Source organism: Arvicola amphibius, chromosome 4 (assembly GCF_903992535.2).
Source record: "Arvicola amphibius chromosome 4, mArvAmp1.2, whole genome shotgun sequence".
Taxonomy (NCBI): Eukaryota; Metazoa; Chordata; class Mammalia; order Rodentia; family Cricetidae; genus Arvicola; species Arvicola amphibius.
In genome coordinates this window covers 138,590,918-138,815,223 of record NC_052050.1, presented here as the reverse complement: position 1 = coordinate 138,815,223, position 224,306 = coordinate 138,590,918, and the positions used below count along the sequence as shown (strand labels likewise).

At 45.4% G+C, this 224,306-nt stretch overlaps 3 protein-coding genes across 6 annotated transcripts; 1 reads left to right on the top strand and 2 right to left on the bottom strand.

Moving 5' to 3' along the window:
* Window positions 1-8,559: 8,559 nt before the first annotated feature.
* Gtf2e2 (general transcription factor IIE subunit 2) lies at window positions 8,560-51,554 on the top strand. 2 transcript variants are annotated; one of them, XM_038326647.1, is made up of 8 exons: window positions 8,560-8,663; window positions 13,848-14,017; window positions 32,274-32,365; window positions 38,229-38,336; window positions 40,199-40,381; window positions 41,298-41,391; window positions 49,290-49,405; window positions 50,861-51,554. In XM_038326647.1, the coding sequence occupies exons 2-8, from the start codon at window positions 13,852-13,854 to the stop codon at window positions 50,975-50,977; spliced, it is 876 nt and encodes a 291-aa protein (XP_038182575.1). In that variant the 5' UTR covers window positions 8,560-8,663; window positions 13,848-13,851; the 3' UTR covers window positions 50,978-51,554. The 2 variants fall into 2 exon arrangements, with proteins under 2 accessions (XP_038182575.1, XP_038182576.1); XM_038326648.1 differs by lacking the exon at window positions 8,560-8,663 and adding an exon at window positions 8,743-8,797.
* On the bottom strand, window positions 20,071-20,358 carry Smim18 (small integral membrane protein 18). Its single transcript, XM_038326649.1, has one exon. The coding sequence runs from the start codon at window positions 20,356-20,358 to the stop codon at window positions 20,071-20,073; it is 288 nt and encodes a 95-aa protein (XP_038182577.1).
* A 5,623-nt stretch (window positions 51,555-57,177) lies between the features above and the next one.
* Window positions 57,178-206,520, bottom strand: Rbpms (RNA binding protein, mRNA processing factor). 3 transcript variants are annotated; one of them, XR_005284925.2, is made up of 9 exons: window positions 206,198-206,517; window positions 137,472-137,549; window positions 135,509-135,547; window positions 134,110-134,172; window positions 105,526-105,676; window positions 78,533-78,666; window positions 67,275-67,344; window positions 62,545-62,648; window positions 57,178-57,290 (listed from the first exon to the last, which is right to left on the bottom strand). XR_005284925.2 is itself a non-coding variant. In XM_038324579.2 (8 exons), the coding sequence occupies exons 1-7, from the start codon at window positions 206,261-206,263 to the stop codon at window positions 67,282-67,284; spliced, it is 594 nt and encodes a 197-aa protein (XP_038180507.1). In that variant the 5' UTR covers window positions 206,264-206,518; the 3' UTR covers window positions 57,178-57,290; window positions 67,275-67,281. The 3 variants fall into 3 exon arrangements, 2 of the variants coding, with proteins under 2 accessions (XP_038180507.1, XP_038180506.1); XM_038324579.2 differs by lacking the exon at window positions 62,545-62,648 and having other exon boundaries at window positions 206,198-206,518; XM_038324578.1 differs by lacking the exons at window positions 57,178-57,290; window positions 62,545-62,648; window positions 67,275-67,344 and adding an exon at window positions 75,984-76,229 and having other exon boundaries at window positions 206,198-206,520.
* Between the last annotated feature and the right edge of the window lie 17,786 nt (window positions 206,521-224,306).

Sequence of the window (224,306 nt, the reverse complement as noted above, 5' to 3'; positions counted from 1 at the left end):
CCGGCTTGGTTTTTTGAGACAGGGTTTCTCTATAGCTTTGGAGCCTGTCCTGAAACTTACTTTGTAGACTAGGCTGACCTCGAACTCACAACGATCCACCTGCCTCTGCCTCCCAAGTGCTGAAATTAAAGGCATGCGCCACCACCACCAAGCCTACCGCATGCTCTTAATCGCTAAGCCATCTCTCCAGCTCACTATTATTCTCTTTTATTTATTAACAGTGATGGATTTACCAGTTTGTAACTTCCTGTTTAAAGAGCATTTTATTAAACCAGATATGGTGGCATATGCTTTAAAACCCAGATCTGACCTAATTTGCCCAAATCCCTAATTTGACCACAAGGGGCTTCTTTTCCTCACCGAGGCAGAGGTCTGGAGGAAGCACCTCCACTAGTATCCATGCTCCAAGCTCTGTGGGCTTTTCATTTCACTGACCTCTCGAAGGTTGGTTTCATGTGTGGCTTGTCACTTCGGGTTGTATGACAATGGTTTTATCTGTAGCATCACATCTGTGTTCCAAGCAGGTTGAAATATGAGGGAAGAGTGGTATCTCTATCAGGAAACAAAGACCTTACCAGTAACCCCCAACTGGTTTCTGCTTATGTGGAAGCCATGTATCACATGGACACCCTAGCACAAGGAACTTGGCAAAGCAGGCATTGAAGATGAGCACAGGGGCTGGAGAGATAGCTCAGTGATTAAGAGCATTGACTGTTCTTCCAGAGGACCTGAGTTCAATTCCCAGCAACCACATGGTGGTGGCTCACAACCATCTGTAATGAGATCTGGTGCCCTCTTCTGACCTGCAGGCATACATGAAGGCAGAATATTGTACACATAATAAAAAAAAAAAAGATGAGCACAGCATCTAGATGCACACAGTATCAACCTGAGTAAAATTTAAAAAAGCAAGAGAGCAAGGGAATGGTTAGGAAGGTAACCAGTACAGTGTGGGATGTATTCTAAAATATGGACATTATTGTTTAATAAGGCAGAACCAGTATGGAAAGCAACTGCCATTGGAAATACAGGGGCTGGGGTTGGGGAGATGGCTCAGCTGGTGAAGTGCTTGCCTTGACATGATAAGGATCTGAGTTCAGAGTCCAACACCCACCTAAGAGCCGGGCACAGAGGCACAGGTCTATAAACCCAGCACTGGGGACAGGACGGGAGTGGACAAGACAGGCAGTTCCCTGGATCTTAATGGCCACAAGCTAGCCCCATCCACGAGCTTTAGTTTTTTGTTTTTTTGTTTTTGTTTCGTTTTGGTTTGGTTTGTCAAATGAAAGACAAGCATGGCCAAGAGATCTGACTGCGGTTTCTATGGGAACAAACAGGCAAGGCTGGGTAGGCAGGTTTGGGATTGCCTTATCTGGGTGATAGGCGAGCTCCGGGGCACAGGGATGTCCCCTCTTTGTTTGGTGCCTGGCTGATTTTGGAGTCCTTCGAAGCTGTGCAGAGGGTGAGAATTCAGTAGAGATGGTGGTTGGAGACATAGCCCGGCCTGGTTCATTTGCACGTGGAAGGTTCCTCACCTAGGTTTTCTTCACCGTTTACTATAGCTGGAGGTTGACCGGTGCTGGGAGGAGCCAGCCACACCTGGTCTGAGGTCTTTCTCAGATGCCAAAGCATCTGAATATGAAAAACAGCTGGGACTGTAACCCAACGGTACAGTTTGCCTAACATGCTTGAGGCCCTGGATTCAATTCCCAGCGTTATTAAATTTAAAAAGCCACCTAGGTATGATGGCTAATGCCTGGAATCCCAACATTTGGAGTTAGAGGCAGAGGATCCTGAGATTGAGGCCAAACTAACCTGCATAGCATGACCCTATGTCAAAAACCAAACTAGAATATGGAAATATTAAAACCATGGTTATATATGTAGTACGATAGGTCTCATTCTAGAAAGCAATAATCTAAAATCATGACCTCAATTAAAAGTAGGGTTATCCACCCCCCCAAAAAATATTCAGCATCAATTCTGAAATGTCCCTTGAGAACAAGATGTAAGACTCCTTATTTTAGTGTACATTTTAATCACAGGAAACTGAGTCAAATCTACAAGCATCTTTTCTCTCTCTCTCTCATTCCCTTGAGATAAGGTCTTCTATGTAGCCCACACTGGTCCCACACTTTTGGGGGATCTTCTGCCTCTGCTTCTGTGTGTTGGAATAACTGGAATGAGGCCCCACACTCAACTCACAGGTACTGTTATGTTTATGTGTCAAATTGCTTTGAGAAATAAACCAGACCTTAGACTGTGTTAATGAAAAAACTATTCCTCCATCAAGTTATTCTATTTGCTTATTGATTATTTATTTATCTTGAGACAGCATCTCACTATGTAGCTCTGACTGTTCTGGAACTCACAATATAGATCAGGTTGGCTTCGAACTCAAATATCTACCTGCCTCTGCCTCCCAAGTGCTGGGATTAAAGGCGTGCACCACCACGCCAGACTAAGTTATTCATTCATTCATTCATCTATGGAAATTGTTTGACAGTATGCTTAATTTGGGTTTTAACATTTGGTAAACTGATTCTTTTAGTGAACTAGCACCATCTAGTGGCAGACCATGGGAAATGAGAATAAGGGGTTGTGAGATAAGGACTTTAAAGAAGGCTTTTTGATTACTGAAGTCACCTTGATTTCTCAGCATGCAGTTTAACATGCATATATGATTAAAGCAGTGTGTTAGGGTTCTCAGAGTAACAGAGCCAACAGAATTAGTATATATTCTTTCTTTAAAAGGTTTATTTATTTTTATGCGTATGGGTGTTTTGCCTGCATAGATATCCATGTACCTCATGCCTGGTCCATGGAGGCCAGAGGAGGGTGTCATTACCCTGAGACAGGAGTTCTAGATGGTTGTAAACCACCATGTGGGTGCTCGGAATCTAACCTGAGTCCTCTGGAAGAGCAGCCAGTACTCTTTTCTTTTTGTTTTTCTGAGACAGGGTTTCTCTGTGTAGCTTTGGAGATCCGCCTACCTCTGCCTTCCAAGTGCTGGGATTAAAGGTGTGCACCACCACCACCCAGCCAGCCCATGCTCTTAACCGCTGAGCAATCTCTCCAGTTCCCAAAGTACTAGATAGTCTAAAAGGAGAATTATTAAATTGGCTTATGTGACAAGCAGAGCCGGTGGGCTGTGAGGCACTAGGCAATTAGGATGAACACATGAGATTTGCCTTCCAAATATGCTCAGTTGAGTCACACAAACAGTCCTTACAATATCAAGCTATCATAAAGATTGCAGTCGTCCGGTGTGAACCAACATCTCACCAAACGGGAAACAGGAAATGCTACAGGCTTCTGCTGGGGAATCCTCTATAGTGAGGGAGTTTCAGGAGCAAACTTGACCCACATATGCCGTGAGGTCCTTCAGCCACGCGCAGGCTGGGAGGATGGCATTGTTGGAAGTTCCAGAAGGTTCTTGAGAGCATCGTTCACTGGCTAGTGCTCACGGGTGTGCATGTGTGAACTCAGAAACAGTGCAGGACGCTGGAGCCAGAGTTGAACAGTGGCTGGGGATGGGAGTCAGTGCGGAGACTGGAGATGCTGTGTGTGAGATCCCGGGGACCACCTCCAAGTTCCAGTTTTTGTATTGTTCCAGTGAGCATCAGCTTTGTGCTATCTGTGCACAGGGCTTAGTGCTGATTCACTGACATTTCAGAGCCTGCCTGAGGCTTGGCTCAGAGCTGCCCTGTGGCTGACTCCTTATCTTGCATGCATTGCTTTAAACCAATTCACACAGGTATGTCAAGTTCATTATGTTCCTAACAGCTTACACCAGAAACAGAGAAATAGGAAATGTCACCATTAGATACTCCAAACACGTCTGAGACACAGTTCTGGGTATCCATGTCATTAATACCTTAGAACGTCTCTGACAAGCTAGTACATCTGCTGGGATTATTCAGTTTCTTTTTGTTGTGCTGGACAAGGGGGTGGGGCCCGAACTCAGCCATTTGAATTCCTAGTTCAAATGCTGTGTAAATGACCTGGATGTTTGTATTTCTGCCCTGGAAGGAATCTTTATCTCCTTTAACATTGAAAAGTAAATTTAATATTATTCTGTGAATTGCTGAACTATAACACAAATCAATGTCTTACTCTCTCAGAGTACCTGCTGGCTTTGATGCTATTAGCTGGGAAGGAATGAGAACCTGAAAACTAGAAAGGGTACTTGCGGAACCTGTTGACATGGAACCTGTTGACACAGAACATTCCAAACCCTTAATTTCTGCCAAGTCTTTCTTGCCAGTAGAAATAACTATTCCATCCCATCTAATATTAACCCTGCTTTGCTCGGGAAAGCTGAAGGGCCACTTTTGAGGTACTTAATTTGAGGGTGCGATGGTGTTGGCATGCAAGCAGCATGGTTTGTAAAAGAGGGCACATACCCTGTCCTTAGCAGGAGTCAGGAGATCATTCTCTTTCATTTTGGAGTAGCACAGTGTAGTTATATTTTCTTATCAGGACTGTCAGCCCACAAATAACGACACAGAAACTTCTTATTAGTTATGAAATCTTGGCCATTAGCTTAGGCTTCTCACTAGTTCTTATACTTATATTAATCTACTTTCATTAACCCACATTCTGCCACGTGACTCGGTTACCTCTACTCTTTACTGTATGTCCGAACTCTTCGCTGTCTCCCTGGCTTCTCCTGTGTGCCTTTCTCTCCCTGGGAATCCAGCCTATCCTCTCCTGCCTAGCTGTTGGTCATCCAGTTTTTTATTGTATCAATCAAAGCAATACATCTTCACACAGCGTACAGATATCCCACAACACTGCAGCAGCCAAAGTATAGGGCTGGTCCTGAAGGATGTTAAGCCTGGTCTGAGGTTTCTTTAAGGTTTTTTGAGAGCTGGTGAGGCAGAGAGGTCAACTGATGTAAAAAGGGCTTCAGTCTAGCTGCTTTAGTTTGGAGTAGTGACAGATCTCTAGAGTGGCAAGAAGGGAGCTGAGCTGGTGCAGTGGCTATTCTTGGTTGTCACCCTGATGACATTTGGAATTAACTATAATCCAGAACTGGAGGGCACACCTGTGATTCAGATCTTGAGGCAGGAAGACACACCTTTAATCTGGGCCACACCTTCGGCTGGAAGCTTATAGAAGGACAATAGAAGGAAGGGACTGTGCACCTGCTTGTCACCATACCATCTCTTCCTTCTCTGGCATCGAAGCCTACTTCTTCGTGATTCCCACATGTACAGAAGACCATCTGAGACGCCCAGCTTCATGAGACGGAGCCCCTACTAGATTCTTGGACTTCCCATTTACAACTAGCCAGTGTTGGACTGCAGTCTGCAAGCCATCCAATAAATTTTCTCTCACACACAAACACACAGTGAGAGAGAGATTCATTCTAAAAGTTCTGCTTGCTATCAATGAGTATTGTAATGAAGTTATATTTCCTGAGGGTATAGTGAATGGTCACAGCTGTATCAGGGTGAACTAGAAGGTCACACCATAATAATTTTTCATATTATTTCCAAGACTTTGAATACAATTTCAGGCATTATCTTATTTAATCTTAATCATTGTCTACCTTGAATAACTCATTGTGGCAGTACTAGGGCTGCTGTGGTTTATTTTAAAAATGTCACAAGACCCTTCTCAGAACAGATGTACTTGACCCAAAGACCAAGGGACCCAGATACTCCAGATCACCAAAGATAGTCTTGAGACAGTGACCCCCGGATTAGGTGTCTCACCCTAGTGATGATTAAAGATACAGGTACTCATGGGGGCAAGGAAATCAGAAGCAAAGCCTTATCAAAAGATAGTAAGGAAAAGTGAGACACTCCAGAGAGTGGGAGGGGCTCCTCAGAGAGAGAAAAGCCTTTAATCTCCTTGCCAAAGAGCTTTTATAGAGGACCAAGGCAGACACTGGAGAAATGCTGAGGTAGTTGCTATTTTGATCTCTGGGCTATCACAGGCTCACTGATCGGAGGGCCATACACTCTAGCCCTAGCAGAGAGATGATCATGGGTTGTTCATATGCATCCAGCTCAGTCGGGGTGGAGGAAGCCCTCTCTGCCCATCTCTGGCTTCAGCTTTGTTAGTTATTAACCTTGATTGTTTGCGAGCTATTAGTCCCTTGGCTGCATTATATTCCTAGGACCTTGCAGGTGTTGCCTGTGCTGTTGTTTATACTAATCTTCTTGTTCTCACAGCTGAGACCTGGCTGTCCATAACTGTTCGGCCAACTCTTCACTTGTCCACGGTAGTACCAGATCATCTGGTGTTTCTTCCAACATGTAGGCTGAAGCCTCTTAGACGTCATCTTTATTAATAATTTGGTCTGTCACAAAAAGCTTCATGAGAAGCAGGGATATGTAAAAGAGCAATGGCACCTAGCGTGCAATCCCCAGGAGGGGTTTCCTGGAAGCTAGCCAGCCAGCCTGATGATACTGACCTTGTCTCTCAGAACTTCTCTCTGTTTCTTATTGGGTCTGCTCGGCTACCTCTTACCCAGCTGCAAGCTCGTTCTCATCCCTACTGTTTCTGGTCTGTTTTATGCTGAGATCCTTTGTAACCTGAACAGCCATTCTCTGTAACATAGGTGGGCAGCCTGAGGTTGTGCTGGATAGTTTGACGTCAACTTGGCAAAAGCTAAAGACATCTGAGAGGAGGGAACCTCGATTAAGAAAATGCTTCCTTAAGATGGAACTGTAGGCAGGTGGAACGGGGTTTTGTAAGAACTGTAGGCACCTGGAGCTGGGCACGTGGTGCTGGGTTCTATAAGAAAGCCTGCTGATCAAGTCACGAGGGGCACGCTAGTAAGTAGCTCTTCTCTGCTTCAGCTCCTGTCTTCAGGCTCCTGTCCTGGCTTTTCTCAGAGATGGACTGTTACCTGCAAGTGTAAGCTACTTCACCCTTTCCTTCTCAAGTTACGTTGGTCATGGTTTTTCACCACAGCAACGGAAACCGTAATACTGTGTTTGTGTTTGGCACCAGATATATGCGGGGGCGGAGGGGTGCAGGAAAGAAACTGCCAACATGACCACCCCATGATATAGTCAAGGGGAAGGTTTTTATCATAGGTATGAGAGAGAGAACACCCAGAGCCCAGAGAAGAGAGAGAAAGTAGATTGAACATGGCTGCCAGACCGGACATGGCCAGGCCTATCTGTGAGAAAGCAGAAGATAACGGGAGATAGAAAACAGAGAACATAATGAGAAGAGAGGAGCAGGAACCAGGGCAGTGAGAATGACCGGGTTATAAGAAAGGGGATTAGACCGGCAGGGGTGGCACAAGCCTTTAATCCCAGCATTCGGAAGGCAGAGGCAGGAGGATCCCCGTGAGTTTGAGGCCAGCTTGGTCTATAGAATTAGTTCCAGGACAGCCAAGGATACACAGAGAAGTCCTGTCTTGAATCTCTCCCCCCCCCCCCAATAAGAGAAGAGAGAGTAACTGGTGGACAGGGAGGGCCAGATGACTGGTGTGAGGGCTTTGAAATGTATAAAAGTGCTTGTGAGTAGGGACTGAGGGAGCCTGAAGGCTAACGTGGACTTTGTTGTGCTGAAGGCTGCCTGCTAAGCTTAGGTATGTTAACTGGAGAGCCATAGGTCACTTTTGCTGGAGGCAAAGCGGATAAAGTTTGGCTAGACAGGAACCAGCTTCACGAGTTCCTGACGAATGCTGGCTTTTGTCTAGTCCCCAGAAATACTCCTATAGTCCAGGTTGAGTTCATTTCTGGATCTTTGAACTGTCTTTTAGAGTTTGGGGAACTGGAGTTTCCTTTGGACCTGACTAAGACATAGCTGTAATAAAGCTAGCTCCTCGGTCAGTAGTATCCTCTCTTGGTAGAGACAGAACTGAGGCCGAGGGAAAGAAACTTCAGCTACAGAATATGTGAGCACTAGCTTAGGCTGTATGAACAGGAAAGGATAGTGCAGGATGGGCTGAAGATTTTGTTGTTCCCTATCCCCACCCCATCTCTTATTGTCTCTGAATTCAAAAGTTTTGTCTAAGACAATTCACAGGTATGGAAAGAGCCCGTGTTGGAAGCTCAGAAGCCGAGTTCTATGACTTTGCTTTTGCTAGGCTGTTTTGTTTTTCATTTGTTAAAGAATTGGTGGAGTAAGAGTCTCTAAAATTTAGGTGAGTGGCATTTAACATAAAGTCAAAAAGTCTGGCGTGGAGCACACGTCTGTAACGCTTACACTCAGCACTCGGGAGGCTGAGGCAGAAGGATCTCTGCAACTTTGAGGCCAAAATAGTTTATAATTCAAGTTCCAGACCAAACAGGGCAACACAGTAAGTCCTTATCTCAAAAAAACCAAAACCCCCTCCCCCCCAAAAAAAATCACAAAAGAAAATGTTGATAATGAGGCCAGTTGAGACTCCAGAGCCCGTTGGAGGATTTGTTCCTAAACTCTGACTTCCTGCCAAGAAAGGTGTCTTCGCGGTCTTAGAGCAGGGAAGCTTGGAGTAAGTTGCGGGCAGCCTCCGAGCGGCCTCTGGTCGTCATGGAGACTTGGCACGCCCCAGCAGGCCCGTCTTTCATCGGGCCGGGGGCGGGGCACGCAGTGACGCACGCGCGTTTTCGGAGCGGCGACGCGGTGGTTGCCGGGAGCGAGCGTCCAGCCGCCCGACCAGGAAGTGGAGGGCGGAGCCGGCTCGGCGGCCAGTGGCTGGACGCCCCTCGGTAGGTCGGCGCTGGGCGTGCGCACGGCGGCGGGGGCCGCGGACGAGGGGCGGGAAGCGGAGCCGCGGTGGGCGGCCGGGTGTGCGTGCGGCCGAGGCGGAGGCCGGGAGGCGGCGCGGGCTGCGGGCGCTGAGGTAGGAGTCGCGGCGGCGGGCGAAGCGGCGAGTCCCCCGGGAGACTCGGCTGCCGGAGGCGCGGCGCGGCTTCCGAAGGGACGCGCGTGGACGCCACACCGCCGCCGAGCGGTTCGCCTTCCGAGCACCCCGAAAGGGGCTTGCTTCCAGCCAGCTTTGTCTTTTAGGCCGGAGGTCCACAAGGCAAACTTTTGGGTTGGAAAGCGGGAAGATTCCCGGTGGGCGAGCGGGTTGTGCGGTCCCTGGACCCCTAAGTTTACGTTAGCAGGCGAGCGCAGCGTGTGTGGAGTAGAAGTGGGGGGGACCACGGCGTCCCCTCCCGACTGGCGTCTGCCCTGCCTTTTCTAATGCTGCTGAACTTGAGTTGGGTGTTTTCTGCGGAGTCGAGAGGCATTTTCCAGATCGGAACGCTTCGGTCCGTTTCTTGGTGCGCGCTGGTGCCAGGGACACCCGTGAGGCGCGGGGCCAGCAGAGAAGGCAAAGATAGGCTGAAAGATGGCAGGTTCTGGGGTGGAAAGAACTGGGCAGTGGAGCCTGAAGATGTTCAGTTTTACCTTCTCAGTATCTGTGCCCTGTAAAACGTCCCAACTCTCAGTTGGGTATCCTGTTTGGTGGTTTTGATTGCCCAAAATAATGAAAAGTGGACGTGATATTTAGTTTCTCTGCTACACGGATTAGCTCGCAGATGCTGCAAAAGGAGGGAAAGTTAGCTGGAACACGAAAGAGTTAGCTGCTCGTTCTGGGTGCCTTTGTTGGTACCACATAGGTCGCTTTTGTCTTAGAGTCCTTTCCGGGTGGTCCCGAACTCTTGACCTCGGCCAGCTGTGATCTTAGTTGTGCTTCTCCAGCTCAGGTTTTATTTGTTAAAGTTAGGGATAGCACTAATGCCCAGTCTTTAGATCTGTGGGCTTTATGTATTGTTAAGTTTTTTCAAATTGTACAGTTTCGAGCTGTCCTAAAGTCTTTATTAAAAGGCCAGGTTAATCACCTGCCCTTACGACGTAAAATAGAAATGTTCCCTGTTTTAGGAGTTGCAAACTGCCTGTTTCCTGTCTTCTCACTTGGGAAGTTTTTCTTATTCTCGTTTTCACACTTTTCCTCCTCCCAAGACTCCTACCTTCCTCACTTGCATATTTATAGTTGTTATTTCTTAACAAAAACAACCAGAATAACAATTACTCTTTGGGGAAAAAAAGAACTTCCTAACTACTTTCTCACTTGTACAGTTGAGCCCAATGTGTACAACATTGACAGCCTCCCTCCCTGCAAGAAACCGAGTTTAGCTCAGGCCTGTAGATTATTGTTGCCCAGATGTTAGGAATTGAACCTGAGAGAAGCAGCTGATTTACTTAGACCAGGGAATCGTTAACTCTTAGGTTTCTTATAAGTTTTTTTTCCTTCTTTCTTTATTCCTTTCCCTCCCTCCATCCCCTCTCTGTCTCTCATCAAGATTAAATCTGAGGCTTCATGAATGCCCATCACCATGTGCTACTGTTAAGCTGTTTCTTCAGTCTCCATTTTACTGTTTGTTTCTTTTTTTTTCTTTTTCTTTTTTTTTTTTTTTGCTTTTTGAAGCAGGGCTTCTGCTGTGTGTAGCTTTGGTCGTCCTGGGACTCTGTAGATTAGGGGCTGCCCTAAACTCAGAGGTCACCTGCCTCTGCCTCCTCAGTTTGCTGAGATTAAAGGCCTGTGGCACATATGTGCAGCATATGGAACCAGTTAGGATTCTTCAGCTTCCCTGAAGATGTGGAAGCAATAGTTATTCAGTAAAAACTGAACTTGGGGTTATGATGTGTTCCCGGGCTTAGCACTATGTTGTATGATGCCTAGCTCCCAATCCCTAATGAGATCACAAGGGCACCATTGGTACTGCATTGTTTACTGGGTTGCTAGGCATTTATGTTCAGTAGAAAGGATGTATTAAATGCATTTTCAACTTAAAAAATATCTGGTATAACCCCACTGCAAGTCAGGGATCCTCTGTATAAGCTGTCTTTCTCCTCCTTTCTGAACACTAGTTCAGTAGTGCGGAATTCAGTCATGGGGCAAGTATGAGCTTTTCTGAGACCCTCTGCAGGGTGCTAGGAAGAGCTGAGAAAAGAATTTTTGTAAGATTCTTGGTGATTAAACCGGATGGCTTGGTGGCACACGCCTTTAATCCCAGCACTTGGGAGGCAGAGGCAGGTGGATCTCTGAGTTCGAGGCCAGCCTGGTCTCCAGAGGTAGTTCCAGGACAGGCTCCAAAGCCACAGAGAAACCCTGTCTCTAACCGCCCCCCCCCCAAAAGAAAATTCTTGGTGATTCAACTGTAGTTCTTCTGGTTGTGTTGAGGTTGCGTAAAATTGCAGAATTTTATAACTGGGAAGGAGGAAAACCAAATGATCATTTAGGTCTACGTCCTTCCAAATTGGGATTTTTTTCTTCCAAATTTCTTCCAAGGATTCCCAGTGTGTCCCCCCCCCCCCCCGCCATGTCTAACTTGGTCCTAGTTTTCCTAGAATTCTCTATGTAGACTAGCTAGAACTCTGCCTGCTTCTGCCTCCAGAGTGCTGAGATTAAAGGCATGCACCACTATGTCTAGCTGCTGTAGATGTTTTAAATACTTTAACCCAGCTTCCTTAGTTAATAAGAGTACACTGGTTTTTAAAATACAACGTTTTATTTATAGCAGTTCTGATTCCCTCCTACCCTTCCTCCCTAAATTTGCTTCCTAGTTCTGCCCAGATTTGTTTCTAGAGCACTGGTCCATAGCAGAAATAATAATGTGAGCTCCAAGTGTGAGCCATATTTGTAATTAAAATTTGTGTGTTTGTGGTGCTGGGATTTTAACCCAGGGCACCATGCAAGCAAGGCAAGTGTTCTGTCAACTATACTGTATCCCCAGACAGCGACAGTGACAGAGACGCAGCGAGAGATGGAGACAGAGAAACAGACAGACACGGATGTGTGTTTATATAAATATGTTTGTGTGTGTGCGTGCATATATATATATTTAAATATTTAAATTATTTATTGCCATTAAGTTACAAATCTGAGTTTAAGCACTGTGGCGAACACGAATAATTTTCACCACTGGAGATCACGTGTAGGCGTGTGGCTGAGGGACATACTGCAGTCATTAAGGAAAAAGTCAAGAAATTTTAGTACTTAAGTTACACAATTTTGTTCCCTTTGATTTTTATTGTACAAGTCCCAATAGATAATATACATATTACTACAGATGACAGCATATAAAAATATCATTTAAGATGATTAAATTAGTTGCATATTTTGGACTACTCTAAAGACAGCTGCTAGTGCTGATAAGGCAGCAGAGAGTTGGTGTGGGATTTCTTGGCTTTTCTACAAAGTTGGCGTGGTTATTAAACAGAGCATTTTGTGTTTTTCAGCAAAACTATCTGCTTATTTGTGGCTTGGCAGAAGTGGCTGGGACACTGTCCCTTCCAGATCTGATTCTTGCTTTGCTAGAGAGGGTACTCTCTGTTCCTCTTTAGTTGATAAGCTGATCCACTTCATTTGTTACATGACATAAAAACAGAAGCCAGGTTCTAGGTTGTACCTTGTAGGCAAATCTCATGAATCTCAAAGTATAGCAACAGGATGAAAGTCATCCACCAACTGATAATCTCTGGAGACTTCTAAATGTCATTGATGGCCGGAATGGGGAGACCCAGTTGGCAACTGGGTCCTCCAGCTTACTCATGAGATAGTCCGGGAAGGACTTGTGCACCTCTACTCCAGCCGGGGTCATGCCACTTGAGGCACAGCTACTTGCTCTTCAGGCCGGTGACACTCTATATATTTTTAAAAAGTAAAAATTGATGAAATTGGACTGATGAGTACCACTTGAGGTGTAGCTGCTATATTGCTTTAAAAAGTAAAATTCGGACTGAGGGATGGCTCAGCAGGTAAAAATGTGTGCAGTGCAAGTCTCGGGGCTTAAGTTCATTCCCTAGAACCTGCAAAGAGCTGGATGTTGTGTCTGGGTGGCTGTCATCTATAATCCTAATTAACTCCAACATACGACGAGAGGTGGAGGCAGGAGGATTGCTCTGAAGCTCCCAGGCAGTTGTGAAGTATGCAGAGTGGCAGGAACAAGAAAGAAGGTGGAAAGCAAGACCAGATTCCTCAGAGCTGTCTTGTCCTTGGCTTCCACACACATAATGAAGGCTGTGTACTCATTCTTACATTTATGAATATGAGCTGGCATGCACACATAACAATAAATTTTTAAATAATTAGTGAATTATATTAAAATTAAGATCTAAAAATACTACTCACACATGGAATTAATACAGGGCATCTCCTTTGCACTTACAGGGTTCTTTTGTAGTCAGGTTGTAATGTTTGTGTGCATGTAAGCCTATTTTGGAGTCAAGGCCTGGTGTAGCCCATGCTGGCCTTGGGCTATCCAGCTGAGAATGACCTTGAACTTCTGTCCACCTCAAGAGTTACAGGCATCACTACATCCATTGTTAAAGATTTAACTCAGAGCCAGCGATGGTGCATGCCTTTAGTTCCAGTACTCGGGAGGCAGAGGCAGGCGGATCTCTGTGAGTTCCAGGCCAACCTGGTCTACAAGAACTAGTTCCAGGACAGGCTCCAAAAACTACAGAGAAACCCTGTCTCGAAAAATCAAAAACAAAAACAAAAAAACCAAAACAAACAACAAAAAATGATTTAACTCAGGGCCTTATTTGTGTGCTAGGCTAACACTGAACCAACAGCTACATCCCCAGCCCTACAGTCTGATACCTATTTTATACTTAAGTGAGTTCTAACTAGCACATGTCAAATAGAAACAGGCACCTGTAGGTCATAGTTAACCACTGTCCTGGGCAGCATAACTGTGGGGCTTTGGAGAACAGTCGTGTTTTACTGACCTCACTACTGCCTATTGCATCATTTTTTTTAAGTAAGCGGATAAATATAAATGTTAGTAAACTAAATAAAAGATCATTTTGTAGGGACTAACTTGCCAGGGTCTGTAGACTTGGCATGCAGGTTTGAGTCTTCGGAATTTATATTAAAGATGTGTTTGTTTTTATAGCATTATGGATCCAAGCCTGTTGAGAGACCGAGAGCTCTTCAAAAAACGAGCTCTTTCCACCCCTGTGGTAGAAAAACGTTCTGTGCCTTCTGAGTTGCCCTCTGCCTCATCCAAGAAGAAGAAAGCAAAAGTCGAACATGGAGGGACATCAGGCTCCAAACAAAATGCAGGTGAGTAGAACTGTCTTAGGATTGTTTGGTTTCATTTTTCAGGTAACTGGTAATAGCAAGTTAAGTTCATTTGTCCGTCTGTCTGTTTATTTTAATGCTTTTTTAATTGACTCTTGAACTATACATTTTTCTCTGCTCTCCTCCCTTCTTCTTCCCTCCCCTTCCCTTCAACCCTCTCCCATGGTCCCCATGCTCCAAATTTAATCAGATCTTATCTTTTTCTACTTCCCATGTACATTAGATCCAGTATATCTCTCTTAGGGTCCTAGTTGTTGTCTAAGTTCTCTAGCATTGTGAATTGTAGGTTGGTTTTCTTTGCTTTATGTTTGAAAGCCACTTATGAGCGAGTACATATGATATTTCTTTCTGGGTCTGGGTTACCTCATTCAGTGTGATGTTTTCTAGATCCATCCATTTGCCAGCAAATTTCAAGATTTTTTTTTTTTGCTGCTGTGTATAAATGTACCACATTTTCCTTATCCATTCTTCGGTCGAGGGGCATTTAGGTTGTTTCCAGATTCTGGCTATGACAAACAAAGCTGCTATGAACATAATTGAGCACATGTTCTTGTGGTACGATTCAGCATCCTTTGGGTATATACCCAAAAGTGGTATTGCTGAGTCTTAAGGGAGGTTGTTTCCTAATTTCCAGAGAAATCGCCTTACTGATATCTACAGGGGCTGTACCAATTTTCACTCTCTCAAGCAATTCAGGAGTGTTCCCTTTACCCCACACCCTCTCCAGCATAAGCTGTTATTAGTATTTTTGATCTTGGTTATTCTTACAGGTGTAGGATGGAATCTCAGAGTTGTTTTGATTTGCATTTCTCAGGTTCAGTTTATTTTTGAGACAGGGTGTCTGTGGAGCTCTGGCTGTCCTGGAACTTCTATGTAGATAATCCCACAGAGTTGCCTGCCTCTGCCTCCTGAGTGCTGAGATTAAAGACTTGTGCTATTACATAATCCAGCAAGTTTAATATTTTTAATGAGTTTAAGATTCATCATTAAATATAAAGGATGGAATTTTAAGTTCTTGATATGTTTATAATAGTCTCATGTTTTAAAAATTAGGATATTAACTTTTTAAAAATAAAAGTATCAGGGCTGGAAAGGTGGCCCATTGGTTAGGCCCAGTGGACCTGGGTTTGATTCCCAGAACCAACATAGCATCTCACAACTGCCTATAACTCTAGTTTCAGGGGATCTACGAGCCTTTTCTGGCCTCTGTGGGCACTGCATGCAAGTAGTACACAGATACACACAGGCAAAACATCTGTGCACATAAAATTAAAGGAGGAAGAAAGTATACAGTTATGCACAGGGAGAAGGGGTAAAGCAAAAAACAAAAGGAAAAACTTCCTTTATTGAAGTTTGGCTTATATAACTCACAATTTTAATGATATAGTGTAAATATTTTTAGTAAATATGGAACAACTATCACTCCCTGTTTTAGACCATTTCCGTCATCCCTCAAAGGACTAGCAGGTGCTCATTTGCAGTGACTTCTGACCCCAGACCCAGATAACCAATAATATACTTTCTGTCTACATATTTGTCTTTTCTGGACAATTGCTATACATAGACTTATATAGACAGGGATCTTTTATATGTGGCTTCTTTTACTTAATGTTTATGTTTATCCATTTTATTGGGTGAATCAGTACTTTATTGCCAGAGTTTTCTTTGTTGTATGGATGTATCACCACTTGCTTATTTAATGGTTGATGGGGTGTGGGATAGGATTTTGCTATGTAGCCCAGTCTGGCTTGAATTTCACTAGGTGGTGGGTCAGGGTAGTCTCGAATGCAATAATTCTGCCTCTGCCTCCTAAGTGCTTTTATTTCTACTGAATACAGAACTCAGGAATGGGGTTTCTGAGTAATGTGAATTTATGTTTAGCTTTTAAGGAAACTATCAAAGTATTTTAGTCTTAAGATGAATGCTCTAACCCCTGTGTGGTGTTGTTACTTGAATGCAAAAACTGCAATATCTTGGTAGTGGATCTGGCAACCTAGGCAGTTACTTCATAGCTGACATGGGAAGTATATACAGAATGGATACCCATGACCCAGGACAGGCAGAGCAAGACAGAGATTCTTCATCTTACTCAGAATAGTAGTCAGTTTAAAACTTTCATCTTAGCACACAGGAGGCAGAGGCACACCGATATATGTGTTTCAGGCAAGCCAGAAATGCATAAACTGTCTCAGAAATAAAACATAATTTATGAATTAGTTGTGGGATTTTCCATGTAATCTTGTAGGAACATAGGTATCTGAAATCATGGAGAGCAAAATCACTGCCAAGGGACTGCTGTACTCCTTTTATTCAACTTTTGAGTTCTCCCAGGACTTAAAACTTTCTGGTGTGATGGATAAGTAGGTAAAGTGGAGAATTGAGCTCAGATCCCAAGCCAGGGGTGTAGACACCTGTAATCCCCATGCTGGGGAGACAGACAGGAAGATACTGGGACTAACTGGCCAGTCTGGAAAGCTAGTGATCCCTAGGTTCAGTGAGAGACTTGGTCTCAAGGTTGGGTGGTGGTGGTGGTGGTGGATGGTGGGTGTGGGGGAATAGGAGGAGCAAGATGGTAAAATCACTTGCTGTGAAACATGACAAACTTGAGTTCAGTCCCTGAAACCCGTAATGGAAGGAAAGAATAGGAATCCTGAAAGTTGGCTTTTGACCTCCATATGTGGGCCATGGAACATACATTTACACACACGCACGCACGCACACACACGCACGCACGCACAAATACTAATAAGTAAAATTTAAAAATAACTCCTCTTTCTGGCACAGCTTCCATGATGCATTACTGTAATAGCATGACTGCTGGTTTGCATCAAGTCTTCAGCCTAAACTCTTACACAGCAGTAAGCTCAATAAATGTTTGTCAGGTGGCTAAATTACAAGATAAAGTGGTGGGGGAATAGTAGTGTAGTTGTTTAAAGTCTAGAGATGGGGCTGGCAGGATGAGTCAGCAGGTAAGCTTGACTGTCATACAGCTCTGACTACCTGAATTGGCCCTCTGGAGCCCACTTAGAGGTGAGAGAATGGACTCCACAGAACTGTTCTCTGACCTCATCATGTGTGTGTACACAAAAGTAATTACAGCAGCAGAATCTAGACATTAAAGATCTAAATGTGGTTATAATAGTGTTTGGAATGGTTCCTTATTGTATGAGGTCGCTTCTGTTCCCAACTGCTCAGCCCTGAAATAATCACACAGAAACCATATTATTTGCAATACTGTTTAACCAATAGCTTAAGCGTATTTCTGGCTAATTCATATCTTAAATTAACCCATCTCCATTAATCTGTATTGCCATGAGGCTGTGGCTTACTGAGTAAAGTTCTGGCGTCTGTCTCTGGCGGGGCTACATGACTTCTCTCTGACTCGTGCCTTTCTTCCAGCATTCAGTTTAGTTTTCCTTGCCTACCTCTGTTTTGCCCTGAGTAGGCCCAAGACAGTCCTTTATTAACCAGTGGTATTCACAACATACAAAGGGGGATCCCACATCAGTTCCTGGCTGCATAGTATTTTTTATACTTAGGTTATTATTAGTATTATCATTATTTTGAGAAATGATGTTACTATAGTACAAGGCTGTCCTGGAACTTACTGTGTAGCCAAGGCTGGTTTTGATACATGACAGTCTTTCTGCCTCTGTCTCCTGATTGAGAGTGAAGAGGTGAGCCACCATGTCCAGCTTTGTATTTATGTTAGTTAGGAAAATGTGAAAAAGATAATGCTTTGTGGAAGTGATTTTATGCTGTGAATTAGTGTTCTTCGAAATTGATAGATTTTGCTCCCTTCTCTTTACATAGTTATATACAAAAAGTCATCCCATCAGTAGTGGAGATAAAATTTAAAAAAAAGAAGAAGAAACAGCCCCTGCAAACCCTAGTACTCTCCACGATTGTGTAACAGACTTCCTAGAGAGGACACCCTCCCCCCCCCACGTCTACTTACTTAAATAAGGAACTGATTGTCAGAACAAAGAATGTATACTATCAAAGTCCTACTTGGTGAACTAAGGAGTTTTACTAGGGTTATTCACAGGAGCAGAAAGGACTCAAAGACAGTTGCATCACCAAAGCTGGACACCTAGTAGGCACCTCCACTGGCTGAGGATTGTCATTTCCAGACGGCTCAGCCGGTCTCTGTTCCTAGGGGTTTGTCTGAGTATGACTTAGCAGCCTGTATATATGGGTGTGTTTATATATTCTTGGGGAGGGAGAAGCCTTGTGAATCTGGTGAGATTTTACTTTTAACATTTATTTTTATGTGTATGAGTGTTTAGCCTGCATATATGTGTTTATATATTCTTGGGAAGAGAGAGGCTTAGTGAATCTGGTCATTTTCAGGGACTGAAGTTGTGTTGATCTGTTTGCTTCCTATCTTGAGCTTCCCTGCAGGATGGAATGTTTAACTTCCAGGAAACTGCTGCTCAGCCACGGTCCTCTAAACATGCCAGTTATTCTGCATTTGTCTTCAGTCTTTGTGTGTATAAACTTAAAATAGCATCTGTTATGTTAACTAATTAGAACTGGGGTGGCTCAGTTGGTAAAGTGCTTTCTGTATAGTCACGAAGACCTGAGATTGGATTCCCAGCACCCATCTATAAAGCGGGGTACAGCCAGTGCTGCGGAGACAGACAGGAAGGATCCCTAGGGCTTGCTGGCCAATCAGCAAGGTCCAGGTTTAGTGAGATCATTTCCCTCCAAAAAAGGTGGATAGCAGTAGAGGACGCCATCTGCGGTCCTCCTGTGGCCTCTGCACGCGCATGCACACTTCGACCAGCACATAGGCACAAAATAAAATGTTAAAGGTCTGAATGTGTATAGAGGCCAGAAGTCAGCTGCAGGTGTCTTTCGTTGCCTTCCTTCTAGAAACAGGGTGTCTGTGTAGCCCAGCTAGTCAGCCCATGAACTTCAGGAGGGTGTCCTGTCTTTGCTATACGAGTGCTGCAGTGCAGCCTTGAGCTACTGGCTTTCTGTGGGTTCTGGGGACCCGAATTCCTTGCCGTATGGCTAGTGCTTTAGCCCACACTGCCACAGTTCTGTAGGTGTTGAGTGTCTTTAATACTATCATAAGAGCAGGACGGGGGTGGGTGGGTAGTGTAAACCTGAATCCCAGTATTTGGGGAATGGAGGTCACCTTGGGCTGCATTTCAAAATGAAAAAAAAATAAAAAACCTCAAATCCCCAATACACATTATTACTCTGTCAGCTCTAACAGAAGCTTTTCACCTTTCTTTGCACTTTTCTGCATTGAGTATCTTTAGGTCTCGATAGCATGAATAGCAGAAGTAAAAATAATCAGCTGGTGGTGGCGGTGCACATCTTTAATCCCAGCACTTGGGAGGCAGAGGCAGGTGAATCTGAGTTCGAGGACAGCCTGGTGTACATAGAGAAACCCTAACTCAAAAAAACCAAAAGTAAATAAGGTAAATATATGTCCTTAGTCAGTTTTAAAGTACTACATTTCTAATAAGTAGGGGCTTTGTGCCGTGGTAGCACATGCCTGGAATCCTATCATTTTGAAGACTAAGGCTGTCCTTGAACTCAGAGATCCGCCTGCCTCTGCTTCCCAAATGCTGGGATTAAAGATGTGTGCCACCGTTGCTGGCCCAGAAATGTTTTACTCTCAGAGGCATATTTTAAGTAGGATTTTGTTACTGAAGCATTTTTTTAAACCTGTGTGACCAGGCACAAGTTACTTATTTTAGCAGTTAGCTCTGCTTAGTTTTTAGTTTGCCTGGAAATCGGAACACTGCTGCACAATGTTCCCAGTACTGCATGCTGGGAACAGTTCATCTAGTTTCGAGATGCTGTATTAAGTAGACTGGTAAGTTCCTGTTATGAACTGTGTATTTAATGAAGGACACACACACAAAAGTGCACAGTTCACTTGTTTTCTACTAGAAATCTTGTGGACATTCAAAGTCAGAAGCAATTTTGTTGAAGCGATTGGCTTCAGGAAATTTCATTTTCCTCAGACGAGGCAGAAGGCTGTTTTTAAAGCTTTGCTCCTCTTCTGAGAAGGGCTAGACCACCTCACTGTCACGTTTTCTGATGTTGTCCATCATACTCCTTAGTGGGTTTGGCTCACTCTTCAAGTCCTTCACGGTTTTGTTTTTGGCGCAGCAGCAGCAGTCGAGGGCCTCGTAGAGGAGAGCCAGCACGACCAAAGCCACCACGGTGGAGATGAACACGAGCAGGATGGCAAAGCAGGCGGTGTTCCAGTTGTCATGGAAAGGGTAGATGGTTTGGACTTGAAAGCCGAGGTACTGATAAACGGAGGTGGTGGTCTCATTCCAGTGGCTAGAAGCCATCCTCGGCCCCACTTCTTTATGGATGTTTGGAATCTGCACAAAGGGAGAAAGTGAATTATAGAGCCAAGTACAGATTTGTGCACTCAGATCTCAACACTAAAGTCCCTCAGTAAATTTATGGTAGCTGTGGACTTTAGTTATGATCTAACAAAATTAGTGAATTACGGTTAAATTTTTTTTGTTTATGCCAGCTATTATACCCTAGTTTTTATGTATTTCTTATTAGATAATACTTAAAACACACACAACACACACACACACACGCACACACACACACACACACACAGCAAAAATTTACATATGGAATTCACTGCTGATGAAGGGTAAGCAACTGCCAGCTTGGAGCTTGACTGAACAGTGGTCAGTGAGCAGTTATCTGTGGGAAGCTCTTCATCACCCTTCGGGTGCTCTGTCTCCTGTTGTCACTCTGTCAACTTGGGTCTGAATCTAGAAATTGCAGCTGAATACAAAATAACAAAAAGAAAAGCCAGTACTGACAGTTTTCAGTATGAGGATAAAATAAAGTTTTAGACTTAAGTAGCCTGTGTGTTGGGATTATTAACTAGTTCTGTATATAATAGTCTATATATAATTAATTTCTTCAAGTAAGATAAGTGACCCCTGGATAGTAATGTTTAAAGTGGACACATTTAGTGCTGGCGGGATGGCTGAGGAGGTAAAGATGCTTGCTGCTTAAGCCTAGTGACCTGATTGTGATCTCTAGGATCTGCGTGGTGAATAGAACTGGACCTCCATGGCTTATGAAGTGCACCCCATGAAAATGTAATCAATTTTTAAAAAGCAGGTAAATTTAACTCTTTAAGAAGTGTGAGGGGGCTGGAGAGATGGCTCAGAGGTTAAGAGCACTGGCTGCTCTTCCAGAGGTCCTGAGTTCAGTTCCCAGCAGCTACATGGTGGCTCACAACCATCTATAATGAGATCTGGTGCCTCTTCTGGTGTATATATGTTAACAGAACATTGTATGCATAATAAATAAATAAATCTTAAAAAAGAAGTGTGAAGGGCTGGAGAGATGGCTCAGTGGTTAAGAGAATTGCCTGCTCTTCCAAAGGTCCTGAGTTCAATTCCCGGCAACCACATGGTGGCTCACAACCATCTGTAATAAGGTCTGGTGCCCTCTTCTGGCCTACAGACATACACACAGACAGAATATTGTATGCAAAATAAATAAAAAATATTTAAAAAAAAAAAAGAAGTGTGAATTAGGACTGGAGAGATGGCTGAGAGGTTAAGTTGCCTGCTCTTCCAAAGGTCCTGAGTTCAATTCCCAGCAACCACATAGTGGCTCACAACCATCTGTAATGGGGTCTGGTGCCCTCTTTTTTTAAAGATTTATTTATTTATTATGTATACAATATTCTGTCTGTGTGTGTCTGCAGACCAGAAGAGGGCAGCAGACCTCATTACAGATGGTTGTGAGCCACCATGTGGTTGCCGGGAATTGAACTCATGACCTTTGGAAGAGCAGGCAATGCTCTTAACCACTGAGCCATCTCTCCAGCCCCTCTGGTGCCCTCTTCTGGCCCGCAGGCAAACACACAGACAGAATATTGTATACATAATAAATAAATAAATAATAAATAAATAAAATTAAAAAATAAATGTGAATTATTAATTTCTTCAAGTAAGCTAGAGATTTAAATTTCTGTTTTTATACTTCTGGACTCCTTCCTTGACCCCTATTTTTGTTTTGTTTTTAAACTTTTATAGTTCATGGTGGTCTTAAATTTGGTATGTAGTTGAGATTGATTTTTGTATCATTTCTTTGCCTCCTTAGAGTTGGGACTATAATAAAGTGCATTACTATCCTTGCTAATTTTGGTATTTTTTAAATTCTTTTGATCTAATACTTGTTATACTTTACATGAAAATGTGAGGATTGGAAATTTGCTAGTACAGAAATATTGAAATTAATTTTTTTTCTTTTTTGAGATAGGGTCTGATTCTGTAGCCTTGGTTGGTCTGGAAGTCACTCCATAGATCAGGCTGTCCTCAAACTCACAGAGGTCTGCCTATCTGATTCCCAAGTGCTGAGATTAGTGCCACCACACCCAGCCCCCATTATTTTGATTTTTAAAAAATATTTTAAAGAGTCATTAAATACCTATCCAGTTTAAAAAAGGAAAAAGAAAAGGAAATAAACACATGATTCTATTTCTTTAATTTGCTGATATTTTTATGCTTTTCTTTTACTACATTTTTATAAACAGGGCTTCTTGTATATTCACAACAAATACCACGCAGTGCACTGCATGGTTATCTAAATTGTAGATATGTCTTTTATGTGTAAAGAAAACTTCAACATAGCACATGAAGGCTAAATAATAACCTGGGCTTTATGGTACATGCCTGTGATCCTGGCACTTGGGGCACAGATGTAGGAGGAACATGAGTTTGAGGCCTGCCAAGGCTCCATTGGGAGTTCCAGATGGGTTTCAGCTGTACCGTGAAACTTTATCTCAGAAACACAAAGAATGTGTAATAAACCTGTGTGCTCATCATTCCATTTTCATTATCAGTTGCTGCCCTTTGTGCCTTACCTACTTGCTTCTGTCACATGCACAGTCAACTCCTAGACGTGACGTAATCTAGAAATATCTCAGTACTGATTTCTAAAAGATGAAGACCATATTTCTTAATACAAGCATGTTGTTATTTCCCCACCCAAACTGAAGTCATTGGTTAAATTTGTCTTCCTAGTAAACAGAGTGTTATAACTTTTACCAAAGTTATGTTTTCTGAGGTTTTAGTTTTTGTTGTAAATCAAGTTTGTTTTATAAAATCCCACCTCTGTCCGCTTGCTTATTTCCTATATTTTGAAGGTTAGATGTATTATCTGAAGCCAGAAGTAAAGGCTTACATATGTTTTGTTTGGACTTAAAGCTTCTGTGTCATGGTGCTTGACCACTCTTCATTCTTCAGTGAGAGACAGCAGACCTAATGGGTGGTGTGTAATTGAGTTACTTCTGTCAGCTGAGGAACATAGGAAGTTACATTGTTGGGAGGTGAGGTGTATTTCATACTACATTTCATGTGAGCTATGTCACCAGACCTAGGATTTTAAAATTACCTTAACAGGGCTGGAGAGATGGTTCAGTGGTTAAGAGCACTGACTGCTGCTCTTCCAGAGGACCTGGGTTCAGTTCCCAGCACTTAGATGACAGTTCACAACTGCCTGTAATCAGCTCCAAGTGATTTGACACCCTCACACATAGATGCAGACAAAACTCCAATGCACACAAAATAAAAATCAAAATTACCTTATCCTTGGAATGTTCTCTTTAGACTACATTCTTTTTTCTCTTTTTTTCGAGACAGGGTTTCTCTGCAGCATTTTTAGAGCCTGTCCTGGAACTAGCTCTTGTAGACCAGGCTGGCCTCGAACTCAAAGAGATCCGTCTGCCTCTGCCTCCCGAGTGCTGGGATTAAAGGTGTGCACCACCACCGCCCGGCGACTACATTCTTTTTTATTGAAAATAGATTTTGTTTCATATAATATATTCTGGTTATGGTTTCTCTTTCCCATATTCTCCCTAGTTCCTCCCCACCTCTCTTCCCATCTTGATTCACACCCTTCCTGTTTCTCCTTCGAAAACAATTGGGCATCCCTGGAATGATAATAAAATAAGATAAAAACAAATCGGAATAATACAAAAACCAAACTAAAAAGCGCCAAAGGCAAGCACAAGAAGCATAGATGCAGAGACACACCCATGTGCACACACAGGGATCCCATAGAACAAAACTGGGAGCTATAATGTATATGCTAAGGACTTGTAAGGTTCAAAAACAGCTGTGACTTGACATGCCTGCCTTAAACATTGGTTTGTTTCCCCAGTGAGACTCCTTTGGAGAAAACTAATTTTTCATTTGCAAGTGACAATCAGTTGGAGATAGCTTCTGGGTTGGGATAAGAATGTGTGTCCATTTCTCCTTTCAGTTCTAGGACCTCATCTGATGCACACCCTGCAGAGCGCATTCTTATGGGAAAAAACCTGCCTTGAGCTTTATGGTACCATTGCCTTATGAGCCAGTGTTAAGTGATACCTTCTTATGCTGTGTGATGTGGCTGCCCTGATAGACTGATCCAACTTTCGTGTTGTCGATGTTTCTGAGTCTAAACACCGTGAACACAAATGTACAAGTACTCAGAAATGTGGTTAGAGACAAAATTGAGGGGTGTGGGTAGCTGTGGGATATATGTGTCATGGCTAGGTCCTTTTGCCCCGTCTTCTTTAATAAAAGCACATGAAGTATGAGCATACTCCCATGTAACTTTAAAATATTCATCTTTTGATGCATCTTGAAGATTTATGACACTAGTTTAATGTGAATATTCATGCAAGGAGATGCCTGGGATCCCAGCATTCATGGGACTGAGGAAAGAGGTAGAAAATTTAAGGTCAATGAACTACAAAGCCAGGTCCTTTTTCATCCCTACCACTACTTAGAAACATGATCAAGCCAGATGCTTAAATTTTACTTAGGTTTTCTTTTGAACAAAATGCAATTTGAAATAATGTTCAAATTAAAATATTTACCTGGACAAAGGAGCATTTTTCTTTGGTTTCTAGTGTGAGGATTTGGTAAACATGTTGCTTTTATGTTAACATGAATGTTTTCACAGTCTTGGTTTTTCAAGACAGGGTTTCTCTGTAACTCAGCAATGCCGGAATTAAAGGTATGCACCACCACCACCAGACTTCAGATTCTTTTTGAAGAGCAGAGGTAATAGTGATGGATAGAAGACCCAGACTTGAGGAAACTAAAACCGAAGGAGTTGTTTGTGCCAGGAGAGCACTCTGCCACTGCTCTATGTCCCCACCCTGGGCAGTGTACTTTATTTTGAAATTCATATAATGATTGTGCTTGCAGTGACCATGGAATAGCAGTATGTTGACCAAAGGCATGTGTGTGTCTTGCTGGAAGTGTCTAAGCAGTTTAGAAAGGAGTATATATGAGTGGTGGTTTGAATAAGAATGGTCCCCATAGGCTCGTATATTTGAATGTTCAGTCCCTAGGGGGTGGCACTATTTGAAAAGTTTAGGAGGTGTGCCTTATTTGAGGAAATGTGTCACTGGGAGTTTCAAAAACCCATGCGAGGCCCAGGATCAGGATGTAGCTCTCAGCTCCTGCTCCAGTCAGTGCACCAGAGTTGCCGTGAAATGGTGTCTCTCCCCAGCAGCAGAGCAGAGACTAAGATAGTATGTTCCAGGCTTATGTTGTATGCCATGACAGTTTTGCCACTTTCCTCAGTGTTGAAACTGATGAGGAAGTCAGAACACTCGTGCTTTAGTTAGCTTCTGTGCATGTCTGGAGCAAGTATGTGATAGACATCACCTCCCACCTTCAGTTTGATGTGTGTTCTTTCAGAGTATAGAAGAGCTCTAGTAATTTTTGTGTGTTCGATTTCAGGTAAAGACTAAATTTATTGGTAGTGGATTTGGTGTAATTAAGCACCCCCAAAAAGAAGCACACCGTCAAGATTTCCTATTCTAGATGAAATTTTTCCAATTAAAATTAAATTTGTATCAAGGAAATGCTGTAAGCATGTTAGAAAAACTGGGAGAAAATGATTAAAAATAGAAACAGTAAAAGTTTTGTACTTGGTAGATCTTCCCTTTATAATTTTATTACAGGAATGGGAAGCCTTAAAGAAAATCACAATTTTTAGGTTTTATTTTTATGTTCTTGCTATGTTCCCTTTCCCTATTTGCTCTTTACAAAAGGTCCCAGTGGCGTATTTATGGGGATAGTCTTGTGGTTTTGGGACCCTGGATCACCAGATTAGAAATTATGATTTAGCTTTATTTATGGTAAAAACTTGTGAACTGAATTCTAGTCTCTGGTTCCCTTAAGCACATCACTGTGAAATATGATCTGTTGATCGTAACAGCTGTTAGCTGTAGAGCAGCTCATTGACTCGTGCTGAGACTCTGAGGTGGGTGCACTTGAGGGATGGTTTGGTGTAGTAATGGACCTCCACTTATGCTAATTGCAGACCTACTCTACAAAGATGTAGGCAGCTATGAGTGTTAAAACAATTTGAAATTTTAGGGTGTAAGTTAACGATTATTTGACAGTTGTTTTTATATTATTTGGCTCCCATCTTTTGTCTAGTAAGCAAGAAAGGTTTCTAAGTAATTAACCCTGCTGTGCTGAACCTGAGAGATCTAGTATCTTGTTACAGCAGCCTTTTGAGTTTTTCCAAAGACACTGTTTGTGTAACCTGAATGCTGATGAAGAAACAAAGGAATAGAAATTATGAAAAGCAGAAGAAAAAAAACTAAGCCTTAGTAGTAAATATACTTACCAAGGTAAAAGGTGAAAGTTGGATATTTAGGTAGTTAAGTACAGTATCATGGAGAGCTAGCATCTACTAAAGGTTTTCATCTTCAGATATTATTACAGAAATTTGGTCGATTACTCTGAGCCAAGAGAATAATTTTACTACCCAGAATTACTGTTCTTCCTTAACTAGCTCGTCTTAGGACACATTTAATTTTAAGATATAGTTTAACAAAAAGATTGAATTTGTATGTATCTCAAAACCAGCTTAAGAATAACTAAAAATTTAAAGGATATTTAAAAGATTTTTGTGTAATAACATGGCTTGTATTTTATGATAGGATAAATTTTACTGTAGAGAAATATTTTAATTAAGATGTTGGGGAAATCTGATGTTCTATAATTTATCTCTGCTTATAGTATAATACAACATATACATGTTAAAAGTGTTTTTATATAAAAATTATAACTGTTTTTTTTTCTTGGCATTCTCTGCATTAGTACTCAAAGTCAAATATAAAAAATTAGAATTATCTTCTCATTTGTTAAAATATATGCTTTTTATAACTGCTTTTTACCAGGTGATATAATTTGTACATATAATCAGAAAGCTTTAGCCTTAGATTTGCTATTACTCAATATTTTTTTCTTTTGAGAAACATCCTTTGTTAAGACCGACTGGACTTCTGAAATGAATTTGCTTTTAGAAAATAAAATTAGCAGAGACCCAGGTTGACATCAAATGCTTTTGTCTTACTTAAGGTCTGAATAGATCAGATTAGTAGAAAATGTAATGAATTTTCCATTATGAAACAGATGGTAAGGATGCTTATTAAATAAATAGCACAGGGCAGCCGTCATTTTCATGATAAAATCCTACCAAATAATGGGTTAATACATTGCTTTTACATTTTCTGAAGGCATAATGCTTTCTGTTTGATTTTCATGGTAAAATATTTTCCTACTGCTTCATAAGGATATGGACTACTGAATAAAAAGGATCAAATAAGCCTACCTCTTGTCTGGAAGGATGCTGTGGAAGCGATGGTATCGTCTGTTTGTAATGCAGTCTAGTGCACAGCCAAGATGGAGCTGTGCTCCTATTGGTTGGACGCGTAAAGCAGCTGACAGTTTCCTCCGTGCTCATTTGCATTAAGACCTGCCACCCTGAGGAACAGGTCATTCATAAACTGGATAGAGCTGTCTGGGGTATCAGCTGCCAACTCCTTTTTAAAAATTCTTTTGTCTCTATGCTGATTTTTTCACATAGAAACAGATTGGCTTTTTTTTTTTTATAAAATTTCACATCCCTCTCTGTTAGTAGTTCAGTGCCAGAGCAAGAATATGGTCTCCAGAGGCAGTTACCTAGGAAACGGCAGCCCAGGTTAAGCATGTTGGTAAAATGTTAACAGGAAATCTATGTAAAATCTCATAAATAAGCTTAAAATTAACTTTTTTTCTCAGTATATTCTCAAGTCTTGACTTCTGGGATTATGGACACATAGCGCTTGTATTTGGGAGAAATTTTGAGGGAACAGAAATGATGTTTTAGTTCTTTGAGTTATAGTAGAATTAGTTTAGGTAGGCAGGTTTTTTTTCTAAATTTTAAGATACAGACAATTTTTATGTTTTAGTTGGGTCTAGTGCAACTGTCTGTTCATGGTTATTTTTAGTTTTGGTGATAGGAGTTTGGCCTAATCAAAGCAGAATCAAGATTTATTTTTAATTCAAGGAGTGATCCTTTTTTAATTTTTAAAAATTAAAAAAAATTTTTTATGCATACTGGTGTTTTTGACTGTGAGGTTGTAGAATCCCCTAGAATTGGAATTACAGATGGTTGTGAGCTGCCATGTGGATGCTGGGAATTGAACTCGGGTCCTTTGGAAGAACAGCCAGTGCTCTTATCCTGCGAGCCTTTCTTCAGCCCAAGGAAGAGCTTTTAAAAGAGGGAGAGCTGGGCATGGCGGTGCACACTTTTAATCCCAGCACTTTAGAAGCAGAGGCTGGCCCGGTCTGCACAGTGAGCTCTGGACTACGTAATGAGACTCTTGTCTCCAAACAAACAACAACAATAAATCAGCAAAAATCAAACAAACAAAAATAGTGGGAGACTGTAAATCCTTGCTACATAGACTAAAAAAATATTTAGATAAATCATATTAGTTTCTGGCACTATAAAGGAGTACATGGAAATACCCTTATTACATTGCTTTAATCATTCAATAGATATTTGAATGTTGGCTTCAGTTGGCTTTGACTTCTTAGTACTAGGGACATTGTGGTAAGCAGACTATGTGGTTCGTAGTTGTTTGGAGTTTGTTCTTAATATACTGTTTCTCTTTTTCAGTTTTACATATATACACATAGATACATACATGCACAGTATTATAGGATAAACTTAATAATACTGATTAAAATTCTGGGTTTGATGGTACAGCCCTATCATCCCAGCTACTCAGGAGTCTGAGAGGTAGCATCACACGTTTAAGGCCAGTCTAAGTAAGTAACTTAGGGAAAGTTAGTGGGCTACAGTTAAGTTCAGTGGTAGACCATTGCCTAGCATTTGTGAGGTCCTAGGTTCATGTGTGTTTATGGGTGTCTGTGTTCTGACAAAATGGCCCATGTTAGATGGAATAATAATGTGTAGTAATAATAAAGTGTAGTGGGTAGAGCTTCTTATATAGGGCAGTATTACAGGGTTTACAGCTTGATTTAAATCTTTGCCTTGTTAAAACCCTCATTTTTATGTTTAAAAGAGGACAGTTAGAGCTGGGGAGATGGCTTAGTTGTGAGGCACTGATTGTGCAAGCAGGAGACCCTGACTTGAGATTCCCAGCACCCATGTCAGAGAGCCTGGCACAGGAGTTTGCACCTGGAACCCCAGTGCTGGACAGGCTGGTATAGAAAGATTACTGGGTTTGTGGCCACTTGGTGAGTTTCAGGTTCAGGGAGACTGAAAAATACGGTGGAGGGGCAGGAGAGATGGCTCAGCTGTTAAGAATACTAGCTGCTCTTCCAAAGAACCTTGGTTTGATTTCCAGGAGCCACATAGATGCTCACAACTGTCTGTAACCCCAGTTCCAGGGCATCTAACACCCTGTTTTGGCTTCTGTGGGTACCAGGGTATTCATGGGGTACAGACATACATATAGGCAAAACACCCATATGCGTAAGATAAAATTTTTTAAAAAAAGAAACAGTTGAGGAAGACCCCAAACTGGCCTACATGTACACATGTAACCTCTCCCTCCACACACTAAATCAAAGAAGACAGTAGAATCTTAATAAACTTTAATAAAATCTTTTTTATTGATATTTATTGAGCTCTACATTTTTCTCTGCTCCCCTCCCTGCCTCTCCCTTCCCTCCCTTTAACCCTCCCCCAAAGTCCCCATGCTCCCAATTTACTCAGGAAAGCTTGTCTTTTTCTACTTTCTACTTCCCATGTAGATTATATCTCTATAAATCTCTCTTAGTGTCCGCATTGTTGTCTAAGTTCTCTGGAATTGTGGTTTGTAGGCTGGCTTTCTTTGATTTATGTTTAAAAACCACCTATGAGTGAGTACATGTGATAATTGTCTTTCTGTGTCTGGGTTACCTCTAATGTTTTCTGGCTCCATCCAGTTTCCTGCATTTAGTAAAATCTTAAACAGGATTTTTTTTTTTTAATAAAGACTAAATGTGGAGATCATGTAGTGTGATGCTCAGTTCAGTAAATGTTAGTGACTATTATTAAAAAGTGTTTTGAACATCTTTGGGAAAAATAACCATAAGGTTAGTGTTTCATAATTGAAACAAATGTGCTATTATTGTTGAGACAGGGTCTTCTGTAACTCAGGCTCATCCTGAACTTGCTGTGTAGCAGAGCATGACCTTAAAATTAAAAAAAAAGTATTGTATATTTTATGTGTCTGTGTGCTTGGGGGCCCTTGGAGTCCAGAAGAGGGTATTAGATTTCCTGGAGCTAGAGTTACAGGTAATTGTGAACTGCCAGATGTAGGTGTTGAGAATTGAACATGGCCTCTGAAAGAAAACAGTTTTTAATTTCAATGAAATATAAAATAATATAACTAAAATATAAAATAATATACATATTAATATAAACATTAAGTATATAAAATAATTATGACATTTCCTTTCTCCCATTTCCTCCCTCTGACCCCTCCCATGTGCCTCGTCTTTTGTGATTCTCAGCCTACCAAGTCTTAAGATTATAGATTATGCCACCACCCCTGCCCTTTGAAATCATTTATGTAAAGGCTATCAGTATGTCATTTTTGATATTACTTAGTTTTGGAAGCATAGTAGACTTTAATGTGCCAATTGAGTTACTTTTCAAAATTATAAACTATTTCTAAGGGAAAATTCCAAAGAACATTGCATTTTATTGATTGATTTTATTGAGTTATGTATTTTTCTTCGCTCCCCTCCCTTTCTCCTCCCTACCTTTCTACCCTCTCCCATGATCCGCAGGACATTGCGTTTTAATGTCATAGGAAAGAAAACATTCAATAAAGACTTTTCACTATCTAATTTCAAAGGAATATTATGTTGCATCTGAAATTGTTGTTTTGGATCTCTGACAGTTGTTTTATTTGACTTGTGGTTGTGCTAATGCAGTCTTCTGTTTAAATGGGTATTACCAAGCTGATGCCAGAGATGGCTTTTCCTTCGTTTTTATTTAGCCACTCTGTTTGCGTATCAACTGTTTGGGAAGTTGATATCTGACCTGATGTCTTGCTAATAGAATGTGTGCTACGGAGATGCTTTTCTTGTATTTATAGTGAATTTTGTAATCTTTGTCTGTGGCTCAAATGCATTTTTGAGATACATTGACAACATTATCTGGAGGGAGGTGGTAAAATGGTAGATGTTTTGGAACAATAAAGACTTCTGAAAGAGGAAGAGGGAAGAAGGGAGGTAAAGAGGACATTATAGGGGCAATAGATATCCATCCTTTACTCATTTCTTGTGTTTATAATGTTCTTTTGTCTAATTATTGGAGGACTCTAATCAAGTTGAAGGTAGGAATAGAATGAAATAAAGGTACTTGTAAAAGAATTGTGTTTTGAGCTGGATATGGTGGCACAGGCCTTTAATTCCAGCTGAGGAGGCTGAGGCAGGTGGATCTCCGAGTTGGAGGTTAGTGTGGTTTTTTAGTAAGACTATCTCTCAAAACAAGAGGCAACATACTTATATTTTGGGATATAGCTCTGCATTAGAGTGCTTGCCTAACCCACACAGGCCTTGAATTTGATCTCCAGCACTCTCCTTCCCCAAACTATATTTTAATGCTTTTAAATTATATTTAGCCTAAAATATGTCATAATCTTATAATCCCAGCATTTTGGAGGCTGAGGTGGAGGATGGTGATTTTGAGACTAACGTGTACTAGAGTGAGACCCTCTCTCTGAAGAAGGGTGGGTGGGTGGTGGGCTTGACAATTCAATAAAAATACATGGATTTTGTGAGTTTTGCCAAAATATTAGAGTACACTTCATTAGATGAAAGAAGTCAAAAGAAAGTATTTTACCAAAGTTAAAATTCCTAAGTCATAATAGCACATTATATGAAAATGTTATAATTCTTTTGAACTTCATTTCCAGATCATAACAATGGATCATTTAACTTGAAAGCACTATCTGGAAGCTCTGGATATAAGTTTGGTGTTCTTGCTAAGATCGTGAATTACATGAAAGTAAGTACTCACATACCAAAAGTCCACTTTGATTATTTTTGACAAAGGGAGTTAAGAGATCTGTGTTTTCAGAAGTTAGATATTTATATAAATATGTCAAGATTTATCTAATTACTCATTTTAGTATGTGTAGCTTATTATATGTTGATTATACTTCAAAAAAACCCCAAAATATTTAATGTTACCAGCCTTTTGCCCTCTGTTAAACTTTCATTACAGTGGGCACTCAATTATGTTTAATTTACATTATAGTCAAGTATACAACTTAAGCTCACCATTTGACTCAACAAGAGGCCTCCCAAGGAGTAGACACATTTCCTGGGAAAACCAATGATAGGGTAGTTTTTCAAGAGTTCCTTCATTCATATGAAAAATAAAAATTGCACAGTACAAGCGGTTGATGGCGAATTTCTCTGCTTGGAGGTTAAGAGAATCACCGAGGATCTTAGGAAACATTGACTCAAAAGCATTAGAAGCTGGTGTCTAGCTGTTTCTGAATTGTGTAGTTTGTATTTGATTTCGAGTACAAACACCCTAATTTATATTTCTCAGTACCAGAGGATAGTAAATTCTGACTGATTTGTTCGTTCCGTTCACCTTTTGCCCTGTGTGTTAAACAGTTATTAACATCTACTACTGATGGTGTGGATAACAAGACAGAGCGGCCTCTTGGAGCTGTCAGTCAGTCGAAGGAAATTGACAGTGTTTTAAAGTATATTTAGCTCTTTATTTTTCTTAATAATAAACAAGTGTACAAATACAACATTTTTCTTGTGATCACAACGCTTCTGATTTGAGTTGCTTTGCAGTACTAATAAAGGGTTGATTGAGATAGGTTGATTCAGTTTGCTTTGTATGTAACAGTAATTCACCGATCAAGGAAATGAATGGAATCCTCTTTTCTTTTGGTAGTTACTGCATCTGAAGATTCTTGTTAGTTATTGGTAGGATAAAGTAGAATTTGGCACCAACTCTGCTGCTGTTTTTAGATTTTATAGATTTAAGTGCAGAGAAATAAATGTTCATAAAGCTATGTTAATTCTAATGAACATTTTGTGATAAGTACAGTTTCCAAGTTACGTGCCAAAAAAATACTTGTGAGCTTCATCCTTCAGGCAGCCATTGTTTAACACATGGTTTTGTTGAAAACAAAATAATGGAAAATACTTGTCAACGGACTTGGTGTCTGGTCATTAACTAATTACTTTCTCAGCCTTTGGAAGATGAGTTCAAAGGGCAGGAGCTAGAGCTGTGTAGCTCAGTGATAACGTGCATGTATGTGTAAGACGCTGGGTTCTGTCCCTAGCGCTGTAAGATTGGGATATCGGAAGTTTCAAGGCAAGTACTTGTGCGGTCAGAGGACAGTTCTGAGAAGTTGGTTTTTTCCTTCTACATTGTGGGTTCTGGGGATCAAACTCAGGTCATCGGGTTTGACATCAGGTACCCTTACCTACTAAGCCATCTTGTTGCCTTTTTTTTTTCTTTCTTTTTCTTTTTTAAAGACATGACCTTATAATGTAGCTCTGGGTGTCTTGGAACTCAGATATGCCTGCGTCTGGGATAAATGTATATGCCACTTATGGATTTTATGTAGCATAGTTAGAAAAACTTGCTAGTCTTAGAAAATATTTTTGATACCTAAAGGAAATGGCATCCCAGCTGATAATTGCTTTAGCTCTTTAAGTATGCATTTTTAAACTAATAGTTAAGGAATGAACTTGGGAATCCTGAAGAGAATTACTTAGATTTAAACTTTTGGGGAAAAAAATCTTTTTTTTTTTTTATCACACTCTTCCTGAGGACAGTGTGCTCGTGGATAATACTGAATGGAATTGAGGTGTGTTAGGATGGGAAGAGGAGAGATTGTTTAAAGGGAAACTGATCAGTTCTACAAATTATATCAGTTTGGAATGTTCTAGGTGGGGCCAACATATCCTTGTGTCTGTGTGTCAGGTAGGAGAGGGCAATGTTGGGGATCAAACTCGGGGCTTTAGTGTTGTACACAATCACCTACTATTACTGAGCTACATTCTAGGCCGGCCTCAGGTGCACTGTTTGAGGATGACTTTTGACCCTCCTGTCCCAGTGCTGGGATTATTTGTGTAGTGGCATGCTGGTTGAGGCTGTGTGTGTGCTATATCCCAACTTCATTATGAGATTTCTTTAATGATTTTTTTATTATTATTTTATCTTTGTTGTTTGGTGTATGTATTTTGTAGGTGACAACTGTCTTAATGTCAAAAGGTAGGACATTTTTGAAATGAAGCAAGAAACATTGCAAGATGTGAGTGCAAGTCAGTTATATCTTTGTCCTTCTCCCTCTCGGCATCCTTCCCCGAAGGCCTGTTTTGAAAAAGGGGAAGTATGCTTATCTAATAGATGATTTGTAAACTGGTGAGTGTAGTCAGCTGACCTCTCCCTTCCCTTTTGGAAGATTTGATAAAAGGAACTTCAAAAGCAAAATAGGTAAACATAACATCAAAAATACTTGTAATTGCTGAGCGGTGGTGGTACACACCTAATATCCCAGCACTCGGGAGGCAGAGACAGGAGGATCTCTGAGTTCCCAGCCAGCCTGGTCAACAAGAGCTAGTTCCAGGGCTACACAAAGAAACGCTGTCTTCAGAAACCAAAGACAACAACAGAAATACTTGCAATGGACATCTTTAGTTGCTCACCAGAAATCGTGGGAAAGTTCAAGGAGATTTAAAATACTGAGATAGACATAGTGATTTTACAGCAAGAAATGAAAACCGCTAAGTACATGCGTGTGCACACATAAAAATACCATAAAGACAGATATGAGAATCTTGATTATAACCCAAGAGCATGAGGCATAGGGTTAGACTGTCAAGTATATGAGATCTGGATGTGTTTATTATGTCATAACCTGGTATTTAAGATAAAAACAGACAAGAGGGTTACACTATTATTATTGGAGCTGCTTATGAAAATAGAGGAACTTTGTGGCCCATTTTAGAAGAATCAAAAAGGTAGTAAATATAAAACAAATTTTTACTGTTTAAATAAATAAGTCTTAAATGTACCTGGAGCTTTTCTGAAGATTGCCTTGTGAAGGATGCCTACTCCATGAGATTCCGGGTATCCTGAAGGATGCCCTCTCCATGAGATTCTGGGTACCCTAAAGGCCACTGCTGTTCATCAGTTGCTGAATCTCTCCCTCCCAAACTAGTGAGCAGTACAAGGACTGCCCATATGCAGCATTCTCTTTGATTTTTTTTCTGATTAAAAGACATGTCTATGTGTCTGTCTGCCTGCTTGCCAGCCTGCTTGTCTGTATCTGTGTCTGTCCAGGTCTGGGGATTGAGCAGAAAGCACTTCTTGCACTGAGCTGTATCTCCACACTTTCTACCTTTTATTATAAGGTCTCAATTAAGTTGTTCAGACTAGCCTTGAACCTGATTCTTCTGCTTTAGCCTACCAAGTACTTAAGATAGGCTTATACCAGCAACCCTGGCTTAAATTTGTCTTTTTTTTTTAATTCAAGATTTATTTATTATGTGTGCAGTATTCTGTCTGCATGTTTCCTTGCACACCAGAAGAGGGTATCAGATCTCATTATAGATGAGTGCGAGCCATCATGTGTTTGCTGGGAATTGAAACTCAGGACCTCTGGAAGAGCTCTTAACCTCTTATCCTTTTTTTAAAAGTATTTATTTTATTTTATTATACAAACAGTATTCTGTCTGTGTGTATGCCTGCAGGCCAGAAGAGGGCACCAGACCCCTTTACAGATGGTTGTGAGCCACCATGTGGTTGCTGGGAATTAAACTCAGGACCTTTGGAAGAGCAGGCAATGCTCTTAACCTCTGAGCCATCTCCCCAGCCCTCTTAGCCTTTTCTTTAGCCCCTTGAATTTGTCTTTTTTTTTTTAAAAAAAAAGATATTTATTTATTTATTTATTTATTTATTTAGTATGGTGTTCTGCCTGCATATATGCCTGCAGGCCAGAAGAGGACACCAAATCTCATGACAGATGGTTGTGAGCTGTCATGTGGTTGCTGGGAATTGAACTCAGGACCTTCTGAAGAACAGACAGTGCTCCTAACCTCTGAGCCATCGTTCCAGCCTCGAATTTGTCTTTTAAGAAATGTTTTTTAACCAAATTTTATAGATACATGTCTAACTTGGCCCCACTATTGGGAGCTTGTGAAAATGTAGGTATAATTTGCATTTCATTGTGTCTCGTCTCTGTATCTTTAGCCTATAGCAGTCAGTACTAAAGACTTGGATGAATGAATGAAGAGCAGATGCTCAGGAAGTGTTTTCTGTTCGTGATACGTTAGATTTTATGCCCCCACCCCCCATCCTAGTTTTGAAAAGTTGAGAATTCGAGTTTTACAGAGCTGGACTGAGGCCCAAAGAAGTTCTGTTGCCTACTTGAGGTAGAGTCTTGTAGTTATTTTTTGTTTTGAATAATGAATATATCTTTCAATATAAAATGTAGAGTATATAAAGGTTTACACACAGAGGTCATTCTCATTCCTAATCCTACTGTCTTATCCCTAGTGGTACCCTGTCCACCTTTAAATCGTGGACGTGTTCCATGAGAAGCCACCTTTTAACACATCTTCTTTACCTCCAGGTACATGCTGCATGAATGTGGTAGTTAATCTTAGAATCACAGTATCTTCTGAGAGCCTGTTCAGGAGCCACATCCGCCACTGGGTCACCTCCTTTGGCATTCGTGCTTCTGCAGTACCCTTCTGCTTACCTATGTCCCTGTACCTGCTCATTTAATAAGTGTAGGCGTTTTTTTTTTAAGAAGATTTATTTTTATTTATTATGTACACAGTGTTCAGCCTCCATGTATGCCTGCAGGCCAGAAGAGGGCGCCAGATCTCATTACAGATGGTTGTGAGCCACCATGTGGGTTGCTGGGAATTGAACTCAGGACCTCCAGAAGAGCAGTCAGTGCTCTTAACCTCTGAGCCATCTCTCCAGCCCCCGGTGTAGGTGTTTTTTGACATCAAACCCCGGAATAGACAAGTTTTCATCATATTTCTGATGACCATTGGTGATGTCATTGTTTGTGTTCACCCTGACCTTTTGCCACAGTGGAGGACACTAGAGGCAACCATTCTGAAGTGTGAGCATATGTATGACTGTGGTCCAGTGGTGAAAGGGCTGCATAGAGAACTTCTTGCTTAACAGAAAACATCTGTATGTAGCTTGTATTGTGCTGCAGTTTAATTAGTTCTTATTAATGGTCAGGCCATTAAAGTGCATTTTGTCTTCAAGGGTTACTGTAACACTTTATGTTCTGTCAGTGAGAAGCCTGTTTCCATGTTTCTTTACCAGTGGACACAGGACATTTGCACTTTGCTGATCTGATGGGTGAGAAGCATCCTGGTGGAAGTTGAGTGTCTTTTCATATTTAAGGACATTTGAATTTCTTTTTCTCTTAATCTGTTTCCCTACAAGTTTTTTTTCTTGCAATGACTAGAAGAATTTGTTGTTGCTGTTGTCCTCCCCATCTCAACACATTTCATCTTGTGTAGCCTCTATTAGTTTTGAATTCATTATGTAGATCAGGCTGAACTTGAGCTAATCATGTAGCCTAGGATGGTCTTGAGCTTGTGATTCTCCTGCCTCAGCTTTCTACATGCTGGTGTTACAGGTGTGTATCCCCACTCCTGGTTTATGGTTGGTTTGTGATTTTTGTTTTCTGTTTCAGTTTATCATTTGATTTTTACCAATCTGGTTTTGTATGATTTCATGTTCTTGATCCTGGTATAGACAACTACTTAACTACCGCAGATAATATGTGCTTATATTCCTGAAAAGATTTATATTTGACTTTGACTTACTGCACTTAACATTTGAAAACTTCCCTCAATAGACACGGCATCAGCGAGGAGATACACATCCTTTAACTTTAGAAGAGATTTTGGATGAGACACAACACTTAGATATTGGACTAAAGCAGAAACAATGGCTAATGACTGAGGTAAGAACAGACTTTAAAAAATTACAAAAAGGGATATGTGCTACAGCTATCTAGAGTTCTTTTTTTTTTTTTTTGGCATGGTAGGGGGGTGCTGGAGAAGGGACCCAGAGCCAGCATGTGTTGGGACATTCCAGTACTGATAGAGCACTCTACCATTGCGTCATCTCCAACTGTAGACATGTTTTATTGGGTTTTTGTTTTGTCTTGTTTTTTTTTTGATGTTTTTGTTGTTGTTTTATTGAGACAGGGTATCACTGTGTAGCCCTGACTATCTTGGAACTCAACTGTGTAGACCAGACTGGCCTCAAACTCAGAGATCCATCTGTCTGTCTCCCGAGTACTGGGTACACACAAGGGTGTGTGTGACTACTCTGGTTTAAATCTTACTCTGTAGTACAGGCTGGGCTCTCACATTTGGCAGCAGTCTTCTGCTTCAGATATAGGTCACCACAGCCAGTTTATAACTAAGATTTTTAACTTAAAAATGTTTAAACACAGATGTTGCAGATAATTGTAATAAATCTTAGTGATACACAGATAATGATAATTCACATTTAAATATGATGGTTTATGTAATATTTAAATTATATATATTTAGCAACATTAATGTCTTTAATTTTTAAAAATTCTATCATTATTATTAGTGTTGGTTGGGTAGAGTTTGTTATCTACTTCCCATCTTTACCAGGGATTGAACTTGGGTCATGAAGCTTTTGTGGCCAGTGCCTTTAACTTCTGAACCATGTCGCCAGCCCAAAGACTGTTTCTATTCTTCGTACTCTGACCTCTGTACATTAGAGGTAAAGCTCTCCCGTGCCTTGGCACTAAAGAAAGAAGTAAACGTGTGAGACGAGCCCTTACCGAACTGCCTGTGTAGTTTTCTGTTTGCTTTGAGACAGACAGTTCTCTAGTGCACAGGCTGGCCCGAGTTTCCTCTGTAACCTAGGTAGTCCAAGTGTGTAATCTTCCTGTCTCAGCTTCCCAGGTAGCTGGGATTGCAGGCCTACCATCATGTCAGTCTGGAGGCCTTTCCTTCTGTTAGTAGCTGCACAACAAAACTTGAGTTCATTCTCTGTTCTCTTGACGTTCCAGGGAAATTCCCATGTGCTTTAGGTTGGTCTTCTTGAGCTCTTTCCACAGCCGCACTAGCCAGATGATACCAGAACAGGAGTTTCTCCCATTATAAAGCCAGTATATCATAGAGGAGGGATGGGCAAACCAAGTGTCTATTAATAGGTCTTCTTGTTGATTCTTACCAGATTGTCTTCTAAAAGAATAAAGGTTCTTTAAAGCAGTTGTGATAAAGTGGGTTTCTCTCTTTAAAAAAGTATGCAAATAATGTACAGTGTAGTGGGACTTTTCTTTGGGGCGCCAGCTCACAAATAACGACACATGAGCTTGACCTTGGCTTAGGCTTGCCCACTAGCTCTTACAACTTAAATTACCCTGCTGCTATTAATCTACGTTTACCATGTGGCTTTTTACCTTTCTTCTCTCTGTACATCCAACTCCCTTCGTGTCTCATTGGCATTCACAGATTCCTCCTCCTCTCCCTGGAATCCCACCCATCCTTCTGCCTAGCTATTGGCCGTCTAGCTTTCTGTTCACACCAATCACAGCAGTGTCTTCACACATTGTACAACTATCCCACAACAGTTTTTTTTTGTTGTTGTTTTTTAAATAAGAAGTAAGCACTATGCTGATCACCTGTTCTGTGATCCTAGATGTATGCTATTTTAGGTCTGCTAGTTTATGTTCCGAAGATATTTCAATTTGCCCCTGTGTATGGTAATGTTAGAATTTAAGAACATATGCATGAGGTTTCCTTTAGTAAATATAACCTGACCATGGTGTTATTACAGGCTTTAGTCAACAATCCCAAAATTGAAGTAATAGATGGGAAATATGCTTTCAAGCCAAAGTACAACCTGAAAGATAAGAAGGCCCTCCTCAGGCTTCTGGATAACCATGACCAGCGAGGGTTAGGAGGGATCCTATTAGAAGACATAGAGGAAGGGCTTCCTAATTCCCAGAAAGCTGTCAAGGTAATCTTTCTCTTTTTACTTCTGTATTGTTACTACAATTTGAATTAATAATGTTGTCTTTTTTTTTTTTTTTTTTTTTTTTTGAGACATGGTCTCACTATGTAGTCCTGTCCTGGAACTCACAGAAATCTGTCTGCCTCCACATCCTGAACACTGGGACTAAAATGTGCCACCATGCCTTGTTTCTTATGTTTTTATGCATGTGTCTGTGTGTATCTGCCCACGTATGTGTGGGTGCTCAAGGAAAAGAGAGGGTATTGGATACTGTGGAGCTAAAGCTGCTACAAGCAGTGTGAGCTCCCTGATGTTGGTGCAGGGAACTGAACTTGGATCCTTTGGAAGAGCAGCAAGGGCTCTTACCCACTGAGTCATCTTTAGTCCCCTCATTGAAATTTTAAACATTTAAAAAACAAAATTGAGTTATTTTTAAATAATCTTTATCCTGTATATACATGAAGGAGTTTGCAGTAAAGTTATGGTCATGAAGATTGTTACATTTTCCCATTAATTTTGAGTCTTTTGCAAAAACTGCTTGTTGCCATTGTACATTAGGCACAGTCAGTGCTGTATCACACACACCCCTTTGTGTTCTTTGACAGAAGTCTTAAGAAATCTGAAAGTATCCTTAAAGATAGAATTGCTGAAAAAAGAAATTCAGCTGAAACGTGGGGGGCGCGTAGACTCTAGTGAATATGGGGTAAAGAGAAGCCTTGTTCTCTCCCTCGTGTGTGTAGCATATGCATCAGATAGATGATAGATAGATAGATGATAGATAGACAGACAGATAGATGGATGGATGGATGGATGGATAGATAGATAGATGATAGATAGATAGATGGATAGATAGATAGATAGATAGATAGATGATAGATAGTATCATTTTAAATGAGTAATTTGATGCTAATTTTTTTCTAAGGCTTTAGGGGACCAGATACTTTTCGTAAATCGTCCTGATAAGAAGAAAATACTTTTCTTCAATGATAAAAGCTGTCAGTTTTCTGTGGATGAAGGTGAGCCATTTTGTGCAGATACTTCTAAGTATATCAATTTTTGTTGTTGTTTGTTTGGTTGGTTTTCGAGACAAGATTTCTCTGGATGTTCTGGACCTTTATCTGTAGACCAGTCTGGCCTTGAACTCACAGAGGTATGCCTGCCTCTCTCCCAAGTGCTGGAATTAAAGATGTGTGCCACCACCTCTTGGCAGAGGCTGCTTGTTTCCAGCTGCCCAGACCCAAAATAATTACACAGAAACTACATTAATTGCAGTACTGTTTGGCTAGTAGTTTAAGCATAATTCTAGCTAGCTCTACATCTTAAATTAACCCATCTCTATTAATCTGTGTATCACCACGAGGTTAAGGCCTACCAGCAAGGTTCCAGATGACATCTGGTATCTTTCTCCTCTGGAAGCTACATAGCATCTCCCTGATTCCGCCTACTCTCTCTATATATCTGTTTGGATTTCCCATCTGGCTTTATTCTACTAAGCCATTGGCCGAAAGCAGCTTCTTTATTAACCAAATGGTATTCACAGTATACAAAGGGGAATCACACATCAACCACCCGGCTCAGTATATCACAGTTTTAAGTGATTAAGCTTGCAATACTTAGTTGTAATTTAATGTTGTGTTGGTGGTTTTTAGCATCTCTTAGCTCATAGCTAAAAGACTCATATCTATCATGTCACAGCTTATGCTGACTTGAAAGGTTTTAAGTCATTTGTATATGAAAGTACGATGTAGCAGCTTGTGTTTTATATTTAAATTTTTAATTTTTTTATTTTCAATGTTTTTGCTGGCATGTATGGTTTTGTATCACTTATATGTCTGATGCCCACAGAGCCCAGAAAGATGGTATTTTCTGGAAAAACCTGTTTCTAGTTGGTGGCTCAGCCCTAGCATACACATATAATCCAAGCACTTTCTGCTTATTGTAAAGAGGATTAAATAAAGTCAACCATAGGCCAAGAGGCAGAGCAAGCAACCAGTTGACAGGAAGAGAACAAGGGAAAACTATAGAGAATAACAGTCGGGAGGTCGGAGGGAGAATCACAGAAGGGAAGAGAGGAACATTCAGTTTTGAGGAGTCTTTTTTGGGATAGCACAGGAGGAGGAGGTTTCTCAGACGCTGGCTGAGGAACAGGGTCAGCTGGGTGCTTTCTGCCTCTGAGCTAGCAGGCTTTCACCCCAGCATCTGGCTCCCGAGTCTTTATTGGTAAAATTAAACGATTGAGATTTTGTTAAAAACAAGAGGCAGACTGAGAAAAAAGGTTTGTTTCTTTTAAGATCTTTGCTATTGCTTATTTATTTGATATGTTGTAAAATGTTTCCCTAGATTTCTTAATACTGAGACATGCTTACCTCTTCTAGAACTGGATTAACCTTTGATTAGTGTCAGGTATTTGGTCTCAGTCTTTGTCTCTCCCAGAGCTGGAGAAAGGACCCTGAGCAGCTGAACCACTGCTCGAGCATCTGTATGGGCTTGGGAGAAGGACCCTGAGCAGCTGAACCACTCACTGCTCAAGCATCTGTATGGTCTTGGGAGCAGTCTAAGGAAAACATTGAGAATGTGGCGCACGCCTTTAATCCTAGCGCTCGGAGGCAGAGGCAGGTGAATCTCTGTAAGTTTGAGGCCAGTCTGGTTTACAGAGCGAGTTTCAGGACTGGCTTCATAACTATTGAGAAACCCTGTCTCGACAAAAAACAAAAACCAACCAACCAAACAACAACAAAAACAGAAGGTTCAAAGTATCAGGGCTAGCAAGCATGCTTACAGTTTTGTAAGCTAGGAAAGAGACAAGCAAAATTTATGCCTTTGAATTAGTATTTAGGAAGGTAGGCAGGTTTAGAGGTTAAGATCTGGAAACAACTGCTTATTTCTGGATTCTTTATAGTGACATAGCTAAGATTTTTAATATGTATGTGCCTGTGGGCTTGTACCTGTGCACGCGAGTGCAGGTATGTCTGTTCCCCTGGAGCTGGAGAGGTGGTATGAGATACCTGATAATGGGTATTGGGAACCTACTTGGGTCCTCTGCAAGAGCAGTGTGCACTCTTAACCACGGGGCCATCTCTCCAGACCTATTGCTCAGATTTTTACTTCAGTTTGGTCAATTTTCTTTTTGGTGCTTTGTGGGGTGGTGTTGATGGGTGTTTTGCTGGATTCATAAGAAAGTGTAGGTTCTTCCCTGCCCTTTTATCCTTCTTTTATGAAAGTATTAAATTCCCTGAATACTTGAAAGCATTCACTAAGGGTATTGAACTGGCTGGTTTTTACTGTTATCCTATTCTTAGCAGCGTCTTTGGCTTTAAGTTTTCTGCCTAGTGAGTCAGTCCCAATAAACTGTCTTTTCTTTCAAAATCATCCATTCACAGATCGCATCCATAGCAGCAGACAGCTTTGCAGAAGATGGCTTCTAGAACCCTTTTAATTTTTTGTTATTTCACTTCTTAATCACCAGCTTATACTTGGTGTGGTTTTCTTTTTTACCAAACTATTATTTTACTTTTGTTGCTTATTGTGTTTTGTTTTTATTTTATTTATTTAATTTTGGTTTTTAGAGACAGAATTTCTCTGTATAACAGCCCTGGCTGTTTTGAAACTCGCTCTGTAGACCAGGCTGGTCTTGAATTCACAGAGATCTGCCTGCCTCTGTCTCCTGAGTTCTGCAATAAAAGGCGTGTGCTATCACCTCCTGGCAGTGTTTTTATTTTTGTAACATATAATCTATCAGATCATTTGCTACCTATTAAAATTTTGACCTCTTAATCTGAACTGACTAAGCAGTCATTAAGGTTTTAATGGTTTCCTTCAGAGCTTTGTGTAATTATTGTGTTACATGTTTTCATGCAGTTCATCTGCATATGTCCCTGACAGTCACAGTAAAGGACTGGGTTCCCCTCAGTTGCCTTGTGTCACCTCACTGCAGTCCAGATCATATGTGATAACTCTTCCCCCTATTTGCCTGATACACTCTGCCCATCTTTCCCTTTCACTTGTACCCATGTGTTTTAGACATTTTTGTGGTGGCCTATGGTTATCCTTAGCTTTCAAGACTTTTTTCTCTTTTTTTGAGTCAAAAGTCTCAAAATGTTGTTCTGGCTCCCTGGATGTATAGATCAGGCTGGCCTCTTAACTCAGGGTTTCTTGAAGTGCTAGGATAAAAGGCATATGCCACCACACCCAGCCTTCTTCTAACTTTATATTCTGTTTTTGACAGGTTCTGGGGGTTTTGCTTTAGTCTATAAGTGCTTATTTACAGACCCTACCAAATAATTTGCTGTATGTGCTACAGTCATTTTGCTTATTGTAGGGGATTCAGAAGTGAACAATATGGACCACTGTATTTTCGTGTGTGTGTGTGTGTGTGTGTGTGTGTGTTGTATGTGTATGAAGCTTTTTTTTCTTTTTATACATTATTTGCAGTTTGGTGTTGTTGCAGGAGTCAGTTCTTCCCTTCTACCACGTGGGTCCTTTAAATGGAACTCAGGTCATCAGGCTTGTTTTGTTGGTGAGCTGAGCCACCTCAGGTCTTTTTCAGCCCACAAAGCTTACATTCTGCGAGAGAAGACTATACTGTTTTTAAAATACAAGGAAGGCCATAAACAAGCTTTTGTTGCGCTTGTTTAAGGGGGAAGGTGAGGTGTTCAGAGATGACCTCTGTGATAAAAGATGAGGCCAAGCTGAAAACCTGAGCTAGATGGAGCCAGCCTTGCAAGGCACCAGAGGGGCATCCATGTGTCCTATTGTCTAATTAGTCTAATGCTGGTGGTGCTTTTCTAATCAGAGTCAGTGAACTCTTTTTATGATAGCCATTTTGTAATGCTTTTACTGTTTGGAAATTTATGCATAACATTATTTGAGCTTCTTTTTAAAACATATTTTATGTATATGGGTGTTTGGTCTGTATCACATGAATTTGTAGTACCCATGGAGGCCAGAAGGTGGCTTTGGATGGCCTGGAAGTAGAGTATCAGATAATGAGCCATCATGTGGGTTAGTTCTCTGGAAGAGCAGTCGGTGCTCCTAACTACTGAGTCATTTCTCTAGCCCCAGCATAAATGTGTAATTTCTTTCCAAGTCAGTAGAATACCCTAAATGTAAATTGCTATATTTATTTTTTTCTTCGAATATTTATAAGTACTCAGGCATAGTTATGCCAGAAATGTAATATAAATGAAATAACTGTTTATACCTTTAAATTCGGAGTCACCATGAATATAATTATAAATAACCAGTAGATGTTTGATGCATGGGCAGGCATATCTGCTGTAACTTGTGATTTCTTTAAGTGGTTCAGAATTCTTTGTGAGGTTCTAGAAAGTGAAAAGTGCAGCTTTTCTATGGTTTACAAAGGTAAGCCATTCTATACACAATGTACAATGTAGAGAATGAAGTATTAAAGCAACACAAAATATTTGTGGACAGTATTGGATTATAAATGCAGTTTAATACAAACTGGTATTTTTCAGTCACTAACACCTTCTAGGAAAGATACTGGCAGCAGAATTTTCAATGTTGGCAGTATTGACATTGGAGACCGAAATTTTTGTTGTTGCTGTGCAATATAGAACATTTATCAGCATTTCTGGCTGTGTAGTTGTCAGAGACACAGCTTCCCTGTGGTGTGAAGCCATAGCTGCCTTCATACATTACCAAATGTCCTTTGGGAGACAGACTTACTCTGAAGACCGGATTAAAGGTTCAGTTCATGTTTATAAAAGAAAGAAAAGTACATTGAGATGTGTTCATTACCTTTAGGTCCCTTTTTCATGGGTTCAGTAATTTAGGACAGTGCTGTTGGGATAGAGTAAATAGGTCTTTGCCTTCGAGCCTATACACAGAGTGACATGACAATACATAATACCATTTTTCTAAGCTGTGTTGTTCAGTAGATAAAGGTGTATTTGATTTATATGTTCAGTTTACAATGGGTTTCTCAAGATGTAATCCCACTCTAAGTCAGACGTCTGTAGGTGCAGCATGATGCAGTATAGTTTAGCCACACAGTGCTCTGGAGACATTGTAGGGGCAGTCATGGACAGGAGCCTCAAGGATAATAGACTGGTTTTCAGTTAAGGTCAGTGTGAATCACTGATGTAAAATTAATTTGAAAAACAGTTTTTGTTGATGATGTAAATATGTATTTCCATGTAAAACCAATTGAAAATCTGTAGATTTTGGATCTGGGGTATAGAAAGAGTGGTTTGCTAGCATGTATAAGGCTCTGAGTTCAAAGCCTGGCCCTGTCCCCCCCTCACTCACGGCACATTTGACACTGTCTGTGATACGGTTGCATCAGTGGTGATGTCTGCTTTAGCCCGCTAGATGTCAGCCTCCCATATAAAGCAGAAATGCTCTTGAATGAAGTTTCAAGCAAGCTAAAGATCACCCTTAATTTTGGCTCATAAAGCACATGTCCTATAGTTCTGTAGTAATTGTCTTAATCAGAAAAGTAAACAGCATTTGGACCAAAGCATGTATTTTATTTCCTAAAGGCATTCATTTCCTTAAACCAGGCTCTTACTCATTTAGACCTAATATGAATGTCGGTGGTCAAGAGAACAGTCCAAGGAATCAATCTGTAGCTTAGGGAAGCTCCCCTCTTTGTAAGCTGTGACTGTGTGAAGATTGTGTTAAATAAAAGGGAACCTGGCACCCAGGTAGTACGTAGGGATTGCTAGCTGCTAGTAGTCATACTGAAAGTTAGTGTCTACGATACAGGTTGTTTTAGTCATATCTGTCTGTCCACTTGTTATCTTTACTCATTTTTTTAGTTTTGTGTTTGGTTAGTCAGGAAAGTAACTGATCTATTTTAGTAGTCTGTGGATGCAGTCACAACCATCTTCTGCAGCTACAGAGCAATGTGGCATAGTATTCCTGATGAGAATCCCAATGTCTGACTGACTCTCTCCATTGCTGGTATCTTTAGTAGGTTTTTTTATTTTATTAGTTTTTATTTTTATTAAGGTTTTTATTGCTGTGAAGAGACACCATGACCACTGCAACTCTTATAAGAAAAACGTTTAGTTGGGGTGGCTCACTTTTCAGAGGTTCAGTCCATTATTATCATGGCAGAGAGCATGGTGGTGTGCAGGCAGATGGTGGCAGTAGGCATCAGGAAGTTGATTGAGACCAAGCCCTCCCCCACAGTGACACTTCCTCCAACAAGGTCACACAACAAAGCCACACCTCCTAATAGTGCCACTCCCTGTGAGATTATGGGGCCAATTACATTAAAACTAGCACAGATGGTAACTTTTGTTTTTAATTGGAAGCTTAAACTGTTTCTTCTTTATAGAGCTCTGCTGTAATTATTTGTTCCTTTGTAATGATTCTTTCCCCTCACGGTCTTCAATATTGACTCTTCACCTTCAGTCTGAACTATGTTGGATGTTTATTTTTTTGTTTGTTTGTTTGTTTTTTTTTTCTGCTTGTTTGCAGAGGGATGATATATCTGTGTTCTCATGATTTAAATTCATCCTGGTTTGATGTTATTAATTCTGGAAAATCTTGGCCACTGATCTTAAAGTATTTCTTCCATTCTCTTCTTTAGATGTAAATTATACATTAGGACCATCTGAGATTGTCCTACAACTCAGGGGTGCTCGTTTTTTGTGGGTCTTTTCTTTGGTCTCTTTTCTGCACTTTCTTCTGTTTCTATGTCAGCTTTCATCTCCCTTGGTCCCTGTGCTCACTGACAGCCTACTGGAGCCTCTCATCAGCTGTCGTGCACGTGTATGTGTGTTTAATCCATGTTGAATGACTGTTGCATATGGTAAGAGATGCCTGCCTTTTCTACTTGTACATTCATTTTTTTCTGGTTCACTGTTTTATGTATGGGTGTTTTGCCTGCATGTATGTGCACCATATTTGGCCAGGACCATGGAGGCCAGAAGAGGGCATCAGAGTCCCTAGAATTTGAATTATAGATGTTGTGAGCTGCCATGTGGGTACTGGGAATCAAATCATGTTTTTTTTTTCCTGAAAGAATAGCCTTACCTACTGATCCATCATATAGCATGCAGATGGAGTGTGTGACAACCTATGGGAAGGCTAATGGAAAGACTCGGAAGAGGCATGTTGGTGTAGGGGTTGGCATGGCAGCCTCTGCGCTGTGGTGAGCGGGAAGCCTAGTGAACTACCTCGGCATTCAGGAAGGAATCTTTCTCGAATCCCAGAGTATGCACTGAAGACTTGACTGTCTCAGGTTGTGCGTGTGAGGAAGGCTGACACGGCTGTTAACAAGCTTGTATTAAAGCTGTCTTTAGGAGGGGATTTAAAGGTGCAAAGAATTTTGTTTTGTACATGTTCAATACAAGAACAAGACACTGAGGCTGGACACTGCCTTTCTCCTTTGTTTCATAAGGGCTATTTCTCAACCTACCCTAGATTTGTTTTTTTTTTATTGTTTTTTTAATTTTTTTATTTTGTTTTTTTTCCCCCTTTTTGTCACTTACCAATGCCTCATCAGATTTTAAAAAAATAAAAATAAAAAGAAAGGAAAACTTTTTTTAACAAGATGTTATAAAGATGTAGATAAAGGCCCTATCTCCCCAAATGTTTCTTTCATATCAGTACAGAGGTGGAATACATTGAGCTTAGGGCCTTGAGCCAGTATTTGAAGAATTTGCCCCAAAAGGAGGAACTGATTTTAGGACTAAAGAGTGTTAACTGCTTCTCTTACTGTTCTGTGAGATTGAGCTTACTGGTGACTGTCCTGCTGCCTTCAGGTCAGATCCTTTTGTTGCTGTGCCCAGCACTGTAGTAGTCTTGCCTTGTCTGTCTCGCTCTGTCTGTCTGTCTCTCTCTCTCTCTCTCAACTTTGACCACCAAGATGCAGTGGTCTATAAAATGTCTATGGTCAAATAGATAATAACTACAAATAACTGCTGTCTTGTTGGTGTAGAGTTCCAGAAACTGTGGAGGAGTGTCACTGTGGATTCAATGGATGAGGAAAAAATTGAAGAGTATCTGAAACGACAGGGTATTTCTTCCATGCAGGAATCTGGACCAAAGAAAGTGGTATGTCATCTTTAGACAAGCAGTTCAGTCCCTTCTCTGCTCCTCGTCCTGCTCTCTGACAAATGAGGTGCTGGTTCCCTCTGCCAGGTTTTCTCTGGGCCTAATGCATTGACTTGGCCAGATATAGGCAGTGAACCCACCCGTAGGGATGCCCCAGCCTGGGAGAGCTTTCTCATCATCCTGCAGCCGTCCCAGCTGAGTAACTTGAGCTCCAGCCACATTTCTCATCTCTGATCCTCTATACACTTTCTCTGGTTTCTCCTCTCCCCTCCTGCAGGGTTTCTCTGTGTAGCCCTGGCTGTCCTGGAGGGTCACAAGAGAAACCCTGTGTGTTTAGTTGGCCTCCAACTCAGAGATCCACCTGTCTCTGCCTCCCGAGTACCAGGATTAAAGGTGTGCGCCACCACCTCCTGGTCCTGTCCCTGATTTCAAAGGGGAGCTGCTTCTTCATCTGGTTGGTCTCTTAGACTTCGTTGTCCCTCCCCTGCCCTTTCATGTCGATGCCCAGATGGATCTGTCATATCCTGATGATACTGAATTGTCCTTTTTTAGTAACCACGTATAGTCTTTATAGTGCTTAAATTCTACTCATAGTGGATATTAAAATGAAGGCTGGTAAACCCTCCTGTACCTGTTAACTACTTATTTTAGTCTAAGAATAGCCAGGACAGAATTACCAGCACTCTAGACTTAGGGCTCTGCTCGCTCCCCTTCCCATGCATGCTTTGTAGCTTTTCTTCCTTTTTTTTTTTTTTTAAAGTGACTCTCTAAGGGTCACTGAATAAAAAGATTTATTATTGCTGGACAGTGGTGGGACATGTCTATAATCCTATCACTTGGGAGACAGAAGCAGGCAAATCTATGTGAATTTGATGCCAGCTTGGTCTACAGAGTGAGATCCATGATAGCCAGGGCTGCACAGAGAAACCCTGTCTCAGGGTAGTGGGCGTGCACACACGCATGCATGCATGCACGCACGTATGTGCACACACACACAAAACCCTTAATATTTGATTATTGTTATTTTGAGTTTTCTAAACGTGGTATTTCAGGTATATAGAATAGAGAATATTGCAAAGCTTCATGTGCCTATGCTTTTTCTAGTTTTGTCATTTTTCAATATTTTGCCATATTTTCTAAAGCTCATTTTTTAAACCGCTAAGTGGCAAGTCCTTTTTAGACATAGTGGAGACAAAGCACAGAAATTCCTTGCCTCTGATTTAACTGACTTAGCGGCCACCATACTTGTGTTACACTTTAGGTCCCTGCCTGTTCATTGCAGAGGAGGTTCATGCCTTTTGATATCAGGGCATCAGACTCGTTGGAGGCTGTGTGTGTGCTGTGATTGGGGTGTGTGAGGGACAGGTCTTTGCTGCTGGTCTCTGAACTTGTTCAGTGAGTCCTAACCATGTCTCCTGGAGTCACTGTTGTTTACTCTCTTACCTTTTCCTGCAGGCCTCTATTCAGAGAAGGAAAAAGCCTGCTTCACAGAAGAAGCGACGGTTTAAGACACATAATGAACATTTGGCTGGAGTGCTGAAGGATTACTCGGACATTACCCCTGGCAAATAGGGAACATTTTTATCTTCAAACAAGGTTACAGATAGAGTCAAGATCTTTTGTGATGCTTGGGATCTGAAGACTTCTGCCTTCCCATCTGCTCCTCGGGACTGAGAGGAGCAGTTCAGTTTACAGAACAGGAGCAGATTACCAAACCCAGCTACTGTCACCCCGCAGGCTAGTGGGAACGGTTCCTGTTAACTTCTGGGTTGGTTGGTTTTATTTTTCTAGAAAGACACTTAGCATGGCATGCGGGTGTCTTTGCTCTTTATCTTGATTCCATGTTTTCTCTGTTGCTTTAGAACAGGTTGGCAGGTAGTGCTGAATGCAATATTTCTTTATTCCAAGAGAAAATATTTATAATAAAAGTTTGTTTTTAGGAGGATCTTTAAGAAGTTAGGAAATTCAGTTTGTCTTTCTTAATTTGCGAAAATAGCAGGGAACAGCCACAGTCACTGATTGCTAGGGTGGGCATTTGGGATGTCTCAGAGTGGAGTCAGTACTGCTGGCAAGTGTGTGGATTTCCTCTTTGGAAAACAGGGTATGACTCTGGTGAATAAGCTAAGCAATAAAATTACACTAAACATAATTGTTAATGCTTTCTTTAAAAAGGCTAAATAAGTATTTAGTAAGTTGGATTCATGATTTGCTACTATCTTGAACAAGGATGAGGAGACTTTTCTTGCCAGCCTGAACGTGAGCTTCACCATAGCCCAGCTCTCTCAGGTGGCTTTCCTGGCCGTTTCTGGTGGAGGGACCCTCTGTCACCTGTTACTAGTCCAGTTCAGTGAGAGCCATTATTATCATGTGTGAGTTTTTAGGGTTTTCACTCGTAAAGAAGGCATTTTCTTGCCCGCCTTTTGTTATGACTTGCCCTGCTTCTTTGAGTTGATTATCACAGATTTTCTCTCTCCCACTGGAATGGTATTGTTGGAATATAAAAACCAAGTTTAATATTCTCAAACAAGGTGCAACAGTAACCCAAAAGCATTGGGCTTCTGATGAATAAGTATTATATCCATTTCATGTCATCTTACCTCCGAACTCCAAAATATGGTCTAAGAAGATGTCATACTGTGGTTCCCACATAATTAGACTGTAAGAGATTTGCCATCTTGCTTTGTGTTTGAAGGTTTCTGCTGGTAAGAGTATATAATGCTTATGTGTCAAGGTAGTTTTCCCCGTAAATTAGAGCTCACTTATCTCCCAGCAGATGTCTCCGTTTGCAAACCATGTTCTCAAAGCCACGTTACGGCGAGGTCTGCAAGTGCAAGACTGTCTCATAGGCCTCATCTGACTTTAGAAGGAGGCAGACTTCAGGCCTCTGGACAGGTAGGTGCTCAGATACATGTTTACTGCCAGGCCTGCGTCCTACTCACCTCTAGCTAAGCCTGCTCTCGTTTGTGCTTTAGGTACTGATCTGATAATTGATCTTAATTTCTTACCTCTCTTCACAGAAATGAAGAAATTGAAATCTAGACAAATAAAGTATCTTGCTAGTTACTAAACTTATAAGTTCTATAATTTTGTTTCATTCATTTGCATTGTCTTGCAAGTATTGTTCCCTTTGGCATATAGCCTGTGAGTATACAGTATTCTCTCTGCTGCGGTCCTGGGATAACATCTTAGGGGTAGCAGACAGCCCTGTGGGAAACTTGAGAGCCTGGTTGTGTTCCGTGACTATAATAAAAAAGAATGGGCCCTGGCAGCAGTTCTGGGTGACTGAAGACACTCTTCCAGCAGTTCCAAGTGGAAGTCTTGATCTCACCTCTGCCAGTTGCTGCCGGATCTGCTGCCGTTTAGAAGCAGGTGGGAATGGGCACGGTTGGGAGTTAAAAGGCTGAGACAGTCCTCAGTGCATCTGATCTATAATTCATCAGTCTCAAGCTTTTAGGGGCTAGTTAAGAGAAATGGAGTTGCGCTTAGACAGTAAAAAGTGAATCTCTAGCTGCTGCTGTCACAGCCTGTAAATGTGGTCTGGTGATGGGCGGACCCAGGGGATGCAGAAACACTCAGTTCTCAGGGAAAGGCAATATAGGAACTTCAGTTCCAGTCTTCTGGGGAGCCTGCGAGTGTGCAGCCCAGGATTTCTCTTGTGGGCTTTGAAATGAGAAGAGTGGAAGCATGTATGTATTCAATGTAGGCACTCAAGGGACAAGTACATGTGGGTTTATGGACTTTGTTACTCTTGTAATGCAGTTATCTGAGACAGAAGATGAAACTTGGTGTCCCCGTTTCCTTCTAGCTGTTGCTTTACTTAGAAATGATTTGTTTTGGGAAGGGTTGGGGTTTTCCCAGGTTTGGCTAGAGACTAGTGCTGTGCCTAGGGACATTGCTGTCTCTGGAATTGCATGTAGGACGGTAGTTTCCCAGTGGGTCTGTCCTGAGAGGTCAGTAGGTGTTTATGAAAGGAGAGGACCAGTGGGGACTTGGAAACCCTCTAAGACTATGTGGAGTGCTGGCTCTGGCCCGTCTTGTGAATTTGGGGAGAGCATGCTGCGGAAAGACAAATTGGAGTAGGTCCTGACATTGTGGCGCTGCCTCTCTGTTGGTCGTAGAGCTAAAGACTGATTTCCTTCCTAACAGAAGTAAATATATGTGCCTGGACCATGACTGTACCACCTTAGCCATATCTGACCTTGGGAACTGAGTGTAATCGGCATGGTTAACACTCGCATGGGAGAAGAGTCTCTTGAGCAGATTGACAAAGGGCCCCCTGGAAGTATGGGCTGCAGTGTGGCCCAACCCCCACTGGTTTGGTAGCTGGTTGGTACATTCCTATGACCTCATGCTTTCCAGACTGGTGAAAGGCCAGTGACTTTGCACCTTGCCAGAACACTGCATGCACACAGTTCTGGGCTCAATCCCTAGAAACAAAACAAAATAATGATGTCAAAAAGTGATAACTGGCCAGGTGCTGGAGGCACAGAGGCAGGAGGATCTCTGTGAGTTCAAGGCCAGCCTGGTCTAAAAGAGCTAGTTCCAGGACGGGCTCCAAAGCTACAGAGAAACCCTGTCTCGAAAAACCAATAAAAAGGACCAGTATATTAGAGAACATATCACTAGCCACTGACATTCTCTAGCTTTCCAAGATGTTGTAAATGGTTTTGTCATAGAGAATATTAACACCGGTTTAAAAGCTAAAGAGGAAGAGAGCATCGTTTATGCTCTTAAACCAGGAGAGACTGCTACTTTCAGTGGACAGTTGTCAGTAATTAGACAAAGAATTCAGAGTGTTGGCCATGCGTAGCTCAGGTAATGCTTGCAACCCTGCCTCAATGTTTTGGGTGCTGGGATCTGCACCACCACGTCTTACCCCCTGGTGGAATGGGGCAGCACCAGTTGCAGTCTCATGAAGTAAGGGGCAGATACGCAAAAACAGTGAATCTGGAGCACAGAAGATGAACTAGAGGTGTTCTCATTGGAAATTTAGGATTCGCAATACTCATTTTAAGTTGAAATTTAGTTGGAGGGCATTTAATTCTAGATGCTAGTTTTATAGTCTTGTGTTCCTGGGAAGAGTCCATTTTGCTGCTACCATTCTTTCTTTTGAAGCCTGTATAATTAGCGAATGAACAAACCAGTTTACCCTTTTCCTAATCCCAAGTTACTGGTTCCCAAAGACCCTGCATTCATTTCTGCTCAATATAGTGAGAGATGATATTCGAGAGGAAAGTTAATGAAGCGGGTAGACTGCTTGGTCGTTGGGAGTTTCTCTAGGGCTTGCACCGGCTTGGGACACACCTTGCGGGCTTGTCCTTGCGCACACAGCTACTCAGCACATCTCAAGACCTCTTGTGGAAAATACAGAAGTTGCTGTTTAGGGTGGGGCTAGCTTGAGGTACGACACTCCATCAGTGCCTGCTGTGTGGTACTCTCTGGTGCCTTAGCGTTGGAACCTCATGGGGAGGCTGAAGACACAAAGCCACGTGGTTAGTGTGCTCTCTAGAGCAACCTCAGGCATACTGCAAGAGCCGGAGGGTGGCTGTGGAAGCCACACTAGTCTCCAGGAAGGCCAAATGATCATAAAGCAGTTACTATGCCTGGTTTTGATAGATGGTCTCTGGAAAAATAAGCCATGAGCTGAAAATACCAGTGCCAAAGACCGAAGGTCACCAGTGACTGTTATGTGGTAAGAACAGTTAGGAGGTGAGACAGGCTGCGTGCAGCTCAGCTGCTGTAGCATTCTTGTGATCTTAACACTGGGAAGGGGAGACAAGGAGGAGCAGAAGTTTGGGGTCATCCTTGGCTACACAACAAGTTTAAGCCTGGGATCCACAAGACCTAGCGGGACCAATCGTGGGAGTGTATAGAATACTGATATCTTGATTGAATCAACAGCCATATTTTTCTAGATTTTTGAGCTTTTTTGTTTAGAAAATGATTGTTCATGTCTGCCTGAAGATGTTATATCCCATGGATGGACCTCCAGTTGGTGCTGTGAACCACTAGATGTAGGGGCTGGTCTTCTGCAAGAGCAGCAAGCTCTCAAACCTATGAGCCACTTACCCTCAACAGAATCTGACAATCTCCCCCCCCCCAAGCCCCCCACAGACAGGGTCTCAGTGTGTGGCTCTGGCTGGCCTGGAATTCACTGTGCAGACCAGGCTGGCTTGAACCTGAGATCTGAGTGCCTCTTGGGATTTAGGGCACATGTCACTATGCCTGGCAGAATCTTAGGTGGGGTGGACAGTGCCAACTGTGCTGAGCCCCCAGTGGGAGCTGTGCTGTAGTCACCTGACTCCCACTCTGAATCATGCCTAGTTCTGCCACTGCCTGGAAATGGAAATCTCTGCATTGTCGGGCATGATTGGTTGATGTTGTGAATAAGTTTCCAGACGATCATGTAATAGCTGGAATAAACTTTATTATTTTATTAAAAACGACAATAGAAAAGTACCTTCACACAGTTTATAAAAGCATAGTCAGTGAAGCAGCTCTCCTTACAGCAAGTAGTCCTGGAGCCAAGTGGCACGGGGGGCTTGAGCAGTCCCCTCAACACCAGTGTGGCTGTCTGAAGTCACACTGCTGCCCACCCCCCTTCCTCTAGTTTCTAGTGATGAAAAGCCCTTACTCCAGGCCTTAGTGTTTCTTTTTCTCTTTTTAATAACCTGTAAAAACTTGACATTCTTATTTCTAATGAAAAATAATGAACCCCCCCCCCACCAATGATATAACCATTAAAACATGACGTTTTCAACACAACACAAGTAGATCAAGAACAAAGATACAAAGACTGTGATTATGTTAGCTATACCAGCAGCTGGAAATTCTCTGAGGTCAATATAGTATTACACATGGCTCTCGTCTGAGGAGCAGGAGAAGCTGCCCTGTCACCACCTCTGGAAATGTGTCGGAATACAACACAAGGCTAACTTTGGGCTCTGAAGAAGCCTTGAAGCAAGGGTAACCGCATTCATTGCGAATGGCCATGGTCACATGTCCCACCCAGTGCAATGCAGTAGGTAGTCTCGGGTGAGCAAACAGTATTCTGGAGAACATGATGGACGGCTGCCAGACTTTAGAACACCACCAGCTCAGGTAGGTCAATACTTTGCAGAATCGCTTGAGATGGATGCCCAGTGTTGTCAAAGTAGCTGGGTGGGGTGGACTTTATCTTTCCACTGGGAAAATGAGAACAGTTTATGGAAGGTGAGTGATATATTAGGTCCCACGCTCTGAGGGTGCTATCATAAATGATAATATAATAAATACAAGTATAAAATGGCAATACCTTACTTGGCACAATTTGTATTGTTGCAGCCATAGCTGCCATTGGTTTCAGATGGTACGCTGTGCTCAGGAGACATTACCTGTGATGGGAGATGCTCCTGGGGGCTTTGATTGTCTTGCAGAGCTCACTTCTACACCATGTTACTAACGTGCCCTGACTCTGGGGCCAGGCAGATGGAGTCCAAACATTCAACACAATTGTGGAAATTTCGATGCTATTCAGAGACATGCCTCAAACATGCAGCTTATTTTAGAAGAAAAACAAGATAAATGTCATTAAAAAGCATTCAAAAATCAAGTGCAAAAGTGATCTAACCTAGTGTAAGAACTCCTCCCTTCATTCATAAATGCCTGCTAGAAAATACTAGCTGTCTTGGCTTTACTGTTGTCTGTGTTCCACCTGAGTATGTCTCCAAACTGTACAGAAACGTCAGACCATGCATTCACAAATAACACGTATTTCTTAAAATTATACAGTGTAAAAGAGTAAAACACATTTTATTATATATTTTTTCTTTGAGGAAAACAGATGTGTGATAGAGGCTGTGGCAAAGTCTTGAAGGGATCAAAACTGGGCAAGGCGTTTTCAAACCTGAAACAGAAAGAAAACGTGTTGGAAAGCAGCCTTGCCAATCGTGTACATTAATCTCCCTGAGCTTCTATGAGACAGGTAGTGTTGGCAGACTCATGGGTAAAGACTTCAGACTCGGCACTGGAGCCTGAGGCAGGAGGATCAGCTGGGGTTCCAGGCCAGCCTGGGCTACAGAGAACTGTCTGGAGAAAACAAAGCAAAGGACCCGGCCAGATGGTTCAGTGGGGTAAGCACATTAATTGTCAGGTCTCATGATCTGAGTCAATGCTGGGGACTCCTGGTAGAGAACAGGTTCCTGCAAGTGTCCCCTCACCTCTCTCCACATGCACTGAAGTGTGCAAAATAAACGCCCTTCTTCCCTGAACTTTGAAACACATGCTTGTATTGTGCTTTGTGGTAGAATCAGCTCTTTGAGAACCACAGAGCTTGCTTTTTTGTAGCCCAGGATATTCAAACTCCCAGTCCTTCCATCTCACAAATGCTAGGTATGCTCTGCCACTGAGTAACTCCAGCCTGGGTTCTGGACTACCGTCTCCACAGCTCTGCAGTACTGTCCAGGGTGCACTGTACGCCCATTTTTATTGTCATTCACTTTATATTCGCCAACTCCCATATTTTCTCACTGACAGGTTAGACTCCTGTTGTCAAACACAGAGAAAGGTACACATCCAAGCAGACTAGGATTCTGTACAGAGAAAGGCTTATGTGATAACGGCCTACAAGTTTTGAGATCCAGATACAATGGCTGTGCACCTGTGGGGCTTGGAAAGGCGCCAGTGAGAAAGCTGTGCTTTCCAGAGCAGGAACAGACCTGCAGGCACACAGACCTGTCTCGCGGTTGCTGCAATCCTAACAACATGTCGGCAGCTGCTTCCTGTAAAAAGCTGTAGGAACGCTGTAGCCTTTGAGTGACCACTTCCTTCTCTGTCCCCTGGCAGCAGCATTCTGAGTCAGAAATGTCTGGCAGGGATAAACAGCTAAAGCCCCTTTAGGAACCTCTCACTTTCTGCCTCTTCTTACACTTAGTACCACTGGGGACCGCATACCCCGTGATGCTCAAGCCGGGAGAATCTGAATGTGTCCATTGCTAGGCGGGGGCATGGTGGTGCATGCTTTTAATCCCAGAAGCATGGTGTCTACATGCGAGTTCCTGGCTAGTCAGGGCTACATTGCCAGAACCCGTTTCAAACCAGAAACACTTGCAAAAAGTTCCTATCTTGGGGGCTGGAGAAATGGCTCAGTGGTTAAGAGCATTGCCTGCACTTCCAAAGGTCACGAGTTCAATTCCCAGCAACCACATGGTGGCTCACAACCATCTGTAATGAGGTCTGCTGCCCTCTTCTGGTCTGCAGACACACACAGACAGAATAATGTATACATAATAAATAAATAAATATTAAAAAAAAAAAAGTTCCTATCTTTTCTGTTAAACCCTGATTTCTGATGTCTACCTGGGAGTGGGTAGGGCCCAAAGTTCCCACAGGTTAGGGATGCATTGGGTGGGAGGAGTGGGAACCGGGGGCAGAAGAGGACAGATGGAGTTATGTTTTAGGTGACAGCAGAGATTCCTTGTGAGCCGCTGGCCTCATGGCCTGACTCACTTCCTCATATCACTGATGTGCCAAAGGAGCTTCAGCTGAAGCACACTCGTCTCAGGAGGCTCCTGCTTGCCTTGCTCCCCACAGAGCAGATGTCACGGGGGAATAAAAGTGGTTCACAGAAACTTTCCACCATCTACAAGTTGTGCCGCCTCCTGACCTTGAGTACAGTCCATCAAACCCATTCTGTCCTGCAGGGTTCCTCACAAGACACAGCTGGGCTCTGGGGCTAGGTCTGTGCAGCTCGTCCTGGCTCAGGGACGGCCATCTTGGGAAAGCAGCAAGACGAACAACTGTGATGCTGCTTTCAGTGACCCTGAGAAAGGACGACAGGATGGGTAGGCTGCAGAGAGCAGGTTAGCTTTGTGGCTCTGCCTGGCAAGGGAGGTGGGCTCAGCTCTTGAACAGTAGTCTACAATGGCCTTTGTGCACTGTTCCAGTCAAAGCTGTCACCATCACTATCTGTGCCTGCTCTGTGGCCTTGGGCAGCTCTGTCCTGGGACCACCATCTTCCCACCAACCCTGAGTAGCAGAAGACGATTCATCTCATATTTCCCCACTGGCTCCCACTCCCTGGGCCCCTTAGTACAACCTTCAAGACTTGGTCTGGCTGTATTTCCCCCCTTTCCTTTTCTACCCCCCACTCAGTTATAAAACTCTTGTCTTTGAAAACTCATTTTTCCTAGGTCCAATCCAGAAGGGCTTTGTAGGGAGAAGTCCCTACAGAACTAGGCAGGAATTATGTTGGATGTTACTTTCTTCTCCAAGATGATCCTCTACCCCAGAGGCGCTAGCAGGGCACAGCAAAATGTTCCTTCATTTAGACACTTGGGCCCTTGTCTTAACAAGGTTGACCTGCTAGGCAGGATCTGCACTGGAGGTCCAGCCTGGGCTACACACCAGCTCTGAGGCATCCTTCTGTGAGAAGCTAATCCCTCTGGGGCAGGGTGAATAAGCCCCATATTCTGGCTTTGTACCATTCTCCTTTCCCTTCTGCACACAGGGTCTTTGGAAGTTGGGAAAGAAGGGGGGAGGGCAGAACCTATAGTTCCCTGAGCTTTCCAGAACCTACCCTGGAGATGTAATTCTCACATGGGAAAAGAATGTATCCACACTGCCATCTATGTCCCAGACTGAACACAAGGTCAAAATGCAGCTATTTCAGTCCCTGTAAACAAGGAAGAGGTTTAGCTCGGAATGGAGTTCAAACCCTGGAATGTGTTAACAAGGACGTTTAAACAGAATCCAAAGGCATCCGGGAACACAAAGCACCATGAAGGGACAGTGGGCTGGGTGACAAGGGGCAGTCTTTTCACAAGAGCCTTTTGGGAAAGGGGATCCAGAACAACATGTAAGTGGTGTCTCAAAAACCAGAACAAAAACAGCTGGTGTCATGGCTCTGTGTCAGCCTGACAGACACCGACAGTTATCCTGACTTCCCTATGTCCTCTGCTCGTGCATGAACACTACACAGCTTCAAAAGCAGCAGCAGCCTGCCAGAGTTCCCTGTGTTGAGTAAGCTGCAGCTGTACCCAAGGGAAGACACAGACTGGCTGGATACCTGACAGCACATACAATCGTAAGACGTTGACTTCAGCTGGCCTTGATGTGTAAGCTCACTAGGGCACTCTGCCGCCGCACAGGTGGAGGATACCTAGGGTGGAACACCTGCCACCTGGGCTTTGGCGTTTCTGAGCTACACTCGGCCAGGCACCAGGTAAATTTTCTTGCCAAATGAATTAACAACTGTTTTGGTCACTCATCTGCATAAACTTGGCCTAATAACTTAATGATTTCTCTCCAAAGTTAATTTCTCATAGTCCTCTGCTACCCTGACTCCGTCAAACTCATTTTTATACCTGTCAACTTAATCAAATACTAATATAAAGTGAATATTTAAGACATGTAAAGTGTTTAGTCGGTAGTCCTCTGTAGAGACCAGTCTCCCTGGCCATGTTTATAAGGAGGGAACCCCCCTCCTCAGCCCAGGTGTGCCTATGTCTGGCAAGGATGCCTTAGATTGGCAACAAGAACAGCCATCACACTCCCATCCGTCTGTAAGCCATGGTGGTCCCGGGACCTACAGAGCCATGCAGTGTCATGGCCCTCCATGCCTGCTTCACGGCCCCCACCTGACCCACCTTTCTGAGCATTCCAGGGGCATCTGAAACTCTAGTCCTGAGCCCCTTGTTGCTTCCTGCTCCTTTATTATCAGGGTTTTCTGGTACTGGATATATCACCCGCTTCTGACACTGGGCTAGTGGACCTCGGACAACTAATGTTTTGGTTGCTTTGCTGCATTTAAAAACTATCCGGCACTGGGAAGTTCAGTGGGACAGCATGCACAAGGACCTGGCTTTTACCCCCCCCCCCCCAGGGCTAGAACAACAGCAACAAACTGCATGAGTGCTATAAACTGACCTTTAAATCACTCTAGCGAAGGGAAAACCTTCAAAACCAAACCCACAAAGATCAAGACTATCGTGGGCACTGCTGCTGAAGACAATGACGAAGGAACCAGATTACAAGGCCATACAGTTTACAGGACGTCAGCTGCACTGCACGGCATGTCACGTATGGTGCCTATGACAGCTTTGTGCTACTGTAGGAAACTACATTCTGCTGGCGGCTCGCTCGGTCCTACGAGGTGCTGCTCTCAGTGTGAAATCGCTCATGCCCCCCAAATGCTTTAAGGTCCTCCTTGGTTGGCTGCCTCATCTCTGTCCTCAGCAGCAACCTTGCCCTCTTTCTGACTCATTTTTTTATAGGCCTATCATAAGGAATGAAATTTGTCTCCTTATTTGGGCTGAGGCATGAAGTGTCCCTGGCATTCTGTTACCTAAAGCCAAGCTCCGTGAAGTCACTGGAAGCTGTGAGCAGGTCATCCCGGGTAGTGTATGTTGTAATTTCCTTTACAGAGTCTACTGAGGGCCAGGCTTGGTGGCACACCTGTAACCTCAGCACTTGGCAGGCCGAGGAAGATCCCAAGCTCCACATCGGCCTGAGCAACTTCCAAACCAAACTAAACCAACCCTGACGACTGAGATTCTGCCAGCGACTACCAACTGAGAAGAGAGGCCAAAAAAGCCCCATGTCACAAAGAACCCCTGGAGAATCCATACTCAACAATTTCAGCAGAGGCTCAAAACGTCCCCAGTAGAGAATGGCTTCATTATACTTAATGTAATTGGACAGTTAAGAGGGGAACACGCTCACTCTATCTTATTTCCAACAAACTGCTGATTTTTCAAATGAAGGCTTGGGAGCTGAAAGGGAGGGAGAAGCTACATTTTATGAAATTTGTCTTAAGTCATAGTGCTCCTATCGAGAATGGAGCCAGCTTTACTTGAGAAGGCCATGGGTAACTTGCCAACTCTACTGCCAGGCATGATGGTATATGAGCTTCCCAGCACTAGAAAGGCTGAGGCTAGCCTGGGCTACATAGTAAGGTATTATTTCAAAACAAAAAGCACCCACTAAGAAACCAAACTGCTGGTTACTAGTATCTTAGCTGCCCTGAAGTGGCTTGTCACCGGAAGGGTGCGTCAGACAACTAGATGCAGATGCCATAGGCCCCTGCAGACAGAGGCTGCGGTTCCAGGAGATGCTGGTGCCCATCCTGCCCACACTGGTTGCCACCTGACTTTGGCACTCACCAGCAAAGCTCCAGTTTGCAGAACAGCTGGATGACAGTCGCCACCAGTGAAGATCGCATTAATACCCACAAGACAGATTGCAGCCGCCATCACACACCCGAGACCTGGGTGGACAGAGAAAGCTGTTAACTGCGCATGGCAACCTTCTCTGTGGTCCTCATGCTGCCTGCCCGGGGGCAGGAAGACCAGCCTGCTCCCGAGCCCAGCCAACACTGCAGGATGACCTTGCAAGTAGCAGAGAATGCAGGTGGGAACGTGGTCTGGGGACTTGGAACAGTGTGACAGGCTACTGGGCCAGAGGCAAGGGCACTAGAAGTCACTACAGAGACATTTAAAGAGGGGCAGGGATGAGTCTGGTTCCATAGTAAAAGCTGGACTAATTGAGGGGGGAAACTTACCCCCCCCCACCCTCTGTCACACTCCCATAGTGACCAAGTGTGCCCCCCGCCAAGGCTGGCTGGCAACAGCAGCCCTAGGGTGCCCCTAAGTGCGCCCCCCAAGGCTGGCTGGCAAAGGCAGCCCTAGGGTGCCCCCTGAGCACGTTCCAAGCCCATCTACTTTTATTTAGCCATGGGACAAGGTGAAGAATCAGAAGAGTCACATTCTCCAGACATGGTGCAGTGGGTCTGCAGGGAAAGAGCTGGTCTGCCGGGCACCTTCGCCGGCTGAGCCTCCTACACAGGGCGTTAAAAGCTGTCACTCCCCGGCAATTCCTAGCAGACTTCACGCTCTCCACTGTACTCACCCCATCTAACCTATTATGGTCATTTTATTACTCCATTACCCTCCTCAGTAAGCTATAGTTGCTCACTTAATATTTACTGTTACAAGTTCAAGTGTGATCCTGATAAAGTAGAAACAGGAAGGGCAAGTCAGTCACAAGAACTTCCCGGGCTTCTGAGGCTATTGGAATATGGAGCACAACGCTGGTCTCTTCTAAGGAGAGAGCAGGGGTGATTGCTGGAGCCACAGCAGCCGTCTGGGCCTACAGGAGGACCTGGCCTTAAAGACAGAGGCAGACGAGGCAGTTCCTCCCAAAGAAGCTGGAGGCATAAACAGCTAAATATCCTGCCGTTTTAGCTCCCATTGTCTCCTCTAACCCGGCAAGGCTGTAACAGCACATGCCTGCGATTTCTATGCCGTGGTTGAAGGCCAAGCGAACCTCACAAGTTCTTCAGAATATTATCTCATCCCACACCAGTCCCCAAGCTCTTTAGAAGACTTGTTTAGCTATATTTGGATGTCTAACAAGCAAGGCTGTCACTGTGTTACTTGTGAGGAGCGACAGAAAACGTGTTCTCTTGTTCTTGGTGGATCTGGAAAATTGATCATTTTCAAAACATCATGTCTTTCAAACACTATCAGAGTTCTCTGTCCCACGGCTGGATTATCACCAAAACGCTAGTGATGGGGTGATAACGTGTAGACAGACTAAACATCGCTCATGCCGACCACATGCCAAGCCAACAGCGTCAGCACGCTCAGCCCTCCCGGCCACTCTTCCAGGTCTTCCTCACACCACCAGTGAGCATGAACCCACACACCCTGCTCCGCAGGCTGAGCCCAGGACCTCCGAGCGGCCGTCGTGTGCAGACTGGGTCCACAGGGCTCCCACGGGAATGTCGGACACAGCAGGTACAACCCCCATGTACACAGAGTAAAGAGCTGGGTCAGTTTATATTTTGAGTCATTTGTTTTATGCTTGCACTAAGAAACCAAAGTGGATAAACTAGAGATTTCTAAGGCTGCAAGGCACAGGGCTGCACGCCTGTAATCCTAACACAAGTCCAAGAGCAACAGCCCAAGGCTTCTTCTGGAGTTGGCCTGGGACTATGGGGGATTAAAGGAGCACATACAACAGTCTATGCACCAGATGTGCCAGCGCCCTTTTCTGTGGTGTGGAGCTGCCCACCTAGCCAGCACTGCCCTTTCGGACATGCGCTTTGGTCCCCTCTGCTTCTGTTAGCTCATCAGCATCGCTGTTCCCAAATCTGTTTTATATTCCCCCAAAATGCACAGCTTGGATCATAGCTGACTTGGGAAGGACCTGACCTAGGACTCTGGAAGGAGCTGGAGTGGCGGCTGCACACGCCTAATGGCACTGCTACCCAAATTCCTTCTGGACAATCTCCACATGACACACACCCGAGACCACCTCACACCCCAGGCAAGCGCGGACCTGGCCCATGTACATCTCAGAAGAGATGAACTGTGTTCAAGAGATGTCGCCCTGGTTCGGAACTTTGTGTGGTGATGACGCAGTCCCTAACCCTGCTCTGCTACTACCGGGCCTCAGACTGATACCATAACGGGTCTGTGAAAAATATTGATTTCGGGAAAATGTGAGCATGCTCATACAAAGTGTACAAAGTCTTTTAAACCAGAACACATATAAAGGCTAAGAGATGTGCTTCTTCCTAAGCCTATATAAACAACAGAGACTTGGTGCCTCTGTCATTCACCAACTTGCCCACCAACTTATAGCAGTGTCCCCAGAGCACCTACCAGATGGCAGAAGCCACTCTGACTCCACTCCATGCATTCTTGTGGGGGGTAGCCCCGACCCAGGCCAGCAGTGCAATGGGAAACATTGACCCTGACCCCCCATCACCACGAGGGCTCAGCAAGCGCAGTCAACATTCTGCATTAGTGACTGACCTGTCACTACCTGAGCCTTCCTGTGGGACCTCTCCTTTCTCCTCAGGAAGACAAGGCTAGCCCCATCACCCACAATCCTTTCTTCTTCCACGGGCGCTCACACAAACATGTCAAGGTAGAATCTAAGCCACCACAGGCTCGTTCATAACACATGGTACTTCTTCAGTCTCCAGTGACCTAACGAAGTACTGAGCCTCTGCCTCAACCGTGGGAAAAGTTAGTATCCATTTTAGGTGGCTGACTCTCAGAATAGAAAGGCTTTAAGAGTCTGTCAGCGCCGGGCGTTGGTGGTGCATGCCTTTAATCCCAGCACTCGGGAGGCAGAGGCAGGCGGATCTCTGAGTTCGAGACCAGCCTCGTCTACAAGAGCTAGCTCCAGGACAGGCTCTAAAGCTGCAGAGAAACCCTGTCTCGAAAAAAACAAAACAAACAAACAAACAAACAAACAAAAAGTCTATCAGTATCAGCACACGGGCCAAACGCCCTGCATGAGCATTTAACAGGACCCAAGCCAACCCCTCCACCCACTTCCCTTCCAGGTTCACAGAAGGCTGCAGGATCTAACTGGGAAGCTGTAACACTTAGAAAACTCCATTTCAGTCATTTGCCCCAGTTCCCGCCACGTTAGAGCTCAGAGCTACAGTGCCCCTTGCTTAAGGAGAAATTCAGTCAAGACACCAAACTACAGCAGGTGTTTGTGTTTTTGTTGGATTTACAGACACTCTGAAATACAAGAAATAATTAATCAGATGGTTGTCCAAAGCAGAGTTAGGCCTAATCTGGCACAAAGATACTAATTTAGGACATGGTTTTATAAACTCACTTAAGGGTAGGCCCCATGACCAAGAGCTGGCCAGCACTAAAACTCCAAGTGTTTCTGTTGCATATTGCTTTGTTTGGTCGTTTGTCTTACATATTAGTTTCCAGTTTTTATGGGTTTCGTTTGTATGTGTCTTTGTTTCTGGTGCTTTTTCTTTAAAATTCTGGTTTGTTTTCTATTGGGTGGGGAGGTAGGAGGAGTTGGGAAGGGAAAACTGATCTGACTCTATTCTATAAAAATTATTTTTCAATAATTGAAAAAAATGTATTTTTAAAAAGTGGGGGCTGGAGAGATAGCCCAATGGTGAGAGCACTTGTTGCTCTTGTACAGAACTTGGGTTTGCTTCCCAGAACCCACGTGGTGGCTCAACCACCTGTCACCCCGGTTCTGGGGGGTCAGATACCCTCTTCTGGGCTCTTGGGGCACTGTATGCACACAGTACACATACACACATGTAGGCAAAACCCCTCATACATGTAAAGAACAAATCTAAACCATAAAAAGATACTTTTAAGTAAGGCAAGACTTGGCAACAGCAGCACACTGCCTCCTATTTTTTTTAAAAAAAAAATCTGCATTTGAGTGGGCCATGTGTCCACCACAGTGGGAGGGGCTTCTGCCTAATGCTGAGAGCAGGTGAACCATGACAGAGTCGTCAAATTTCCCGATGCCTGGTCTAGAGAGACATGAACACTGCTGACAATACACAGGGCGGGACGGACGGGAGCCTGGTCCCCAAGGGGGACTCAAACAGTGCCAGGCCTGTTCATCATCTTCCCGTCCCAGGTGAACACACTCAGGGGCAATGCCCACGTTTCTCCCAGATGGAGGACCACGGGCAGGCTAGGTGCACCGAATGGTCAAGTGATGGAGGCTGGTCTTCTATCTGTTGATTTCATTGGTTAATTAATAAAGAAAACTGCTTGGCCTAATAGGTTAGAAAATAGGTGGGTGGAGTAGACAGAACAGGAAGAAGGAAGTGAGGTAGATGGCTCAGACAATTGCCCTGCCTCTATAGCCAGATGCGATGGAGCAAGCCACCAGGTCAGACATGCTGAATCTTCCCCGGTAAGACACCACTCATGGTGTTACAAAGATTATTAGATATGGGTTAGTCAAGATGTGAGAAAGAGGCTGAAAATAATGGGCCAGGCAATATTTAAAAGAATACAATTTATGTGTTGTTCAGGGCATAAGCTAGACGGGCGGTGGGAAGCCAGCCCACTGCTCCCCACTACAGTCAAGTACTTACACAGCCTTCAGCAGAACTGTCGGGACTTCCAACCCTGAGAAGTAGCCTCGGAGGGAGGGAGCCAGCGCATCTGAAAAGACAGGAAGAACAGTGAACCGGGGGACCCACCTCACTGTGGGTCCTTAGACCTCCTCACCACTGAGAGGGGTCCATTCACACTGGCCAGGGTGGGAATCCCTGCCCAGGACCTTCTGAGAAACACCACAGCAGCACCCTGAGAGCCTTTCCAGAAACCCTATGAGCATACCAGTCGAACTTATGGGGCAGCACCCACTTTAGTGGGCATCGGGGTCCCGCCAACTACCTGTCCTTGTAAGAGCTAACAGGCATTAAGAGGCCCAGGATGGCCCTGTGGGTTCTTCCCTTCCATACTCCCTTAGAAATACCCGAGCTGGGGAGAGCGGCCTAATGGTTTAAGCAAAACACCAAGGGAGGGGCACTTCATGATTCACTCCTCCCGAGACTGGCCTGGTGGGAACTGAACTTTCTCCAGAGCCTGCTCTCTCAGGAAAAGGGTCAGCTTCCTGATGTGCTGGGATGTCTGGAAGACCAGGCCGTGTTCACAGTGCCCTAGGGGCCGGTGCAAAGAGCTAAACCCAGGTCAACAGCCGTGGTGTCTCTCCCAAGACAAGCTAACACCACCAGGCTGAGGGTGCCTTCTCCACCCGTCAGAACGCTCTGGGTCCTATGTCACACAAAAGGTCAACAACAAGAAAGGCATGAGCTTTGCATTCTTAAACACCCATACAATAACAATGCCAGTTTTGTCTGTAACCTGTGGGCCAGCCTCTAACTCACGAAACAAAGATTAGCCTTGAGGGGCTAGAGAGATGGTTCAGCAGATAAAAGCACTGGCTGTTCTTCCAAAGGTCCTGAGTTCAATTCCCAGCAACCACATGGTGGCTCACAACCATCTGTAATAGAATCTGATGCCCTCTTCTGGCATGAGGTATACACGTAGAGCACTAATACATAAAATGAGTAAAATTTTCAAAAAAAAAATTAGCCTTGAACTCCTGATCTTCCGGCCTCTATTTCCAGAGAGCAGGGCTTACTCTACTTGCTCCTCTTTCATTAAGAGGGAAGCCTCCCACTTAGAACAGAGCGCAACAGGGAAGATGATGCTGGAAACAGAGGAGATGCAAATGACAGCAACAAGGGGCACTTGGGAAGCAGTGAGACAGAACCTTGACACACGGCAGGAGAATTGCTCAGGCTCAAACACCAAGATGTAGCAGGAGCCATTTTGGCTGATGGGGAGGTGCCATGGGGCCAGAGGGAATTACAGACAACCCCAGGACTCCGGGGACTTGGGGAAAACTGCCCTGTCCCAGAGTCCAGCTCAGGATGTAGAAGCAGGCTCCATTGGATCCTGCTAACCTGACTCTAAGGGCTGAGAAGCCAAGGGATCGGGTCCCGGGGAGAAGTTAGTTCTTGCACTTTTGCGCTGGTCCCCAAGCAGTCCTTGGGGTTTCCTGCCCACTGAAGGGCTCCTTGATAGTAGCCACACCCCCTTGCTGTCAGTGTAGGACAGGAGGGCCAACTGGGGAACCCCGTCTACTAGGCCAGCTTAGGGTAGAGACTTCTGCTCTGACTGGGGCATATGCGGCTCCAACAGAACTGAAGGAAACGTTGTGAGCTTCTGGTGCGTCGGCATCTACCTCAAGGTGCACCTTGGGCCATCTTGTGTATGAGGTGTCCTCTGGGGACCATGTCAGATATTATTTCCAGAAAGCAGAGACCAGCAGGCCAGAGGACCAAAAACTTTGGGGGTAAAGCCACATTGCCTGAGAGTCCTCAAAGCCCCCAAGGGTGCTTAAAGACAGGCCAGCATCTTTGCCACCACTCATGGCAGGAAGGGTTGAGGGATCAGAAATTTGTCCTTGAAGACAGACTAAAGACTCATGCCTGAGTGTTTTCTATAGGACCAAGGGAGCTGACAAAATCATGAGAAAATGTGGGAAGGTGGGGGTGGGGTGGGTGGGGGGGTGGAGGGTTGGTTAGGGTGGGGTGGGGTGGGAGTGGGGAGGGGGTTGGTGGTGTCGGAAGGCTAGAGACAGGAGCAGAGGGGTGGAGGGGCTGGAGACCAAAGAAACCAGTACCTACCCTTGGCTCACGGCTCGATCATCTGAGTCCATTTGCTCACTAAGCGGAGAGCAAAGTTGGAGCTGCCTTCCCAAGTCAGCTGGGAAAGGGCGGCCTAGGGACCAGGGCCCTCAGGCAGGGGACGCTGGGAACCTAAACCTAAGATGGTCAGTGTGGAGCGGTAGTGGCAGCTGTGAGGCCTGGGTGTGAGGTGGGGATGTAGGGCCCTGAGGCCGACATGGGATGGTGTTCACTGAGGGGACACTGAGGGGCTGGCGGGAGGGGGGGGGAACAGTGAGCTGCAGGGCTGATGGCATGGGTCTGGGGCTGGTGAGGGTGGCTGTGAAGAAAGAGGCCTCCTCGCCATCTGTCTGCCTCTCTAGCCGCCTCTGGGTCTGGCGTTCCCCATCCCCACCCCCACAGGCACACACGGGAACACACACCCAAGATCACACGGTAGCTGACTGAGAAAAAGCTCATCGCCTGTGGGACTCCACAGTGTGCTTTCCAAAATGTGGTTCCTGCTGCACTCCAGATCCCCGAGGCAGTGCCTGCCAGCAGGGGGCAGTGCCTGCCAGGCCAAACTGAGCAGCTCCCTGTTCTAGTAACCTCAGAGAGGGAGAGTCCGAGGGGCACAACCAGGAGTGTGGGCAGCTAGCCCAGGAGAACAAGCTGTTTCGTGCTAATCACTACACTGGAGGATGGCAAGGAGAAGGTTCACCTTTACCCCCGTTTGGGCTGTTTGCTCTGCTGAAGCTTGTGGTCACTCCTGTCCAAGCCTAGACAAGATGCTTCTGACTCCTCATTACCACTGCTGGGACCAGAGGCTTCCCCAGACTTCCTCAAAGTCAGCTCTTCGGGAACAGTTAAGTCCACAGCATGGAAAAAGAGCTGGCCTCAAGGATCATCCCGGCCATTTCTGCCCCAGTAGAAGCATGTACATGTACACACACACGTACACACACACACACACAATCTCTCTCCCGCCACGAGCTTGCATACCGTTCTAGGGGTTTGATCTAACCTAATATTTAACACTAACCCTGACTTAGTCTGTGCCAGAAAGAGGTAAGTGTTCAGCCTATCACAGACCGAGAAATCTGGAAAATGGAAATTTCCCTAAATCACGTAGTTGTTAAGGGAGCGATGCACTGCCCTGGGGCCACACCGTATGGATTCCATCACCCTTCGTCAGGAATGCGGCTTTAGACACTTCTCACAGAAAGGCAACATTGCTGGGCTCTACCATCCCAAGGGGTGACAGGTTAGACAGGAGTAGCAGACTCCTGGGAAGCAAATCACCTGGAAAGATAAAATACCATGCTAGAAAAGAGTAGTAAATACCCGCAAGATACAGAACCGAAGTCTGACACTTCAGCACTACGCAGAATTCATGTTCCCAGCGATGACGCAAAGGACAGAGAGACCAGCCTCTCTCCAGGATGGAGTCCCCACTCAGTGCCCCATCCCTGGCACCCCACAGGCCGAGTACAACAGGGCAGGGAGAACCATCATTTGCTTTGACTCTCCTCTCTCTAGTGACCGAGTCCCACTACCACTGTCCCCTTCAGATTCACGAGGAAGGCCTCCAGGGCATGGGGACACTATGGTTAGTGGACATCCTTTGGTGGCCTTTTCTCTCTGCTGACTATAGGGGCAAGTCCAGACCTGCAGTCCCTCGGCCCCAGGGCTCACAGTCTTTTAGATGTGTGTGAGGAAGGAGGGCAGCCAGGCAGGGCTGGTTTGTTCCTTCCACCAAATGGCGGGAGCTGGGAACTGAACCTGGGTCATCAGGCCTGGTGGCAAGTGCCTTCCCCTGCTGAAACATCTCACTTGCATTTCAAAATGACCTCTGGGCTGCTGGCACGTGCATGCTCAGATGGGAAGGCCCTGCCCTTGACTTAGATCCCCAGAAGCCTGCCTAGAACAGTCTAGAATGGTTATGCAGCACTGCAAGTTGGACAGCAACACTGTCCTTGGGTGGATTCAAGGGAACAGGGCATTTAAAGTTCTGCTGGGATGCGGGACTCACTCCCTCGGTTTCCCAAGGTCCATTCCCAAGGCTATTAATAACCATGAAGCTGAGAAATGCCAGCATAGGCCCCTGCCAGTGGCGACGAAGCAGATCTAGGTGGCCAAGGTGCAGTCAATGTGGCACCCAAACTTCTAGCTCTTAAACTAATGTACATTTGAAGATGACCATGTCAGTGACATCCTGGGCTAGTCGCTCTCAGGGCTGGTAAGTGGCTCTGTGGCTAAAGATGCTTGCTGCCCAGACTGCTCAGAGTCCCATGCCTGGGACCCGAGAACAGTGTGACTTGGCTACAGGTAGGTCTATCAACTTCTTCATCCCAGCAGCTGGAAAAGGACCAAGGAAGAACATCTAGGCTGTAGCCAAGAGGCAGCTTATACATACAAATCCTAGCACTCGAGATGCTGAGGCAGGAGGATTGCTGCCAGGGTGAGGTCAGCCTCGACGCCACTGCAAACACTATCTCGAAATACCAGAAAGCCCCAGCTGGAGAAGACTGGTTCTTCAAAGGCTCCTAGGCAGGGTAACAAGAGTGTCAGACATTGAGGTCTGAACCTCAAAACCAAGGATCGTGAACACATACATCCTCAAAGAACAGCCAGGCCGGGGACCAAGCACTTGGGGCTAACTCTGTCCTGGGCCTCAGCTCTTCCCGTTTGGAGCATAAGTTCAGCTCTTGTTTCCAGAGAGGCACTGAAAGGTGCTCTGATGTCTCCAAGTTCACTGAGCCGCTGCTCTGGCCGTGGGCACCCGAGCGTGTAATACCCTGCGTCAGATTCGGTCCACAGTGGCTGCTCGCCCTCCCTATGTAATCTTGTCAGCCTGTTAATTTTTAACTATGTTTGCTAGCGAGGGTGAGGGCCATTAGAGGCCCCTGGGAGCTGAGCTCGGTGAAGCGGGCACAACTCATGTACAATGCATGAAGCTTAAAGTTGGGGTGTCCCACTTTCTTATCCTGTCTCTGGGTTCTGGCTATCCCCCCTGGCAGGACAAACTCTGAATAAAACATGATCCATTTGGAGTCAATTTTCCTCTTGCCCCCGTCACAACTGGTTTCCTTCAAAGGGAAAAGTTCACTTCTTTCTCCTTTTCTGGAGCTGGTGTTAGATAATTACAAAGTTTCCTTTTGGCTCTGGGTTTCCAAAACTTCAAATTCACACACAGAATGGATGGTACCTGGAAGCCTGTGTCTAGGGAAGCATCTAGAACCCACAGTAGACTGCCAGTTTGGCCCCACATAGAACCTCTCCACCCACACTATGAGCTCCCGGAGGTCTTGCCTACTCCTGCTGCTGTCTCTGTACCCCAAAACCAAGTTCAGCACAGGTTTCTCTCTTGGGGTGCTACCCTGCTGGTCTGTGTTCTACACATTTCTCCCCGTCACTGGAGCACTCGGGTGCTGCTGGCAACACCAGGCGACAAAGGGAAGGTGTGGCAAGTCTCCTTTGTAAGTCCTGTATGCCACACATTTTTGTGATCTTCCTCTCTAATTAACTTCACTAGACAGGTATTCATTCTTCTATTTATACAGAAGGAAATGGAATGAAATAAACTTGCAGAAAACCTCAGCCTTAACAGAGTGAGTAGCAACTATCATTTTTAAAAAAAAATTCCTTTTCGTAGGGCTGGTGAATGGTTTAGCAAAGAGTGCTTGCCCTGCAAGACTGAAAACCCAAGATCAAACCCTGGGGTTCACACAAAGGCGGAAAGAGAGAACCGATAGATTCCACGAAGTTGCCTCTCACTTCTGAGCGTGCACCACCATACATATATCCAAACACACACACACTTCACAGACACACAAAAAACGTGAGGATCATAAATTTGAGGACACCGAGTGAGGCCCTACTTCAAAAACCAAACAAAATTACTGTTGCCTTTCGGGAGAGTTGTATCTTGAACTAGTGATCTTCCTGCCTCTCCGTCCTAAATGCTGGGGTGTCAGAGGCAAGAGCGACCACGTCCAGTTTATGTGTTGCTGGAGATCGAACTCATGGCCTCCTGCATTGGAGGAGAGTACTCAACAACCAAGCTCGACCCCATCTCTCCTGCGTGGGTTGCTGAGAGTCCTAATGGGGTGTAGGACCTCTGGTCCTCCCCACTACACTGCTCCAGAGGAGGTGAGTGCATCCAGAGAATGTAGAGGCATGGCTCACCCAGACTGGGGCCTCGGCTTCATCAGAGCTCAGGAAAACCCTGCAGATGCAGGTACCCCAGGGTTTATTTACACATGGGGGTGGTGAGGACATGCTTAGGGGACCTAACGTTAAGGCATCAAAGGAACACAGCCCTGCTGTGCCCACTGAAGGAGACCCCCTGAGCTCTTATCCCGGAACCAATGACAAAGAAGTGGATTTCTAGGGTGTGTTTTTTGGGGGGAAGGGATGGGACAGTGAGACAGTGACAGGGTCACAAGAAGAGAGGGTGTCTTAGCTAGGAACAGGATCCCTGGGCTCCGATCACAGCTCTAAAGCCCAGCTTTCCAATGTGCCAGACGTGACCTTGGAGTCAAGAGCCAGACGGTGTGAGGAGCGTGGGAAGGTCCCAGAACTCAGGGGCCTTTCTCTTTACTCTTCAGCGGCTTAACTGACAGAAGTGGGGCAGACAGGGGGAGCCATGGGCTGTGTGGATCAACAAGCACCATGCTGCTCTCTAGATTTTCAGAGTCCTGGTGCCCCCTCTTAGGAGAGGATTTTGACAGGCGGGTGTGTCCTGCCTTGGCTATGGGAGAGAAGTGGTCTAAGAGGTGGCGCTGAGGACCACACTGCTGGGAGGAGCTGTCACCGGGCCGACATCTACTACCTGTCTCTCCTGTCTGTCATCCAGCCCCTGGCTTTGGTGACCAGGGCTCTGCAGACAGCTTCTGTCCTCCCATCATGCCAGAGGGGAGGTTTCAACCACCACTGCCTTGCGGGCAACTTGGGCTGGGTCCTAGGTTTCCTTCCTGCAGAAAGTTCAAGTTCAAATATTCCTTGAAATGGCCCCAGTAGAGTCTAAATTTGGAGTGGGGAGGGGGTGAAACAACTCAATGGTTAAATGCTCGCCTAGAATGTTCCATTTCCTGTCCTACCTCTGTGCAAAAAAACTAAAAAGTAACACAAAAAATCCAAACAGCCAACATTTACTAAGTCACTACAATGTACCAGACATTACTAATGCTTTATAACTAAGAATTTTTTTTTGTTTGTTTGTTTTTCGAGACAGGGGTTCTCTGTAGCTTTGGAGCCTGTCCTGGAACTAGCTCTTGTAGACCAGGCTGGTCTCGAACTCACAGAGATCCGCCTGCCTCTGCCTCCCGAGTGCTGGGATTAAAGGCGTGAGCCACCGCCGCCCGGCTTAACTAAGAATTTTTTAACCCATGTTCTTGAAGCTCGGAGATGCTGGAAATTGAGGTTGCACAGCTGCCAAATAATGCAGAACGATTGAGAATGAGTTCCTTCATCGGCCTCAGACTCCACACGTGTGCGCACCCACATACATACACACCGTGCACATAAAAAATGGAAAAAGAAAAAAGCTATGCCCCGCTGAGTAAATGTCCAGCTATACTGACAATGGGTACAAACTTGCAATGCCCACACTGCCTCTGGGTCCATCTGTCCCTCTGTGATCTCTACTGTGTTTGCCTGTGGCTCTTTTCCCATGAACACGTTCTGAATTTTCCCAGCGTGTCACAGGTCTATCTCAAGGGGCACGCCCCAGGAAGTCTGTTCTAATTTTCAAAGTGCTTGTTCCTGTCTGCGGGTGAAGCTTCATTGTGGCGACTGGCAGCAGCAATGAGCTGGAGAGCACGGTGGCACAGGAGGAAGAGTCCCCTGAAGTAGCAGCACGCGGGGCATTCTCAGCCCTGTTTCCCTGAGAACTCTGGGGCTGCCTCTGGTGGGCACAGGGGCTCCACTTCTGCCCTGTGGTGAGACCAGCAGGTTTCATTTTCTGCCATAGCAAGATGAAGTCAGACCCAAAGGGCAGGGATGTGAACAGGTGGTAGCGGGAGGGTCTGTGTGCTGCCTTTACCTTCTAGAAAGGGAAGATGAAACACACCCCTTCTAGCCAGTGATGCACAGGATGGGCATTTCAAACATCACAGACCTGGAGGGCAAACCAATGGTCACGTAAAAATGCTCATGCTGGGAACGGGACACCGACTCTGCTGTAAGCATCACACGCTATGTTCATCTGTTACTTTATCCAATCTGGAGAAGGTAGGAGTGGAGAGGCTATCTCACCAAAGCCCAGGCTGGCTAGGACTCTGCCTCCCAAGTTCTGGGGATTACAGGAGCTTGTGTCCACTAGCTAGACATGGCAGCCTTGTTGGTGCTGATGCAAGAACTTCTGGTGGCCGATGAACTGTAGGCACGAGGATCTTCGGCATGAAGCTCGGGGTGGTTTTGGAGCTCAAGAAGATGGAAGCGGCATCGATGAGGGCCTGGCGCTGGGTGCAGTCTTCTAGGGTGCTCTTTCGGGGTCTGCTCCCGTGGAATACGCAACCTAGCTTCTAAGGGCCAGTTTCTCACAAATCTCAGCCAGAGATTAACTTTGCTCCACAACCGCAGCGCCATTAAAAAAAAAACTCTGTAGTCTACTTGAGATTATTTTTTTTTTGCTCTGTTTAAAATTTTTATTGAAATCTCTCAAATATCATCAAGAAATAGGCCTTTTTTTTTTTTTTTGCAAAATAAGGGAGGGGAGGGGTTCTGCTAACAAATTCAACATGGGAGCTCCCTCTGCTGGTCTGCAGTAGGTTGATATGTGACAAACACATTCCCAGAGACAAATCTAATTTGCTGGAGAAGTGGACAAAAGACAGGTGTGTTGGGCTTTGCCTCTGGAGAGAAACACTAGAAGAAAAAAAAAAATCCATGTCTCAAAACAAAGCACAACATTGTAAAAAATAAAAAAAGCAAAATTAGAAGACGCTCCAAAACACTCAAGTTTCCAAAACAAAACCTCAGTCACCTAGGAAGGGGCCCCTAACTCTGTTCCCCTCCAGTGAGGATTCTCAGAAGCCTTCTTGGCCTCCGAAACTCTAAGCAGTCACTGAAGCGAGGCCTCACCAAAATTCTATTAAGAGGAAAAGTCTGTGGTGAGCCAGCACCTTGCTGTGTCAGTCAGCAAGGGAAGCAGGTGACAGACCTGCTCTAGATCCCGGGAGCCACTGTGACTTGGGCAGCTCCCCATTTCCTCAGGCCCGTTTCCTCAGCTGTGCGACGGGCTGGACCAGCTGTCTGCAAAGTTTCTACCAGTTCACTCCAACATGGACGAATCTGTTCATTTAAATGAGTCCAAAGAAGTGAGACTCAAGACACGGATTTCACCACCAGCAGATCGGAGTTCCGCCAGATCTAGGGCTGAGGGCCGAGCTAAGAGGAGCCATGTGGGTGAGGCACGCGGCCACGGTCCGTCTACTCTTCCCATCCTTTCTCACAGTGACGTAGGCTTCCTAAATCTCCTTGAGGCCCTTGTTAGAACCTTCACCCTCTGTATCCTACAGATCACTCCAGATTTCATGCCACATCACGACCAAAGCCAGTCTTCCCAGGTCTTTCAGGACATTGTCAAGTCTTGATTCTCCGGGCGGCAGTGAATGGCTTTGCTGCCGACTACCTGAAGCCACACATTCTCAAAAGACTCTGTGCAACCTTGCATGGTTTCATGGCACAAAACACTAATGACCCCGACTGTCTGCTGCTCTGCTCCCGCGCCACATGAGAGGGGCCACACCTGCACACGAGGTGTGGGGCGCACAAGAGGGGTTTGCAGTTGGTTTTTGTTGTCAATAAAGTTATCCACAGCACAAAAACATTAATGACTCCGCTAAAGACAGCCACAACCTAGCTGCTCCTGCCTGCTACCCGAGGATGAAGGCTAACAAACACTGATGTAGAAACGCCGGGCAGAGGGTGGAAAGGCAGAAAGCATGTCTAGTCCTTGACTTTGATTTGTTTCCTGTACCAAGGCGACCATCACGGCCTCTGCACGTCTCTTCACTTCCCAAGCTGCTTTCTCCCTGCAGAGGACAGTTTCTGTTCCCAGGGCACAGGACACCACACGAGGGCTTCCCTCCGAGCTCTGCCTGCCTGGAGCCGGGACACCCCAGAGAACAGTGCAGGCAAAAAGCACCGGTGCCTCACATGAAGAAAGGTCAGCCTGCAGGAATCCTGACCCGGTGGCTTGGGTACACTCGCTGTACCTACAGGTTTCATCCAGTCTCGGACACAAATACCAGGCAAAATGAACACACACTCTACCTGACGAGCCTGACAATTTAAGATTTATCGAATTTATTTAGTGTGCATGTCTGCCTGCACATGCGTGTGGAGGGCAAAGGACCTCTAGCTAGCAGAAGTCACTTCTCTCTTCCACCACGTGAGTCCTGGGGTTTCAACTCAAGCTGCTGGCTGGGCCTTTGCCCAACGAGCCATCTTGCCAGCCCATAGCCTGGTAATTTTTAAGAGGCCAGGTTGAATGGCATATGTAGTAAGACAAACAGAATCTGTATTTAACGTTCCGCGGGCCAATGAAATGAGTGGTTACTTCTGAGGGTGAAGCTCAGCTCTCACCGTCACCCTCAGAGGCAGACCGCGGGGACCCGTGGCCTCCAGGGGAGAGGACGCACTCACATGGCAGTAAGCAACCTTTTGTCTTCCCTGCACCCATGCGGAGGACCAGGCTTCCTCTTGGAAGCCTCTCTCCAGTCCCTCACCTCCCTGTGGACAAGAGAGCAGGAATCTTTTCCTACACGCATACCAAACACACATTAAAACTCATGCGAGTGCATGCTTCCCTTTCACAACGCACACACACACGCAGGCACACGCGCACACACACACCCTTATGCTCCTGTGATGCCCTTTTTGCTGTCTGGGAGCCAAGGGGGGAAGGAAGCCTGCCCCGGTCTTCGCGTGTGAGATGAGGGTGAGATCATTAAGGAGAGAGAGGTGTCCTTTGGGGGAGACATCAGGCAGTGGGGTGGGATCATGGCTGACAGACGGTCCTCTTAAGTCCCGGAGGGGATCATTCACTTACTGAAGGTGGATCTGTTAGCTGGATAGGTGTTAGTCACGTGGTGTGCTCTGGGGGACCAGGTCGGAGAGGACTGGTGGTGGAGTGAGTGAAGGGGTGGCCGATGGGTATAAATTACCTGGGCATGCAGTGAGGCGGGATAGGTGAAAGCAGCAGGAGGAGGCAGAGCAGGCGCTAACTCCGCTGGGTACAGAGGGTACGGGGCCCACACTTCAGGGCTACTGGGGTAAAGTGCAGGCACTGTGAGCTCATCTGCAAGAAAAGAATAGGGAAGAGTTAGTGCGTCCCAAACTGGGCTTCCACATCAGAAAACACAACCACCAGCAACCCCGAGCCCAGATCGACGGCAGGGGTCCAGTTACTCTCGTTCTGGTAATGACCCCTTGGCTTTGGTTCCTCAAACTCTAAGCAAAGGAACCGGAAGTTTGGAACAAAATAAGGCTTGCGAGTGCTCCCTGCCCAGTGAGGCTGTTTCTCCAACTGTAGCCGGGGCCCAACAACAGTGGGAATTTCCTGCTGAAAGAGAGTGTGGTCCCCTGAGGGATGGAAGGAAGAGAGAGCGAGCAGGAGACATCCCATGAGAATCTTCTGGGTGCCTTTCAGAGAACAACGGGTTACTGGCAGGACCCTAACAGGCTATCAGTATTGCCACGGGCAAACAGGCCACGATAAAGCACCTTCCATACTGTTCTCAGAAGTGCAGGGCCAAATACTGGGACCACAGGACACTCAGGGCATTACAAACTCAGACAAGAGAAGAATCTCAGACGTCTCAGTTAAAGTTAGGCTCCCGAGAGATGTAAGAGGAAGGTCTACAGCAGCTGTTTGCTCTGACTGCTTGGTCTAACAGTTCGCTGTAGAGCTCAGAATCAATTTGGGTCAAACCACAGTTGCCAGACGGAAGGTCACTTGCCCAGCTGCCCAGTGCACCGGGAAGCAATCTGTTAAAAGTAGAGGCAGGCTCACCAGCGAGCTTGGTACAGGCAACATTGCTACTCAATGGACTCTAGAAAGCAGCAATCTCAATGTTTGCTTTTCTCACCTGTCAACATCTGAAATCAAGTATACGGAGGATGCTTCCCCAGACAGCTGAGGAGGCAGGAAGGGGTGACTGTAAAAAGCCATTAGTAACTACGGCACTGGATGAAATCTAGGGGGCGCGTGACCTGAGGTCAAGAGTCACCTCCCAGGAGCCTGTCACCCTCCATCCTCCCCAGCCCTAGAAGCACCGGATCTAGCCAGGACCGCCAATAAGGGAAGGGCACGGAGGAGAGCAAAACACTGTGCTGGGTGTCACGGGTACGACTCTGCTCCGCGGAGCAACCATTAAGTACGCACAAGACAGGCACGGGAAAGAGGCAAGGTTCTGCATGTGCAGAGCTTCCCCTACGACAGCAGGATGGTTGGCTAACAGAGGTAGTTCCTGCTGATCTGCAGATATATAGGATCCTAACACCGGCTAAATGCACCACGGCTGACCTCCCTCCTTCCTTTCCTCCTTCCCCACACCATCTTACAGAAGGACAGTTAAAACCTGGGTGACAGAGACAGACTGAGCACTAAACGCTAAGCGTACAACTGATTAGTACTATCAGCCAGGGAAACAATAAACAAAAATTTGCCAAGTCCATGCATCTACTTCAAGGCCTGGGGTGTGGCCCAAGGCTCGGGGAATCCCTCAGAGGGCTGAAAGTCCTGCAGATCCCGCATTTCCGGCCATGAAGGGACCACCTGCTTTCCATTAGAATCGTTCTTGTGGGAGCCTGGCTAGTGGAAACTCGCTGCTGCCAAAAAAACAGGGACCTTAAATTTTAAACAACCGCTCTCAGGAATGGCAAGCTATTATTGTTGTTGTTGTTGTTATTTTAGCTACCAGGCTATTTTAAGGCACTGTATCTTTTATAAAAGTCAAGAGAGTCTCACGCCCTAGCACACTCACACCTAGTTCATGCTTATCCGGCCTGCCATGCCAACCCGGTATCAACTGGTAGAAGCCAGGAGAGGGCCACACTTCACTGCAGTCAGTCTGTGGTCCCCAGTCACACTGTAACAGGATGACTGGGGAGGAAGGAGCCCCATCCACCTGCAGAGAAGCAGGAGTGTCAGCCAGAGGAGGCAGAAAGAACGCAGGCCACGCCCACTAGGGCCCGGGCTCCCTTCTTAGACAACCATGCATATTTCCATCAGCAAACGTGAGGTTTTCAGTGGCTCTAGAAACACTTTAAAGAGGGGGAGAAATCCCACCTCACCCCATTCTTTAAGTGTAAATGATGATGTTAAATAATTCATTTACATTTATTTTATGTGCGCTGGTGTGAAGGTATCAGTAGCCCTGGGACTGGAGTCACGGACGGTTGTGAGCTGCCATGTGGGTGCTGGGAACTGAACCCTGGTCCTCCAGAAGAGCAGCCCAGTGCTACTAACCACCGAGCCATCTCTCTAACCCCTAAGTATAAATGATTTTTTAAGAGGTGAAATGATTCTCTGATCATTTATTTTTTGATGCAACCATAAAGTAGCGCGATGTTGGACAGGGGAACTGTCTTGACGGGGTAGACTTCTCAGGCCGGCTGGTTTATTGTGCCCACGAGACAGAGCACTAAGTGGGAGGAAGAGGGAAGAAGGCATGGTGGACTCAGGCTTCAATCTTCATCTGCCTGATAAAGCCGAGATTTCCAAGTGTGCCCACATTTTTATCCTGGCATTGAGTTCTCACACATCCACGTGGCACTCGGGAACAATCCACCTGCAGGCATCTGCACAAACGCAGCCCACCCAGCAGAGTGCTGAGCTGACCACATGCAGGGTGCTTAGGGTGAACCTCACGGAGCATCTAAGCAGTCCCTCTACCCACTTCCAAGAAGGGATTTATGGTTTCCTGAACGACCGGAGACAGCTGGTGCTTGGGTCACAACCTCCACCTACAAGCCATCTTTCCAGGCCAAAAGTCTCTTAAAACATCCCGGGATGATGTCTTTCTGCTGCTAATATGACAGGACTACAGAGCGAAGCCTGTTGAAGGGGCAGAAAGAGTCCGGAGAGCACTGACCCCTTCCCTAACCATCACTTCTCCATCCAAGCTAAAAAGGTGGAGAAGAGAAAGAGAAGTCCAAGCTTCCGGTCCCCGGAGAACCTTTAAAAGAACTAAGGTCAGAGACCCTTTGATTGGTATTAATTTCGCCCCCGGAAGGTTCTATTTGGAAATGCTGCACAATACAATGCTCGACTGACTGCTTGCCTGAGACAGGCACACCCTGTGTGTTGCTGGGCCTACAGGCCCACCAGCTATTAATGAGAGCTGGAATCTGAGCTCAGGAGGACGACCTCATGCTTGTACAGCAAATGCTCGCCACACAGCCACATCTTTTGCCCCACAATGCACTCCTTTGTCTGTTCACTCTAAAAAGCTCCTCCACTTCTCATTTCCAGTTGCCACCTCCTAGTCACAATAAAACAGAGATGACATAATGCCAGTAGCAGGTGATTGGGTCCATTCTATGTTCAGTGCTACTTGGAGGCACTAGCATCAGCTCCTTTCATTCTGGAGAAACGGAGGCCTCATGCAGTGTCTAGCCTAGTCACTCCCGCACGTCTGAAGCCGGAGCATCAAAAACGCAGACCCCCAGCTACGGTACCCCCCTGCCTTCCCGTCTACGTCACTGCCCTTCACCGACTATGAAGACATCACTCCTGCTTTCTTTCCTACTGCTGCCTGAGCGGGGGTCCCCATCTGGCTGTCAGCGACTTCCACCACCTCCCTAGGTGTCCCTAACACTGCAGCAGTTTAAACCCGAGCGAAAGGAAACTGATCTGTAGGGGACGTTTGCTGAACACATGCCCAAGACTGCCTGGTCTTTACTTGCTGCTCTTAGTGGCTGTCCTTCTGATGGCCACATTCCTGTGAGTTCCAGCTGGTCTGGGTGAAGAAGCCACCCAATGCAAGCAGTTTTAAAGAATCTGCTTCCTTTGTGAGGGGTGAGGGAACCATGGAGCTCAGGCAGGAAGAAAACTGTCTCTTCAGAGACAGGTCACTACTTCCTGCATGGGGACATTTTCCTTCCCCTTCCATCCGGTGGCCTACAGCTGTGCAGCTAGTGCCTCTGGCGAGTCCATTCTCAGGCCTGCCAGCCCACTAGACAACTGCACTCAAGCCTGGAGGTTAAGGAGAGGCCACGGTCTCATGTCACGTGAACAACACGGGGACATCTGTGCAGCTCAACTTGAGAGAAGCTGGGATCATCTGGGAAGAAGGAACTTCAAGAGAGAAAATGCCTCCATCAGACTGGCCTGTGAGGATTAATGATTGATGTGAAGAGGCCCAGCTCACTGTGGGCAAAGTCACCACCAGGCATGTAACCCTGAGTTGGTTATGAAAGCAGGATGAGCAAGCCAGTAGGCAGCACTGCTCCACAGTGAAGGCCTCAGTCTTGCCTCCATGTTCACTGTGGCCACTGAGGTGGTTGAGTAAACCACGTAAAACCCTTCCTTCCAAGTTGCTTTTGCTTGTGGGGTTTTATCTCAGTCACAGAGACGAACACTGGTACATGTCTGCTTCTGTGTAAATAATTCTGAGCAAACAGACACATGAAAACGTTCCCAGCATGCCTCATGCAAATAAAGAAATATCACAACCCTTACAGACAACAATGAAAAACAATATCTATCTTATGAATTAGGAGGACAAGGGGCCTTTCTCATCCCCAGAATGTAAGAGGTCCAAAGGCTAAAAGGGGGGCAATATTAAAACAGCCATTATAAATGGTTAAAGTAAACAAAACTATTATAGATAAGTAACGAAAAGTTGTAATGTTTTCCCATGGACTCACAGAAGTTTAAACTGACAATGCAGTTGGGGTCCAGCAAGACGGCTGGGTCCATAAAAGTGCTTCTTGTGCAAGCCTGATGACCTGAGTTTGAATCCCTAGAACCCCAAGAGTTAAATGCAGTAGCAGGCTTTATAATTCCAAGAGGCATGATGCCAGGAGACATGAAGACCGCACAAGAAGCTTGGGGACCAGCTAGCCTCGAGACCTGGGGAACCAGCAGAAACGAGAGACCTTGCCTCAAAAACAAGGTGGAAGCTGGGACCCAATTCCACATGTACACTCAAACTCATACACACTGTATATACTTGTATGTGTGTGTGCACACACACACACACACACCCACCCACCCACCCACACCACACACACGCTGCAGTGAGAAGCAGAATGGTGGGTCACAGCTATAATCTCAGCACTTGGAAGGTAGCAGCAGGATGATGGACCTGGGTGGCATAAGACCCTGCCTCAAATAACGAGCAAATAACAAGAGCCAAACAAGCCAGTCTAGTCTGTTCAAGGAACTGCATTACCCCACCCTTCCCAGGGTTCTGCCTCCTTCCCACACTCCCGGATGCAGGACATGGAGACATGTATCCCAGAGCAAACTGAGGCCAAATCAAGGGAATGGCGTGTCAAATGAATGTGCAATCGTCAGCGTCAAAAGGTTCCAAGCACACACAAGAACATGTATGCCCACTCCTCCCTGCCCCAGCCTCTGAAGACAGACATGGCGAGGTGATCGTTTAGTGGGACGGTGTCTCAGCTCCTTTACTATCTCCAGAAAAGACCCTGGACCCTGACAGCATCGCTTCTTTTCAGTCGCTGCAAACAAGGAGGTTAATTCTGCTAGGCAGATGAAGAACTTAAAAGTATCTAAATGTTTATTGCCTAGGTTAAATAATCTCTCTATCCCTCTCTCCCTCTCCCCGGTTTTTCGAGACAGGGTTTCTCTGTAGTTCACGGAGATCCATCTGCCTGTGCCACTACACCCGGCTCAAACTGCATCGCTTACTGACTTTCTACAACAACGAGCTATCTACTCTTTTTTTAAAAAATATTTATTTATTTATTATGTGTACAACGTTCTGTCTGTGTGTATGCCTGCAGGCCAGAAGAGGGCACAAGACCCCATTATAGATGGTTGTGAGCCACCATGTGGTTGACTGGGAATAGAACTCAGGACCTTTGGAAGAGCAGGCAGTGCTCTTAACCTCTGAGCCATCTCTCCAGCCCCCTCTACTCTTAATTAAAAGTCAGGAAAACACTAATCAATTTTAAAGAAAGGTCATTAAATGGTATGCTTAATGACTGACTTTCAACCTTAAAATTTTGTTCATGGAGCTGGAAGGTGGTGGCGCATTCCTTTAATTCCAGCACTCAGGAGGCACAGGCAGAGTAAGGCAGTGAGTTCTAGGTCAGCCTGGTCTACAGAGCGAGTTCCAAGACAGGTTCCAAAGATACACACAGAAACCCTGTCTCAAAAAAACAAAAGTTAATGGAACTCATAAGTAGGAACAAACATTTTATACACTGCACACAATCACCTTTATATCCAGTTTTAATTTCCATTTGGGGAAAGTTTAGTGACTTGTACCAGATGACACAGTTCACCTGTCTGTGTGTGTGTGTGTGTGTGTGTGGGGGGGGGGGGGGGGGGTGGTGGCCCCGTGGGGCAGGGGAGGGAGACATCCTAGACAGAAAACTAGAACTCTCCTCCACACTATCAGATCATTCAACAGACCCCCAAAGAATTAAGCTACCCCAGCTACCTCCTACCAGAAGGAGGGAAAGGCTAATCAAGTCCAAGCTACGGCCAGGACAAAAGCTGCCTGACAAAGCTCCAAACACTGGTCCTGACAGCTCCACTCACAGCCAAATTAGTGTGTGTCCCGCCTCTGCTTTGTCCTTCCCTCCAACACTGCCTCCGACAGGCAGCGGGGTCTTTCCGTGTGTGGTGAGTCCATAAGTACATGATTTTCTTTGCCAGTTTGCTTCTGAATCTAAGATGCAAGGAAACTGTGTCATGAGCTTACGAATCTAACACCTGGTAACAGAAAGACAAACGAAAGAGTCTCTCCTACAGGTAGATAATCCGCTGTCAGAGTTCCTGTGAAGACCAGAGATAGGAAAGAGATGGTGGGGCTTGCTCAGGCTCAGAGAGAGACCCTGCCTCAAAGGGAAGGCGAGGGGTGACAGGACACTATGCACCCCCTTCCAGGAGCACACACTCAGGGAAGTAAATAAACCTGAAAACAGAAATCTGCTTTTAAGGGCTGGAGGATGGCTGAGTCAGGAAAGGGCTAACCCTGGAAGCCAGAGAACCGGAGTCTGATCCCCAGCACCCATGTGGCTAAGCTCTCTAGCCCTCACAGGCCAGGCATTCTAGACTAATAATACCCCCTGCCCCCTTAATTTTGTGGAGGGTTTTGACTTGAGAGTTGAACAAGGCAGTCTAGGCCACAAGAACTAGAGAGTCTCTGGGTAAGATGAAAAGAAGTCGACTGAAGTCAGTGTGAATAATGAAGACCACAGAACTGAAGACATGTCGGTGTGGTCCGGGATTATCACACGTTGGTCAACATCTTAGGTACCTATCCCGTAACTGTTGTGAACCAAATGGCAGGTGGACTCTCTGATTTTACTTTTTCAGCCCAAACGGCTTGCTGATTTCCGCTAAAATGAGTGCACCCTGGAGACCACAGCACAGCGTTGAGGGCAATGTACTTCAGAAAACAAAACAGACTGGAGAAAAGACGCCAATTAACTTCCTGGCAGCAGGCTATTAGGAAGACATGGTATGGCATCCAAAAGTGCCCAAAAGAGCTGGGGGCTTCAGACTGGAGCGGTGGTGACTCAAACTGGTGCAGACCTGGACAAGAGCATCGGCAGCATACACGAGGTGATTCTCGAATGTTACCTGTGGTGGTGACAAGGGACCCATTTCAAGCTGTGCAATGGTGTATGAGGCTGCACAGGAAGGTCGCTGTTAAGGCCAGCCACTTGAGTAACAGGACTGAACCAAAGACATGAAAACAGGAGGGGGGTGAGAAAGGGTGATGGAGGCAAGACTAATGAAGTACTTCACACATAAAATCCTTCAGGAGTGGGGGCGGGGCACACCTAGCCAGGCTACAAAATATAAGCGTTTGAGATGCACGCAATAGGTGCCCGGTGACTGGCATGAGAAAGGAGCCGGGAGACAACCCGGAGATGTGATCAAGGTGGTCCAGGCCGTAGGAATTCTATTCTTCCTTCTTTAAAGATTCACTTTTATTTCTGTGTTATGTGTGGCTGCCTGTATTCCCTGAAGCTGTAGTTACGGGCAGTTGTGAGCCACCTGACGTGGGTGCCTGGAAGCAAACTTGGGGCATCTGGAGGATCAATGAACATCTGTGAGCATCATCTGTGCACATCTCTCCATTCCCAAAGTTTATTTATCATAAAAGAAAACAGCTGGACCATCAGACGACGGGGCCCATGCCGACCAAAACTCGGGAGCGCTGCTTTGGGATGCACTCTTTCTTCATTCTTTTGTGTCTCGGTTGTCTTGTTCGGCTCTTTTTACAGGGAGTTGTTGCTATCAATTTCCTTAGAGCCGTGTTCACACTCTTTATATCACACCACTGTTTACCATCTCATGTTTAAAATGCACAGGGCTCTTTAAGAGTAGAAAGCATCCTTAAAAGCTCCATGCCCTCCAGCTGTGCCCAGATATCTTCAGTCTAGTTCATTGAACAGCCACTCAAGTGCCTTTGGGGCACCTGACTCCACTTCCCCTGAGCATCCATCCAGGGCCCGTGCTGCATTCCCAAGGCCGCCTGAGGTACCCACGTACCCACAGTCCTGACTTGGGTGCACTCTTTTCTACAAAAACTTCACAAGTGTAAGAGTTGTAACAAAGGCCTGGGTTTCAGTGGCGCAGACTGTCACACTGTCAACTTCCCAGTGACATGCAGATGCTTACGACTCTGCAAATGCCGACCTCAGCAACCCCTCCCCCATTCTTGAGTGCTAGACTCACTCCTGGGCAATCGACGACAAGCGGGGTTCGTTTGTGAAACAGGGGCACCTAACCTGGTTCAAGGCAATTAAATGTCAAAGGGAAACTGGAGGACTTTAGACCAAGGCTCTGAGCGTCTGTCTCCGGATGACCAATGAGCCAGTGCTGCACAGATGAACTTAATACTCTAAGGGGCTCTCACTTTGTCAGGAAAATGTGTGTGTTTGGTCACAGTGGCTTTCAGGGCAGGAGAGGCACACAGGAACTCTGAGGACTCCTGGGGTGCCTTAGCCATCTCAGGGTAGCAAAGGTTCACTCTACCCTTAGGTAAAGCTTAGAGCCTCCTCTCTGGCCAAGTCTCACCAAAGAAGGAAGGGGAGGGTGCCGGGATGTTAAGTCAGAAGCACACCTGTCTAGTATCAACAAGACCTTGGATTTGCCAGTAAACATAAAACAGAAATACATTTAATTTCATTTAAAAAAATAAGAACGGGGAAAAAGCTGCAAAGTCAGAACGGCACAGGCTTGTAATCCCAGAAGCAGCAGGCCCAGGGGTTGAAATCCCTGTCACCTACTGAAGCAGGACACTAGTCCCACAGGCAGAATGCTGTGTTTGTGCATTCCTAGGGTTGTACTATATATAGTCGCATGGTCTACTTTATGTACTGTTCTATGCAAATCCTTCATACCTATAAACACATCAGGTATCTTATGTGTAGCCATTTACCATGGGTTTAAAATGCCATTTCATAGTAGCTTAGCTGGCCTCTAACGCGTGAATTAAGGAGCCTTCCTCAAGTCTACAACTCTTACAACCTTCTAGAAATGCTCAACTAACCAGCTTCCAGCTCCGAGGCCAGCCTCGGGCTGTCTAGAACGTATTTTCAACCAGCACACCTACAAATGCACTAACACCCAAAGGAACCAGACATAGACGGGAAACATTAAATAATTCCATTTATACAAATGAGCTGACTATTTGACTAGACAGGGCCAGCAAGAGGAAGGTAATGGGGTCGCTAATAGGTGGAATCTGAGTTGACATAAAATTTGAAAATAGGTCATTGTAAAACACTGTGTAAATAATTAATGTTATTGAATGATTACATTAAAATTGTTAAATGCACGGGTGCATAAGCCCACTTCAAGATTTCTGGGACTCCCAAGCCATTAAAGTTGAATTCACAGGTTTGATTTCAGACAGACCCACTTCTTTTATTTATTATTATTATTTTTTATTTATTTGGGTTTTCAAGACAGTGTTTCTCTGTGCAGCCCTGGCTGTCCTTGAACTCACAGAGATCCACTTGTCTTCTGCCTCCCCAGTGCTGGGGTGTTAGTGAAGCCCCCACCTCCGGGAAACACCCAGGCTGCCTTTCCAGTCCCTTCAGTCAGCTGATCGTCAAACCTGTCTTGGCACAAGAAATCAATCTTCTGGGACATTTCGCTCTTTCTGGGGATCCAGTCCCCAGATCTGATCATAAAGAGAATGAATTCACGTGCTTTTGCCAATAGGATTATCTTCCCCTCAGAGAGTGCCTACTACCTAATCTAAACCCTCAGACCTGGATCAGCCACAGGCTCCACAGAAGACCTGGGAGCCAGGGGGAAAGCGAGAAGTCTTGGTTCTAACTAAGGACCTCTGAGTTGAGGTTGGAGACTCCTGGGATGTTTGGTGGATCAGTGGCCCTGAAGATAGCTGACCAGCGAGATGAGGAGAGAAAAGGCCATTTCTAAGCTTTCCACGGGGATGCTTCAGGTTCTTTGGGGGAGAAGAAAGAAGGGCCAGGTGGAAAAATGATTATACGTACTTTCAGATTCCTTTCAAAGAATCACCAAGGTTTTTTTTTCCCCCTTAAAGATCTTTCCTGGCATTTGATGCTGAAAGCTGCTAATTGCTAAATTTAACATCTCACAATTACTAGGATATTTATTCAGTTAGCATTTGCCAGAAGTCAAGTTAAATTGCTATTTTAGGGAAAGAGCATGAGCAAGTTGAGAAATGTTTATTGTATAATAAAATAATCTTTTAAATAACTTTTAATGACAGTTTATCAAACACATCTATACTAAATTTATCCAAAGGAAATCTCCACTGAAATAACACAGTGCTCGGGAAAAATGGTTTGTGCTTAGAAAAGACGAGGGGCAGCACTTGGAGAGCATGCCTATGCGTCCAGAGCTGGCACTCTCTATGGACAGAATTGCTCACCGTCTTTAAAAGGTGCGGGAGAAGGTGGACACGGAAACCAATTTTATTAGCAAAGGCTGACACTGACTTTCTACAGCTATTCATACAGTCAACGTAACTCCTGGCAAAATGCGTCTGACTGGAGGAGACAGAAGCTATATCATGCATGAGACAGAAACGGACTGTATTGTGTATCTGAGCGTCAGGTATGGTAGGCAATACCATGTGACGGGGTAGTGTGTGTGTGTGGGGGGAGACTTAAGAGCTCTTCATCTTATAAAATAATGGTCTGATAATGCACCGCTGCTGGCTACAGTTTAAAAAAAAAAAAGCTTTATAGAATACTGGTTGATAAATACACAATTCTTTAACCTTAAGAAACATTAAAAGGACAAGTACCTAACTAAACACAAGGAACAGGTACTAAACAATACATCTTAACTGACATCATTCATCGGTAGGGAGTTAAATATTTATCAGTACCATTGATAAAATATTCCTGAAAGTATCTAATCAGTATCATTCGCTCCCTGTTTACGCTTATTTTGCATTTAAAGGCATCCAACCCCTGGCACACTGCCCAGGCAGGGTCTCATGTACCCAGGGTTGGCCTCCGATTCCTTATGTAGTTGAACCTGCGATGGATGCCCCTGCCTCTTCCTCCCAGCAGCTGGGGTTTCGGCCTTGCATGCTGGACTTCAGAGACATTCCTTTTACAAGTTAAATTACCACCACCACACTTTTTAGAGAAAGCATCTCATGTACCCCAGGCTGAACTCAAAATGTAGCTGAGGATGACCTTGGGCCTCAGGCCCTCCGACCCCCACCTCCAGAGTTCTGGGGTTACAGATATGCATCGCCATGCCTGGGCTAACATAGTGCTAGGGTTTGAACAAGGGGAGGGTTTTCCACATGCCAGGCAAGATCTCTACCAAGTGGGCTGCAGGCTGCATCCCCAGCTCTTTTTTTTTCCCCCTAAATGATCCCTGCAGGAGGTACTTCACTTTAATCTCACCAGAAGAAATTACTAGGCACATAGAATTATTTTCCATTACACTATTGCTGAGAAAGCCCGAAAAGTGAGAAGGAAAAAGCAAATCATACACAAGCACCTGCACTCCCAGTGTTCAGTGGCCGTTCTGAATTTAAAAATCTCAATTAAATCTTCCTTTCTAAAGCTTTCCTAGGGAAAGCATCAAGGTGTCCTTTTCTGTAGGTAGAGGAACTGCGTTAGTCAGGTCCACAGGCAACAATGAACTCTGTCAGCAGGGCCAGCTCCTGAGCCACACAGACCCTCGCGCTCCTGGGCATGATGCACATTCCTACTTAGCCTCACTTGAGGCAATGCTCCATCTCCTTATCATGAGAAGATGCAACTCTTGCCCTGGCCCTGGGCATTAGAAAGAATGGCTGCTTTACAGGACAGCATGCTGAAAATAAGAGTCCATGACACTCAAAGGGAGGGAGGGAGGCAGGGAGGGAAGGAGGGAGGGAAGGAGAAAGGGAGGGAGGGAGGCAGGCAGGCAGGCAGGCAGGCCAGCATGGTTGCCCATGCCTTTAATCTCAGCACTCAGGAGGCAGAGGCAGGTGCATCTATCTCTGTGAGTCTGAGGCCAGCCTGGGAAATAAAGTGAGTTCCAGGATAGCCAGGAATACACAGCAAGACCCTGCCTCAAACACCAAAAGAACGGAACTAAACGAGCCAATTTTTCCCACACCAGTGGAGATAAGCCTGTATCATCAATTTCACAATGAAAACTCTCCATAAGGGGAATGATTACTGTGGATTGGGGGTGGGCTACCTGAAAACCCGCAAACTAAGGACAGTCACGTTTCAGCTCACGATGAGGGAAATGGGGAAAAGATCAAGCTTTTCAGGAAAGCTGGTAAGGTGACACACATCTGTAATTCCAGCACTAAGAGGATCAGAAAGAAGCAAGTTCAGCGCCCGTCTGGTCTGCACAGGGACTCCAGGCTAGTCATGGACATATACCAAGACGCTGTCTCAAGAATACCAATGAATAAACTCGGAAAGGACCTTAAGGTAAGGTGTTCCACCCCAGCCACCTGAATCCAGTCTCTCCCAGCTCCAGCCATGTGTGTGTGTGTGGGGGGGGGGGTTGCCGTGTGAACCCAGGATGCGGTCCTGTTCAAAGGCAACGGGCACCCTGAACTCCCCAAACCTCTCATTGCTCTTAATTCTGCAGCCAACAGAGGGGCGTGAGAACAAAGAAAAGACCGTGAAGGTGAAGAAAAACGCACAAACCCCAAAGGAGGACCTTTTTCTTAAGAAGGCTAACGCTTTATTTTTAAAAATTAGCGTGAAAATGAAAGATAGGAAGAAACTCTATACTAAAGCCAGTTAAGAGAGAAGACCATATTGGCCCGGCAGAGTAGTAACAATCGCAAGAGAGGCCTCATCCCCAAGTGATTTTAAGTAAATAATGGCCAAAAGTTATTAAGTACGAGTGGTGCATTTCTGTTGTTGGTGACACTATTTTCTTTACGAGAGAGAGAGAGAGAGAGAGAGAGAGAGAGAGAGAGAGAGAGAGAGAGGGGGGGGGGGGGGGGGGGGGAGTGAGGGAGAGAACGAGCACGCGCACAAGAACCAAGCCCATGCCCGCACCCACCAGAAATAAACCACAAACCACAGAGACAGCAATCTTTCCACTGGGGAAAGAGCTCAGTCAAGTGCTGGAGAGCATGAGGTCCTGAGTTTGATCCCATGGTCCCCATGGAGATGCCGGGGGGGGGGGGGGGACGGGACGGGGACTCCCGTGGCTGAATGGCCAGCTAGCTGTCTAACCTACGTGGTGACTCTTAGGCTAATCAGATTTCAGTCATTTCAAATGAGGTAAAGACGACCACCAAAGCTGTTCTGTGGGCTCCACACACGGACCCTCTAGCTCCATACACACCAATCCAAAACCAAAACCAGGTTTCTTCTTTAAAAGCCGCTAAGAGACTCCATGCAGTGCGGGTCCTGAGCGACTGGTGGCTTCCGCTGCCCGGGGAATGTTTTGACCAACCTGTTTTTTCAGTGCACCTGTCTTTTCCTCAAAAGCACAGGGTAGGAGTGGGCTTTTGTTTTCCTTTCCTACCACATCCTAAAAGGCCTCTCACGAGGAGAGGGAAAGGCTCACTCTGCGCCCTTTTGTGTGACACAGAGAGGATCTTGCCTCACACAGTGAGGGACTAGCAATTCCAGACGACTGCATTTGTGGTAGTGGCTAAATTAAACAGCTTTTTTTTTTAAAAAAAAAAAAATCACACTCCTGGTCAAGTACTTATAACCTCCAGCGCCCAAACTCTCCTACAGCCCCAGAACAACAGATGAGGGTCACAGCCTGGCCAAATGTTCATTCCAGCTCTGCAGAGATCACAAAGCGAAGGACCCCACTAACCAACCCATGCCTGGGACTGTGACCTACAGAATCTTGGGATAATAAAAATTTTAAGCAAAACAAAAACCACGCAAAGGGTTTAAAAATAAAAAGAAACTTAAGCCCCGCAAGTCCCTCCTTAGGAGGGGTACTTCGGCAGCATGCTGCCAGGGTGCGTCCTGGTATGGGTAGATCAAAACCTTTTTGCCTGGCGTGCAGCTTTCCTAGATCCAGCAGGTAGCCTGCCTGCTGTGGCCTCTTCCTTTGGCTGAGTGCAGCTCTGCAGTGGTCGCAGCTACAGGCTTCCGGGGACTCCCTCCTCCAGTAAATTTGGATGTGCGCACAGCTTCTCCTCTAGTCTGGCCATCTTTTTTATGCAGGTCTGCCTCCTGAGATCTCCCCCATGCAAAGCTAACAGGCAGAAAAAAGCGTCCCAGATGCCACTGTGCGATCCCGTCCAGGGCCCTCAGCCTCATCAGGTGTCTGTAAGACCACTTCCAGCCCTCGGTTCTGCCCCATGCTGATGGTCTGCACTGTTCCCTCTAGGGTAACAGTAGAATGGGAACTTCTCTCTCCTCCCCCTCAAATGTTGGTGAAACTCAAGTGAGAGAATTGGGAGAGGATTTCACCGTTGCTTCCTGTACAGGGCTGTTAATGTTTGACAAGCTTGATCTCTTTGACCTTGGGGGGGGGGGGGTATTTCATTAAGGACAGAGAGACACTCCGCCACCTCCTGCCACTAATTAAACTATTTCATTGAAGCAGACACCGCTAGAGCCCTTTGTTGGTACAGCAGAGCTCCCAGACCTTGCTGCAGGATGCAGCAGAGGAGACCTCAGTAGACAAAAGCCTTACAGCCAAGGCTTTCCCACTCCTTGCCCTCTCCCAGAGGACATCACGTCTCCGATCTTTCTGGAAAGAGCCTTGGTTACAGGGAATTCCACGAGTAGGCATGAAATCCATAGGCCTAAAGCTGGGAATTAACGTGATGATAGCATCGTATGAGTGGATAATCCCATCTGAACAGCTATCTGTATTATTTTTTTTGGTTGTTAATGGCCACAGTATATTAAAATATATTCTTGCCAGTCGGTGGTGGCATAAGCCTTTAATCCCAGCACTTGCTAGGCAGAGGCAGAGGCAGAGGCAGAGGCAGAGGCAGGGCAGCCTGGTCTCCAAGAGCTAGCTCCAGAGAGACCCTATCACGAAACGAAACAAAACAAAAAACAAACAAACAAATAAATAAAATACGTTCACCTGGAATAACAATTTTCAATATCTAACTTTCAAATATATAGATATTGATAAAATTTAAACAGCTACATTAAGAGACCAATGACTATGAAATTATATATGCACATTTTTAAAATTGCATTTTTTTTTCTTTTTGGGGGGGTTTTTCAAAACAGGGTTTCTCTGTGTACCTTTGAAGCCTGTCCTGGTAACCAGGCTGGCTTTGAACTCACAGAGATCTGCCTGTCTCTGCCTCCAAGTGCTAGGATTAAAAGCATGTGCCACCACCAACTGGTCACACGTAGTGGTTTTAAGGCATTATAATACAACTTTAAGCCAGGCAGTTGTGGCACACGCCTTTAATCCCAGCACTCCAGAGGCAGAGGTAGGCAAGGGCTAGTTCCAGGACAGGCTCCAAAGCTACAGAGAAACCCTGTCTTTAAAAAAAAAAAAAAAAAAAAAAAGGTAAAAATTTTTACTGTCTAATGGGAAGGAGGGGCAAACAGGATGGGCCATTCATCACGTAGAGTATGAGTTATCTATCTTTGAAAGGCAGAAAGCTTGCAGAGGCCCAGGCCCACCCAGTCTAGCTCTAACTGCTGCCAAAGCAAAGTCCATTGCTGACCCCATGCAGATTCCGATGGCCGCACAACCAGGAACAAATGTTAACTTTACATGCTTACCAACAGTCTTTAAAAAAAAAAAAAAATCTTTAAAGATGGTTTTGAGTGGCCCAACACAATCTTGAAATTCCAGTCCTCCGGCCTTCACTGGCCTATGCCACTGTGCTTGGCTCACACGGTGTTGGGCAGAACCTAGCGCTCAGGTCCGCTAGACATCGCTCGCGGTTTGTTACTCTGGCTTGGATCCCTCTTTATATCTCAGGCGGTGCCAAGAGAAAAGATGTGTGCAGGGCAACACAACAATAAAGACAAACAGGAGGGGGAGAAACCTACCAACGACCTCGGGTAACACTGATTGATACCTATTTTTCTTAAAGTACTAAATGAAATTATACAGTAAAAAAAAGTCATTCATGTGAATAGACTTTGGGGGAAGAGGGCAGGGCACCCTGCACATTCTAAAGTAAGTAAAAAAAAAAAAGGCTTTAGCTCCACAGTTTTGCAAATCTCTTGAGTGTTTAGTTTATGAAAAGACAACCAGATCCTCACATCTGCTTCTGGTTAAATCTCTCAACACAGTGTTTTGGTTCTAGTACACGAGAAAAATACAGCCTCGAACACTGTCGACCAAACCAGACAGGCTGACATCACGAGGAAACCTGATTTAAAAAAAAAAAAAAAAAAACCAAAACACTAACAATGGGCTTTGATATACATTTTATATGTATATTAAAATGTACTTTGTGGAGATTTATTCCACCTTTCTGTCCAATACCCCCACCCCCCCTTGAAGGTCACCTCTCTCCCACATCTAAGACCCCTGCTGCTTGGTGTCACAGATGCGTCAAATCCAGATTCCACAGAAGAGAACGAGTTTGATGGTTTGATGTGGCCTTCCTCTCTGTCTTCAGGATGGACAATCAGCGGTTCTGAAGGCTATATCGCACCATGGAATCTAAAATGGCAACGAACTTTCATATTCTGCTACATTGAAATCAACCGTTACTTTAGAAGGACTTCTTCATCCATGGCTTTGTAATAAATCATGCCATTGGAAAAACACTGGGTGAGCTATGTGGATCTTCCAAATGTCGACTCATTTCACTGTGCAATAAAAAAAAATCCACTACTTTCACAGCTACAAGATGGGAACTATAACTCATGATAATAGAAAAGTTTTCTAAACTATATTTTGAAATAATTAAAGTTTTAATTTTTTTGGGGGGGGGGGTTTGAGTCAGAGTTTCTCTGTAGCTTTGGAGCCTGTCCTGGAAATAGCTCTTGTAGACCAGGCTAGCCTCGAAGTCATGGAGATTCGCCTGCCCCTGCCTCCCAAGTGCCGGGATTAAAGGCAATCGCCACCACCGGCCCTAACACTTCAATTTCTAATTATTTCTAATTAAAGCTTTAATTTTATTGGCTTTTTTTGTTTAAAACGACAAGCTGATCTTGCACACTTGCAGCGTTCAATTTATGATCAAAGCATGTATTTTTATTTACATACATACACGCACACACACGTATATATGCATGATATAGTGGTGCACTTACAAGTTTAGACAGATGAACTGTGTGTTTGTCTTTGTGGTGCTGGAGACCCAAGCACGGAGTGGGACCCAACCCTGGTCTCCCTCATCTGCCACATGGTCTGCTGCTGAATCACGAGCTCAGCAGAGAGTGATACTCCAACATTACTAGATAAAATTTTGTTTTTTAATAGTAAAGTGTAAAGAATTTAAGTTCAACTAGCAAATAGTGCCACTATCCTCGTATAAAAAGGCCTGGGCGGTGATGGCGCACCCTTTTAATCCCAGCCAGCACTAGGGAGACAGAGGCAGGTGGACCTGCGAGTTCAAAGCCAGCCTGATCTACAGAGTGAGTTTCAGGACCACAAAGGCTACAGATCCTGTCTTGATAAATGAACAAACAAATGAACGAAGGAGTGGGCTAGTAGTGATGTCTGCCACTGTACAGTTAAGAAGGGAAACTGTTCTCACGAGGATAGTTAGGGCTTAGGGATATAGCCCATGGAATGAAGGGCAGAAAGGGCTGAGGGAGGCAGGGAACAGCCTAGACTTCATGGACCCTGGTCAGACCACCTAGGGTGGGAGGACCACAGTGAGAACTGCTGTCCTGCACAGTCAGCCGCTGCTGCTTATTCGAGGACCACAAGGGTGGAGGGCAAGAAGAACAAGAATTTCCACCATCCGTTGGTGACAAAGACACAAGAATGTCTAACAGCCATTGGCAACAAAGACCCCACAAGCAACTGAGGCTAGAAGACGCTTGGATCTCAAGAGGGGTGGCACAGATTTGGGAGGTCAAGGCCAGAGTCACAGGAGACTTTGTCACAAATGTAATGACTCCTGTACACTTATTGTGTACGTAAACACTTCCATCAGTAAACCAAGTTCAGAACGCACAGGTGAGGAAAATTATCTGGATGACAAATGAATTCCATGATTTTTTAAAAGATGAACTAGAGTTATTGAGATATTTTTTTTTTCAAGGCAAGGTTTCTCTGTGGACTTTGGAGGCTGTCCTGGCACTTGCTCTGTAGATTAGGCTGGCTCAGAGAGATCTGCCTGCCTCTGCCTCCGAGTGCTGAGATTAAAGGCGTGCGCCATTACTGAGATTTTGATGCAGGTTTTTAAAAAAATATTATTTTTTTGTTTGTTTACTTGTTATGTATACAATATTCTGTCTGTGTGTGTGCCTGAAGGCCAGAAGAGGGCACCAGGTCTCATTACAGATGGTTGTGAGCCACCATGTGGTTGCTGGGAATTGAACGCAGGACCTTTGGAAGAGCAGGCAATGCTCTTAACCACTGAGCCATCTCTCCAGCCCCTTGATGCAGGTTTTAAGCACTGCAGTTAGGAGAAAGAAAGCAGTTAAGACATAGCCTAGGACATGGGTGCGGACTTCTGGTCCACGAGAGCTACTGGAAACCTGACTCCTGAGATTGTTTCTAGTTACAGCAGATCCATACTCTGACACTGAAATAGATACTAAATTAGGTGTAGTCTCTTGGGGGCGGAGGCAGAACATCAAGAATTGAGGGCCAGCTGTATAACAACTTAATTTCCATTTGAAATAAACTACATCTAGTTAGACACAGTATCACCGAAACTGAGCGCCTCCTGTTATTTTAATGTTATCATTAAATTACCAAAATCTCAAGCACCAACCACTACAGGGGCGCGTAGGTATGAAGAGAGGAGCAAAGTGGAGGGAGAAGGTCAACGCTGGGTACTAGGGCTGGATCTGAAATGTCCCCCAGAGGCCATTTTACAGGCTCTTTGTACAGGGTGGAAACTTTTAGCATGACCTAATGAGGTCTCCGGGTCACTGGGAGCACGCCCTTTCTTTCTTTGCCTCTCGGTGATAAACTGACTATTTTGTTTGGCCCCATGCTCACACCATGAAGGGCATGTGCCGTAGGCAATGGGCCCAAACCAATCAGACTCAGAGCTAAGCCAAAATAAACCTTTTTCCTTTGTAAGTCAAATCTTCTCAGGTATTTCACTGCGTCGACCGAAAGTGACTAAGGCAGAAGGGCTCAGTGAAAGACGGATTCTCCTTAAAAGGAAGTTTATTGTCGCTGTTCTGAGTTTGTCGGTGTGGGCTGGTCTTACCATCCTTGCCTTCTAGGGCCTTGGTACCTGGTGTCCCTAGAGGAGGTCATTTGGGGTGTTGATCACTGTTGCTCCTGTATCACCAGTTTCAAACTTGTTCCCAGCAAGGACAACTTCTCTCCCTAGACCTGTTGTCTTCCTAGGCCTGCTGACAAAAGGCAGAGGCCACCGGTCCCTCTTTCCATCCTGCACCTGACTGTGTGGGGGTAGGGTGGGCACTGGAAAGAGTCTCCTGTGCCACGGGCTGTTGTCTCTGACCCGCTGAAGACACCCTCCCCCCATTATAGCTTCCCTCCGGGCTTCTTTGTTGTTGTTTGTTTTGGACAGGGGCTTAAAACTTAGCCCAGCCTGGCCTCCAAGTCAGTTTTCCTGCCCCCAACTCTAGAGTGTGGAGGTTACAGGCTTGAGCCACCATGCCAGGCTTACAATAGGATCTCACCCATCAAAATCAGCAGCAATAGGTAAGACAGACAAAGGGATAAACAAAGACAAGCATCTAGTCTTCTCAGGGTGGCCCTGGGGGCTTTCTAGGCTACTCCAATGAGACAGTTAAGGCCCTGGTTTCTTATTACTCTCCTCCTCTACCTGGAGACTATTCATAGACCGCTCTGCTCCTGCGTGGACTTCTCAAGGCAGTGTTCAAAGCTTTGGGGCAGGGGACTGTCCTCCAGTCAGCAGGGAAAATGTCCTTCAGCTGGGACCCACCCCTTTCTCACCCCAAGCCTTTAAAGGTACTGCTCTGAGGATGGAGGAGTGAGGCGGCAAACCCAAACAACGTAGCAGGATCTGTGTTTTATACACACGTGCCGCAGAAGGGTACACAGAGCGCGAATAGGGTGCTTCTGGATGGTGGGAAGATTTCTGATTGTGTGAAGGTTTTTATAGTTGTTGTTATTGTCATCCTTTGTGTGTTGCAGCATGCATGTGGTGGTCAGAGAACAACTGTCAGGAATCAGACATCTCCTCCTACCACGGGGTCTTCACCTTTACCAGGGGATTCATCTGATGAGCCCAAGGATTTGGAATTTTAATATTTTGACCTTTCATTTATATCCTCTTTTAGAAAAGAAAAAATTGGATAAAACGTGAAAACTTTATGAAGTGAAATATTGAATGCATTTTTAAAATGTTCATTCTGTGTGTGTGCAAGCGTGGCCATGTGCACACCAAAGCAACTGTGTAGAGATCAGAGGACAGCATTTGGGGCCCGGGGATGGAATCAGACAGTCAGGGTTAGCAGCACTGGGTCATCTCTTCAACCCTGAAGAAATCTGAGAACCTTCTATATTTAAGTCTAAGGAGAAGGCTGGGAGAAAGAGAGACTTGGGGCGGGGGATGCTGCACAGCGGGCAGAGCACTTGGTGTTCACAGAGCTCTGGCTCCTGTCTGCAACTCTACCCAAGACTACGATGCACCGCCACCTAGGATGGACCTCTAGACGTGTCTGGGAGGCATTTCCAGTCACGCTTGACCAAGGATAGAAGCCCCTGAATGTGAACAGCCCCTTTACAAGGGCTGGGACCTGGGACTGAGCAAAAGTAGGAGGCAGAGCCCCGGCATGCATCTCTCTGCTGGAGGCTGCAGACACAACTGTACTGCTTCCTTTCTTCTTACCACCGTGCCTTCCTGGTTATAATGGATTGCACCTTCAAACTGTGTGATAAGTGTGTCAGGAATCTAGTCCCAGCAATGGGAAGAGCTAAGTGCATACATCAAAGCCGAACATGGCAAAGATGACAGCTATTTTCTGGTCCTACATCATCACCATCATCATCATCATCATCATCATCATCATCATCATCATGTATTTTTTTAATCCTGAGAGCATGTAACTGAGAAGATGGCTCAGTTGGTGAAGTCCTTGCTGCTTAAAACAGCAGGGGTGGCTCTGGGCTCCCAGCACTTCCGGGGATGGGTCGCAGTCAGGAAGGTCCCTGAGGCTCGCTGGCTAGTCACTCAGCTCCAGGTTCAATGAGAGACCCTAGTTTTCAGAAATAAGGCAGGCAGTGACAGAGAAAGTAAGATGCACCAAGGCTGCCCTCTTCCCTCCACATTCACCTGTACAAAGGTGTGCACACATGGACACATGAATATGCCACACTCACATATGTGCACATACTATATGTAGACTGACTGTATTATGAAAAGTTTACATGAACACCCGAGGGAGCTGTTTCTGGAGTCATGGTTCCACCCTTATCCCTCACAAACCTACAAGTCAGAATCTTTTCTTTGCTTCCTGTCCCCTGACGTGTCTCCACCTCCCAAAGGGTCCAGCTCATGGGGAGTGGGAGTAGCGTTCCCAGCACCTCACTGTCAGAGCAAGCAAGGGATAAACAGACGTCTTCAGAGTTTGCAATGCCGTGCGCTGTGTTGCTGCTCTCCGGAAGACAGAAGCACAGAGCTGCTCGTTTTGCGGTCACTTGGAGCTTCAGACGGGGAGGATACCCCCACCCCCGCCTACACTTACATGGACTTCAGTTCCAAACTGTCACAAAGGTCTGCAGACGTAAGCCTGAACAGTACTACGCGGGAAGCTCCAGGGGTCTGGCGGGCAAATAAAGAAGGGTTCTGATTTTCCTAAGGCTATGCCCTGCCAGCCATGGAAGTACTTACAGACATGCGTCGGAGGCTGCAAGGGCAAGGGGGAGTTACAAGGAACAGGCTAAAGGTTTAATTCTGTGCTTTACTGACGATCCCCAAACACAACTGTACATTAGGGCCACTTAAGGTGAGTCTAAAAATTCATGTGTACATGTAACGGCGGACCACCCGAGGTTAACATCTGGCCTCCACACGCACTTACATGTGCACATGCACCTGCTCACACACATCTGTGCACACAATTCAGAGCCAAATCCTAGCTAGGAACCCACAGAATCAAAACCCCGGAAGCTGGTTTACAGCAGAGTTCTGGAGTCACTGAGGACAAGGAGTAGCTCCACTGGCAGTGGATTCAATGCCCAGCACTGCAAGAAAATGGCCACAGTGTGAGCACCAGTTACCTCAGCACTTGGGAGGACCAGAAGGTCAAGGTCATCTTCAGGCATTTACTGGCCCTAACGCCTACAAGGAGATCTGTTTAGTCTGAGCGAAGGCCCTAATAGGTGTTGGTTGCCTCTGCCTTTAGGTACAATATAAGGTTCAATATAGGTACACTGAAGTTAAACTCAGAAGCATTTATTCAATTAAATTCCATGTGCATGATGAGAAACACAACCTGAGCTATACTTCTTACATACCTGCACTTTAGTGTATCCCAAAAAAACTATGTCCTGGGGAGGAGGTTGCTAAAAAAATGGCTCAGCAGTTAAGAGCGCTTTCTGTTCTCCCGGGACCTGAGTTTGGTTCCCAGCACCCTCAACAAGCGGTAAAAATTGTACATTTTTTTCTTTCTTTTTTTGTTTTTTTTGAGACAGGGTTTCTCTATAGCTTTGGAGCCTGTCCTGGAACTAGCTCTTATAGCCCAGGCTGGCCTCGAACTCAGAGAGATCCGCCTGCCTCTGCCTCCCGAGTGCTGGGATTAAAGGCGTGCGGCCACCACCGCCGGCAAAATTGTACATTTTTATAGACCTTTATGGTGTCGCTCCTTCCACATTTGCAGACAGTAAGCAATTATGACCAGATTTAGGAACATAAAAGCAAATAAATCCATTCTGTGAAAACGCTCCGGGCGCATCTCCCTGCTCAGGGTTGAGTGTGCAAACATAGATAGCTCCAGGAGCCCTAGCTGTAGGCGCAGCAGGCACAGGGCACAGCTACTGTGATCAGGCAGGCTGGCCCAGGTCCCAGGTACTCAGGAGGCTGGCTGAATTTCTAGTTCAAAGATATGCGACCCCATAGAACCATGGCATTAGATGGTAAGAGCTATGAGGAATATTAACTTCAAACTGATTTCTTGTTTTGGTTTGTTTGTTTCTGAAGACAGGGCTTCTCTGTGTAATAGCTCTAGCTGTCCTGAAACTCACTTTGTAGACCAGGCTGGCCGTGAGCTCAGACACCTGCCTGCCTCCCGAGTGCTGGGATTAAAGGTGTACTCAAAACCATGATTTTATTAATGAAAAAACAGTTAATCTGAGTGCAGAGGCTCACACCCACAAACAGCAGAGAAGAGAGGCAGATAAGCAGCAGAATGCCTTAATTCAAAGCCAGGTTAATCTACCCTGGAGCTCCAGTTACCCAGGGCTACAGAGGGAGACCCTGCAAGATACACCACCCTCCAAAATTAGTCAGGAAGACATACTACATTCCTGGAATCGTACCATTCTCTCTTTCTCCTAAACATGCAAGAAAGGACAATTGGCTGAAGCCACTCAATTCCGACACCTATCAACTATGGGGAAAGAACAGCGAGCCAAATGCTCTATAAAAATAAAACTGGATGACATCTTGCATTCACCTGCTACCCCACATCCATTTCTGCCTTCCTAATCCTGATGTGGGTGATCTTGTGATACGGCTTTGTTAGCTTACAGCCATCACGTGACGAAAGCATAACTTTCTTCTCATAGTTGAGTGAACAGGAGCACAGAAAGATGCCTTTGTGCAGGTCGCTGAGCTTGACCACAGCTGCCAGAACCAGAACTGTTAGATCAGGGTCTACAGCCGAGGCCACCACCACGCTGTAAAACCCAGTTTCTCGCTCTGTTCCCCAGCACAAACGGAGCGTGCATGGCTAGCACACACGGGAGTCAGGTCCTATCTAGATTAAGATGTAGCATCTCTCCCATGTCCCTCACAGTGGGGCCAAGATTTTCCTGACAGCCGTGACTGCCACCAACTTCTTGGCAGCTCTGTCAAGCAGGAACCACTGCTTCCTTCCTCCCCAGGATACAGCACACCGGGTCCTCATTTCAGTCCAACAGGTATTGACTGAGAAGATTGCAGGTGAATGTTTGCTGTATAATCAAATCAGAGAACACGCTTCCTCTAGAGGTGACGGAGCGCACTCTGCAGGGTAGTCACGTGAGAGCAGCGACAAAAAGCAGCATTCATGTCAGTTCCTCATCGCAAACGACACAAGCCCTCTGGGCTTTCCAACCCTCAGATTCTGAGCCCACTGCCATGTCCACCTGACAGGTCGCTAAACAGATCAACGCTGTAACTGGGTGGGTCCGTGTAACTGGACCCACCAGTCCACATTCACTCGGGCATTGTGAGTCTGTGGGGTGCTTCTCAGAAAACAATCACAGCGGATAGGACATGGGAAAAAAAATCACAGTTCCCAGAGGGAACACTAGCAGATGACAAGGTCAGCAGAGTTGCTACGGAGGGCTGTTTGTCAGGGTCGCTGTCGTAAAAGGGAGCTATATAAAGAAAAAGCATACTAACTTTAATTTTCTCAAGAAAACGCTACTCTCTGATTTTTCAAAAATTGTTCTTTGGTTGATTTGAAAGGACAGAGCTGGGGGGGGGGGGTGGGCAGACCCACTATGTACCTTAGGCTGGTCTCAAACTTGTGGCCATTCTCCTGCCTCATCTCACCACCACCCCACCCCTGGCCCCACGCTGGAATTACAGGTTTGATACCACACCCAGCTCCAAGTTTTTTTTGCCCTGAGCAGCCCCAGCGGTTCTGCTGCAGCCATGGAGACTATCTGACCGCGTCAGGGTTCAGTTCTGTTCGAAGGGAGAGGAAATGAGTAGTACGGCCAGAGAGCCGAGGTCTGTTGGCATGAGCTCCTATAACTCCAGGGACCAGGGATGGCTAGTGTGCACCCCTCTGCAGCTTCCTACCGGCCTTGGTGAGCAGGCTGTCTATCTGGTCCCTGGCCACCTGGTCCATAGGTTTGAGTTCTAAGAAAAGCAGTCAGCATTGAGAGGGAAAGCTGGAGCTTGGTTTGTCACCAGGGTGACATTTCCTGTTTGGATATGTCCAGACACAAAGATGGATGGAAATGTTTTCAGAATTCAGAGCAAAATCCAAAGTTTCAATTTACTCATCAACTTACTTTAATACCTAAATAAGTATGTGTGTCACAAAGCCTGGGTCTAAATGGGTCAGGATAAAATATGCGAGAGATGTCCTTACAGCCATTCCCTTGTCCTGCAACTATTCCAAGAAGGTGCAGTTCTATTTAGATTTCCTTCCTCAACATTCAAGTTACCTAGGACATGAAAAAGCAAACTAATTTTTCTCCCTGTTAAGTCTTTCCTTTCTGGCTCTGTAAAAACCTTCGTTCTTGGCAGAGGCAGGGGGTGAACTGTTATCTACGGTTCCCATGGCCAGCCCCAGCTCTCTTAAGCCCACTGGTTCCAGGAGGATCTGATTGAATTTGATGTGTACACGACACAAGGCGAGCAAGGAGCCCGCGTGCCTTTTAACTACAGTGAGGAGGGCACTGCCCGGGGAAGCAGGCAAGAGGATCACAACTGTGTCTTTGGAAAGACCGAGAACCATGAGACAGAATGTTCCAGATAACTGTGCGTAACCTGGACTTCTCCGAGTGCCCTGCCATATTAACTCACACGCGGTTCTGTAACGAAAGGAAAAACTGAACTTCACCTCATGCCACATTCCTGGCGCTGACTGAGCTTAAGGAAGAAAATGAAGCCAGCCTTTTCGAGTTTTTCACTTGAAGGCAGAAGTCATGGTCTGCACAGCTAAGGGTGTAAGTTCGTTTATGTGGGGTAAAAACCTTGCTCAACAATTAGCCAGTGTCCTTACATAAACAATTCAAGACAGGAAACCTAAATTTCTCTAAAACTTCACCACTCTCTTAATGCTAAGTTCTGAGTGCTCCCATCCACAAATTCCCCGTGAGCCTGTGCATCTGCTCCCCCGCAGTTCTCCAAACAGGACGGCTTGCCCCCGAACATCTGCTTCTTCTACTTTTAATATTTTTCTGAAGCCAAAGAACTAATGTCCTTCAGCAGAGTGAAGCGAACACCGAGAGCCAGCTGCTCTTCCCAAGGATGGGGGCAGGGAAGAAGACACTCGCAGTGGCCAACGGCATGTCAAGGAAACCCAGAAAATGAGAATCTATCTGGAAATGCAGTTCTGTTCAAGCTGAGCCTTTTTTTTTTTTTTTTTTTTTTTAAATGATGGTCAATCACTAACAAGAGCGCCGTCCTCAGAATTTAGGGAGGAAGAACAAGCAATTTCATCACCGAAATGGAAAACAAGCAGCAGCTAGCTTGGCATCCCACAGTCTTATCTCACAAGCAGTACGTAATAATTCTTTGCTGGTGTTGTTTCCAAAATGAAAAGCAGATCAACTTACATGGCTCTCTGGCAATGAACTGAGGTACAGTGTTGGGCAAAGGAGTACTGGGGTTTGGAGTCCCTACGAGTTTGCTCTTGGCCATCTTCGTGTTTGCCTTAGCAAACTCTAGTCGTAGTGTTTGCGGGATTTCAGGATCGAAGCGGATGCCCTTTGGGAAAAAGAACAAATGGAAGATGTAAACCAGGATGGCGGCAAAATAAACACACATGTAAACACACATGTAAACTCCGGCCGATGCAACAGGGTCGGCAGGGGCTCTCGTTCTCAGTATTTACACAGAACACGCAAAACCCACACTACGTGGCCAGAGGCCAGGCAAATGTGGCTCGTGCCACCAGAATCTTCAGTTACGTGGATGTGCAAAACAAACATCCTTGTTCTTCCTGAACACTGTCTAGTCTGCCTTTTAAAATGCAGACCAGCAAATTCATAACGCAGCTTAAAAACTTTGACTGGCGGCTGCTGCTGAGGCTGGAAAACGTGACCAATCCAGAGAGAGAGACGCGCTGGGCCACGCTGGTTTGACACCTGAAATCCCAAGCAGGCCGCACTCTGAATGGCATTATAAACAATGAAATTCTTCAGGGCTTTTACTGTCAGCTACCTATAAATAAAGAAAAAGAACGCTGTCTCCAATTCGGTTTTACAAAGGTAATATAAGTCCCTGTATACTCAGAACACAGAAATTAAATAGCTGCAATATTTTAAATGTAACTATTTTCATTTAATTCCAGTCATTGCATGAATTTGCTAGGCTCAAAGTGGAGAGATCCTGACTTCTTTTATGGTTGGCTTGCAAGGTACAAGGAAACAAAAGATTCCACAGGCCTGAGAGAAAAGTAAGGTTAGTCCCCACCAGTGCCATGAACCTTTAAAAAAGCAAAACAAAAACAAACAACCAGAACATGTTTCAGCCAGAGCCTGGTGGCACTGGCCTTTATTTAATTCCAGCACCTGGAAGGCAGGGACACTTGAAGGCAGAGGCGGGTAATCTTTGAGCTCAAGGCCAGTGAGTTCCAGGACAGCCAAGGCTACACAGAGAAACCCTGTCCTGAAAAAAACAAACAACAACAAAAACCACGTTTCACTGAAACAGATTCCAGGCAGCCTAAACTACGAGATAAATCTCAAGTAGATTTCAGGACTTTTTCCCCCAAGAATGTCTCCATTACCAAGCAAAGCTAGGAGCCTAATGAAAACCAGCCCATGCCAGGAATTCTAGACATTACCATCAAAAAGGCACTCAGGATTGGACTCCACGTTTGTCTCAGTCCTAAAAGTGGGGTGTGCTAAGAACACAAGCTTTTTCATTTATGTGGGCCCGATGGTCTCTATATCCCTTTCTTTAAAAAAGAACCCTCTCTTTTGAGAACCTCATGAGTACTGTATGCACAGCATCCCTCCCGCCACGTCCCACCTTCCTTCACCATAAGAAAAGTTAGGGCTGTTTCCACAAGTCATTAGAATTTCTGGAGACCAGAATGAAGGACTCTGAACTTCACAGGTTCAGTTCCAAAGACACAAGGAAAAATCTGATTGTTAATAGGAACAGGGAGTGGGCAGCTGTGGTCAAACAACAGCGTCTCAACCCAGAGATTGCCCTGAGTGTGAAGAACTTATTCCTAACTTTGTTATTTTCAGGGAAGAAAACCATTAAGGCTTAAAAAATATAGCAAGGGGGTAGGAAGCGTTGCATTTGTATAAATCGAACCAACCAAAGTCAAAAAGAGAAGTTCTGTGAAATAAAATGAAAACACGGACCAGAGGTAACGCTGGGGTCCTTAATCGGCAAACCTCTGTATTGTATTACCAGAACATACACGAGGAGACACAAGTCTGAAGCAGCATTTGCTTCCGTTCCTCCAATGAACAACGAGACACACTTTATCCTCTGTCAAACCTATTAGCACTGGTTCACATCAATAATCTCAGCACTTGGGAGGAAGCTGAGGCTAAAGGATTATGAGCGTGAGTTCAAGGATAGCCTGGGCTACAGAGTGAGACAGACCCTATCTTTAAGGAAAACAAACAAACGTTAGAGTTACCCTCACACCGAATTCCATGTTCCCAGATATGGACTAAAGAAGTGTTTTTGCTGAGAGGCAACTGTGTTCCCCTGGAAAGCCCTGCACATCAGCACCAAAGCATGGCAGACATGCAACAGTCTCAGCACATACTTCAGGAGCTCTTGCAAACACCACTCTCCACCAGCTTTCTTTGGAAGCACCTTTTTTAAGCCTGAGCCTGCAGCAACCTGAGACCTAGTAACAAAAGCATCCCGGGGCTTGTCATTAGCTCCCTGGAGCATTTATTCCTAGACTACGGGGCTGAACATCTGAATCCTATGCTTCGGCTCACTTACTGGAGTCTAGAACCCACCAAGGCCATCACTGTGCTCGCCCCTTGTACGGCCAATCTAAAACATACTGGAGCGAGTCCCCCTTCTCCCTGCCCCCTTCTCATACCCTTTCTCTTGTCTGAGTTAAAATAACATCAACATCATGTTCCAAATCAAAGTTCCAGCATCTTATTAACAAAAACAAAACAAAACAGAAAAGCTCAGAAGTTAAAATGACCTAATTTGTTTGGCAGCTTATTGGGAGGCCAGAGGCTCAGAATACGATTCGCATTCCGCCAGCATCTTAGCAGCAATACCATATTTGGTAATCAATATCCTGCTCCACTAGGTTTCTATCCATAGGGATTAGCCAAGTCCCAAACATTTTAAATGGTACAGGATGATGAGCTGGGGGAGGGAGAACATGCAAGGGAAAGGGAAGGAGAGAGAGAGAGAGAGAGAGAGAGGGGGGGGGGGAACATGCCATGGGAGGAAATACCTTGTGCTTTTAATTAAAACCTAGTAAGATCCCTCTCTGGCAACAGAAACATGGTATTAAATGCTGTCGAGGTGAGAGGACAACCAAATGAAGCAGGGACTCTCTGCTGCTCAAAATCAACCTCTGCCCCTCCAGCTAACAATTTATCAAAACACTCTTAAGGTGAAAAGACCCTTTCTATCCAAAATGCAAATGGCAGGGAGTTTACATGGATCAGAAAAAGACATGTTCTAGATATCAGCACCAACGTGGGGATAAACCACTCAATCCAGCTGCTACAGGGCTGCGCAGGCCACAGTCTCCAGCAATCCAGACTAGGTATGACCTGGAGGCTGAACAGGGCAGCCTGTGTGCAAAGACACAACGCCACAGACAACAGTGGATCCTTGGTAGTCTACTGTGCGTCAGAGAAGCAAGGGCAGTTTCATGAAGGGCTAAGTGTGGTGAAAGAGCAAAGGGCCAAAGGTCACCAGGTGGCAATGAACTACAGATGGCAGAGGGAATGGACATAAGCAAAGGTGAGGTCATACCGGGGCTGGTCAGACCCTGGGGGCTCTGCAGTCCATGTGGGGCTGGGGTCCCCCCCCCCACAGTAGTGCTGTCAAGACCAAGTGGGGGGCTTGCTTTGTTTGCAGTGCTGGGCCACTGTGTCTTTGGATGCTGCATTTCTGACATGGGACTGGAAACTGACGTATCCAACAGACTGTTGGGTAATGTTGTGGCCATCTATGCAGTGATAATGTGATTCATGGCGGCCAGTGGTCTTTCTACTGTGGTGGGAACGATGAACTCCATGAGAATCCACAACAGGATCTCAGAGACCAGACAGGAAGTCATCAGGGCAGTTGGTTGTGAAGGAAGCCCAACTGGTCCTTCTCTAGACAGGGCACTAGAGGACCAATGTCTGTGCACTGTACCCTTGCTTCTCTGACCACAGATGATCATTTAAGGGATAGATGCTTCCCTAAATGACTGAATCATCTTTCTCTCTTGGGGCTGAAACCCTGAGACACAAAAACAAAAATGGCCAGAGCAGTCACCTGGCCTCTCATGGAGAGCAGTCCATTTGGGGCTCTTTGTAGCATGCTAATGCCTGGGAGAGGAGTTAACCTGTGCAGCAGAGACCTTCAAGTCTGTGTCTAACAGTCTGCCCAAGCTGCATGGTGAGCAAGCCTATCAGTTCTCAGCAGGGAGTTTAGGGGTAGTAGAATCATTTACAGAGTGGGAGAGGGAGGGAGGGAAGTTAGGTGGGAGGGAAGGAGGGGAGGGAGGGAGGAAGGAAGGGAAGGAGGGAAGGAGAAAAGAAACCAGTAAAGAACGAGGCAGTAGTGGCACACATAAACTTAAGAGACACCTGTGGGTTGGTTATATTAAGCACAGACTGGGTTATTTGAATTCTTACATACTTAAATTTAAAGCTATAATTAATAAAAACCCAACATAGTTATTTCCAGACAAGAGAAAGATGAGGCTGGCATGATGGCCTTGAATCACATGACCAGTAAGACTGCTGGCTGCAAATTCTGCAAACCTGAGTCGGGTCCCAGACACCCATGGCGGAGAGAGGTTTTCTCCTCTACTTCCATGAGCCGTCCTCCGATCTCCACGAACGCACATACCATGGCAAGAACAAAATAAATAAAACAAATCCTTTTTAAAAAGAGCATGTCTGAAGCTGGCATTTGAAGGGTTCCTCCTTATAGGGTGGGGGTGGCGCACACCTTTAGTCCCAGCACTTGGGAGGCAGACAGAACTTGAGTTGGAGGCCAGCCTGGTCTACAGAGGGAATTCTAGGACAGCCAGGGCTACACAAAGAAATCCTGCCTGGTGTGTGTGTGTGTGTGTGTGTGTGTGTGTGTGTGTGTGTGTGTGTGTGTGTGTGTGTGTGTGTGTGTGTGTGTGTGTGTGTGTGCGCGCGCAGTGAGATGGATAAAGTAGATAAAGGAGTTTGCCATGTGCCATCTCTGGACCGCTGTGAAAGGGGAACAAAATCAACCCCAAAACCTTGTTCTCTGGCTGTCACACGTGTCATGGCCTGCCTACATATCTTTTAAAAGTTACTGAGAAATTACTCCCAATTTAGAGAACAGGTAGATATAGCACAAGAAATTCCTGTTACCACACACAAGTCCCTGAGATGCTGACATATTACCACACGTACTTTATCTTTCTACTCTTTCCTCTTCTGCCTCTTTCGATAGCTTTTACCACTATTTAAGTTTTATGAGTAATGCATTAACTTTACTACAACTTGACTTCCTAAAAATAAGGGCCGTTCTGTTGTTTCCTGACCCGGGACCTATCCGAGAATCATACAGGGCATTTACCTGTCACCTGCTCTGTCTCCTTGACATTTAACACCAACTTTGTTTTATACGCTGTTTCTCATTGAAGTGTGTGTGTGTGTGTGTGTGTGTGTACACACGCAGCTTCTGATTTACATTCAGCGTTATTTCAGTAGGCACACAATGTCATTTTGGACCCCCATAAGTGACAGGAGCTTTGATCACTTGCCACATTTCCTCTAGTGTGGGGTCACTAAAATTTTGGTTTTGAGTTTGGTTAGGGATAACGTATCATTGTAACCCAAACTCAGATAGGCCCTACCTCAGGCTACACGGCACTAGAATTCCAGGCCACTGACAGGCCACCAAACAATAAAATGCCTTACCAGAATGGTCCTCTCAGGCTTTAGAAACACCCACTTCTCATGAAGACCACCACCAGTGGAAGACTTCCTTCCAATTCTCACCGGCACGAATGGTGCTGTGGTAAACTAGTCATTCCCTTTTTGTAGTGTATTTTGTCTCACGAGGCAGCTCTCCCTGGCTGTCCTGGAACTCACTACATAGACTAGGCTGGTCCAAACTCTGGAGATCCCTTTGTTTCCTGAGTGCTGGAACTAAAGGAGCGCATTACTACCAGGCATGGCTCATTCCCTTTCCACACGGTACTTCCTAATCCCAGGAAAACCTTTCAGTTAGACCCTTTATGAGTATGAGCATTCACATCAGTGCTGACGTACAGGTTTGTATTGTGTGATTATAATTCATTGCTTTATGACTGACAGCCTCATTCTACCCAAACCTTGTCTCGGAGGCTTTCCAACCCATGGATCCAACTGTTGGCAGACTTAAGAATCTCTATCATCCTCCCCCCTCCCCCAAAAAGACTAAAAATCTTCAGAATAGCAATGTGTGGCGTGCTAAGTTTTACTGTCAACTTGACATGACTTAAAGAGTCAAGTGTGAAGCCGGGCGGTGGTGGCGCACGCCTTTAGTCCCAGCACTTGGGAGGCAGAGGCAGGCGGATCTCTGTGAGTTCGAGACCAGCCTGGTCTACAAGAGCTAGTTCCAGGACAGGCTCCAAAGCCACAGAGAAACTCTGTCTCGAAAAACCAAAAAATAAAATTATAAAAAAAAAGAGTCAGGTGTGAAGACAGACACTGGAGTGGGGAACTGTTCAAATCAGGCTGACTTGTGGCCACGTCTGTGAAGGATTATCTGGATTCATGACTGACGTAGGAAAGCCCAGGCCACTGTGGATGGCAACGGAGGCTGAGTACGGTGGGGCGCACCTCTAATCCCAGCACTGCAGAGGCAGAGGTAGGTGCTCTCTGAGTTGGAGTCCAGTGTGGTCTACACAGTCAATCCAAGACAACCAGCACAGGTACAGAGAAACCCTGTCTCAAAAAACCCAAACCCAAATCAAAGAGGAGGCTCAGGGTTGAGTTCCAGCACCTGCACGGAGGCTCTCTACTCTAACTCCAGCTCCGGGGATCTTAACACCCTGACACCTCCTGCTGGCCTCTGTGGGTCTGCCCTCACATACACGAAACACTCATACACATAAACTAAGAATAAATAAATCGGCTGCGCACGGTAGTGCGTGCCTTTTGTGTCAGTGTTTCGGAGGCTGAAGCAGGAGGATAGCTCTCATTTTGAGGCCAGCTAAGTTTACACATTGAGCTCCAGATAAGCAGGACCTACACAGTGAATCCCTACCTTTAAAAACAGAGAGAAGAAACATTAAAACAATAAAATAAAAGGGCACGTGGCTGCTGCCGTGAGTTCCTTTCCTGTCACTACCCCCGAACATACAACACAGCTATTTACACTGCATCCGGAGTTCCTCATCTAACCTCCAACCCTGGGAGGAGGCATGACCTCTAAGCCATCTACAAAGGCGCGCTAGTGCTTTTCCCCTTAGGAGTTAGTTTAAGTTAGTTAAGTAGGCCTGTCAATGGAGGAACCACTCTGTATGCTGAGTGGTATTCCTGGCATCTTTTTAATGTGCTCACACCCACAAGAGCAGCCTAACTGCGGGTGCTTTACAGGTTCTCACTGCTAACTAAATCTGGTAGGTTCATCTGCCTTTTTATCTCCTTGGCCAGCAGCCAAAATCCTAAGCAAGCTGCCCAGACACTCTAAGGTCGGTCTCTCTTCTGAAGACCCCTGCCACCTCCACACAGCTGCTGGCAGACCTCCTCGGCTTTCTCGTGCTCTAAGACAGAAACAGGGCTTTCTTCCTCTTCTCCAACTCCCTCTTTCTGGCTGTTGTCAGGAATTACAATCTGCTGGCCCTGTTATTCTAGTAAGATGGTCCTTGAGCATCCTTCTGAGCCCGTTTTAAACCACTTTTTAGCAAGATTAAAAACTCACAAAAGGACATCACTATTCCCTAGTAAGCTCTAACCCCCAGCCCCAAATTCTAATGAATTTACTGATAGGAAGGGTCTTATGTAGCCCAGGCTGGCTTGAACTCCCAGTCCTCTATGTCTCCCCTTCCCAAGTGCCTGGATAGATGGATTACAAGGTGCCACCACACCCCAACCCATCGATTCTACTGTGTGTTCAGCTGAGCAATCCTACGAAACTGCCTCTACTGGTGAGCAACATACCGTCCTCACCCTCCCTGCTCGCTCTAAGTGTCTTGCTTCTTCAGGTTAAAGGTGATGGCTACTTCCTATCGGAATGTTCACTTTCTCACGGTCTGGTGATCACACATCTCTGAGACGCATGTACATCAAACAATAATTACACTAGAGAGCATGCCCCAGGTTCATCTTGCTCAGACTTTGCTGGTTGAGTCTTGTCCTTCTCTACACTCGACTCCAAATGGAAATCCTCTTCAGCTTTAAGGAATATGGGTTCTAGAAGCAGCCCAGCCAGGTGTATGTGCCAAAGGGGGAAAGAAAAGCTCTTGCTTAATGAGCAACAGTGTTTTGCCCAACCAATCCATTCTTACTTTCAAATAGAGTAATTTGTACTAGAAATCACACAGAGAACCATAATGTAGGAAAATGGTTCCTTTTATAGTAGTCTTCTTGGCTCTTCCTTAGCCTTAAGAACCTCTAACTCAAGTCTGGAGAGACGGCTCAGCTAAGAGTAGGTACCGCTTCCAGACAACCTGAGTTTGATGTCAGCATCACCTCCGTAATTCCAGCTCCACGAGACCCAACATGTCTGGCCTCCGTGGGCACCACTCATGTGTACACACAGATACACACACACACACACACACACACACACACACACACTTAAAATTAAAGCAGATCTTTTTAAGAATCACCTGACTTCCATACGGTTAGGGTAACATCAATAGAACAGCCAGCACAGATCCCAGAAAACAATAAGAAACCAGAGGAAAAGGTCCCCCAGCCAAAGCCAGGCTTGCTACTGAGCCAATCAATGGTCTTTCTAGACTAATGTCTACTATCCCTTCTGATGCACAGCTTCATGGTTTCTGGCTGTAAAATCTCATGTTCTGGAGCCCTTCTATTATCATCTGGTTTTCCTAGCCAACACTCAAGGTAGCTTCTTCACGACCTGGTCTACGTGCTAACCCCCCCCCCACCTGTCTTATCACCGACCACATGGAAGACATTACTAACTATGCCTTCTTTCTCTGTACAGAGGCAGTACTCTCCTGGAAGTCTTAAATCAAGCAGTGTGGTGAGCCTGGAGGGAGGGTCAGGAAAGTGACTTCCTGCCCAATCATCAGTAAATACCAAGCACTGAACAATTGAGTTGAACCAACAGTGTTGGTTACTGTAAGCAGTAGCAACAGAAAACAGTACCCGGGGAAGGAAGCACTAACCGAGCTCTCAATAAACAGAGTGGTGAGCTGTGCTGATCCTGGGGAGGTTTTCCTAGGTCTTTAGATTCAAATTCCATGAGATCATCAGTTGGCTGGGATTTACTAAACAGTGACGGGTTTCCCAGCAACCTGCTCCTTCTATAAGAAAGTCACTTCTCTTCCCTACAGTTGACCAGAACCAGATAGTAACAGTCGAGAGAATGACTTCTATTACCCATTCGGAAAGACTTCAAACTCAAGTTTTCCAATCACAACAGTATGTGGGAAAGCCATGGGCAAGATAGTCAGAGGCTGGAAGGGGTTTAATTATACAATATTATGTTCAAAATATTGCTTTTGGCTAGATGAAGTGGTACTTGAGAGGCCAAAGGAGGTCAAGTTCAAGGGCAGTGTGAGCTATGCAGTGAAACCCCGTTGCAAAACAGATTTCTTCTACCACAAGAAATGTATTTGAGGATTTTCTTCTACTTCAAAAATAAATTCTGTACCCATTAGCAATCATTCTTTCTCCTTTTTCTCTTCCAACTCTTCCCCCAACAAACACTCATAATAATGTTTTCAATCTATATGGATTTGATTATCTAGTTTGGATAATTCAAATAAATAAAATGTAGCATTTTCAAACAGGACCCTTTATCAAGAATAAAGTTTTCCAGTTCAATTATTGTGTATCATTCCAGATAGCACAGGCTATCCCACCGATGATTGTTTTTATTGTTGACTAATATTCTATTGTGCAGAGATATGAAATAAGCACATGCTATTAAACAGCCTTTCCCCAGCTAATGGCAGGAGATTATTTCTGTGTGCACACAGACACACATCTTGGTGCCTGTACGGAAGTCAGAGGACAACTCGTAAAAAATACTTCTGTCCTACCTACTACCGTGTGGGTTCTGAGGATCAAACTCAGGCTGCCAGACATGGCCACAGGGACCTTAACTCACTGAGCTATCTCACTGCCCTGAGTCAACTTTTTTACTGTGTTACATATTAGCCCATTACAGATACTTGGGAACAGATTTCTGTATGAACACATACTGTGACCTCTCTTTGAGCAGAACTATATCATGAGGTAATTCTCCGTTAGCTTTTCTAACGCTATCAGACTGTTTCGATTCCGCCCACCAATGCCCAAGCATCCGGATTTTCCTACTCCTCTGGCCAGACACTACCTGTTGCCTGTCTTTATGTTCACAGTCTACAGAGTGTGAACGGACACACAGTTATGGTTCTGATTTGCATCCCTCTTATAGGAAGAGTAAGTCCACTGTTTTCCAAGAGCATTTTGGTCACAGGGAGGAAATATCCTGGGGACAAACTCCCAACAGAATAGAAGGAAATTAAATGAAAGTACTTGTGAAATTAAAAGCAAACGTTAGGAATAAAAGCTGCTTTCTGATGCTGTTGAAAGGCATGCCATTTTCATCCCAGCCCAGCAGGTAAATACACTCGTTTCAGCGGCTCCAAGGTCTTACGGGGGCTGAAACATGAAACAGATTTAGAGTTTTCGTGAGTGCTATCAGCTTTCACTTCTGCCAGCATCATAAAACGGATTAGAACCAGATTCTAGACAGCCTTTAAGCAAAGCTCTCCCTAGGTCTGTGAAAACAGCCTTTTCATTCCAATGACAAGGCAAAGACAAAGCCCTCCAGGTCATCAATAACCACGGAGTGGGCAGCAGCCATTCAGAGACAATAGCCATAGTTAAAGGGATGACCTGACAAAAACAGGAAATAAAATAAAATAAAAAACAGGGTAAAAAAAATTCAACACCAAAAAAATCTATCTTGCATTGCTGTTATTTCTGAGAATTAGAAATCTTCTACCATTTAATAAACACCATTGTGTCCCAGTGATACGTACAATAATTTAAAAGAAATCGTGCAAACCGCTGAAGGCCAGGCAAATATCTATATGAAGCAAGAAATTCACCCAGTTTCAGAGCTGGGAATTTTGGAGACTTCTTAACCTAGAGTGTTCAGCTGTGGACAGGACTGCTTACTGGCCTTTCTTCCCAGCCAATTAGGGATAATTGGATCTGTGAGGGTGTGTGGGGCTGCTGGCCACCTGGGGAGGGAAGGATGATACCGGCCTACCGGAAGAGCATAAACCTCACTGCAGTGCCAGGGGCAGAACTCAGAAGGAAGTATCTGCACAGCATTCACGAGGTCTCGGGTTCAATCCCCTGTAGGAGTTGGAGGGTGCTGTGTTAGGCTCATCTTAAACGCCATGAGCCTCTGCCACCGTGAGAGAGGAAGAGCCACCCGCATTAAGTAATCCGCTCTCATCTCCAGGTGAGTGCTGAGAAGCCACCAGAACTCAATTTTCTGCTTCTCTGGCCTGGGACGGGTTTCTAGTTTTATAAAGACCACATTGTTCTGCTCATCATCAAGGTTGTTGTTCACTCTCCGCTGTGCTGAAACCGGGTGCATGTGGGTTCCGGAGAAGAATGAACAAAGGAAGGCATCCATCAGATGGCTGTGTCTCATACCTTCCTAAATAAGGATGCTGCTGGCAGAAACCTCAGGACTGTTAATACCACAGCGAGGGCTGCTGGGCCATGGCCCGCTCAGACTATGGCGGACCAATCACACCCTGTTCTTTTCCCTAATCCAACCACCCTCGAGAAGTGCTTGCCCTGGCTTCAGCTCAGAATAATCTAATTTAAGGCTCACTGTCCAAGCTTGAGTTAGACCCACATGACAGTGTATGTGCCTCTCCATTAGTAAGACATTGCTATGCTTCAATAAACAGAGCCCCTTCCCAGGGCTGTCTACGGACATGTGGTTGTGTGGCTGATGGAGTCGCAGACACAGGGATATGAATCAGGCACAGTTCCTTGTTAAACGAAGTGCCAGGGTGCTAGGTGCCATCTACCTCCATTTCAGTCCGTGAATGAAACTCAAAACCATGAAACTTGCACTCAGGAGCCAGAGACAGGCAAATCTTAACAGGCTCCAAAGCTAGAGAGAAACCCTGTCTTCAAAAACCAAACCAAACCAAACAAACAAAACAAAAAAAAACAAAAAAAAACAAAAAAAAAAAAAATCAACTATGAAACTTTATATTGCTTTGAAGTAACAGGAAGGAGTATTATTCCATACCTAGGCTAGAATGGACCCAGAGGCTTAGCCACTATTTCCAGACTGTATAATTCTTACCTCTGACAAACTAAGGTTTCTGAGTACTAAAATACAATTAACTTGACCGGTCCAATAGCTCACCCTTCATTAACCAACTGGGTCAGGGAGTCTGAGGACAGGACACTTCCTAGTGACCAGGCAACTTCCTTAAAGGCCATGAAATGAGGCTTTGCTCTCATTTATATGATGAAATGGCATTTTAACACCCCCCCCCCCCAACACACACACACCCCACTAAGCCATCTGCCTCGGGTTATGAACTACAGTGGGGAAACCCTTATTACTGTTCCAGGTGGTCTTGCTTGCTTGCTTAATTTCCTTTCACCGGCTAGCCAGGAGCAAGCAGGTAAGAAAGTGCATGGTCCAGGAACACCATCACCGTCGGCAGTGGCTAAGGACTGTGGCAATTATAAACACCTCAAGTAGAGGCCACAGCTTTGTGGAACTTCCTTGCAAGCAAGCTTTCAGGCTTTGGGGACAGGCTTTGGGGACTAAATGCTACCGTTCACTGCTGCTCTCCGCACTTGGGACATCTTAGCTACAAACAGAGTGAGAACCGTGGCGGGGAGTCTTCCCTGTGGGTGGTCAGATTAGTGCACAGTGTAAGACGGGTACAGATCCCTGGGGGCCCAGTGTTTACTAGCACATGCTATTCCTCCAAATTAGAAGCTTCCTTCCTCTTTGTTGCCGCCCCCTCCCCGGGCTTTTTTGGAGAGGTGTTTGCATGGCTTATGGAGGCAAAAGATGGCATTCCCAGGCAGCTGCTTGTTATCTGTCCGGAAGAGTTTTGTGAGAGAAATCTTTTAGTCCACAGGGCTTTTCTTCCTCTGTGAATGGCTAAACTCTGCTCTGCTTCGAGCCTCATGTCTGCTGATCCATGGTCTGACCTGCTCCTGGGGGCCTGGGCAAGCCGCAGAGACTGGATCCTCTCTGGTGCATGACTGAGGCAGACACCAGGAGCTATCAGACTCTATCCAGCTTGGCTGTCCACACAAGCTAAACTGATTTCCACTAGAACACATTTACTTTCTGTGAGCCAGGAACCCCTGTGCACATCACCGCGCCTGAGGAGAATCTGCTTTGTATAGGATGACTGTAAAGTCATGACAGGGCCTTTGAAGACACGACGAACTCCATCTTTAACGTGTCAACACAACCAGAGTTTATTTTCCAAAAGGTCAAGAGGCCACGGGTGTTTGAACTTTTGCCTCTATGTTCTCTGAGTCTCCTGAAAGGGTGATTGAAAGACCTGTACCCGGACAATGACAGGAAGGGGCTGTCTACAGGCCAAATACACCCAGCCAGCTACTCATTAAAGCAGAATTTTACTGGGTGGCTTTGAAATAGATATTATATGAAAAGGAACACGGGCCAGGGAGCAGATGGTACTCTTTTACCTAGGAATTCTGACAATAACATTTTCACTCCAAAGACCTCTGGAGGTAAACAGGGGGCCTGCTCTGGAAGGGACAGATCCGTCCTGGGTATCACAACACAGAGAGAGGCTGCGGCGGGCCTCTGAGCACTGTTGGGACAATACACACATAGAAGCATCGCCCTTTCCCGTCATGAAGTCGGGGTCACTCCCAATCCTTTCATTCAAACAAATGGGAAACAAGCGAAAGCTCCAACTGGCCCCACGATGCAGCACACAGGATACCCCAAGTTTGAGCACTAGCCCCCCACTAGCTAAGTGTGGTGGTATATAACTACTACCTGAAGTGGCAGAAGGACCAGAAGTTCAAGACCATTCAAAATTACATAGGGGGGTAGAGACAAGGTCTCAAACAGAAAGCTAAACAAAACCCAGAATATATGCCAAGCACAGGGCCCCAGGTTCAAACCCAAGCCACTGCTGATATCATTGTCATCATCACCAGCATGACCAGCACAACCACCACCACCATCATCGTTGTCACCACTAGCATGGGGTGAGATACAGAACAAATATCAGTGATCTACATGTGCTCAGTGGACACGGACACTGGCACCGGAGAAAACGAAACATTCAGAATTTTGACAGCTCAGTTTTTGTTGTTTGTTGTTGGGGGCTGATCATTCGTTCCTGGCCACTCAGACCCGAAACAATCGCACAGAAACTGTATTATTTAAATTGCTGCTTGGCCAATCACTTAAGCGTATGGCTACCTAGCTCTTCTATGTTAAATTAACCCATTTCTATTAATCTGTGTATTGCTATGGCTTACCAGGCAAAGTTCAGACATCTGTCTCCTCCAGTGGCTTCTCCCTGACTCCACTGCTTTCTTCCTCCCAGGATTCAGTTAGTTTTCTTACCTAGCTCTATTTCCGCCCCATCACAGGCCAAAACAGCTTCTTTATTCATTAACCAATAAGCAACACATATACAGAAGGACCTCCCACATCAGCTGGTTTTTGAGGAGGGGGGGGAGGCGGATAGAGGAAATCAGTGAACCATGTCTACCCCGACCAAGGACCTTATTGTACTTAACCAAGGCCTATGTGGGACTCAGTAAAAACTTCTGAGATTAGAAAGTGGGTAAAGAAAGATGAAATAGGAGGGTGTAGAGATGCCTTGGTGGCTGAGAACACCCAGAGGACCTGAGTTTGGGTCCCAGCACCAAAGATGAGTGGCTCACAAACAGTCTGTAACTTGGTCACCTGCATGCATATGGCATAGACAGACAGACAGACACTATTTTTAAAGTGAATTCAAAGCCGGGCGGTGGTGGCGCACGCCTTTAATCCCAGCACTCGGGAGGCAGAGGCAGGCGGATCTCTGAGTTCAAGGCCAGCCTGGTCTACAAGAGCTAGTTCCAGGACAGGCTCTAGAAACTACAGGGAAACCGTGTCTCAGAAAACCAAAAAAAGAGCAGAAACAAGGTCTGCCAGTGTGCGGATGTATCAGTCCTGACATTATATGTTCACCTATGAACACATGCTTAAATCATTGACCTTGTTAGCTGGTCTGTACTGAGTAGGAACAGTCAAGACAATGAACGTCGCTGGTAACAGCATAGCTGAGAAAAAGACAAGAGGGCTTATGTGTGAATTCACTGTGCACTGCACCTTAAAAACTAGCTGAACAGTCACTATCTGGCTCGGTGGGTCCAGGCCACCTGCCAGTACCTGTGCAGATCCGAGTTCCATGCCTACAGCACACATGGTACAAAGAGAGGAGATTCCTGAACATGGCATGACTCTCTCTCTCTCTCATTAAAAAAAGAAAAAGAAAAAAAGAAAAAAAAAACTGTGATTGGGTCTCATTTTATCCCAGGCTGGCCTTGAACTCAGAGACCCACCTGCCTCTGCCTCCCAAGTGCCACCAGGCCCTACGTCTTAAAAAGTTAAAACCTCGGGGCTAGAGGGGTGGCTCAGGGGCCAAGAGCACTGGCTGCTCTTCCAGAGGACCTGGATTTAATTCTCAACACCCACATGGCAGCTCACAACTGTCTGCAATTCCAGTTTCAGGAGACCTGTTACCCATGGCAAAAATATCAACGCGCATAATTAAAAAAGAATTAAAATCCTCAAACAAAACAACACCAAACTGGGTGTGAATGCACACACCTTTAATCCCAGCACTCTAGGGAGACAGAGGCAGGTGGATCTGTGAGTTCGAGGCCAGCATGGTCTACAGAGTGAGTTCCAGGACAACTAGGGCTGTTATAGAAAAGCCCTGTCTTGGAAAAACATAAAAACAAAAACCTAAATTCTTTGCCAAGTGATGGCAAATGGAAGCCACTTCCTTTCCCAAAGGCCGCATGTGCTCAGTCAGATGGCTGTGTTAAGGAAAAAGCCTGGAGTCACGGGGGGGGGGGGGGGGGGGGGGGGGGCGGCTTGGAATACTGACTTCACATCACCAGACTATATAGGTGTTTTAGAGACACAGTCACTTTTGTAAAGATAAGATTACTGGTGCTGGAACTAGTGTCTTAAGGATGCTTCGTCTTCTGATTATAGAAAATGAGGTCTGATTTTACATATTATCTATTACATACAGTGTTATCACACTACATACACTGACAGAAGAAGGCAATGGCCCCAAGGCCGTGTGAAGGAGCTTCACAATGTTGGGGTTTGGGTACTGCTACTAGGGTACAACATGAAGTCTCACAATTATAAACACCAAGTGTGAGCGTCCCGGTGTCTACTGTTTAAAACTTATGAAGAATAAAAGCATCGTAAGGGCGGCAGGTCAAGAAGACACATTTAACATGCTCGTCTCCCAGCCTTACCTAAGTGCTCCTTAGGTTATCTGAGGGCCATTAAACTTTCTACGCTTTAAGGATCATTCCGGAAAGTTTACTTTGAGCTTTTATTAGTGGCTGGTATAGAAGGAGGTTGGGGGACTGGGGAGAGGAGAAAAAAAAACAGCATTGACATAAACAAACTCTATAACTGAGAAAAGACAGTTGCCTGAACTTTCCGGGGCCGTTGTCAAAAGGCTTCCATTTTAAGATCAGACACGGGCTACAGTGGGCCCTCATGTCTGTTTATAGGCCCGCTCCTGCTGTCCAGCTTCCCTGCATGGAATGCTCCCACTCCCACGCTCTGTGCACTCCCCGGTTCCCTAACATAATGGGAGCAACAGAAGGGATCCAGTGGGTATAGCCTCACAATTACCAGATAGCAGAAACGCCTCAGAAGGGAAAGGGTCATTCTACAGTAAAAAATAATATATATGAGACTCTAATTTACTATTAATACTACTTTATTCCTACTAATTTATTACTGCTTATTAGCACTTTACTATTAATTCTACTTGACTGTGTATTGATGACTTTTACTTTACTAAGGATAAAATGGTGTCATCTGTCCCATTTTATTTACTATTCTCAAGGTCATACAGACAGCAATACAAAGCTTATTCATGATGGCCTGCGAAGTAGGGCAGAATTTGCACCTTACAAAGAGGGTCTCATGCACCCGGGCTAGCCCAAGCTCACCCCACAGCTGAAGACAGATGCCAGAGTGCTGGCATCTGTGCCCAGAGCTCTGAGCACAGCAGGCCAAGCACATCCTCGGTCGGAACCCAGAGCCGTGCACTCGAGGCCAGGATTCTACCACTGAGCTGTACGCCCGGCTTTTCCAAGCGCCCCACGCCATCCCCAGACAGGGTTTCTCTGTGTGGAGCTATTTTTAAACCTTTAGCACAAGACATGCATAGACATACACTTGTCCAAATGAGAATTTGGAGCTCGGGCCCAAGGTGACTGAAATAACACACAACAGTAGAGTTCAAACTTTAGGACACTGTAGAGCACTTCCTGTTTTGCACAGGGAGCAAAGCAATGGGCAAAGGGTATCTGACCCGGAAGAGGCCATGTCAAGGCTCTTCCACTGCACAGCAGTGGCAAGATCAGTCGTGCTGACAAGAGGGCTGAGAATGTTCCTCCCTCCATACGATAAACTCCAAGTCAGAACCGTCCCCAGCAGCTGAAAAAGGGGAAGGTTCTAAACAGAAACTCGGACAAGGACACAGTGTCAGAAGCGGAAGAACGCAGCTATGGGATAATTGTCCCCCTCCAATATTGCCGCCTTGAGACATATAAGGACAGCACTGCAGCTCCTTGCCCCCACCTCAGAGATCCAAGGGACTGACTGGTGAGTAATTCTGAGTCGACATTCACAAACATTCTGTCCCCAGTGGAATTTGGAATTCCAAAGAAGCTATTTCTGAAGCTCTGTTGGAAAGGGCACTTTCAGGATAAACAGAGCTCTCTCAAGGTTGTCACCATCATCAGTCTATGTCTCTACCAAACAGAACGCCAGTTCCTATAATAAAGTCCTCACTTTAAGGGGCTGGCGAGAAGAGTCAGCAGTGAGGAGTGTTGTGTTGTCTGCCCTGTTAAGGGAGAGACCTGATGCCCCTTTCTGCCTTCCACATGCGCTGTTGCATGCACACACCTGAACACACACACACAGTCTGACAACAGGAAGCTGTAGGCTGTGACATCTTCAAAGGTGATTATCAAGATAGTCTCTGGGGCCGGTAGTGTGGTCAAGAGTTCATGCTTCCCATGCAAGAGGCCCTGGGTTCACTAACACTCTCCTTCCTTCCTCAGTCTCCCATTTCAGTTCAGACTGGGATACGGATCTCTCTATAGGTATGAATTCTAACTACATTATACACAGCAACAAAAGCATTCTAACATAGCCAATATTAGGAACTTCTTAATCGGCAGTTGACATATTTTAGTCTTGAAGGTACTTGTATAGCGGGTTTTCTGAAGATGCTGAAGAGGGCAGAAATGGTTGGCTCGTGCCTTTGGTCCTAATACTCAGTGGCTGGGGCAGGAAGAGCCTATAGGCAGTGTCTGGACGACACAGGACATGACGAAGTGATGGAAGAAATGCTGTTTTCCTGCCGCCATTACCTCAGCCACACAAGGTCTTCACTGGTTCTACTCCTCGGCACTCTGAGAGGTCGGCCGAGTTCACCCGACTACCTGTGTCCTACTCTAGGCGTGGCCTTGGGAATCATGACAACTGTCTCCTAACACTGGAATTCTAGAGAAGATGCTGCTGCAGGGCTTTGTGGGGGTTCTAGACTTTATTCTTATTTTTCAAAAGCAGTAAGGAAATACTTTTAAACTTTGTTCCTTCGTCAGGAGAGTATCTTTCCTACCTAAACTTATTTTCTATCTCATGATGCTGTTTTGAAACTCTCTTTTGAGGTACCTCCATCTTTTTGATGTCCTGTAGGTAGTAAATACGGAGAAAACATCAGGGCAGAGACTCAAAAGCCGCAAAGAATCACTGGTACTGGTTTATATAAGAATTCTCTACTTGACTGCTGTCCTGAGAAATTCATTTTCAACTTTTAAAACAAGCTTAACAATAACTTCCTAAAACTTAGGAAGAACTGTTTTGGATGCTTTTATGTTGTGTCTCGGTTTCTTGGGGTGCCACCTTAGCTTTTCAAAATGTACTTTTGCTGGAAATTAAGGCGGACTTTGGATTTTAGGCTAATGTTGTAAGAAGAGATTTGGTCCAGATTTCATGTTAAGAATTAGTGTGACGTTTTACTCTTTTTGACTTTTCGGGGGGCCCACCACCCAGCTCCCAAATAAATCACACATGGAGACTTATTCTTAGTTAATGAATGCCCAGCTTTAGTTTGGTTTGTTTATTGTGAGCTTTTCTTAACTTACATTATCCCATCTACCTTTTGCCTCTGGACTTTTTCCTTTTCTTACTTCTATATATCTTCCTTACATGCTTACTCTGTGGCTGGCCCTGCCATCCTCCTTCCCTTGTTCTCTTGTTGCTCTGCCTCTTCCTATTTAACCTCTCTGCCTGCCAGCCATGACTATCCTTGTTCCTGCCTCGCTATTGGCCGTTCAGCTCTTTATTAGCCCATCAGGTGTTTTAGACAGGCTTCGCAGAGTTAAACAAATGCAGCGTAAACAAAAGCAACACATCTTTACGTCATTAAACAAATGTTCCACAGCAGAAACAAAAGTACCACACCTTAAAATATTCCCCAACAAGAAGTCTCACATGTTTGCTAAAGTATTTATTATTTCACTTTTTCTCTCTTGTTGGATGTGTGTGTGTGTGTGGGGGGGGGGGGGTAACGTGCACATGTATGTAGGCGTTCACACACTCATATGCACATGCAGAGAACAGAGGAGTATGTCAGTGGGCCTGCTCTTTCGCCCCTTGATTTCAAGACAGACTCTCCCTGAATCTGGGGCTAGGCTGATGGCCAACAAGTTCCAGTGATGCTTCTGTCTCTGCACCCCATCACACACACAGCACTGGGGTTAAGCAACTGTGATCATGGCCAACTGTGTATGATCACTATGGGGACTTAAACTTTGGCTTACAGAGCAAATTCTCTTGCTCAGTCTCCACTGACCTTTAGTTGGCTTCTTAAATGAGGTCTACCTAGCTGATATGCTGGCCTTTTGCTGTGTAGCTGAAGCTGGCCTTCAACGTTTATCCTCACGCTTAGAATTCAATTTTATAGCGTGTATTTTTCTAGTCTCACATTTACTAAACATTAGAAAATATGTTTCCAAGTTCGAGAAACATTTGCTCTCTTCTTACTTACATACAAGAAACCTTGGCTGAGCTTGTCTGGAAAAGGAGAAATCTTTTATGAAGCCTTGCGGCGAGAGCTCAGCACCCACTCAGCACGTGGAAGAAACAGGGTCCAACCCCAACACTAAAGAGGAAAGACATCAATACAGTCTCAGCTTCTCTTGCTCACCTTCCTATAGAGACATTTAGACAAGCAAAGCCTGCACCTGATTATAAAGAAAATAATGACATCCGATATTCCACCAATTTAACCATGTTCTGTCCAAAACATCGTTCATCTTTAAAGGGGCTAAGACTCACTCTACCCCAGTCCTAAGATTTAAAAATCTTTCTCACTGCAGGTTTACGACTGCACGTAACAACATCCTGGGGGTCGAATTCGCTGAAAAGGTAGAGGAGACAATACAGTGACTTCTGGGGCTGAGCTATATAATGTGGATATACAAATCTGAGAGCTGTTCCCAATAACACACCAGCTTTCTACCTGCCAAGTTCCCCAACATGTACATTTAAAATATTGGGAAATCAGATTCTCGGCGCTTCCTGAAGTACCTAAAACCACTGGAGCGGGGACAATGTCACATGCAGTACCTTTTTATTTAACGTAGTTGAAATATGCAGCAGTAGATCAGGACCACAATGATAATTCAGAGCCGTCACACGCAGCCCCCTGGGACACAATCATTACTCTGTCTACAGAACCTGGAGGGGTCGGTGTACCGGCAACATCACCAGGCAGTGTGATAACCCGTGGTCCTTTCTGCCTGTTTCCCTGGAGAATCCTCTCCTTCTTCCTGTGATCTGCACTTTCCAGTTTCCTACTAGATGCTCAAGAAATCGAAATAACACACATTCTTCTAAGGCAAAGACCAACAATAGCAGTCAAATTTCAAACTTCTGGAAGATATGTAAATTTTCCCCCAGCACAACACTGATTGATTGATTGGTTAATGATTGAGATACCACCATTGGATACATCATAAAACCAAATTCCTGACGTGGTTCTCCCAAGGAATTGCAGAAAGGTGCCACCATGCCCAGTTTCTTTCCAAGGGAAGTTTAATAACCATCCCTAAATGCAGCGTCACTTTAGAAACCTAGGACTCAACTCTCAGCATTGAGCACTTGTTGCCTAGTGCTTTGTTTGGTTTTGTTGTTTTTAATCTGTACTTGGGTTGTGCAGAGGCCCGGAAATGTGAGCCCATTTCCACGCTGACCAAAGGTCAGAGAGTTGGCACTAACCTCTAATTCCTTCAAGGTAGTGCTTCTACCTCCAAGGTCCCACCTAAGTATAGAATGGGAGCTCTGCTCTTTCAAGGTTATTGCCAGCCCTGGTACTCCAGGAATAAAGAGTCTAAGGATGTGACTGAGTTCCCTTTATGGAGATAACTTGGGATTCCACCCAGGGAGTAGTTTGCCTATAGAATGTTTTGGTCTAGTGTGTGAGCTTGGTTTGTATTGTTCTAACAACAGAATGTTTAACTATGGATGTAGCCCAATGCTCATTTCCTTGAATTATGTTAATAATGTATTCTTTTTGTCTTACTCCTACTTTTGGGGGTCAGGCGTATTTTCAGTACTCACTGGAATTCCTTTCCGATACTATCCTATATGTTTCTCCGTTTTATTATTTTCATTTGTGACTTCGTATTCTTTACTATATTTTCTTTCTTTTTTTTTTTTTTGCCTTGACTTCAGTGATGATACTATATTTTCTAAATCCCCACGCCTCTACCCTGGCAAGAGGTATTTTTGTTGAGGCTGGTCCCCAACATGGCTGGAACTCATTTGGGTTTATTTTTTTTAATGGTAAAGCTGGAGGAGGGGCTAAATTGAACTGAATGTGCGTGCTTGGGAGGGAAGGGGGGAGATGGGGCGGGGGGGGAGAGAGAGAGAGAGACAGAGACAGAGAGCGAGCACATGAGCACGCATTTCAGAAGTGAATGTGGACACCAGAGGATGACATTCTGGAGGAAGCTCTCACCCACCAGAAGACCCAACATGAAACTCAGGTCATCAGACCTGCACCTGGTGAGCCATTTCCACGACCCTTGGACAGCTTTTGAAGGCCCCAATAAGGCACAAGGTTGAAAGCAAAGAAGCAGACCTGACAGCTCCACTCCACCGAGTTTCTATACAAGCACAGCCCTAGTCTCCAACACTGTGACGTCAAATGGCTGTTTTAAAACTCTGCAAGTCAAGAGCAAGCAGTGATAAACAGACTCAGCAGATAAACACTGGGTCAGGCTCGTGATCTCATCTGGCAGCCCCGCTTACTTCCCATCCAAAAGTTCCAGCTGGGTTCTCATTAATCAGGGCCTTCCAACTACCTTGAGCAACAGGCTAAAGAGAAACTAAGGGAGAAAATTTCAAAAATGATAAGAAACATACTGACGTGGTGCCTAATGGGGGTAAGGAAGACTGAGATAGGCCATCTGGAGACGTGCATTTGTGAGCTTTGTTTAGTGGAAATAATTGACCCAGCTCACAAGCTGTATAAATATTAAGATCAAAAGTCCCAACTTCCACAGCTGTCAGGGAAGCCTGTGTACAGGAAACAGCACAGCAAATGCCTGACCAAACCCAAAGGCCATCTTCATGCTGCCTGGGATTCCTCCGGTACCTGGGAATCCGGCTATACCAAAACACCTGATGGCTAAAAAGGTATTTCCTGGTGAAGGTAATGTTACAAGTACTAGCGATTTCCCTTAACACTTCAGAACCAAGTGCAACCTCACATTACAGACGAGGAACCGGTCACAGAACAAATACACTAACGTCCCTCAAGCTAAAGGAAATTATGTGAAAGGCTGGAATCACTGCAGATAAATAACTGGTCACTACAAAGTTTGCTTGAATGCCCGAGTCATGAAGACTTCTTGATACCATTTCTGGTGGGTGGGTGGGTGTGTGTGTGTGTGTGTGTGTGTGTGTGTGTGTGTGTGTGTGTGTGTGTGCGCGCGCGCGCCCGCGCACAATATAAGGCACTATCCAGTGCTTTTTAAAACCTATTTTAGCTGAGCGTGGTGGCTCATGTCTTTATTCCCAGCACTTGGAAGGCACAAGCAAGAGAATCTGTGAGTTCAAGGACAGCTAGGACTACATAAGACTATAAAAACCAATCAAGCAACAATAAAAAAGTCAGAACTTTTTTAAATCAAAAATTATTAAAGCTTTTATAAAATGTATTATATCGTTAAAATTTCCCCCAAAAAAAGGGCATAATTAAGTTGCCTATCTCCACATCTCTCTCTCTCCACAGTTCCCCTTACCTTCCTTGCTTACTACAAATCATTTCAGAGTTGGTCCTCCCCTTCGGTTACTTGTTATAAAATATGCTGTTCAGGGGGAGGCATGGCTCTGTCACTCAGATCTGCCACCACAGAAGTGGTACCAGTCCCACAAATCATGGGAAGTCATATGGAATTCAAACATACCTCTCTCTTCAGAGGTGACTGCAGACTCTTCTTCCTCTCACCTCTCCTCTCTCTCCCCACTCCTTCCTTGTGAATAAACTATACCCACCTTCTCTGCATGGAGTCCACCCAGCTCTCACCCACTGCAACCAGCTGTCCCGCCAACCCGCCGAAGGGTGTAAGGCTTCTCGCCCGCTACCTCCTACCCATCAGGGACCCACAGAGGCCTCGGGTGGGGGGACCCAGCTGCCCCTCGGGGGACTGCACAGCGTTTCATCTGCCACCAAGCCTGATGACCTGAGTTTGATTCCTGGGTCTAAACTGTGGAAGGATAAAACCTGCTTCTACAAACTGTCCTCTGACTTCCCAATGAACCCACACAATAAACAAGAAATGTAATAAAAAAATAAACAAGAAATTATGATGGCAAGTACAAACCTCAAGGATTGCAAAAACTAAAAAAAATAGTAACAAGTATTAGGGCACAGAGAAACTGAAAATCCCACGCAAACTCACTGAAAAGGTGAAATCACTATAGAAGACAGTGGCAATTACCCAAAAACCTAAAAAGCACATAACTATAAAATTCCACACACAGATGTATACAAAGATCAGGAAACTGAGAACTGCATGCCTACTGGGCAAGGCAGCAACGGTCTCAGATAGATGCAGACATACAGACAGACAGACGCCAGCCAGCGCTGGTAATGTTCACCACACAACAGTCAAAAGGCAGAAAATAATATGGGTGGTGGTGATGGTGGTGCACACCTTTAATCCCTGCACTCTGGAGGCAAAGGAGGTCAGCCTGGTCTACAGAGTGAGTTCAAGGATAGTCACGGCTACACAAAGAAACATCTTAACAGTGGCGGGGGCGCAAGGGGGAGAACCGACAAGGACGGACACAATCCAGTGCCTCTCAACAGATGAATACATAATTATACCCATAAAATGCAGTACTTACAGAGCTGGCAATACAGGTGAGTTAGTGTGGGCAAGGACCAGTACTTCTAAGTAGTTAAAGAAAGAAAAAAAGTGTGTGTGTATTCTAAAAAAGTCGACAAGAAAAATTCTGCATATATCATACCAAAGAAAGAGGAGCCAGAAACAAAAAGAGAAAAAGAGAAACGTCAATATTTACAATTTGTAACTTCAGGCAGCTAGGAAAGTAGACTAGAGGTGAGCAGGAACTGGGCGCAGGACAGAATGTCTTTTGCTGGGGTAAAGAATGTTTTAGGAAATAGTGAAACTTGCACAACCCAGTGAGTTAGCGAAGTATAGGTGTAAAGGCTGTTCAAATGGCAAGGTTTTGTGCTAACATAATTTCAAAATACTTAACAAAGACATAATCAAAGCCACTGAAATGTATGGGGCATGAACTATTACAACAGAATTATTTTAAAGCAAAAAACAAACTATCAATCAGAGATCACACAGATCAATCACATTCTGAGAACACGCGAAGTACCACACTAGCTGAACTGAGATAAAACATACTGTCAGAGATGACGGGGGTCAATGAGTGCATTCTGGGAGGACACAGACTACCTCACTAGCTTAACTGAACGTAAACAGCAAAGGTAAGGTGGATTCATATATCATAAGCTTGATTCGGTCAGACTTCTCCGATTCTAGAAACCATGTAGGATAAGGGGAGGAGAGACGCCCAATAAATGGCATGTACTAAGGACCTCAGTTCTTCTCAGGCCGCTCATTTCCCACACCTTCACGGAACCTAGACTGAGATCCTGCTCACCCTGGGGTTCTGAAGCCCTAACTGCCATCGTCATTTATTAAACCAAGAACCCGATGAGGCGGCGATGGCAAGAGTGAGGCGAGGCGCTCAGTCACTCAAAAGACCCCGAGTCCCACGCTGCTCGCGGGCTTCACCCTTAGGCCTGTGTGTCTCTGCTAACAATTTCCAAACTGGGATTCTCACTTAACTGGGCTACCCTCGGATTAGCGCTTTACCTTTCAAAAGCACAAACACATTCTACAAGTCATGACCGGCTCTCTCATCCTCTTCCGTGGACCGGGCTAACTATCCAAACGTGATGGGCAAAGCAGGATAGACAGCTTGCTGTTGTGTTCAGAGATGAAAGATGTTCCTACTCGTGTGAATAATGGAACCATAGGCAGTCAAAGGGGAAATCTGGGCTTGAGCGGTTGAGAGCTGAATTTGGGTTCCTACAAAAGCAAAATATACTCCTTTACTCTAGGGGATCATGAACAACCTCAGACCACAGTTCAGTGCTACCAAATGCAACCTGAGGACACCGTCCCAAAACACTGTCCGACTGACTGGCGCTCAGGCTGGATGTGGCAGAAAAGCCAGTGGATCTAACAACCCACCGTCTGTCTGGGAAGGCTGACGCTAATGACTGAATTAGGCAGTTACCAAGATGAAGTAACAAGGAAAGCTGCAAACACGGAAGTGGCATGTGACGGTCGACTATTCTATACAAGGCACTTTCTGGATCAAGGTTTACATTTCTCAACAGTGGAACCAAACCAAATATTACACCACTTAACTATTCTCCAGGGAACTGAGGGAAGGCTTTGAAAAGAGCCTCAGCAAATGACACAAGGAACGTTTTGCAAGAACTGTGAGCCGTACATGTTTTTAACTCATCAGTCACAAAAGAGGATCCTGCAAAGGGCCAAGGGGTAAGCACTCAGGAAGATGAACAGTAGCTTTGTTAAGTACACTGCCACGATGGGTCCATTTTCTCTACAGACAGGGTGACCAAGCTCCATGGCTGTTTGTCCTGGACAGTGGGAAGCAATAGTCTATAACTGGCCCCACGCGTGTGGCAAGAAGCCAGGATGGAACATACTGGACTAAGATGGAGAGTCTGACTTTGAGTCACCTCCTAGCTCCGTCCACTATTCTTACTGAACCTCTCGTCCCCCTGTAGGTCTGTCCCCTTAACTGTACCGCTGCAGATGTTTCTAAGGTGTATGGAAGCTCTAAAAGCTACACATGCGAGTTTAGGACATCAAGAAAGGACAGTAGTAGCGCCTTTAATCCCAGCACTCGAGAGGCAGAGGCAAGGGGATCTCTGTGAGTTCGAGGCCAGCCTGGTCTACAAAGTGCAATGTGTTCCAGGACAGCCAATGCTACAGAGAAACCCTGCCTCAAAAAGCGGAAAAACAAAAATAAAACAAGAACAACAAAAATCCCAGCACCATCAACAACAAAGAACAAGAAAGAAATGAGCAGGACATTTATTTACAAGTCAGCGCTGAGCAGCAGCAAGCCCAGGCTCACTGACCCTCCCCCCCACGCTCCCTCCTGGCCCCACAACACACACACAAACACACAGAGACACAGAATATGATTGCTACTATTTGAGGTTCTTTTTGTTGCTCTTGTTTTGTTTCTCGACACAGGGTTTCTCTGTGTAACCGCCCTTGAACACCAACAAAAAGTGAAACGGTATTTGCAGGGTTCTACTCAGCATGGCAAGGGATGTTCCTTAAAATTAAAGCACATATCAGAACTCCAAAGATGGTGTTTGGTGGGGGATCGTTGGTCCTCCTTGTTTGTTCCATTTCCTGATGTGGCTACACTGAACAAGCCAAGCCTCCTTTCTCTGGGTGGTGGTTTGAATAAGAATGGTCTCCATTGGCTCACATATTTAAAAGCTTAGGGAGCAGCACTATTTGAAAGGATTAGGATGTGTGGGATTGCAGAAGGAGGTACATCACTGGGGGTAGGCTTTGAGACCCAGACTCTCTCTGACAGCTGCCTGTGGTCAGGATGTAGAGCTCTCTCTCAGCTACTTCTCCAGCGTGCCATGTTTACCATTTAAGATAATGGATTAATCCTCTGAAACTGTAAGCAAGCCCACAATTAATTTTTTTTTAAAATAAATAAGAGTTGCCATGGTCATGGCTTTTCATGACTAAGAAATAAATTGGTACCAGGAGTGGGTTATTACTTTGGATTACAAAAAAACCAACAACAACAAAAACAAAACAAAAAACCCAAACAGCTGAATGCTTAATCAGACATCCTACTAGGAGCATAAAAGATAGGGCTGAGAGTGGCCTGAAATGTGGGGGCGCAGCTCAAGAGGTTTCAAAGGCGAAGAATGGCCTAGAAACCATTCTTGTGGTATTTTGGCAAAGAATATGGCAACTTTTTTTTCTTTAACTAAAAAAAATCTACCAGCAGTTAAACTGAAAAACATGGGATTAATGGCATTAGAGGAGACTTCAAGAAGGCCAAGCACTAACTGTGTTATGTGGTTATTAGTAACCAATCTTAATGCAGCCCTAGAATGAAAAGGAGCGAATTGGACAAGAGAAATACAAAATGCGTAGTTTGAGGAGAAAAGGAGCACCAGGAAGTGTAATTGAGGGGGCCTAAGTTCAGTGCTTGAAGAGAGAAAAGGGTTAAAGAAAAGCCTGATGCTAAATGGGATAAACAGAATGCAAGACTCCACCCAGCTAAGCTTCAAATTTGTGGGAAGTAAAGAAAACCTTAAGCCCTGAAGGAAATCATCAACAACGAGAGTGGCCCTCATTATGGACTCAGTAACTGAATGCTCAGTCACCAGGGCAAGGGACTCTTTTAAAGGATTAGAAGGATTAAGAGCCGTGGCCTTTGGAGGAAGTGTGTCACTAGGGCTGGGCTTTGAGGTTTCAAAAGCCCACGCCAGTCCCAGTCTCTCCACCTGCAATTCAGGATATAGGCAGCTCTCATCCCACCATGTACCCCAAAAGGTGATAATGAAACCTCTGAAGCCCAGCCACTAAACGCCTTCCAAGAGTCGCCGGTCATGGTGTCTCTTCACAGTGACAGCACTGGCTGAGCCTCTGTCTCTTCTGTAGCATGTGGGGGACAAGAAGCCCACGAGACTTGTTAGGGCTGCTGCTGTTGCAGCCCAGGCTTTGACGCTGACTGAGACCTCCAGTAACACACGGGACTTCTAATCTACAGGGATTCTACTGTTTGGCATTGCCTAAGGAAATGCATACAATCAGAGCAGTGCACACTTACAATCAGCACAATACACACTTGTAATCAGAGCAGTGCACACTTACGTTCAAAGCGTTCTTTGCAGCCTCTGCTTCTGAGCGACTGTCGAAACTGACAAAACCTACAGGCTGAGGGAGAAAGAGAAAAACATCAAGAAAAAGAAAACAGAAATCACTGGCCATCTGGTGTCTGACTGAGGAGCTAAGATAAAGAAATGACCACAGGCAATGGGTAGAAATAAGAAAGCCAATCCCAAAGAATCAGGACCTAGTGGCTTAACCAAATTTCTCAAGTGAATCAAAGGGATGGTGAGGGCAGTTCTTCAAGGAAACAGCAAAGAATTTAGAGAATCGCTTTTGTAAAAAAGGAAAAAAAAAATCAGAGGTGGTTGGAAGGTGTGAGCAGCAGTGACCAGGGGACAGAGGAGAATCTGGGTTGGAGAGACTCTAGTTTCCTAAATCAAATTCACTGTACCTCAGCTTCTTCGTCTTTTAAAATGCAAAGAGAAACCGAATCACCCTTTGGTTCACTGTAAGTGCAAGGAATATAATGACACAACAGTAAACATCCCTGTGTTCGCACTGCGCAACCGCAACCACCAAATGAACCTTGTCACCAGAGCCAAAGCCATGCCTTTCCAAACAGCTCCAATTTACTCAGGCACGGAAGGACACTGCTCAGAGAAATGGGTCCCTCCCTTTAAATCTTCAGTGTGTTGGCTGCCTGCAGTTTAGTTCATTTCTGATGCAGCAGAAGTTAGGGACTCGGAAGTGTTCAGCTTCAAAGGTAAGAAATGTTTAGCCAGCCTCTGAGACATAAGAATTCCAGAGCCGTCAGTTGTCCCTCTGCATTCTACACCTGCTCTTGGTTCCTCTGTGCTCTGACGGGTCTCATGGACATCAGAGTAGTTTATAGACATCATGTAGTCTATAAACTACAAATATTCCACGAAGAGGACTACTCAATAACTGTGCATAGAGCTGGAGAGATAGGTAAGTGGCTAAGAGCTCTGACTGCTCTTCCTGAAGACCTGGGTTTGATTCCCAGGACCAACATCATGGCTCACAACTGTAGGCAACCCCAGTTACAGGGACTCATCCCTCTTCTGGCCTCCATGGGCATTGAATGGAGACATAGCATAAGAGCAGGTAAAACTGTCTGTCTATCTGTAAAACAAATAATAAACCTCAAAAAATTATGACTAAGAGAATTTAGATGATATGTTTATTGAAGAAACAAATTAGTTTTACTGTAACTGATGGAGGCACTATGACTGTACCTTCTGAATCTCAAAACTTCCAATCTACAGACTGTGGAACTAGACACCATTTTCCTATACTAATTCCCAATCAACTTCACCTTTAATTTTGATAACACATAGGTCAAATCCTCACTGAAACAAAAGAATACTTATTAGGCTTCATTAGCAAAAGGTGATCATTTTTATAAGTTCTAAATTCTTACCTGTTTAGATGTGAGTTTTATAAGAGAACCCTCATAGCCCTGAAAAATAAAGAGCAAGTTTAGAATGAAGAAGGGAGCATTACAATTCCATCTTCCTCAAGTAAAGTGATCAACTATGTTGCCCTTCTCAATGCCTCCAAAGTTAGCTGGAGACACAGATTACAGACAAGGACATAAGACACACGGTAGTGTGAGTAGTTCAGTATAGAGTGCTTGCCCAGCATACATAAAAGCCTTAGATTTAGCCCCCAATATTACAAAACAAAACAAATTACCATATGAACACTACCAGGAAGGGCTGAGCAGGAGACATACAGCACTTAGCTGAGCTCTGCTTGCTTACTGAAACAGCCGCTTTCCATGGCAGAATTGGATGAGAACATGAAACGCCTCCCTGTTTCTATTCCCCTCATCCGTAGAAGCTGCTGGCATTCCTGTCTTCCTCTAGTTCATTTCTCTTGTGCTTATTTCAGGAAATATCAACAGCACTGACAGGTGACAGAAGGGGGAATACACCATTGACATGAACAACCACTACAAATATTAGTGTAGAGACAGATTTGCAGACCAGGGTCAGCTGTGCTGGGCTGAAATTAAGAGAGGGTTGCTGGGGATGTTCTGACTAGGAAGACCTGACTTCAAAGTTCGGGTTTCTGGGCAGGGTGCTGGGACTGGTTCATCCTCACCTCTTCCCAACAGGACACTGAGTTACTTCAGTGCTGCCTCTGCCTACTGTACAAGGGGCACTTTCTCTTAGAAATCCTGGAGATTTAAAACCTTGAAGGCCCCAGATGCAAAATAACAAATGGTATTTCATTCACGTAAAACAGTACCAGCAGGGTCATACCATGCTCAAATCACTACAGGAATCAAATGGTTTCTCTGCTGTCCCCGCTACTGATGCACTATGGGAACGTCTATCTCTCCACGTTCACACATCAGCTCACTCGCATCTTTGGGGTTGTGTCTACCTGTCGCCTGAGCCTTTCTCCTTCCCAGCCCTTGTGTTTTCTGTTGCCACATCCTTCCTTACCAAGCTGAATCTTATCTCTCAGTTGTCCTTCTCCAATCAGGTTGGTCTTGAATCAGAAACCCCCATCTCTTAACCAGCCCCACGAGGCTTCAGTAGCCTTCCTACTGCAAACAAAACTGCCCTTAACTCACAGGTTTTGAATTCATGATGCCTTCCAAGCCACATTATAGCTTCCAAAGGCCAACTTTCAAGGTTTCTTGATGGTATAGTTACTTAGGTTTGAGCCAACTTTCAGGTAAGGTTAAGCTCACTGTTAAAGTTTCGATCCAGCACTATTTGGTCTCTCTAAAGCGAGCTCACTTCCAGAGGAACAAGGGGAAACTCCACCACACAGTTCATTAATTACCAGCTTCCCTTCAGTTCTCACAGTTAGCCTACAACATTTGGTTTTGTTGAACATTTATGGCTTTTGGTGTGACTTATTCACACCCATACATAATTGTCTAAAGTACTATCCCAGCCAATAGAGCCACACCTGCCAACAGGGCTCAAATCATAATGCTGCATTTCAACTATAAATACGTACTAAGTTATTTATACTTTTTGGGGGAGGGTGTGATGCTGGGAAAAATCAAGCCCAGGGCCTTATACACATTAGGCAAGTGCTCTACTAGAGAGCTGGTCTATCCCGACCCACCACGGAACTCTTACACTCTGCGCTTAGGGGCATGCCTCTAACTGAAGGTTACTAAAGCTATCGACATGGACTAGGGAATGCTGGGGCAGGTGCCTCTCCATAGCAGTGAGAAAAGAGTCTTCTGAACTCACTACCAGAGACCAAAGGACAATGTTAGACCATCGTCTCAAAGAGACTGTATATCAGAACTCTGATCTGAACTTTCTTTTATTAACATCTATAAATAAATTACAAGGCACTTCCTCCAACATTCTCCCCGCTGTAAAGGCCACAAGGAAACACTCATAAAGTACCTTGAATGGTCTGAAGAGCAGGTAGAGCTCCCGGGGTTTGATGTCCAGGGGCAGACCGCTGACAAATAGGGTCCGGACCTAGAAAATAAGGTGGCAGATGAGCAAGGCTGTGGAAAACCCACAGGCTACCTCTCACCCTGAACCATCGGCTCCTTGACTCCTCTCACAACATCCTTTCTATGACATGATGAACTGACCGCTGTATAATTTTAATATTAGTTTAAAACCATGTCATAAAGACAGTAGATTTTCTACACTTCTACTCTAACCACAGCAAAAGACATACTTGAAAAGAAAACCGTAAATTTATGGTTTCTCTTGCTTACGTCTCGTGCCCCTTGATGGTGTTAATTACCATTATTTTAATAAGAATGAAAGTGCTGAGATTCTATCAAGCACCTACACAGAAGCCAGCAGGCACTGCTCTCCTTTGCTTCTCACTGGCTGCTGTTTCTTCTGTGTTCCATGAATTCAACCAACATGTATACCTTCAAGGTACCCACTAGGTGCCAATGACCAAAGTCATACAGGACACGTGTGTAAACACACATGGTGGGAGACACCGAGCACAAACTATGTGTCTGATGCCTACAACATGCTTCTGGCAGAAAATCAGAGAAAGGGAGTAGCAGGTGTTCGAAGGTGTGTGGATTAATATCCGGGTCTTCTATTCTGTTCCATTGGTCCTCCTATCTTGGGTCTTATGCCAATACCAAGCTGTTTTCAATACTGTAGCTCTATAGTAGAGTTTGAAGTCAGGGATTGTGATGCCTCCGGAAGTGTTTTTATTGTTCAGGATTGTTTTGGCTATTCTGGGTTTTTTGCTTTTCGATATGAAGTTGAGTACTGTTCTCTCAAGGTCTTTGAAGAATTTTGCTGAAAGTTTGATGGGCATTGCACTGAAACTGTGCTAGATCTATTTCTATGTAAAGAATCAAAAATCAGTATGGTCTTTTTATTGTTCCAACACAGCAAACAGGCCATCTGAATGTTCATACATGTTGTTATTACATGGCAATCTCAGAATTCAGACTGGCTTCTTTAAATTATTTTGAACATCTATGCTATATCTTAAAAATGTAGAAATTGTTGTTTTCACACCACACACACACACCCCCGACACAGTGAAACCACAGTTGAGATAATGTATTACCTTTAACAGTTTCCTCATGCCTCCCACACCACCCACCCTTTCAGAAACAGGGTCTCACCACACAGACCAGGTAGGCCCTGAACTCACTGAGAGCTGAGCAGGACTGCAGGTGTAAGGACTACCATTTCTGCCTTCACACCTCCCTTTCGCCCTGCCTCTTCCTCCAGCCCTGCCCCGCCATCCTAGCCATTGCTATCTTCTATCGGTGCTGATTAGGATGATCAGGATGGATTAATATGGATCCCAAAGACAGAACGGAACCACAGAATAAAAGTGCCGAGTTTGTCTCCATTCATTCACATTAACATAAAGTTAATCTCATCCATACTGTTAAAGTCGACCCGAAGTCCCCCGCTTCTCACTGCAGAGTATTCTGTGGTGTGGATGCACTAATCCATAAACCTGTTGCTACAAATAGTAAGATGGTTTGACTAAAAACAAAATCTCTCCTTCCACTCTTTTAAGGTTCAGAGCACTGCAAATGCTCGGAGTGCTTTGAACAATGCGTGCTTTGCTGTTGTTGGATGGAGGAGTCATTAGGTCAAGTTTGTTGACCAAACTTCTTATGTGGTCCTCATTTCTTCTTTCATCTTTGCCACACAGAGAGCTCCCGAGGAACAGGTAACGTTGCTTACAAGCACACTAGGGGACTCTACTGTCCACTACGCCGCCTGCCTTCTCAAGGGGCAGACACTCTGACCAGGACGACCTGGACAAGAGAGTTAACCCTAGCTTCAGGTTCTTCAAGTACCCACCACACCCCTAACTCCGTGCTGTGTGGGGAGTGGACTGAAGATCTGCGCGGGAACAGTGGGGTTTGCGGACCGTCTGTTTTACAGTTACATCATTGCTCCAGCGCTGCTATACACCAGTGAGATGCTGGTGTGTAGCGGACATGTTTAAGGAGTTCACCCAGGCAATTAACTAACACTTCCACTACTGTCTGAAAGAAAGAGGTTTTATAGACTTGCTAAGCAATTTACCAACAGAACTCACTAAACACCCGGGGATTGTGAACAAAAGACAACTTAATATACTTGAGGTCTACCTAAAACACAATAGTATACTATACCAGCAAAAAAAAAAAAAAAATATGTGCAAAAACAGGGTGTCGAGGTGGCTCAGAGGGTAAAGGCACTTGCCACCAAGCCTAACCACCTGTGTTCTGGAAAGAACCGCTCGCTACTCAGGTGCCCTCTGACTGCCAAATGTATTTACTCACACACACGTAAGTGGATAGAAAAAAATGCACTGTGTGCAAGGAAAAGACATACTTTGCTCTCGGTACTTAGAAAGGGAAACTGTCCTTTACAATACAGATGCCAGTGGCTAGCTTAAGCTACTGGCCAAACAGTATTGCAAATAATATAGTTTCTGTGTGATTATTTCGGGTCTGGGTAGCCAGGAAACAAACAAGCAGCCTCAGCCTACAGGTTACTAAATTCATGAGTACGATGGTTTAAAATCCTTTCTAGTCGCTCCACATTTGGTAAAAAATAATCAGTCTCGTAAAAGAGGAGGAGGGGGGAGAGCAAAGAAAGAAAATCCAGAGAATTAACAAGGGGAAGAAAACATTGTAAATCTCAAGTCACGCTTTTCTGTGGCAACCAGGGAAAGCATCATAGGATTTAAGACAAATTTCATCACCGCAGGTCAGTGCATTGGAACGTCCTCCTGAATGTGCAGTGTCTTTCGTAACGAAGTCTGTGGAAATCAGAGAGATCTCCTCGCCTGCAGGGAGCTTACTGTCATAAACTCGACAGTCACCCATGGCAACAGAAAGCTTAACTAAGTCACGTGATGACCCAGCTGGAACCAAAGAGTGAGATAAAGGTCTAATACTCCAAAAAGTCATGTGTCCCCCCCACACACACACTTACACACAACGCCATGCTCGAATAACAGACACATGAACTTACAGAGGGCAACCCTTAATTTCCAAGCACTGTCTATGGACACGGATGTGCTGGGCACTGTGCCTTCAAAACACACATGTTCATCAGACAGGAAGGGGCATGTCTCAGTCAAGGACAAAGAGAGTTCAAGAGAATGAAGCTGCTGACAGCTATTTCCCAAAGGGATTCCATGGCTGTAACTACTTCTTTTTGCCCTAACGAGGCTGAAAGAATAAATGACAGTATAAACCACTGTGCGCGGGGTGTGTGTGTGTGTGTGTGTGTGTGTGTCAGATGAACATCCGTGGCTTAGCCACCTTCTAGCACTACTGAAGAGGCTACAGCTGGGCTTCAGATAAAAACAACCATGTAGTCTTCAGTAAGATTGTCATCTGAGCAACTAACTTATAAGCTTCAAAAGTCACCGTGCAAACCGGGAGCTTGCCTGGACCATTAGACTGATAACATACTTTGTAACAAGGACCCATGGCAGTGCATCTGTTTAGCTAGCCCTCCATAAACCTTTAACATCCTCTAAGTTTACCTTTTTTTTTTTTTTTTTTTTTTTTTTTAACTTTTGACAAGATCTTACTTATAGCACAGGCAGACCTCAAATTCACAACCCTCCTACCTTAGCCTCCCAAACTGGGACCACAGGCATGACCAACACACTGGGATTCCATGGGTCAGATCTGCGTGTGTACATGCTCAGTGTGTGAACACATGTGGAGGGCAGAGAGTAATCTGTAGGAGTTGGTTCTCTCCTTCCACCATGTAGGTCCCAGGAATTGAACTCAGGACGTAAGGCTTGACGGCATGTGCCTTCCTTCACCTAGGGCCGATTCACTGGCCTACTTCACGTTTTTTTTAGACCTACAGATAGAAAAGAAACTTCTAACTGTGCTGTGTAAACCATCCCTTTGTAGAAACTATCCTTCTGTTAGCAAAATCCAAATAAAGTATTTCTGAGGGGGCTGGAGAGATATCTCAGAGGTTAAGAACACTAACTGCTTTTCCAGAGGTCCTGGGTTCAATTCCCAGCAACCACATGGTGGATCACAACCATCTGTAATGAGATCTGATGTCCTCTTCTAGAATAAAGGTATACATGCAGGATAGATAGATAGATAGATAGATAGATAGATAGATAGATAGATAGATAGATAGATAGATAGATCGGATCGATCTAAGAAAAAAGAGGATCTCTCTTAGGTAGTGTTACTAATCACAGCACCCAGGAAGCAAAAGGAGGGTGATCTCCAAGTTTAAGGCCAGCCTGGTCTACAGATAGTTTCAGGACAAACAGGGTTACACAGAGAAGCCTTATCTTGAAAAACTAAAAAAGAAAAACAAACAAACAGGCATCCAAATGACCAAGGTAAGTTTTCTTGTCAACAGTTCTGAAGATGTCATAGAAAACAAGATGGTCTAATTTCTCAGTAACACACAGAATCAGGAGTTGCACCACCAATGACAAATCCCTACATGTGACAAGTAGGCATATAATCAGTATCTTTTTAAGACTCCCCTCCACTAACATTAAGGATAACAAAATAAGTCAGAGATTGCTAGGTGTGGTGACACACATCTGTGACCACAGAAGAATGGCCAGAAGTTCAATGCCAGCCTGGTCCACAGGAGACCCTGCCTCAAACAAGCAAGCAGGGGCAAAGATTGAAAGAGACATGCCCGCACAAGGAAGAAGTCAGGACATGAAGGAAAATACCCTCTCTAAAAAATACACAGAATTTTAAGAGTGCACTCTCATCAACAAAGACAGACTAATATACAGTTGATAATAAAATCACTCATGTTTCAACTCATGAAAGATAACTCAAATGTACTTAAGGGATATGAACAAATTAAATTATAAATAATAATTACAGTTTTTTTATAGATGTACAGACTCTTGGCAGTGGTGGCGCACGCCTTTAATCCCAGCACTCAAGAAGCAGAGGTAGGTGGATCTCTGAGTTTCTAGGCCAGCCTGATCTACAGAACAAGTTCCAGGACAGACAGAGCTACAGAGAAACCTGTCTTGAAAAGAGTGCAGGGGGTGTGGGGTAGGGATGGGGGATACTCAGAGTCACTAATTTGCACATTTAAAACGGTAACTAGATAGTCATGTCTACTGACGAGAAACAGGCCTCATTTTTATGTCATGCTCTAAGATAGGAAAGACACTGGGGGGAAATATCAAGTCATCCACACATCAACAGCAGAGGAGGTGAGGATATTACAGAACTTTCCTCTATTGTACATGGTTAAGTATGTGCGGTCGGGAGCACTGCCTCCAATTCCCTCAAAAATATAAAGGCAGCATCCCCACAGCCCCCAGTTTTCCTGTTCATCCTTGATCCAGGGGACCAGGTTTTACCTAGCAAAAAGCAACAACATTAAAAACCTGACCACATTTGTGTAACATGGCTCACTTTTCAACTCTGACCACAAGTCTGTGTTTCTTTTTGCTTTGTTTTGCTTTGCTAGGTTGGCTTGGAATTCTGTAGCCAAGGGCAACCTTGAACTCTTGATCCTCCTGTTTCCATCTCCCAAGGGCTGTCATTATAGGCGTGCTCGTGCTGGTTAAGTCAATGTTTCCTAACATCTACAACTAAGACAAAAACATACCACCTAGAAAAGGTCACTGGTGACTCTTAAGTACAGCCTGGGGTGCAGGGCAATCCTGGTCTCTGTCAATAGGGTCTTGCCTTAAGACCGGTCCACTCCTCTATACAGACCAGTGAGAGGCTTGGCCTTAGGACTGAGACAAGTAAGACTCTCTCAGGCCTTCCATCTGAGCACTGGGAAGGCAGAGGCAAGCAGATCTCTGGGAATGAGGCCCCCAGATCTACAAGTGAGGGCTAGGCCAGTGGGGGGCTACAGAGGCCATTCTGCAGGGGAGGGAGGAAAAAGGAACTTCCTATTTATCTAAGCACTATCAATCCTACAGGGCTAGAGTTGTTTCAGCACTGAGGTTAGGACCCAGTTCCACTTATTCACTGGTTAGATTAGTCTCAGTTATCTAATACCAAATGGCCAACCCTGAAAACAGACACACAAGCAACATTATACAGACTGAGTGCACGTGTGCGGTGGTGGACAAACTCCACTTGAGGTTCTTCACTCTGGCACCAACTGGGTCTGCAGGGGTCCCCGGTAACTGTGCACAAGGCTTCAGCATCTTCACACGAAAGAATGTGTAAGAATTGCAAACGCGGGAAACTGTAAACAAGGCTCTACCCATGGTAGTCACCTGACGCTCAGCTGAAAACCCTCCAGTGCCAGCTCAGTTCACCTGCAGAGTATACGTTATCCCAACAAGACAGTGCCAGGTGTCTGTACAATAAACCAAATGAGCCAAGGCAAGCCTTCATACAATAACTAGGAAGGAAGAGCCATGGGTCTTGTTTGGGAAGTCGCTTAAGTTGGATGTGGGAAACCCTGAGTTTGATGCCCAGCATCATGTAAACCAGGTGTGGTGGTACACTTGGGAAAATGGAGGCTTGTGGGTCATGAACTCGAGGTCATCCTTCACTTTGTAAAAGGCCTGACTATGAAACCATGTTCTCTTCCCAGCCCCTCCCCTGGCACACAACAAGCTACCATACAAACCCAAGAACGTCCAGAGGGCTGGAGAGAGCTCAATCCACAAAATGCTTGCGGCACAAACGTGAGGACCTGCTGATCCCAAAGCCGTGTGAAAGAAGGAGCTGAGGCTATCTAGGTATACAGGGAGGAGGGCTTACAATCCCGGCATCGACTGGGCGGATCCTTGAGCCTCACTGGCTAGTAAGCCTAGACAAGTAAGAGCCCCAGGCTAGACACACACACACACAAATATCCTAATAGAAATGGAAGCATAGATAGATGCGTAGGTAGGTAGAAAGATAGATAGATAGATAGATAGATAGATAGATAGATAGATAGATAGATAGATAGATAGATAGATGGCTTTTTGCACTGGTTTTGGAGTTCTGTTGTATAAATTTTAAAAGTCACGAGGCCAATTTGCTTGTCTGCTCCAAGAAACATCACCTCTCCATTGCAAAGTTTCCCCGTCTTAAGTCATACTTACAATTATTTGACACTCCTCTTTTTAAGATGCAATGTATTTTTATTTTACTTTATTTTGAGATAGGATTTCCCTCTCACTGTGTAGCCCCCAGCTATCCTGGAACTCACAGAGAGCTGTCTGCCTCTGCCTCCACCTCCAGAGTACAGCAATTACAGGCAAGCACCACCATGCCTTGAAAAAAAATTACATCCAGCCGGGTGGTACGGTGTATGCCTTTAATCCCAGCACTCGGGAGGCAGAGGCGGGCAGATCTTTGTGAGTTCGAGGACAGCCTGGTCTACAAGAGCTAGTTCCAGGACAGGCTCAAAAGCGACAGAGAAACCCTGTCTCGAAAAACCAAAAAGAAAAAAATTATATCATAATTCCTTCCTTCATAATTCTGAACATTCTTTGTTTTATGACTGCTTTAAGACCCATGGCTAACTGTGTCATCTGATATACAGGAAATTATGACAAGAGAAATGCTGGCAGGAGGAGAGAAGCAGACTCCCACATAGACTACTGGTGGGCGCAATCACTCTAGGAAAGTCTGAGGGTTTCTTCTTAAATGTGCAGTTACCATGCAACCCAGCAGTTAACTGCCTAGCTGTGCTTTGCTTCTTTTGTTGTTCTAAGATATGGCTTCTCTGTTGGCTGTCCTTGAACTCAGGTACTAAAAGAACATACCACCAGTACCACCAGTGCCCAGCATATGGCAGCCAGACACTAAGGCCAGTGTGGCTTTCAGGGTGTTTACCACATGCTCGAGGGGAGGAGGCGAGCTGTCAGAACAAGGTGGCTCCCTATAGAGGCTCTGGGGACAGCGTGATGCCTCTCTCAAAAAGTTAGATCCAAGGCTGGTGAGGCCCTTGGGCGACCGTCACCTCTGGTCACCTCTGGTCACCTCTGCTAAAGAGGTCTTCTTGCAGCCTTGAGACCTCGGCTGCTCTCATCAACTGTCACGTGCTTCCAATTGCTACATTTCAGGGTAGCATTTTTTAGCTACTACAAGAGTGAAATGAATTATGAGACGTAGATAATATAAAGACTAGGAGCAACAATGGGGCTTCCTCTTTCCGTGATAGGCCTGAGGTGACCTGTGACAAAGGTTCAGTACTCTACTGAAAACGCTACAGGATCCGGCAAATCAAGAGGCTCAAAACTGATCGTTCTTTGTAAGAATCATGAAAATGCCCAGAGCATCATGGGTAGGCATATCCAAAAGGCACCAAGTAGGAAAGATGTTACTTGAAAGAAGCCATGGGTGTTGTTCCAGGGTACAATGGTGGCATTGGCAGGTGCGCCCCGGCCAAAGAGCAGGGCTGGACACACAGGGTCGGTGGCCAAAAAGCAGAACTGAATTTTTGTTGTGTATACTTAAAACTGCAGAGAACATGCTGAACTTAAGGGTTAGACACAGATTCTCTGGTCATTGAACATATCCAGGTGAACAAATGACTTAAGATACATTGTTGAACCAGAGCTCATGGCTAGATTAACCCAAGGTGAGCCCCACCCAGGAGCTGACTGATCCTCACTGAAAAGAAGTAAAATGCCTCTATGCCAGAAGAAGCAGCCGCAGAGAAAGAGACAGCAGAGAAGAGAGTGAAGGCAGAAAAACACGGATGGGGATAAACTGTGCAAAACAGATGCAAACAAAAGCTTAAAAATAATACAAGTAACAGAGTTCACAGAAGCCAGGTTAGGATTTTCCATTTTGTGAATGCTGTCTTTACCCTATTTATCCATCCTGCGTATGGGTAAAAAGATGGATAAATGTGTATGGAGGGAGGGAGGGAGGGAGGGAGGGAGGGAGGGAGGGAGGGAGAGGGAGGGAGGGAAGCAGACAGACAGACAGACCCACCCCTGTGGAACTGGCTCTCTCCTTCCACCCGTGGGTTCCAGGGCTGAACTCAGGCTGGCAGGCCTGGTGCACCCACCACTCTTACCTACGCAGCCATCTTACCGGCGCGTTTCAAACCGAGGCAGTTTCTAAAGCTGTTTTTCCCAAGTGGGAAAGAATTTTCAAAACCCTCTGAACCTAGGGGCATGTGAAAGATTCCTTTAGAGTGGACATGACCTGGCCCGTCAGTGACCTCTGGAATCCAGCGTGCCAGCTCAGCTCTGGCTGGAACACGGATGGAGATATGTGCGGGCAGAACAGCCCTCCCTGTGCCAGAGAGAATGTATTCTAATATGACCAAATAAAGACACAACCAGCAACATCCCACATGGGCAGCTCTGTCGTGCCAAAGCTTTTCAATCACTCTTCCAAATGGCCACATCTAAGCTGTGACAATTTACTTGGATCCAGTGGAAGAATTTCTAAATCATCTAAATATAATAAAGGACGTCATCAGAGAGCTGACACAGCACATACAGGCACAGAACAAAATTATGCCCATTAGAAAATCAGATCTTTTGAGTGTGGCCACTACCATAATATCACCCTAACTGATGTTAGGTCAAAGGTACATGGAGCCGGAGAAATAAAAATGGGCCTGAATTCTGTGCCTCTCACTCAGCACTGTCCAGCGTCTGGACAAACAGCCTATATAACCCTCTGGTGATCTTTTACTATAACAACCATCTTTTTTATTTTTGTCTAAATAACTGCAATCTGTGCGCTGTGGGATATATCACTTATTACTACATTTCAATTTTATGAGTGATGCCATCTTCTATGAAAATAGTAGTAATGTTTAACGAAGACCAGCTCAAGGCGGTGGTTCTGGCTCGCGACTGTAATTCTGTTATCCCCGGGGCCAAGGCAGAAGTGACAGCAAGTCTGAGGTCAGCATGGTCGGCTTAGCAAGACTCTGTCACAGACCAAACCTCAAAGAGGACTGGGGATGTGGGTTAGTGGGATCTAGGATAGATAACAGACCGAATGATGGTAAAAGGCCTTTAAAACACGCACTACTATACTGCTTTCCTAACCTCACTGTAAGCACTGATGACAAGCACAACAGGCATCCCGGTTACATGGAACAGAATCCCAAGCTGCCCCGGGCTCCACGGCACCATGTCTCCTTCATTCTGGAAGCCGCTCTGCTTGCTCCAACCCTCTCTTCTCTTCTGCGCCCACAGCGCGGTTTGCGCCACTGAGGGTTCTCTAAGCTTCACCCCCTGCACACACTGCATCTTCCTCACCTACCCTTTCCATTCTGAAACAGAGGTCCTGCTTTACGGATCAAGATTTGTGTGTGTGTGTGTGTGTGTGTGTGTGTGTGTGTGTATTTATGAAAAATACAGTATTTGGAGAAAGGTTTAACCGCTGTTTAAATCATTGCATAAATATAGTCAGGATTGGGAAGAGGCACTCTCTTTAAAAACAAGAAATTTAAAGATATAAAAATCAATCAATCTACCTACCATCCATTCGTCCATCCATCCATCCATCTATTTATCCAGGTGGGATCTTTCTATGCAGCCCTGGCTGTTCTGGAACTATGTAGACTAGATTGGCCTGCCTCCTAAGCCTGAAACGGAACATGCCAGCCACTACATCCAGCTATGTATAAATTTCAACAACCTGAAAATCTCAAACCATATAGTACATAATTTAATCATGGCTTTGTGTATGAGAACAACAGATTCAATGGCAAGTCAGACAGCAATATCCTGTATCTGGTATTCATCTTTCTGAGCAGTGGCAAGATACAAGGGTCACTCTCATCCACAATTACGGCACAACACAACTTGAGTCTTTCCAAGAGGCACCTCACCTCTTGTTGAATTCCTAAGAATGCCGTTAGAATTTGAATTCCAACATTCCAAACTTAAGTAATGTGTTAAAGGCTGAGCCCCATACAGTGATCAGAGTTGGGCTTTGGGAAAGGGTTGAGTGAGGTCTGTGACATTCGTTTGATAACAACTGGGAAGTGCAGAAACAAGGCAATGGGGCCACTGGGGGCATGTCCTTTAAGGGTATGTTGTCCTTGACTTCTTCCTGGTGCCAGGGAGCATCTAAATTCTATCAAGGCTTCCTATCTTAATGTTCTGCTTTACTTTGGGCCTAAAAGCAATACAATGGCTCGAACATAGTCCAAACCCTTTAAAACCACGAGCTGAGATAAATCCTTCATCCCCTAAACTGTTCTTGTGGATACTTTGCCAATGATGAAAAAACTGGCTGATGTGAATAACACACGAGCTATTTAATTATAAGGAAATGGAGAACTGGTTTCACTTCTTAAAATAACTACTTAATAATTTATCTCTGTGGGTAAGACACATCTGAGAATTAATGTAAAGAAAAGGGCTGGGGCCGGGCGGTGGTGGCGCACGCCTTTAATCCCAGCACTCGGGAGGCAGAGGCAGGCAGATCTCTGTGAGTTCGAGGCCAGCCTGGTCTACAAGAGCTAGTTCCAGGACAGGCTCTAAAAAAGCTGCAGAGAAACCCTGTCTCGAAAAAACCAAAAAGAAAGAAAGAAAGAAAGAAAGAAAGAAAGAAAGAAAGAAAGAAAGAAAGAAAGAAAGAAAGAAAGAAAGAAAAGGGCTGGGGCAAGAGATGGCAAATAACTGCTGGACAGAGAGGCACACTGTAACCCCAGCACTTGGCTGGTGCAAGCGGAGGAGCTACAAGAGATCTCCCAGGAGAGAGGAGGAAGGGGAAAGAGAGAGGCTAGTTGGTTATGTATAACCCCTCCCTATATGATCCTATCCAAACACAATATGCACACATCCTCATATATTCCATATTTCAGCATTTCCTATCTTAGATCTTATTTTCGCTACAAGCAAAATGAACATTAACATATGGCATGCTTACAACACTTTTCAAAGAAGTAAGTACGAGATGATGTATTGACACACATTTTTAGTCTTAGAAAAACAATACTGCAGGGACCCACAAAACCTGAGTCAATGTGTGAGGGCGGATGAGGTCCTGAAGTGTGTGGGCAAGGCCATGTGGAAGACTGACGCCTCAGACCCGTGGGAAGCTGGGCCATCTGGGTAAGCACCGACACAGCACACCGCCAAATCTTGGACACCGGTACTGAGTTTTCAAAAGCCACATAAAAACATCCACTTACATACCTACCCCACTTAGAGGAGACTGTGCCCCTTCGGCTTCATACTGCTTAGTCACGGGGCTTGCTGGAGCAGTGGGACTTCAGCCAAGAGTGAATCCCACACAGGGAGAGAATTAGGTCTTTCTTAGGAGAACCAATTTTGCAATTAATTTTTATGAGGTACTTCTGACTTATTTGGGAAACCATTCTATCTGGTCCTAATCTAGTGAAATCATGAACTTTCATATCATTTTCATTTACTCTCTTTACAGAGTATAATGAATAAAAGAAAATATTCTTCTGGAAAAAGCTCCCCTAAATTTCTGAGACGCTAAAGGTCTGTGCGTGGGGGGAGCTGCTTTATTATGTTATTTATTACTAAATGTACTGTAATAAGAGAATAATTCTTCTGAGACACTTCCTAAATTTCTAAGAAACTGGTTGTGTGGTTTGTTTTCTGGGGTTTTTTGTTCTTGTTGTTTGTTTTGTTCCAGAAAGAATTTGAGAAGCAGATGCACTAGCCAACAGGCAGCTGAGTAAGCCATTTATTCAAACTCGAGCAGGACTAGTGTCACACAGAATTTTGTCAACTGAAATTAGACTCTGATTGGGTAGACCTAATGGGGCATAGGCAAGAATCAGCAGGATGTTGGGTCCTGGTGGTGCAGCCTTCAATCAATCCCAGCACTTGGGAGGCAGAGGCAGGTGATCTCTGTGAGTTCAAGGCCAGCCTGGTGTACAGAGTGAATCCCAGGACAGCTAGAACTGTTACACAGAGAAACCCTGTCTCGGAAAAACCAAAAACCAACCCCGCTCCCCCAAAACATTCATTAAGTAGTCTCAAATATTAATGTACATGAGCTATTGAGAATAAAGATCCCCAGGACTGGTGAGATGGCTTAGTGGCTGCTCTTGCAGATGACCTGGGTTCAATCCCCAGCACGCCCATGGCGGTTCAGTCTGTAACTATAGTTCCAGGGGACCCAGCACCGCTCTACGGGCAAAACAAACACCAATGCCCAAACAAATACGTAGGTAATTAAAAACCAAAGAACTGTAATACCAGGCCTCAGGAATGTCGCCAGGAATCACTGTTTAATTAAGGGTATTGATGACACCAACACCAGCGATCTATAAAACATACACTAAGAGAGAGTCAGAAGGACATGGTTGGGGACTGGAGAGATGCCTGCGTGGGAAAAGGAAGTCCGCACAAGCATGAGGACATGAGCAACACCCCCAGCATCCACCTGGGGGAAGGAGAGCCCTGCAAACTGGCTTCTGACCTCCACTCCCGGCATGCAAGCCCACATGCAAAATAGATCATTGTAAGACATTTAAGCCTGGGTGTGGCTGCTCCACCTGTGAGCCCAAGTCTGTTAGGGGAGAGACAGGGATCCCTGGGACTTGCTGGCCACCATCCCTAGCTTCCTATCTGGTGAGAGACCCTAACTTAAGAGAAACAGGAGTGATCGAACAGGACATCCCACATCCTCTCTTGGCCTCTGCACAGACATGCACTGGTGAGTACACATGCAAAGACAGGAATTTACTTTTTTTTAATTGACAAAAATGATTAGGGGTCAGTATTTCTTCCCTGGGAACTGGAACTGCTAGGAACAGGGAAGCACTGATACCTGTCGGAGCTCACAGTCTGCTCTAAAGACCGGAGACGGGTGTTTCGGGAAGGAAAGTTCTGGGGAAGACGCTGAAGTTTTGACTAGTAAACAGTAATGGCTAAATATGAAAAGGCTATTTTTTAGACAGGGATTATACACACAAATGTTTCATAAAATACAAAATACCAACAGCCAACTTCCTAAAAAATCTCTGACGTATAAGATGCTTTTTACAGTAAAGATGGCTGTCCTGTATAAGCCCTTCTGTAACAACACAAGTAACTAGGGAGTTGGTTAGAATTAAAGGCATAAGGATCATTAATAATTTCCCACCTAGGCATCCTTATAGAAGTCAAAAATGACAGCAGAAGAAACGAGAGGGTGTCTGTCTCTACATGTTGTTTGTAAGAACAGGATCTCATTATGTAGCTCTGGCTAGCCTAGAACTCACTGTGTAGACCAAGCTGGCCTGAAAGCCAGAGATCATCCACCTGCCTTGGCCACCGTGTGCTGGGGATCAATGGTGTGGCCACCACAACCAGTTCTCACACAGAGACCTAAACAGAGCTGCAATGATCAAGTCTATCTTGTCTAGATAAAATGCCAGGGAAGACTACCCAACTCCTACCCGAGGTTCTCTCCTGTTCCTCTCCCATTACAGCTAGCATATTTTGTTCATTACAAGTCGGATGTCTTCTCTGTAAGTGATAACACCTGGTACGACCATCTCTGTGTAAACATGAGGGGTTCATTCCTCCTAGTTGTCCAGTCTGGATTTTATAGACACTAGTTCCTGGTCACTTCTGAGGACTCTAAGGGACACCCATATTATCTTCATGCTAGCCAAGCACTAATGATGTCAGATGCACGGGTCATGGCCTAACTCAGCACAATCTCACACATGCTGGGCTCTCACGGGTAGGAAGGTAGCCCTGTCGAGGCCATCTCATGGGAAGAAGATGGGGATGTGGAGGAAAAGCACTTCACGGGGAATTGCATGTATGCTCCACTGCTAATGCCTCTGACTACTGCTTCACTGAAAACTGTCATTTGCCAATATGACATCTTACTCAGCATACTGGCTATAATATTGGGATGGGCATACAAACAGAAAAGAAACACAAAAACCCATAAGTAGTTAGAACCAGACTAAGGTCAGTTCTTAGAAAAATGCTCTCACTGACTCCTCTGGTTCTTAAAAAGACGACACAGACTTGAACAATTATTAATTTGATTTTAAAACACAGACGGGCTAAATGCCTCCCTATATAAAACCTGCCTTTCAGGCCTGAGCAAATGTCCCCAGCCTCTCACTTGTTCCCATTCTTCACATAGTATCCATCACCGGCAGACAGTTTCCTGCTGGGAAACATCAGAAGATGGCAGTTCCCCGCCCCCCTAAAAAGACTCTGAACCCACTCACACTTCCAGAGTCGGAAATAATGGGAGGCATTTCCCAAGAGGAAACTGGGGGAAGGGAGGAGATACTGATCTATGTACCAAAATCTCAACGCAATTCCTGGGCAAAACACTCTGGCTTTGCTTGACAGACAACCTTCACATGACCTATATCAAACAAGCACCCACTCCACACTGAAAGACAGTTCAGGCCTACCTAATCAGCAACAGTCCTGGCATACAGACTCTGTCAGCAGCTGAAGAATTCCTGATATGCATAATTCTATACATGAGTCTCACTATAAAAAGGAGCAAGCAACGGCAGAACATAACCCAGAGTTGAGCTTAGGGGAGAATGAAAACACATCTTTCTAGCTAAGGGCACAGAAACGGCAGGTGGGCTCCAAAGACACAGGTCTGAACTGTGAAAACCAGCTTATGGGAGGACAAGGAAGGATGAAAACAAACAACACCAGGTAGGCAGTGCTCACTTGGAACCCCAGCACTGGGGAGCTGATGCAAGGGGGTTCATCAGGAAAATGGGACCAACCTGGGCTAGGCAGCCAAGGCTACAGTGAGACCCAGTCTTTAAAACCAAACAGGTTAGACAGACCACTCAGTCCTCAAGAGCACCTGTTGCTCTTATAGAGGAGCAAGATTTGGTTCCAGGTACCCATGTAGTTTCCAGTTCCAGGGCATGTGATGGCCTACTTTGGCCACCATGGGCACCAGGTACACACATTTTGCATACACATGCATGCAGGCAAAAAACATTCATAGATATAAATCTTTTTTGAAAAGAAAGACAGACAGCAAGTAGGGACAGGGGTGGGGGACAGTGTTCTGCTCCGCTGTGGCATCTAGGGTCTGCTCGAAATCCTCGTTTGTTTTGGCATGAGAATAATTACTCTGCCTCTGGGGTTGTATGTTTTCCAGCTTCGTTTTCATTTAATGTATGTGAATGTTTCGTCTGCACCACGTGCATGTGGAAGCATGAAGGCATCAGATACCCTGGAATTGGAGTTTCAGGCAACTGAAAGATGCCATGTGGGTGCGGGGACTCAAAGAGTCAGCGCTCTTAACCACTGAGCCAACTCTCCAGCCCCCTCCCATCCATGTATTTTAAGTATTAAGACAGGCTTTAAGCAAATGGGAAACAAAATAAAAATTATAAAGTATCTGCTCTGCTGTCTTTCAATCGTGCAGCTCTGGAAAGGCATGAGTCTCCCTATCTCACACCTCCGGCCAGAGGCCACCGCCGAAGCTGCCATTTGCTTTAAACTCAGGAACACCCAGGCACAACACAGAAGTGCAAATGTGTGCTCACACCCCCAGGACTTCCCCCCCCCCACACACACACACACACACCGAGCTCACTTTCCCATCTTCTCCTCAAAGTCAAGTTCCGGGTAGGGGAGTAGAGGCAAACACATCAGGTTAAAACAAGCTGAAACTAAGTCTACCCGACAGAAAACAGCACACCCAGAGTCCACCCAAGCCCACTTCATGTTGGTTTAAATAGCCAGCACGCAAAAGATTACATATTTTGCCTTTAGAAGAAGACGTTTCCTTTTTTGAGACAAGAGATCCCGAACTGGCCTTGAACTCCCCATGTAGCTGGAAAAGAATGACCTTCTGACCCCTACTTCAACCTGGGACTCTAGACCAGAGCCAACATGCCTGGTTTTAAGTAGCAGGGATCTAAAGGAAGGTTTAACGCATGCTAGGGAGTCACTCTACCAACTGCGATACATCCCTTAAATGGTAAACTTTCAAAGACTAAATCCCAGCACCCGAGAGGCAGAGACAGGCAGAGCTCTTGGAGCCTGGTCTACAAAGTGAGTTCCAGGCCAGTCAAAGCTAAACAGTGAGACCCTGTCACCTTGCTCCTGGGTTTTAAAGTAGCTAAGTATAGCAATGTAAATTTACATAGTTTTGCGAAGTAAAACTTTAAAATCCATTTTCCCACCCCTGCTTTGGAGAAGAAAGGTTCTTGGGAGAAGGAAACCATGTGTTACTTTATTTTGATGTGGCAACCTGTCTCCCATCCGCGTCCTCGGTAATAGCTCTCCTTGTTTAAAAGAGAGATAAACTGTCCCTTTAGAAAGGGTTGGAGCCCTGTCTCTAAACAGGACATCCTAGTTGGCTGAAAGTGTCACTAAAAGTAAATTGTAATTTTTCATCTTTTTCTGCTGAAACCAAATCCTACTCATAAAACTGGAGAATCTGGTCCCGAGGGATTCTTTCTCTAACAATGGAAAAGTACTGGGAGACGGATGCCTTCAGAGACGGGGCAGAAAGCTCCAGACCCGCCTCAAGTGTCAACTGAACAATGAATCGCTGAGTGTTAGTGTCCCCCAGCAGGAGAGGTGGGGACAGCCTGTCTGAGTCTCCAGGTGAGACAGGTTGTGGGAAGACAGAGGGAAGTCACACCGGTGAGGAGGGACATCACTGAAACTGCCTTCGGGATAGCAGGGTACAGGGCTGAGGTAGAAAAGGAAGATCATGTATGACAATCTCAAAGAATAAAACCTTTACATATAAGGAAGACATATTAGAGTTCATTTAAAGACTAAAGAGTGGGAGCCTTGTCAGTTTGGATGCTCACCTTCCTGGACCTGGGGGGAGTTGGAAGGACCTTGGACTCAACATAGTGTAGGGAACCCTGACTTCTCTTTGACCTGGAGAGGGAGGGAGTGGGGGTGTGGGTGGAGGGGAGGGGAGGGAAGTGAGAGGAGAGGAGATGGAAATTTTTAATAAAAAAGTAAAAAAAAAAAAAAAAAAAAAAAAACTATAAAGTTGCCGAGAGGTGGTGGCACATGCCTATGATTCCATCGCTAGGGAAGCAGATCTTTCCAAGGCCAGCCTGCTCTACAGAGTGAGTTCCACGACAGCCAGGGTTACACAGAGAAACCCTGTCTCAAAAAATAAACAAAAAGGAAGATCTATAGAGTTTATTTTCTGTTTTCCACTCTCTGCTCTTCTTTCATCTCAGTTAGACAATCCACAATGGAGAACGGTGTCAGCAAATGAAAATCCCAGTCAAACTAGTCGTGCTCCTGACTGCTGCACACACCGGCGGGCGCTACCTGTCATTTCTCAGCATTCTGGCTACAACGTATAATGAACCAATCCTTACATTTCTAAGCTTGAGTTCTAGGCAGGCAAGCGAGCCAGAACGACCATCTGAGAAACTGAAGCTTTCCTATGGTTAGAACTAAAGTTGGTTCTCATGAACGTAATAGAGATCAAATAAACATTCGACCAAGCACTTTGCTGCACACACTCTTTATTTCATCCTAGCCCCAAGTAGGTAGGCAAATGTGTGTTTCTGCTCTTGTTTTACAGGTAAAAAACCACCAGAAAGAAAAAGCCAAGCGAGGCACCTTGGACAAGATCTGGCTGGCTGCAGAGGCTGATACCCTCACTCCTTCTGGTGCCCCTCGCACTCTGGACCCTTCTCTACATCCCTCTGAAGCGTCACACGCCACCTTCTTTTTCTCTGTGTCTATTTCCATCTGCGGAGTCTAGCACTACATAGGACAGTCACCTCCTGGACTTTAGAGGCAGCAACCTATGCAAGAGGGGAAGAGACCAGACTGGGAGCTGGTTTTAACAGTGGTCCTGCTACGAGTGTCGGCACACACTGTTGATTCCAGCATTTGGAAGGCAAGTGGGTCTCTGTGGGTGAGCCAGCCTGGTCTACACAGCATGCTCTAGGACAGCCACGGCTTCAGAGAGACCCCATTCAAAACAAGAAACATTGAAGTGGGAAATGCTGGCCCTCCAGCCAACGGTAGGAAGGCCACAGGTGTCAATCACAAAGACTACATCACCTTGAGGTCAAGCATGATGGAAACTTCATGCATGCTACATGTTACAGGAAAAAGTACCAGACACAGGGGTTACTTTTCTAATATTTGCCCAACATCCACTAAGTTAAATTCTAGCATTTTAACTAATGGGAATATGCTAATGTTGTCTAGAAGTAAACACGGCTTAATTTCTGCAGGGGCCTTGCAGTTGTCAGGCACCTTACTAACTTCTGATCACTGAGAAGCATGCATCCTCACAGGAAAGGTGGGGAATTAATAATAGAGAATGGCCCACCTATACACTGCTGACAAGAAAGCAAATGCACCAAGAGTCTTTAGAATGCTCCTGTTTATATGAGAAGTGTTTATAATCCATCATCCAAAAAAAGAAAAAAAAGGAAAAAGAAAGAAAATGAAGTATGTGACAGTTAGTACTGACATTAGTACTGTTTGGAAATCCCCCGTAAGTACCACGCAGCATTTTCTAAAAAAAGAAAAAAGACGGGAAAAAAAATAACCTGAGGGCTGAGGATGAGACTCGGTTAATTCAGTGATAGTCAAGTATGCAGAAAAGCCTGGGTTCTATTCCCACCACTGTATATACTGGGCAAGGCGGCCTAGGGCTGCATCCCAGCGCCAGTCTGAGGCAAACCTGGAGACCCTATCTGAGTCCAGCAGTCGCTGTTGGGACCTGGAGCGCAAGCTGTTCCCTATACCAACACGATTAAGTAGGTAGTGTGTGAAGCTGGGTTTTCTGCCTGTGTGTTCCTCTTGCTATATTGGGGCAGAGCCGAAGCTCAAACCCAGGTGGTTCTTATGAGTGCCGGGCACGCATTCTCGACCACTGACCGAGCTGCATCCCCAGACCATCTGATCTTAAAAGCAACTATATATCCTTACAAAGTCTTTCCTGCCTTAAGATTAGGAGATGTTTCCTCCACGAAGATGTTTTCTAGGGAGGCTTATAGTCCCAATGGCTACATAATAGCCATCCTCCCCCCACTTTGATGAGTAACCACAACTCAAACATCTCATACACTTCGGTCTCAACTGCCCGTTTTCCTACAATGTTTATTCTTCTAATCTCACAAACAAAGGAATTTCAGCTGGGCACATAATTCTAAGCTTCCACGCTAATGAGACGGTACTGCTGTTCTGGCCTATGTGGGGGCAGAAGAGATTATCTGTAACATTTAGGCTAGGCTTTGAAAGCGAGTGTGTCGCTCCGCTCCTCTTTCCTGCGGTGTACACCAGGACCGTGGCAACCGAGGAGCATAAGAGGGCAACAGCCTGCTGAAGGCAGCAGAGCAGCGAAACAGGAGATCATCAGGCATGCGTGGGGGCTCACACCTGCAATCCCAGCATTGGAGAGGTGGAGGCAGAGGACCAGGATTGGAGAACACAAACACCGACTGCTTATACATCAAGTGTGAGGAGAGCCTGTGCTACACAACACACTACTAAAAACAAAAACCAAGAGCCCTGTGCAGTGGTTCAGTGGGTAATATATCCCACTTGCAAGCATGAGGACCTAAGTCTGGATCCCCCAAGCACCCATACACAAGCCTAGCGGGGTGGTAGCACCTGCAACCCTAACCCTGGGGAGTGGTTTAGAACCCACATTATTTTATTTTCTGCTGCTGTGCCCAAGTTCATACACACGTGTGTATGCCCGCCAGGTTTGGACACTGTAACTGTCACCTCAACATTTAACTCACTGCGTGTGATACATGAAAATTCATCAACTTGTATTCAACCTTAAAAGACTGGGCTGGCAAGATGGCTCAGTGGGTTAAGGTGCTTGCTGTCAAGCGTCACCACCTGAGTGTAACCCCCCGTGACCCACACGATAGAGAGAGAACCGACCTCTGACCTCCACATACAAGTCCTTCCAGTTCTCGATCCAGTTTCCATTTCTATGGAGAAGCTATGTAGCTCTTGCTGGATTACAGGATCATCATGTCTGGTTTCTCTGAGGAACTGTCATAATTTTCTCATCCCAGCCTGCATTATTTTGCATTCCCATTAGCAGTACGCAAGGGTTGCTGGGGTTTTTTATTCCTATTCCAACACTTCTTAAAAAATAAAAAAATAAATAAAATTAGCCATATTGCTGGTGTTTGGCCATCATCATGAGCAACTGGGGGTGCACAAATGTGAGGTGTGAGCAGCTGACAAGAGAGTCTACATTTTCCCAGTCACTCCCTACAGAGCGGTAGGCATCGCTCTCCAGCTCTATTTACAGTGGTGCTGAGCGCCGCCGGGCGCACTCTTCGTTCTCAGCAGGGCGCCTTGAGGATTTTCAGCCTAGGTTTAAAAAACAAAACACTATAGCCACGAAAAGGGTGGACGGATCCCAAACTTGGCAGAACTGTTAGAAAAAAAGCTACTTTCAGGAAAACAGACTGGAGAAGGCATTCCTCATGTCACCGGAGTTTACACAGAACAGGTGGAGAAGCAGCGAGCCGTTCCTTGCCCATTAATGGAAATGCTCCAGAGACTACAGTCAAGAAGACAGATAAGGTGTTGTCTTCACAGATTCACCCGGCCCCCTTGCTCCCTTTCTTTGCTACATTTTCTTCCTCTTGACTCAGAGAGATAAAACCTCCAGAAAATTAAGATGAAAAAAAATTGTTTTGAACAATTTGTGCCATCAGCATGTCTTGCTCATGACGTCAGTCTCTTGATAACTAGAAGTAATTTTATAATCTGGTTCCTCTTGACAACATACTTTTGGAGAATCGGGAAGAACTGGAGAAAAGCAAGGGAAACAATCACCTCACTATATACAATGGCTAACAATGTTAAACGATGTGTTCTGGGGCTTCGTGCACCACGCTCTCTCTGGTTATGCAGGAGACAGGAAGCTACAAGAAGCATCTAGACCTTGCTACGGAGACCCAAAGAGAGAGAGAATAATACTTTCCGCCGTTGACCCTCGCTTTGTAGCACATTCATTTCCTCCCCTAACTCTCCCTCTTCCGTGGCGTCTCCCCGGTGTGAGTCTGCTTCTGTAAACCTTCAAGTCCTGCAGCCTTTCCCATTACCTCCCCACCCCCAGCCGGGCTGGAAGGCTTTCCTGTTTGGTCACTGCGGTCTGCTCCCAAGCTGTAGCTTCTCTTTGTCTGGCCCTTGGCTGCGGGGTGGGAGTGGGGGTGTCTGGCCCTGCACGACCGGAAGCGGAAGCCTGGGGCAGCGGTTATACTTCCGGCCACAGTCTTAAGGGCTGCCATTGCTGCGAGTCCGACCAGCACCTCTGGCCGACCACGTGAAGCTAAAGCCCTGCACCAGGTCTAGCTTCCTTCCGCGGTTAGGTAGAGGGGCCACAGGCGCCTGTGGCTGTGGCTACAGGAGAAGGCCAGGCACAGCCTTCATGGTCAGGTCTCCGTCACTCCACTGACCAGTGCTCATATTTCTGGATGAAGGGTCCTTAAAATTGCTTGCGCAAGTTTCTCCGACCAAGTTACTTACAAACCTGAGGTGATGACATTTGGGCCTGCTCCTGCTTTTTTTACCCCTTGGAATAGTAAACACCATCAACTTCCTGGTTCCACTTAGTGTATTTCCCTTGACTACACAGGAAGGATATAAGAGAAAAAAAATGTGCGTATACTTTGTATCTGATAAGGGTTATAGGAGGGACCATCCTAAAATTTGGAAAGAAAAGAAGATAAGCAGTTGGCTCGTACCTTTACTGGCTGTATTATTTTTAGAAACATGTTCATTTTCTGTTCTTTTTACCAAAAGCCAAGAGAGAATGTCAGGAAGAAAAGGAAAGACAGGAATGAATAACAATAAACAGCTAAAATTATACTCTAAGACAAAACTGCATAACACATAAATCAATTCCTATGTTTAAAAAACAGTTCTTAAAAAAATGACTGAAACAGAGTCATCTGAAGTAAGCTTGTTTTTCCAAATGTCAGCCTGATAAAATCTATTTTAATGTTTTGACCTATAATCTGGACAACTCCAGGTCAAACTGCCACACATATCATGACAAGGGAGTACAGACATTTAAAGGCTCATTACTTATTCAGTTACATTTACGAAGCGCCATGGACAAGAACCTCTGTTGGTACAAAAGCCCACTCTATGAATTCAACATGGTGACTTACAAAAAGAAAGCATGCGAAAGTTGTAGCTGTGTGGAAAGCTCTCGTGGCATCAACGAGCTGCGGCCCATTGCAAACCCCTGGCCTCAGACAAAGCACTGAGCCAGAAGGGTATGACAGAGAGTGCAAATGTAGACCTAAGGGACCAGGATAGTGCCAACTCGCCCTACGCAAGAGAGAGATTATGCTCAGAGCAAACACATTCCATCTAAGGCTGTCAGAGAAAAGCTGGAGCCCCAATATCGAAAGAGTAATGAGGGCAATAAAGGAACTGGAAAGTATTGTTGGGGAACCAGTGAGGTGACAAGACACAGGCACACACACACACACACACACACACACACACGCACGCACGCACGCACGCACGCACGCACGCACGCACGCACAGAAGGAAATGGCGGTAGCTTCGCAGCTCCCAAGACCAGGTGGATGGGTGTCTCCTCTGGAAGCCCAGCCTTCAGCAAGTGCTTCAAGACTCTTTTTATTTTCTGCCATTTATCCTAGCAGAGATTATAAATTCCCCCTCCTAAACCGAGAGAATATTTAGTTTAACTTGGTATTTCCATGGATTTCTGCAAACTGGTCAACAAAAGAAAAAGGAAAAACAAGAACAAAAGGCCTAAGAGAATTAAACAGCATATTCGCACATCATGATAAGCTAATTAGAATTTTCAGAAATACAGCACAATTGCCCGTCGGTGGTGGCCTTTAATCCCAGCACTTGGGAGGCGGAGGTAGGCAGATCTCTGATCTCTAAGTTTGAGGCCAACCTGGTCTACAGAGCAAGTTCCAGGACAGTCAAGGCTACACTGAGAAACCCTCAAAACAAAGAAACGAAAAAAATATAGAATTACTTTCGCTACTGGTAGGAACGTGGGATGACAAACTCCCTCCTACCCTCACATACAGTCTTCGGTGTGTGTGCCGTATGTCCTAGGCGTTATGGAAATGACAAAGATCCCACTCGTAGGCTTAACACCACAGAATTTAGAGTATGCTGCTTTCTCAGAGACCTTTTTACAAGCTAGGAAGGTAAACTGACTCAGGGCTTTAAAGAGTGTTGTCATTGTTCCCCCCTACAGACTGCGTCATTTTAAACACAGTCAAAGTGTGAGTTTAATTGCTTAAACGCCATAGCCCTAGTTTGGCCCTGCAATTAATGACTTAATCATTTTATTCTAGAGATAACTTAGTTATCACTTAGAACACATATATGCAATAAAGACAGAACCTGGAATTCAAGCCATGTGCTTAGTATGTCAGAAGTTCATAGATTCCTACCATATACAGACAACTAATTAGATCCTGTGCATAATGTGTGTACAATACCTATATACAAAGATATAAATATATGATCATCCCAATGATCCTGGCATTATAACTGTCCCCATTTAACAGCTAAAGATAAATGAGGTTCTGTGTTCCAAAGCCAGTCCTTCAAAGTATGGGTTTAAGCCTAGGCTGTGCAGCTCCAAACCCTTTGTTCTCTTTACTAGGCTGGGCCACTTTAAGCAGCATCTCAGCTCTTCAAAACTGCTCTGGGTCTCAAGGACCACATTTCCCACATGTTTGAAAAGGCACAGGAGGGAAAGCACGCTTCACTGCTAAGAGCCAAGGGCTTCGGGCCCTTGACCTACTGGTTCAAACAATCCTAGAACAAAGAGCTATTCTTAGACATGTATCAGCAAATCTCGGTAAGTCTTTTGGAATTAGTTTTTCATAAATTATTACCCTTAAAAGTCACAGGACAATGTTCAGGTGGATAATTTATAAATTACCCCAAATGTTGTGTAAAAACTCTAGAATGAGAAAATGCATCCAGAAGAAAGGGAATATTTTTTAGCTCAAAATAGAAAAATCTCTATTTTGCTTCCTTTGGGGTTATTTATTTGTTCCAGAATTAAGTGGCCATTGGAAGATAAATTTTTTCAACATTCTGTTAAGTCATCTTAAATTAGGCCCCGGAAAGAAATGGAATCTCTTTTAGTAATGACTTGTTTGAAAGTTCATGCTTGGGTCAGCCAAGTTTTAACGGTAAAATTATATTGCTTGTGTTGTTCGTCAAGTGGGGAGGGGGAGCCGTTGGCTATTTGACTCAACTGCAGGATGGCTTATCTGGCTGTTATACTTGAAAGGGGTCTATTCTTAGGCAAAAGACATCATCATTTGAGAAAAGGCTTGCCCGGCGTTTTTTATTGGACAATCCGTGTAGAAGACTCAAGAGCACGTCAGTTCTCCAAGAAAGGGATGTTTCCAGAGTCAATCAAATATCCAAATCAAAAGATTTTTCTTTTGTTATCTTATGCTGCAAATGAGGCGGCCAACTGTGTAGTGCTGTGTGTGTGTGTGTGTGTGTGTGTGTGCGCGCGCGCGCGCGCATGCGTGCATGTGTATGTGTGTGCGTGCATGTGCGTGTGTGCGTGTGTTTGCCTCTGAGACGGTCTTGCTGTCCTGTAACTCTCAATCCTCCTGGCCCAGGTTCCCAAAGGCAAGGATTTCAGGTGTATTCCACTAGCTGCTTCTAATGCAGCCACCTCTGGGACCATCACTGTAAGGAGAAGGCAACACTCCAGGAAGCACAAACATTAAGCAGTATCCCATGGCTCCATCCCTAAGGCACTACAGGTTCTTCTGTGACCCTATTTATTTAGTCAACAGAGGACAGGGTTAGAGTTAGAAAAACATAACCCCCCCCCCAAAAAAAAAGAGGACCAGCTTTTCTGCAGTTTGCTATCTAACAGAAAAGTTACAAGCATCTCATCGCAAAATGAGGTGAAAAGTTACATTTTGGGCTGTACTCAGTTTACTGAAACTACAGAATTACTGCAACTAAAATCCAACCACTGGAAGCAGAGCCTTGGCATCTGAGTTGCCCCCCCCCCCTTCCCAGGTGAAAACCCTCTGCCAAGCAGTAAAACCAAGGACCACCTGCTTTTTTTCTCCACCTGAACACACTGTGCAGCCACACCCCCCACTCTGAAGCCGCTAGTAAAATAAAGGCGCGAGTAAAATAAAGGCGAGTTCCCAGCAAGTTCCCAGGCAGCGCTTCGCTCCTCGGCTCTCACTCACAGTCAGGGACTGAGTGAAGCTGAGAAGTAAATCCCCCCAAAGCACTGTCATCTAGGCTTAACATGCACAGACGCACGCACCGACCGATGACTTCTACAACAGAATGCATACTGTCTATGGATCAAGGAAGAAAACAGCCTTGTCTAATTTTTGGCGGTTTGCGTAGTGTTCCGGCTCATGGGATACAGTCGGCAGTTTGCGTAGTGTTCCAGCTCATGAGATACAGTGTTTGGGAAGAAGGTGAATTATAAGATATTTAAAAATGAAGCGCACAGCTCTTCCATCAAGTCAGCAACCATGTTGGCCTGCAGGACAACCTACTAAATAAACAAGGTGCTGGTAAGCCTGCCTGTCGCTGAGAGGGTTAAACAGAAGACCACTCCGTCTTTCCAGTTAATAACTGAGACGGCCACCAGGGGCGCTGTTGCGCACACAGCACTCGGGAGCCCCGTTACTGCGGTTTTTGTTCTTTGACACACTTCATGCAGTGCCTTAGGAAAGGGGTCAAAGTTACTGAGTAACTCAGCAAAGGCTGGCTGCTTTGGATCTGAAAACTGCTCCCAAATACACTTCCCTGGCATGCACCATTAAAACCCTGCATTCAGTGCAACCATGCCTTCCCTGCATTACAGAAAAGCATCGAAGCATGCGACTACACGTGTCCACAGGCAGGACAGTCTACAGGACAATTCTCTCCTGTGCTGCTAACTTACGTCATTTCAGATTTTTTTTTTGATTTGTCAACCTTATGTGTACAACTATAATCCAAAGTATGTTTAATTTTTTTTCTCCAGCACAGAGCATCACATCCGGCCGTGGTATGTGCTGAGGTGCCCTGATTAAGCTACAACCCTCCCCTTTTCCTTGAGATGGACATCTCACTATGTTACCCCAGGGCTAATGTTAACCTCTGGGGCTCAGTCACCCCAGACTTCGGTTTGTACAGCCACCGATGACAGGCATGGGCTCAGATTCTCTTCCTAAGTTAAAGTTACAGCAGCTTGGGTATTAGTTATTAAATTACTCTTATTTAATTTCTTCTCTCCCTCCTCCACATTAGACCTAGCACTAACCTCACAAACAGGCAGACATTTTGAAAACAAAGGACAATGGCCAACGTGCGTGTCATTGTGAGCATGGAATCCAGAGCCAACAGTGCCGTGTAGGCTGAGCCACTTAACATACACAATCACCATACTCTGAAGCACAGAAGGAAGCAGCCAACTGCCAGGGACATTTCAGACCGGCCCTAATGGGGTGAATTTTGATATAAAACGACTGCTTTTATATTCTATTGCAAAAACTTTGGGCTGTGTGTTTAATCAACCCCTGGATTCTGACACTGTCGTTATCTGAATTGTCCCATTTATTTGGGGGGAGGGGCTACCTTTCAGGAGGCCAGGGTTCCACAATCAGAAGGAAATGCTACAAGAGACAGCTTCCTAGACACAAGCTATGTATCTGAGTTTAGGGTCTCCTAAGAAGAATGAGAACAGAGGTCCCATTCCCCACTCCACCCTCCCTTTTCAAGCCCTCTGCCATCCATGTGGCCACCATGTCATTACTGACACAGCCTATCACTCTAGCTTCAGGGGCCTCTGCTTCTTTATCTGTAAAGGGAAATGAAGCTATTGAATTTTTTTTTCAGTTCTAAGATACGATTATGACTTTCACAGAGTGTTTGTGGCTTCCAGACAAAGACATTATGGAAAGCTACACACTCGGTGGTTTTGTAAAAATCGTTGCTTTAAAAGAGGGAACAAATGTCCCTAAATGTTACAAATTAAGGCTACAGAAGGTGACCGCCCTGTCCTGTCTCCTTCAAAGCTTTCTGGGGCTACTGAGGAGAAAGAAACGTTGGGTTCAACAAGAGTTAAATCATCGTGTACAGAGACTTTCCTGCCCCACCTCTCTAGTCCAACACAGTATGAGTCAAGATGGAGAACCCTCAGCTCTTTCTCCAGCACCACGTCGGCCTGCACGCCACCATGTCCCACCACGACAATGGACTAAACCTCTGAACCCTCAATTAAATGCTTTCCTTTATAAGAGTTGCTGTGGTCACGGCCACAGAAACCCCAAGTAAGACAAAGCCCTATAAAAATACGCACTTCTTAGCCAGGCACGAGGGCACACGCCTGTAAATCTCAGATACACAGGAGGCGGACACAAGGGGATGGAGGTCTAGAGCCAGCCTGGCAACTTAGCTAGTCACTGTCTCAAAATACAAAATGTAGATTCTATACACTTTCCCGGCAACCTTCAGCACTTCAAGAGGCCGTTACTGTGATCTGAACTTGGGAAACGCAGAATCAACTCGGTTTCTAAAAGCCTTAGAGCATTTTCTCCAATCCTGCCATTCTTCCCAAGTCTCTCGTGTACTCACCAGCAACGCTGCTCAGTATCACTAAGAATAGGGATGGTCTAGCGCATGCTCTCCTACGGCAGACTCAGGGGTCTGCATGCACTGACCCCCAATTTCCCCAGCCCCTACAAGACAAAGAAGCAGAGGCACAAAACAAAAGACTCATTGCTCCGAAGTCATCAAGTCAGAATCTGAATCCTGGCCTTCTACCCCCACAGCCCACTTGTTTAAAATCCGGCTGGCAAACCCTCCTTGCACCTGACTCTGGGCTGCGTGATCAAAGACGCTGAAGACAAATATGTGGTTTACAGGCAGCGGCGTCTGCCAAACATATAAAAATAATTACAGCGTGATATGTGGGCTCCAACAAAAGGCCTTCCAAGCTCACTATGGAAACGGGGAGGCTGCCCAAGTTCAGGAAGGCCCCACTCTGACTTAGGTACTGAAAGATGAGCAAGCATTTCTGGGGTGAAGGAAAGGATGTGCCAGGTGCACAGGGGTGAATGAGCTCAGGGAATTTGGTGGGGGGAGCATGGCACACCTGAGCACACCAACTGGACTCCTCTCCTATAGATTCCTATTTGGCTACTGGTGCCCAGAAATGCAGGGTCTGCCCCCTGAGGTGATGAACGTCCGAGTCTGTGTATTTCATCCCTACAGATGTTCACTTCAGGCAGACTTTAAAATGCAAAATAGTTCTCTGTGAGCAAAAACTGTTAAGTATAGATGGTCCCAGCTTTAGGCTGACACAACTTTGTTTTTGTTATATGATGTGAAAGCCACACATCTGTGTGCATCTAATGCCTATTTTCAGACTCAAACTATACGCGTTTTTCATTTTCTTTTTTAAAAGGGGGCTTATTTTCAACTATGTGTAAGTCTGTATACCGAAGTGTGGGTTTGTGTGGGACAGTACAGGGCGCAGGGGGCCCAGAAGAGAGTGTCAGCTCCCTCTGGAGCTGGAGGTACAAAAGGCTGTAACAGGAACTGACTAACACTCTCTGCTGAGCCATCTCTCCAGCCTCATTTTCTTTCTTATATTTTTGTTTGGTTGTTTTGGTTTTTGAAACGGGGTCTTTTCTACATCACTGTGGCTGTCCTGGAACTTGCTCTGTAGACCAGGCTGCCCTCAAACTCTCAAAACCCTCCCACCTCTGCTCCCCAAGGGCTGGGATTAAAAGTGTGGCCACCACCGGGCTAATTTTCCCTACTCAGCTTCATTGTGAATCTCTCCTGAACTTTTGGGCAGTGGCAGTAAGCCACAGCTCCCAGTCAGTCAGGGGGCTGGGATTCCACAGCACTCTGATGCAGAGCAGGTGGATCGCTGTGAGTTTGAGGTCACCCTGACCTACAGAGAGTTCCAGGACAGCCAAGGCTGTTATGTGGAAAAACAAAAAAGAAGTTGTGACCTTTTTGCAGGAAGGGTGTCACTGGGGGGTGGGGGTGGGGGGTGGACTTTGAAGTTTCAAATGCTCAAGCCAGGCCCATGGTCACTCTCTCTTCCTGCTGAGGATCCAGATGGAGAACTCTCAGCTACTTCTCCAGCACCATGTCTGCCTGCTGCCATGCTCCCCACCATGATGATACTGAACTAACTCTGAAACTCTAAGCAAGCCCCAATTAAATGCTTTCTTTTAAAAGAGTTGCCTTAGTCAAGGTGTCTCTTCACAGCAATAGAAGAAAATCCCTGCCAGGCACACCTTTAATCCCAGCACTTGGGAGACAGAGGCCAAGCCAGCCAGGTCTACAAGAGCTAGTTCCAGGACAGGCTTCAAAGCTACAAAGAAACCCTGTCTCGAAAAAACAAACAAACAAAAAACAAAGAAAAAAAACCAAATGTATAGGACTCCAAATGTTCATGATTTTACTAATAACATAGTGTCTAACCCTCCCCATTTGTAGCCAAATTCTCCTAAGAAAGCTTCCTCTCCAGTGGGAGTCAAGGTGGAGAAATACAGGCAAGTTGGAGCCACAGGCTAGGTACCCGATTCTTTCCAACTAATCTTTAAACTCCTGGGGAGGCATGAACACAGGCCCAACACCTGCCAGTATCCTCAAATTTTACATCACCAGCACCCCCACACACCCCAGCCTCTGCTTTCCAGGTTCTTTATTGACACCAGCTTGAAAGCAAGGTCAAGGAGATGGGGAATGGGGGTGGGTGGCCTGCCCTGAGTAAGGCACACCACTGCTGCGGGACATGTGGCTCAGGGGTAGGTCATGGGCTTTACATGAGGATGCCCTGTGTCCATTTATCAGAGAGAAAGAAAAAAAGACCAAAAGGATTAGGAAAATGGGATGGGAGAGGGGAGGAGAGGGAGGGGGCAAAGGAACCTCCATGGCCGTTAGCGAATACCTAGGTCCGGCTGTCAGTCTTGATCCAAAGGGATGTGAACCTAGGCAAGATACCATCTTAGCTGCTGGGACCAAAGGAGGCTCTCCTTAGTCTGTTAAAAACTGTTTAGAGCACTACCTGGATCCGAGCAGGCATTACACAGATATGCCAACTTCCACAATTCCCTGTCGCTATCCCAAGACTGGTGAGGAAAGGCACCGGGGCTTTATCCGTCTAGCACTTGGCTGTGAAGTGAACGCCAAATAGTCGCTCCAGAGCAAACAGTTGAGCTGACGCTGGACGGAAAGGTAGTTTGTTTTCTTCCTCAAGACAGCCCTGGCTGTCCTGGAACTTGCTCTGTAGACCAGGCTGGCCTTGAACTCAGGAATCTGCCACCACACCGGGCTTAGGAAAGGTATTTTAAATAAAATCAGGAAACCAACATAAGCTGAAAGACTCTTAGGACGTTAAAAACCCTTTGAAGATACTGATTTCTATGAAGTAATAAGAAGCTCATATTATTTTATTATCATTATGTGTGCGCCATGCCACGAGGGTGGAGGTCAGAGGATGACTTTTGGGAGTTGGTTCTTCCTTCTTCTTTGGGTCCCAGGGACTGACTGACAGGCTGTCAGACCCAAAAAGCAAGCACTTCCACCTGCTGACCCATCTCACTGGCCCTAGGAGTTAATATTTAATAACAGGCTAATGTAGATGTGTTTTCATCTGAAAAGTAAAAGGAGCGTCAAAATTTGGAAAGAGAATGCTCATGATTTAAAGACACAGCAAACAAGAATATGTTCCTGCGCATTCATTGCTTTCCCGGGACTTTAAATTACCGCATAGGAGCTGGGTTCTCTTAGTGTTGGAACATTTGAAAGAGTTATCCCCCCCATTTCTGTACCACACAAGGATGCAAAGTGTTTACACACTGATATTCCCCTCAGTCATCCCAACTCCACAAGGTGGGCACCGGTACTATTGTTCCTTTCTCACAAATGAAAAAACCGAAGTTTAGAGAGGCTAAAAGTTACCAGTCAGGAGGCTGGGGACAGGAGGCTGGGGAGGTGGCTCTGTGGTTCTGAACCCTTATTCAGTTCCCAGCACCCACAAGGCAGCTCACAATGGGCTCTAATTCCTGGTCCAGAGGAGCCCGTGAGCCCTCTTCTGGCCTCTGTGGGCACTGCATGCATGTGTTAGACACGGGTGCAGGCAAAAACAGTATGCTTTTCTAAAAAGCCAGCACTACAGATGTTAGGGAACATTGTTGTCAGGTGTGTGACTTTTGTTTACGCTGCATTTGCTTAACTCTATGAAGTGTGGTTCTTTGCCTGTCTAAACACCTGACAGCCCTAATAAAGAGCTGAATGCCCAATAGCGAGGCAGGAGCAAGGATAGGTGGGAGTAGCAGGCAGGGAGTATAAATAAAAAGCGAAATCTGGGCAGGGAAGAGAAAAAAGGAGCAAGAGAACAAGGAGAAGAGGACATCAGGAGCCACCCACAGAGTGAGAAGGGAGGCAAGATACACAGAAGAAAGAAAGATAAAAGCCCAGAGGGAGGGCTGGAGAGATGGCTCAGTGGTTAAGAGCACTGGCTGCTCTTCCAGAGGTCCTGAGTTCAATTCCCAGCAATCACATGGTGGCTCACAACCATCTGTAATGAGATCTGGCACCCTCCTCCGGTGTGCAGGCATACATGGAGGCAGAATGTTGTATACATAATAAATAAATAAATCTTTTTTTTAAAAGCCCAGAGGGGAAAAGGTAGACATGTTAATATAAAATAAGAAAAGCTGGCTAGAAAAAAAGCCAAGCTAAAGCCAGGCATTCATAAGTAAAAACAAATCTCCGTGTGTAATTCATTTGGGTGCTGGGTGGTAGACCCCTTAAAGAATAAACCATGAGCCAGGTGGTGGTGACGCACGCCTTTAATCCCAGCAACTCGGGAGCCAGAGGGAGGCGGATCTCTGTGCGTTCGAGGCTAGCCTGGTCTACAGAGCGAGTTCCAGGACAGCTAGGGCTGTTACACAGAGAAACCCTGTCTCGACCAAAGCGTAAAAGATGACACAACAGTCACACCCAGCTGTTGTAGGAGGCCGCATGTTCATTTCCCGGCCGCCCAGACTCCAGAAATAACTGCACAAAATCTCTATTAATTAAATTACTGCTTGACCTATTAGCTCTAACTTCTTATTGGCTATCTTTTACATCCTAATTTAACCCATTTCTACTAATCTGTGTATCGCCACGAAGCTGTGGCTTACCAAATAAAATTCTGGCATCTGTCTCCAGCGGGGCTCCATGGCTTCTCTCTGACTCTGCCGCCTTTCTCCCAGCATTCAGTTTAGTTTTCCCCACCTAGCTCTGTTCTACCCTATCAGGCCAGGCCAGTTTCTTTATTAACCAATGGTATTCAAGGCATACAGAGGGGAATCTATCAACCTAACCTACGCCAGACACTCTAGGTTACAATGTTTCTGATTTCACAGAAACTGGGTTTACAGACTCATCTCTCTACAACCATCTTTATTTCCTGTCTCAGCCCTCTTCCAAAGGGAACAGCAATGGCTTCCCACTTCTGACTCCATTATTCAAATTCTGTCAGGGTAGGATCTTAGTGATATAATTGGAATTCAGCCATAAGTTATATTGTTACTCCTAATTTGTACAACAACTGGCCTCAAGGAAACTAAGTAGTTCCCCTCTCTGACCTAGTAGCAGGGAGAACAGTTCCACTCTCAATCATTTGACAGCTACAGTAACCTATGGAAAATTCCAGAAACAAGCAAGCCCTAAGTTTTAAGTTGCATGTTATTCTGAGTGTCCTGATGAAATCTCACCCAGGATGTGAATCATCCGTTTGTCCAACCCGCAGATTGCTGTTTGCAATAACCCATCTTTCATGACAGCCATCAAGTACCACGCCAACAGCCAGGGTACTCTGACGCCTGCTCCCTCGTGCCCCAGGGAAGGACAAAAGGAGGTATATGCCAGAGAAGCCCTGGAGCCTTTTTGGGGAAAGGGTTAAATATTTTAGGCATTTTACCTAATTGTTATTGCACCATCTTATCCTAACTATGAAATAAAGATCATTATATACCTGAAGTATAAATTCAACAGTAAGTACTGGAGCAAGAGAGATGCTCACTGGCTAAGACTGCTCTTTCAGAGGATGGGAGCTGAGTCCCTGCACCAGTCAGCCGGCTCTGAAATCCCTATCACGCCATCTCCAGGGGGCTCTAATGTTTGCATGCTCATTCTAAATACTGGGTGGGGGAACAGTGCTTGAGTGCACTGTCCTATACAAGCAAACCTTGTTCTCTGGTTCTCTGGCTTCCTTCACCAGATCCAAATAGAGCTCAGTACCATTGCACCTACAAAACTGAGCCAAATAAACCTGTTTTCCTTGTATTACGCATCTTCTGATCTCACATTAAACCAAGAAAACGTAAATGAACAGGCACGACCCGCAGTCTCAGATACCCACTGGGGGGTCTTGGGACGGACTTCCTGTGGATAAGGCAGGTAACAGCTGGCAGACAGCAGCCCACACAGGAAAGCAAGTGTCAAACCAAAGCTAATGGACTGTAAAGGTACTGCAGACTACAGAGGGCTTGTCTGCACTGCCCTAAACCCCACAGCGCTGCGCTCTTCTTCCCCAAAGCATCTTATCTCTTCCCAACTGATTCATCCACAGCTTGTCTCAGAAGAACCTAAACTAAGCTTAACTTGTTCAGGAAGTCCTTCGCCCACAGACTCTTTGGTCCGGGTGGTCACAGCAGGCTTAAGATATAAGAGAACTGAAAATCAGTAAGAAAGGACAAAGACAGGCTCGAGGAGGCCTTCCTGCCACAGTAGATGGCCCTGAGAGCTGTGATGGACAGGCCTAACTCCAGTTTTGCCTGTTTCCCCTTTCCACACACCAGTCCTGACTGGGTCCCCTCCGAGGTAGCTAGGCAACCAGGCCCTGCACACACAAAGAAGAAAGAGGTGCCAAGCCCTGCCAGACAGGTCTTCAAACAAATGCAGAAGGCAGAACTGGTAACCTATAAATACCCACAAGGTGATGGAAACAGATAGGGGACAAGCGTTACAGATGTCTGATTCTAGATCTCCAGGAGAGGAAAACAAAAAGAGCCCGTGGAGCCGGAGACTGCTGGAAAGGGGAGGCCATCAAGATACAGCAGGCTTGATTCAGTACCCGAAGTGTCCAGTGGACACGGTGGGGGAGGTCTGAGCCTGGATCCTGTAGGAAACACCTTACTGTTCAGAGAGACCTAGAGCCAGATGCTGGTCCTCACCCCCCCCCCCCCCCTTGGATGGCTGAGATGAACAGAGAACCCTCCTAAAGAATGTAAATTAGGAAGCATTCACTCAACTTGCTTACTGAGTTATTTGGGCACAAATGGCAGGCCTAAACAGATATTTACTGAAAACAACGTTATTTTGGCTAAAGCACATTCACTTACCACCATTCAAAATGAAATTGGGGGTTATCCACCCCAAAAAGACTGAGCCTAAGGGCTTTGCTAAGGCAGAGCTGTGCCAAAGACTTATTTATCTTCCCAACCCTCCATTTTTGTTCAAGAAGGCATATTTGTTACATATTTTGCCCTGTGGCTTTTGTGTGTTAATTTAAATAAGAAAGTTTTTGAAAAGGATTATCTGGTTAAATTTGCTTGGGGGGGGGGGGGGGAGCCAGGCACTGGTGGCACATGCCTTTAACCCCAGCACTCAGAAGGCAGAGGCAGGCGGATCGCTATGAGTTCGAGGCCAGCCTGGTCTACAGAGCAAGTTTCAAAACAGGCTCCAAAGCTACAGAGAAACCCTGTCTTAAAAAAAACTAATGTAGCTCCAGGTGGTGATGGTGTACTTGGGAGGCAGAGGAGGATCTCTGAGTTCAATACCAGCCTGGTCTACACAGTAAAGCCCTGTTTTGAAAAACCCAAATAAATAAATATGATTTTGCTTTCTCTGCAATCCTGTGTGGCCCTTACAGAGAAGTGCTGAGGGCAGCTCACGCCCAAACAAAGCCCAGGTAAGTGTGTACGAAGCAGCAGCAGGCAACCCTACCCACACCTCAGGCAACGGAGACTGAAAGCCCCTCAGTCTCCCACCTGGAATGACCTGGCTCTGCTTTTTGCTGCAGCACTTTGTCAGACTTGGGTGACACAGTCCACCTTGCTGGTCCACCCCACGTCTGAGGGCATACAGTGTGTACCTAAAAAAAGATGGACTTTCAAATGTACGATAACTAATATACACGTGAGTGGATCCAGACATTTAAAGTTGAAGGTTTATGAGAAGTGGATTTGAACAAAACCCTGTAGAAGATTCCCGAAAGTACCAACAAAGTTGAAAAATTTACAGAGAACTCGGACTACTGCAGACATGCCTGTCTTGCTTTGGTTGCTGATGCGCGGTGACATGTTTCTCGGTGTCGGGAAGCTGGTCTGTATGTGATCAAACATGCTTAGCTCCAGCTCAGATGCCCAACAAAAGGTTCTGGACAGGCCAGCCAGCTCAGACAGGGAACATGCACATGCCCTAAGGCAAGCCAACTAACTTTGCCAAACCTTCCTGCAAGTCACACACAGCCTCCCAATCTCCTAATCTCTCTCTACCCTTTGTTTTCGTCACAATTCAGCAGAAACCAATTTAAAGAAAGAAGGAAGGCCAGCTGGAAAGATGGCTCTGCAGGTGGAGAAAGGTGCTTGCCATCAAGGCTAACTGAGGCCTCCGGTTGGTCCAGGTCTCTTGGTGAAAAGAACAGACTCCCCAACAACGTCCTCTGACCTACACGTACGCACGCACATAAACACTTAATATAAGAAAAAAAAAGAAGTAAAGCAAAGAAGGAAATTTTAATTTTACAAAATGGGCATTTTCATGAGTTTAACAGACATTTTAAACTTGATTCAATTCACAACGTCCCTGAAATACCAAGGAGTGACAAGCTGATGTGACTTTCTAATATATGCTCTCTCATCTGGGCTCTGGGGACCCTCTTCCCTTCCCGCCCCCAACTCTGAACTTAGGAAGTATTCATGGGAACAGAGGATGTGACTGACTGGCTGGATTTACATAAGCCTTTTCTTTCTTCCTCCACCCGCAGCTCAAGCCTAATGAGTGTGAGGATTCCCCACACAAATCATATTCCCTCCAACCTCTCTGGTTGGTAATGAGAAATCACCAGATGCGATTCAGCCTTGCTACAAGTTAGAGCTACATATAAACAATCCAGAAACTGTAAATTAAAAATGTCTCAGTGTGGCCTTAACCATATCATTCCTTTTTTATGGACTTAAGTTTCCCTGTCTGGTGATTTCTGTATTTTTTAAAAAATCAAGGGCATGAAATGAGTTTGAATACAGGATAAGAAAAGTCCCTTTTCCACAGTTCTTTTCAAAATAAATTGTGGCTTTATGTACAAGTTCCATTAGATTCAAATTCTAAGGATAGACTAAATTATTAAAAACAAATAGCAGCGGTGGTGGCGCACGCCTTTAATCCCAGCACTCGGGAGGCAGAGGCAGGCGGATCTCTGAGTTCAAGGCCAGCCTGGTCTACAAGAGCTAGTTCCAGGACAGGCTCTAGAAACTACAGGGAAACCCTGTCTCGAAAAACAAAACAAAACAAAAAAAACCACAAAAAAAAAAAAAATAAATAGCAAAGCCGGGCAGTGGTGGTGCAGGCCTTTAATCACCACACTTGGGAGGCAGAGGCAGGTGGATCTCTGTGTTCGAAGCCAGCCTGGTCTACAAAGCAAGTTTCAGGACAAAGGGCTACACAGAGAAACTCTGTCTCCAAATACAAACAAAACAAAGAAAGCAAAACTCTAGTCCTAGGGGGATCTGAAGCACTTTTCTGGCTTCCATGGGAACCAAGCACACACATGATGAGCAGACATACACTGCAGGCAAAACACTTACACATAAGATAAAATTAGTTTAATAACCAACAAATGAACTACAGCTGTATTATCATCACAACACATGTAATCTAAGACTCAAGTCCAAACCTAAAAGCTTGGTTGGTGGCACACACCTATAATCCCAATACTTGGACAGAGGTAGAAAAAGAGTGAGCTACAGGTCAGCCTGGGCTACACAGGTTAGACAGCCAGGACTAGGGAGACCTGGCATCAAAATGAATGAATAAATCATCATCCATTTGCTGCTATTGTCAGTATTCTGACATTTTAAAACCAGGGACTGGTCTAGTCCAGGTTGACCTTCAACTCCCTTTAGCCAGGTTGGCCTTGAACTAGGAGATCCTCCTGCCTCAGCATCCCAAGTACTGGGATTACAAAACGCCACTCCTGTCTCATTTTTTTATTTTTTTTTTTTTTTTTTTTTTTTTTTTGGTTTTTCGAGACAGGGTTTCCCTGAAGTTTCTAGAGCCTGTCCTGGAACTAGCTCTTGTAGACCAGGCTGGCCTCGAACTCAGAGATCCGCCTGCCTCTGCCTCCCGTGTGCTGGGATTAAAGGCGTGCGCCACCGCCGCCCGGCTCATTTTTTTATTTTTTTTAGTAGAAGAAAAGGCAAGCTGTTGTGGTATCTGTAAGTTTGGTTTGTTGGCGTCGTGTTTAGCTTTTTGGAAGCGGGTCTCTGCAGAAGCAACCACGGACCCTAGCAGTTACCAGGCACTAAACAGGGATGGCAGTAAGAACAAAAGCAGATGACATCCCCTAACTCGAATCTGGTAAACACAGTCATGTTGATAGATTATTTTGCTTTTATGAAAGTACATGATCATACCAGCAAACTCTTCAGTGACCATAAATAACTAAAAAATCTGACATACTGTATTTCTCTGTCCCTCTGAAGGACAAGCTTCCCTCACCAAATGGGGAGAGCAGAAAGCATCTCTGAGTCTGCCAAGCACCAGGGGTTAACACTAACTCCACTAATAGAAGCCTCCTACCCTTTATCATTGTTTAGTTTATGTAGCCTGGAGGAGACCAAAGGAACTCGAGAAGCAGCAGGGGGCATGGCTAGGCTATCTGCCACTCTTCCAACTCCGGAGTCACTGGTACATCCAGAATAAACACTCTATATCCTGGCTCACAGGGATTTCCCAATTCTGAAAATCCCAAATTGCAATGTAATTGCTGCTAAAGGAGACCCATTGTATTTCACTAAAATTTAGTCCTGTACAAAGATATTTTAAGTATAAGACTAACACGAGGGAGGGAGGGAGGGAGGGAGAGGGAACTGGGATTAGCATTTTAAAAAAAGATTGTTAAAAAAAAACCTGTTTGGAAACTAAAAGAGAAAAAAAAGGCTAACACGAAGAAGTCAAACTGTAAAAACCTCAGAATGTAGTTCAGATCAGGAAATCAGGATGTCCTGGGGCATCAGCAACAGATTCCTCCTAACATGCAAGAGGTTTCAGGTTTGATCCCCAGCTCTGCTAAAACAAACCAACCAGGATGTCCTTCCTCTGGGCATGAGTTTTGCTCTGAGTAAAGCGAGGAAGTCTGCAGGAAAGGAGCCACAAGAAGAGCTCCCTGGCCAGGAAACAGCCTAAGAATGACAATGTTTGCATTTTTGTTGCCCTTGTGAGGAAGCCTGAAGGAAGGTTGGGCAGGAAAATCGTGACGCTTTTCTGGTGGCTGGACTGGACCTGTCTGGGAAGACGATGGGGTTACCAACAGATCTGTAAGATGTTGGTGGGGAGTGAAGTCCAAGGATGAGACAGAAAATTGGACGAAGGAAGACTTCGGTAGATGAGGACACAGGAGAGAGGGTCTGGAAAGAGGAGATCAGTTCCACAGCATTTGAGATGACAGGGAGACATTCCTCTGCATGGAGGTGGTGAGGGACAGGTGGGCACTTCAATCTGGGGCTCTCGGGACAGAGTCTGAGACAAAGATACCACAGGTGGGGGTCCAAGGTAAGAGATATGAAGATGTGCAGGGCAGACAGACAGCTAAGAAACCCAGAGGGAAGGAAGCAATCCAGGGGGAAGGACTGCAAAGGCGCGTGTAGAGCTGACTGGGAGGAAGAAAGTCAGCTGAGTGTGTACACAGAAGCCAAGAGACGGCAAGGGTGGAAAATCCAAAATGTAACCTCTGTCAGCACCAGAATAAACAGCAAGTTTCCTTCCTCATGCTTCCCCAGGCTTCTCAATGTTGTCATTTATTATGCAAAGCCTTTGTTATGGTTCCTTCGTAAATTAAGGAGCCACAAACAGCACACCACGCACAAAGCATATGTTTTAAGTTCTTTCCCGGGGTCTGTGGATGGGTTCGCATTCACACATCCTCAGCCTCGTGACCAATGACACACATTGCCCAGCCTCTGGGCCAAAGTCTGGAATCCAGCAGGGTTAGCTGACCATGCTCACAGTTGGCCCAGTGACCTTAAGTTCATTAGCATACTGTTCTAATCAAATGAGCTAACCAGAAACAGGCCCTGCCCAGTTTGTCCCACTGCCTACCACTACCCAGGCCAAAGTTCGTCAACTCTGAACTATTTCCCATAAACAAGCGATGGCCTGAAAACATTCACTGGGATACAGGAGGTACAAGGCTCATCAAAACTATTTATTCTTCGCCTCAAAGTAGGGTTGATGACGAGCTACTTGTCCCAGTAAACAGATGTGTATCATTAATGGAAATGCCAGTAGCCACTGAGACAGCCTAGAGAGTACCAACAATCCAATAACGAGCCTGTTGTTCTGGCAACAATAAAAAATAAATAAAGGGTGGGCAGAGGGGTGATCAAATATCCTAAAGTCAACAAGGATCTAAGAAACAATATTCTATTCCCTGAAATCCCTTGGCCCTCTGCCAGCTATGAAGTATTTGTTTATCAGCATTCAGCTGCAAGAGCGTCCATAACAGCCTATCTGCCACCCTTGCCACTTGGTAAGTCCACATATTCAAATGTTGATGTCAGCACTGTTTCTGGAGAGAAACAGGGATCAATTAGAACAATGCCAATTGAAGTACTGTAGCTTTAAAAAAGAAACACAAGGGAGCTGGAGAGATGGCTCAAGGGTTAAGAGCACTGGCTGCTCTTACAGAGGACCCATGCTCAATTCCCAGCAACAATATGGCAGATCACAACTGTCTGTAACTCCAGTTCCAGGGGATCTGAAACCTTCACATTAATGCACATAAAAATAAAGTTTAAAAAAAAAAGAGGGAGGAGAAGAAGAAATGACAGCATGAGGGCCTATGATAAGAGTCAAGTCAACCAAAAAAATACCCACTGTCAGTGGTGGCGTACGTCTTTAATCCCAGCACTCGGGAGGCAGAGGCAAGCAGATCTCTGTGAGTTCAAGGCCAGCCTAGTCCACAGAGTGAATTCTAGGACAGCCTGGGCTACATAGAAACACCCTGTTTCAAAAAAAAGAAGAGGAGGAAGAGGAGGAAAGGAAGGAAGGAAGGAAGGAAGGAAGGAAGGAAGGAAGGAAGGAAGGAAGGAAGGAAGGAAAAAAGAAAGAAAGTGGAGCTCACTGGACAGTCGGGGCTAGTAAGAGACGGGCAGCCCCTAAAGAGAACTGGCCTCTGCTTGTGCAAACACATGTGCGCACGCGTGCACGCGCACATACACGCACACACACGCACACGCACACACACACACACAAGAAACAGATGCGCCCCACACCTAAGTCCCAGCCTCAGCTCGAGACAAGGGGCTGGACAACCTCACTTTGTACTTAGGCTTTTCCTACTCAAAAGCCAGTGGCCATACAAATCTCTATCATTACGCTGACAACCAAGAGAAAAAGCTGAGTCTCTACGTTTACATACTATTTTCTGAGAAGAGATTATCTGTCCCATTCAAGGGTGGAGGATACAGGTTAGCTGGTAGAGTGTGCGCACAAAACCCTGTCTCCAGTCACCAACACCATCTACAGGCAGTGTGGTGGCCTAGGGGTCCACACCTGTGACTGAGCGCTCAGTAGGCGGAGGCCAAGCATCAGCAGTTCAAAGATACCCTCAGCTCCAACCAGTGACTGGGGTGGAGATGGGAGGAAGTGTAGATGACACACAGAAAGACAGAGACAGATGCAAAGAAACTATCTGGGCCTTCCTGGAACTCTGAATGTACCTGGAATCACAGCGGGGCATACACGTGATGCTGCTGCTCTCCTGGGGATTAAACCCAGGCTGTGAGCATTCTGCACAAGCACGCTACCAACTAAATTAAGCGGTGCCATTCAAAACATTTGTACATACTAATTTATTGATTTGGACAAGTACATAAAGCACTATTGAGGAATGTCTGGGTTTTTTTCCTTGAAAGGGTATTTTTAAGACTAAGTTTACTGAGTAATTCTTGGGATGAGTGGCCTATCTTTCCAGGAAAAGAAAATTGAAGAACTTTGAGTAACGCTTCTATTCAAATGTATTTTACTAAACTTGGTCTTGGGAGGACAAGAATTATGAAGATGGGGTGCTAAATATAGATGCTGTAAAACTCGGGGGAACATACTTGTGAGCCCAACACTAACAATTAGCAAGATGTGGTATCACTAGTATTAAAATAGGAAATCTGAGCCCATTCCGGGAACACTGTCATGAACTGCTATAGCCATCCCGGCTCTGGGGTGGCTCCGCACTCCAGGTCCTCAGCTCAGGGGACAGCCTTATAAGGAAATCAGGCTAGAGAGCAGATAAGAGCACCAGAGAGTACTTAACATTTCCAGAGGCCTCCGCAAATATTAACTCATTCATTCTCATGGTGTCCGGGGCCAGCTATGCTATCATTCTGAAAGAGACTGGGGGGTGGGGGGAGAATCCCTGATTAACTACAGTTACTTATAGTAAGGTAGGAGGGGAGCTGGCCACCTTCCTTTGGGCACCTGGCTCTGGGCCAGACAAGCATAATGAACAGGAGGGCGGAGAGTTATTTCTCAATTTTGACAGTAAGTGAGGAACAGGCTCCCCCTCCGTCTCCTATCTCCCACAGAGTCCCCACAAGATTCCAGGCCTTAAAATAACTGAACCTCCCACTTGAGCAGTCTAGGAGAAGAGCGAGGCCCTGTCTGGTGGAGATACACGGGAGGGTGTGAAATGTGCTTTCTCCTTTAGGGGAATAAACTCAGCAAATTTAGCAACTATGATTACTACACCGGCAAAAAATAAATAAACAAACTGGGTGTGGCGCCCACCTGTAATCCCAACACTGAAGAAGTAGAGGTATTAGGAGGTCTCTGTGAGTTCAAGGCCAACCTGAGTTCCAGGACTTCACAAAAGGACTCACGCAGGGGGAGGGGAGGGAGAAAGAGAGAGATAGAGACAGAGAGAGATACACACACACACACACACAGAGAGAGAGAGAGAGAGAGAGAGAGAGAGGAGAGAGAGAGAGAGAGGAGAGAGAGAGAGAGAGGGAGGGAGGGAGGGAGGGAGGGAGGGAGGGAGGGAGGGAGGGAGGGAGGGAGGGAGGGAGGGAGGGAGGGAGGGAGGGAGGGAGGGAGGAGACAACAAATAATCCATACAGTTAAGGGAGGTATGAAGTGGCTTTATTAAACTTTTAACATGAGAAGCCTTCAGAATGAGTTGATTGTTAAAGAATTTTGAGAATCTATAGGATATCTTGAAGTCGAATGTTATAAATAAAAGAGCAACAATTATATATTTCAAAAAATAAACCAAGTGCAATAGCCTGCAATCCCAGCAAGCAGAAAGTTAGAAGAGGGAGGATCAGGAGTTCAAGGCCAGCCTGAGCTCCCTGCGAAGCTTCTCAGAGCAAAGCTAGGCAAGAGAGAACCCAAATGGCAGACATTTATGAGACTGAGCAACTTGTAGGAGGCTTGGTGTATCCTAGTTCGAGCCCCAGCTGCTTCACAACATGGAGCGGTAGAAAGGGAGCTGGAACAGAAGACTGCTATCTTCCAGCCACCAGCAAACCAGCCACGGAGAGCTACTACCCTGGGTTAACTCGATCCAGAGGGGAACCCAAGATCTACACCCCATCTCTAAGAGATCCACCACACTGAAGCTGAGGCCTCCAGCACATGAACTTTGGGGGACAGACCCAAGTTCATCCAACGATAGCACAGATACGAAAGGATTAAGTGAAAGCAGCAGGCAGCACAGAGAGCATGCTAACTCAGGACCCAGCTGCGGTCCTGCAGGGGTAGTGAGCCCCACAAACTAAGAACGTCCCATAGGTAAACGGGAACAGAAAAAAGCGTAAATGTACGCCAAGTACTGATGGCACACCATAACTATCCCCACCCCACAAAGGACAACAGTATACTTCCTTAACAGATGAGTAAGTAAGAAGAAAAAAATATCCCCTTGACAAAATCTAGAATCACCTGGAATATGGGACTCTGGAGATGCCCAAGGAGGATTATCTTAATTGCATTAATTGAGGTGGCAAGACCTGCCCACTGTGGGCGGCTCTATTCCCTGGCTTGTCCTGGACAGTAAAAGAGGGGAGGGGGCTGAACAGCTCATGCAATCAGCTTCTCTGCTTCCCTACTGTGGATGGGATCCACCCAGCTGCTTCGAGCCTTGGCTTCCCGGCAAAGAGGATCAGAATCTTGAACTATGAGCTAAATAAAATAAACCCTTTCTCCCTTAAACTGCTTTAGTTAGGATATTTATCATAGCAACAGGGAAATAAACTAAGACAATCAAACATCAGTGAAGGCTATTTACACCACTCTATTCATAAGCTAAGCATTAATCAACAGCCAGCTGGGAATGTACCCCAGTGGGTAGGGTTCTTTCTTACCTAACTAGCATGCATAAAATCTCAGGCTCAAGATCTTCTGAGCCATATTGAATATGTGATGGAGGAGAGTTATCTGTCTGTGTTTCTTTCATTGGTTAATTAATAAAGAAAACTGCCTTGGCCCTTTAAGAGAGGTGGAGTAGACAGAACAGAATTGTGGGAACAAGGAAGTAGAGTTAGGGAGAGACGCTTCAGGCAGTCGCGTGTGAGTCTCCATGCTGCTCCTCTCCGAGATGGACGCAGGTTAAGATCTCTCCTGGTAAGCCACAACTCGTGGTGCTACCCAAATTACTAAATATGGGTTAAAGGAAGATGTGAGAATTAACTAATAAGAGGCTACAGATAATGGGCCAGGCAGTATTTAAAAGAATAAAGTTTCCGTGTAATTATTTCGGGTGTAAAGCTAGCCAGCAGCCAAGTGGCGGGACGCAGCCCCGCCGCTTCCCACTACAGATTGGCGCTCCAACGTGGTGACTAAATCCACTTAAAAACCTTGCCCACTTGGGATCGGAAAGAAAGTTCTCTGAGACCATGCCAATGGCTCACTGCTCCCTTCCTGCACCTGGGCAGATGGCGGAATCAGGCTTAGGCGAGCGGGACAGCATTTGCGGATTCCTGCCGCCATAGAGAGAGAGGTTTTTCAGACTGCGCAGTGCTCTGCATGTCAGATTTGGCTGTAACTTGGATGAAAAGAGTTTTTGTGCTGCACGCTCAGTCTCAGAGTTAAAGTGCTGAGTGCGGCTCCTACCTGGCGGCCCCAGAGCTAGTAGAAAATGGTACATCCTCCATTTTGAAATTGGAGAGAGGTGGAGCCAACATCCAGAGCAGCCCGCAGCTCTGCAGCTCAGAGCTGCAACCAATTCAGAGTCACAAGCGGCTCAGCTATGTTGGACTGGGCGTGGCAAGCTCACAGTACCTGTTTTTTGACCTAGGAATGTCACAGCTTAGAGTCTTAAGCGCTTAGCAATGTAAAGGCTCAAATCAAACAAGTTTCTCGACAGTAAAAAAATTACAGATTCACAATAGGACAGATTCAGACATAAAAGACTTTTAAATGAGTCACAGTGTTGGATGAATGTATGTAGGCTTGAGAGAGAGAAGAAGAAAATATAAAAAATAAAGTTAATGCCTAAAAAAAGGCTAAAGTCTTTAAAGAGACAGAATAAAGTAAAGTGATAGAATGAAAATAAGCCGCATAAAAATGGAAAATTCACAGAGAGTCTGGATTATGTATTTTGTTGTGTTTTCTTTGATTTTTTTGACTGTAAAGGAGCTAAGTACAGAGAGACATTTCATTATATGGGCTGCCAGGCTAGACCAGAATGGACATCTTAACGGTATGACTTCAGGATTTGGATCTAAGAACATGATGCTTTGGAAAAGAGTTTCTTCTTTTGTTTTCACAGAGGACGAGACTCTGTGGATTGCTTCTATCCCAATATGGTATGATAGACCACGCCCTCCTGAAAGGTTGCTATGAACATCTTCAAAAAATTACTTCACTCAACTGCCAACTGAGAGGAACCTAGCACACAGGTTACACCATAAAAGACCTAAATAACAGCGCCCCCATTCAGCAGGAAGCAGTTTGGAGAGAAATAACTGCGCCCACATTCCCAAATATTGTTTATAAATGTTCTTTTACATTTAAAGGGGGATATGATATAGATATGAATAATTTGCATTGGTATGGATTTTAAGGTCAATTTGTTATATGTATATGTATTTCTGATTTTGATTAAGCTATTTTGATTGTGTAGTTCATTTTAAAAATTGTAATGTATAATTAGGAAATATAGGTTGTTAATGGATAATCATTGATAATAGTTAAGCTTGTAGTCATGTTATTAGATTTTCTAGATATGTAGAGATATATTTCAGTTAGATATTCTTCATATCTTTCAAAGACTGCAGAATATGGCATTTAATGTTTTAATAACTTAGGGTTTTTCATGACAATGAGACACGTCTGCTCCTGGCAGCACCAATCTACTTCAAGAGAAAGATGGGCATCGAAGAGGCTACTTATGGAGTTTGTTAGCCATTTGGGCAAGAAACTGCTCTTGCCTGGACTGTTGCATAAACTGGACACAAGGAACCCACAGAAAGAGGACTGCTAAACTTGCCTAAAGGTGAGATGGTCTCTCAGGGTTCCTGATTCGTGAAAGAGTCTGCGAGACGTTCTGCAGGACACAGCAGAAAGTGACTGAACTGTCTTTGGAATTTCCTGCTTCATGAAAAAGTCTGCTGGACACTATGGGCCTGAAGGCTGAAGATGGATGCCTCAACGGTACAGAGGAACTTTGGGTGACTGTCCAGGCAGCGAGTTGTCTCTGTCATTTCTAGAGTTTTATAAGTTACTTATTTCTTATTTACTTAGGTAGCATTATATCCTTCTGGAGTCTTTGATGGAGTTGAAGAATAAATAGATAGTTATAGCTTTCCTTAGTTATGATAAAAGATAAAATAGATTTAAATATTGTAACTGTAATACTTGCTTGATAACTGTTTTGTTAATTTTGCTATGTTAAAGTTGAAGCCTTTCTTTTTTGTTTAAACAGAAAAAGGGGAAATGATGGAGGAGAGTTATCTGTCTGTGTTTCTTTCATTGGTTAATTAATAAAGAAAACTGCCTTGGCCCTTTAAGAGAGGTGGAGTAGACAGAACAGAATTGTGGGAACAAGGAAGTAGAGTTAGGGAGAGACGCTTCAGGCAGTCGCGTGTGAGTCTCCATGCTGCTCCTCTCCGAGATGGACGCAGGTTAAGATCTCTCCTGGTAAGCCACAACTCGTGGTGCTACCCAAATTACTAAATATGGGTTAAAGGAAGATGTGAGAATTAACTAATAAGAGGCTACAGATAATGGGCCAGGCAGTATTTAAAAGAATAAAGTTTCCGTGTAATTATTTCGGGTGTAAAGCTAGCCGGCGGCCGGGTGGCGGAAAGCTAGCCGGTTGCTGGGAACTGGGCGGCGGGAACGCAGCCCCGCCGCTTCACACTACAAATATGGTAGCACACATCACACCTGCAGCTCCTGTTCATCATTGGTGACTTATCAAGTTTAAGCCCAGACTGGGCTACCTGAGATCTTGTCTCTAAATTCATAATCAATCAACCAATCTCTGAGAATGGTTATCCAAACCTTTATAGTCCCAGCACTAGAGAGGAAGAGGCAGGAGGACCTATGAGGTCCAGGACAGCCAGAGCTACATAGTGAGACCCTGACTCAAACAATGAAAACAAAATAAGTAAGGATTATCCAATAGCACTTTCAGGTGTGAATTAAGTACATAAATTACAACTCAAATATTCCACACTAACTCACATGGATAAAAAAGGTCAGCGGGTGGTAGTGGCACGTGATCTCTAAATTCGAGACCAGCCTGGTCTACCGACAGTAAGTTCCAGTACAGCTTGAAGAAAAAGGTTTAGTAGTATGTTTGCTAAAGTGTCTGGTTGTGTATCAGTCACCCATGGAACAGAACTGAGCTGCCAATGGCATAGACAGATGATGAAAATTCTTTAAAATATCCCCCAATGTGTATCCTTCACTCCTTGTTCAACTAGACAGATGCAACTCCTCCCTGCCCTTTCTAGTCTCGATTCTTGTTTCCAATTTTATTTTACGCATGAGTGTTTTGCACTACATGTAAGTATGTTTTTCATGTGTGCCTGGAGCCTGTAGAGGCCAGAGGAGGGCTCTGCATCTCCTGGAACTAGAGTCGGGACAATTGGGAGGTGGATGTGGGTACTAGGTGGGACCAGACCCTGAGCAGAGTCACTGATTTTCCCTGCTCATGTCTCCGACTCCAGGGCTCATGTCTCTCTGCCTGTTTAAATCTTCATCTCCCAAAAGCCCACACGTCTTCCACAAAGTCGGGTTCACTCTGGCCCCACTCCTCTCCCTCTATTTCTACGTTCATTTCATGTGCATTTCTCAATGTCGTCCACATCATCCGATCTCAAGTCATTATACCACCCTTTCCTGAGTTCATGGGGGTCCTTCCAACTAGGCAGGAATACAGGCTCTCACTCACCAACTACCTCTACATCCCCAGAAGGGCCAAGATAGCAATGCTAGGCTGTCCGTCCGTCTTCAGCAAAATACCATTCCTGCACCCCAGGGGAGTCATTCGGCCTCCCCACTAATCAATGTTCTCTTCGCCATCTGTCAACCTGAATCAAGGAATTCAAGACAATAAGGCACACACTTATTTGCCAGAGAGCTTCTAGTTACTCTGAGGAAGGTGCCAGGGTGCATAAGAATCCAGTTGCTTCATGAACTCAATAGGAATTCACACTCAAATACGCATTAAGAGCAGAAAATGCCAAAAGCGGGGCGAATTCCACTCTTAAACAGGCAGGATGAGTCAAGACAGAGGTTTCCATTACATCTGCTTATTTCCTGGACTCACACTCCAACAACATGTGTGCCGGCTTTGCGGAGGGTGTGCTCCTCCACAGAATGGCTCTGGGAACAATTAAGGAGGCCTGTGGGCTGGGGTTAATGACGGCTGCCCTGCCCACATGAGGAGACCTGAGCTACACTCCTCAGGCAATGTTTGGCTCTTGGTATGCTGCGGGCATCTGCGTGACAGCCCCTCCTGGGAGCACAAGAGCACCCCGAATAGCTTAGGGATCCCTATGGCTGCTTTCACACTAGGGCTCCATGTCGTGCCCCCCTCACCTCACATGGAGAGGCAGAAAGGGAATTTTCTTAAGCACACGCATGCCATGACCAATCCCAATGCAAGGCATTGCTTTTTAAATATAAGCTCCTTTGGGGCTAAAGAGATGGCTCAATGGTTAAGAGCATTGGCTGTTCTTCTTTGGGACCCAGGTTTAATTCCCAGCACCCACACGGCAGCTCACAACTGTCTTTAACTCCAGTTCCAAGGGATCCGACACCCTCACACAGACACGCATGCAGGCAAAACACAAATACACATAAAACTGGCCAGTGACAGTGCATGCCTTTAATCCCAGCACTTGGGAGGCAGAGGCAGGTGAATCTCTGTGAGTTCGAGCCAGCCTAGTCTACAGAGCAAGTTCTAGGACAGCTAGGGTTGTTACACTGAGAAACCCTGTTTCAAAAAAGAAAGAAAGAAAGAAAAGCTCTTTCCAGGTGTCAAACTGACTAGCTGATAGCTGTGGGTCACACTGACCAGAAATATCTATTACTTTCTCCGTCCTCTACCCAAGAGCAAACCAACCATGTGACTGGAAAATAAAAAGATCCAGGACAAACCCACAGGTCCTGAGACACATGTCCATGCTGAGATATAAGCCAGTATGGTTACAGTGTGCCTCGGTGGAGGTGTCAAGAGCTTACCCGACAAACGCTAGGGTGATTCAAGCAATGCCACATGACAGCCAGTGGCGGACACACCTTTAATCCAGCACTAAGGAGGCAGAGGCAGGAAGATGTCTGTGAAATTAAGGTCAACCTGTCTACATAGAGTTCCAGGATGGTCAGAGCTCATGTAGAGAGAACCTGACCCCCAGCCCCCGCCAAAAAACAAAAGGTGGGGGGAAGTTAAGAAAGGCTCAGACCCAGTTTTAATTTCCAACACCCACATGGCATACGACACCTGCCTATAACTCCAAGTCCAGAGGATGCTATGCTTTCTTCTGACCTCCAGGGGTACCAGGCACACATGCGGTACACAGATATACTGTGGTGGTTTGAATGTAATTGGCCCCCATAACCTCACAGGGAGTGGCGCTATTAGGAGGTGTGGCTTTGTTAAAGTGGGCATGGCCTTGTTGGAGGAAGTGTGTCACTGTGGGAGCAAACTTTGAAATTTCCTATGCTCAGGATACCACCCAGGGTCTCAGTTGACTTCCTGTTGCCTACTTCTCCAGCACCACGTCAGCCTGCATGCCGCCATGCTCCCCGCCATGATGATAACGGACTGAACCACTGAAACTATAAGCGAGCTACCCCCAATTAAATGTTTTCATTTGGGACTGGAGAGATAGCTCAGTGATTAAGAGCACTGACTGCTCCTCCAGAGGACCTGGGTTCAATTCCCAGCACCCACATGGCAACTCACAACTGCCTGTAACTCCAAGACCTAACACCCTCATACAGACATGCATGTAAGCAAAACATCGACACACATAAGGGAAAAATAAAAATAATAAATAATAAATAAATGTTTTCAGTTATAAGAGTTCCTGCAGTCATGGTGTCTCGTCACAGCAATAAAACCCTAAGAAACATACGTTCAGGCGAAACACCCATGTTTATATATACATACATGTATATAAAAGTTTAAAAAGGAATGCCACACATACATTGCACAGCAGAACTGCCTGCCCATCAGCATACATGAGCAGCCAGTAAAACACATCAAGTCCCTCGTACACATCACAGAACCAACACTTCTTGTGTCCCCAGAAATTATCGGCTAATGTGCTAACTGAGGCAGTACCTGATACAGTGTTAGAAGCACACAGGCAATGGTTTGAGAGGCGGGTGGGGGTAAAAGCACACACCGTGCTGCACCCCAGTCATGAGCTGGGGAAGACGGACCAGGAGTCATAGAACAAACACGATGTGACACGCGACGTGACAAATAGGCAGTTTAGGATGGCCCTTTAAATTTCAGGGGCAGGGGATGCAGGAAACCGGGCCTGTGATGCTCTTGGTGGGAGTAGTTGGTGCCGCATTTCAAAAGAAGACTTGGCAATAAACATCAAATGTCTTTACAAAAATGCATGCTCTTTGACCCAGAAATTCCATCTCTGAGACTTCAAGCTAAGGAAATCACTTAAGAACACAGGCACAGTTTTAAGTAGGAGCATACACAGAACTAGTTATACCAAAAGGCTAGAAGCCGATGCCCAAGAATAAGGAGTGAGCTAAACACACTAGGGCATATTCAGGCTATGGCATAGTTTGAAGATTTTTTGGTTTTTCGAGACAGGGTTTCTCTGTGTAGCCCTGGCTGTCCTGGAACTTGCTCTGTAGACCAGGCTGGCCTCGAACTCACAGAGCTCGGCCAGCCTCTGCCTCCTGAGCGATGGGATTAAAGGCATGCACCACCACAAACTGGCTTTTTTTTTTTTTTTTTTTTTTTTGCAGTTGGAAGAGTTGGTAGTTTAAAGGTGGCCACAGAGCTGTCCCTGCTGGGTCTGAAATCAGGTGCCATGTTGTTTATGAAGCCTCTAGAATACCCAAGAAGCAGGCCAAGGGGATGGATGAGGAAAGATCTTCCACATAGAAAGAAGAGCTGAAGAAAGTTGACAAGCTAAAATCCAGACATGGGGAAGGACCTCTGGCCAGAGGTGAATTAAGAAATTTGGCAAAAGCTGGGAGTGGTGGCCCATGCCTTTAATCCCAGGAATCTGACGGCAAGGGAGATGGATCTCCGAGTTTGAGGCTGCTAAGTTTCAACCCTGGGACAAACAACCTGGGACAAACAACTAGAGTACGTGTAACCTAAGGCAGAGGGAGGACCCGGCTGCTAGGTTCTCCCGGCATCTCTCTGTTCCTGTTACAGATATGGATCACAACACACCCTGCCCTCTACCCTGAACTCTCCAGTCCAGGGGGCTGGGCTACCCTTCCCCCAGAGGCTCTTCCCTTATATAATCCAGACATCCCGGTTACCCTGCCCCTCTTGTACCTTTGGCCTCCTGGCTGCTGCACCTGGTTCCCTTTCTCTCTTCCCCTCCCCCTCTCCCCACATGGCCCAGCTCAACCTGGTCATGCCCACTCTGGACTCTCCCAGATGTCCCCGCCTCTGGCTATGCTCCCCAACCCATCTATAACAAATTTTCTCCTCCACCACACCTAGGGGCACTTGTGTCTTTTCCTTCTCATTCAGAGGCCAGCCTGGTCTACCAGAGCAAGTTCCAGGACAGCCAGGACTAATAAAGAAATCGGGGGGGGGGGGGGGGGGGGGCGCAGGATCTGAAAAAAAGCAACCAGTTCCTTGTGCCTGAGATGACAGCAGCCTGTCTTCCATTCCTCTGAATATCTAGATTCCCTGCTGTGACATTGTTCCCCTACAGCTAGAATGAAGTGTTATTACAGCCTATTGGACACTGTAATAAACACACCACCTCTACGTTAAGTGAAAAGCAATCCAAACACTCAGATTTCATTTGTTAAAAATGTACATTTGAGCTGGGTAGTAGTGACGCACACTTTAACCCCAGCACTGGGGAGGCAGGACAGGAGGATCTCTGTGAATTTGAGGCCATCCTGGTCTACAAAGACTAGCCAGAGCTGTTACACAGGGAAACCCTGTCTCAAAAAACAAAAAACAAACAAAAAGATGTGTGTGTAGACAAACCTTAAGTGGTGTTCTGTCTAAGGCAGTGTTCTGTCTTTCCTCTTCTCCTCAGACAGGGTCTCAAGTAAATAGACCAGGCTGGCCTCAAATTCCCAGTCTGCCTGTCTCAATTCCCAGAGGGCTGGGATTATAGGTGTAAGCCACGAGGCCCACTCATAATTTTCTTCTCTTTTTCCCTTCCTCCTACGTTTTCATATGGGGTTGGAGAATGCAGAAGACTGTATCTGTCAATAAGAGAAAAATGTTTCCTAATGAAATCAAAGTCCCATTACATGAGTGGCTTTTGGGTCTTGACAATGTCAATTCTGAGTTATCAGATAAATTATACAGCAAAAATAACCACAGAAGCTGGGCAGTGGCGTCGCACGCCTTTAATCCCAGAACTTGGGAAGCAGAGGCAGGAGGATCTCTTTCAGTTCAAGGCCAGCCTGGTTTATAGACCCAGTTCTGGGACAGCTGGGGCTGTTAAACAGAGAAACCCTGTCCCAAAAAAAAAAAAAAAAAATATCCACAGAATGTTGCTTCATAGTGGCTCACGTGTGGAAGTAATTCCTACAAATTCTTATTATACAAAGATGAAAAGGGGGCACTTGGAGTGCTTCCTAAGGGTTTAGGAAGAGACACTACTACCTCAGGGCTTTCTCTTTATCCCAGTGCAAGAGAAATTCTCTACATTGTAGGGCAGAAATTGACTCAGTGGTATGGAGGTGCAGAGGGCATTTACAGCAGGCTCTTCAGGGAATAGAATGTAATTTCAATTTGGCAAGTGCAATGAATGCTTGTGAAGTTTGTAGAGACTCCCAGCCAGCACTAGACTGAATAGAGAGGGAGAGGCTGGGTCAAGCTGCACCTCTGTCTACTTTTCCCTGTACCCGGGAAGAGCCTGCATTTATTTCTAGCAAGGTCACACCACAGGATGACTCACCCACGTCCAACATTGACCCACGGTATTACAAAAGTCAGGAGCAACCTTTGTCTTGCCTCGGTTCCCACTGCTGCAGCTGGGAGGAAGAGACTAGGGCACAGCTGTAGACAAAGGAAGCCAGGCTGCAACTGAGGTAGAATCCTGGAGGAATTCTGCTGACTGTGATTTACCCTTACACCACCCAGAACCACCTGATCAGGGGAGGCACTGCCCCAGTGGTCCAGGCCCTCTCACCTCAACCATTACTAAAGAAAATGACGCACAGGCCAATCTGATAGAGGAACACGGGTTCCTCTTCCCAGATAATCTAGCTGGTGACAGGTGGGCTGAAACCAACCAGGGACAGCGCCACGAGGTTTTCGGGAACAAACAGGTGTGGCATTTAACATTTTGGATGGGGCTTCAGGTGTAGATCAGTAGTCAAGCAAACAAGAACAAATCTTTGTCAAAATTGAAGGCTCACAGCATATCCCAAAGCCCTATGCACTTCAACTCTTCTTCCCTTTTTTCGAGACAGGGTTTCTCTGTAGCTTTGGAGCCTGTCCTGGAACTAGCTCTTGTAGACCAGGCTGGCCTCGAACTCACAGAGATCCGCCTGCCTCTGCCTCCCGAGTGCTGGGATTAAAGGCGTGCGCCACCGGCAGCTCGGCTCTTCTTCCCTTTTAAGGCAGTCTCTGTCTCCATCTCTCCCTCTCTCCTTCCCCAGAGTCAGCAGGCAGAGCACACTATGACCAAATGGACACTGGCCCCACAGTGGGCAAGACACTTGCTTACCTTAGATTAGCTAAAAACATGGAAAGGACAATCATCCCTGCTGGAGGGCTTTTCATTTTGACTCTGGGTTTACCAATAGTGCCACGGATGTGCAGAGCTGCACACTGCAGCACCGACAGAACCAAATGCTACATGCGATGTGTACACCTACAAAGGACTCCATGTGATTCATGCTGCTTGTGACTGTTCTATTCCATCCTGCAAGGCCAATGAGCCATGTTCAACGCACAGAATTACCGGCGGGTCGGTTCACTGTTCTGCTCTGGATTTTGCACAGGGCAATGGAGCTTGGAGAGCAGGTCCCACCTCCCCCTGCTACTGTGACGCATCTTTTTTACAAGTTAAAGTCATGTTAATACTGCATTTAAAAATAAAACACAAGCAGCCAGGCGGTGGTCACACGTGCCTTTACTCCCAGCTCTTGGGAGGCAGAGAACTCTGAGTTCGAGGCCAGATGGCTCTAGAGAGGGAGTTCCAGGACAGCCAAGGCTACAGAGAAATCCTGTCTTGAAAAAACAAAAGCAACAAGAAAAAAAAAAGCATATACACCTAAGGTACATGGTGTACGGCCGCTTCCAAGTAGATCCAGGTCAAAATGCACCTCTGTTAGGTCCAAAGGGGCACCCCAAAAAGTAGAGCTGGTCTTGCTCTCATAAATGGGACTTTGACTCAGTAAACTGAAGGACTGTCATCAGGGAAACAAGCCTAATAAAGGTAGATTTCTGTTTACCAAAAGCTCCCCCGCTTCATCCAACCACGAAGGACAACCACCCTGGCGAGGGTATCTAGTTCCGGGTCAGTTGCAACTGTTCCTGAGCTCAGACTCATGTAAAATCTGCCTGCTTTCTCCACCCTTCTGCTCTTCCTCCTGCCCAGCTTGGTGTGTTTGATCCCCAATAAACCCTTCTGTCTCCCTATGGTGTGGTCAGGTTTGGCAGTTTTGCTGGGCCTTCGCTTACAGTTCACTTTTCTTAAATGTTTTTCAAATGTATAAAGGCCTGGGGTTACAGGTTGGTGGAAGAGACATCTGTGATTTCTGCTTTGGGCTCAATCCCTCACGTCCCCCTTTAGGACAGAGTTCAAGGCCGGCGTGATCTACAAAGCAAGTTCCAGGACCAGGACAACGGGGTAGTCACATAGAGTAACCCTGGGGTGGGTGGGTGGGGAGACGACAGGGCACACAGGACGGGACAAGGAACAAGAAAACTTGGGAAATGTTTCAATACTTCAGACACTTTATCAGTGAGAGAAACTATAGAGCTTCCCAGCACATTTAGCACACAAATAAAACCCAGTAGAACTGAGATCGGAATGGCAGCTTCTAGTGTTATCTCTGCCCTTAAAGTGCTGTGTTAACTGTTAGCTGCTCGGGAATAAATACTCCGCCCACACTAAACATTATCAGTTGGCCTTCTGTACGTAGCAACTGAAAAAAAAAAGTCTAAAAACATCCTCTACCAAGATGCTTGTTCTCTTGTGCCGAAAACTAAGGAAAACACAAGCCCACTTTCAGCAAAATGTGTGTTTCTACTTACTAGTGGGATGGGTTCTCCTTTAAAAAAAATGTTCTGGGAAAGTTCACTGCTGCAAGTCAGCAAGAATTTGTAACGGCTAAACAAACAAATAAGTAAATCCTGACGTGGCACAACTACTTAGCTAGTACCCTAAATCCAGGACCCCACTGGATGGACTCTGACCGACTAGTCACTTTCAAGTAGAGGGGGGTCCAGGGTCTGAAACCCACTGATTACAAATTGTTTCGTTGTTAAAGACTGTTTAGTACAGATGCCACTGTGGGACAGTCTCTTCAGATTAAGAAAAGGGTCCAGCTTTATTTATTTTATACAGGGACAGGGTTGCACAGTCATGGCCAACCTCCTGCCTCAGCCTCCTCACTGCCGGGAGGATGTCTTTACCAACACACCTGACAGAGCCCTTTTGTCTGCCTTTCCCACTGTGATTACATCTCGGCATTCTGATGGCCATGGGTTTTTAGGCAAAAGCCAGACGCCAGAGTAAACAACTGGCATGTCACACTGGGTATGTATGCCTCTGGTCAATGGGCAACCCATGCCTTTTTTCCCTCCTTGGGGTAGGAAATCCTGCCTTCCTAAAGGGCTGCTAGGCCCTACTCTTTTCTTTCTTGGGCTCTCACAGCAGGTACTACCTGGTGTTCTGGCACTAGAGCAGTGGTTCCCAGGCACAACACCTTTGGGGGTTGCACATCGTTGGGGGTTGATATTTATATCACAACTCATCACAGCTGCAAAATTACACATATGAAGAACCAAGAAAATAACTGTATGGTTGGGGGGGCACCACAACACGAGGAACTGTATTTAATGGTGGTGGTATTAGGAAGGCTGAGAACTGGTGATCTAGATAGAGCCAGCTCACCAGGCAGATACTCCCCTCACTGCCCTCTCCAGGAGAAGAGCTAAAGCCGGGATTCCAAGTTCTGGTTTTCCGCACAACCCTCTCAAAGCACAAAGACTCAGGATGGGCCTTAAATAATCCTTTTGTTTACAGAGGGTCATTTCCTGCAGTCGGCTCACACCCACAGAGTCACGCCCAATTCCCCAGGAGATCTCAGCACCGGTTTGCTTACAAAAAACAAAAATGAAACCACTGCAGGTAGGCAATCCAGGTGTAAGAAACTTCCCTTAAACAAAAAAGAAATTCCCAAGTCTGGGGCGCTCTGGTTTTTCCTCGCTGTATTAAAATAATTTAACATATAAAACAAAATCTAAAGGGCTTGTATTGAAAAGGCTCCGTAACAGTCTCTGCAACTAGCACGCCAGGGCCTTTTCCTGCATCCGGTGTCGCCGCTGAGAAACAGAAAGTGAAAAGATGGGACTCATGACACACAGCAGGCAACATCTGTGTGTACCAGCACTCCCTTTTAGTTACGGGAAGGGAGGCCTGCTTCCCTAAACGGCTTAAGTGACTTGTCCTCTCTGTCCCCCCAGGCAACACCAAAAATGAGATACTAAAACTGAAGGGTAGTGACAGGCTGGCCAAGCGCTGACTTCTAAGAACAAATAACTTTGGTTGTGGGATTATCAGACAATAGATGACGAGGGCAGAACAAATCCCCGATCCAGGTCAGATTGGGACTTGGTGTGCTGTGCAAATGAGGCCAACCCGAAGGCCGGCGTTTTCTGCTCAATTAACAGCTGGTTTCCATCTCATGATAAGTCAATGACAAGGCACATTTTCTTTAGGCCTGAGATATTATCTGTTCTGCTTTACAATGAGAAGCAAAAATCAAACGGAGGAATAGACAAGTTTATAAAGACACGTGGATGCGGCCTGGGGTAGCTCCCTACGGATTCCTTCACATTGGAACCCAGGTGCTAAAAGTCTGTTCCAGCCACCCAAAGCCAGAATGACCCTGAACTTGTATCTTGGAAGCTAAAACAGCTTGAAGATAGACTTAGCCAAAGGCTCAGAATCAACTCCAGGTGGTTACAACCCTCTCAAGGCCAAAGTCACACCTGGCAAAATTTACCTGACTCTCTTTCCCTCTCCAGCTATGGCAGTTCTTTCATTCCAGCCACGCCGGCATTCCTATTTAAATACAGTTGTTTTTAACTGGACGTAAGGGAAGAATTTCTTTATGTGTGCAAAAAGACTGTCTGCCCCACCTCCCACAAGGGATCAGTCATATACCACCCGAGCAAAATCTCTGACTCGAAAGGTTGTGAAATGATAACTCTGGTTTCTGATGCAATCAAGTGGGGGACTGGGAATCAGAAATATCCACCTGGAAGACAGAAAAAACTTAAATCTCAGCCAGGCGTGGTTGCTCAGGCCTTGATTCCCGGCACTCGGGAGACAGAGATAAGGGGATCTCTTGAGTTCCCAGACAGCCAGGATTCCATAATAGAGAGACCATGCCTTGGGGGGGTGGGGGGAGGCAAGAAAGAAATAAGGGGGTAAAAAAGCAATCTGGAAACTGCTGAGAGGCTCTATGACAATGTGGCGTGTCACACAGATGTCTGCCTCTGAAAGGCAGGTTTGTGAACATTTCACTAACAAACGCAAGGCATTGGTCTAAGCTCTGGCTTTTGTTTTGAAGACATTAAATAAGACGAAAAGTTTCTTCTGCCAGAGGCCTATCAGAGGTACAAGGTAAGCAAGTCCAATAGCACACAGAAAATGTCAAGAGATGCCATCTGGAAAAATGGTAGAAACGTGGGCTACTTTAAACTTGTCGGTCACAGGTCTCTAGGATAAAGACTAGGATAAAGGTCAGGACTAACCTGTAGGCACGCAGACTGGCTGGCACCAAGCAGGAAGGAGTCTGGCAAATGGGCATATCTAATGAGGATCCCAGGTACTAAAGCTTTATGAGATGAGACTGGGATTCCCAGGAGATGGGGCCAGAGGTCCAGAAAGAGCCAGTCACATGAAGCTTGTGTGACACGGGAAATTTTTTTTAATTATTTATTTTTATTTTCTGTGCACAGATGTTTTGCCTGCATGTGTATCTGTGTGAAAGCATCTGAGCTCCTGGGCTTAAATTGCAGGCAGTGGTGAGCGACCATGGGGTGCTGGGAATTGAACCCAGGTCCTCCAGAAGAGCAGCTGGGGCTCTTAAGCGCTGAGTCATCTCTCCAGACCCCAGTCACGGAACATTTTTAAGCTCCTACCCACCAGCTGTAAAACCTCAGACAGATTAACTTAGCGTCTCAGGGTGCCTGTTTTCCTATCCCCGAACATGGCATGACAGCATTTCCTCTGTTAAAAGGCAGGGCATTTGCACCACACACTTTCACAGACCCCTCCCCCCAAAAAAAGCTGTAATCTCAGCACGTGGAGAAAGGGTCCATTGGTAAGGGCAGACTTACCTATTAAATTTAGGCTATTAGGAGCGCCAGCATCTTAAATGAGGGGGTGGGGTGCAGGGGACTAGTGTCCACTTTGGACTAGCTATATGAATGCTCAATCACTTAGCATGAACTATCATAAATAACCCACCCCCCCCCCGCCCCAGACAGGGTTTCTCTGGGTAACCCTGGCTGTCCTGGAACTCACTCTGCAGACCAGACTGGCTTCAAACTCAGAGATCCACCTCCCTCTGCCCCCAGCTTCTAGGATTAAGGGTGTGCGCCCCCACACTTGACCACCTAAGGTTGAAAAGGAAATTCCAACCACTGTGAGCACGACTCACTCTAGCAATTCTGCTGCTCATTGCTGGAAAAGTACTCAATCATCCTGAGTAAAGCAGAAATTCAACTCAAGAGAACAGAGAGGAGCAAGCTAAGTGGGAACCATAGGTTACCCTGACAACCAAGGCTAGCCCCTAATCACCCAACATCAAGGGCCTGGAAGGGAGGACCTTGTCTTGCCCTCCCCCATCACATGATGCAGACTGGAGGAACACTATAATCAATACAGAAGCCTCTGGAATGGGGCTGAAGAGATGGCTCAGTGGTTAAGAGCACTGACTGCTCTTCCAGAGGACCCAGGTTCAATTCCCAGCACCCACATGGCAACTCACAACTGTTTGAAGATCCAGTTGCAGGGGATCTGACACCTTCACACCAATGCACATAAAATAAAGTTAAATAAAGCATAAAAATATTTTTTTTAAAAAAAAAAGCCTCTGGAAGCTCACACATCTTCAGTCTTGTAACTCCCATCTGGGTTAGACAATGACACCTCCACAGCACCCCTCCCCAGCACAAAGGAAATTCTGCTACTTCAGTAATAAGATCGCAGTTTGCACTTGTCCCCAGCGGCCTCAAGTATGCCAGCCTTGAGGTGGAAAAGAGGAGTTTGCACAAAATGAAATCCTGCGGAGTCAAAGAGAAAATCGTCTGTAGGATTTCTCTTGGGAGCGCACTGGCCACCGGCCAGCATCATCTACCAGATGACATAAAGGAATTTGGGGTATCAGAGGACCCTCATCAGTAACATTCATTCACTCCTGAAAAGTAAGGACGAATTGAAGGTGGGAGTTTCAGCCTTGAAGAGACAGACCTCTATCCTGAGACGCTCAGATTTCTCACACCTTTGCAAAATCCCAGATGCCGACAGGATTAAAGCAGGCTGCCTAAGCATTTCTACTGCCTTTGAAATTGGTGCAACAATACTGCATTACAAACTGAAATCCCGGCCTCCTTTCCTGGTGTGAGCTGCATTTCTTCCTCCTCTTTGCTATTCATTAATATGCATCATAATGGCTGCGGTGGGGTGAGACCGTGCTAGAAATGCAACCACGTGTTGTTGATAGTTTTCTTTAAGATCCTTTCCAGGACTGCTTTCCAGTGGACACTTAGCAGAGTACCAAACAACACCTGCAGGCAAGTACAGTAAAGGAAAACACGATCCGTAGAACACATGACCTTGGGCGGCCAAAGCTGGACTCAAGCCTCTCTAGATATTATGATAGCCTGGTCTTCAAGGAAAGAAAACTGCAAGTCTGGGTACTGACGGCAAATATAGGGAAAAAAATCAAACTCCTCGGACTTTGATGAAAGCAAAAAAGCATGAGAAATACCATACAGACCTAGATATTTCTGACTCCTTCCCCTCCCCCCAGCTGATAGAGATAGCAAATACTATTATAATCAGGCAGTTTCTAAGTAATGCATGCTCATGTATTAAAATTAGTTCTTTCCCCCTGAGAACTTCCAATTCTCCCTCTTCCCCCAGAAGCCTTTTCTCTTTCCTTGCTTTTCATCACAAGGTTTCCCAGGGATTGGAATTCCATTTTCTAGACAACTCATACACATGACGCGCATTTTCAATTACCAAGCTATCTGTGAACTCTTCTGAAAAATCCCATTTATACACATGGCTTATCCTGTGCACCCCAGACTCAGCATCATCACTTCGAGCTGCCCTATACCCAATTTGTACTTCCACAAACCAACCATCCAATGGAGAACCCAAAGAGGTGTTGAGGTCAACCCTTAATCTCCTCTCCAGCCCACTTCAGATGGATTCAGGGGCCTCGTGGATACTTCCAACGCTGGCTGTACGTCCTGAAATACTGAACAAGAAGGTGCTGTGTGCTGCACGTCCACCCCTTGCCCTCGAGTAGAGGACAGAGGCCCCTCTCCTAGTCAGAAAGCAACGGCTCCCATCAGCCGTTCCTCCCCAAAAGGAGTCTTGAATGTTCACACCGCATGGACTCCTTGCCTGTCATCTTTTCTCCCATGATCCTCCTCATAGGTCAAAGTCTTTGGATTCTGCTGAATACCAGCCCTCTTCACCACCCTCTCAGGGGCAAGCTTATTTCCAGTTCAAACCACCTCAACCTTGCTGTCACGCTTTAGTAGACTTGTTAATTTGTGCCCGGCCACCCCTCCATTAAACACCCGGAGAGGAAGAAGTGTCTCCCCCAGCTCCTAGCACCTCTAAATCTACACCTGATGGCCCTGGCCAATCAGGCCACACTGCACACAGCCTCAGTTGCCTGTCCATCAAAGGGACACGCAAACACCTGCACCAGCTGTCGGTAGCGGGAAGGACCTGTAATCCCAGCACTCAAGAGGCTGACACAGGAGAGGATGCGGTGTGCTGGGTCAGCCTGGTCTACACAGAAAGTCTCACACACACACACACACACACACACACACACACACACCTGGTCTACACAGCAAGACTGTCTCTCTCTCTCACACACACAACACACACACACACACCTGGTCTACACAGCTCTCTCTCTCTCTCTCTCTCTCACACACACACACACACACACAGAAAAACAAAAACCCTACATTAGTTTGTAAGAATAAAAATGGTTGCAGGTGGTCCAGTGCCTAACCTGTAACACAGCACAGAAGAAAAAACAAGCAGGAGTCAGTGATTGGCCAGGCAGAGTGGCTTATGCTTTAATCTCAGCACTTGGGAGGCAGAGGCAGGAGGATCTCTGTGAGTTCAAGGCCAACCTGATCTACACATGAGACCCAGTTCTTCTACATAAATACTAGTGACGACTATTTCTTTAGTAAGTGTATAAAAATATTCCTGAAATTCTCATAGGGGAAATGATTCTGGTAGTTCACTCTGTTCCACAAACTGGGCAATTTTATTCTTAGAAATAAATACCCCTCCCTCAGTCAGCTTCAAGTTCCAGGTCACATCAAGCATCCCTCACCTCCGACCACACACACACACACACACACACGACATTAAAGATGTTTACAATATTCTCCTGGTGCATATTAAAAATGGAGATGTGGGTTCATAAAGTCATGCCCATTATCCTCCTAGAAGCCCAGCGCCATCAGGGTCCAGCAAGGATAGGATCTTACCAACATGGCATCACTCTGAAGACTCGGTTCACCAAGTTTCCAGTCCGCTGGACTATGCCATCCACTTGTGCTCTAGCTGTTAAGGTTCATTCTTCTCATTCTTTCCTTTTTTCTTTGACCCAAGCAAGTACTGTTCAAGAGGGACCTTTGCATTCCCGTCCCCCGCCCCCAGGCAGACACTAAGGTGCCAAATGAAACTGAACACAAACATTCCAAAGTGGCTGTCACACAGAGCAGACTGTTTGGGAACAGAGGGAGCTCCCTGCTCTGCCACCTAGCAAAGACCATGACCAGGTCAAAAAGGAGTTCCACAGGAGAACCCAGGCTCTAATGGTGAGAACCCAGTAGATCCACGGGATGAGCAAGCGCATCTATCTGATGAACTCACCTGTGCCATTGATGCTACAGGTGAGAAAGATCATTTCCCAACAGGTGGGGTCACGACCTTTTGAAATCTCTAGTAGGACTCTCAATATTAAAAGCAGGTAGCCGCTGTGTATATTCCAAATTCTAAACTTATAAGAGAGTGTGTGCGTGGCCGTGGGCCTGGCATGGGGAAGTCGGACCACTGGGAATCCCATTAGACAGCATACACATCTTTGCAAGGTGGTCCAGAAGCTAAGCGGAGATAACAAAGAACTTCCTGGGAAAACAAGGCCTCTGTGGATGGGGGGGCGGGAGGCACAAAAACAGAGGCTACAACCTGAATCCTGCTCAGCTTGGGCCAGAACAGAGGAAGGAACGGGCAGAAGGGTTCTCAGAGGCATATTAGAACAACCCTGAGTGTCAAGTGTGGACTTTTCTGCGGCGGTCAGAGCTGGGCAGACAGATCTGGGGTGTCATGAGACCCAGCTGCACGGCATCATGCTGGCTTGAGAGAGGGTATCAGAGCATGGGGTGGGGGGGGGGGGACACAGCTGAAGATCACTAACAGGAGACAGGAGAAACGAAAATGGAGACGAAGGACATGAAGAGGACCCTGAGGAGCAAGTCAGGCTCCAGAGCCAATCTAAACTCGAACCTGGTGGTTCGCTACACCTACATGAATCACAAAAGACTTTTAACAAAATATTCAAAGCCAGAAGGCTCACATAACCATTTTGGAAATGCCAAAAAAAAAAAAAAAAAAAAAAAAAAAAAAAAAAAAAAAAAAAAAAAAAAAAAAAAGCAATGCACAATGATCTGTATGTAAATCCATCAATTAACATTCATTGTAGTTGTATTTAGTTTTACAAACACCGTTTTCAAAGAACTTGAGAAGCAAGGTGGAAGAGTTACTCGGGAGAGTTCGGAGGGAGGAAAGGGAGAAAGGAAGTGAGATAATTATAATCTCAAAATTTAAAGACAGTATTAAAACTTGAAAACTCCTGTTTGCTCAACAAAAACATAGTCCTCAGGATGTCTGGAGCCCGGCTCTTCCCTAGGATTTTCCAGGAAGCAGTGGCATGCGAGGACCCTGCCTTCAGACTTTTAGTTTCCAGACCCACCTACTGTTATATATATATTACATACACAAAAATAATCTGCAATAAAAATATACATTTCAAAAAACGTATCCTCTAAAGGCTACGGAACAAATTCCTACGGAATTCTAATGATTTGCTTAGCAAATTCCTGATCGTTGAACAGTTTGAGAATTTTCGCCAGCATAACTCCTAGAAAGAAATCTTTATTACCCCCCAATTTCTTTAGCGTAAACTCTTAACAATACAGGTACTCTAAATCAAAGGAAGAGAACATGTTTTGATGGCCCCTGCCAAAACTCCGTAGAACCACAGCCCTTAATTTCATTACTGATGCCATGTTCCTAGTTAATAGCTCTAACACTAAATCTGGCAGAAACAGTAAAAGACACCTCAACCAAAGCATCAAGGCAGAGAAACTGGAAAACCACTTTTGGCAGAGTAGCCTAAAATCACGCCACATTGGTGGCTCTCTCCGGACATCTCTCTACCATGAGGTCACATCTCCATCCAAACCACTGCTACTTACGCCTGCTCCACCACTGAAACAAGTTCACTGTATGAGATTTGGTTTGCAACACAGAAGCGTGCAAAACTGTGCCCACTGAAGCTTCTAGAAGCCGTGTCCTGAGATCTTGATATACCATGAGAACCAGAGGTTAGCCCACACCACTGGCATTCCCTTTCTTCCATGCCAACTGTTAAAAAAAAAAACCCAACAACTTACAACCCCAATGCTTTGGCAAAATACTAAGAGCTCTAGATCTGAAGTTAAAATGGCATGATCCTCTCAGGATCTGACTCGATGGGATTTCTCCAAACATCTCTGCATAATCCTCTCAGGATCTGACTTGATGGGATTTCTCCAAACATCTTCATCAATGGTGCAACACAGCCAACTCTTGCCTCTCTGATTTAATTACTGCTTTCCCAGAACCGAGATGAATTTTAAACTGCTTCAACATAAGGAGATCCACCTAAAAAGTGCCCGAAGGCATGAATGAAACTAAAAATACAACCAAATGACACATTTATCTCATTTCCAAAAAGGAAGTTACTCGCTGATAAAAGTTCTGTAGGACAGGGTCCCAGTATGTCTGAACACAAACTTACTAGTGACAGTTAATTATGAGACAAATTATGAGTTTATCATTCACATACGTATTAACTTTTAATAAAACCTGATCATACAATTGGAGACACATTCTAAGAACTTTTTTTTTAACTTTTGTTTAGAGAAAGTGCCTCACTTGGCTGGGCTAGAACTTGCTACGTAGACCAGGCTTGGCCTCAGACTGGTCTCAGAGACTTACAAAACGAAGGAATCATCACCACACCCAACTAAGAACTTTTGTTTCAAAGTAGAGCCTTGCTGTGGAGGAAGGCTGGGTTCTGAACGGGTCAACCCTCCTGCCAGCATGACTTCCTTAATTGAAAAGTGATGTAAGAAATAGCCCAACACTCTGCACAGACACACAAAATCCTTGCCACTCTCAGGTCCCAGGAAGAATGACAACCGGCTGTCCTCTTATACAGACTGCAAAAATCTTAAAATTCCTTTTCTCAGTTGTATGTGCTATATTATACAAAGCTGCAGATTCTCAAAAAAAAAATCTTTTCAACCACAGAAAACATGTACAACCTTTTTTCCCCAAATCCTGAACTTTTCAGTCTACACAACTGTATCCATGTGAGCCTATTAGTCTCTAATAATATAAAGACTCAGGGTTAAAACATACTGGATGATAGGAGGACCTGCTTTCAAACGTAGAAAGGAAAAAGAAAGCCTTGAATTAACTCTCCAATGTAGGAGGAGAAAGTTTACACCTCACGGTGAGCTATGAGAAACTGTTTTCTCTCACTGCCGGGTGGACTCACTCACTTGCCCAGTTCGGTTCAGCAGCCACAGGAAATTACAGCAAGCACATTTTTCTTCTCTTGTCTTCATGTATGTATACAAGATTTGTGTGTGCGTTCTGTTTCCTAGAGGCTCCTCAATGCATCTGAGCAGTGCAGATCCCCTGGATGGGCAGGGAATGGTCCAGTGTTGTGGTTTTGTATAATGACAAGCACATTAGCAGTACTCACCAAAATACTGTACTTGTTTTACTTGTGGCTTTCAGGGTTATTTAAAAAAAAAAAAAAAAAAAAAAAAAAAAAAACCTAGAGCTTTTTAAAAACCAAACATACACGAGGAACAGAGAATTATGATAAAATCACCTGGATCACTCACGATTTTCTTTCCCTGCATGCCTGTTATGCTAGCCAGGTGTGAAGGCAAATGCCTTTAGTCCCAGGACTCTTAGGCAGGGATTTAAGCTCAAAGCCTGACTGTGGGACTTGGGAAGCCCTATTTCTAAACATAAACGTATAAAGTGGCTGCCTGGCACCTCTGTGGTCCTGGGTTCATTTCCTAGTACTGAAAGAAAAAAAAAAAGCAAAACACTAGAGCTCATGGTGTCTGTGTTTTACACACTCCCAAGCTCATGGTGTGTGTTGTTTTACACACTCCCAAGCTCATGGTGTCTGTGTTTTACACACTCCCAAGCTCATGGTGTGTGTTGTTTTACACACTCCCAAGCTCATGGTGTCTGTGTTTTACACACTCCCACTAGTGAACAACCTGAGCTCTGCAATCTTTCTAACTCCACCTGTTTCCTAAATAACAAATATTTCGCTAAAGTAAGATAAACACCTCCCAGAATCCCACGCCATTCCTACCTGACAAAGAACACTCTCAGTGCAACAGGGTCAATAAGGCAGCTGATTGCTCCAACATCGTCCATTACTAGACATGATCACCCAGAAAGGGGACCTTAGTACTGGAAACGTTTGCAGCTAAGATGGATCAAGAGAAAAATCTTGCCATCATTTTTAGGTGAGTGGGTATGGGATTTGGAGACAAGCCTATTGTTATCTATCAAAACCTTAAAAACAAAACAACAAAACAAAAACTCTGGGGTTTTGTTGTGTTCCAAAATCATTTTAAAAGGACCAAACTTTGGTGTTTTTATTGTTGTTATGAGTTTTTTCCCAGTTGCAATTTTTCTGAACCAGATGAAGGAAGAAAGATGGTTTCATAGGATTCATCTTTTTAGCAGGGATAAAGGTAGGGCCGATCTGAAGAGTTACCTTGTTGTGTCCACTAAAGCATGCTCGAAACCCAGCAATTTCTCAAAAGGCAAGCAGGCATCACTTTCTTATGTTTAACTTGTCGCAGCTGGCTCCCCAGCGCTGCTGTCATAAAACGGCATAAACAGAACTCCCAAAAGCAATACTTGCTTATAAAAGAGGCAATTTCTTCCGGTGGGGAGGCAATTGTCAGCTTTCTTCAGTTCCCTTAGGTGCACCACCCTCCAACTATGGTAAAATCAAACTCTGCATTGTTTTGCATAAACTTAGGTCTCTTCTGTCTTCCCCATTTTACCAGAGGGATAGTTCACATAGGTCAGAGAGATGGGCGGATGGATGGAACCCTTATGTTTGGTTTCAGTCTCGGTATCTTAGTTTGCACCCGGTGTCTCCAACAGCCTCACCATCCTAACCGCTTTAGAGTCAGTTTGAGTTGCGTTCACCCTCCTTATTAGGATGTGCTTTACCTGTAAGAACACTTTCTACGTTATAGTGGGTTGGGCAGTTTCTGCTTCTGCTCACTTAATTCTAGGAGACCTTAAAAAAGATTAATAGTTTCTTGGGACCTCCAAATAAACCCACCTGCAGGAGTGAAGTCAGGACGGACGCCACAAAAGCGACCATACTCATTAGTTCCATGCACACCCCATCCACACATATTACTCGAGTGTTTTCAGTAAGAAACGCACCACAGGCGCAAACTGTTTTTCATCATCACTCCGAGTGTGCCACATAAAGTTGTGATTTCCCTGTGAAAACCCTCCGTGCGCCTTCGCTTTGGGGAATCCAAAGCTTTTAGCCCTTGTTATTCTACCCCACACCACCCCCAATCCACTTCGCCCAGGTTCGGCGGGGGTCTTCGACTCATCGGCGAAGAATGCGGCTAATGAGTTATCTATTAATCCAAAATGTCTCAGCTAGGAAGATATTTCACCCAGCACTTTTAACACCGAAAGGGAGGGTGGGGAGTTGGGGTCGGAAGTAGCTTTTAACGAGAACTTTCCCAGAGTTTTTTCCCTTCGACCATGCCTCCCTCAGATTTCCAGCAGCAGACGCAGAACCCAAATCTTGACCCTTCCCGATCCCAATCATCCGAGGTCACCCGGGAGGCAGCTCTCGATTCCGCTTTCAACAACCCGGGTAGACAAAGCTGAGCATTCTACTTACAAAAGTACTCGGGAAAGTCCTCAAAAAGTTATGCAATAGAAGGCACGCAGACGCGCGTGGACACAGCCCCGCGCCCGCGGGACGCCGCGTCCCTTGGCGCACCCCCACCCCGTGCGCCCCGAGACTCCCAGCAGGCCCCCCTCCGTACCTCCTCCTCCTGAAGGTTGGCCTCGCTCGGGGTGTTCTCCTTCTCGGCTTTGCCTCCGCCGTTCATCTTCCCGGTCCTTCGTCGCCGCGCGGGGCTGGGGCGCGGGGCTGGGGCGAGGGCGCGCTCGCCCGCTTGCTACCTTCCCCCGGGCGGTCGAGCGAGCGAGCTGCGGGGCTGGAGCCGGGCGGCGCAGTGGGGAGCCGGGGCGGGTGGGGACCTCCGAGAGGCCGGGCGAGCCCCGGAGTCGGGACCGGGCCGAGGCGGAGGAAGCGAGGCGGCGGGCGCGGTTGGGACCGGAGCCGCCGAGGGCGCGCTGCTGGCAGGCTCTGGGCAGCGGGGCCGCACGCAGCGCTCTTTCTCTCGCCTTCCACCCTCCTCCCCTTCCCCTCCCTCCCCTCCCCCCTCCCTCCGCCCTCCCTGGACGTGCGCGGCCGGCAGCAGCCCAGAGGGACGCTGTTCGGGACCGCGAAGCCCCCCGCGGGAGGAGGGGCGCGGGGCGGAGCAGTCGACCCCAGGGCCCGGCTCGGCTGGAGTGGGGGGGGGGGAATGTCACCGGGGTCACGAGGCCGCGGGGTCGGCGGGGGGAAGGTCGGGTCCGCCCTCTCTCCCAGCCCCCGGGGCCTCGGCGTCCGTGCAGGAGGTGCGCGTGGGCTTGGAGAGGGGGCTCGTGGCGGGGAACCGAGCCTGCTGGGGGGCCGGAGGTGGGGGGGACGGAGACTGGGGCATGCAACTTTTGTTTGCTTGCTTTCCACGACGGGTGTGCACCTCAACCCACCAACGAGACTCGGTTCTTCCTGCGCCGAAAGGTGACAGGCACGGAGGGCAGCCCACCACCAAGCCCCGCTTTTGCAGGACACGGCTGGCAAGCCCACCGCCGGTGCTCGAGTCCGGCTAGCCTTCCCCAGCCTTTTCCCCTCGCCCGCTCTGACTCTCGAGGGCTTCCGGCGGTCCCTGTTCAGACTCGCACAGCCGGCACCAGACTGTTCTGGAATCGTTTTGTTTACTTCACTCTTTGGGGAGCCCCTTCCTGGAATACAAGACCGTGCCCTGTTTATCTTTGTTTACTTCACTCTTTGGGGAGCCCCTTCCTGGAATACAAGACCGTGCCCTGTTTATCTTGGTCTCCCCCGCCACTACTTAAGTAGGCTGCTACCTGGAGCCTAGTAGGCACTCGGTATCTGTTGGCTGAGGATCCCTCACTGCCCCTCAAAGGTCAGGACATTTATCTCAGGAGAATCAAAGCAGTTGCCCAACACCGGGATGACCGCACAGCTTCCGTTTCCTAGTCAGAGAAATGGGAATATATATATATATCTCCCAGGGCTTTAGAGATTATAGATGGGGCAAGCGCAACCCTCCTTGCCTAGCATTCATTCTTGCACAATTTTGGTTTACAATAGGCGGAAGCTAGCATTATTTTTTAAGGAAGTTTCCATTTTCCTGGTCCTACTAGACTTTTCCAACAATAGACCCTGTAAACTTCTTTGGCTAGTAAGGACGGACATTTAAGACAATCCCCTTCTCCCCCCCTCCACCCCCCCCCCGTATCAATGGTTTGTGCTCTCCGAGGAAGTTTGTCTGGCATGCCGCGCCAATCACGGTTTCTCATTTATGCCTTGGTTTAACTGTTTATCTCTTTCTCCCCCACTCGACATTCTTTACCCCTCTCGGCTTTGAGAGCTGTTGGGGGTGGGGTGGAGGCGGGAGCTGAAGATAAGGGCCCTGCCTTTAGGCAATTGAAAATGGTGTTGTGGAGACAAGATACCCCAAACAACTCCAAGGCAACGTAATCGCTGAATCCTGGTTCAAATTATAAAAAAAGCAAGATACACGCAACATTTTTCTTTGGCTTTTTAAAGGCGTTGTGACGTGAAAATCCATAGTGACACTTAAGTTTTAGATGAGTTTTTTTTTTTTCTTTGAAGGGCTCTGGAGATGTGGGAAAGTTCCTAAAAGAAAATAATGTTCCAAGTTGCCGTCATAATGCCATTGCTCTCTATAGTAACCGAGGTGGCTCCTGGGAGGAAATGAACCAAGAGTCTTTGGAACCGCGGGAGAAAAAGTCAGAAAAGCAAAGCTACAGTTAATCAGAAACTTTGTCCGTGTTTTGATTTATTGATGGTGTGGATTGGCAGCTCTCTGCACGGCCTGCTCTTCATTCAGTTATAAGAGGAACCACGAGGGGGCAATGTCTTCCTAAGCAATGGCCGAGTGGTGGGCTTCGATGGCCCAGTCTTTTACCCTCCTTGGCTATTGCCTCTTACTGAATATACTCCACAGGGAGACATTGTTTTGCTGGAGCCTGGTAAGGACCCAAGGGGAAAAATGACAAATGGGTGTCACTCGGAGCCCATTTAGAAGAAGGTGGGCTAGGTGGTGTGGTTGCAGTATGCTGGGAGAATTTCTTATCCCTCTCCTGGAAAAGGTGGGTTGATTTCAGATGTAGACTAAAACCTGATTTTTTATTTTTTTGTCCTGAAGCCAAACCAGAACTTTGTCTTTTGTTTAAAAGTTAGTGCCCTCTGTTTTTTTGGTTGTTTTTTTTTTTTTTTTTTTTTTTTTTTTTTTTTTTTTTTTTGGTTTTTCGAGACATTGTTTCTCTGCAGCCTTAGAGCCTGTCCTGGAGCTAGCTCTTGTAGACCAGGCTGGTCTCGAACTCACAGAGATCCACCTGCCTCTGCCTCCCGAGTGCTGGGATTAAAGGCGTGCGCCACCACCGCCCGGCTAGTTAGCGCCCTCTGTATAAGGAAACTTCGTCCTGTGGGGGAACCTCATCTGGCATCTTTATTGTGTGTTCCCAGCATTTAGACAGGGCCTGACATATAATAGACCTGTTATTTTTAATAATGAATAAACAGACAGTGTTGGCAGTCGCCTTTAATCCCAGCATTTAGGAGGCAGAAACAGAGGGATCTCTGAATTCCAGGCCAGCCTGTTGGTCTACAGAGGAAGGTCCAGGACAGTCAGGGCCTGTCCCTCCCTCTCCCACCCCCCAAAAAATCCTGAAGGTGTAAGCATGGTCACTAGCAGAGTCATTATTAATATTTGATCTTTGGAGGGTGTGGCCTGGATGGAGACATCGCCCACAACAGGTCTGAAGAAAGAGATTAAAGAAATGGATGGTAAAATCACACCATGGTACTGACACAGCAGGCAATAAAACTGAGAGACAGCAGACATGGTTCTCAGCACAAGGTACGGGGATGAGATAGTATGCCTGAAAGAAAGGGATATCATTTTCTATCATTTTGGCAAGCAATGGTATGTACTTATTTGGAAGAAAAAACCAAGTAACATATTAACAACAAAACCCAAGGAAAATCTGTAAAGACTTCCACTATTTATGAACGTCATAGCTGTAGAGAAAGAGAGAAGGGGGGAGAAGATGGGAGTTATATATTCAGTCAGGCTTTAAGTGGTCTTTAGGACTTTACTGTTTCAAAGATGGAGTTTCAAGAGTTGAGAGCTCCTTGGTAGCCGAGTAGCTGATCGTGGCCAGGCATGCTAAGAATTATAAGACAACAGAGGGAGTTTAGATCCTGGAAGAACTGGGCTATTGACCCGGAGACCCTTGCCCTCTCACCTGCCCGCCCCTCTCCTGTATTTCTGCCTGGCCTGCAAGGTTGCATACCAGGGTGATAGGGAAAATACTGTGTGCACCTGTAGTTTTCATTACCCATCGCTGCTAGGCTGGCGGCGTTCCTTTGGAGACTTGCTGCTGTAAGAAATCCAAACCCATAATTATGTCTTAAACGTTTGTCTCCGGGAATGGCAGGCATTACAGGTCGATGGGGGGTAGGGGAGCGAGGAACCTATAGGCAATGCACGGAGCTGTGTATCCGCACTAACGCTGCAGAATCCACCCCGCGTGTTGCGATTGCTGACTTGGTTGATCCGAAGCTCTGTCGGCCTTTTTTTCATCCTTGACAACTCACTCTTCCTGGTTTCACTGCCACCCTCCTTCTATGATGTTTTTGTTGTTCTTTTGTTTTTGGAGACAGGGTCTCTCTGTGTAGCCTTGGCCATCCTGGAGCTCACTCTGTAGACCAGGCTGGCCTCGAACTCTGAGATCCTGCCTGCCTCCCAAGTGCTAGGATTAAAAGCCATCCCCACCCCTGCTGTTTTTATTTTTATTTTATTTTATTTTTTGATAATGGCAGATGACACATAAAGTTCATCATCTAAACCATTTAAATGGTTTGTTAGTGTTAAATATATTCATACTTTTACAGCATCCCTTGATTTTTTTTTTTTTTACCACCTCCATAGTTCTAAAATCCTCTCACTATTTTCACAAAACATAAACAGCCACAAGCAGGACCAGACAAAGAATAAAACCAGGTTCCCAGCTTGCAGCTCCAGCCAGTTTCTCAGCAGAGAGGGCCAGTACCAGTTGGTCAACCTTGCTGAACATACTGTCTTGGAAGCGAATCCTCCAGCGTCAGGTGAGCTGTCCCAATTGATGCCACGCAGAAAAAAAACAAAAACAAGAGCCCGGCAGTGGTGGCACACGCCTTTAATCCCAGCACTCAGGAGGCAGAGGTAGGCGGATCTCTGTGAGTTCGAGACCAGCCTGGTCTACAAGAGCTAGCTCCAGGACAGGTTCTAAAGCTGCAGAGAAACCCTGTCTCGGAAAAAAAAAAAAAAAAAAAAAAAAAAAAAAAAAAAAAAAAAAAACAAAAAACAAAACAAAAGATATCTCCAGAAAATGCTGCCCATATTACAAAATTGGTAGTAATTACATTTTTAAGTGAATTCTAATGTATTATAACACTGAGATTTGGGTGACTTTAAAACAGCATTAAACAAAGAAATACAATTGCATATCCACAAGTGGCCGTCCAAGGCAATGTAAGGCTTCAGGGTGGCACTAGGGGTGGAAATCGGAAGAGGTTCCCCTTCTTGAGTCTGTCAACAAAAAACACTATTCAAGGGCAGCGTAGCACTCTGCAGGCCGCATCTGATTTAGATACTGAAAAAACAATTAGTTCAATTAGCTGGTTGTCACAGGAAAGAGAAACAAACCAATACCTAAGGAGCCTGTGGATCTGGCTGTGGCGATTTCTAGATAGAAAGCTGAAAGGATGGAGGGGTTTTGTTTGTTTGTTTACTTAGTTATCGGTACTGGAAGAGGCAGCTGACACAAGCAAGTTGAGCAGCCCTACAGCAACCTGAAAGGCTTTATTTGTTTTCTACGGTTCTGTTTTGTTTTGAGGCAGGATTTCCGCTCTGTAGACCTGGCAGGCCTGCAGCTCACTGTATAAAACAAGCTGGCCTCAAACTCACAAAGATCTGCCTGCCTCTGCCTTCCAAGTGTTTCCTATATTTTTAGTATTATATTCCTTTGACAAAAGAATGGGGTTTGCAATGCCCTGTCTCCCAAAACAAAGACAATAAAAACAAACCAAGGGGCTGGGCATGGTGGCACACACTTTTAATTCTAGCAGGTTCCGGCACGTGAGAGACCACTATTGTTTTCTTGATGAACTCAGGCCGCTAGGGATGCATAGTGAGGCCGTGTCTCTAACAAAGGAACATAAATGATACGTAAAACATAAAAATGAAATAAATGATAAATAAAGTAAAAATAGGAAGACCCAGAAGGCAATTCACAGGTTCAGGCCAACCAGGGTTATATAGTGAGACCCTGTAATAGTAAATAAACATTAAAAATAAAAGGAAGATGGAAACCCCCTCCCAAAGGCAATTCACAGGTCACAGGTCATCGGAGCTGCTTCTCATACGTGGGCTGAGGGATGAAACAGTCTGTGGTGGAGAGGACCACTGATGGAGCTGTCAGATGGGCCCTTACAGACACTTTAGTGGGCTCCCCAGAGCTGAACAGATAGAACCTATGACAAAACTGGACCCCAGGGTCTCCAGAAGGCTGGACCACTACCCCCTTGGTCAGTAAGGCAGATCATAGAACAGATAGGATTGTTGTTTTCTATTTCTTTCTTTCTTTTCTCTCTTTCTTTTTTTCCAGACAGTTTTTCTGTGTAGCTTACTAGAACACTGTAGACGAGGCTGTCCTCAAACTCACAGAGATTTGCCTGCCTCTATCTCCCAAAAGGTGTGTACTACCACTGCCCGGCTTGTTTTGGTTTTCTAAGGCAGGTGTCTCACAACGTAGCTTAGCTGTCCTAAAACTCATTATTACATCCACCAGGCTGGCCTTGAACTCACGTAAATCCACGTGCTTTCCCCACCTGATAGAGGTCGCCACCACCCTTGGCTACTATTTCACTCTTGAGCTAGGATCTCAGTAGCCCAGGCTAGCTTTGAACAACACTTGTTTCCTAGAATGAACCTTGACCTTCTGATCCCCCTGCCTCCACCTCCTGAGTACTGCATTATAGGGTGTGTTGCCACACCAGTTCCCTTGAATCTGGGGATTGAGCTGGTGCTTTGTGCCTTCCAGGCAAGTCCATCCCAGTTTGAGCGGCGGGCGTCTCTGTTCCCAGCAAGATGATTAAGCCATCATAGCATTTGATATTTGAACTTGCTTGCCTCCCGTCACCCCTTTCATCCATCTCGTTTCCCTCTTTTGGAATGAACAATGTCTTTATCTGCTCTCCAGCCATTGTGTTTTAGAAGCATGCAATTTACCCAGTTTTACAGGCCTGCAGGTAGATGGAAATTTTACCTCAGGATGGAGTGTAGCCACATCGGATTTCCATGGTATATGTATGACAGAGCTGTTGCTGAGGTGAATTAAGCAAGACTTTAAATGCTATCGGGATGGGAAAAGGGATGTGTTCATATTTCGCACATGGGATGGAAGTGAATTTTGTGGGGTTAATGGTGGGAAGGATGACCAAATCAACATCATAGGCTGGTCACCGTGACTGACACTTAGTTCAACCTTGGGGCCCTGAGGTAAATATATACAGGCAAACAATGCCCACACTCCTTACTAACAGAAACTTAGAGGCATAATCAAGTTTTGGGGTAACCTGTTAGGCAGAAATAGGTGAGTGGATACCTTAAAAGGTTTAGGGTGGTAGATTTGAGTTGCAATGGATCCTGTCCAGTGCATCTGTAGGTGATTTTGTCACCATATAAACATGCATATAAATACGCATATATAAACACGCAGCTACAGCATCCATAGGGATAAAATCTTACCAGACCACAGTCGTAAATGTGGTCCATCACTGACCAAAACATATGGCTCACGTCTGTGTCACACAGATCCCTTGTCAACTAGACAGTAAGGCCCCTGCGACCTAAAGGGTGTTACTCCTTATCAGACTAATGTGCCCAAGGCAAGAAATGGTCTGTTTTGGAAAGAAACAAGATTATGGGTTTTTTTTTTTTCTTTTTTCTTTTTTCTTTTTTTTTCTTTTTTTTTGGTTTTTCGAGACAGGGTTTCTCTGCAGCTTTTTTAGAGCCTGTCCTGGAACTAGCTCTTGTAGACCAGGCTGGCCTCGAACTCACAGAGATCCGCCTGCCTCTGCCTCCCGAGTGCTGGAAGATTATGGGTTTTGTTTACAGGAGGGATTTAAATGATAATATATTATGGTATAGCATTTTAACGTTCTTTTTGCTTGTTTTTTGTCTTTTTTTTTTCAAGACAGGGTCTATTTGTGTTGCTCTGGCTGTCCTGCAACTCACTCTCAAATGCAGAGATCCACCTGCCTCTACCTCCTGAGTTCTGGGGTCAAAGGTGTACGCTACCACCTCCAGGCTTTTTAAGGTTCTCTTAAAATAGAATAGAGACTGTTCATAATGAGAAGCAACTTCAGAGTCCACCTTTACAGCCAAGAAGGATCTGCAATTATTGGCTGTTTCCAAAGGGAAAGATGACTCAGGAGACAGAGCAAAGAACCACTGGGGATCATTCCGAAGAGCAGGAGTGGCCACCTAACTGATATTATTGAACCAGCTCCATTGCAGAATTCCTGGGGGCTAGTTTCTTCCACATCTCCCCCCTTTCTCCCCTGACTCCCCAGTTCCTTTCTTGAGGCAGAATCGCACTCTGTATAGTTGAGGCTGTCCTCAAACCCACAGTCCTGCTACTTAAGATTCTCACGTGCAGAGATTATAAAAAGGATGGGAGATTCTCCTCTGTATGCTGTCAATGCCACTGGTTAATAAAGAATCTGCTTTGGGTCTATTGCAGTGCAGAATAGGGCAAGACAGGAATTCTAAGCAGATAGAGGAGGAGAGAGTAGGCTGAGTCAAAGAGACGCCATGTAGCCATCGAAGGAGAATGGTGCCCTTGGGAGTCCAGATGGGTCAATTTAAGATACAAGAACAAGCTAGCAATATACCCAAGTGATTGGTCAAGCAGTGTTTTTATTAATACAGTTTCTGTGTGATTATTTTGGGCCTGGGCAACCAGGAACAAACAAGCAGTCTCCCACCTATACAAACATGCATTACTACATGCATTGCTACATATGCTACTACATTTTTCACTGCATGCATATTTCACATGCATGCACCACATGCCCAATTCATCTTTTTTTTTTTTTTTTGCATTGAAGTTTCTATTAAGTGTTTTCCATCCTTGATGTATGTTTTGGTGCTGAATGTACAGAGACCAGGCATTTTGTCTTTTTAGTTCCCAGTCCCCCTTCCAGTCAAGCAATCTGATAACATGTAGGCTCCTTCCCTGGGCTCCTGCATCTGCAGACAGAGATCTTGGGCATAGTTCAAAGGGCTGAGTCAGGAGCCATGCTTGTGCTTGGACCTGACTTTAGATGATGCTATTTTTAGACCAGGGATTGGTGAATTCTTCTGGGTAATAAGAGAGTAAATAATTTTAGACTTCACAGGACATATGTGCAATGCCTGTTGCAAAACAGCGCAAAAGAAACCTTGGCAGGTCCCATGGCGGGTAAGAACCGTGGCGGGTGACAAACACGCCATGCAGACAGAGTTCAAGTGTGGAACTCCAGTCCCAGGGAACCCAACACTCACTCCCAAACTTCTACAAACACCTGCACACACATGGTGCACGCATACACAAAAGAGAAATGGGCCTTATGTGTTTTTTCCTTGAAGCTGAGCTGGGCCCAATAGAATGTAGAGAAAAGGGCATTCTGGAGTTGTGAGCACAGGCATTCTAAAATCCTGGCAGCTTCTGTTTCCTTCCTCTTGGAACTGAGCTTCTCCATAATGGAGATTCCACAGTGACCTGGAGAGACCTGCATGCAGGAAATTAAGACCTCATCCCTGTCCCCAGGTCTTCCTCTCAGCTTCCTGGCCCACCTTGTCAATCCGCCATCTTGGAGGCACCATCCAGTTGAGACACCATGACACAGAGACAAGGTGACTGCTCACATTCCTGCCTAAATTGCGTGTGCCTTTATGAACAAGCAACTTACTGTTCTAAGCCACTAGGCTTTGGGGCAGTTATTTGTGTCGTGACAGAAGATAGGAATAATGGAAGCAAGGCCCTGGGAATCAGAAATCACTGGGCATTTTCAGGTACCTAAGTCTGACATGAGTATGAGATCCATAAAACAACAAATGCTGTTTATAGCATTAAGTTTCCTTTAAAGGACAGCTAAGTGTGTGTGTGGGGGGGGGGGCATGTAGAATATGTCTGTAATCCTTTCAGAGCCTTACTAGAAATTCCCAGATGTATGATAATAAGTAAAAAACAAAAGCGGGCCAAGGTGTAGCTGCTGGGTAGCTAGCAAGCAAGCAATGTCATAATGTAGTGGCTTTTCCTTTAAAATACCACCTGTGTCCGGGTGGTGGTGGTGCATGCCTTTAATCCCAGCACTAGGGAGGCAAGGGCAGGTAGATCTCTGGGTTCGAGGCCAGCCTGGTCTAGAGTGAATTCTAGGAGAGCCAAAGATACACAGAGAAACCTTGTCTCAAAACATAAAACAAAACAAAACAAAAAACAGCAACAAAAACCAAATACCACCTGTGATTTGATTTCAGCCCAGGGAATGGAATATATAGTAAATGTTTCTGAGGAATCACAGGCAAGGGACAGATTTACATAATTGAAGTGTTTACAGAGAATCCACACGTGTTAGGAGACGAGACTGAAGATTTAACTCCTTTAGTAATTAAGTGCTGCCCTTCAGAGAGAGTATTTCAGTATCCATCTCAAGGATTAAAGAAAGACTGGAGTAGCTGAAAACGGGCACTGTGTGGTCCATGAATGCCGAGCTGGTGGATGAAGCACACTTCTGCGTGTGACGGTGAAGTCATTTCCTGGCAGCTGAAGGAGGAAAGGCCACCCTGAGCGTAGGCAGCACCATCAGAGAGGCTGGGATAGAAGTAGAGAGCAAGCCAACCAGCAACTTTCAAAACCAGATCGAGGTAGGGGAATCATGAGATAAAGAAGTAAAATGTGAGTGTGATATCTGCACGTATCAAATGTTGTGGGTTTGATATCTGCACGTATCAAATGTTGTGGGTGTGATATCTGCACGTATCAAATATTGTGGGTGTGATATCTGCACATATCAAATGTTGTGGGTGTGATATCTGCTCGTATCAAGTCGTCATGGGGCTGGAGAGTTGGCTCAGTGGCTAAGATCACTAGCAGCTTTTCCAGAGGACTCAGGTTCAATTCCCAGCACCCACATGGAAGATTCCAGTTCTAGGGAATATGACGCCCTCTTCTGGCTTCCTCAGGCACTGTGTGCAGATAGTGCACAGGCATATGTAGCAGGCTTTCTTTTGGGCCACCAGCCAGTTTACAAATTAAGACATTTATTATTATTTATGAATATTTATTATTTTATACTTGATCTTATGCTTGTCCCATGAGCTTTTTAAATTTAACCTATTTCTCTTCATCGATATTTTGCTTCATGACTTTTTACCTCTTTTCTTTCTTTCTTTCTTTCTTTCCATCCTACTCTGTGTCTGGCTGGCTCTGGGCATTACCCTCTCTTTCTCTCTGTTTTCTCTTTCTCTACTCTTCTTTCTTCTCCAACCTAGAGTCCTATTCTTTCTGCCCACCATCCCCGCCTATCCCTCTACTGCCTAGTTATTGGCCATTCATCTTTTTATTAAACCAATAGGTGCCTTAGGCAGACAAGGCAACATATCTTTACATCGTTAAACAAATGCAGTATAAACAAATGTAACACATCTTTACATAGTTAAAGTAATACTAAACAACAGCCATGCATGTAGGCAAAACACCCATATACATAAAATAATAAATAGAGTTGGATGGTAGCATATGCCTTCAGTCTCAGCTCTTGGGACACAGAAGCAGGAGAATCTGAGTTTATAGCCAGCCTGTTCTATACAGCAAGTTCCAGGACAGACAAGACTACTCAGAGAGGTCCTGTTCAAAAAATTAAAGCATAAAATTTTGTGAACACTCATAATAATTGTGTACATGGTTTCTTTATTTTTCTTTTGTTTTTTCAAGACAGGATTTCTCTGTGTAACAGTCCTGGCTGTCCTGGAACTCACTTTGTAGACCGGGCTGGCCTTGAACTCACAGAGATTCCTGCCTCTGCCTCCCTTGTGCTGGGATTAAAGGCATGCACCACCACCGGCCAACAACGTGCATATTTTCTTAAAGTTGAAAAAAACTCTTTGAGACCGGGTCTTGATGGACGAACTGAGACTGACCACAAACTCACGATTCTCCTGCCTCGGGCCCCTGAGTGCTGCTCTTGTGGATATGCACTTCCACACCTTACTTCCTTGAGGTTATTCTGTTCCCGTTCATTCAAGGTCCATCCTTACATCCCACAGATGGCTAGTAATCACTGTGGTGAGTCCTTAGAAAACAGTAGACAACAGGGGAGATGCTGACCCTAGCCATGACCAGGCAGATTATTAAACAGGTACATGAAGAAAAGTGTGTAATCGTTGTAGTTCAAATTGCTTTTTTTGAGACAGGGTTTCTCTGTGTAGCTTTGGAGCCTGTCCTGAAACTCTCTCTGTAGACCAGGCTGGCCTTGAACTCACAGTCAAATTTTTTGAGAGTTCAGAAATATGGCAAATACTCACTCTGGGAAGTGGACTGCAGTGGTTTCCAGACGAAGCAAAGTTGCATTGATTGCACTGAGTACAGAAGGGGGGGATGGGCAGTGACGTCTAGAGATGGTGACGTCATACAGAGTGCAGAAGGACAGATGGGCAGTGACATCCAGAGGCGGTGACATCATACAGAGTTCAGGATGGATGGACAGATGTGTCCAGTTAAAGGAGGAACAAAGTATCTAGCAGACGCTCATCTAACCAGACAATGAAAGGCTTTTGGTTGGTGAACTGAAACCACTGGAAAGGCAGAGGGGGAAGGGAGGGGGAAGGAAAAGGAGGGGGAGGGGAGGGGAAGTGGGAGGAGAGAGGGGGAGGGGGAAGGAAAGAGAGGGGGGGACAGGGAGGGGAAATGGGAGGAGAGAGGGGGAGGGGAAGGAGGAGGGGAGGAGGGAGAGGGAGAGGGAAATGGAAAGTTGACGAGAGATGAGCTTAGAGAAGAAAGAGGCTGCTTAACTGCTTAGCAAGCCAGTAAAGGAGGTTGCCTGTACTTACTAAGGCAGGAATCACGGAAGAGTTTCAGTTGAAGCAACACAAAATGTATGTATGCATTAGCTACTTTGTCCTTCTTTTCACAAATTCCTAATGGAAACAACCAGAGAGAGGAAAGCTTTTTGCTTTTGTTTTCCTTTTTTGTTTCTGTTCAGAGGCTTGGGTCCATCTTCTTGGGGAAGGTAGGGCCGGGTGACTCAGCTCACAGTGGTGGTGGCACATGGTAGAGACGCTCCACATCACAGCAGGTCAGAAAGAGACAGGAAGTAGACAGTGGTTATAAATCCCCGAGGACCCCCACCCCCACCCATGACCTGCTTCTGCCCCCTGGGTCCCACCTCCTCAGCTGTCTGTCCTCGGGCTCCAAAATAGTGCTGCCGGCCGGGCGGTGGTGGCGCACGCCTTTAATCCCAGCACTCAGGAGGCAGAGGCAGGCGGATCTCTGTGAGTTTGAGACCAGCCTGGTCTACAAGAGCTAGCTCCAGGACAGGCTCTAAAGCTGCAGAAAAACTCTGTCTCGAAAAAAAAAAAAAAATACTGCTGCCAAGTAGGAAAGTGCTCAAAACATGAGTCTGTGGGCGACATTTGCGATCCAAACTCTACCAGAGGATCTGACGGTGACACAATAAGACCCCACAAAAGGAAACTTGAAAATGTCTCATGTCCCGAGCAGTGTGGTGCCTGCCTTGCTTCATTGTTTTTCATGCTGCGCCTCGGAGCGAGTGACCCCACGATCTCTCTCTCCTGGTCCTGAGATTGCTGCAGTTCCGAGTCCGCTATCTACAGTTACGTTCAGTGGCTTGGGAAATGAAAGTAGCTCCACTGTTGATGGACAGAGAAGTCTTTTCTAGAAGCCTCTGCAGAATTCCTTATTTCTCCTTGACCGGAACCAGCTCACAAGAAAACCCCACATTGCACCGAATGCTGAAAAAAGGGGACCCCTGGCTCCTAACTTAAGAGTAACAGCCATTGAGTAGCTAAGCAATAGGTGTGCTATCCGCGTTTGAAGGGTCCTTTATCCCTCTGGATCTAATTGTTCCTATCACATTATTCTCCTTCTTCCTCTATGCTCAACAGTGATTTTAAGCCTGAGGCACTGGGGTCCTGTAATCCCGGCACTTCAAAGACACTGGATCATGATCTGTCTGTGCTGTGTCGCGAGACCGCTTCACAGCAGCAGAGTAGCAGAAGTAAACTAATTCCGACAAGTTGCACTTTGACCGCCCCCCCCACCCACACACTGAGGGAGAATATAGAACAATTAATATTTTAGGTAATAACTATGTTTAGATATGCCTTGAATTGCCACTAGTCTGGTTAGCTCAATTGCACTTAATTTAGCTAGGCATAGCTGCACACACCTGCAGATCCAGGTACACTGGAGGCTGAGGCAGAATTGCTAGAGCTCAGGAGTTTGGGGCCAGCTGGAAAAGAGAGTGAGACCCTGTCTAAAAACCCAAAATGTAGCTACTTAATTTCTGTGATGAGAAAAAATGACACACACATGCATCTGGCGGCATGTCATCAATAAATATTTGTAGAATGAGTAAGTTTTAAATAAATAAGTCTCCAGCCCATGACTTTATTTCGACATCGTTTCTTAGGAAAAAAGAAAAAAGCAAACATGCAAATTTTACTGAAATTGTCTCTGCCATTTAAAGGCCAATGATGACAGGGCCTCATCCTGATAACTCTGGTTACATGTAGCCACACCATATTCCAAACACATGAAGGCCATTACAGGCAGAGTAGATGGCTCTTTTTATATGTATGACACAAACCCGCTGACTCGTCTTTCAAATTTGATGGCACAAATTTGATGTCTTTCAAATTTGATGACAGCATTCTAGAAAATTCTTTCTGAAAAACATTTTCTACAGCTGTCTAGAACGTATTTTCATTGCTGAGCTTGGCTTCTGGTTGGCCCAGACGAAAACTGGACTTCTTGTCCCAGGTCCTGGACTGCAAGTTGGTGTGGCTCCCTGCCTCTTAAGAGCTTGGTTTTTTGTTTGTTTTTGTTTGTTTGTTGAGACGGGGTTTCTTTGTGTAGCCTTAGCTGTCCTGGAACTCGCTGATCTCGAACTTACACACACACACACACACACACACACACACAGAGAGAGAGAGAGAGAGAGAAGAGAGGAGAGAGAGAGCGAGAGTGACGAGGTCGACGAGAGAGAGAGAGAGGAGAGAGAGAGAGAGACACGCACACAGAATTTGAACTATAGATACAAAATGAAAAATAGGTTGAGATCAGTTATTTGTGGTACTTTCAAGTGGACCTGCTGGCCCTGAAATTGCACTGGACTTGGAAGTAGGTGATGTCTCCATGGCGTCCCAACAGTATTTACTTTGCAGCGTAATTTATTGGAACTTAGACACAGCTTATTTGGGAATCAGGCTACTGTCACCACTAACCTATAGAGCTACTTTGTCACCACTAACCTCTAGAGCAGAGCTGCTATCTAGGCTACCCAAGAGCCTGCACAATACTGTTTCTTTAGTTATAACAGGCTTAGGTTGCCCTGCCTGGGTTCACTTGAGCCTCCTGCCTCCAGCCTCCCAAACAGCTAGGGCTCTAGCATGCACTTCCTATGCCTGACCAGCACATACTTATTTTTAACAGAAGTACAAACTTAGTGAGCTAGGTAAGTTGCCAGTTCACTAAGCCCACTGATTGATATGTTTGCACATGACCAGCCATGTGAAATGAATTTTCCATAATGCAGTGTCCTCTACAGGGCATCATGCGGTGCTAAAAATAGAGGCCTTCTCTCTCTCCGTCTCTGGGAGCCAGCTCAGCCAAGGGCATGACGTGCCTTCCTTAATGGTGGAGTGCCGACTTGCTACCGAAAGAGATGCCCTTTACTTGAAAAGGCCAAGTAGGACGAGCCTCTCTTTAAAAACCTTCCCAGGTAGATAAATTTAGGTACTAAACCCACTTTGGAATAACCCCCCGATTCCAGGCTTTTGGAATACTTTACATATTGGATTCTGAACTGGGTGTGACTGTAGTCACTTGAAATTCTTGGTTTTCACCACACAATTATTTTGTACAAGTAACCATAGTTTTATGGACTTTAGTAGGTCTGTCTCCCAATTGATCTCTTTTTGTTATATTTTGGATAATTCATGAAAAATGTACTTATTTTGTTTTTTTAAAGATGATGACTATTTTAGTTAGGGTTTCTATTGCTGTGAAGAGACACCATGAGCACGGCAACTTTTATAAAGGAGAACATTTAGCCGGGCGGTGGTGGCGCACGCCTTTAATCCCAGCACTCGGGAGGCAGAGGCAGGCGGATCTCTGTGAGTTCGAGGCCAACCTGGTCTACAAGAGCTAGTTCCAGGACAGGCTCTAAAAAAGCTGCAGAGAAACCCTGTCTCGAAAAACCAAAAAAAAAAAAAATAATAAAATAAAATAAAATAAATAAATAAATAAAGGAGAACATTTAATTGGGTGGCTTACAGTTTCAGAGGTCCAGTCCATTATCATCATGGCGGGGCATAGTGGCATAGCAGGCAGACATGGTACTGGAGAAGAAGCTGAGGGTGGAGAAGCTACATTTGACCCACAGGTGACAGGAAGTGAACTGAGACACTGGCATGACTTGAGCATAGATTGAGCCCTTGAAGCCCGCCTCCACAGTGACACACTTCCTCCTACAAGGTCATACCTACTCCAACAATGCCGCAGCTCCTAAGAATGCTGCTCCCTATGAGCTTATGGGGTTCCAGTTACATTCAAACTACAACGATGACGATGATGATGACCAATGATAAAGATGATTGTTGTGTATGTGTATTGGGTGTTGTAGGTGCCTGTGGAGGCCACGAAGAGAGTGTTGAATGCCTTGGATCATAGAGCTCTAGGTGCCAAAGTTTCCCAGAACCAAGTGTTCTTCACCACCAAACCATCTCTTTAGACCCTATCACGGTCTGTTGTTGTTGCTTTGTTTGAGATAGTCTTGTTATATAGCCCAGGCTGACCTTGAACTCGTAGAAATCCTCCTGCCTCATTCCAGATGTTGAAATTACAGGTGGAGGCACCACCACACCTGGCTATTTAGTGAGCATGTTATTTTCAGTCGAGACTGGCACAGGAGAAACCAATGCTACAAGGCTGGGTTTTTTTTTTTTTTCTTTTTTCTTTTCCTCCTCTAACTTAAAGGTTTTCCTTTTACCAGTTTGTCACAAAGTGTCCGTCCTATTCCCTCCTCTGGTCACAATTTGCACACTCTTCTCTCATGCCCTCCTCTGGCTTTCTTCTGCCGGGGGATTTGTTTCTTTTTACTTCCCACCAGAAATAACGTGAAAGTTACAAGGGAAATAAAGAGTTGCCAGTGTGGTACAGGAAACTCCCGTGAGCTCTGGCAGACGCCATGATGTCTGGCAATGATTTCCATCGTGTCCTTGAAGCGAAAGGACCTGGTCCAGGGCCACACGTGCATTGGCTCGTTCTGTCTCTTTGCTTCTCTTCAGCCCAGAATAGTTTCACAGTGACTTCGTACAACATCCTTCAGCTCAGCTTCTCTCAAGTCCTTCTTCTCACGGCTGTGATGAAACTGTGTGTTTTTTGGTGGATTGTCACCAGGGTGGCACTCAGCTTTTCTTACTGCAACCCCCACAAGCAGTTCATGCTGTCATTTTGCCCTAAAACGATGCTAACATTGTCTGCTGCCAAAGCAACATTTTTTCCCTTGGAAATTAAAAACTGCTTTGTAGGAGGGCCTTTGGGGCCATGCAAATATCCTGTTTCCCTTCCAACTACTGCTTACCAGTTTGAGCATGTTTCATGCCTGGGTTATTACTATCACAATCGACTTGTAGCAATTTTCTAATGCCATCTAACAGTTTGTGTTCAATAGTTGGCACTTGACTCTAAAGAGGAGCTAGTAGGCAGAGGATGTAGATCAGTGGTGAACCCTGTGTTCTGTTCTACACTCTATACAAAGAAAAGAGAATTCTCGTTATCACATATCTATTCACGTTTCTTATCATTTATTTATTTTAAAGATTTGATTATTTTTAATTGTGCATGTGTCTCTTTGTGAAAGTGTGCTCATGAGTGCCTGAGAAGGCCAGAGCTGTCAGATCCTCTGGGCTGGATTTACAGGCCGTTGTGAGCTACCCAGTGTGGGTGATGGGAACTGAACTTGGTTCCTCTGCAAGAACAGTCCGTGCCCTTAACCACTGCACTATCTCTCCAGGCCCCTCGCTTTCCTATTCATATCGCTGTGGATTCATGTTTTATTCAATGGAATGGAATGAATTATCATCATCAGTTTGAATGCTAGAATTGTTCCGGATTTGGCCAGTGGAACGCTCATCCATGCTGCCTCCTGCATCCTTCTGACATAGCTCATTAGTTTATAGAGCATCCTTATTATCTGGTATGATAAGATGCTGTAGACTCATCTTGCACCTTCCATCCCCAGTCTTGGAACTAGTCATTTCCCCAAAGACCAAAGAGAAAGGTTTTTAGATGCCAAGATTTGAGCACTGGGTGTGTTCAAGGCTAAAAACCATCCTAGCAGACAGAGTGACGCAATAGATCCGTAGTCCTAATGCATCGACCCTTTAATACAGCTCCTCATGTTGTGGTAACCACCCCAACCATAAAATTATTTTCGTTGCT

Excerpts from the sequence above, each read along its gene's own strand:
- Gtf2e2 (XM_038326647.1), top strand. The coding sequence starts at position 13,852 with ATGGATCCAAGCCTGTTGAGAGACCGAGAGCTCTTCAAAAAACGAGCT. Across the intron at positions 14,018-32,273 it reads AGGCTCCAAACAAAATGCAG|ATCATAACAATGGATCATTT; the intron begins GTGAGTAGAACT and ends CTTCATTTCCAG. Across the intron at positions 41,392-49,289 it reads TCAGTTTTCTGTGGATGAAG|AGTTCCAGAAACTGTGGAGG; the intron begins GTGAGCCATTTT and ends TTGTTGGTGTAG.
- Smim18 (XM_038326649.1), bottom strand. The coding sequence starts at position 20,358 with ATGGCTTCTAGCCACTGGAATGAGACCACCACCTCCGTTTATCAGTAC.
- Rbpms (XM_038324578.1), bottom strand. The coding sequence starts at position 206,263 with ATGAACGGCGGAGGCAAAGCCGAGAAGGAGAACACCCCGAGCGAGGCC. Across the intron at positions 137,550-206,197 it reads CCAACCTTCAGGAGGAGGAG|GTCCGGACCCTATTTGTCAG; the intron begins GTACGGAGGGGG and ends CTTATTTTCTAG. Across the intron at positions 76,230-78,532 it reads CCGCCTCACTGCATGCCCAG|TGTTTCTCTCCAGAGGCAAA; the intron begins GTAATTTATACC and ends TTTTTCTTCTAG.